Raw genomic sequence first — 288,358 nt, 5'->3', positions numbered from 1 at the left:
CAGTTCAAGGCTGGTTGGGCTTTCTTTTAGGGGCTGTTTAAGTCATGACTGAGTCAGGGCCATTGAATAATACACAGGGGGGAGGGGGGATATTGGACAACCATCTGAGACTTTGATACATCTGTTTACATTGAACACTATTAACTGAGTATGTAAATTATCAATCAAAGAAAGTTACAGGAGGGTATTGCTGCTACAAAAATCTTTTAATGGCAATATAAATACAGAAAATAAGTGTGAAGAAAAAGTAACCAGCAGAATGTTGCATCCCACAACAGAGCTAAAAGTCAGGAAGACAATTCAAAAATGGGAAAAAGTACGCTGGTCTCCATACTGTCTGAAGCCGCGCGTTAACAGCAAACTCAATTAACGTAACTGAGTCAGTGCAGATTTTTTAAGTAATGTACGTACAAGTTGTGCACCTACTAAGAAAGGTAATGTGGAAAATACAGGCCTGCATGCCATTCACAAAACAGCATCATGAAAGATGGACTAAGTTTACTGATACAATAGGAGCACTGTTTGACTTCTGATGTAGCAGAAGTAAAGTATCTGCCATAATATAATTCATAAAAGTGGTTCATGAAGCTGTTACACTTCTGTAAACCTGTCAGAGGCTTTTGACACTGATCTATGATGCTAGCAAACAAACTAGAACAGGGAACCTACACTATGGCTTCACTGTGTTCAACAAATGTCCACAAATGAGTATACTGTTACATCATATGTGTAATGCTGAAATAGTCTTTGTTGTAAACTTAACGATTAATGGGCTCATATTTAAAAAAATAGTTGACAGCTAATATTTACTTAATTTTTCCAAAGATGATAGTTCCCTATATCTGTAAATGCAGATTTCTTTTTACAATACATTACTACTAGCCATGCAGCTTTACTGTGAACACGACTACGTTTCAATCTTTGAGATGATTTGCAGAATGAGAGCTCATGAGGTACATTTTTAATTTACTTCTTAACTGGTTGATTACCAATTTCTTGGTTTGAGAGTTTTCTGAGCAACTTTACATTGGAGTAAATAACTCCACACTGAGCAGTAGACAACTTTGTATGTTTTGTTGCAACTGTGCAAATGACATCTCAGTGACAATTGAATAACTGTACCAATAAGGATAAATGTTCTGATAAGTGAGTATAACAAACCTTTGTGAGAAGTGCATTTATCTACAGTACACACTGTTCTTACTGCTCACTTCAGCTGACTAAATACTTTTATCTACTTTAGGTGCATAGCCCTAAAAGATAATTCCACAAGACAATAGGAAATGAAAGTAAGTGAACATGTTAGTTTTGAAATCAACACCATGCAAGATATTTCTAAGAGCAGACATGTAGAATTATCTTCCTGATTGGTTTATCTATATGTTGACTTATTTAATGTGGCCCAAGGAATTTTTACACACGGTGTTTCATTTAGCATATGACAATTTGTCTGCTTCTAATGCTAGTAGATCCAAGAAGAATTCTATGATTCAGATTGGTGTGACTTTACCATGGAAAATACTAGCAGGATAGTGTTCCTGCTTTAGTACTATTGGATCTCTATTACTACCACAATATATATTGACACCTAATAAAGTCCTCATACTGATAGAAGCCAGGTGAAGTAGTATTTTAAATATTGTATGGCAAGATGAGAAAAAACACTGCTTCTGCAGCATTCCTAAGCAGCACTAACCCTTCCCAGCTCCTTCCATCTAATGATTGATGGTGCCTTCGGGAACCAAGGTCTACATTCAGGTTTGGCGGAACAGAGCTTCACAAGCTGGAAACTGATCACATTATGAATCTTCTTAATTGTCAACCATATGTATGCTCTAGCAATGAATGATTCCGGTTTGATAGTATTCTGTGCATTAGTGTGGATGTTGACTTAACCATCTGGATCATGAAAGTGATAGAAGCTTCAGCTTAGGTGTGTGTTGCTTGCTGACGAGATGAATGGCTATTGCAGGGAGAAACCTTTAACATGTAATCTCTCGGGCATGTGATGCAGTTTAGTTATACTGTGGTGCTTCATGTGTGAGAGTCCTTACCTGAGAATGTATATGTTGCTACTCAAAGGAACACAGTGGAAACTAAGGAAACTCTCAGTGGTGAGGGTGAAGCACTAGTAAACACTAATGCACTACCAATAAAGAGATAATTGACTTCCACATAAGCCATGCTAAGAATTACTGCTAATCCTAACAATACATGAGACGTCTTAAAATTTTGTTTTGTTTATGAATAGAAAAGAAATATATCTCGAATAAGTGTCCCTGTTTTACACTAAGAAATATGTAAAAGGCTTGCTCTCTGAGAATCTAGAATGGAAAACTGTTAGTAGAAAGAGATTACCTGTCCCTCAAATAGACTGTTAGATGATTGTGTGTGCCCACAGAAATTTGTACAGGTGGGGGCATGACTCTAAAATTAACATTGCTGATACAACTAAGTTGGCAAATCTGAAGATGTATGATGCTCCAAGAAGTAAATTTGATAAACACACTAAACTTACTATACCTTTAATGATTGATCATTATTCACTGTTTGTTTTTTAATGTAAAATAATTTGATACTGATACCTAAATGTGAGCATATTCCCTTAATATACACAAAGGACATTCTTGTCATTGAGATTATGATAGATGCCATCTTTCGTGAGTTAATTCTCTTATTATTGAATACAATACAATATCCTCAGAATATTAAGCTATTATTAGAACATATGAAATATATTTCTATTCCTGTGTTAATAATGTTAAGTTAAAAATCAGAAAGAGAGTCAGAACAGTAGAAAAAAAGGGCGTGGTTCATTGCTAACAGCCTTCAGATGATACTTCTGTAGCACATCTATCCTAACAACATAGTTGATTCGGATATTGTCAAAAAAGCCAGCAGTAAAATTTGTTCTCATGAACTTAATAACTTCTATGCCTTGGCAACACTGTTCCACATTTTAAAATGTAGTTGATATATCTGGATATCAGTTTTAGTGAGAAATTCGTGTAGCTTCCACATTGAAAGTTCTAAATGTATTAACTCTTAGGGACCTGGCCATGTTAAGTTCTCACACCTGGGCCATTGGTAAGTCTTGTAAGACATCATTTTTTATGGCATGTGTTTGATGCTGCTCAAACTACAGCTGTTTCATTTGCTGGTGTGCATTATAAGTTATATGTTGGTATAGGTGACATACTTTGAGGGAAAGTCCCTTGCCCTGCCTCTATGCAAAGGATGCTGAGCATGTTTCCATCAAGAGGAATGTTTTCATGATATAATATTTGTTTGAAATGATGTCAACACAAGCACAACTGTAGAGTACAATTATTTGACCAGTTTTTTTAGCACATTGTTGGTCACAGAAGCAGCCCTTTTGTGATCTAAGTGAATGAGCTCATGGCAATTTTTCTATGGGAAATTTAGATGCTCTGTAACAAAATTTGAGTAAATTTTCACCTGCACACTGTTTCAAATCAGCATATCAAGTTAATAATTGTTTACACTCAAAGGTCTAAGTTAGCAGATGCTGTTAGATGTTCACTCATTTTTCCTAATAGTGCAAGTGTATTCACCTCCTAGCCTAAATCATTTTTTATGAGACAAGGTTGTATGTGATCCTGAGGACAAAGACTGTTGTTGTTGTTGTTGTCTTCAGTCCTGAGACTGGTTTGATGCAGCTCTCCATGCTACTCTATCCTGTGCAAGCTTCTTCATCTCCCAGTACCTACTGCAACCTGCATCGTTCTGAATCTGCTTAGTGTATTCATCTCTCGGTCTCCCTCTACGATTTTTACCCTCCACGCTGCCCTCCAACGCTAAATTTGTGATCCCTTGATGCCTCAAAACATGTCCTACCAACCGATCCCTTCTTCTAGTCAGGTTGTGCCACAAACTTCTCTTCTTCCCAATCCTATTCAATACCTCCTCATTAGTTACGGGATCTATCCACCTTATCTTCAGTATTCTTCTGTAGCACCACATTTCGAAAGCTTCTATTCTCTTCTTGTCTAAACTAGTTATTGTCCATGTTTCACTTCCATACATGGCTACACTCCAAACAAATACTTTCAGAAACGACTTCCTGATACATAAATCTATATTCGATGTTAACAAATTTCTCTTCTTCAGAAATGCTTTCCTTGCCATTGCCAGTCTACATTTTATATCCTCTCTACTTCGACCATCATCAGTTATTTTACTTCCTAAATAGCAAAACTCCTTTACTACTTGAAGTGTCTCATTTCCTAATCTAATTCCCTCAGCATCACCCGATTTAATTTGACTACATTCCATTATCCTCGTTTTGCTTTTGTTGATGTTCATCTTATATCCTCCTTTCAAGACACTCTCCATTCCGTTCAACTGCTCTTCCAAGTCCTTTGCCGACTCTGACAGAATTACAATGTCATCGGCGAACCTCAAAGTTTTTACTTCGTCTCCATGAATTTTAATACCTACTCCAAATGTTTCTTTTGTTTCCTTTACTGCTTGCTCAATATACAGATTGAATAACATCGGGGAGAGGCTACAACCCTGTCTCACTCCTTTCCCAACCACTGCTTCCCTTTCATGCCCCTCGACTTTTATGACTGCCGTCTGGTTTCTGTACAAATTGTAAATAGCCTTTCGCTCCCTGTATTTTACCCCTGCCACCTTTAGAATTTGAAAAAGAGTATTCCAGTCAACATTGTCAAAAGCTTTCTCTAAGTCTACAAATGCTAGAAACGTAGGTTTGCCTTTTCTTAATCTTTCTTCTAAGATAAGTCGTAAGGTCAGTATTGCCTCACGTGTTCCAACATTTCGACGGAATCCAAACTGATCCTCCCCGAGGTCCGCATCTACCAGTTTTTCCATTCGTCTGTAAAGAATTCGCGTTAGTATTTTGCAGCTGTGACTTATTAAACTGATAGTTCGGTAATTTTCACATCTGTCAGCACCTGCTTTCTTTGGGATTGGAATTATTATATTCTTCTTGAGGTCTGAGGGTATTTCGCCTGTCTCGTACATCTTGCTCACCAGCTGGTAGAGTTTTGTCATGACTGGCTCTCCCAAGGCCGTCAGTAGTTCTAATGGAATGTTGTCTACTCCGGGGGCCTTGTTTCGACTCAGGTCTTTCAGTGCTCTGTCAAACTCTTCACGCAGTATCGTATCTCCCATTTCGTCTTCATCTACATCCTCTTCCATTTCCATAATATTGTCCTCAAGTACATCACCCTTGTATAAACCTTCTATATACTCCTTCCACCTTTCTGCCTTCCCTTCTTTGCTTAGAACTGGGTTGCCATCTGAGCTCTTGATATTCATACACTTGGTTCTCTTCTCTCCAAAGGTCTCTTTAATTTTCCTGTAGGCAGTATCTATCTTACCCCTAGTGAGATAAGCTTCTACATCCTTACATTTGTCCTCTAGCCATCCCTGTTTAGCCATTTTGCACTTCCTGTCGATCTCATTTTTGAGACGTCTGTATTCCTTTTTGCCTGCTTCATTTACTTCATATTTTCTCCTTTCATCAATTAAATTCAATATTTCTTCTGTTACCCAAGGATTTCTAGCAGCCCTCGTCTTTTTACCTACTTTATCCTCTGCTGCCTTCACTACTTCATCCCTCAGAGCTACCAATTCTTCTTCTACGGTATTTCTTTCCCCTATTCCTGTCAATTGTCCCCTTATGCTCTCCCTGAAACTCTGTACAACCTCTGGTTCTTTCAGTTTATCCAGGTCCCATCTCCTTAATTTCCCACATTTTTGCAGTTTCTTCAGTTTTAATCTACAGGTCATAACCAATAGATTGTGGTCCGAGTCCACATGTGCTCCTGGAAATGTCTTACAACTTAAAACCTGGTTCCTAAATCTCTGTTTTACCATTATATAATCTATTTGATACCTTTTAGTATCTCCAGGGTTCTTCCACGTATACAATCTTCTTTCATGATTCTTAAACCAAGTGTTAGCTATAATTAAGTTGTGCTCTGTGCAAAATTCTACTAGGCGGCTTCCTCTTTCATTTCTTAGCCCCAATCCATATTCACCTACTATGTTTCCTTCTCTCCCTTTTCCAACTGCCGAATTCCAGTCACCCATTACTATTAAATTTTCGTCTCCCTTCACTATCTGAACAATTTCTTTTATTTCATCGTACATTTCTTCAATTTCTTCATCATCTGCAGAGCTAGTTGGCATATAAACTTGTACTACTGTAGTAGGTGTGGGCTTCGTATCTATCTTGGCCACAATAATGCGTTCACTATGCTGTTTGTAGTAGCTTACCCGCATTCCTATTTTCCTATTCATTATTAAACCTACTCCTGCATTACCCCTATTTGATTTTGTGTTTATAACCCTGTATTCACCTAACCAGAAGTCTTGTTCCTCCTGCCACCGAACTTCACTAATTCCCACTATATCTAACTTTAACCTATCCATTTCCCTTTTTAAATTTTCTAACCTACCTGCCCGATTAAGGGATCTGACATTCCACGCTCCGATCCATAGAACGCCAGTTTTCTTTCTCCTGATAACGACATCCTCTTGAGTAGTCCCCGCCCGGAGATCCGAATGGGGGGCTATTTTACCTCCGGAATATTTTACCCAAGAGGATGCCATCATCATTTAATCATACAGTAAAGCTGCATGTCCTCGGGAAAAATTACGGCTGTAGTTTCCCCTTGCTTTCAGCCGTGACAAAGAATGATGAAAGTAATATATATGTCATCTTAGCCGAGTGCCTTTTAGGTTTTTTTTACACAAAATTACTCTTCAGAGAAGATGACCCAGGATGTTCAGGACAGGCTTCTTAATTTACAATAACAATGGAAGTAAGTTTCATTTTACAGGATATCTGAACACAAAGTGTGAAGAGTGGGAAAACTGATTCAAGAGCCAAATACATGAATGAATTATTACTGCAGTAATACATACAACCCCCAGTATGCAGTTAATTTATCAGAAGAGTTGTGTGTCTGTGGAAACTGGAAATTTGTACTAAGGTCGTAAGGGACTGTGTGTCAGTGGGAAACACTGTGTGGAGGTACGAAACAGCAAATTTAGGATCATAACATTGACAGTCTTGAAGTTCTATGTTAGGTGACAATGTTTGCTGTTTGTTACAAATTCTAAAATCCTGCACATCATTTGAACTTTTTCCTAAACTGTTAAGGAGTAGATTTCAGGGTGTTATAGGAAGGTTGGTTTAGCTATTTTATGTTTGCACTGAGCCATCTGACATGTATAATTTTTTTATGCATTAGGTTCTTTTAAAATCAATTTGCAACGATTCTTTCTACTTTAAATATATTTTACAGAAATATTTACCACACACATACCAATCTGTGTATGCAAGGATGCCAAAGACCAAGTTGTATGGTTACCAGGAACAAAATGCCAACAATTTAATAAACTTGCTTTCACCTCAAACTTATGTGCAACTGAAACCTTGAGAAGTTTTAAGGGAAGTACACTTATTTGCACATGAAAATCTAACATAAAACTCCATTATGCGCCATGTGCCTTAACAAACTCCCTACAAATTACCCTCCATGCTGATGGGAGATACTAATCTGGCTTTGGCAGAACTTGCGAAGAAGGCTGATACAGTGGCTAGCTACGTGGAAGAGAATTTTCATGATGAAGTTCCTTCGTTTTACAAGTGCGGCCCTGGGATGCACATATCGAGTGTCGATGCTACCGGTCCTGAAACATGCATGCCAACCACAGTCAATGTTACTGATACCAGTTTGTGCAACTTCTTGCGCAGGCCTACATCTGCTAGCAAATCTCATGTGTATAGAGGACTGAACTTTGTTATGCAAATACTGCACAAAATAAGATTACTTGGTTTTGGCTCCACACAAAGTTCGGATGCAAAGTTAGTAAATGTGCAGTGCCATGCAATTTTTCTAATGAAAACTTTAATAAGAACAGAAACATTCATTGTTTGCAGTGCTCTAATGCTACAGTAGTAGCATTCAGACATTCCAGTTGGACAGAAATACAAGATGCAATTTGGGTCCCATGGCATCTGTATTGTGAGCTGATGTCGGCTACTTATCATACTTTCAACACACACATCAATTCATATGTGCACCTGAGATCTCTTTAGACTTATGTCCTAATTTTTTACCTACTTGAAGGTTTGTCAGCAACTCTGTCTTAGGAGCTGACTTTCTGAAATTTTTCAAAGTGATTCCAGAGCTAGTGAATGGCTGTTGTTCAGTACTAAGATTAACAACTGTTTATCTGCCACAGTGACTGCACCAGTTTGCAATGAGTGCATGAGTCCCATCATAGCCCACACGAATAGTTGTATGGCTCATATTTCGGATTCACAAGACTTAAACTTCAGAAATGTGCACCACATCTGTGTGTGGCATGCAAGAAGCTACCTGATTATTTTGCTACAGTATCCATGACAGGTGAACTATGTGCCATTTCTAGTGATGCTATTTGCACATAGTTGTTGAATGACTCCTGTGCACTGACAGACCCACTCAAAGCGAAACAATTACATTGCCACACTATGCATCATCACTCAAAACCTTGCCCATGCAGCCTGTTTTGTATCACATACATTGCCTGCCTCCAGAGAAATTTTATATCAGTACAGAGGGAGAAGAATAATATGTTATCTGTAGGCATCATGTTTGTCTTAGACAGCAAATGGGCCTCTCAATCCAAGGAATGAAAAAGAAAGGTGGTACATGGAAATTGTGTATTGGCTAAATAGCACTGAATGCTTGCACAGCAGCAGAACCCATCCAGTATCTAACATTTGCTGAACTTTAACTATGCTATCAGTGGAGTATTTGTTTCCAGTGTCCTCAATTGTGCAAAAGCATTCTCACAGATTCTGATGGCCAAGGAGGACGTGAAAAGAGGCTATTATAACACCATTCAGTCTGTTTTTATCACAGTTTTGTGCCATATGGTTTACACAACATCGCTTGGATCTGGCAGAGGTTTATGGATAGTGTGTTATGTGATCACCAATTTATTTTTTGCTATCTTGATGATATATTGGTCTTTCCTAAATCCTTGCAAGAACATTTACAACTTTTGCACCAACTCTTCCAAAAGCTTAAAGGTGTTGGAACCCTAATTAATGCAGAGAAGTGTGTGTTTGTGGAAACAGATGTCTTTCCCGGGGTTCAAGTTCTCTGGTGGACTGGCACCACTGCATGATAAGATTTTAGCTGTTCAAAGTACACCACATACTACTACATACAAAGGGCTTAGGCATTGTATGGGCACAGTAAATTTTTACCGCCATCATTTACCGTACACAGCAGTTAAGCAGCATCTCGATCTGCTTATCTCTAGTAAAAACATGGCAACAGAAAACTCTTGTGCTCTGCGGAATCGTCCAAAGCATTTGAAGACAAGAAGATAGCACTGGAAAATGCAACATTGCTCACACATCCAAAACCTGGACCCCTTATCAGACTTTTCATCAACACCAGCCAGGTAGCAGTGCATAGTAAAAACTATACAGACCTTGGCAGTCACTAGCATTATTTCCTAGGTATCTTACAGAGGCACAAACTAAATGGAGCACTATAGATAGGGAGGTGCTTGCTTTGTACTAGACTTTCAATTCAGTTTCTAACATTTATGCTTTAAATGCTTTTGTCCTGATTACCTGCATTAGTATGAGGGTTGCAGCTTGTTTGGAGTGAAGGTAATTAAACACTTGTGATGTTTGGATAGACACAAGTTTCAGGGGGGAGGGAAGAGAATTTGTCCAGAATACAATTGCAAGTTTCCTACTGTAAAATACTAAAAGAGGTAACTGCAGGAACACCTACACTTGTGTCTAAACTGAAAGCAAGCATAACTCATCAGACCATTTATTTGTCAACATTTGAAGTGGTTGATGTGTAAAACCATTTTATTGAGGACCCAAGTAACATTTTAGTAATGCAAATAATCTATTTTAACTATGGATTTGTTATTTTTAATATGAATCTGAGTATAATTTAAGGATATTCTTGTAATTGTGCTCACAAAGCACACACTGCTGTTATGTAACAACAAACGACAAGTAGCAATGTAGATCTGATGCAAATATATTTTGAGTCTAAGTCACTCCGTATCTCTTGTTACTTGCGTACTCTTAGGGATCAAAGGATCACAAAATAAGAGAAGGGGGCAGTATCAAAGCAATGATTATAGAAACTGGATACAGTGGATTCTTTCTCTGTTATCCTTTGTTAAAACCACCACAAAATAACTGAAGTAAACAGTTTTTTTTATCAAGGATACCAACAGTGCAGGGATTAGCCAAAAAGAAAAGTACAGATGTAATTAAATCTTTTGGCCAATTTTTATTTCAATAATGAAAGACTGCTGTACCTTGCAGCAAGCGTACTGTAACTACTTATTATGACAGGGTGTTTGCGCAGTAGTTTGGAAGCACTCAGCAAATTCATTTCGAATATCTTTCATTTTATTGTTAACATTCATTGGGGGAGGACAGTTAAGTTCATTTTTTAAATAAGCTGGTTTTTCAGAAAACTGTCCAATCACTGCATCTGCCCTTGACACGCTCATTCAGCAAAAAGTTCTCAGCTTCCACTAAGGCTTTTGTCACTATGTCTTTGTGCTATTTAGCTGGCTTAGTATGATGGAAGTAGCATGCTTTGAATCAAGGCATTGAAGCACATGTGGTGGATGGTGGATCAGTTTCAGGAAGGGAGAGAGGATCAGCTTAGAAAGACAATGATACCTTTACAGTAGAAAATGGTTGCAACAGATGAGAGATGTGCCTGCAAAAATGACTACACAACCGAATGCTAAAACAGAAGCAAGCATAATTGCTCCTATGTATATGTCCATTTATTTATGACAATCTTTAACACTCTTTGAATTGCAAAAACTTAATGGCGAGTAACGTATGTTATTTATAATACATCCTGATGAACATCTATAGTTATTGTAGTTTCCATTTTTGAATGTGAATCAAACTAGTGTTTCAGTATACTCCTGTCAAACATTACAGTATGCCCACATATGCTGTTGTTTAACTGAGCAAAATACCACTCTACATTTGAGGAACGTAATTTTTTTTTTTTTTTTTTTCTGTGGGCAGGTTGTGTAATCTTCAGTTAGCAGCTGGTTAAGCACTATTCCCAGAATAATGCAAGAAATGTGTTATATAAACACAAAATAATCCCTAACAACAGAATAAACTCCGGATGACTTAACTGTTAATTTTTGACCAGTTAACAAGCTTAAGCGGGAAAAGTTTTCCAGGTGGCAGGAATAGTAACAGATGCAGTTGCAGACAGCAGTGACGAGATTGTTCGAACTGTTCATGAGACGAAATTGATTCTGAATTTATACCCAGATTTTGATTATCAAAGGAAGCTGTACTTTCTTTTCAATCTTATATGTGAGAAACTAGAGCATATGAGAGGCAGGTGAGACTATTTCTCTGTTTTCTAAAATAATAATGTTTATTTGTAGTAGCATGCACTTTATTTCAGTACTTTGTGAATTCCGTCATTTTATTTATGTAAATCAGGCACATTAAAATGATGGTTTATGCAAAAATAGTTTTATTTATCTGGCACATGTTACAGTTCCTGCAGTAGTGGAAAGGACTGTTCTATTTTATTTAGCAGTACCTTAATAGACTTAACCAAATTGAAGAATCACATCAGTTATGGTTATTATTTGTAGTAACAGCTTTTTCTAAACATTGATTTTTCATGTAGCAATGTTGTTGTGGTGGTTGTTGTTGTGGTCTTCAGTCCTGAGACAGGTGTCCTACCAACCGATCCCTTCTTCTAGTCAAGTTGTGCCACAAACTTCTCTTCTTCCCAATCCTATTCAATACTTCATTAGTTATGTGATCTACCCATTTAATATTCAGCATTCTTCTGTAGCACCACATTTCAAAAGCTTCTATTCTCTTCTTGTCCAAACTATTTATTGCCCATGTTTCACTTCCATACATTGCTACACTCCATACAAATACTTTCAGAAATGACTTCCTGACACTTAAATCTATACTCAATGTTAACAAATTTCTCTTCTTCAGAAACGCTTTTCTTGCCATTGTCGGTCTACATTTTATATCCTCTCTACTTCGACCACCATCAGTTATTTTGCTCCCCAAATAGCAAAATTCCTTTACTACTTTAAGTGTCTCATTTCCTAATCTAATTCCCTCAGCATCACCCAACTTAATTCGACTACATTCCATTATCCTCATTTTGCTTTTGTTGATGTTCATCTTATACCCTCCTTTCAAGACACTATCAATTCCATTCAAGTGCTCTTCCAAGACCTTTGCTGTCTCTGACATAATTACAATGTCATCGGCGAAACTCAGTTTTTATTTTTTCTCCATGGAATTTAATACCTAATTTTACTTTTGTTTCCTTCACTGCTTCCTCGAGATACAGATTGAATATCATCGGGGAGAGGCTACAACCCTGTCTCACTCCCTTCCCAACCACTGCTTCCCTTTCATGCCACTCAACTCTTATAACTGCCATCTGGTTTCTGTATAAATTGTAAATAGCCTTTCGCTCCCTGTATTTTACCCCTGCCAACTTCAGAATTTGAAAGAGTGTATTCTAGTTAACATTGTCAAAAGCTTTCTCTAAGTATAAAAATGCTAGAAATGTACGTTTGCCTTTCCTTAATCTAGCTTCTAAGATAAGACATAGGGTCAGTATTGCCTCATGTGTTCCAACATTTCTACAGAATCCAAACAGATATTCCTCGAGGTCGGCTTCGACTAGTTTTTCCATTCGTCTGTAAAGAATTCGCGTTAGTATTTTGCAGCCGTGACTTATTAAACTGATAGTTCGGTAATTTTCACATTTGTCAACACCTGCTTTCTTTGGGATTGGAATTATTATATTCTTCTTGAAGTCTGAAGGTATTTCGCTTGTTTCATACATCTTGCTCACCAAATGGTAGAGTTTCGTCAGGACTGCCTCTCCCAAGGCTGTCAGTAGTTCTAATGGAATGTCGTTTACTCTCGGGGCCTTGTTTCGACTCGGGTCTTTCAGTGCTCTGTCAAACTCTTCACGCAGTATCGTATCTCCCATTTCGTCTTCATCTACATCCTCTTCCATTTCCATAATATTGTCCTCAAGTACATCACCCTTGTATAAACCTTCTATTTACTCCTTCCACCTTTCTGCCTTCCCTTCTTTGCTTAGAACTGGGTTTCCATCGAGCTCTTGATATTCATACAAGTGGTTCTCTTTTCTCCAAAGGTCTCTTTAATTTTTCCTGTAGGCAGTATCTATCTTACCCCTAGTGAGACAAGCCTCTACACCCTTACATTTATCGTCTAGCCATGCCTGCTTAGCCATTTTGCACTTCTTGTCGATCTCATTTTTGAGACGTTTGTATTCCTTTTTGCCTGCTTCATTTACTGCATTTTTATATTATCTCCTTTCATCAATTAAATTCAATATTTCTTCTATCACCCAAGGATTTCTACTAGCCCTCGTCTTTATAGCTACTTGATCCTCTGCTGCCTTCACTACTACATCCCTCAAAGCTACCCATTCTTCTTCTACTGTATTTCTTTCCCCCACTCCTGTCAACTGTTCCCTTATGCTCTCCCTGAAACTCTGTACAACCTCTGGTTCTTTCAGTTTATCCAGGTCCCATCTCCTTAATTTCCCACCTTTTTGCAGTTTCTTCAGTTTTAATCTACAGGTCATAACCAATAGATTGTGGTCAGAGTCCACATCTGCCCCTGGAAATGTCTTACAATTTAAAACCTGGTTCCTAAATCTCTGTTGTACCATTATATAATCTATCTGAAACCTGTCAGTATCTCCAGGCTTCTTCCATGTATACAACCTTCTTTTATGATTCTTGAACCAAGTGTTACCTATGATTACGTTGTGCTCTGCGCTAAATTCTACCAGGCGGTTTCCTCTTTCATTTCTTCCCTCCCAATCCATATTCACCTACTACGTTTCCTTCTCTCCCTTTTCCTACTGCCGAATTCCAACCACCCATGACCATTAAATTTTTGTCTCCCTTCACAATCTGAATAATTTCTTTTATTTCATCATACATTTCTTCAATTTCTTCGTCATCTGCAGAGCTAGTTGGCATATAAACTTGTACTACTGTAGTAGGTGTGGGCTTCGTATCTATCTTGGCCACAATAATGCGTTCACTATGCTGTTTGTAGTAGCTTACCCGCATTCTGTTTTCCTATTCATTATTAAACCTACTCCTAAATTACCCCTATTTGATTTTGTGTTTATAACCCTGTATTCACCTGACCAGAAGTCTTGCTCCTCCTTCCACCGAACTTCACTAATTCCCACTATATCTAACTTTAACCTATCCATTTCCCTTTTTAAATTTTCTAACCTACCTGCCCGATTAAGGGCTCCTGGTAACGACATCCTCTTCAGTAGTCCTCGCCCGGAGATCCGAATGGGGGACTATTTTATCTCCGGAATATTTTACCCAAGAGGACGCCATCATCATTTAACCAGACAGTAAAGCTGCATGCCCTCAGGAAAATCTGCATCCGTAGTTTCCCCTTGCTTTCAGCCATTCGCAGTACCAGCACAGCAAGGCCAGATCAGTTAATCATCCAGACTGTTGCCCTTGCAACTACTGAAAAGGCTGCTGCCCCTCTTCAGGAACCACACGTTTGTTTGGCCTCTCAACAGATACACCCCCCCCCCCCTCCCGATAAAACAGTAGTGTTCCAGTTCCAGTTTCATTCTGCCGCATTATTTCAGAAGCAGAAAATATTGTTCCACTCTGTTTTCTCTTAGGAATGGCCCTTTTTGTAAACAACACAGCAGCATCAGAACAACTTTTGCCTTTTATTGAAAATATTAGGATTACAGGCCCATTAATGCTTCAGAGCAAAAATATTGTCTCCCAAATACTGTTATTCATTGAAGCCTGTGAACTATCTGTGCTTACTCAAGCCAAGTTTAACACAGCAACAGTAACAGGAAAGTTAGTGTTTTGAAGAAATGATCATACCTCCTCAGGTACAGAACATAGTTGTGTTTCACAATTGTCAGTATTACCCACATAAGCCCATCCATATTTATGATAATACACTCCTGGAAATTGAAATAAGAACACCGTGAATTCATTGTCCCAGGAAGGGGAAACTTTATTGACACATTCCTGGGGTCAGATACATCACATGATCACACTGACAGAAACACAGGCACATAGACACAGGCAACAGAGCATGCACAATGTCGGCACTAGTACAGTGTATATCCACCTTTCGCAGCAATGCAGGCTGCTATTCTCCCATGGAGACGATCGTAGAGATGCTGGATGTAGTCCTGTGGAACGGCTTGCCATGCCATTTCCACCTGGCGCCTCAGTTGGACCAGCATTCGTGCTGGACGTGCAGACCGCGTGAGACGACGCTTCATCCAGTCCCAAACATGCTCAATGGGGGACAGATCCGGAGATCTTGCTGGCCAGGGTAGTTGACTTACACCTTCTAGAGCACGTTGGGTGGCACGGGATACATGCGGACGTGCATTGTCCTGTTGGAACAGCAAGTTCCCTTGCCGGTCTAGGAATGGTAGAACGATGGGTTCGATGACAGTTTGGATGTACCGTGCACTATTCAGTGTCTCCTCGACGATCACCAGAGGTGTACGGCCAGTGTAGGAAATTGCTCCCCACACCATGGTGCCGGGTGTTGGCCCTGTGTGCCTCGGTCGTATGCAGTCCTGATTGTGGCGCTCACCTGCACGGCGCCAAACACGCATACGACCATCATTGGCACCAAGGCAGAAGCGACTCTCATCGCTGAAGACGACACGTCTCCATTCGTCCCCCCATTCACGCCAGTCGCGACACCACTGGAGGCGGGCTGCACGATGTTGGGGCGTGAGCGGAAGACGGCCTAACGGTGTGCGGGACCGTAGTCCAGCTTCATGGAGACGGTTGCGAATGGTCCTCGCCGATACCCCAGGAGCAACAGTGTCCCTAATTTGCTGGGAAGTGGCGGTGCGGTCCCCTACGGCACTGCGTAGGATCCTACGGTCTTGGCGTGCCTCCGTGCGTCGCGCTGCGGTCCGGTCCCAGGTCGACGGGCACGTGCACATTCCGCCGACCACTGGCGACAACATCGATGTACTGTGGAGACCTCATGCCCCACGTGTTGAGCAATTCGGCGGTACGTCCACCCGGCCTCCCGCATGCCCACTATACGCCCTCGCTCAAAGTCCGGCAACTGCACATACGGTTCACGTCCACGCTGTCGCGGCAAGCTACCAGTGTTAAAGACTGCGATGGAGCTCCGTATTCCACCGCAAACTGGCTGACACTGACGGCGGCGGTGCACAAATGCTGCGCAGCTAGCGCCATTCGACGGCCAACACCGCGGTTCCTGGTGTGTCCGCTGTGCCGTGCGTGTGATCATTGCTTGTACAGCCCTCTCGCAGTGTCCGGAGCAAGTATGGTGGGTCTGACACACCGGTGTCAATGTGTTCTTTTTTCCATTTCCAGGAGTGTATGTATGTACATTATAGGAGCAGACCTGGAATCTAGTAAATGAATCCACATAGCTTAGCACGGGGAAGGAGTGACTGTAATGTTATGTTTTTATCTTTCTTTGCATATAAAGTTATTTTCAGTGTCCTCCTCTATTTCAGATAGTAGCTAGCTGAATATGACTTAAACCAGAATATCTTATGTTTCACTTCTGTGAAGTACCACTTTCCTGAAATTGACAGCTTATTATGAATGAGTAATGTAACAAAAAGATTGATAGTACACTATTAATGTCCACTCACACAGCCACATCTATAGCAGAGAATATTGTTCACACTTATCTCCCATTGGGACAGCTTTCCATTTTTTAGTGAAAGCTTCAGAGCAAAAAAATTATACACCACATAGAATTATTCATATAAACATATAAATTATTTGTGCTTACTCAAGCCGGGTTAATCACTGTAAAATTAACAGGAAAGTCAGTCTTCTTAAGAAAGCTACATGATATACCTGTTGTGTTTCTTGGTTATTAACATTATCCACATAACCACACCCATATTTATCACACAGTAATTGTTATCCATGTGTCACCCAAAAAAAAAAAAAAAAAAAAAAAAAAAAAAAAAAAAAAAAAAACAGGTACTTGTCATTCAGCTTACAGGAAATCTTTAGTTATTAACTCTACATAATCGAAACAGTGCAAAGAGTGGCTATCAAGTTGTTTTTAAATTTCTCTTGAGCTGTCAAACAAATTGTATGTCATTCTTTCTCTTTCTTTCAGAAATAACTCTGTCCCACTAATGAGGCAGCTACTACTAACACCTAACACTCAAGTATTTTGCCTCTGGTGATTTTTTTTCTGTCCATCGAACACTTCATTGGCATTGGCCAGGGGTCAGCCAGCAGGATTATTGAAAGGATGTATACGACACTAGACAACATATACAAGAGACAGTTTTGTTAATTATTTCAGTTCTCTGGCGTAGTTAGGCACACATATTTGGAATAGTGTACTTTTAGTCTGAAATCATTTGTTTAATTTGTATTTTCTGATACTAACTTTGAACTTTATGCTTTTTTTAACGAACACATACATCAGTTGTAGCTGCTCTGTTGATCTGTGAAAGACAGTTTATGAGTGGAAATTGTTGTACATTTTTTTTCCCCATACTCTATTCAGAAATCTAGAGCAATCTCTCACTGGTCAAACAACAAATGTGTGATCCTTTAACTAATTTTAAAATAGATCGCTATACTGTTGTACATGCAAGTATCCTACAAACTTAGTTAAATGTTTGTCACTTATATTTCCATTAAATGACACTGCAGCCTCAAAATATCCTCAGACGAACAATTTTGCGATCTGAAACACCTATCACTCATGTTAGACACAGGGTTTCTGCAGACAACGAAAGTAAATATGAAATCACGTACGTGAAAAAAAACCATTGTGCTCTTAAGTTGTCGCCAACTCAACTGGATGGGAATGCTACTCCGGGAATAACTAATCAGGGAATAAAATGGTGTCATACAATCCGCACTCAAGTTAACCCGTGGTTAGCCTATTTCTCGGTTAGCTATCCCTGGTTAACCCTAGACTGTACAATTACCCCTCTATGAGTCAGTCCATCTCAGGTGACCTGCTTAAAATCTGAATTAACGGAATAGAATAAACTTATAGAAGTGATTGGGGTACCACTGATTCATTTTCCATTTTGTCATTTGTTACAAACTATCACAAAAATATATCAACAACAGAAAAAAGTTACCAAGATACCAAAAGGTCAAGGATCACAAGAATAACAAAACACAATTAACTATTTTGACCAATATTTATTTGGATAGGGAAATGTCGGGGCACAAACAACATATGGTAAGTCCACATTTGTAGTAACACAAAACTTAACTACTGTGACCCATTTTTATTTGGGTAATGAAATTATACAGAACAAATAGTCTACATTGACAGTGGCTGCAATTGTTTTACCACGGTATTTTTCTAGTAGTTAACAAGTGCTCAGCAAATTCATTTCTGCTTCAAGGCCAGTCTTCCTTGGGATATTTCTTAACAGTATTAATTATGTCCAGTCATTATGCATCTGACACCATGAACGCTGTATAGCATGAGGGCTGCCCAGAAACTAATGCACCACATTTTTCTTCCTTCAACAATTTATCGAACATAATGAGAATTACAAACATGAACGAATGGTGTTTTATCAACACACCCTATTTCTCCATGTAATCTCCATCCTGTTCTATGGCTTCCAGCGTGAAAAGAGCGCTTATGCCGTGTTAGTACCAATCCTTGTCCCGCCTATGCCGTGTTGGTACCAATCCTTGTCCTGGTAGCACAGCCGGGTGCTTCACTATGTGAATCGCATCCTAATCGTCCTAAAAATGTCTTTCATGAATGACATCCTTTAATGGAAGTCCGAGGGGCCTAGGTTAGGGTTGCAGGGTGGATGGGATAAACTGTCCAACCCCATTTTGCGATCTGTTCAGCAGTCCTAAGACTTGTATGGGACCAAGTGTTATCGTGTTGCAGCAAAAAATCTCCTGGAATGCTATAGCACTGAAGTCGCCGGAAGCGCATCTTGGGTTTTGTTAATGTGTTGACATAAGCTTCTGAATTAATTGTACTGCCTCTTGGCAACACACCAATAAGAATCACACCTCTACAGTCCCAGAAAACGGCGATCATAACCTTACCAGCAGAAGCAGTTGCTTTGAATTTTTTCTTCTGTGGGGTGTCTGAATGGTGCCATTCCATCGAGAGTCATTTTGTTTTGGGCTAAAAATGGAGAACCCACGTTTCACCACCTGTCGCAATACAGGACAAGAAGGCTCCTTCAAAACTTTGAAACAAATCAAGACAAACGTTTTTTCTGTGCAATTTGTGATCTACTGTTAGACCTCATTTTTTAAACACTTTTGAATATCTAAAAGTGCGGACAATTGCACCCACACTTCCTTCTGATTAACAGATGCAGCACCAACTGCTGAGTTGTAATGCGGCTATCCTCGTGAATGACATCAGCAACTCGTTGCAACATATCAGGTGTTACAGCCGTGGATGGCCTGCTTGACCGCTGCAAATAGTGGATCTCTGCCAAACCGCCTTCCGATGACCTCACCCTCCGCGACCAGTGACTAACTGTACTTCTATTGACAGCAGATGTTCCACTGATTTTGCATAAGCATTTGTTAATATTCCCCACAGTTTCTTTCTCTGCAGTGAGAAATTCAATAACTGCATGTTGCTTGTACTGTACATCACCTGCAAATGCCATTTTGAAACTGCTCTGCAGCTATGCTGTCTGTCTGAAGTGACAAATGCGGTGCACTCACTTAGGAGATTACAAATAGTACATATGTAATGTTTCTCTCATGTAGCATTGTTGTAACATTACTTTCTGGGCAACCCTCACCCTTTATCTAGCTGAAGCAGCATTGGTTTCCAAAGCACTTTAAATACATTGACCAATAGCCCAAATGTATTTGTGCTGTATTTATAACTGTAAAATTCACATCCATGTTAGCAGGGGCCTGTACAGCTACAGCGTCTATCCGTGGCACCAATGTAGTGGAGAAAATTTCAAAGATTTTCCAAACATTATTGCAACTCTCGTCCATTCTGTACATGTTTTTGGCATCTGAAACACATAACATTATGGGTGATTTACTGATATTGTCATGTTTTAGACCATTGGAGAATGACAAACCACAGGATAACAGTATGGCAGTGTTAAGCATACAAGCTACTGCTATATTACGAAGTGCATTCAAGTTCTAAGGCCTCCAATTTTTTTCTCCTGACTGGAAAGAGATAGAAACATGCGCATTGTTTTAAAATGAGGTCGCGTTCATTGTCAATACGTCCCAGAGAGGGAAGCACCGTACGGCAGATGGAATTTTACCATCATTGGCGAGAATGAGAACTGTTTTAAATACTCAAAATGGCGACGTTTTCCTTACTTGAACAGCGTGCAATCATTCGTTTTCTGAATTTGTGTGGTGTGAAACCAATTGAAATTCAGCGACAGTTGAAGGAGACATGTGGTGATGGAGTTATGGATGTGTCGAAAGTGCGTTCGTGGGTGCAACAGTTTAATGAAGGCAGAACATCGTGTGACAACAAACCGAAACAACCTCGGGCTCGCACAAGCCGGTCTGACGACGTGATCGAGTAAGTGGAGAGAATTGTTTTGGGGGATCGCCGAATAACTGTTGAACAGATTGCCTCCAGAGTTGGCACTTCTGTGGGTTCTGTGCACACAATCCTGCATGATGACCTGAAAATGCGAAAAGTGTCATCCAGGTGGGTGCCACGAATGCTGACGGACGACCACATGGCTGCCCGTGTGTCATATTGCCAAGCAATGTTGACGCGCAACAACAGCATGAATGGGACTTTCTTTTCGTCAATTGTGACAATGGATGAGACAGGGATGCCATTTTTCAATCCAGAAACAAAGCCCCAGTCAGCTCAATGGAAGCACACAGATTCCCCACCACCAAAAAAAAATTTCGGGTAACCGCCAGTGCTGAAAAAATGATGGTGTCCATGTGCTGGGACAGCGAGGGCGTAATCCTTACCCATTGCGTTCCAAAGGGCATTATGGTAACAGGTGCATCCTACGAAAATGTTTTGAAGAACAAATTCCTTCCTGCACTGCAACACAAACGTCCGAGAAGGGCTCCGTGTGTGCTGTTTCACCAAGACAATGCAGCCGCACATCGAGCTAACGTTATGCAACAGTTTCTTCGTGATAACAACTTTTAAGTGATTCCTCATGATCCCTACTCACCTGACCTGGCTCCTAGTGACTCTTGGCTTTTTCCAACAATGAAAGACACTCTCCATAGCCGCACATTCACCAGCCGTGCTGCTATTGCCTCAGCAATTTTCCAGTGGTCAAAACAGATTCCTAAAGAAGCCTTCGCCACTGCCATGTAATCATGGCGTCAGCGTTGTGAAAAATGTGTACCTCTGCAGGGCGATTACGTCGAGAAGTAACGCCAGTTTCATCGATTTTGGGTGAGTAGTTAATTAGGGGAAAAAAAAAATCGGAGGCCTTAGAACTTGAATGCACCTTGTAATTTCAATGAGTAAATGCAACTATTTTATGCTATTTTTGTAGCAGCAATGTTGTTGCCTTCAAACAGTAGTGCTGTTGTAAATAATTATCCAAAAACATTACTGGAGCAGATGACCTGAAAATTAAATGGTACGGTAATTTTTTTCTCGTCACAAGCAAAAACAAACACTAATTCTAGAAAAATGTGTGCATTATCTTCAGTGTAATGGTAACAAAATTGCAGTTAATGATCTCCAAAGACTATATATTTCAGATGAATTTACCCTTCCTTATTTTATGAAATAATTGTCTGGGTGTCGAACTTGCCACAGTAATACAAATAGGGTTTTCTTGTCACACAAGCGGGCCTTTAGGATCATAGCAAAAGTAAAAGAAAGGAACCTCTTGCAAAAGCTTATTCACAAGATATTGTTTCAGTTTGCATCATGTATATGTTGGAAACCATTAGGCTAGTGAAAGAAGATACCAATATCACAAATATGAACATAGAAATTAACAATAATGGTCCAAGGCACAAAAGGACTTCCACTTGGTTCACAGTACATTAATAGCAAAAAACCTCTAATTTGTTAGCAAATAAAATTAGGAGTGGTTCATGGTGTGGGTTTCTGTAGTCATGTCCTAGTTCATGAAACACAGGCAACATATGAGTGGCCAAGTAAGTGGTCCCAACAGTTGGGATACCGGTTACTTTGGAATAAGGCTGGGCATCTCAGACATATTCTGAGTCGTGGTCACCTTTGTGCTCATACGGCAAAGACTACAAAATCCACCGGTTAGTCCCTCAACCGTTAGGGGTAAAACCCAATGGGACTCGGGGCAAGTAAGGCTAGCAACCTGCTTCCCTGGTACTTTAAATATGATGCTGGCAACAATCAGAGCAAAATGCCTCGGACCTTTGGAGGTGACGGAGTCCCACCTCTAACTGACAAACCACGGACTGCTAAGATACGACTTGGCAAACAAATGGTAATGAGATGGGGAGCTATTAATATCAATGGGGGCTATTCAGGAAAGAAGGTAGAGCTGGCAGAGGCTGCAAGTAAGATGGGGCTGGACGTTTTAGCTGTTAGTGACATTTGGGTAAGGGGTGAGAAAGAACAGGAAGTGGGAGAATACAATGTCTACCTGTCAGGAGTCAAAGCAGGAATAGCACAATGGGGTGTAGGGCTTTACATCAGGAAAGAAATGGAACCCAGCGTAGTTGCAATAAGGTATGTAAACGAACGACTGATGTGGATGGATTTGACAGTGTCTAGCAAGAAAATTAGGATTGTGTCAGTATATTCGCATTGTGAAGGGACAGATCAAGATAAGATGGATAGTTTTTATGAGGCACTCAGTGATGTAGTTGTTAAGAGTAAAGGACAAGGGCAGTGTTCTGCTTATGGGTGATTTTAACGCCAGGATTGGAAATCGAACAGAAGGGTATGAAAAGGTTATGGGTAAATTTGGAGAGGATATGGAGGCCAACAGGAACTGGAAACAACTCTTGGATTTCTGGGCCACTATGGGCTTAGTAATCACAAACTCCTTTTTTTACACATAAGAACATTCACCGGTATACTTGGGAAGGCAGGGGAACCAGATCTGTCATTGACTGTATAATAACAGATCAGGAATTCAGGAAGGCTGTGAGGGACACACGTGTATTCAGGGGATTCTTTGATGACACTGATCATTATTTAATCTGCAATGAAATTGGGATTGTGAGGCCGAAAGTGCAGGAAGGTCAGGTCCATGTGTAGGAGGATAAGAGTGGAGAAACTTTAGGATAAGGAAATCAGGCACAAGTACATAACAGTGATCTCAGAAAGGTACCAGTTAGTTGAATGTAGTCAATTACAGTGATTGGAAAAAGGAATTTACAAGGTACAGGGGCAAAGTACTAGAAGTGGCTAAAGAATGCCTTGGAACAGTAGTGTGTAAAAGTAGGATGAAGCAAACAGCTTGGTGGAATGACACAGTCAAGGCAGCCTGTAAAAGGAAAAAGAAGGCATATCAAAAATGGCTACATACTAGAACTCAGGTAGACAGAGAAAGTTATGTTGAAGAAAGAAACAAAGCCAAACAGATAATTGCAGCATCCAAGGAGAAATCTTGGGAAGACTTTGAAACAGGTTGGAGACTATGGGTCAAGCTGCTGGAAAACCATTCTGGAGTGTAATTAGCAGTCTTCAAAAGGGAGGTAAGAAGGAAATGACAAGTATTTTGGACAGGTCAGGAAAACTGCTGGTGAATCCTGTGGATGCCTTGGGCAGATGGAGGGAATATATATTGAAGAGTTGCTCAATGTAGGTGAAAATACGATCAGTAATGTTTCAGATTTCGAGGTAGAATGGGATAGGAATGATGATGGAAATAGCATCACATTTGAGGAAGTGGAGACAATGGTCAATAGATTGCAGTGCAATAAAGCAGCTGGGGTGGATGAAATTAAGTCGGAACTCATCAAATACAGTGGAATGTAGGTCTTAAATGGCTACACAGGATAACTGAAATGGCCTGGGAGTCGGGACAGATTCCATCAGACTAGACAAAAGCAGTAATCACACCAATCTTCAAACATGGAAACAGGAAAGATTGTAACAACTACAGTGATATCTCTTTAATCAGTGTTGTGGGTAAAATCTTCTCAGGTATTGTTGAAAGGAAAGTGCGAGTATTAGTTGAGTACCAATTGGATGAAAATCAGTGTGGGTTTAGGCCTCTTAGAGGTTGTCGGGACCAGATCTTTAGCTTTCGGCAAATAATGGAGAAGTGTTATGAGTGGAACAGGGATTGTATCTATGCTTTACAGACCTAGAAAAGGCATATCACCGGGTTCTTAGGAGGAAGTTATTGTCTGTTATATGAGATTATGGAATAGGAGGCAAACTTTTGCAAGCAATTAAAGGTCTTTACATGGATAGTCAGGCAGCAGTTAGAGTTGATGGTAAATTGAGTTCATGGTTCAGAGTAGTTTCAGGGGTAAGACAAGGCTGCAACCTGTCGCCACTGTTTTTCATATTATTTATGGATCATATGTTGAAAAAAATAGACTGGCTGGGTGAGATTAAGATGTGTGGACACAAAATAAGCAGTCTTGCATATGCAGATGACTTAGTTGTGATGGCAGATACAATTGAAAGTTTGCAAAGTAATATTTCAGAGCTAGATCAGAAATGTAAGGACTATGGTATGAAGATTAGCGTCTCCAAAACGAAAGTAATGTCAGTGGGAAAGAGATATAAACGGATTGAGTGCCAAGAGGAACAAAGTTAGAACAGGTGGACAGTTTCAAGTACTTAGTAGGCATTTTCTCACAGGATGGCAACATAGTGAAATAACTGGAAGCGAGGTGAAGCAAAGCTAATGCAGCGAGTGCTCAGCTACGATCTACTCTCTTCTGCAAGAAGGAAGTCAGTACCAAGACTAAGTTATCTGTGCACCGTTCAATCTTTCGACCAACTTTGTATGGGAGCGAAAGCTGGGATGATTCAGGTTACCTTATCAATAAGGTTGAGGTTACGGATATGAAAGTAGCTAGGATGATTGCAGGTACTAGTAGATGGGAACAAAGGCAGGAGGGTGTCCACAATGAAGAAATCAAAGAAAAACTGGGAATGAACTCTCTAGATGTAGCAGTCAGGGCGAACAGCCTTAGATGGTGGGGTCATGTTACACACATGGGAGAATCAAGGTTACCCAAGAGACTCGTGGGTTCAGCAGTAGAGGGTAGGAGGAGTTGGGGCAGACCAAGGAGAAGGTACCTGGATTTCGTTAAGAATGATTTTGAAGTAATAGGTTTAACATCAGAAGAGGCACCAATGTTAGCACTGAATAGGGGATCATTGAGGAATTTTATAAGGGGGGCTATGCTCCAGACTGAACGCTGAAAGGCATAATCAGCCTTAAATGATGATGATGATGATAAAATTAGCATGCTAACATGAGATGAGTATAAAGACTGTCTTGAGCAATGGCTTATCCAAAAATGACTGTGTAATCATCATTTAACATGAATAATAATTTAAGAAACAATCTTGTACTACAAACGATTATAGTAATTGCAGCATACTGTAAAATATTTGTAACTGTAAAAAATTTATACATTGTCAACAAAGTCACGGCTGTAAAATTAGGTGTTATCAGCATTTAGTAAACGGAAAAATGAAAATGGATCCTTGGTTAACTCTACATCTCACCAGGAAATCTCAACACCACCTTCAAACTACTCTGCCATCATGATTTCTAGAGGTTCGCCATTTATTACCGAAAATTCAATGTTGTTGTTGTTATTAGCATCACTTAAATAAACTTGTTTTGAGAAACACACTCTCCAACACAAAATGTTTACCTTTCCATCTCCTTGCAGCACTTTAATGTCACTGCAAACCTCTGGAAGTATACTCGAAACAATCTGTGACGAAACTCTAATTAGGTACTGAAGGCTTTTAAAACTGTCTCCTGCTGCCAGAAACGTGAGGGCACTAGCAAGTCGATAATTTGGTGCAATCACCTTTCTCCACTTGGTATTCCGTTTCGCTACCAACACTTCCACTTTCGATAGCAAATATGCAAAAATCTTCATTTGACATTCTGCAGGAATTATGACACCCTCCAAAAAGTGTCTTCATCAAATCTAAAATTAGGTGTGTGCTTCTGTAACTATAACAAAAATCATTATTTCAAAAGAAAATCCAGGGTGGAATTTAACAATATTATAAAGTGGACAGCTGCTACTCATCATAGAGCAGAGATGCTGAGTCGCAGATTGGCACAACAAAAAGTTGTCAGTACTAATGGTTTTTAAGCTCAGTACAGTGCGTGGAACACAAACGAAACATCGTTGTAAGGCACAAAAACAGTAAAACTCGTGATTTGCTGTATCTTCTAGTCGCTAGCCTAGTTATACAAAATGTTGCAGCACAATGCTCCATTATATACCAACAAAACTTATATGCATGTGCCAAACTATTATTTCACACTTCATTAACATCCTTGCGTACGATCCAGTACAATTTCGATGCTGTAAAATGCAATTCTTGCAACATTACTCAGATTTACGTCATACTCAGATTACGTTTTAATGTGACCCCACACCTATAACTAAATGCTCGACAAGCACGCATGACGCAAATGTACTGGCCCAAACATGCTTACGCCTGTGTACAAAAAATTTGCGCAAGGATTAAGACTGTACAAGCAGCTTGATGCTTGATAGTATTTCGATTATGCATGCTTTGTACAAGCGTTCAAACGTCTATATGTTTGAGCGTGTTTACCAAGAACAGGAAGCCTTGTGATATCATCTGTCAGTGATCTAGCTTGATTTAATTTACATTTGTTTATCTTAAATTATGTTCTGCACAAAAGTTGTACTGTTCTGAATGCCGAGTCAAAGAACACATATTGCATGGACAAGGAGAAAAGAAAATAAACAGTGCTGTGTGATAAGTTTCCATAGCGTGTCTACCAAAAGTAGTTAATATGGGAATAATGTTTTCGTTTATTAACCTCTCTCTACTACACACACAACAGTTCATCTTTATTTCGTAACACAACCAAAAACGTTGTCAAAGACGGCGCATAGTCGTCTTAGCTCGACATTTTTTGATAAACACACTAATGCTTGTATAAGCATACATCAACTGTGTACATGCGCCATGAATTTATAAATGCTTGCTCAAGCATGCTTGCCAAGCATGCAATTAAGTGTGTGGCCGCCCTCATACGCGAATTCCGGAACATTTCGTATCACTGTCTAACAAAACAGTCGCGACACCCACTCCTGTGAAAATTGTTACCTTCTGACAGTTGGTGCCACACTAGCGCTTCGAGCAGCGAGAAAGCAGCCGTAAAATTAAAGTTCATTTTCATTTATTTTTCTAGTTACTTAGCGAAATGGTTATTACTTTTTGCGTTCGAAGTGTTACTAAATTATCAAGAGACATGAATGATCGTGAAATACATGTAAGAACAGCCGATTCTCTCTGAGACAGTGACATTAGCTACAAATTAATGATGCATAAATACTTTTGAATATATGTATAGTCGCAGCTTACTCCTCTGAAATCAAGGGAATATAAACACGTATTTCATGTATGAGAAGAATATATTTCTTTTGTTGTCTGTTCTTACTATGAGAGCGTCTTTCCTTGACACATAGCAATTTTGTATGGAGCATAATGTATCACACAGACTTACACTTCACTCGACTTTGGAATACAAAAATATTTTTGTAAATGTGATTACTTTTTCTTTAAAAGGGAATGTGTTGAAGATACTTCCCACTTGTGGTTCAGATGCAGCAACAGTTGTGGAATTGGTTTCTTCTGTGTTGGGGAACAGTTTTATTGCTTTTCTTCTGTTAGTATCAAGTCTGTATGGTTTCTTCCTTCAGCTGCTATTGTGGTAGCTTATCTGCTACATTACATAATGTAATGTAGGTATTGTATTCCGTATATGTTTGCTATGTTCACCACTCACTGATTTCACTGGAAGTACAGAGAAGAAAACTTCACATTTCTGACGACTTTCTGCAAAGAATCAGATTTTATGCCAACGGCCTTGCTATAATGGTAATACTGCTTCCCGTCAGAACACCAAAGTTAAGTACAGTCGAGCTGGGCTAGCACTGGGATGAGTGATCATCCGGTCTGCCTAGCGCTGTCGGCAAGCCGGGTGCACTCAGGCCTTGCGAGGCAAAATGAGGAGCTACTTGATTGAGAAGTAGCGGCTCTGGACTCAGAAACTGGCATAGGGCCGGGAGAGTAGTGTGCTGACCACATGCCCCTCCATATCTGCATCCAGTGATTCCTATGGGCTGCAGATAACATGGCGACCGTTTGGTAGCGTTGGGCCTTCATGACCTGTTCGGGAGAGGTGATTTCGGATTTTCCACTGTTTACTAGCAATTTTTTGTTCTTAAAGAACACAACATTCTCCAGTAAATATCTGTAGGTTACAAGAAAATAGCAAATAAACTTTTCTGTAATGTAGCAGTTCACACCTCTCAGAATCGTTCAGAAAACTGAAAATAGCCATATATATATATATATATATATATATATATATATATATATATATATATATATATATATATATATATATACACACACAGTGTGTCCCAGCTATCTTGTCCACCCAGAATATCTCTGGAACAATAACAGCTATTGGAAAACGACTTTCACTGGTGTCAATGTAGGGCTGGGGCCCATGGATGTACATATTTGGAAACATTCTAAAATGAAAGCATATGTGTTTTTTAACACAAACTTATGTTTTTTTTTTTTTAAATGGACTTCCTATATTTTTTCTTCAGTAATCCATAGTATGACAAAGCACATACACAATCGCGTTGATTGCATCGCAATATTTCCATTGTCAATCACATCGCGATTACAGGCAGCATGGGGTTCACGCCTGAGCCTCAGAACGTGCGCTAGCAGCGCATGTCGGGTGTTTCAAGCGTTAACTACGCGTCTCAATATCTCGGGATGTAATGGGAATATTGCGATGCAATCAACGCCATTTTGTATGTGCTTTGCCATGCTATGGATTGCTGAAGAAAAAATATTATAGGTCCATTTAAAAACACATAAGTTTGTGTTATAAAACACATATGCTTTCATTTTAGAATGTTTCCAAATATGTACATCCATGGGCCCCAGCCTTACATTGATACTGGTGAAAGTCGTTTTCCAATAGCTGTTATTGTTCCAGAGATATTCTGGGTGAACAAGATAGCTGGGACACCCTGTATATATATGATTTTTACAACAGGAGTATCTGAAATGCAATAAATTTCAGCAACAATAATAAAACACATTCCATTAACATTCTTGTGTACAACACCTTACAATGACAACACTGTACAATAGAGTTCCACAAACTTTCCTGTTGCAAAAAGTCTCCAATTTCTTCAGGGTTTTACAAAATTATTCAGATTTACATCATATGCAGTTTACGTCTTGAACACGGATTCTGAGACTCTTCATATCATGTGAATGCTCCTGCAATTATACAGGGTGCTACAAAAAGGTACTGCCAAACTGCCAGGAAACATTCCTCACACACAAAGAAAGAAAATATGTTATGTGGACATGTGTCCGGAAACACTTACTTTCTATTGAAACGTACCCTTAGAACAAATTACACAAGACTGTGCTTAAACTGACACATAATATTTTTAGCGCAACACAATCTGACTTCCAAAAATCCCTACTAAAGAATGGCCCTGACTAACATTAACCTATACGTTTCACAAATCACTTAACTCACAAAAATCTTCGTTACTCAAGCTACTGCAATACAGCGAGCACCACTACTGCCACCTAAATAAAAGATTCAAACTACTGAAGGCACTAACTACTGACAGGCATAGTTAGCAAATGAAAGATTTTAATAGAGAACAAACAGTGTATTTACCTTAATAGTCAAAATATATATGGTAGTTCATGACATCCAGTCTTACAAATTACAAAACTCCGCCATTTCTCTCCTCACATCCACCACTGCTGGCGGCTCGCCTCCAACTGCGCAACGCTATGCGCTGTAAGCATCCAGCTGCCCAACACTACAATGGCAGACAACAATGCAACAATGCAAACCAGCCACAGACTGCACACGGCACAGCCAGTGATTTTGATACAGAGCGCTACGTGGCGGCGGCGTTACAAATAAAAAAACCTAAACAGCCTACTTACATAGCCCCAATGCTCCCCACAAAAAAATTTGCAAATTGTTTTGGGCAGTGGCCATACAGATTTGAAAAAAATTTTCATAATTACAGTAACAAAGAATGAAATGCACACACTTATCGATACAATGTTGGTCAAAAGCTAAAATTTTCTCACAGTCATTCATCAAAGTAAACTGGCAGAGTTTTTCTCAAAGTCTGAGTAGTAAAAGAAAATGCACACGGAAGTAGTGGATTTCCATGCAGTCTTGAAGAAGTGGTGTTGTCCTTCCAACGGAAAGACAGTGCTGACTCTTGACAAGCAGACAGGTAATGGGCCACAACAAAGCAAACCCACAGCAGAGTCAGTCGAAGTTTTTGGTAGGCAGGTCGTCACAGAGTAGACCCATTGTAGTCCTGGAAGAGATTACGGTATTGGTGGGCTACCAAAGGTGCAGACCCACTGCAGTCCTTGTAGAAATAATGGTATTGGTGGGTCATCAAAGGTGTAGACCCATTGTAGTCCTTGTAGAGATGGCCAGCAGCCATCTGTTTGACTGTGCAGAAGCACAATCTCCATTGAAGAGTCTTGCGGATAATATAGCAAGTCCATAACCACCACTTGTGCACTCACAAAAATTGTTTTTGAAATGTCCTTAGAGCCAGCAATGCTGTTATCCAGTCCCTTACTGAATTATTAACACACGTGCAAACACTATCAGTCCCTATTTCTCACATATTGTCCATATACTATGACCAACAGAAATGTGTGCAGTGAAATGTAACTTACAAGTTACTTAATTTGATGAACAGGTGTCCATTGCAATTTTATAACATGAGAATACAATAACAAAGGTACAAAATATATCCTTAAAGAACATAATAGTACAGATAACATTTGCAGTAATACAGGCTTTACAAAAGAATCGAAATAACATATACATCAGTGTTACAGGAATTATGACAGGAGCACATACATAAAAAAATCAGAATAACTTTTGAAACATCAACTTCACACATGAGCATTAAAACAGAACAGAATAAATAATTTCTAAACATATTTACAAAGAAAACGACATATTATTAATGCAAAATATATTTGAGGATAACAGTATTCCTCATCATAGTGAATGTAGCTGAATATTAGAAGAGAAAAAATTCTATGAAACAGTACACAGAGACAGGGAGAAAACAAATACACAAGGGTACATAAACACATAGTGGGATAACACAAGAGGAAAGGACAGGGTTTGTTTTCAGGGTAACATTTGGTACTGGAGTCCAACCCAAAACTTCATTCCATAGATCGCTCCTCTTATTTCAACATTTGCTCCAGCCAAAAAAAAAAAATCCTATCCAAGCATGCTTTCTGTATTCTGTTCACATCCTCTTTCAAAAATATTTTTTATCCACTGTACACTACTTTTCTTGGCCAAACCATTTTCTTATAGCTTCTCAATGCTTTTCTTTCAATTCATCATAGTTAGTTTCTTATATAGTCTACCCCCTCTTAAGCTAACTTAAACCTACTGAGCTCAGATGCTAAACTAAGGGGCGACCCAATGCAGCAGCACAAAACATATTAACACAAACAGCAATGACCCAAAAAAATGTAGATTTGCAAAGCAAGCAGCAGTAAATGTAATAACTTATATCTAAACATGACAAACCCACAAGCAGAAAAAATAGTATACTAAAGACAACAATGCAGATAAGGAAAAGTTATAATCACATCTTAATGTCTATGTAACTAAAGTGGTGCACCACAAAAACTAATGCTACAACAAATTACCAAGTACTTGAAAAGAAAATTATATATACAGTTACTGTTATTAGTCGCTTCTTATTGCTCTTTCCATTCCAAGAGCTCCTTTTTCGAAGAATGTGGATCATGAAATAATTATTTAATAGATCTGTTGACAGAAAGTGTTCACATTAGCAAATAAATTTAATTTTATTTTATAAAACCAATGCTGCAACACAGCTGGAAACCAGATATCAAATGAAATAAGCAACTATGAAAGGCAAAGCATAAAAATATCATTCAATAGTCATGTTACATTTCATAAGTTAGTACAAATTCTCTCAACTCTCGTAGAAAGACGCTTGTCATTATCAGGTGTGCAGAAGTAAATAAGTATCTTTTCCAAGTAATGAGCGTGTCGTTTTTTTGCGACGCTTTCTACAAAGGAATGTCAATAGCGAGGATAATTGCCTCCCCTTTTTTTGTGCCTCTGAAAGGCACACACTAATGGCTTGTTTCCTGGTGGCTGTCGCCCAGCTGGGCGCCCACGACGCATTACGTGCAGGTGGTCACTTAAGTTTCTTACCGAAATATTTACGACACCAGTTTCTGCTACAGTGCCATTCTCATATAAAAAATTTCACAGGTCAAGAACTTGCGTTACAAATCTGTAGAAACAAAATCTTATTGATATAACAGTGTACAAAAAAGTTCCGTCAGCATTGTCATACATTCACGCATTTACATACATTTCATAACTCTTAAAGTACGATTCTTGGTTTCCAACCACCTTTTTCACAAACCAGAGTCCCTAACCACTACTCATTATTCCTTGCCTTATTCGTCGACACGTCTTCAATATTTCATCATAACAGATACATAGTCAAATAACTCATATAGCATCAACTTATTGATCATAAACATACTGCAACAGCACAATACACATAGTCATCTTAATAATAACATCATAACACCTCAGTAAACTCTCAAAATCGTCGTAGCTTCCTCCAATAATTTCAAAACCTAAAAAAAATTCTCTGCTCATGTCAAAAGTGTCATCTGCCTCAAACGTACTTTAAAAATCATGATCCCATACCAAATACATCATTCAAAGCTCTCATAGTATCACAATGGTTCCGAAAAAATATGAACATTTCACAAAGTACAGACAAAATTGAAATTTCATAAGTGTGAAATTATCCAACTGTGTAATTGCGTAAACATGTGTCACTGACGTAATAAAAAAATGTTTGTCTCTCAGTTAAATGATCAGATAGCTGTGTAATTTATGTGTTAGAGAAATATGGTACCGATGTGTAAAGTTGTATAAGCAAATACCATATTAGCTAGGGCCCCTTGTGCTTGCCAGACACATGGTACACAAAGTAGGCGTGTACCCCCTGAGGATTAATGTAATTATATCCTCAGATGTTACAGGTTACAGCAATGGAATGAAATGTATCACGGAAAACCTTTGTATCATTGTACTTCAAAAATCTTTAAAAATAAACGTTTTCAGTACAAAATTAATCACTCAACTACATGTACTGTAGCGCTAAACTGTGCGTCGTGTTGTAAGATAATCTCTGTGGAAGTGTCTTAGTTATCGTCCTCCGAAAGCTAAGTTCTGCAGAAGTCAATGTACTCACCTCATGATAAACAAAAGTGAAATGCTTTGCGTATAGATATCATAGTTACTACGCTTATTGCTGTGATGAAGTAAATACTATACTGTAACGTATTGTTGTGCTACAGAAAAGGCTGTCTCATTGTAGCTATACCACAAAGTTACTACTAAAACATGTTTTACTTTCCAGAATAATACAGAAAAACTGTGCAGATATAAAACAGATACAGTGCAAAAGCAACATTGTAAATTGTCACTCATTAGTAGCGTCGTGATAAAATCGTATAGCTGTCACATAAACTAACCACTGAGTCATCTGGTATCTCACAGAAGGTACTTTAATTCCAGAATTTATTTTCAAATAAACCAAAATGTTGCATTAAAATCTCATTAGCAGTACTGGTAAATGTTCTAAGTATGTCAGCCTTATAGTCGTTACGTAATCGTGCAACTAACAAGCAAGAATGTACACGCACAATAACACTGTGTCGTCTGTTCGCTGCAACAATGCATTCGTAATTTCTGTTTAGATAAGTTCTCTTGGTTCTTGAGTGGATATTTAACTTCAAATATTGTTGCATGTTAACAGATTATAAGTCTGACAAAGCATACTAGTAATGTGAAGTGAAAAGTTTTATGGCAAAGACAAAGTTAAAAAGCAGATTATCTTTCAATAAACGGTTTTACATGTGAAATGTGGTGTAAACCTTTTACCCTTTATAGTACTCAGAGTTTGAACTTGAATGCAATTATCATGCGGTATACGTCGGTAAAGAATACTGGAATTTTTCTCAAGGTTAGCGCCTATGTTATTTTTCTCTGAGCCAGCCGGCGCACGCGGCTGCCTGTGGTGCGGGTCATTGTCTGTCTCTTTGTTGGCGCGCGCCGTTATTGGGATTAGGAGACCTAACTTCTACAAATTCACCTTGCCGAGAGGGCCCAGCTTTGTTTGAATCCCGGCAGTTCTGATGAAATTCCGGTCTGTCGTTATGATTATATCGTCTGTCGTCATGTCGGTAGTTCCTGTAGTTTCTTTCTTGTCGGTTAAGTGGTGGAGAATTTCTCCCTGAATTATCACTGCGCGGTGGACCCTTTCGTCTGAAGTTATTCTATCTCCCTTGATAATAATTGTTTTTTTTTCCCATATTGTCTGTTTCTATGGTTGTCTGTGTAATATTCATAACTACCGAAATGCGATCTTTCTCTGTAACTATTGCTCTGCCAACGGTTGTCATACGGGTGGTGTCTGTTTTGGTCACGATTTGCGTTATAAGAATAGACTTGTCGCGTCCAGTTATTGTTTCTGTCGTCACGGAATTGTGACGGATATGAACTGTAGTGATTGTTTTCCTGTTTTCGCATCCATCGACTGCCTGTGTCAATTTCTAATTCTTGTAAGAGTCCCTGAAAAGCTTCAATGTCGTCTTTGCAACGCCCTGCCAAAATAATATTCCTTAAATGTTCAGGCAATTTCATTATGCAAATGCGGATGAGTTCTGCAGGGCTATATGGGTTTGAAAGATATCGATTCTTATGCAACATGTCTTCAAAATATTTGACGAGACTGGAAAATTCAGATTGTTCAAAGTGTTTCATCATCATGATGCTATGTTTTACTCGGTCTTGTGTAGCTTGAGACCAATATGCTGAGAGGAAGGCATGATAAAATTCTCCTTCACTGTGACAATCGTGAATGACCGATCGCATTCTTACCGCTGGCTCATAAATTCTAATCTGTGCTCTAATGACCAGTTGGGAGGAAAACAATGAGAGAATTGATGGAGCCACGCTTGTGGATGAATGTCGTTGCCAGAATTCTTAAATGTTTTGAATTTACGTGCAGTAATGAACAGTTTATAGTCAAAATAATCGTGTCGGCGAGTAGCATATCGGTCATTGTTACGTCGTGTCGGCGGTTCCATCTCAAAATTCGGTGCACCTTGCCAATTTCTTTCATGATTTTCGAAATGCCCTGTGTTATTATTTTGTGGCTTTTCCGTGTTTCTAAGTTCCTCTTCCCGTGTTGGAGCGCAAGTGTCCTCTGAAATATGTAATTTTTGTATTACCTGCGTCAACTGATCTTGTACTTTCCGGATTTCTCTTTTGTATTGCGTATTAATTTGATTCTGATTTTGTTTGTATTTCTTAATTTGTTCATACTCTTCTGTGTCAGTGATGGCTACAGGTCTTGTGTCATTCAAATCATCATCTACCTTTGCAGATAAATTAGTGAACTGATCCGAAAGTTCGGCTACTTTCTCTGATAGTGAACACATTTCCTCAGTGTGTTTTTCTGAACCAAGTTTCAGAGTGTCCATTTGTGTTGAAATCGAAACTACTGTGTCCTTTAAGTTTTCTTGAATTCTTGCAAGTTGCATAACCGAATCGGTGGATGCAACTGAGTCCATTTTAGCTTGCAAGGTGTCGTGATTTTCACGAACAATAGTTTGCAATTCTTTTATGGCTGCTTCGTGATTCTGTAATGCGTTTTCATGCCGCGAAAAAATAGGTTGGAAATGCTCACAAATTTGTGTTTTTACGTCATTACAGATTTTTTGACATTTCGATTCAATGTTATGTAACTCAGTAGTTAAATCTTCATGTGTTTGTTCAAGTGTGGTGTCTAACTTCCGAAGATTTTGTTCCATTGTGTCTAACTTTTGAAGATTATGTTCCATTGTGTCCAACTGTTGCTGTGTTTGTCTCTGGTGTCGTCCCATTGTGTCTAATTTTCGAAGATTTTGCTGTGTTTGTCTCTGATTTTGTTCCATTGTGTCGAACTGTTGCTGTGTTTGTCTCTGGTGTTGTTCCATTGTGTCTAACTTTCGAAGATTTTGCTGTGTTTGTCTCTGATTTTGTTCCATTGTGTCTAACTGTTGCTGTTTTTGTCTCTGATTTTGTTTCATTTGTTGCATTAATTGCAATAATAATGTATTAGTGTCTGGAATCTGTTCCTCTATGCTTTTCGGCAGTGCATTTGCACCGGCAACATTCACATTTTGACAAGCAAAAAATGTGTCTTGACTTATTTGAGAAAACGGTGAGGACGCAAAACCTGAATGTACAGTATTTGCAAGATTGTGTCCTATCATTTCGGATTCCTGACGCGAGCTGTTGCCGACCGATCGATCGATAATGCTTCCCTGTTCACTAACTGTTTCACTGTCTACACCATTGTTGGCAGCCCGCTCCATTTCCCTATGTACAATTACCAAATTACTACTTTGAACATTAGTTAATTCATTACTCGGTGGCGCTAACACACTGCTTTCGTCTTCACTGTCATTTCTCAATTTACTTTGGAGCCTAGTATTACGTTTTTCACACGCCATTATAGTCACAATATTTCACACGACAACACAGAAAAGCACAATTTGAAGAGCAAAAATAAGAGAACACATTAACTTAGCACTGAAAATAATATCTAGTTAATTGCAAGCGCAGCTTCGAAATACTTGGTGCAACTCCACATGCATGCCATAACTGTTGTACTGTACAACAATGAAAGACTATAACTACCAAGGAGATTCTCTCTACAATTACGGGCTAGCAATAAACAAAATCTACACTAATTACACAAACTACAAGAAAAAATCAGAAGATTCCAGTGAGGTATCCTCAGCTAAGGGTCGACGTATGAAACGTCCCTTTAGAACAATTTATACAAGACTGTGCTTAAACTGACACACAATATTTTTAGCGCAACGCAATCTGACTTCCAAAAAATCCCTACTAAAGAATGGCCCTGACTAACATTAACCTATACGTTTCACAAATCACTTACCTCACAAAAATCTTCGTTACTCAAGCTACTGCAATACAGCGAGCACCACAACTGCCACCTAAATAAAAGATTCAAACTACTGAAGGCACTAACTACTGACAGGCATAGTTAGCAAATGAAAGATTTTAATAGAGAACAAACAGTGTATTTACCTTAATAGTCAAAATATATATGGTAGTTCATGACATCCAGTCTTACAAATTACAAAACTCCGCCATTTCTCTCCTCACATCCACCACTGCTGGCGGCTCGCCTCCAACTGCGCAACGCTATGCGCTGTAAGCATCCAGCTGCCCAACACTACAATGGCAGACAACAATGCAAACCAGCCACAGACTGCACACGGCACAGCCAGTGATTTTGATACAGAGCGCTACGTGGCGGCGGCGTTACAAATAAAAAACCTAAACAGCCTACTTACACCATGTTAGAGCTCATTTTATTACTTCTCTTCAAATCACATGGAATGGAAACACACAGCAACAGAATGTACCAGCGTGACTTCAAACACTTTGTGACAAGAAATGTTCAAAATGTCCTCCATTAGTGGGGATACATGCTTGCACCCTAAGTCGCATGGAATCCCTGATGCACTGATGCAGCCCTGGAGAATGGCGTATTGTATCACAGCCGTCCACAATATGAGCATGAAGAGTCTCTACATTTGGTATCGAGGTTGTGTAGACAAGAGCTTTCAAATGCCCCCATAAATGAAAGTCAAGAAGGCTGAGGTCAGGAGAGCGTGGAGGCCATGGAATTGGTCCGCCTCTACCAATCCATTGGTCACCAAATCTTTTGCTGAGAAGCGTATGAACACTTTGACTGAAATGTGCAGGAGCTCCATTGTGCATGAACCACATGTTGTGTCATACTTATAAAGGCACATGTTCTAGCAGCACAGGTAGAGTATTCCGTATGAAATCATGATAACGTGCTCCATTTAGCGTAGGTGGAAGAGCATGGGGCACGATCAAGACATCACCAACAATGCCTGCCCAAACATTCACAGAAAATCTGTGTTGATGACGTGATTGCACAATTGCGTGCGGATTCTTGTCTGCCCACACATGTTGATTGTGAAAATTTACAGTTTGATCACGTTGGAATGAAGCCTCATCTGTAAAGAGAACATTTGCACTGAAATGAGGATTGACATGTTGTTGGATGAACCATTTGCAGAAGTGTACCCATGGAGGCCAATCAGCTGCTGATAGCGCCTGCACACCCTGTACATGGTACAGAAACAACTGGTTCTCCCGTAACACTCTCCATACAGTGACATGGTCAGCGTTACCTTGTACAGCAGCAGCTTCTCTGACGCTGACATTAGGGTTATCGAAACTGCACGAAGAATTGCCTCGTCCATTGCAGGTGTCCTCGTCGTTCTAGGCCTTCCCCAGTCGCGAGTCATAGGCTGGAATGTTCTGTGCTCCCTAAGATGCTCATGAATTGCTTCGAACGTCTTCCTGTCGGGACACCTTCGTTCTGGAAATCTGTCTCGACACAAAAGTACCGCGCCACGGCTATTGCCCCGTGCTAATCCATACATGAAATGGGCATCTGGCAACTCTGCATTTGTAAACATTGCACTGACTGCAAAACCACGTTCGTAATGAACACTAACCTGTTGATGTTACGTACTGATGTGCTTGATGCTAGTACTGAGTCGCACGTCAACACAAGCACCAAAGTCAACATTACCTTCCTTCAATTGGGCCAACTGGCGGTGAATCGAGGAAGTACAGTACATACTGACGAAACTAAAATGAGCGCTATCATGGAAATTAAGCGTTTCCGGACACATGTCCACATAACATCTTTTCTTTATTTGTGTGTGAGGGATGTTTCCTGAAAGTTTGGCGGTACCTTTTTGTAACACCCTGTATACAAACAGTTTACCAACGCACTAACTGCCCCAAAAAGGAAAAACGAGATCAGAAGAAGTCGTGGGTTAAACAAACATTGATAAACAAACAAATACACCACTGGGTATCATTACACATGCTCTTGGTTCAACTCGAACCATAGGGCTCTGCTTAACAGTAATATGCCCACGATGCTGATTGTGGATGGATGACTGTTACGTAGGTGTTGTCAAAGTGGTTTATGACTTACGTCAGACGTAGTGTATTGATCCAATGTTGATTTATCTCTCTTCTCATGTTGATGATGTCGAAGCTGGTTAAAGAGATTTTCTTCAACCACAGAACCTGTCTTCCAATGTTAGTGTAGCTGCAGCTGTGTGGGATTCACCAAACAGCTGCAGTATGCAGGTGCATTGGCTGTGTGTGCATGTGTGGCACATTCATGAGTTTTAGGCACCTTGCATTTACACAACAACTATTAAGTGGTTGTAACATGTATTGTTAAAACTATAAAAATCACCTCAAATTTGATTATGCAGCTACATGCTTACTCTCTTCCCAGTCATCAGCATTAGAGTGGCAAGCAGAAATTGCATTGTGGGCAGTCAGTCGCCATGGCTCACTGGGATTGTTCAGTTCGATACAGAGTCGTCACTCTGACTGAAGGAGGCAAGCTTTCGATTAGAGACACTGGCAGGAGACAGGCTGTGGCGTGTCACCCCATTACCCCCCAAGAGATGATGGAAGAATTATGTTCCAAGAGGCACTACCAGCAGAAATCCTGACTCAGGCATGAAAATGCTGAGCACACAGTAGGAGAACATAGAGCTTGTGTGTAATAACCAACAGCTTCCTTTCCTACACACAAAGTAGTTGTGGCAAGACACCAACTTCCCTGGTTCCAGTGGCACAATTGGCTGAAGGCTGAGGAAACGTGTACTGCATGCACGGAGATCCACTATAACACAGGTACTCAATGAGGAAACTGTATTATTCCATCTGGCATTTGAGGGGCTCCATCTGAATGCGACGTGGGAAAACAGAATTTTCTCAGATGAGATGGCGTTTTCCTTGAGGAACAACAACCCAAGAGTAGTTTATCGGTATCCAGGTACAAGACATCGTGAAAAATATGTAGGGACAATGAGAATAATTGGGCAGCTATCGCTTTCCTGTCAGGATTGGAGTTCTGCAAGAGGACCAGCAATGCTTCATAGAACTGAGGGAACTTTGGCAGCAGGCAGCATGCCCATACATCAAAGAACATGATGCTGCCTTAGTTGCAAATGTTATATAATGAAGGTGAATTCACGCTAGAGGAAGACCATTCACCTGTGTATAAGTCCGCATTTTTTCAGCTGGTGCTGTCAACATTTACACCAATATCACGGGGCTGCTGATATGGACCCAGTGGTAAATATGGGTGGAAGTAGCATGAACACTGCCAGAGAACTGGAAATGAAACCAACCAAGTACAGCTTGTGACGTTTGGGACTGCATCCCTGAAGCCTAGTAGGAAGTTGCCTCTTCTAGCAACTATGGGCAACACCTCAATAGATTCCATACCAAGAAAGCATTTTATTTTCTTTAATTGTTCTCCTGGTCAATTTCTTGTCTGCAAGACTGGTTGGCATCTAACACATCTTCAGTTCTCTTTATCTAACAGATTCTCAATTCTCTTTTCTATCCTGGTGTATATTATTCTTGTCAGAACTTGGATCCATGAGGTGTTATACTGACTGGGCAGTAGTTCTTGCACTTTTTAGATCTTGCAGTCTTCAGAATTGTGTGGAGAATATTTTTCTGAAAGTTGGATGGTTTATCTCCAGATTCAAACGTTTTACACACCAATGTGAATAGTCGTTTTGTTGACTTTTCGTTTCTTCTAATTCATCTCTCTCGTCCTCTCTACTGCCACACAATGGGTCCTCCCAATAATATGTGCAACACTTCTTCTCATATTTATTCACCTTTAACTTCCTCTCCCACCTCTATTTCGCTCTCATTCACTCTGGTTTCACTTGCCTTTTACTCCATTCTCCCAATAATAGTAAACAGATCAACCAGGTTTCGTTAAAAATAATACCTTTCCTTCTAATATATTCCTCTAACTCACCCATTTCTTACTTTCCTCCCCTATCTTATCTCCCAAAACCTATGAAACAGTTTCCTTTTAAATTCCCTGTTGCATTGCCCAACCTTCAACTGAAAACATCCTCGCCTGATCCCTTTTCTCTCTTCCCGGTGATAAAAGGTACAATGAGATACTTTTCTATATGGTCCACTTTTGTTGGCTTCTTTGGGGATTGGACAAACTAGGTGTCGATTGCAGAAGAATTGAAAGAAGGCTTGGGCCCCTGTGCCTAGGTGTAAAGGTTTATCAGCAGTTTCCGACTTCTGATGGTGTGTTTTGATTGAGTGCAGAGGTGCAAGGCATTACAGCAGTAGCTCCTAGAACTGGTGGCTAGTCGGAAATTTTGTAGTACAAAGCAGAGACGTGGAAAGCATAGAAATGGAAGAAGCTCGTATTGTTAATTGAAGGCAGCACATAGTGAAAATCACTAGCGCTTGAGAGCTTCTTAAAAGGAGAATTAACTATATTGTTTCCTTGAGAAATGGTATTCTTGATTTCCCCTTACTACTAGGATATATCTTTCCGTTGAACATTGGCCCAGAGATTTTTTTTTCTAAGAGTTTCGGTGACTTTGCGGTATTCTAGTTCAGAGGTAAGTGGAGAGCGATAGAGCAAGTAATTAGCGATGGGCGTTGATTTTCGTTGTGAGGATCGTTAAATTTAGAAAATAACATTAGTTTAACATATAATGAAAGATTTCCACCCACATGAAGATGTTTATTTATTTACTGGCGATTGGTTTCGATCACTGTTCTGGTCATTATCAGACTGCTTACTCCATGGAAATCTGCTGGAGTTGGCGAGGAGGTCTCTGATGATGACCAGAACAGTGGTCAAAACCAGTCATCAGTAAATAAATAAATATCTTTATGCAGCTTTAATTGTTTTACTACATAATTTTTTTCACATAACTGCAGATAGTCATATGGGAAAAAGATATAATGTTTCAAAAAATTTAAACATATTATTTTGTTTGTCCAGTTTTTATGTTTTGTTGAATTTGCTGATACCATTGCTGGATGCTAGATGGGGAAAACGCAAAGAATATTTCTGTTTCACATTTTCGATTTTCCAATGAGTTTTTCGTGTTCTTCCATGATGATGTCACTGTGAATATCTCTAGTTTTCATTTCTAACGGTCGTTCTGGTTTTGCACTAGTTGCCCACCAAATCTTTTCAGTTAAAAGAGACCTGGAGAACATTAATATCTGCAAACAGTAAATGTGCTGAAGAGATACTTTAAGGTGTTACAGGAACTATACATCAGTGTACAGGCTTTATGACTGTTGTGATATAGGTTGATTGCTTCAGCAGTTCAAATCAAACAACAAGCGCGATCTTATTTCACTAATTGCCACATAATGCAGTAGGTGTTCAAGCAATTACTCCTCTATGAGTATCACATAAATATTGCGAAGGCATAGAGAAATCGTTAATATGAAACAATCAGACAAGAAATTAAGAAAGAACTGCACTGGCTGCAAGGCACTGCTTTGTAATTATGCTCTACACCCTGCTAATCGCTGTTCATGTTTCTCTCCTTGTAAGTGTAGTGAAAATTGCACAGTTTATTCATCTGAGGATTTTGACTTTCATGAACAAGCATACACAGTGTTTGTTTTGTAATTATTATTGGGTTGAAGCTACTTTCTTGACAAAGTTGTTCTGATTATTATGTACTCAGTGATAGTGTTACTTTAGAATGACGTATTATTGACTGTACTGTCTACGTACTGGGTTCGTTTTACACTCTCTGCTTCTATTTCTTTACGCCTCTGCAGCGAGTTTTCGTTAATGGCGCAATGTTTATTTGTACAGCTCACTTGAATGATTTGAAACATTATAGTACTTCCAGCTTGCGGAATTTCCCTGTGGATGTCCACGTGTTGCAGTCAGTGCTCTGTTGTTGTCTTCTCACTTGCATTCCTCTGTTTTGGTTTCTCTGGAAACACCATTTTTAAGTTTATATCGATCAAACAACGTTTCAACACATATAATGCTTACAGCACAACCAAAAAAGTGAATCACGCCTGACAAATGTGCTTTTCAGTTTACAGAATGCTTAACAAAGCGAGCGAGAAAATCTTAAGAAAACCTCTGCATTGTAAGGCTTCTCGTAACTTTAATTCAGTTTCTTTCAGATCTGAAGGATAAAAAGGTAGGAAATTCCTGAATTACAAAGTTAATTCCGGCATTTTTCTGCTTGGGCCACAAAATTTAAAAGTTTTTTTTGTGAAGATATGCTCTCACACAGTATTGAGTGGCACTGAACGATTTGTTAAATATGTCGGCAACTTAATTTCGCCCTTAGCAGACTGAGACCTTGTCATGGAAGCTCGCCCCACCTAGAACACCCAGCGTGTGATTCGATCGTAAATTATATTCCTGGGATTTACTTAATGTTGTGTTATGTAAATATCGTCCTCTGCTTCAGATAAAACCTCTGATGGAGAAATGTAGCTGACTTACTCAGTGGTTAATAAGCGAAATCGTTTCATTTGTACCCAACAAAACGACACAATGCTCGGCATGTCTTAATCCAGTGAAAACGCTTGGAGGTTGTTGTAAAGGTAGAGCAATAAATTCGAGATGGGACATAATATCTCCGAGGTAGCGATGACGTGGGAATTTTTCCATATGACTACTTTACTAGTGTACCATGAATATCACGAATCCAGTAAAACATCAAAGTTCGGACATCACTGCAGCTGGAAAAAGATCCTGCAAGAATGGGACCAATGACGACTGAAGAGAATCATCGAATGTGACAGAAGTGCAATCCTTCCACAGATTGCACAGATTGCAATGCTGGGCCATCAACAAGTGTCATCGTGCAAACCATTCAAGGAAACATCATCAATATGTGCTTTTGGAGGTGAAGGCCCACTCTTATACCCTTGATGACTGCATGACATAAAGCTTTATGCCTTGCTTGGGCTTGTCATCATCGACACTGGTCTGTTGATGATTGGAAACCTGCTGCCTGTTTGGACGTGTCTTGTTTCAAATTGTATTGAGTGGATAGATGTGTACAGGTATGGAGACATCGTCATAAATCCATGGATCCTGCATGTCAGCAGGGGACTGGTGAATACTCTGTAATGGTCTGGGACCTGTGCAATTGGAGTGATGTGGGACTCCTGATATGTCTAGATACGACTCCGACAGGTAACACATACATAAGCATCCTGTCTGATCATCTGCATCCATTCATGTCAATTGTGCATCCTGACGGACTTGGGCAATTCCAGTAGGACAATGTGACAACCCACACGTCTAGACTTGCTACAGAGTGGCTCCAGGAACACTCTTCTGAGTTTAAACGCCACCAAACTCCCTAGACAAGAAAATTATTCAGAATATCTGGGATGCCTTGCAATGTGCTGTTCAAAAGAGCTCTCCACCACCTCACTCTTACGGATTTATGGACAGCCCAGCAGGATTCATAGTGTTAATTTCCTCCAGCACTACTTCAGCATTAGTAGACTCCATGCCACATTGTGTTGTGGCACTTCTGCATGCTCGTGGGGCCCCTACATGGTATTAGGCAGGTGTATCAGTTTCTTTGGCTCCTCAGTGTATGCACTACTACCGGCTCTGTAGCGACCTAATTACATTATGTTAAGTTCCAATTTCATACCCCTGAACTGGAAACCTACATCGAAACTGGTCTTCACATAACTCCAAACTATAATACTGAAATTAAAACTCCCAGAAAAGAAAAATCTCTATACCGCCGTACAGAGCAAGAAAGCAAGAGCAGTCACAAGAAAATCTCACAAAACACTATAGTTTATTCTTCTTTTAAGAAGCCACTGTATGGCTAGTGATTTTCAGAACGATGTGCTGCCTTTGATGAACAGCACCAGCTTCTTCCACATCACTACTTTCCACGTCCCTCCTTTGAACTACAAAACTGCTGACTAGCCACTGCTTCTGCAAGCTACTGCAATAACGTCCTGCACCTCTTCACTTAATCAAAACAAGCCATCAGAAGTTGGGAACTGCTAATGAACATTTATGCTTGGGCACAGGGACATAAGGCTTCTTTCAGTCCTTCTATACTCAACAAATAGCTTGTCCAAAGCCCATAGATCTAAAATGGTGGGTAGAAAGCAACAAAAGTGGACCATATAGAAAAGTATGACATAGCATCTTATACTGTCAGGGGGACAGAAAAAAGTAAGGATGTTTTCAGTTCGAACAATGGGTAATTAACACAGAATTTAAAAGGAAACTGGTTCATAGGTTTTGGGAGAAATGATGTAGGAAAGGGACGAGGTAGAGGGAGATATTTAAAGAAAAGGTATTATTTCAACAAAAACTGGTTGATCTGTTTATTATTTTTGGGAAAATGCAGTAAAAGGGAAGTGAGACCTGAGTAATAGAGAGAAAAAGAGAGGTGGGAAGGAAAATTAAAGATGAATAAACATGAGAAGAAATGTTATACATATTTTGTGAGGATCCAGTGTGCGGCAATAGAGGGGAAGAGAGAAATCAGTCTGAAATAACGAATAATAGCCTTCTTATGGGACCGAGCGATGTGGCGCAGTGGTTAGAACACTGGACTCGCATTCGGGAGGATGACGGTTCAATCCCGTCTCCGGCCATCCTGATTTAGGTTTTCCGTGATTTCCCTAAATCGCTTCAGGCAAATGCCGGGATGGTTCCTTTGAAAGGGCACGGCCGATTTCCTTCCCCATTCTTCCCTCACCCGAGCTTGTGCTCCACCTCTAATGACCTAGTTGTCGACGGGACGTTAAACACTAATTTCCTCCTCCTCCTTCTTATGGTTGTGGACATAGAGCAAACAAAGATAATCTAATATTCAAAACATGTAATTAAATGACTGTTTTCAATTAAAGGTAATCTAATGGAAAACTAGCTCATGTTATCTTATCTTGTGTTTGATATTTTTGCATCACCAAGTGATCTCCTCTGGTTCTCACAGACAGAAAATTGAGCAGAAGAACAAGTGAAGAAAATAAAATGCTTTCAGTGCTCTAATATTTTGTCCAGCATCCGCCATTGTTTCTGACTTTAGACATGCGTCTTGGCATGGAATCTGTGTCAGGAACTGTTGTGTACATAGTTCCGTGTAGTCAGCGCGTACACAACTTTCCCATTAGAGCCCACCCTGCTAAGCACAACAGTGCAGGCCCACTGCTCGTCATCTCCGCACTACGAGAGGGCGCTGCCTTAGAGATGGACCAAATTCTGCTTCCGCCAATCCGCGTATTAATATGTAATGCAGCCAATGAGATTGCTGTTAACGTAGAACCTTTTCTCCTCACGGATCGCACTCGCACAGTGATACCTGAACGCGTGAGGTATTATAACAAGTGTACAGACCTCCAATTAGTCAGTCTGCATTTATCTGCACCAGTCTGTACCAGTCTGCATTAGTCTGTACCAGTCTATACTCAAGTTTGAGTCTGCACCTAATAAGATTATCATATTCCTGTACATAGTCATGAAGAAAAATGTATTGACACTTTGTCAAGTATCAGAGATATGTGAGAATAAGATTAACGTACCAAAACCAAAGGAACTTCAGATTGTCAATTGTAAATAGCATGCAGAATCAAGTTACGTAAGGTTTATGCTCGTTACTATTTTAATAAATGTGTGTGAAAATTAACCAAGTTCTGTTTAAAGTTAGTCACTGTCAATCTGCTACTCTAAGTGTGCAAGTGGCTTTTCTATCGTCTGACTTAACGGCAGAAGATAAACACGCCACGATAAGACCACGAGACATATTGCTGACACTCGCCTACTTCGTTAGAGCGACAAGTCAAATAATCTGATGGTGTGTGTACCGAAGGTCTTACAGTACGCACACCACTGAAACACAGTCCCAAAGGTCGCCAGCTGTAACTGGTTGGTTTTGTGGCCAGTTCTCTGAGACTGTTCATACTACCTCTGTCCATATATTTGCCATTGAATTCATATGAGCAGTCCCTTTAGTGTCCATGATGGACAGCGCTGCTAAAGGAATGCAGACTTAACTATCAGGTGTACTGGAAACAGCTACAGAAGACATAGATGTAATGTGTGTCAGGCTGTTGTCGGTTTGTCCTGAGTACTGTGCTTTTGTTGGATCCAGATATCTAGTCTAGGGATAGACTTTCGACATTTGGAGGTTCCATCCATAACACTGTTTGATTCCCAACATGGAGGCAACTTCCATTCCCATAGTAATCCTTGAGGTGAATTTATATAGCTTTAACAGCATGTGATACAGCCACTAGATAGTTATCATGTGAAAGAAGGATACCTAAAAACTCATCAATGTGTCCACTATGTGACATCCAGGGATGGTAAGTCGATGCAGTTCCATACTGCAACTGTTTGTTGCATAATATTCAGCTGCATGTAGGTTTAGATTGTTGAACAGACTGTACAGTCCGAGAAACTCTCTTTAAACGCCTTCACCATCATCAGCATGACAAGAGAGATAAATCAACATTGGATCAATATGCTATGTCTGACATAAAACTCTAAACCACTTTCACAACACGTCAGATACAGTCATCCATCGACAAGCAGCACCATGAGCCTGTTACAGTTAAGTAGAACCTCAACAGTTCGAGTTGAACCAAGAGCCTGAGTAATGACATCCAGTGGTGTACTGGTTTTTTTAAATCTATGTTTTTTATGTAGTGACTTCTTCTTCTTCTGATTGTTCCTTTTTGGGGTAATTAGTCTGTTGTTAATTTGTTTGTATATAATTGCAGGAGCATCCACACGATATGAAGCGTCTGAGAATTTGTGTTCATGATGTAATCTTTGTATGATGTTAAAACTGAATAATGTTGTAAGCCCCATGAAGAAATTGGAGACTTCTTTGCCATAGAAAAGTTTGTGGCACTATATTTTAGAGTGCCGACACAAGCATCTTAGTAGAATATTAAATAACAGTTCAGCCCATGTGAAACATGAGATTTTGTGGCTTACTATCGAGTATTGTGAAACAAAATTTTGGTAGCGAATCATGACTTCTACTGTTTTTATTACCTACCACAGTCTTCGGTTTGTGTTCAAAGAATTACACTGAGCTTCAAAACCACCAATCACACTTATGTCAGATGCTAACATCTCATTCAAACTGCTGTGATAGTTATTACCGTTGGCATACTATTTTTCCAGTAGTTCTTGGTAGATTACAGTTAATATTTTCTGCCAGTTAGGTGATCCAGTGATGTTGTGTTACTAATTTGACAATTTTGCCCATTTATGAGAGCTGTAATGTCTTTATGTAGGCGCACATCCTCACTCGATTGCTCTTGGCAGAAGTTTCCGTCGTTAAATAATTGGGAAACTGTAACCACAGCTTTAAATATTTATGTATAATAGGTATCAAGTGTAGCTGTACTAATTTATAACATGTCTTACATTGAATTCGTATTGGTTTCATGTTCTGGTTTATGTTTTCAGAATAGTTTTCCAGTTGTTGTTTGTGTGGTCTGCCATAATGCACCACATCTATCTTGACTTTAGCTACTTGTAGAAAACTGTTTGAATTATAAATAACCTGACATGCAGTAAGGGCAGCTGTTTCATTTCTCTCACACTCAATGTCATAATATGGGTAAACATTGTCCAAAATATCGCCATCTTTATCTTTCCAGTGAATTTACACAAACGATAAAAAATGGAAAATGTTATGTTGAACTCTGCATCTTCAGGTTACTATTGCACTCTTCTATCCATTATACCACGAGGAACAGTGTGACAGCAGTATCTTTGAACACATGACTCCAAATGCTAGTAGGCAGTAATTTTGTGAATGTAATCTTCATTTCAAAACTTCTAAAATCATAATATCAAGTTCCAAAAAACAAATATTAGCCGTTTTAGAGAACACAAAACTTGTTGATAAAATAGGTATTCCATTCTTATCCTGAATTGCAAATAGTGTGCCCTATTAAGCACATTGTTAGACGTTGTATTGCTTCTGTGCCACATATTTATTGACACCCAGGTACTGTCGCTGCGATTTGAACACTTAGTCATGTTCATAAACTGTGTCGTAAAGTAAGCAATCCTTAACACATGTGGCATAGGTGAATACAGAGTGATTGACGAAGATCTTGCATTTATTCAAGCAATGACCTGCTTCAGCTCTCTAACAGTATGCCCTGCCCCAGCTTTTATACTGGTATTGCCAAATGGTCCGATTTTTCTGCTGTTTTGTGTGCAGTGGTTTATCTCTCCTTTAAGTGTACATCCAGACTTAGTCAGTCCCTTATCTGAATTCAAAGGCTACAAATACATTTTATTGGTCACATCAACCACGCAACCTCTTTACATGACATAACAGTCGAACCCATGGCAAGGGCTGTCATCAACACCTGGATCTCCCATTTTGGTTCACCTATATCCACCACAACTGACCAGTGCCGCCAATTTGAAACCCTCTTCATCACCGAGCAGTGCAAACTATCTGGTGTGCAATGAGTTCACACAATGGCTAATCACCCACAGATGAACAAGTTAGTGGAAGGATGGCACGGACAGTCAAGGCCGCTTTAATAAGCCACAACAGCTTGTGGAAAGACGCTGTATGCTGGATTCTCCTAGGCACCGAGGCACCCAGCATACAAAGATGACATTAAGTCATTGCCTACAGTTTGCTGTATGGTGAATGTCCCGCCCTCCCAGCAAACTTCCCCCTACCTTTCTTACCACTAACACCTACAGTACTACCTTTGTTAATACAAACAATACATTAACAACACTCTGATACCCCCACCTCACACTCACTGGCTTCATCCACTCTTCGTTCACAAGAGGCTAAGCAAATACGCCCATGTAAAGCTACACGATGACACAATCCACTCTGCACTCCAGCAACGGTATGTTGACCCCTACAAAGTACTCCAAAGGAGGTGAACAAACATTCTTGATACTATTGAAAGAGGAGCCCACAACTGTATCCATCCACTGGCTCAAATCCGCCTGGATACTGACAGTGGAGGAGGACAATGAGCTGTTCCACCCTTCCTATCTCAACGTCGCCCAGTCCCAGCCCTCCCAATGTGGATCTTCAGGCCAATAAGACGATTTCGACACCAGGGCTGGAGAAACATCAAAATATGACAAACATTACAGACAGCGATCCTTTCCTTTCCCACTATGACAAACCACTCCAACCCTCACCATTTCTGTACGACTATGTGCGCTGGTGAAATACAACCTCTATCTGCTACTCAGTGCTCTGCACTGGAATGCAGGGATTCTGCTGCAGCATCGAGTGTCAAAATCGACTCCACATCACATTTCAACCACAGAAACTATAAACATCTGTAAGCAAAAATCATGATCTCTGTTCACCAGTTCCCAGTTGTCTCTTTATTAGTGTGTACTGTGTACTGCATTTTTTGTAGATACTGGAGATCTGTGAGACATCATATGACTTCTTAAAATCTATAAATTTTTTTGCCAGAGGTTGTTTCCAGTAGTATGTCACTATCAGTTTTAAACTATAGATCTGCTCTGCACAGCTTCTGAATGTTCTGAAACCTCCCTGGCACTTCCTAACTCCTGTTATAATAGTTCCTTGATTCTTCCATGTAAGATCTTGGATAAAAGTTTGTATGTACAGTCTAGGAGAGAGATTTCTCTGTAGATTTGTGGATTGGCCTTATACCCTTTCTCATATAGTCGGTGGATGATGGCCATCATCCAATTTTCAGGGAATTATTCTGTTATCCAAATTTTTGTTAAAGTTTTGTATAAGAGGGGCTTGACTATGTCACTTGAATATTTCCACATTTCAATGAAAACCTAATCTTCTCCACAAATCTTACAATTTTTGTCCTTTCAGAGCTCTTTCTACTTCTTGGAAAGTTGGAGGGTCTAATTTGTTCGGTTTTTATTAGGGGTCTTTAGATCGATTTCTAAGACTTCTTTGGGTTATTTACAATTCAAAAGTTAATTAAATGCTTTCTCCACGATTTGAGTATTTTCTTTGTTACTGTCTTCCATTCCTCCATCTTCATCTTTCAGTGTTAGTGTAGGGGACTCTCACTGTTGTAGCTGTTTCCCAAAGATTTTGTAGTAGTTCCTAGAATTAGTTTCCCAGTGATCATCTTCTATTGAGTTTTATTACGTCTTTCTGGAGTCCTTTCTTAATCTTCTTAATTTTTTCTCTGATTTTTCCGTTTCATTTTTGAAGTTGATAGCATTTTCTTCCGTTTCTTGTGTTTGAAACTTTAATTATGTTTGTTATGTTTCTTCATGGAATTTGCCATATTCTGGTGTGCACCACACATATTTTTCTTGTGGGTTTCAGGAAGCTACATTCTAAGCTTGCTTCTTGAAACTTGGTACCATTTTTTCTAGATAATCTGCTACTTCAATGTTTCATGTTATTTGTTGGTATTCGTCATTTTTTATTAGCTGATGTGGGTCATACCTCCTTATTGTTTTAACATTGTTGATTTCCTTACAAATTTTTTTGCCTACCTAGGCCTCACCTAGCTGCCACTTCCCCTTCATCCAATTTGGTTGTTTCATTGTTTTAAATTTCTTTGGCTTTCTTTTGATGTTTGTTGATTGAGATATGAGGTTATGTTATTTACAGAGTTCTACAAGTCTTTTACCATTCTTGTAAAGTTATTGCACCCCATTTTTCGATTATCGCTTTATATTACCTTTCTTTTCTCAGATGCACATTGAAGTCTCCAATAAAATTTATATATTCATTTTATTTATTCTGTTCACAGTTTGTTCGAGGTCCCAAAATTAATCTACCACTTACATTGTGTTTATTAGAGTTTTACATTTGTAGGAGCAAGGGCATTTATAATTATGTAAGTTTTATTCATTGTTTTAAAAGTCAGAGTTGGAGTTCTTGGTGTACTACTCGAAAATCAGTTATTTAATCTAGTGTTTTGTATTCGCTATAAACCCTGTTCCAAATTGGGGCATTGCTTCATAGCCCTGGTTTCCCATTACAAATTCTATAAGCTTGTGATTTGAACTGATCCTCCACCACATATCTCATTTCTTGAAGCCCCACTATTAACATTTAATTCATCTGCGAAATTATTTAATTTTCCAACCTGAAGTAGTAATACTATGTTTTGTGTTTGCTATGTAATTTACTTGATAATACCGAATTTTCTTTTTTTGTTAATGTGCATTTGTGTGATTGCAAATGGTCTGATTCGTTGCTGTCTTCCAGTTGACTACCCACTGAATCCAATGAAGGCTTTACCTGCCTGTTTTGGCAGGTGGGTGGTATTTTTCCCTAAAAAACCGTTCCATATTTGACTTTCAAAGATAATTGACCTTCGCTGTAGCAGGGTCTAATTTACAGCTAGAGTTGTTAACCACAGAGGGCATGTTTGGTCCGAGAGAACTATTTTCTTTTTATCAGTTCTGCCTGTAAGCCGGTGAGAATCCCCCACCTGCCACATGGGAAGCACCATGTAGGAGTATCACGTCTCCTGCTCCCGAGACAGCATGGTATGTTCGTGGACCTGTATATAATAATAATAATAATAATAATAACAAAAATGCATGCTCTTTGGCGTGCTGGCTCTAGAGCAATCTAAAGGTTCCTGTAGACAATCAAACATTTCGTCAAACCTAATGATGTTTGGCAAATATTTGACGATAGACAGTGCTGTATGACTTGTTTGTCAAGCATAGATCGTGTTTGACGTATTTGCCAGAAATTTTGATTGATGAGAAGTTTGACAAGATGACGGACGTTATTTATGGCGATATCTTGATGCATATGTTTAGTGAGAAATTGTTTTATCACAATTTATATCGTTATACCGGGCAACAATGGAAACTGAGGTCAAGTATAAAAACAAAATAACACAGACAATTACCAAAATGGTAGAGGGAAAACATTTTTCTCAGCCATATATTATGCATGAAAAAGTTGTGAACAAAAACAGTGTTTTATGCATACAGTCACATACAAGGGGAAGTGGAATGAAATAAAACAAATCGATGTTCTGCAGTTCTTCCATGGACAATGTGGGTTATATGTTCCTATCTTATCATATTTTTAATGAACTGTCTTAGAGGAATAAGCGCAAAAGAATAAATTTTCACATACTTGTGTCTTATCTTTCAATGTGAGGGCAAAATAACGCTAAACAAGTTATTAACGTCTTACTGTCCATTCGCAGAGAGTTGATGTAATCATCAAGCTGTGAATGTGGAATTTCTGTTAACAGGTTCTCGCTTATATTAAATCTACTGCACTATGCTGCATCGTTCTTCTAGACTCGGTGAAACTTGGCGTCAGGGTAGTGAGCACACCATCACTTGTCCACATTTTAAGGAGCTTCTGTGTATGCGCACCTTGCATGACGTAATTGCCATATGGACCTAATGTATACAGATTTGATAAGCAATGTGAACGGCTCACGATGTGCACTGCTAGCCCTTACCATTCATCTGCAAGTTTATGTGAATATCTCTAGGTGGTAGCAGACTTTTATCCATGTTCTCTTGTTGTAACTCCTGTTAGGCAGTAGTACAGACCACTGATTTGGAAATTCAGTCGCTATATATTGAAATTAGATTGAATATCAGTATATGTTATAGGGAAACGTATTTTCTGGGATTCTGAATGAGATATAGCACATTAAGTTTTGGATTTTATCACAAAATAATCCATTTGAGGTGTTGGGAACCATAAAGCACATCATCGATTGTGATACTGTAGCATTTGTTCATGCTTTTGACATCAGTTGCTCTTATGGTGGGCCAGTTTTATCTGTACTATAGGCCCACATTGTACATATATCTGAACATTCACGAAGAGCGGTCTCACTGTTATCTCTGATATTCACATAAATATTTGGGTTCAAAGAGCGTGTGTTTCTGGAACATATGGCTCTCAGTACCTCATTTGTATTCTAGTTAAGTGACCCTGTTCGTAGATAGTACTGACTGAATTTAATAATTTCCGCAAACGACAATTTGTGTTTGGAGTTGGTTGTTTTTGTGCGAGAATCGTCTTTCCTGTGTGGTGTCAATGTAAACTCTGTTGAGCCTGTACCAAGCGCTAACGGAAAAGAAAATTACCTGGAAAGTTAGCCACAAAGGAAGTAGGGTCTTCTAGACGAGATTCGTTGTCTGAGAAAGTGACGAACATCAAATAAGCGTGACTACGAGCGAACGTTTAACAAAGAAGTTTATAATAAGCGTATGTTGCTGTGTGGGTGCAATGTAATAAGTCCTGATTTTCAGCCCAGAAGTTAATTTGTTAACTGACACATGAGTTCGGGATCTTGTACACATTTCCGAAGAAAATAAAAACATCATGAAAACTTCCTCTTGTACAAAAATTCGAAACAGAGAGAGGCGAAAGCTTAAACGTTATTTTGTTCTCGCCATGAGCTGTTCTTTTTATTTACAAAACAACAAATTTCCACAAAACGATTCTTCTTTTCAGACATTTGTGCATATTATTTTATCATTATTATTATTGACAGCGGCTGAATTTGTATAAATATGTTGACAAGCATAACTGTTATATAGCAGATGCTATTAATTTCGCACTCTCATATTTCTCTCAGTTTAAAAATTTGTGAACACCCAGGATGTATACCTACTAGCTGCCACAGTTCCGCAGAGTGATTTGATGCAACTCTCCATGCTACTACAAATGCTTTATCTGTATTTGTAGCCATTCTCTCTAGTGTGAAAATACAACATATACGAAAAGCTTCTGTTTCAAAAGTAAGATTAAACTGACAGGCTTTCGTGGTACGTTTACGGGCTTGTTTGACACATCAGTGTCTAGATGGGAGTGATCTCGAAAGACATGTTTGCTCCTTTCGGAGGGCGTTAACAAGTTTTAAAAAATTCCAGTTTCCACTGGAAGAAAGTTGATGTAGGCCTAATCATTAGATTCTGAGGGTAACATTTCCTTCGGCAGATATTCATGGGCAAATCCATCATTTTGAGCCATTCCCTAGCCCAGTCTTGTTTTCTTCTTCTTCTTCTCTTTTTTCTTTAAACATAGTGCCAAAGTCAATGCCAGGGCTGGTTTGTCTGCTGTTCTCACAACTGTCAAAATAGTTAGGAAGACAGAGAGCGTCTGCTTAAAAGTGAGGTTAAACTAACAAATGTTGTTTGAAAGTGTATGGGGTTGCTTGGCAAATTCGTGGTTAGATAAGAGCAATTTGTGTCAAACAATTTTTATCGTTTACGGGGGCGTTTACATAGGATCTGCCAATTACATGTTCGTTGTTATTCGTATTCTACAATAAATTTGTTTTCTAATTACCAAAATAAATAATTCTTATAAAAGAAAACCATGAATATTTTTTATTTATTCGGCTATAATTAGAAAGTAACGCCTTCTGTGCTGTAGAAGTACTTGTGTATCGATTAGAGCATCACTTTTATGGATTTTCAATCCTTGATCTCTTTGACCAATCGTACCATGTAGTGCCGCCAAAATTTAAATGCACAGCATGCTCCCATGAGAATGTAGGAGGTTGTATATTGTACAACAGGTGAAGTTGAAGGTGTGGTTGGATTTGAAAACATTGTGAGTTGTAACATAATATTTGTGTCAGTCACGATATGTTTTAGATTATTTACAGCTATGGTGCATGCACGTCGTTACTGTTGATATATGTGTGTAAAATCTTTTGTTTACCTTTCCAGTTGTCTGCAGGTGGGTTTCTCAGTGACCCGTAATTTTACTGTTTAATTATTTAATGTAAACTACTACTACTGCCACATGTGAAGTATAAAACTAAACGATTTAGTAAACTTTAATAGTTATATTTGCAGCTGTCATTTAGAAGCGGACAATATAAGAGAACTGCGTTTCAGTACGGCATCAAGTTTTGTGAAGGTGGGCGTAAAGAGAATGTAAATCGCATTACTATTGTGTGGAGAATAACAAAATTCTTGCATTTGATAATTCATCAAAAAAAGTCGCCGAGACATAACGCCTCTAACCGCGCGGCATCGTTTCTGTGAATCGAGGCTGAAAGAGTACAAGTAAATTATTTTGAATTATGAACACTATGTTCCCTTTGCTACAGTATAACTTCTCCCCGAAATTATCGAGTGATATTGATGGCCAGCAATTATCGGTGTCGTTCGGACGCGTGGGGCAGCTCTTCCATTTAATAGACTAGTGTCCATTATAACACAGTCTGCATTATTGCTCGTCGTACAAGTCATGCAAACTAAGTTGACACTCGTCGCTGTGGCTGATGTAACGAACTGTAATGGCATTTCCAGTATGCTTTCTGTAGATGTAATGTGAGTTATCAGAACACAATGTTGGTAATGGAGGATGTACAAAAATAGTATTTTAGCAACATAAAGCTCATCCCAGAGATACTTAAGTCAGAGATAAGTAGTGCATCTTTGTACGTAACAGTTACATTTGCTTAGTGCTACTATATCAGCTGTTGGCCCTCAAACTTACTATAATTTGTACGGCTTATTGTTTGCCCACCAGAAAATGGGAGAAAACTTGTGTTCCATAATGGGGAAGGAATTGCTGAGGTTATGTAAAGTAAGTTAATACCATCCATCTTTAGTTCTGTTGAAATGCAGATTTCATTTAGTTTGCTGATGTTATATTTCCGAACGCTTCAGCTTGCTTACTGCGTATTTATTTATTATTTTACTTGTCGAGGTAATGAAGTTATTGCAGTACTGTTAGAACATTACATGTCTTGTAAAAGCACATACTGGTGCTCGTTATGTCTTTGTTTTATTTTGTGGTTAAAAAGAAATGTAGAAGGCATTTGCTAGACAAATTTGATTTTACACCGTCCCTTCCTATATCGATGGACTCAGCAAAACACTGGTAATTTCTAGCAGTAGGCCTAACACTCAGGTGTTCAACTAGGTGTAGCCAGTCTTACAAATAGTCACATTTTCATTTCTTTGGACAGTCGTTTGATGGATCACATTGCAGTTTGTAGTATCCTAATGTAAGATGTCGGGGTATTGGTCTATAAATTGGTATAGAATTAATTCCGATATAATTCTGTCTGGTTGGAACGAAATTCAATTCTGATGACACTAAGTCTGTAACGGACATATGTCTGTAATGTTGCAGCAATAGAGGAAGGGGGAAGCAGGCATGAATTTTCTCCCAAACTGTGTAGAATTGAGACGAAAGGTCGATTTAGGTAAGAAAGATATTGCAGATGTTTGGTAAGCAGTTTATTTTTATTGCAGTGTATATTCTCGGTAGGCCTGTTAAACAAAAACATACTGTTGAGCTTAGAAATTTACTAATTGACTGCATTTATGTGATGAGTGTAGTGAATAGTGATTAAAAACCTGATAAGCTATGTATTTTATGAATGACTTGCCTCTCCACACGAGGCAAAAGATTTTAATTTGATTTGAAGTTTCGGCAGTTGTATTGAACCTTATGTCCATCCAACTAACATCCTGATTTTTCTTCTAACAGGGAATATGCACAGTAACAATTTTATTGAATTACTGAAGTGTGTTCAAATGTATGTGAAATCTTACAGGATTTAACTGCTAAGGTTATCAGTCCCTAAGCTTACACACTACTTAACCTAAATTAGCATAAGGACAAACACACGCACCTATGCCCAAGGGAGGCCTCGAACCTTCGCCAGGTTCAGCCGCACAGTCCATGACTGCAGCGCCTTAGACCACACGGCTAATCCCGCGCGGCTATTGCTGAAGTGTTCCACCCAAGTTTCAGTGGTACAGAGATACTGAAGTACCTTCCAATGAATAGTAAGATGCTGTAAAAATGGCATAGAACAGTAGTTCTGTTCTACTTTGTTGTCTGTAGCCACTTCAGAATGAGTGAACAGAAATTATCAGGCCCACATATCATTCAAGCATATTTCTGCATAAACTTCATACTCAGGGTATACTAGGAGCCAAAGGTCTAATTGGGTTTTGGAGCAAAATGGCCCTTTTGGTCAACCCAGTTGTTAGGCTTGCCCATATAACCCAGAGCATTGTCAGGTTCAACAATTATTTGCCCCCAGGGAATTCGCCACTCTTTGGCAGGTTCATGCTTGTCTACCACGGGCCCCCAGCCTTTCCAGAACTTTTTCCCTTCCATGCTGTATGCCTATCCTCATGCTATTCTTTTTCCCCTCCCTTGGGGAACATGTCTGGGGTATTATTGGGAATGTTCTGCATTTTGTCGCTGACTTGCTAACAGTCTCAATTTTCTTTCTGGTTCCCTTTTCCATTCTTTGTTTCTCTTCACTTCCCGTCCCTCCGCTTTGCCGTTTGAGGAGCCTCTTTTCTTATTGTGCTCTCCTGAAGGCCGGCCCACGTGTCTGACACGTAAAAGGTGACTGGGTAATGCTTAATTCCCAGGCCCGGGTCGACAGGTAGGGTTCACACATACCCCCTGGTACAGGCCAGGCCCAGGGAGGGGTGATTGCCTGAGCTGTAACCTTCCCAAATTGCCATTAGCCCCTCCGTCAGGTGTTTAGGTTGTGTGACCTGAGGTTTGAACAATCACCTAAGGTGGGTGTGCCCCCTTGTTAAGGGGGGCCCCCAGTTGGAGGGAGTGCACCCTCAGAGATGCTGGCAATTGTGGGGGATTTCCTCATGATGCGTCAATCTTCCTCTCTGTCGACGTCGACGAAACTTAAACGTAATGAGGGTTCTTAATCGAAGACCCTTCCTGCTGCACCACGGTTCCTTGTGGTATCATGTACTGAAGATGGTCAGTCCCTCGCCAAGGTCAGTCCGTTTATTATTCAGAAAGGTGTTGATGCCATTGCTGGCCCTGTGAAATCTTGCTCTCATTTACGGAATGGCACTTTGCTTTTGGAGATGGCTTCAGATTCTCAAGCACAACTACTACTTGCTGCCTCACTTCTCCACGGTTATCCGGTCCGTGTTGAGGCACATAGAACTTTGAATTCTTCCCGTGGTGTAATTTGCACCAGGCTGCTTGATGGTCTAACCGAGGCAGAAATACAATCTTACCACTCCGATCAGGGTGTTATTGCCGTCCATCATGTAATGAAAAAGGTCAATTCCTCCTTGGTGCCCACTCGCACTCTTTTCCTCATCTTTGATAGGGTGGTGCTCCCATCCAAGATTAAAGCAGGCTATAAAATCATCACAGTCCGGCCGTACATTCTGAATCTGATGCACTACTACCAGTGTCATCGTTTCAACCACACTTGACTGTCTTGTCAAACGCGCCTCCTTCTCCCTGCTGTATCAACTGCACTGGTGACCATGCCGCCGCCTCCTGGGATTGTCCCGTGTATCTAGATGAGCGGGCTGTTCAAGAGGTTTGGGTAAAGGAAAAAGTGCCTTACCCAATAGCCCGTAAGTTGCTGGCTAGTCACAAACCCTGTGTTTTCCTATCTGGCACCTAGTTCAGTTCTTGTTACCCCTCGTTCCATGAAGGACGCAGCCATGCTGACATGCGACCTCAAATTTGTCTCTGAGATTGTGAATCGCCCAGTGTCAAGATAGCAGTGCTGCGCAACAAACCATCAATCTCTCGTCTAAGGGGACAAAGCTACCCCCTACACAACCGGCAGCCAGGAAAGGACAGGAGTACTCCCGGGAAGACTTTGTCTGTCCCTCCAACCAAACAAAACCCAAGACTTGTCATAAACAGTGAGAATGGGAAATGTTTGATTGGATTACACTGGCAGCAGATGCCTATAAGATCAACACTATGGGCTACCCACTTGTACACTGATGCAGGTGAAGACACGCTTGCCATTTGGTGGCAGATTCTCATGGTTTCTCAGACTTATATGTTCCTTGCTGTTACAGACTTCTAAGTAAAGCAGCTGTCAGCCCGAAGATTGTTTTGAACATCACAGTGCTTCACTAGGTGTGGTCTTTTTGGAGGTGGTATGCCATTATTTTCCTTCAAGCTTTGAATTGACTGAGTTGGCCATTTACAGGGGCCTACAGTTCAATGTGGATTCTGAACTGCGATCAAACTAGGCATTTTTGCATCAAAAATCATTGCCAGAGGTGAAAGAAGTGATAGTAACAAAGAAAAATCCTAGGATTGGCTGGGGATTGAACCAGAGACCTTTGGATTTGCATCTGCCCCTGTACTGCTGAGCCACAGAGTAACACCTCCAGACTTCTAGCAGATCAAATTACCTCTGAGTAGTGAGACATTTGCAGTACAATTAAATCATAAGTAATAATAACTGGTATGGGGCAAATAGCAACCCCAGCCCAAAGTAGGAGCTGGCTGCTGTCCTAGTTACTGAAGAGGAGCAGAATTATTTTAGATTTGCCTAAGTATAGGAGATATTGGACTCTGGGATATTCTCCTATTCCTACAAAAGCGGAGGGGTGAGGATGTGTCAGTCTACTAAGTATCAAGGCATAAGAAAATTCAGGTAAACAAATTAAGAATTGAGGTAGTTATGGAAGTGTGCACTAAAAATGCTGTGCTAGTCCCCTATACATCTACCTTTCTGTTGAGGTACTCAATAATATATCACTGAGGATGAAAGTAATATGCAGTAAGCTGCAACTGGCAAAACCATCTGCTTTTCTTGGGCCTACTTCATTCTGACAAGTCAAATGAGATGAAATAGGCCTTGAGTTTCTTTGGGACACTGCTCTGGTGAGAAGCTCCTCCAATATGTGGTGCTTGTGGCATATTAATTCCAACATGTCACCTTTTAACTGATTATATTTTGTATGTGGACAAAATGGCAGTCTACTTTGTTTGCAGATGTTAACTTCTTTTTTCACAGTTGACTGAACAAATATGGTACAACTTTTAAGTCTTTGTGAACCGTTTAACCTGCCTCCTAAATAGTTAGATGGTAATGAAGGTTGCTGACTTGTCCAATGTCTTGAAAGAGATCAGCCAGGCATGATATCCTGAGTTGTTTTAGCCTTCTGTCATATGTGATTGAAGGTGGTTTTAGGACAAATGCTACACAATCGGATAAAAAGTATCTGGACACTTACAAGTTGGTTTAATATGGGGTGGCTTCACTCTTTGCGTTTATGATGGTTTGAACTCTGCTACGAACATTTCCAATGAGGTGACTGAATGTCTGGAGGAATGGCAGTCCATTCTTCCTCAAAAGCTTAAACCAGAGAAGTCAACATTCCAAGTCGTCCCAAAGGTTTCCTATGGGTTCAGGTGGGAATTCTGGGTAGACCAGTTAATTTCAGGAATTTTGTTATTAATGAACCATTGCTTCACAGATGTTGTTTTATGAGAGGGTGCATTGTCATGCAATTGCAATCACTTGTATTTTCCATTCTCACCACTCAGGGGCTCTGCACTCGTTAGCTGAATATGGGCTTGGTGACCCTGGAGTTCTTGGTAAGCGCCACCAGTCCTCTGTCACCGTAAGCTCTGGTCATTCTTCAGTGACCACCATGCAGTGCGGCAGTGGTATTTGTGTGTTTCGGAGGACGAGGTTCTTGGCTTCACCGCCTGGGCCTCGAGGAAGGTACACACTTCTATAAAAAAAAAAAAAAAAAACTCAACCTCAAAGTGTGCTACGTGCTGATGAGGTGAATGGCTGTTGAGGTAAAACAGTCTTTAGCGGGCAACCTCTGGAGCAGGTGCCACCCGCTAGTTGTATAAGGCTTGCTCAGGCATGCAGGGCTCTACCTTGGTTGATGGTTGTTTCCCTAACATCTCGTGGTATCCCTATGGAACTGTCTCGTGAAACTACTACTATTGCAAGGATGGGTGTACCGTCAGTCAGCACCTACACCCACTTCTCAAAGAGAGCTCGGTTGGTCAGTTGTCCTGTAAAGAAGTCTCAGAATCATAGTAACAATGTGTTAGTGTGCCATAACTTTCATTGTAATCAAGCTAACCTTTGAGAAGATATCCCATTTCTGTATTCACAAGGCACTGGAAGGTATTGAATTGTCTCTGAAAAGTGTCAAATGGCTTCATAATGGAACACTTGCAGTTGAAACTGCTAATTCCAAGCAAATATCTAAGCTTCTGGGATGTAAGGCGTTAGGTGACTACCCAGTTGAGGCTGAGTTGCATAACATCCTTAACTTTAGTAAGGACGTGGTTACTCTGATATAATGGAGGTGGACTCCGCAGAGTTACGTGAAGAATGGGAAAATATGGGTGTCACAGAAGTGCAGAATTAACTTATATGAGTAGAGTCAATGGCAAATTGGAAAAATAGGCAACATTTATTCTAACGTTTAGTACTCCAGAATTATTTAAACATACCTTTGCTGGCTATATCCATCTTAAGGTTCGCCCATTTGTTCCTAACCCATATGATGCTACAAATGTCAAATATTTGGCCATACTACTTTGGGATGTAATGGGAAGTCTATGTGTGGCAATTGTGGAAGCTGAGCTAACGAGTCGGGCAATTCTAGTACACTTCCTCCGAAATGTGTAAACTGCCCTGAGAATCACCCAGTGTGAAGCAGAAAGTTTGGGGTTTACAGTGAGGAAACGAAACTTCAGCAGTTGAAAGTTAAGATATTCATACCTTATGGTGAATCTAAAAAAGCTATGCAACCACTGGTTTTTGCAACTTCTTTTGCATCAGCCCGTAAGACACCAGTCGGCAAGTGTGATGCCTCCACACAAACTCGGAACACAGATTCAAGTAAGAGCACATGCACTTGTCCATGTACCTGTGGGAGAAAGGCTCCACTTGCAACTGATGTCGTTCAGAAGCCGTCAGCAATAGGCTTACCATCTAAGCCATATGCCACTGCCCAACATCAGAAACCAACTAAGCCATCCCCGCAACCTGGGCAACCACCTCCTCCTGTCAGTAAAGGAAAACATTCCTCAAAAAGTAGTTCTAAGTTCAAGAAAGCCGTAGTTGAACCTTTGGATTGGCGAGCTCTCCCCCCCCCCCCCTTCCCCCCCCCCCCCCCCCCTCACCACCACCATGCGGTGATTTAAGTGCTGGAAGTTTGGGCACATGTCTTCCCACTGCACTTCCAGCACCGCATGTCGAGACTGAGGACGTCCACTGCAATACTCCATGTGTACCTCCTGCCACTTGCATCAACTGTGAAGAGCACCACTCCCCCTGCTCGCCAGACTACCGTGTACTCCAAAAGGAACGGAAAATCATGGAGTACAAGAACCCTGGACCAGTTGACTTACACAGAGGCCAAAATGTAAATTTGAAAGATTACACCCCATTCGGTTGACGGTAACATATGCTGCAGCTACGTCGTCATTGCCGTCCAAAGTGCCACTGGCTCCTCACACTGTGCCGCAAACAGTGGGCCCTCCAAGCCACCATAATACTTCTACCCCCTTGCTGGTAGGTGGCAAATCTTCCTCTGTTGCTCCCAAAGCACCTACTTCGGAAGTAAGGCACGCCCCCCCCCCCCCCCCCCCCAAATGCAGGGGACATCGGACCCATCCCCCTGCCAGAGCAGCAACAGTTTCCTTCAACTCCTCTTGTGCGGAAGGGGTCTCTTGGGGTCCTCTCCCCCAAGGTCTCCACTAATGCCATGGCGGACACTCGCCAGTGGCTCAAGGAGCCAAAAGCTGCTGGACGAAGAGCTTCATGGTCTTCCTACTTCAGAGTAGTCCTCCCAGCAAGCTCCTAAAGAAAAGCAAGAGGGCAAGCAAACAAAGAAGTCTGCTAAGAAAAAGGACCATCTGGTGGCGCCAACACCACCACTCCCTACCAATTCTGCATCTGATTTGGCAGTGGAGATCTTAGCATTCCCTGCAGACCTGGATCTCACTGATGCCTCATCCACCACAGAAATGGTTACAAATACTTAATCGGTGGCAGCAGGTGACACTGAGGTATTTCATACCTCCCACCTGTGTCGCTCTGTCCCTCCCTCCCCCCGCTGTGCGCCGCTCTGTCAGGAGATAATGGTGAAGCAGAAGGTACCCTTTCCTGTTGCCCGGAAACTATTGGCGAACCTTAAAGCGAATGTCCCTTTATCTGGAAGCTACAGCACCGTGTTAGCCTCTCCCCGTCCCACGAAAAACATGGCTACGCAAACTTTTGACTAATAGTTCAGTTCTGTGGTGGCAAAGTCGCCTCACCTTCAAACTGATACTGCGTCTCCCGCTTCCTGGGCTGTAGATTCTGCTACCCGTTCTTCGCCCTCACTGCTGAAGACAGCTGTAACATAGCCAGAGAACTGTCAATTCAAAAAGGATTATTCCGGGGAAGATATCTTGCGTACCTCGAGTTTGCAGCCGACGGGCTCTTCTGCCAATTGCCAAAAGTCAATACAATCATCCAAAGGCAAACAGTCTTCCCCCTCTTCAACTCGTCAGTCCTTTTCAGCTGACTGACAGTGGGGAAGCGGTGTTGATCCTGCTGAGTTGATGGGTGAAGATCCTCCACCTGTGAATTCCAGTGGCCGTTCTCCCTCGATGGCTCATCCTAAGCAGCCACCCAGGTCAGTGTTTCTTCTTCATTCGCTGGTGTTTCTAAATTTCATGGCTCTTTTACAATGGAATATCCGTGGCCCTCTATCTAACAGGGCGGACCTCCAGCTGCTCCTGCGAGCGCAATGTCTGCTTGTAGTCTGTCTCCAAGAAATCAAGCTATGTCCTGAACACCATTTTGCTCTCTCCCATTTTACTTCGCTACGGATGGACCTTCGCGTTATGGTGGGATTCCTGCATGTAGTGAGGTCATGCTGCTTCTAGGAGATGATGTTTGTCATGGTCCTATCCCCTTGCAAACCCACCTGCAAGCAGTTGCTGCCCATGTTTTGCTTCTCGAATTTACCTTCTTCCTGTGCACCATTTATATTCCTCCGTCTTCTGCTGTCACTAGGGCGGACCTGATGCAACCTGTTGCTCCTCGGTGACACCAGTTCCCATCATCCTCTTTGGAGCCCACCTGTCGCCTGCCCAAGAGGTTCTCTTTTGGCAGATCGTCTTAATCATCTTAATCTTGTGTGCTTTAACAACGGCGAAGCCATGTTTCTCTCTGATTCCAAGCACACTTACTCCCACTTAGACATCTCGATCTGCTCTGCCCAGCTTGCTCGACGTCTTGAGTGGTGTGCTCTTTCCGATACTCAATAGAGTGACCACTTGCCTTGCGTGACTCGTCTGTACACTCATACCCTGCCACAGCGGTCCACTCATTGGAAATTGTCTCTAGATGGTTGGAGGCTATATTTCCTTGACAGTCTTTGATGAATGGCCGTTTCCCAGCTGTGATGATCAGGTCGAGCACCTCGTGGACATTATTCTCTCGGCTGCTGAATCCTCTATCCCTTGTACTACTACATCTCCCCGTCGGGTCCATTGGTGGACTGTGGAGTGCAGCAATGCGATTTGTGCCCGACTACGTGCTCTTTGTGTCTTTCACTGTCATCCTATGTTAACGAACTGCATCTGCTACAGGAAACTAGGTGCGCAGTGCCGTTGCACTATTAAGGAAAGCAAGAAAGCATGCTGTGTTTCCTTCACCCCTCATTCAACAGATTTACTCTGTTCTCTCGTGTTTGGGGTGGCCTGTGCCAGCTTTTGGGCACTATTGCCCACTCCCAGATTCCTGGTACTTCACGGAGGTTTCAAGCTCCACCCACTACCGTCCTGCATTCCTTTCTCAGAAACAGGCAGAGGCAGCTTTTGCAAACTCCTTTCTCTCTTTGAATCAAGAATGCTACAATAATCCTTTTTCTATGAGGGAGTTCGAGCGTGCTCTCTCCTCATCCGAGTCTTCTGCTCCTGGGCCCGATACAATCCACGTACTCATGTTGCAGAATCTTCCTCCCGTGGGCCAACGCTTTCTCCTCCATACCTACAACCGTATTTGGACTGACGATGAATTTCCCACGCTTTGGAGTGAAGATACTATTGTTCCCCTACCTAAGCCTGGTAAAGATAAATCTCTTCCTTCCAGCTATCGTCCAATTTCCCTTACCAGCAACGTTTGTAAGGTGATTGAACGCGTGATCAATGGTCGATTCGTGTAGTGATTGGAGTCGCACAATCTTCTCACTAATGCTCTGTGTGGGTTCCGAAAGTGCCACTCAGTGGTTGATCATCTCAACACCACGTCGACGTTAATCATGAATAATTTCCTGCAGAAGCAACAAACAGTGGCCACATTCTTTGATTTGGAGTAAGCCTTTGATACCTGTTGGCGGACAGGCATTCTACATACTATGCACACATGGAGCCTTCGCGATAGTCTTCCCACTTTGATCCGGGAATTTTTAACAGACTGAGTTTTCCGGGTATGTTTGGGTTCCTCCTTATCCCACACCTTTTCACAGGAGAATGGGGTGCCTCAGAGCTCCAAACTGAGTGTCGTCCTCTTTGCCATAGCCATCAGCCCAATTATGGACCGCCTTCCAGCTGGCATTTCCTACTCTTTCCGTTGACACTTTTGCTATTTATTGCAGCTCTCAGTGGACGTGTCTCCTGCAATGCTGTCTTCAGCCTTGTCAGGACCGTCTATTCGTGCAATGTCACAAATGGTTTCCGCTTTTCTCCTCCCAAATCCGTTTTCGTCAACTTTTGGTGGTACAAGGCGTTTCGCCCGCCGTCCTTGTAACAGCCAAAATGCTCTCACATTCGTGGATGCAATGAAGTTCTTAGGGATTACGTTCGATAGGAAACTCGGTCACCCCATGTGTCCTACCTGGCTGCATGCTGCATCCGGTCTCTCAATGTCCTTCGCATATTGAGTGGTACCTCTTGGGGAGCTGACCGGGCTGTCATCCTCCGCCTCTATCGATCTCTTGTCCATTATAGATGCATTGTCCACTCGTATCTTACGCTGTCTAAATACAATACACCGTTTGGGGATCTGTCTCGCCACTGGTGCCTTCCGTACTAGCCCAGTTGAGAGTCTCTACGGAGAAGCTGGTGAACAACCCCCCCCCCCCCCCTCCTCACCCCAGGGGGGCCCAGCTCTTTTACAGATACACACATGGTGAGCACGGGGCCCCGAGCTATTACAGCCTTCCTTCTTTCCAGGGCTGCATTTCCTTCCCCTTCCCCTCCTTTCCTCTCCTTGCTCCTTCACCCTCGCCCTTTCCTCTCCCTCTCTTGGTGTCCTTGCTTATGTTGGCCCCCACTATGCTCCTGGTTATGTTGGTTTTGCAATTTAGCTTTGTTGCGTAATCACCTCCCTTTGGCACTCCCTGGTCCCCCTCTGGGGTTTGACCTCCATTACTAAATTTCTCTTATGTAGTGTGAGCCATTTGGGGAAGAGCACCTTACCTAGTGTCTCCGACGTGTGCCCTCCTAGTTCATTCCATTTTTCCTTTCACGTCGTTGTCTGATGCTAGAGTGCATAGCCAGCACGGTAGCCAGTCCATGTGGTGGGGTCACTATGTACCCTTTGGGTTGAGCCCCCTGAATACATAGGGATCACACTTCTGATACCTGAGCTGTGACCTCCTCATGCAAGCCTTGGAGTGGTTGCTCGTCATCCTGGAGCATCGTAAGTCCCGGCAATGGCCGCCGTGCCAAACGGCCCTTGCTGTGGCTGTGTGGCGCCCGTGAGGAGAGCCCCTGATCGGAGTGGGTGGTATCAGGGCGGATGCTATGCAAATGAAACGCGTACGGGTCCAGAACCCTGGCCATTCTTCTGCGGCCATCTCTCTGCGTGGAACTGATTCTTCTATTGCTGCTTCTCCTGCCCCTTCGGCCTTCCCTTCCATGGCTACCCCCTGGGAAGAGGGTCAGGCCCGTTGGCTAAGGGAAAAGCCTTTCTCCCACTATCTGGTTTACAGCAGGACTGATGGGGATACTTTCACCAATACCAAACCTTTATGCCCCCAGGGGGCTCGCGGTCCTTCGTGAGTACGTGCGTGGCGAGCACGGGGCCCCGAGCTATTGCAGCCTTCCTTCTTTTTCCGGGCTGCATTTCCTTTCCCTTCCCCTCCTTTCCTGTCCGTCATCCTTCCCTCTGACCTCTCCTCTCCCTGTCTTGGTGTCCCTACTTATGGTGTCCCTACTTATGGTGTCCCTACTTATGGTGTCCCTACTTATGGTGTCCCTCCTTATGTTGGCCCTGCTATTCTCCTGGTTCTGTTGACCTTGCAATTCGGCCTTGTTCTGTAATTCCTTCATCCTTTTGGTATTCTCTGGTCCCCTCTGGGGTTTGACCTCCATCACTAAATTTTCTTCCGTAGTGTGAGCCATTTGGGGAAGAGCACCTTACCTAGTGTCTCCGGCGTGTGCCATCATCATTGATTCCATCGTTTCCTTTACGTCGTTGTTTGACGCTAGGGTCCATAGCCAGCACGGTAGCCAGCCCGTGTGGTGGGGTCGCTATGTACCCTTTTGGTTGAGCCCCCTGAAAACACAGGGATCACACGTCTGATACCTGAGCTGTGACCTCCTCATGTAAGCCTAGGAGTGGTTGCTTGTCGTCCTGGAGCATCGGAACTCCCAGCAATGGCCGCCGTGCCAGACGGCCCTTGCTGTGGCTGGGTGGCGCCCATGAGGAGAGCCCCTGATTGGAGTGGGTGGTATCAGGGCGGACACTATGCTCATGAAACGCATAAGAGTCCACAACTCTGGCCGTTCTCCGGCCGTCTCTTTGACTGGAAAAGATTCTTCACGTGCTGCTTCCTCTGCCCCTTCCGCCTTCCCTTCCGTGGCTACCCCCTGGGAGGAGGGCCAGGCTCGTCGGCTGGGGGCGAAACCTTTCCCTCGCTATCTGGTTTGCGCCAGAACTGATGGGGATACTTTTACTCATACGAAACCTATGTTTTTTGTTGAACACATCGAAGACAAGTTTGGCGAGGTGGACTCTATCAGCAAGATGCGGTCTGGGTCGCTGTTGATTAAAACTGCTTCAGCTACCCAGTCTGCAGCTCTCCGTGCCTGTACCCATCTTGGTACGATTCCTGTGTCAATTACCCCACACCAGTCCTTGAACATGGTGCAAGGTGTAATTTTCCATAGAGACCTCCTCCTTCAATCTGATGAGGAACTTCGGGACAATCTAAGCCGGCGGGGGGTTCACTTTGTTCGGCGGGTTCAGAGGGGTCCGAAGGACAACCGCGTTGACACTGGTGCCTTTATCTTGGCCTTTGAAGGGGACACCCTCCCTGAGAAGGTCAAGATTATGGTCTATCGGTGTGACGTGAAGCCATACATCCCACCACCTATGCGATGTTTCAAGTGTTTGCGTTTTGGCCACATGTCTTCGCGCTGTTCGCAGGCCCCCCTCTGTGGTGACTGTGGACATCCGTTCCATGAGGGAAGTTCCTGTGTTCCCCCTCCTGTGTGCGTAAATTGTCGTGGGAATCATTCTTCACGGTCACTGGATTGCCCAGTGTATCAGAAAGAGAAAAAGATACAGGAGTATAAGACTCTTGATCGTCTCACCTATACCGAGGCCCGTAAAAAGTATACACGCCTTCATCCAGTGACCCTGACAACTAGTTATGCTTCAGTAGTATCTTCACCCCCTCCTCCACATTCCTTACCCCAGTCCCGAACCCCTTTCCTCCCCCCTCCCCCTGCGGTTCCCACACCATCCCCTCCGGGCACCGCTTCCTCTCCCCGGCTGGAGAAGTGTCCTGCTTCTTCGGCGTCTGCCGGTCATGGGCGCCCCTCGCGGGATCCCCCTTCCCGGCACCTTCCAGGCCAAAGGTCTGCTGCCACGCGGCCACCACGAGAACCACGGTCTGCGGGCCCCCAGATCGCCCGCTCTCTTTCTGTTCCCGATCTTGCTGTGGCTGGCTCCATTTTGTTGCACAGCCCTCCACGATCCCAAACAGAAAGAAAGAAGAAGCACAAGTCCCGGGACAAGGAGTCTCTGGTGTCGCCAGAGGTCTCGTCCCCATCTTCACAACCTGACTCTGACCTGTTATTCATGGATGTCGCCCCCTCCTTGTCGGTGACGGGTGGTGACTCACCGGCATGACTGACATTAGCCTGTTCACCCCCCAATTGACTCATCGTTCTTTGGTTATCCAATGGAACTGTAATGGCTATTACCGTCACCTACCGGAGTTGTAATCCCTTCTTTCGTTTTACTCTGCGGCTTGTGTGGTTCTCCAAGAAACTCATTTTACTGGTGGTCACTCACCAACCCTCCGTGGCTTCCGTGCTTTCTGTCGAAATCGGGTCGGCCCCCTACGGGCGTCTGGCGGAGTTTGCACGTTGGTCCGAACGGACATTGCCAGCACGTGGATTCCTCTTCAAACTACATTGGAAGCAGTTGCTGTTAGGATCCACCTGGACTCTGGGGTCACAATTTGCAATCTGTATCTCCCTCCTGACAGAACTCCTACACCTGCCTCCTTAAGTGCCCTCCTTCAGCAACTTCCTCCTCCCTTCCTTATACTTGGCGATTTTAATGCACATCATCCCTTGTGGGGCAGTGCATTTCCATCTAGTCGGGGTCATCTCATTGACCAGTTTATTACCAACCACGACTTGTGCCTTCTTAACGATGGCTCCCCTACCCATTTCAGTGCCGGTCATGGTAGCTTTTCTGCCATTGATCTTTCTCTCTCTTCTCCCTCCCTCCTCCCTTCCCTAAAATGGTCACCGCACGACGACCTTTGCGATAGTGACCACTTCCCGTTGATTCTCTCGCTCCCTTCCCGCTCCCCCATGGACAGATCACCTCGTTGGTCCTTCCAACGTGCCAATTGGCCTCTGTATACTGCACAGGTCGTTTTTTCTCCCTCATTGTCGGATGGTATTGATGATGTCATACGTGACATGTCTGACGCGATTGTTCACGCTGCTAGCCTTGCTATCCCGCGCTCATCTGGACCATTTCGCCGCCGGCAGGTCCCTTGGTGGAGTTCGGACATTGCCGTTGCCATCCGTGATCGCCGTCGAGCTTTGCAACACCTTAAGAGGCATCCATCCGTTGCCAATCTTATTACCTTTAAACGCCTTCGCGCAAAAGCCCGTTACTTAATCAAACGGAGCAAACGGATGTGTTGGGAACGCTTTGTTTCTTCCCTCGGTTCTGCTGTCCCTCTGTCGCGGGTATGGGCTACACTTCGCTCTCTCCAAGGTTGCCATCGGCAGTCTACCCTCCCGGGTCTTCACCTCCCGGATGGCCTTTGCACGGACCCGTTGATTCTCGCGGAACACCTTGCGACCCATTTTGCAACAGCGTCGGCATCAGCCTCCTATCCGGCTGCTTTCCTTCCCCAGAAACAGCGGGCCGAAGCTTCCGCCTTATGTTTTACCCCCAGCCAGTCAGAATCATACAACGACGCTTTTACTGAATGGGAACTTCTTTCCGCACTCTCCTCTTCTCATGATACGGCCCCTGGCCCAGACTCCATTCATAACCAACTGCTTCAACATCTCAGTGCTCCACAACAGCGACATCTTCTCCGGGTATTAAACCGTATTTGGCTCCAGGGTGACTTCCCTTCTCAATGGAGGGATAGCATTGTGGTTCCCGTCATTAAGCCTGGTAAGAACCCCCTGTTCGTCGACAGCTATCGGCCAATTAGTCTGACGAACGTTGTTTGTAAGTTACTTGAACGGATGGTAGCCTGTCGGCTCACTTGGGTCCTCGAATCTCGGCGTCTGTTGTCCCCTTACCAGTGTGGCTTCCGAGAGGGACGGTCTCCGATCGATCATTTACTTCGCTTGGAATCCGCAGTTCGGCAGCCATTTTCCCAGCGCCGCCATTTGGTTGCTGTATTTTTCGACCTTCGCAAGGCCTATGATACGGCTTGGCGCCATCATATCTTACTTACACTTCATGAGTGGGGTCTTCGGGGCCCACTCCCAATTTTTATCCGCCAGTTCTTGTTTCATCGTTCGTTTAGGGTTAGGGTTGGTACAGTTTTAAGTTCTCCGCGAACCCAGGAGAATGGCATCACTCAGGGTTCCGTATTGAGTGTACTTCTGTTCCTCATTGCTATAGATGGACTTGTGGCCTCCGTCGGTCCTTTGGTCACTCCTGCTCTGTATGTGGATGATTTCTGCATTTGGGTTAGTTCCTCTTCGATGGCCGCTGCAGAGCGGCAGCTCCAGGGTGCTATACGGCGTGCCTCTGCATGGACCATCTCACACGGATTTCAGTTTTCTCCTTTAAAATCGCGAGTGGTCCACTTTTGTCGCCGTGTGACAGTCCACCCCGATCCAGAGCTCTATCTCAATGCACAACGATTACCTGTGGTCCCACAGTTTCGTTTCCTTGGCCTTTTTTTCGACAACAAGCTCACTTGGCTGCCTCATATCAGACGCCTGAAGATAGGATGTTTCCGTAAACTAAACGTCCTTCGCTTCCTTGCCCACACCTCTTGGGGTGCTGACCGTTCCACTCTCCTCCACCTTTATCGGGCCTTAGTGTTGTCTCGCTTGGACTATGGTTGTCAAGTTTATGGTTCAGCTGCCCCTTCTACATTGCGCCTCTTGGATCCGGTCCACCGTTGTGGTATCCGTTTGGCCATCGGTGCCTTCCCGACTAGCCCTGTTGATAGTCTCCTGGTTGAGGCTGGGATCCCCCCCCTTTCCGTTCGGCGCTCCCAGCTTCTGGTTTCGTATGCAATCGCTGTCCGTTCCTCTCCCACTCATCCTTCCTATTCTATCCTGTTCCCTGCCCAATGAAGTCGCCCACCTGACTCCCGTCCTCGGGCGGGTTTACCCGTTGGGCTCCGCCTAGCGTCTCTTCGCCGTGATTTTCAGCTTCCTTCCTTTTCCTGTGTCCCACGTTCCCTCCCCAACACACCTCCTTGGTTAGTTCCTCGGCCCCGAGTTCGGATGGATCTCTGCCGAGGTCCGAAAGATTCCGTTCCCCCGATGGTGTTCCGTTGTTTTTTCCGCCGCATTTTATCTGAGTTTCGGGATGCTGTTGTTTTTTACACTGATGGCTCTAAATCTGCTGATCGTGTGGGCTATGCCTTCACCTCCTCTGTAGGCATGGAAAATCATCTCCTGCCAAATGCATGTGGGGTGTTCACTGCGGAATTGATGGCGGTCTCCCGGGCCCTGGCCTTTATTAAACAGTCCAAGCTCAATCGCGTTTTGTTATGTACAGACTCAATGAGTGGCCTTCAGGCACTTGACCAGTGTTTCTCCCGTCATCCCTTGGTCTCCTCCATCCATGACCATCTCGCTGATCTCCACCATGCTGCTTGTTCTGTTAGCTTCCTTTGGGTCCCTGGCCATGTGGGCATCCAAGGAAATGAGCTTGCTGATCGTTTGGCAGGGGGAGCAGTCACTTATCCCCCATTCCCTGTCACCCCTCCTGTGGCGGATTTACGGCTTCATCTCAAATCCCACTTTGCGCAATCATGGGCCACATCCTGGGAGGCTACCTCCTTGTCTAATAAACTTCGTGCGATTAAGGTGACACCTGTCCCATGGCGTTCTTCCTTACGCCTCTCGCGAAAGGATTCAACCACCCTCTGTCGTCTTCGCATCGGCCATACCAGGCTGACCCATGGTTTTCTTTTGCGTGGTGAGCCACCCCCACTTTGTGGTTGTGGAGCTTTCCAGTCAGTGGCCCACATTTTGGTGGAATGCCCCCTTCTTTTAGCTCTGCGTACTAAGTACAGACTTCCCTGCACTTTACCCTTAATATTAGCAGACGATTCCCGGATGGTTGAACTGGTTCTCAGTTTCCTCCGTGAAAGTGGTTTTTATTCTCAGTTTTAAGGATTTTCATCTCCCTCTGGAGTAGGGGCAGGGCGGTGAGGGTTGGGATGTCTCCCACTGTAGGCTGTGCTTGGAGATTCCTGACTCCCCTCCCTGGCCATGTTCCTTCTTTTTTCCCTTTTACTGTTTTTATCGCCTTTTAGGTTTGTTTAATCCCTTCTACAATCCGCCCTTTTACACTCTGGCGGTTGAACGCTTTTAAATAGCATGTGGTCTTGCTTGTACTGCATCACAGGTGGGATATTTCCTCTCTTGAGGTTGCCCATTTACTGACTTCCCTCCTTGTGTTTTTATCATTGACGACACAACTGCACTTTTTTAGCCTTTTACCTTTTACCTTTTATCGTTTTTGACTCTTCTGAGCTGTCCCTCTGTCGGAACTGACCGCCTTTGTAACAAGGGACTGATGACCTTGCTGTTTGGTCCCTTCAACCCCAATCAACCAACCAACCAACCAACCAAACCTTTATTATTTGTGGAACAAATTGAAGACAAGTTTGGCGAAGTGGACTCCCTGAGCAAGATGCGGTCAGGTTCGTTGCTGATCAAAGCTGCTTCAGCTGCCCAGTCTGCGGCCCTTCGTGCCTGTACCCATTTTAGCACAATTGCTCTGTCCATTACCCCCCACCAGTCTCTAAATATGGTTCAAGGTGTGATTTTTCATAGGGACCTCATCCTTCAAACTGAAGAGGAACTTCGGGACAATCTCGGATGGCGGGTTGTTCACTTTGTTTGTCATGTTCAAAAGGGTCCTAAGGACAATCACTTTGATACTGGTGCCTTTATCCTGGCCTTTGAAGGGGATACCCTCCCTGAGAAAGTAAAGATTATGATTTATCAATGTGATGTGAAGCCATACATCCCACCTCCTATGAGGTTTTTTTCAGTGCTTGTGTTTTGGACACACGTCTTCCCGCTGTTCACAAGCCCCTCTCTGTGGTGACTGTGGATGTCCACTCCATGAGGGGAGTCCCAGTGTTCCCCCTCCTGTGTATGTTAATTGTCACGGCAATCGTTCACCACATTCACCAGATTGCCCAGTATATAAGAAGGAAAAGAAGATACAGGAGTAAAAAGTCCCTCGATCGTTTAACCTACACAGAGGCTCGTAAGAAGTATACACATCTTCACCCTGTGTCCATGACATCTAGCTATGCTTTAGTTACATCTTCACCCCTTCCTCCCCCTTCCTTACCCCAATCCCGGACCCCTCTCCTCCCCCCCCTCTCTTGCGGCTCCCACACATTGTCCTCTGGTCGCTGCTCCCCCTCCCCAGCCGGAGAAGTGTCCCACTCCTTCAGTCTCTGCTGGTCAAGGGCACCCCTCCCGGGATGCACCTTCCAGGCCAAAGGTCTGCTGCCACGCGACAACTGCGGTCTGTCGGCCCCCAGGTCGCCCGATCTCTTTCTGTTCCCAATCTTGCTGCTGCTGGCTCCCTTATACCACACAGCCCTCCTCGATCTCAACCTGAAAAGAAGAAGAAACATAAATCCCGGGACAAAGAGGTCCCATCCCCGGCTTCACCACCAGATTCTGACCTGTCGTTTATGGATGCCGCCCACTCCTTGTCGGTGAGGGGTGGTGACCTGGCGGTATGACTGGCTGTTGCTGTTAGGGTCCACCTGGACTCTTGAGGTCACAGTTTGCAATCTTTATCTCCCTCCTGACAGGACTCTTACATCTGCTGCCTTAACTGCCCTTCTTCAGCAACTTCCTCCTTCTTGGAGATTTTAATGCTCATCATCCCTTGTGGGGAAGTGCATTTCCATCTAGATGAGGTCTTCTCTTACATCAGTTTATTACAGACCACGACTTGTGCCTTCTTAATGATGGCTCCCCTACTCATTTCAGTGCTGGTCATGGGACCTTTTCTGCCATTGATCTTCCTCTTTCTTCTCCCTCTCTCCTCTCTTCATTACACTGGTCGCCACACGACGACCTTTGTGATAGTGACCATTTCCCGTTGATTCTCTCTCTCCCTTCCCACTCCCCAATGGACATGTTACCTTGTTGGTCTTTCCAATGCGCCGGTTGGCCTCTATACACAGCACAGGTCGTGTTTTCTCCCTCTTTGTCGGGTTGTATTGATGACGTCCTATGTGACGTGTCTGACACGATTGTTCGCGCTGCTAGCCTCGCTGTCCCGCACTCATCTGGAGCATTTCGTCGCCGGCAAGTCCTGTGGTGGAGCACAGCCATTGCCATCTGTGATCGCCGTTGAGCTTTGCAACACCTTAAGAGACACCCATCCATTGCCAGCCTTATTACCTTTAAACGCCTTCGTGCTAAAGCCCGTTATTTAATCAAACAGAGCAAATGGATATGTTGGGAACGATTTGTTTCTTCCCTTGGTTCTACTGTCCCTATGTCACAGGTATGGGCTACACTTCGCTCTCTCCAAGGTTGCCATTGGCAGTCCACCCTCCCAGGCCTTCACCTCCCAGATGGCCTTTGTACGGACCTGTTAGTTCTTGCGGAGCATCTTGCGACCCATTTTGCAATGGCATCAGCATCAGCCTCATATCCGGCTGCTTTCCTTCGCTGGAAACAGTGGGCCGATGCTTCCACCTTATGTTTTACCCCTTGTCTGTCAGAATATTACAACAAACCTTTTACTGAATGGGATTTTCTTTCTGCACTTTCTTCTTCTCATGATACAGCCTCTGGCCCAGACTCCATTCATAAACACCTGCTTCAACATCTCAGTGCTCCACAACGGCAACATCTTCTCCGGGTGTTTATCCGTATCTGACTCCAGGGTGACTTCCCGTCTCAGTGGAGGGATAGCATCGTGGTTCCTGTCCTTAAGCCTGGTAAGAACCCCCTATTTGTTGACAGCTATCGGCCAATTAGTCTGACAAATGTTGTTTGCAAGTTACTTGAACGGATGGTTACCCGTTGGCTCAATTGGGTCCTCGAATCTCGGGATCTATTGTCCCCTTACCAGTGTGGCTTCTGAGAGGGACGGTCTCCGATCAATCATTTACTTTGCTTGGAATCCACAGTTCGGCAGGCTTTTTCCCAGTGTCGCCATTTGGTTGCAGTATTTTTTGACCTACGCAAGGCCTATGACATGGCCTGGCGCCATCACATCTTACTTGCCCTTCATCAGTGGGGTCTTCGGGGCCCACTCCCGATTTTTATCCTCCAGTTCCTGTTCCATCGGTCATTCAGGGTTCGGGTTGGTACTGTTTTTAGTTCTCCATTGACCCAGGGGACAGGCATCCCACAGGGTTCTGTCTTGAGTGTACTACTTATCCTAATTGCTGTCGGTCCTTTGGTCGCCCCTGCCCTGTATGTGGATGATTACTGCGTTTGGGTTAGTTCCTCTTCGATGGCCTCTGCAGAACGGCAGCTCCAGGGAGCTATACGGCGTGCCTCTGCATGGACCCTCTCACATGGGTTTCAATTCTCTCCTTTAAAATCGCGAGTGGTCCACTTCTGTCGCTGTACTACGATCCACCCTGATCCAGAGCTCTATCTCAATGCACAACGATTGCCTGTGGTCCCACAGTTTCATTTCTTAGGTCTTCTTTTTAACAAGAAGCTCACTTGGCTGCCCCTTATCAGACTTCTGAAGGTAGGATGTTTCCGTAAACTCAATGTCCTTCGCTTCCTTGCTCACTCCTCTTGGGGTGCTGACCACTCTCTCCTTCTCCGTCTTTATTCTGCTCTTTTTGTCTCGCTTGGACTATGGTTGTTAAGTTTGTGGTTCAGCTGCTCCTTCCACACTGCACGTGCTGGATCCAGTCCACCATCTTGGTATCTGTTTGGGCACTGGTGCCTTCCGTACTAGCCCTGATGATAGTCTCCTGGTTGAAGCTGGGATCCCCCCCCCCCCCATCCCCTTTTTGTTTGGCGGTCCCAGCTTCTGGTGTCTTATGCATTCACTGTCCGTTCCTCTCCCACTCATCCTTCCTATTCTCTCCTGTTCCAAGACCATGGACGTCACCCACCTGATTCCCGCACTCTGGCGGGTTTACCGGTTGGGCTCCACCTTGCATCTCTTTGCCGTGATTTTCAGCTTCCTTCTTTGTGCTGTCTTCCTCGCTCACTCGCTGTGTGATATGATCTGACTCCCTCAGTGCCCTTCAGACTCTGGATGATCCAGATCCAGTCAACACCATTGTTCGACGGATTGAGGACTACCTCCATTTGTTCCCAGATGGGGGAACCCAAGTGATGTTCATGTGGGTTTCTGGCATGTTGGTGTGGCTGGTAATGACACTGCTGATGCTGCAGCCAAGGCCGCAGTCCATCTTGGTCGACCCGCCTCTTACTCCTATTCCCTCGCAAGATATTCATACTTTTCTATATCGGCGTATCACGTCACATTGGCATCACCATTGGTGCTCCCTCCATGGGAACAAACTCAGGGAAGTCAAATCTCTCCCAACAGCCTGATTTACTTCCTCCCGGCCGTCTCGCTGTGAGGAAGTAATGTTAGCTCGGTTGTGAATAGGGCACTGCCGATTTAGTCATTGCCACTTGTTGAGTGGCTACCCTGCAATCAGCTGTCCTTTCTGTAGCCACCCATTAACAGTCAGACATTTACTGATCCTTTGCAAATATTTTAGCCACTTATGTCTCAGGGCCGGGCTGTCATCCGCTTTGCCGGACATTTTAGTGGATGACGTGCAAGCTGTGGCTTGCGTTTTAAGTTTTTTTTAAAAAACAGTAATATGACAAAAGAGATTTGATTTCTACTTGGTGACTCCAGTGTCTCGTCGCCGTCTTTTAGATACTCTTCTGTAACATCTTGACGTTTTAGATTTGTTTTTCTTCCTTTCTGCATTCGACCTCGAATCGGTTTTTTACCCTCACAGTCCCAGCATTCTATGGTTCTATACTGGGTGCTTATGACCTTAGTTGTTTTGTGCTCTAAACCCCCCCCCCCCCCCCCCCCCCCCAAAAAAAAGAGAGAGAGAGAGAGAGAGAGAGAGAGAGAGAGAGAGAGAGAGAGAACTGTCTACTATATATATCTTCCTCCAGATGGTGCAGTACCCCTAAATGTATTGGCTGCACTGATTGATCTCCCTAAACCTTTTCTACTTTTGGGAGATTTTAACACTCATAACCTCTTGTGGGGTGGCATCGTGCTTACTGGCTGAGGCAGAGAAGTCGAAAATTTACTTGACCTCTGCCTCTAAAATACAGGTGCCCCCACACATTTCAGTATGTTACATGGCACGTATTCGGCCATTGATCTCTGGGTTTGCAGTCCTGGACTTTTCCCATCTATCCACTGGAGAGCCCATGATCCACGATGACTTGTGTGGTAGTGACCACTTTCCCATCTTCTTGTCACTCCACCAGCACTATTCCCTTGGACATCTACCAAGATGGACTTTAAACAAGGCAGACTGGGACGCTTTCACATTTGCTGTCACTGTTGAATCTCCCCCACATTGTACCATTCATGTAGTAGTTGAGCAGGTCACTAGAATGATCATTTCTGCAGCGGAAAACGTGATCCCTTGTTCTTTAGGGTGTCCCCAGTGAAAGTCAGTACCTACGTGGTCGCCAGAAATCACAGAGGCCATTAAAGAGCATCAGCGAGCTCTACAGGGACATAAGCGGCACATTTTCCTAGAGCATCTAACAGCTTTGAAATGATTCCGTGCCCGTGTTCGCCAGCTTATAAAAAGACGGAAACAGGAGTGTTGGGAGAGGTAAGTCTCGACCATTGGGTGCCATAAGTCACCTTCCCATGTCTAGACGAAGATCAGACGTGTTTGTGCTTACCAGACCCTGACAGGTGTTGCTGGCATTAACATCAATGGTGTGTTAACTACTGATGCAAATGCAATTGCCGAGCACTTTGCTGAGCACTATGCTTGAGCCTCCACGTTAGAGAATTATCCCCCAGCATTTCGCACAGTGGATGGAAAGGAAAGCCCTTTTGCTCACTCAGCATCACAGTGAACCCTATAATGATCCATTTACAGAGTGGGAGCTCCTCAGCGTCCTTGCACAGTGCCCCGACAGCTCCTGAGCCAGATCGGATGCACATTCAGATGATCAAGCATCGCTCATCTGACTACAAGCAACATATTGTCATCTTCAACCAGATCTGGTGTGATGGCGTCTTTCCAATGGAATGGCGGGAGAGCACCACATTCAAGTGCTCAAACCTGGTAAAAATGCGCTTGATGCAGATATCTATCGGCCCATCAGCCTCACCAACGTTCTTCATGAGTTGTTAGAACGTATGGTAAGTCGGCGGTTGTGTTGGGTGCTGCAGTCACGTGACCTACTGGCTCCATGCCAGGGCAGTTTCCACCAGAGTCGTTCTACCATTGATATTCTAGTTTCCCTCGAGCCTGATGTCTGAACAGCCTTTTCCAGACGCCAACACCTGGTTGCCATCTTTTTTGTTGTACGAAAAGCTTAAGACGCAACCCGGAAACATCACATCCTTGCCACATTATATGAGTGGGGTCCCTGGGGCCCACTCCCGATTTTTATCCAGAATTTCCTGTCGCTCCATACTTTCCGTGTCCAAGTTGGTGATTCCCATAGTTCCCCTCATATCCAGGAGAATGGGGTCCTGCAGGACTCTGTATTGAGTGTCTCTCTGTTTTTAGTGGTCATTAACTGTCTAGCAGCAGCTGTCGGTCTCACCTTCTCTGTATGCAGATGACTTCAGCATTTCGTACTGCTCCTCCAGTACTGATGTTGCTGAGTGGCGCCTACACGGAGCCATCCACAAGGTGCAGACATGTGCTCTAGCCCACGAAGTCATGTGCCATGCATTTCTGTCAGCATCGTACCGTTCATCCGGAATCAGAACTTTACCTTAATGACGATCCACTCTTGGTAGTGGAGACATGTCATTCTTAGAACTGGTTTTCGACACCCGATTGATGTGGCTTCCTCATCTTCATCAGCTGAAGCAGAAGTGCTAGCAGCACCTCAGTGCCCTCCGCTGCCTGAGCAATGCCAACTGGGGTGCAGATCGCTCTACACTGCTGCAGCTCTACAGAGCAGTTGTTTAATCCTGCCTTGACTATGGAAGTCTGGTTTATGGTTCGGCGGTGCTCTCGGCGTTGCATTTACTCGTCCCCGTACACCACTGTGGCGTTAGACTGGCAACAGGAGCTTTTACGTAGAGTCCGGTGACCAGCATCCTCGTGGAGGCCAGAGTCCCTCCATTGAAGGATAGCCATGCACAATTGCTAGCCAGTTACGTTGCACACATTTGTAGTTCGCCTGAGCATCCAAATTACCATCTCATTTTCCCATCCACGGCAGTTGATCTCCCGCATCGGGGGCCCAGGTCTGGGCTTATGATTGTGGTTTGTGTCGGATCTTTTCTGTCTGTAATGGAATCCTTGTCTTTACCACCTATATTCGAGGTCCATTCACTTACACCTCCATGGTGTACACGTAGGCTGAAGCTTCGCCTGGACCTTTCCGCTGTCACTTCCTCCTTATTCTTGACATGTACTGGGACCCTGAAGTGGTTTACCCTGATGGCTCTATGGCTGATGGTCATCTTGGTTTTGTGTATGTTCATGGAGGACATATTGAACAGCCCTCCTTGCCAGATGGCTGCAGTGTTTTCACTGAACAGCTGGTGGGCATTTCTCGTGCTCTTGAGCACATCTGCTTAAGCCCTGGCAAGTCAGTTCCTCCTCTGTACTGACCCCTTGAGCAGCCTACAAGCTATCGACCAGTGTGACCCCCGCAATCCTTTGTTAGCGACCATCCCGGAGTCCGTCTATGCCCTGGAATGGTCCAGTCGTTCTGTGGTGTTTGTCGGAATCCCAGGAAATGAACCTGCCATCAGGCTGGCCAAACGGGCTACGTGAATACCTCTTCTGGAGATTGGCATCCCTGTAACTGGCCTGTGGTCATTATTACACCACAAGGTGTTTTTCAGGTTTGGGAGATGGAATGGCATAATCTCAGTACGCACAGCAAACTGTGTGTCCTTAAGGAGACTACGAATGTGTGGAAGACCTCCATGTGGGCCTTGCGCATGGACTCTGGTTCTCTGTCGGCTCCGCATATACGTGGCTAACACATGGCTACCTCTTTCATTGCGAGGTCCCACCTCAGTGTCACTGTGGCTCACATATGACTGTTGTCCACATCTTGTTGGACTGCCCAATTTTAGCCGCTCTGTGGTGGACTTTTATCTTTCCCATCACTCTACCTTCGGTGTTGGGCAGCAGTGCCTCAACAGCAGATTTATTTTATGTTTTATTCTGAGGGAGTTTTTTATTGTATCATTTAAGGATGGGCATTTAGCCTTCTCTCTGAGGTCGCCACCCTCCCTCCATTTTAACTCTGTCACACTGTCTTTACTTTTGTTTGTCTTGGTGGTCGTCTTTTCCCCACATGTGTTCATCTCACACTGTCTTTTTGGGGTGGACATTTAAATGTGTTGCAGAGTGGCTGGCTCATCCTTTTTTGTTATTGTGATCAGCCAGCCCAGACCATCTGCTCTATGGTTTAAATACGTTCTTCTACTTTTCCTTGTGGTGCATGTTTTCCCCATTTATTGTTCATCCCATTTGTTTTCTTTTTAGGTGTGGTGTTGGGTGTTTTTGTACCTTGAGCCTTGCTTGTCACGAAAAAGGGGCTGATGACCCTGCAGTTTGGTCCCTTTATACCCCAAATCAACCAACCAACAACAACTTCCTTCATACTTCACTGCTGGCACAACAGATGATGACAGGTAATGTTTTCCCGGCAGTTGCCACAGGATTGCCACAGGATATAGTATGATTTATCACTCCAAAACACTCATTTCCTGTCATCCACTGTCCACTCTTTACACTACCCCAAGTCTCACTTTGCATTGACTTCAGATATCTGTGGCTTATGAGGAGCCACTCAACCATTGTACCACATTTTTTGTAAATCCATGCGCACAGTTATTGTGCTAGCTGGACTGCTGGTAGCATTTTGGAACTCGTGAGTGATTCCTTTTGCTAAATTTATTAGATTATTTATACCCACCCTCCAAGGTGCTCTACAGTCCCTGTCCATCAGTGCACGAAGTCTGCCTGGTCTTGGTTTGGCTGTGATTGTTCCTTTTCTTTTCCACTTTACAATCTCATAACCAACAGTCAATTTGAGCAGCCTTAGAAGGGCTTAAATGTTCCTAACACTTTTGTTAATCAGGTGATACCCAATGACTAGGCCACAAAAAAAGCCACTGAGAGCTCTCCTGACGGGCTGATTCTGCTTTTACTGCTTCTCTACTGGCAACACAATACACCCAAACTCCTTTTATACTCTCAGGTGTGCCTCTAGTCACCTCTAGTGGTCAGTACTACATATTGTGTGTGTGTGTGTGTGTGTGTGTGTGTGTGTGTGTGTGTGTGTGTGTGTGTGTACTTTCAATAAGGTTGTGTGTTTTTCAAGGTTTCAGAGGATTTTGTAGAGGCAAATGAGAATGGAGTAGGAGATAGTGAGTGCAATTTTAACCATTTAAGTTTTATGTTTATTTAAGTTTTAACATTTTTACCACATTTGACTTGGTTATTTTCACATTGTTAATAATTCATCCATTGAGTATTCAGAACTCATATGTAGTATCAGGTATTTCTTACCTCATGAAATTTATTGTAAATAACCCACTGTAGTTCAAAAGGAACTTTGATGTATGTAATTTCAGTACCAGAAGAAATGACATTCATTACTTCACATTAAGGTTGTCTCCAGCACAGAAATGTTTAACAGTGCTGCAACCATAACTTTTGATCACTTTACCTCTGAAGTAAAACAGGACAGCTGGCAAAGTAAAACTTGAAAACAAACAGAAAAAGTTTCTCCTTGATTACTCCCATTATTCTCTCCATTTATTTCTATTATTGTAATTTGTAAAAAATGGGAGACAGGAATGACTAAATCACGTACGTATATTTCTTTAAAAAAAGAAAAAAAATGGTCAGCATGTAAGCATATTTAAAAATTAATTTGTTATTTAAATGTATGCAAATAAGCTTTGGAACTGAAACCAATTGTGTAAAATACTAACACAGAAAATAAACTTAAAAATTAATTGTGAAGCAGACGAAATTTTTCCATGATGTATTTTAAGAAGAGTGGGGCTCTTTCAAGAGGTCTCTCCATTCTGCGAGAACTGGAAAGAACATTTGAGTCAGTCAGCCGACTTCACTATTTTCGAAATGAATTATTACTGCTCTTTATGTTACAAGAAGCTGCCATCACAAAAAATTTTTATGATAGCAGCTTGATCTTGCATATAAAGCTAGCTCTAGCTAAAAACTCAAACTTACAGAAGTGGAATTATTGCATGTTGCAACATAACTGAGTCAGTTAAAAGATGATTGGTGTGATTTAGATATCATAGATGTAAATAACTTCAGTAAATGCTACACTGTTTGTTTTAACATTTAACTTGCCCATTTTGCCTATGCACATTGAGATAGTGTCCATTGGCCCCAAAATTCAGTCTTGCATATAAAATACCACGAGGGGCTTTAAATAACAAAGTTGTGGATACTGTTTTCACTTGTAGAGGTGAAGCTAAACATAAAATATGTGTATAAGCTTTTCATGTAGTAATAGACTCTTCACCATACAGATGCGTTAAACTGCTCGGATAGTCGCCCAGTGTGAAGCATATCTTGTTTCATTTACATTGAGGGAAGGGACAATATAGGATAAAAGTAATGTTTAGCTGCTTCTGTTGCAATCTGTCACTAATGACACAATAAAAATTTAAGAGCAGGGGTAGGTACAAACACTGTTGGCTGCAGCTTCACTTTTGAAGAGATAATGGCATAACAAATGTTCCATTTGTTATGCTGGAAACTTTATTTTATTATTGTGAAATGCCTGTGATCCCACAGAGGATATGGTATATGTCACTGACAGAAGAGGGGGACATAAAATTCTCATGGATTAATTGCTCGTACAATTCAGTGATTTATAAATGCTTTCAAAATTTTTCTACCAGGAAAATCCAAAATTTCTTCATTTAAGACCTCCATCATAATACGTTTCACCTTTTTAACTTAACACCATTTTGCAGGCGTTGGCTCTTTGCTCGTGTTTGATTAGAAAATGTGACGTGCATGAGTTGTTGCTTACTGCGATCCACTTCATAAAGGGTCTCTTACTCTTACACAAATGAAGAAGTTGCTCTGGATGATCCTCCATTTTATGGATTTTAATGCAAACCACATATTATGGTTCTCTAGTGATACAAATTCCCACTATTTGTGTGTTCTAAGAAAACTCCCTCTAAGGTGGTGGACGATAAAAATGGAACGAGGTTGATCAGTATTGACTTCTTCCTGACCAATGTTGGTATTAGCTGGCAGACATGTCTAGATCCACAAAAGCAGAAGTGATTTGACCACCCAGATATTATGTTTAACTGCTTTTGAAATAATTTTGTTTATTGACATGCACTGTAACTTAAATAGGTAGTAACTGGAATGCATCAGAAATAAGTCAACAAATTTATGTTTTCTATCAATTCAGCTTGTGAAGAGTCTTTCTAGAATGTTTGTGTATAGTGTCAACTTATTGAGTCTGTTTATCAGATGAAGGTCCTTGAAAATTTATATTTTTCCTGTATGCTCGCCGTAGCAGACATTTCTGAGTAACAAATGGATGCTTATTGCTCCATACTATTCTTCAATTATGTACATAATTTGCTGGGGCCAGATGCTGGTTTGTTTTCTACTGCAAACAGGATAGAACAAGTGTTCTCAACCTCATTGGTAATGGATATTTGAGGAGGAGTGCACAGACTCAGCTGTGGCTTGGAATTGTTGATGTCCGTTTCAAAGGACCCAGTCCTGTATCCACCATAAGTGATGTAGGGAAATCATATAGAACCTAAATACAGATAGACAGTTCATAATTTGTGTTGATTCACAAGAATGTGATGGTTTCACCTGTAAAATACTGTGTTTGCATTTGTTGATGTCCCTATTTAGGTTTTCCATTGCTTCCCTATACACTTAACAAATTTGTTTTATGTTGATAAGAACTGCATTGATTGATTTGATTGATTTGATTGATTGATTTTAACAGGAGAGCTAAAACAGCTTAGGTCCAACCCGCCACTGCCTGCACCGAAACTAGGTTTATTGTGCAGTATCGCTCCCTGTATATCTAGCAAAGCCGACCAGTGCCCTTAAATAGTGCAAGGAGTCCCTCTACCAGTTTTTTGTTAGACACAATTTCTTCAGGTCTCGTTGTCCCGAAGATTCTGTATCTTTTACTCTCCAATGCCATGCATGCGAAGATTAGGTGTGATGCAGCTTCTTCACCCTCGTCACAGATCCAACATTTAGGGTCCTCTTCCATTACACCCATTGTGTGTAGGTGTTTTTTGCAGTTCCCATGGCCTGTCCTCAGTCCAGTCATTAGTTTGATCTCTTTCCTGTTCAATCCTAGGATTACAGAGCTTCTTTTAAAACATGGCTTGGGCATCATTACCTTACCATGTTTTTGTTTATGGGCCTTGGTCCAATATCCTACGTGCTGTTTCCTAAGCCAGTTCTGTAGTTCTAATTTGATGATAGCCTTGGCGATTGTCAAGACAGGTTCCGGTCCAATAAATGGAGTTGTTGCCCCCATCTTAGCCAATCTATCGGCTTGTTCATTGCCACAGATCCCTGAGTGGCCAGGGACCCACACTAGGTACACCCTATTGCTTCCCCCTACCTCCACCAGAGCCCTGTGGCAATCTACAACAATCTTACATCTTGTTGCAGGAGCTGCCAATGATTTCAGGGCTGCCTGGCTGTCTGAATAGATGTAGATGCTATGGTCATTGTAGCACCTACTCATATTCTCCTCCACACATGCCCTGATTGCAGTAATTTCGACTTGGAATACAGAGGCCAGTTTCCCTAGAGAGATGCTGCTCTCCAGTCTTGGCTGAACCCCGTACAACCGTGCCCCAACGCCTTGATCTGTTTTCGACCCATCAGTGAACCAAATGATGTCCCATGTACAGTGTCGAACTGCTCCCTACTTCCAATTATTATGTTGTAAGGCTTGTCGAAGCAGTTTGGAGTTATTGTATAGTCGGCAGGCATTTCCCCAGCCATACCTATATTTATCTCACTCACTATGTTAATGTGTGATTCTGGATATTCGAGTGAGACCCGGTTTTGGCCAGTTTTAAGTCTGAATGCCTCCGCTGCTGTCTCCATCTTAACCCAAAGGTGAAGTGGAGGCATACCCAGCATGGCTTCCATTCCAGCAGTTGGTGTGCTGCTAATTCTGCCCATTATGGCTAAGCAGGCCAATCTCTGCACCTTAGCAAGCTCTTTAGCAGCAACCCGCTGTTCTACCTTCTTCCACCACACTACGGCCCCATAGGAAATCCTAGGTCTAACCACTGTGGTGTATATCCAGTGCATACCCCTGGGGCTTAGGCCCTAGTTTTTGCCACAAGCCCTCCTAGTACTCACTAAAGTGCTTTTCGCCTTGGAGCAGATACTCCTAATATGAGGGGCCCAAGTTAGCTTCTCATCCAAGGTTACCCCTAGATATTTCATTGTCCCCTTCACAGGTAGAGTTTCATCGAAGAGCTTTAGATTCTAACTTGCATGCTGAATATGTCTGTTCGTAAATGGCACCACAGCAGTCTTCTTGGCATTAACTCTCAGCACCTGTTTAATGCATCATTTTTGCACAATGTCCAACCCTCCTTGTGCCATATTGCTGACTGTGTCAGTGAATTTGCCAAGTATTACTGTGACAAGGTCATTGCATATCCTTGGCAGAAGCATTGTCTGAAATTTAGTTCCTCACCACTAGATTCCACAATAGAGGAGACAAAACTCCCCCTTGTGGGCTGCCTCTAGTGGTCTTAATTACCATCTTTTCATTCATCATAGCCTCTACCGTCCTTCCACTAAGCATGGCTATGGTCCACCTACATATAGTGGTCCCCAGGTCATGCACCTCTGCTGCCCTTACCATGGAATCAAAGGTCGTGTTACTAAAGGCCTCCTCGATATCCAGGAAGATGCAGAGGGCTATTTCTTGGAAGTGGAGTGCTTTCACCACCTTCTCAACAAGTTGGTGCAGAGCTGTCTCACATGATTTACCTGGTTGGTATGCGTGTTGGTTCAGGTGTAGAGGGACCCCACTTAGCCTCCTCTCCCCAATGTATACATTAACCAGTTTTGCCAATGTTTTGAGAATGGAGGAGGACAGACTGATTGGTCTCATGTCCTTGGCCTTGGTATGATCAATTCTCCCTGACATTGGAATGAAGACAATCTTCACCGCCCTCCAAACATTGGGAATGATTCCTACTGCTAAGCTAACCCTAAGTAGTCTGCATAGTATTCTTATAAGCTTTCCTCCTGCCTGTTCAGGAGAGCTGGAAAAATGCCATCTGGGCCAGGTGACTTGAATGGCTGGAATGTTCCCACTGCCCACTGGATTTTGTTGAAGTTCACACACTCCTTGGATGATTCCCAGTCGTCTCTTCGAGTGACTGAGAACTGTTGTCTCTCTGGGGTCACATACTGGTCTGTGTTATCCAGCAGAGCATATTGAGGAAAGTGAGTTTTGAGGAGCAATTCCAGTGTCTCGTGTGCTGTCTTTGTATATTCCCCATCCTCTTTCGTCAATGTACCTCCTGGATTAGTTGGTACTATAGTGAGAATCTTGTGAAGTCTGGCTTGTGCAGCTGTGCCTTCCACTTCCTCACAGAATGCCTTCCAGGATGCCTCCTTTGCTTGTCTTATTGCAAGATTGTAACTGACAAGGGTCTCACGATATTTAGCCCATTGTCCTTTACGTCTCGCAATATTAAACAGTCTCCATACCTGTTTTCATTGCGTTTCCAATTTGTTATTCCACCAAGGAATACTCCTATTTGTGCACTTCCTGGTGATTGTGCAGTTGTCCTGATATGAGGTCATTATGGCAGAGGTAACAGCCACTGCTTCTTCCTCAAATTCTACTGGCTTCCTTATCGTGGTTTTAATTTCCGAAAAGCCCTAGTCAAGGTCCCTCCCATATGTCTCCCAGTCTGTTTTCCTGGGATTTCTATAAGTCAAGGTCGGTCTGATTCCCATTTCAACCTTGAATTTAATGTACATGTGGTCCGATGAGGATGGCTCCAACACCACATGCCATTGTTTCACATAGCTACCCATCGTCATGGAACCAAATGTTATGTCAATTACTTCTTTCCTTCTGCTGTTCCTGAATGTAGGTTCATTGCCCCTATTCAGGACCTCTAAGTTGTTAGCTAAGAGGAATTCAAGAAGGTACTCACCTCTACTGTTGGTGTCCTTGCTGCCTCGCACCAGGTTGTGGGCATTGGTGTCGCACCTCACCAGAAGTTGGTCACCTTGCCAATGGCAAGTCTCTGCCAGTCTCCTCACCTCAAAGGGAGGGGGAGAACTGTATTCGTAAGGAAGGTATGCTGAGGCCAAATCAATTTCCTTCATGATACCTTCCTCACATTGCTTCATTGTGATGGTCACTAAGTGCCTGGAGTAGAAATCCATCATTGGCATGAAAGAAATGCTGTTTCTAACATAGATGCATGTTCTGGAGTTTCTTAGATTCCTAGCATAGATGAGCTTACCTCCAGTGCCTCTGAGGCCCACTACATCTCCTTTGTATAAATAGGGTTCTTGTATCAGAGCCACGTCCACTTCCTGTCTCCCCAGGAAGCGGCTCAGGGCAGCAGAGGCCCCTTTACGGTGCTGCACCTCCAGGCTCCGTCTTACTACCATCTTTGAGGTCTTCGAGAACCCTTACAGTGACCTGCGAAAACCCTAAAAACAGTTTCAGGTCCTGCTCCCACATCGCCTTCAGGGACTTCTCACCATCCTCCACCACCAGGGTTCGTCCTTCCGGAGCAACGTTCTGGTTAATCACTCTTAAGTCTTCTGTCGGGACTTTTGGGTTCTGGGCCCCTATTTTCCCAAACAGAGTCTTGGGAGAGACTTCCTTAAGGATCTTGGGTGCCCATAATGATATCTTTGCAGTCTCAAGAAGCTCCACTGCCGTCTTGACCAGCAGCTTCGCATCTTCCCATGGGGATATCATGGGCACTTTGTCCTTAAGCCATTCTACTGTGTGCACCCCCTCACAGACAAAAATGAGGACACCACGATATAGATTGACCCTCCTGAAGTTGGGACGCGGGCCAGCGGGACGCCAATCTTTTCAAAGAGGGCCATCTGTACTAGTTCCTCCTGCATCGAGGTAATGGCCACCAGTGGATAACCTTCCTGGATAACTGCCATCCTGAAAAAGGAGACTGCAGTACTATAGGTCTGTTTCCTTATTTCTTGTCTTAGTTTTTTCTGGATTCGCTTATCCAGGGAGGAGGGAGTCTCTGATTCCTCCCTTATCTGGTTACTACCTGTCTTTGACGTTGTGGGGGTCTGCGTGTCCCCTTCAACCTGAGACAGTTTTTTCCTGGGGGTCTTGGGCTCTAGTCCCTTTACTTCCCTCCACTTCTGTTTGGGAAGCTATTCTTTTCCTTCCTTTTCCCTCTGTTCCCTGAGTAGCTTCCTTCTTTGGGCCCCAGACAAGCCTTTGATCTTAATCTGATCTAGCTCCTCGGTTACAGTTCCCACTTCTGGCTCGTGTCTAGACCCTGATTCAGTAGTGGAAGTGCCTTCCATCGGTTCAGTCCCAAATGTTTGGGTATCTGAGATCTCCATTTGCCCCTCAGTTTCTTTTTCTGTAGTCATGTCCACGTTGCCCCCCCCCCCCCCCCCCCCCCCCCCCGCGCAAGATTTGGGGATCTAGAAGGTCCACACCACGAAGACCCCGCGTGGTGTAAGGCTAATTACTGAGGGAGGTTGCCCAGTGTCCCTGAGGCTCCGTTTGTGACACATCTTCCCATGTGCCATGCACCCTTCAGCACGGATCGCAATACACCTTGGGTTGGATCAAGGAATAGGGTAGGACTAGGAGTGGGTAGGGAAGATTGGACATTGTGGGACACTCTTAGTCTGATCCATCGGCTGAGGCCTTTCTGGCAGTAGGTTCTCTACCTTTGGCATAGCCCTCAGCTTCCCGCGTATACGCAAGCCTCTCCCCCTGCACGGACAGTGCTTCGTCAAGGTTGTATCCCCCAGAGAGGTGCATGGTACATAGTTTGTAACAGATTGTGAACATAAGTCAGTGGATTTTTATTTGCTCTCCTTATGTGTTACTGTTATGAAAAGTTTCTAAAGTTGTAATATTTTTGCAACACTCCATTGGCACCCTGGGGCATAGTGGCTCACAGTTTGGGAACTGGATAATGTCAGATTTTTTAGATGAAAATGTTGACTGACTTTTCTGTTCTCATTCGCTAGTGTTGTACGGTGTCATTTTCTGGGGTAACTCATTGTTGAAAAAGAAAATGTTTGTTGCACGGAAGCATGTAAGGAGGACAATATGCTGTTTCAGTTTCAGAATCTGTTGGAAAGCTCATTAAAGAACTGCGCATTCTGACAGCAGTATCAAAGTACATTTACTCACAAGGAAGTTTCCTGTCAATAGTCAGTCACATTTCAGAAACAACAGTAACATTCATAATAAGAGAAATGGCTCTTACCAACATTCACTCTGCATTAGTGTGGCACAGAAAGAAATAAGGTATTCAACTGTAAAAAAGTGTTAAAATCAGTTATTAGCAATGTAAGAAATTTAATGTATATAAATAAAAATGTATATTTTTTTACTCAAAGTCTCAGAAAGTTCTTCACAAATTGCCTTGAAATTGTGATACAACGTTGTATTCAAAGATGTTTGTCTTTTTTTTATATACCTATTAGAGTGCCATGTTTGAAAAATACATATGTAAGGGTGTGTAGGGAAGGTTGTGCTGTGAAATAATTGTTAAGAAACAAGTACAGTAAGTTGTGCCCTTTCGGAATTATTTAGCATTGGCAAACCAGTCATTGGGTGTGCAAATTCAAGCACTTGCCCATGATAAAATGTGGTAATGCTCAGACATATGTGGGTCCAAGAAGCACCACTTTTGAAATGCTCATTGCCAGTTAAAATATGCCTTGCAGAAGCGAAAAATTTGAGCTAGATGAGCAAAAGCTAAATTTGTTCGGTTTGAGGAGACAGAATGAATTTGGCGATACAACCTCTGTCCTTCCATGTGTGGTGACCTGATTAACTAACTCCAATGTTAAGTAATTCGTAAGTGGCACATAATGTTGCATTTTTTTTCTTTAACAATTCTTTCTGAATGAAGGCGAATTTTTGTTACCAAAGGCCTGAAGAAGTTCATGACTGTCTACACTAATAAACTTTCAGACACACATATATTCTTTCAAACGGCAATGCATCTATGGACTATTGGCTTAAGATTAGTATACTTCCGCACAATCTGTATCATCTGAAACATTGTAATACTGCTCATTCACAGATTAAAACTATGTGAAATACTGTCGTTGAAGCCACTGTCCTCACAGATCCAGCAGCTGGACAGGTGTCTCTCATGCCCTATATACCAGTGATCCCAACCGAATTACCCATTATTTTAAGCAACTTCAGTTTCCAATCGAGGTTTCATCTGCGATAACAATAAAAAACACTCAAGTTCATAGAGAGGGGAAAGAGGACAGAAAAAGGGGTGGGGGAGGAAATGGATATAGTGGGAAGAGGTGATGAATTGAGTGGGGGGGGGGGGGGGGGGGGGAGGGAGGAGGTGGACAGAGTGAAGGGAGGGAAGGAGCTAGGGTTTACATTCAATACCCACACGTTTCTAGCAACTGCAAAGCACCATCCAGTTTGTCATTCCATTATCTGCTGCTATGGTGCTAGTGTACAGGCTAACATTGTGAAACTAAATGCATTAGATAGTTGTGCTTTTTTCTTTTCCATCCAGACAGCCACAGCAGTGTGTGGCTGGATGCAGCAAGTAGATAATAAAATTAACTTCAATGATAGATATTGAATTGTATGAAAAAAGTGGCTCAAGACAATCGTGTACTGTAGTTGAGATGGTGCTACAACATCCTGGTCAGCTCACAGTGCTACTGTTTGCTTTCATCTGTGAAATGATAACAGCTGCAGGCAAAAATGGTAGCAGTCTATGGAGCTGTGACAATACTGAAGTGTCATCATAGAGATGTTTTAAAAAAGAAATTGCAGTACACGATTGGTTGAGGTAGACCAACAAAGCTGCCGCAACCAGTCCACTGCAGTTGTGAGGGATCATTATATGCTCAGTCAACTATAAATGATCAGGATGTTACCATATTTTTTTACTGGGAAGCAAACTAGTTAATATCTAGCAAAATGCCTTCTCCTGCTCACCTCTTGAAGGCATGATTTGATGAATTACTGCCGGCCGCGGTGGTCTAGCGGTTCTAGGCGCTCAGTCCGGAACCGCGCGACTGCTACGGTCGCAGGTTCGAATACTGCCTCGGGCATGGATGTGTGTGATGTCCTTAGGTTAGTTAGGTTTAAGTAGTTCTAAGTTCTAGGGGACTGATGACCACAGATGTTAAGTCCCATAGTGCTCAGAGCCATTTTTGATGAATTACTGGCATCTATGACAACACTACTGCCAGCCTCACATGATAAATTGTATCATTTTTATTAAGCTGTAGTTGGCTGTTATGTTGCCAGTGTGGTCTGAACATTTTACTGCTGTCACATGGAGTGATTGAGTACATTAGAAATGGTTTTAATTTCCTTTTCAGGCACCTGTTGATTGATTAAGGTACTCATTTCATGAAAGCTATGTGGCATGTTGCACTGTATTTATGTGATTGAATTTATTAAAAACTATTGTGAATGCCTTTAATTTTCACATTTTTAATTATATGCATGGTTTTACTGACGCACTTAGGCAATAAGAACATCTTTTACGATATTAATAAGGCGATTTTTCCACCAGGTGCATATATTCTCCGAAACATATTTTTGCTGGCAGAATGTGTGATATTTTTACCAAAAATGATATGCAGAAGCTGCTCCAAAACAAGCATGTCATGCTGATTGGCAGTTCAAGTGAGTGTTAGTGTTTAATATGAATGATTTCACAATACTGTAATAAACATTCTGTTCCAACCCTGTGATTCTTTCTCTCATTCATTTACTCCTTTTGTGGTTAATTGTTGAAATAGCAGTAGAAATTGGTGCTTTGTTCGTGTTGTGATCTAACTGTGTAATAATTTATTTGTGAAGTGCTGGTCATTGTTGGAGAAATTTGGTATTCCACTCAGTTCTCTCTTTTTTTTCTGAAGTTTCCAGAATTGGAATTCATCTGTGGGACATCCCATGGTGACTCAAGTTACATTTTGAAATCAGTATTTCATTATTTTGACTTTTTATCAGTCTATAAACCTATATCTTCTTTTGTAAATGATCATATGTTATGTTATTCAGGCAAAGATATGAAATTAATATTAAAGCAGGGAAGAGCACTAGAATTAAAGAACAAGAATGTAATTGATATTGTGGCTTTTTACAAATTTGGGACATCCTACTGTTAATGTATGTTTCAGGTCAAAAGTATCCTCAAACTGTAAGGAGTCTGGATCTGATTTTATCACAGAAAATGCATATTAGATTGACACTCAAATGACACAGTTACAGACTTCTAACAATATTTATACCTTGTAAAATATTGTAATATATTGATAAAAGTGTATGACTCAATGTTATGTGACTCATGTTACTTGGTACTTACTGTTGGAAGAACTTTTTCCTGTGGGCAGAGAAACCAAAATATGACATTATTTACCAAATAAGATAAACTGAAGATTAACTTTCCACTTCTTAAAAACCATGAAAAATTACAAGAGCACGACATTTGGGGAAAAAACCTGTAAATTCAATCAAGTCAGAGAACTAAAAATATCCTCCTTCATTGATATCAGGTGAATTAATTTTCGTTATAATGTTGGAGGGCAGCATGGAGGGTAAAAATCATAGAGGGAGACCAAGAGGTGAATACACTAAGCAGATTCAGAAGGATGTAGGTTGCAGTAGGTACTGGGAGATGGAGCTTGCACAGGATAGATTAGCATGGAGAGCTTCATCAAACCAGTCTCAGGACTGAAGACCACAACAACAAACAACATAATGTTGTCCTGTGTGTAAAGAATCTCATCATATTCAGCAGGTCATTTCCAATAGTGACCTGTACCCTCCAATGCACTGATTAGGTAAGAATTTCCAAAAATTGCACACTCTTCTCCAGCACAGAATTTACCACCATATTCTACTTCGCACCAGTCTTCAGTTTTCACACGTTATAATTTCTTCAGTAAGGTGATCTGGAGCAGGGAAATTCTTTGGAGACTGCAGATAAGTTTGTAGTACTCCTTTCTTGTAGTGAAAGTAGTGAATGCTTTTCTTGTTTGATACTGATAATGCTGAAGAAAATATTTGAGAGTCAGATTAAGTTTCACATTGATTCTTTGAATTTCATCAGTAGACACATGAAAAACCTGCTTAGTTGTACTTGCAGCTGCCTGAGCAAAAGTTGGTGCATTACCGTCTAAGAATTTTTTCTTTTTTTATTGCATTCCACACTTCCTCTTTCACAACTGCACCAATCCCATCTACGGCTCCTTTACTGTAGGATCCAGTAAAAAAGTTCAACTTCAATCATTCCACATTGTAGAATGATTGAAGTTGAGTTCCAGCAGCAGGAATATATTTGTTTTTAAATTGTAAGGCAGGTCCATCTGACCACATTGAAACTACCCTCACATTTTCAGGTACAGTTGACAGTACGTTGCTAATGAACACAATCATAGTATCCTTTGAATGGGTTAACCCGTCTGTAACAACAACAATTGGCTGATGAGAAGCTGAATGCGACAATGACACAGTGAAAATTCTAACTTGTGCTTCTGCTCAATATGCACTTTACATTTTGTCCTGGTAAACAACCTCAGACTTCAAGAAGAAGAAGAAGAAGAAGAAGAAGAAGAAGAAGAAGAATTCCAATCCCAAAGAAAGCAGGTGTTGACAGGCATGAAAATTTCTGAACTATCAGTTTAATAAGTCACGGCTGCAAAATACTAACCCAAATTCTTTACAGACGAATGGAGATACTGGTAAAAGCTGACCTCGGGGAAGATCAGATTGGATTCCGTAGAAATGTTGGAAGACGTGAGGCAATACTGACCCCATGAATTATCTTAGAAAATAGATTAAGGAAATGCAAACCTATGTTTGTAGCATTTGTAGACTTAGAGAAAGCTTTTGACAATGTTGACTGGAATACCCTCCTTCAAATTCTGAAGGTGGCAGGGGTAAAATACATGGAGTGAAAGGCTATTTAAAATTTGTACTGAAACCAGATGGCAGTTATAAGAATCGAGGGGCATGAAAGGGAAGTAGAGGTTGGGAAGGGAGTGAGGCAGGGTTGTAGCCTCTCCCCGATATTATTCAGTCTGTATATTGAGCATGAAGTAAAGGGAAGAAAAAAAAAATTGGAGTAGGAATTAAAATCCGTGGATAAGAAATAACAACTTTGAGGTTTGCCGATGACATTGTTATACTGTCAGAGACAGCAAAGGACTTGGAAGAGCAGTTGAACTGAATGAACAGTGTCCTGAAAGGAGGATATAAGATGAACATCAGCAAAAGCAAAACGAGGATAATGGAATGTAGTCAAATTAAATCGTGTGATGCTGAGGGAATTAGATTAGGAAATGAGAAACTTAAAGTAGTAAATGAGTTTTGCTATCTGGGGAGCAAAATAACTGATGATGGTCGAAGTATAGAGGATATAAAATGTAGACTATGAATGGCAAGAAAAGTGTTTCTGAAAAAGTGAAATTTGTTAACACTGAGTGTAGATGTAAGTGTCAGAAAGTCGTGTCTGAAAGTATTTGTATGGAGTGTAGCCATGTATGGAAGTGAAACGTGGACGATAGTTAGTATGGACAAGAAGAGAATAGAAGCTTTCGAAATGTGAGGCTACAGAAGAATGCGGACGATTAGATGGGTAGATCACATAACTAATGAGGAGGTATAAATTGAATTTGGGAGAAGAGAAATTTCTGGCACAACTTGACTAGGAGAAGGGATTGGTTGGTAGGGAGTGTTCTGAGGCATCAAGGTATCACCAATTTAGTGCTGGAGGGAAGTGTGGAGGATAAAAGTCGTAGAGGGAGATCAAGAGATGAATACACTTCAGCAGATTCAGATGAATGTAGGTTGCAGTAGGTGCCGGGAGATGAAGAAGCTTGCACAGGATAGAGTAGCATGGAGAGTTGCATTGAACAAGTCTCTGGACTGAAAAAAAAACAACTTGATAAACACAAGCATAATTTTCATCAAAATCAATATACAGCAACGCAAATGTCTTAGAATCTTGGCTCAGAACCATTTCCTGTTGCTGATAATAAGATGCGGACTGAGCTTTCTTATGGAAATTACGTATTTCACTGTGTTTTCTGTAGAGCCTTCTTCATCTACATCATTCTCTGCAAGCCATCTAATGGTGTGTGGCAGAGATTACTTTCGGTATCACTATCTTATCCCTCCAACCCTGACCCACTTGTCAATAGTGCGTGGGTAGAATGCATTGTTGGTAAGTCTCTATTGGCGCAAATTTTTTGAATTTTCTCCTGTTGGTGAATTCGCGAGATGTATGGGAGTGGGGGGAGGGGGAATTAATGTTTTGTCTGACTCCTTCTGACAAGTACTGTCCCAAAATTTCAATAGCAGATCTCTCCGTGATGCACAACTCCTCTCTTGTAGCATCTGCCAGTAGAATTCGTTCAGCATCTCCAAATGCTCTCTCGCCAGCTAAATGATCTTGTGACAAAATGCGCTGCTCTTCTTTGGAACTTCTCTATCACCTCTATCAGTCCTACCTGATAGGTATCCCAAATAGATGAACAGTATTCAAGAATTGAGTGAACAAGCACCTAATAACCTTCTTCTTTTGTGGATGAGTTACATTTCCTTAAGATTCTTCCGATGAATCTGATTCGTGTGTCTGCTTTTCCCACTATCTGTTTCATGTGGTCATTCCACTTACTATCGCCCTGGATAGTTACACCTTGATATTTCATGGCAGATGCTGTCTCCAGCTGTTGGTCATCAATAGTGCAGCTGTGCAGTAGTGGATTTCTTTTCCTACGTAAGCGCAATATGTTAAATTTACTTACGTGCAGGGTCAGCTGCCAGAGCCTTCACCAGTCATCAATTCTGTGCAGGTCGTTCTGCAAATTTTTACTATCTTCTGGCGTTGCTACTTTGGGATAGACAATTGCGTCAGCTGCGGATAACCTTAAAGAGCATCTGACTCTTTCTACTAGATTGTTTATATGTATTGTAAACAGCAATGGTCCTATTGAACTTCCCTGTGGTACTCCGGATATTACCTTTACATCTGTCGATTTTGTTCCATTAAGAACGTCATGTTGAGTTCTGTCTGCAAGAAAGTCTTGAACCAATCGCAAGTCTGCTCCGATACTATGTAAGCTTACATTTTTTTCATTAATGCTGAATGGTCTCATACGCTTTACTGAAATCAAGGAACACGGCATCAACCTGAGCACCATTGTCCACTATGCTGTGGATCTCGTGCAGAAACAGAGGGGGCTGAGTTTCGCAGGATCGCTGTTTGGGAAATCCATGTTGATTTTTATATTGGAGATGTTTATTTTCCAAAAATGCCAAATTCTTGAGCACAAAACATGTTCCATAATTCTGCATCAGATTGACGTCAACAATATACGTCTATAATTGTGTGGATCTGTCTTACGGCCTTTCTTAAAAACGGGAATGACCTGCGCTTTTTTCCAGTTGTTGGTACTTTTCGTTGCTCAGGCAATCTACGATAAATTACTGCTAGAGGGTTAGCAAGTTCTTTTGCATAATCTTTACAGAATCTTATACGTATCTCATCTGGTCATGACACCTTTCCACTACTAAGCGACTGTAGGTGCTTTTCAAGTCTGCGATCGACTATCTCAATATCTGCCATTTTGATGTTTCTACATCTACATCTACATCCGTACTCCGCAAGCCACCTGACGGTGTGTGGCGGAGGGTACCCTGAGTACCTCTATCGGTTCTCCCTTCTATTCCAGTCTCGTATTGTACGTGGAAAGAAGGATTGTCGGTATGCTTCTGCGTGGGCTCTAATCTATCTGATTTTATCCTCATGGTCTCTTCGCGAGATATACGTAGGAGGGAGCAATATACTGCTTGACTCTTCGGTGAAGGTATGTTCTCGAAACTTTAACAAAAGCCCGTACCGAGCTACTGAGCATCTCTCCTGCAGAGTCTTCCACTGGAGTTTATCTATCATCTCCGTAACGCTTTCGCAATTACTAAATGATCTTGTAACGAAGCGCGCTGCTCTCCGTTGGATCTTCTCTATCTCTTCTATCAACCCTACCTGGTGCGGATCCCACACTGCTGAGCAGTATACAAGCATTGGGCGAACAAGCGTACTGTAACCTACTTCCTTTGTTGTCGGATTGCATTTCCTTAGGATTCTTCCAATGAATCTCAGTCTGGCATCTGCTTTACCGACGATCAACTTTATATGATCATTCCATTTTAAATCACTCCTAATGCGTACTCCCAGATAATTTATGGAATTAACTGCTTCCAGTTGCTGACCTGCTATTTTGTAGCTAAATGATAAGGGACCTATCTTTCTATGTATTCGCATCACATTACACTTCGCTACATTGAGATTCAATTGCCATTCCGCGCACCATGCGTCAATTCGCTGCAGATCCTCCTGCATTTCAGTACAATTTTCCATTGTTGCAACCTCTCGATACACCACAGCATCATCTGCATAAAGCCTCAGTGAACTTCCGATGTCATCCACCAGGTCATTTATGTATATTGTGAATAGCAACGGTCCTATGACACTCCCCTGCGGCACACCTGAAATCACTCTTACTTCGGAAGACTTCTCTCCATTGAGAATGACGTGCTGCGTTCTGTTGTCTAGGAACTCCTTAATCCAATCACACAATTGATCTGATAGTCCGTATGCTCTTACTTTGTTCATTAAACGACTGTGGGGAACTGTGTCAAACGCCTTGCGGAAGTCAAGAAACACGGCATCTACCTGTGAACCCGTGTCTAAGGCCCTCTGAGTCTCGTGGACGAATAGCGCGAGCTGGGTTTCACACGATCGTCTTTTTCGAAACCCATGCTGATTCCTACAGAGTAGATTTCTAGTCTCCAGAAAAGACATTATACTCGAACATAATACGTGTTCCAAAATTCTACAACTGATCGACGTTAGAGATATAGGTCTATAGTTCTGCACATCTGTTCGACGTCCCTTCTTGAGAACGGGGATGACCTGTGCCCTTTTCCAATCCTTTGGAACGCTTCGCTCTTCTAGAGACCTACGGTACACCACTGCAAGAAGGGGGGCAAGTTCCTTCGCGTACTCTGTGTAAAATCGAACTGGTATCCCATCAGGACCAGCGGCCTTTGCTCTTTTGAGCGATTTTAATTGTTTCTCTATCCCTCTGTCGTCTACTTCGATATCTACCATTTTGTCAACTGTGCGACAATCTAGAGAAGGAAGCACAGTGCAGTCTTCCTCTGTGAAACAGCTTTGGAAGAAGACATTTAGTAATTCGGCCTTTAGTCTGTCATCCTCTGTTTCAGTACCATTTTGGTCACAGAGTGTCTGGACATTTTGTTTTGATCCACCTACCGCTTTGACATAGGACCAAAATTTCTTAGGATTTTCTGCTAAGTCAGTACATAGAACTTTACTTACAACAATTGAAAGGAGGGACAGTGTTTTAATCTTCCACAGTGCTACAACTTTGGAAGATCGAATTCAGTATTTCGGCCTTCTCTCTGTTCAGCCTTCTCTCTGTTAACTTCTGTTTCGGTGTTGTCACTGGGAGAATGAATAGATGATTTTGACCTACTTATTGATTTTACCAAGGACAAAAATCTCGTAAGGTTTTTACTCAGGTCGGTTGACAATGTCTTACTTTCAAAATCATTGAATGCTTCTCTCACTGCTCTCCTCTTGCTCATTTTCGATTTGTTCAGCTTTTGTTTATCAGCTAGGTTTTCACTTCATTTAATCTCAGGTGAAGTGTTCCTTGTTTACGTAGGGCTTTTCTAACATGGCTATTAAACCATCGTGGATTTTTCCCATCCTTTAAAACCTTACTCAAAACATAATTGTGTAGGGCACATTGAATGAAGTCTTTGAATTTTTTCCATTTGTTCTCCACATCTTTGTGCTCATCATGCTGACTGCCGATATATTCTAACATTTGTATCCTGTCACCCTTGCTGAGCAAATATACCTTCCTGGACCCATCATCATAGATGCTGTCATGGCCTCAGTATCACTGATACGTTCCTCTACGTTGACTGATTAGATAACTTCAGATCTGTTTGTTGCCAGGAGGTCTTAGACATTTCCCTCGCGAGTTGGTTCTCTATCTATCTACACAAGGTAATTTTGAGACAAGACATCCGGAACAATGCCACACAAATCCCTGTCTCTGGCACCAGTTTTGATGGCATAACAATCCCAATCTATACTTCGCAGGTTGAAGCCACGTTCTATTACAACTACACAATCAGGAAAATTAGTGAAGGTATTCTGCAAGTTCTGTCTGAAGCACTCTACAGCTACAGATCCTGACTCATGTGGTCTATAAAAGCATCCGATTACCATTTTTAATCGTTCTTTGATTCTCAGTTTCACCCAGATTAATTCACATTCGGAATCCGTGATAACCTCACCAGATTTTATCATATTTTTTACTGCTATAAACACGCTTCCACCATTGGTGACTAATCTATCCTTATGATACACATTCCAATCTGAGCTTAGGATTTTGTTATCACTGTCATCTGGTTTCAACCAGCTTTCTGCTCCAGCAGTTCATCTTTTCTACCTCTGATTTGCGAGGATGAAGATTCTCTAAGGTCACTGCGGCTGATTTAACGGCCAAATTGTCTTTGATCCCAAGGGAAGGGTTCTCTAACCTGAAAAAAGCCCCATGTGCACACTACATGTACTCCACTCCTTAGTAGCCACTTCCTGTTTGTGGTGGATGCTTGACGTATTAAGGGGAACCCTACAGTTCTGCACCCTATAGTGGAGGTTTAGAAATATGCATCCGATACCATTGCAGAGTCGTCTGAGCCTCTGGTTTAGACCTTCCACTCTACCACTCTACTTCAAACCAGAGGACTGCGATAAACCCTGGGTACGATGCTGCAAATAGACAGCTTAGGCTGCACCCCGCATGCATTGCTAGTTGCCTTCACTAAATCAGCCAGCCGCTGAAAGGAGCCGAGGATGACCTCAGAGCCCAACTGGCATGTGTCATTTGTGCCGACATGTGCCACTACATGTAGCTGGTTGCACCCAGTGCACTCAATAGCTGCTGGCAGGACCTCCTCCACATCGCGGATGAGACCTGCCGGCAAACATACCAAATGCACACTGGAATTCTTTCCTGCCTTGCCTGCTATTTCCCTGAGGGACTCCATCACTCACCTAACACTGGAGCTCCTAATGACAAGCATAACGACCCTCTGTGCTTGTCCGGACTGGGCAGGAAAATAGACTGCTTGCCCAACAGGAGAGGCATGCTGTGCTGGCCCAGAGTTATCAACACCACTGGGTAGCATCTTGTACCTGTTGCTAAGATGTAGGGAGCCAGTCACACAGCCTGTGCCCTCTTTTGCCTTCCGTGCAGTGACTTGGGAACCCATCGCTGTCTGCCACCCATTCTGGGATGAGGACGGACCAGACAGATGTTACATATCAGAAGCCGCAGCGATGTCCGTCTCGACAGGGGATTCCAGTGGCACCAAAGGTGTCGCAGGTCTTGTCTCTGGTGCCCTGATGTTATTGCAACTTTGAGCATTAGGTAGAAGCTTGTCTATGATAGCCAACACAGCTTCCAGTTGTTTATGGACTCTCCTTGTGTCCGCTCACAAGCACAGTCCCTAGCCATATCGTACTGTGTATAAAATAGATATAAGGTCTCAAATGGCGCTACTGAGTTTGAAATGTATACAAAATATACCAGAGGAGAATAAATATTGAAAATTGATGCATAGGTTTTTCATTGAACACTGAGACCGCAAGCTATTAAACAGAACAAATTTCTCTTTTGAGGTTGATGTATTTACAAATACCTGTTATTAGAAACCCTGTTTACCCAAACGTTACTGCACGAGATAAATATTCAAACTAGAATGCACTGATCTAAACTGTGTGCTGTCTACTAGCACAAAAGTAAAACTTAGTGGTGTGACGGAGCTTCTGGTGATGGGAGAATTAACACAAGGAAGCCGCCCTACACAAGGATACTCATGAGACATACATGATAACAAAACTACAATTAATATTCTAACCACTAGTCTACACGGTAAAATACATGTGTAGTTCACTTCTTTGCAGAAGCAAGTGGGGAAAAAAAGAAACAAAGACTAAATTCATCTACTATTTATCAGACAACTGTTGCTGCTGCAGCTGCTGCTGGGGCTGCTGCATGTTCTCTCAGCTCGGCCGATGCTGCTACACTTCTTAAATGTTAATAACTGTAAAGCCATTTTCTTCCATCTTTCAAATACACCATAATAAATTCACAATTTCCAGCTTGTCAGTTTTGTGGGCTTTGTTGAAAACTTCACCATTTTGATATGCATTATGTTCATTCTGAACAAAGCTCAGTTGGTGGCTGGCGTATGATGGTTAATATATATGTGTTGCTGTAAGCTTCTTATGAAGGATGTTGATAGCATTCATGAAATTTTTATGATATTTACACAAATATATCAAACAATGGAAAATCCAGGATATAATTTAACAATATTATGAGAAGGAAAGCTGCTACTCACCATATAGCTGAGATAATGAGTCGCGATAGGCACAACAAAATAGATTCACACAACTACAGCTTTTGGCCATTAAGGCCTTTGTCAACAGTACACACACACACACACACACACACACACACACACACACACACACACACACACACACACACATGAAACTCGCACACGTCTGTGGTCTCAGGCAACTGAAACCACACTGTGAGCAGTGACACTGGTGCGTGATGGGAGTGGCAACTGAGTGGGGGTAAGGAGGAGGCTGGGACAGGGAGGGGGAGGGATAGTATGGGGGGGGGGGTAGCAGACAGTGAAGTGCTGCAGTTTAGAGGGAGGGCAGGAGAGAAGGTGGGGGAGGGGGGGGGAGAAGTAGCGGAAAGGAGATAGATAAAAAGAAATTAAAAGACTGGGTGTGGCGGTGAAATGACAGCTGTGGAGTGCTCTAATGGGAACAGGGAGGGGGCTGGATGTGTGAAGACAGTGACTAACGAAGGTTGAAGTCAGGAGGGTTACGGGAATGTAGGATGTATTGCAGGGAAAGTTCCCACCTATGCAATTCAGAAAAGCTGGTGTTGGTGGGAAAGATCCATATGGCACAGGCTGTGAAGCAGTCATTGATCCTTTCTCATAATATTGTTACATTCCAGAAAATTTAGGTTTTTTTCTGTTGATGAGTACCATTTAGTGCTATATTCTCTGTAAAGGAGAGCTTCCACTTTTAAATTGGACAAGTTTTATTTTTAAAAAATAATTTTTTAGCGTTCAAGGGTAAAGTATGTCTACACTGAACTTGTTTCTTATTAATTTCTTTGTTACAGTGTTTATATCTATTGTCTTTGTTGCAGTTATTTCTCATCACTCTCTTTGTTGCAGTTATTTCTCATCACTCTCTTTGTTGCAGTTATTTCTCATCACTCTCTTTGTTGCAGTTATTTCTCATCACTCTTTGTTGCAGTTATTTCTCATCACTCTCTTTGTTGCAGATACTTCTTTCACTTTGTTGTGGCTTCTTGTCAGTTTCTTTGGTGTGGTTGTTCATTTCACGTTTCTGTATTGTAGTTGTTTAGTGCTAATTTGTTTACTGAAGAGGCTTCTAAGAAATCTGAGACCATCCAGTGAGTTCTGTGTTTTCATGAGGAATTTGCCAGTTGTCACAGTTGCAGTGTGTTTTGTGAAAAGCATTGTTGGAAATGTCTTCTGACTGGGGTCACAGGAGAGTGAAGTGTGCTGACTATTTGCATATCCATAAAAGAGTGATACATATAAGATAACAACAACAACGAATACTTTGTTCAGGTCAGTAACAAATGTTCTCATTTGAAGACTCTGTTTCAAAGTGAAGATGTTTCCTGTGACAACTTTTTGTGTTCTAAATGTTTTGACAGAATAACAACAATGAAAGTATCTGAAGAAGGTGAAGCCTCCCATAAAGCAGATAATGCAGATTTTGCATTAATAGAGAAAGAATTAAATACACTGAATCAGTCAACTACAGAGGTAGGTGTTTGTCCTGTTAAGAAACCGTGGTCAGTGAAGTAGAGTCATAAGCTCTATGCATCAAGAAGGCACAGAGGAATTACTAAAGCTATGGATGAATACACTACAACAGAACTGACCACATTCTTCAAAGTAGAAAGGCCATCATTCAGAAGAAAGTGAACCAAAGCACTCTTACCAGGAATTTTTCACAAATATCAATTCAGCTGTTGAATATTGTGCATTCTACAATGAAAAGGTGCAAGGTTTAACTACTGTTTCAGAGACATTTTCAAAGAAAATAATTTTGAACCACGTTCCATCAGTTCAAAGTACATGGTATATAACTCAAGAAATGTGAAGTCTGTAAAAGGAGTCTTTGGAAGACCATATCCCTATTATGGTCATCCTGTAGAAGCAGCTCAAGGTCAAATAGTGCAGTTATTTTATCTGGAAGATAAATGGGATTGTTCTTGCCAGAGTGCCAACAAAAAAGACACTATAACGGTAACAGTTGAAGGTCAAAAAGTTGTGAAAGTGAAGAGATATGTGACTTGCAATATTAAAGAAACTTTCGCAATTTATAAGAGCAACTATACAACTTCGCATATTGGAAGACCAAAATTTTATCCACTACGACCTAAGTGGGTAGTTAGACACTCACCTAGAGATGTCTGTTTATGTGTGTACTGCGCAAATTCTGAACTTTGGGTGGTAACTTTGAAGAACTTACTGGAGCACATGACATATGATACCTCGGTTGGACATATGAAGTCTTTTGTAGTCTGTGAGGTAAAGCTAGAGACTTGTTTGTTTCAAGAATGTGGTGACTGCCCTGGAAAGGGAGGACTGTCTTTATAGACACTTGGCCTAGAAGATGTAGCAGATAACTCTGCATAAATTACATTTGCGACATGGGAGAAAAAGAAACTAATTAAGAAAACTGTTGCCTTTGACAGTTTCATTGATGAACTTGGTAAATGGTCAGTGAAAGCAGTAACACACCAGCATCTGTAGAAATTGCAACACCACCACATTACAGAAGTGAAAGAATGTGTACAAGCTGAAGAACTACATTTAGTGCTTCACTGTGATGCTGCTGACAACTGATCTGTAATTCTCCCATGTCATTTTTAAATAATTTTTATTTTCTATTGTAAATGGAAAATTGTTAGTCAAATTATTTTTCTGAGAGAGTTGGCACAAAGGCAAAAATGTGGACATTTATTTGGGAGGATTGTTTTTCAAATCCTGTTCTGTCATTCACATTTAAGTTTGCTGTGATTCCCTTAATCACTTAAAACAAATGTCTGGACGGTTCCTTCGAAAGAGCATGCCCTGATGTCCTTAGACAATCTGATCCTGAGCTCCCTTTCTAATGACCTCATCAGTGATATGATAAGACTTAATCTTCCTTTCTTCCTTCAAAGTATTTAAGCTCAATAGCTACAGTTAAATATCATTGAATATTTCTCATTTAAAACTATTGTATCAAGGTATCAAATTTAGATTTATCTTAGTTGTTTTTCCAGGAAAAGTATCTTCATCAACACTTCATAAAGGATTTTACTAGCAAAAGGCCAAGTTTGCAAATTCCTTAAGGGGGTGACAACTATGACAGATACGTGTATGACAAGCATGGCACCATGTTATTTGCAGCTTCTGCATCCTTTTGTGCTGAAATCTTTCATCGCACTGTCATTCCTTCTCTTGCTCTCTTCCTCATGGTGGCAGCATTTGATGTTAACCTGGCTGTTCCATAGGTTCTGCCTTTCTTTCTTGGGCTATTCTTCCATTAACCATCTTTCAGTTGAAGTGATTTGTGATCACGTTGTGAGTTTGACTATTTTCCAAATGTTTCTGCAGTGTGGATGAAATGGAGAACAACACTGTAAATAATGCCTACTGCATGCTGTGTTAAAGATTATCTGTGTGCAGTACCTACGTAGATCCATATTTGTGCTTCAAAGCCAATGTGGTGGGGGTCATTAGATACTCTTGAGATCCCCTGACAACACAGCGATCACACTGTTGATATCTGAGCGCTCTATAGGCCCACTAAGGAATAGATGTCCATCTTCCTGAGGCTTAAGAACTCCCGACAGTGACCATTCCTGAGCTTGGTGGCACCTGCCTCACCCTGGAAGGTGCTCCCTTTGTTTTCTCGTTGCTCATCCCCTTGGTTGGTGCCCATGCCATGAATTGGGACTGATCTGTATCGAGGTCCTGTCGTTGTTGTCCCCGAGACTTTTCAGTGTCTGTTACATATAGTCCTTCCTGAATTTCAGAGTGTGACTGTCATTTTCACTGAGGGTTCTAAAATGATGGCTAAGACAGGGTACACTTTTACCTTGCTGCCAGTCAGGAACATCATTTGTTGCCAAGAACATGTTGTGGTTTTTACAGCGGAGCTGACAGATAACAGAGCCCTCCACTTTATTAAAGGGGCCTTCCTCGATCACATTTTAAATATAGTGTTAGATTACGTAACAAGTCACCCTCCACCCCCATTGTAGTTGTGGAGCATTACAGGCAGTGGCTCATGTCCCGGTGGAATCCCCTCTCCTTGTGGCCTTCCATGGTTAGTAGCATGGTCTTCCAAATTCTTTGCATCAAGTTTTGGCAGACGATTAATGAATGATTGAACTGGTTCTCCGTTTTCTCCATGTAAGTGGTTTTATGTTCAGACATAAGCTTTTATTCTGTTCTAATTGCTTGTAGAAGTAGTGTGTTTTCTTTTCTGGTGCAGCATATTTCCTATTTTGGAGGTAGCCCTCTGTTGAATAGTGGGTGCTCTTTAACACCTTTACTACAATGAAGCAGGAGTGGGACGATTGTGGGTTGGGCAACTTCTGTCGCACGCAGAATCCTGAGGAGTCCACCTACTGCCCTATATATTTCAGTCCTCCCACTTTTTTATTGACAGTCCAACTGATTGTCTTTACTCTTCCAGCCTACTCATTTTTATTGTTCTGAATCTGACAAACTGGAAGACATTGTTTGGTGTGTAACTATTATCGCCCTTCATCGGGCTAGTGGGGGGTTGGATGTGGAGTGTGGCTTTCGTTGTCATTGGATTAATCCTGGGAGCTGCTCTGACATATGTACTGGTCTGATCTGGAAACTTCTCCATAAATTCTCTCTTAGCTCTGATATCAGTGTTGCCTTCAATGTTTACGTCTTACCACTCCTATGTACTTTCATCATCAGAACAAGTACCTCACAGATTTAACTAAATCTGGATGAAGTACCTGTGGATTGAGCGACTGATGGCCTTGTTGTTTAGTCACTTAATCACCAGTCAACCAAGTACGTAAACCATCACAGTGTCTTCAGAAATCAATATGTGATAAATACCTGCAGTTCTTTTATGTGGAATGTTTTACTACACTCTGCATGAAGGATGATGAAAATAACTTTTGGGGGTGCAGTAATGGTTCTTATCACCATACAGTATTGGAAAAAGAGCAACTAATCTTGGAATATTTTAGATAATCTGGCAGTGGCACAAGAAAAATTAGCACATTTACAAGCTAGATCACAATGAAATCACTAGCCAACAAATTCAATGATTACTTCCACACATTGACATCAAACACTGTATGCACCACCAACAGACTTTAGTTTCAAAATTACAACCCTAACAAAGACATAGAATTCACCAGGACACTACAGTATCAGTTCTGCTGGCTGTAGTGGTGTTTCTAGCAGAATATTAAAATTTTCTGCTTACTTTATGGCACTTTTCTTTGACTATCTTTGTACTCGAGCAATGATTCAAGGTGAATTTCCGGACATACATAAAAATGCTGTAGTAGCATCCTTGTATAAGGGAGACATGCAAACCATAGCTAATTAGACACAGTTCAATTACTATGTTCAAAAGTTGTAGCAAAGTATGCTATGACTGTATTAACTGCATTTCACTGAGACCCATAAAGGAATCTCCAAAGAGAAAGCCATTTAAGACTTCATAAGTGAAGTCTAAACTAGACTCACCTAGAAAAAAAATTCCTCTTGGAATATTCTGTGAAATATCCAAAGCCTATGACTGTGTGGGCTAGAAAATTCTATGTGGCAAACTAAACTGTTATGGATTAATGGAATCCATCTTGCCTTGGTGGAGTTTCAAATTTACAACAGACAGTGGAGTTCACATTGAGAAATGGTGTGACCAGTACAAAACTATCCACCACAAAATGTGGAACCTGCATAAATTACCTTCCAGTGGCTTCAAATGGCAGTTCAGAAACAGTAAATTTTATCAACAACGTAAGCATACTAATAAAGAGATAAAGCTCACTGCACCAGTTGACAGCTGAACGGAACAGCAGTTGGTTCACTGCTAACTGATTAACAGGGGCAACCGGGAGAACCTGGAAAACCCCGGGAATTTTTTTCATTCGGGAGAAAACTGGAAAAACCCAGGAATTTTTTAGAATTCTGGGAATTTTTCATTGTTTCAGTTTTCAGTTAAATTTTTGTAACTTTGACTGATAAGAACCAATACTCTAACAAAAAACATTACTGTATCTTACTACTGCGGAATAATACTGCAGCAATAAAAACCGAATGAAAAAAAAAACCTTAAGTTGCAAAGGAAATGCACCATATACAACAACAACACACAGTGCTCATGTAAGAGTCTGCCAACAGCAAAATGTGCCAAAGGCTTTAGGAAGACTATGCAGTGTGTCACAACAACAAATTGCCTCCGATGAGTGTGACGTCACAACTTTTTACATTAGATTCATTTGAGTGGTTGCGAGTGAGCTTATGTGCAGTTGAGTTACGTATGAGTAGTACCTTCTCCCACTTATGGCTACAGAAGTGTGGCAGTTAGCTGTATAAGCAATAGCAGCATGCAGCCAGATGCTATCCGGAAAAATTTTACTGGTGCGCCTAAGCTGCCAGATTCACGTATACGCAACAGGCCCGGAACTATGGAGCGGGAGCAAACCTGGGTACTGCCCCGGGCAGCAGTTTCGGGGAGAAGGGCGCCAAATTCATATTATTGAGAAAAAAGACCTTATTTCACAAAGCACCTAGCGTCCAGCGCACATTTGTCTATCGACTACTTATATGATTTCGAACGCATCCCTGCTGGTTTTTGAACATTTTAGAACAAATTCTAAGTTGATTTTGAATGCGTGCATAAGTTATGTGATGTCTCTGCCAGTGGAATCCCCGTCACATCTAGAAATAAACTTTCCTGCAGACAAAAGGGGACAGGTCTATACGAGCTGAGCGGAATAAAGTCGAATGGGTGAATGCCAATCTCTGTTTATGTGGTTGACTAGGTTTGCAAATGATCAGTGTTGTTATAACTACTAGCGAATTCCATTGATTCAGACTACCAGAGTGGAAAAAAATGACTAACAGGAGTAACAGGCAACAAAGATTGCGTATTGTCTCCTCCGCGTATCCGAGAAAATGAAATTTTGACAGAAAATTTTTGACCAGACCGCTACACCACAAAGGGCCAGTTGTACAGTCCCCATCTAACAGCTGCTAAAGTTCTATTCTGGGAGTAGCGTGGAAAACGCGTTGCACGAACACATAGTAACGCCTAACCGGAGAATAAATGTGGGATACCTAAACCAGTGATAGTGGCAGGGTTATTGAAGTTAACCAAAGAATAAGTTTTGACACTGGCAGGAATAGTTACAGAATTAGTGACAAGATTGTCTGTTAGAATGAGGAAGAAGAAGAAACGGGGACTCTCACAAATTACAGAAGAATTTGAAGATCCCAAATTTATATAAAAATTTTGTACTACTCCTTTTTGATCTCATGCTTCAGAAGCTTGAGAGTATGAATGAAATGTGAATCTATTTCCTAACATCAAACTTTTTCTTGTTGTAGGCCTAATAGGCATTTTGATATTGGTACTTTGTGAATTATATTCTTCCGTGTTATAAAAATGACCATTTGTGCTAAAACAGTCTTGTTTATTTGGTGTGTGTAAAATTGCTGCAATATGAGACAGGCCTATTTCGTTTTATCCAGCAGTGACAAAATACACGTCATCAGGCCGAGAAACCACACCAGCCTTGGGTACAATTTGTATTAATAGCTTTTCTAGTATTAGACAACGACATTTTGTTTCTTCATGTAGCAAAACGTTGATGAACTTTGATGAGGTAATAGATTCTTTCCCAGAAAGGAATGCATGTCGTATAAAGCTGTGGCAATATTAGAGAGAAAAAAGCTAGGGCTTAAGGATTGAAGAAATGTATACTGTCTTGCTTGTCTCTTGTCTTTACTCGTTTTATGTATCCTATATTTAATTTTATATCACATAAAACAGCAATTTATTAGCAAATAGGCCGTAACGACTGCAAATTTTCTGAAGTGTTCTTTTCTGCCAGTTACAAAAAACCCCATCCAGTATTAATTGCAAAATTTTTTAAAAGAAGGGCATGATGGTAGACTGGCCGACTGGGAGCAGGAGAGGCACTATAGGACATTTTAATTTCCACTGGCGTGAATATAGTTTGATGGCACCCATTACTAAATATTAAGTGTCTGAATTCCAGAGAGCGAAATCAGAGACATGTGATGGAAGAATGTTGTGTGAAGAGGCGTGACAGTGCACTTTGGCACACTTAAGACCGAATAACATGTGTTACGTTTCCTCAAACATATGTTTTATGTATCAGACACCTTCAGAAAGACGTGTGCTACAACATGAAGATATTTTTAAAAAGTCATTTTTTAATTTTTGGCGTCCTACCACAAACGATCGAGGGAGGGGGAGCGCCACTATCTAATATTGCCCCAGTTCGAAAATATCGTAGATCCGGACCTGATGCGCAGAGCAGTCTGAGTTACAGTGGGGAGGTGGTAGTCTCCACGTGACCTGTGTGTCCGTTAAGTGATTTTGCTTTTTCCTCTTCGTTTATTACACTCGCGTCAAATGAAAACAAAACGGATTTCTGTGACCGTGAGCTACCAAGTGAATTAAAATACATTCACATAATTACGGAAGGCCAAAATATGTAATTAGTTTCAAATTTTATTTTATTTCCACGTTTTTGACAGTTAAGTGTTAATCACCTTGCAGAACAGTGAAGTTATTTTTGTCGGTTTGTTAAAGAAATCTGACTTTTGTTATTCTTTTCTGCTGAGGCAGTTAATTTATTTGAAATGAAGTGTTTAGTTCCACACTATTGGCTAGTTTAAACTGTTTGCTGCATTTCAAGTTCACATTTACATCTTCTAGCACGTATGGCATTATGCCTTAATAAAGAGCCAAACATGAGATAATACAGTACTGGTACTCCAAGAAAATTTACATATGAATCTGGACACTGGGATGTGCACCTTAAACTGAATGATGAATTTTAGTATAGTTCACAAAATTCCCATGCTCTTAGAGTATCCTCTAATGTCTTGTTTCTTTTATGACATAATGTAAGATCTTTTAATGTTTTACACATATGAACGTACAGGTTTCCTGTGTCGTCATAGCTGCACAAGCGTGGTGACGCCTGTTGTCTGGTGCTGTCTGGCAACTGCTGAAACAAATCTATTTCTAACATGTTGCGGGAAAATATTTCAAATGGTTGTTTGGAAAGCGTTACTTTCAAAGTAAATTTCCTTTTACCCTCGATGAACTCTGTGCCCGAATGTCTGATGAATTTCTTAAAACACAGAGCGTTTGACTCTCATTCAAAAATCACATCTTTGTGGACGACCATTTAGAATATTTTCGAGCCCAGAACAACAGACATTTATGTCAATGTTAAAAATTTTACTGACACATTTGGGTGATGTATCTTAAAGTGGAACACGTCCAAAAAAAGATCAACATTAAGTGTGAAAGCTTAGCTTTCTTGCAGCTTATTAATCTGAGAGACCAATATAATACGTAAAAGCGTTTCTTTTCTTGTAGCAACACTATGTATATTAATTTAAACCATTACCTTTTCCTGTTTGTGTGTTCGCGCTAGTTAACAGTGATGACTACGTCATGTGTCCCTTGCTCTGAATACCCACTGTCACTGGCTGGCAAGATCGCTTGATATGAGCTACGACTGGCTTATAGAAGCGCATCACAATCTCGATTTCAATCCTTCAGAAAGTAACATGTGGTGTTTGGGGAAAATCGAATTTATACTTTCGTAATACGAAAATACGCAGTGTATATGTTGCTGCATTCAGACATCTTCCCAAAAAGTGTTTTTTTCCCCTGGGTTTAGTTTTCTAAAGTGCCGGGAAATTCTAGGCCGGTGTATAAAACCACAACCTTTGGAAGGATTGATAAGTTTTACAGTTCTGAGGAAAAGTATACTGTTACTCAACATGGAAAAAGTGTATTTTCATCTGGCAGAAAGTGTATTTTTAACTGGGAAATCCGGGAAAAATCCGGGAATTTTTTTTCCTCGTCCATGTATACACCCTGATTAATGATTTTATCTCCCAAAGGATCATATGATGCTGTTTCAAACAATCTTTCAAGCTACTTGCAAATCTAATTACCAGAAACATAAAGTCTGATCAAAGCAGTATCAGTCGTATGTCAGTGATTGCTAAGGTTGCTAATTTGTTCTCCATGCTTGTAATAAGAAATAGACACTAATGGCTGTAGACCAAATAAAACAATGTGGTAAAAGTGGTTAATGTGTCATGGGGGAGTCAGCACATGGATAAACAATGTGAAAAGCTCTGTTTGTCTTTTTTCCTTTTGAAACTGTTTGTCACCTTGTTGTTCAAGGGAAATATCTTATGGTGCAATGCACCTAAAATAAACAAAGTGCTTATTCAGCAGAATGAGGAGTTGGTATAATGAGTAAAGGAGGTAACTACACACCTTGCAGAAACATTATTAAGAAGTACAGTGATAGTTTATAGTTAATGCAGTGTACAGATAAAGTTTATAAGTTCGATTATAGGATTGTTTTGATCGGACTCGGAGCCAAACAAAGACCATCTACTATAGTTCATGTATATTCACCGCAGTCATACAGGTGCCAACAATGATGAGACAGACAGAGAAAAGATGATAAATATTAATTCTTTCAGAACTAATTGCCATAACTGTAATACACCTATCTCACTGAGAGATAAGGCGGTCAAAGCCTTCATAGAAAAATGTTTGCGGTTGCCTGTGGAACCAAGACTGTAATCAGACAATGGAAAATACAAATGGGAACAGGGAGGGGGCTGGATGGGTGAGGACAGTGACTAACGAAGGTTGAGGCCAGGAAGGTTACGGGAAAGCAGGAGGCCAGGAGGGTCACATTCCCGTAACCCTCCTGGCCACAACCTTCGTTAGTAACTGTCTTCACCAATTCAGCCCCCTCCTTTTTCCCATTCCAGCACTACACAGCCGTCATTTCACTGCCACACCCAGTCATTTAATTTCGTTTATTTCTCTCCTTTCCACTACTTACCCCCTCCCCTCTCCACACCTTCTCTCCTGCCGTCCGTCTAAACTGCAACACTGAGCCATGACTGTACTCAGACATGCACCTCTTCAGCCGAGACAAATAGATGGCCACAGACGTATTTCTTCAGGGCTCCAAAAAAAAATATAGAAACTGCATGGGCCCACATTTTGCCAAGTTTGTTTAGACTGTGCAACAGAAGTTTCACTGAGATGCCCTTATTCGTCCTCCATACAGTCTTGATCTCTCGTCATGGGGTTTTCATATTTTTAGATTCCTATCGAAGGACAATCATGACTGTTGATTTGCTTTGGATGAAGACGTGCATGCCTGGATACAGTCATGGTTCCTTAGGTAGCTGCAAACATTTTTCCATCAAGGCATTGACCACTTTGTCTTACAGTGGGGTAAGTATATTAACAGTTACGGTGATTACTTTTGCAATAATAAACAGTTTACTTTTTCTCCACCTGTCTTGTTTTCATTTGACTGTCCCTTATAATAAGTATAGAGTATTGGAACATTGTGGTGGGGGAAGCAATGGAAGATGTAGCTGCAGGGGAATACAGGTTCAGGAGGAATGAGCAAGGAGAAATACTCCCTTAGGCCCCCTAAGAGGGCTCAAGACTATTTTGTGAGTGTGTACGTGGTGAACAAGGGGCCCCAAGGTATTGCAGCACCATTTCCTTTCTTGTGCTGCAACATCCGATGTCTGACTATCCTTCTCATTCTTTCTTCTGGTGGTAGCTGTTGATGTTGACCTGGTTGTTTCATTAGGTTCTGCTTTCTTTCATAAGTGTCTTTACTCCTTTCCCTTACATCACTTTTCAGCTGAAGTGATTTCAGTCCCCAACTGGGTTTGATCTCCATTTTCAAATGTTTTCTGTTGTGTGGACTGACTGAACACCTTCAATACAGCTTTCTGCCTACAGTGTTGATGGACCTCTATGCTCAGTTACTGAATCAACACATATATCTGTTTAAAAGCCGATGCGGTTGCCAACCCGACATGGTGGGGTTATTGCATACCATTTCGGTAGGGTCCTCTGACAACAAAGGAAGCACTGCCTGAGCTGTTGGCTCCCTACACCTGCAAAGGAGTAGATGCCTGTCTTCCTGGGACATTAGGACTATTGGCATCTGCTATCTTGCCAGATGGCATTTGCTGTGGCTGGGTGGTGCCCATGGGGGGGAGTCCTTTGTCAGAGTAGGTGGCATCAGGACAGACATTTAGCACATGGAATGTATCAAATTGAACCAACACAATAGCTGTTCTGATTTAGCCATCTTGATAAACATAACTAGAGATTTCAACTCTAATAGCTACAACCCTGCTGCGTTCTGTGCTCTGGCTACCCCATGGAAAGAGCGACAAGCTAGACGACTGGGAACCAAAAAATGTTTTCAGTATTATGTATGTCTTAGAGCGGATGCTTGTGGTTACAAAACCATGATTTTTTTGTGGAACACATACAGGATAAATTTGGAGGCGTTGTCTAATTGGGCAAATGCACAGTTTTTCACTATTGGTTAAGACTACCTCTACTGCAGAATCTTGAGCTCCTCAGACATACGTACAACTGTGTGACAAGTCAGTGACTGTTGCCCCACATCAGACTTTGAAAATGGTGCAAGGAGCTATCTTTCATAGACACTTTACTCTCACAATGGAAGAGAAGCTTTGAGCTAATCTTGAATGGCAAAAAGTGCATTTTGAGCAATGCCTGCAGAAAGGTTCTGGATAACCATACAGAGAGAGATGTTATCATCTTAGACTTTGAAGGACGTATCCACCCATAAAATTATATGATGTACAGGTTACATGTGAAGCCATATGTTCTGCTGCTATGTTTTAATCAGATGTCGTCATCCTGCATGGCAGACCCAAAATGTGGAAACTGTGGATGATCACTCCATGAAGATCATTTGTTAAACAGCTGCCTGTGTGTCAACTGTACTGAACATCATTTTCCATGTCCGCTGGTTTGCCCAGTATGTAAAAAAAGAAAACAAGATAAAAGAATATAAATCACTTGACCACCTGTCGTATTCTGGGGCAGGGATAAAATGAATGCCTGCATTATGGCAATATGACAGCCAGTTAAGCAGAAGCCACTGCTTTCACCCATGCCCCTCACCCCCTTCCCCTCACCTCAGTTTTACCAAACTAGATTTACTATCGCCGTCCACTCTCATGGTTTCCATGACTCCATCTTCAGGAAGTACTTCCCCCAACTGGTTGGAGAAGCATCTTCCTCATTAGACTTTCACCAATGACTCTACCCAGAAACCGACAGATCAAAGGCTGGAAATGATAAGCCCTTTCAAGGATCTGGGCCACCAGAAGCTGTGAAAGAGGGAAAGGAAGTGAAAAACTGCTCCAGTGACCCCATAGGCTACAGATCCCTCCACCCTGGGATTCTGAATCATTTTTTATTGATGTCGTACCAGTATCAGTGACAGACAGTGATCCTGAGACGTGAACGGTCCTCCTGGACCCTTCACGCATAATTAGGAGACCTTCACTGTGATGATCCAGTGGAACTGTAATGGGTGCTACTGTCACATGCTGGGACTGAAACAACTAGTTTCTTCTTACTCTGCAGTCTGTATCACCCTCCAAGAAACTCACTTCATTGATGACCATTCCCCAGTGCTTGGTGGTTACTGTGTAACCTGTCGGAATTTCACTGGCCCTGGGAGGGCAGCTGAAGGGGTCTCTCAAGTTGGCTCGCACAGATGTTTAAGTGAGTGAGATTCTGTTTATATATGCCAGTGGAAGCAATAGTGATGGGAGTGCAAACTACCCCAGCGAGCACAATTTGTAACATCTATTTACCTCTAGGCAGGGCACTTACTTCCCTTGAGACGACCTCCCTCCCCTCAGCCTCCCTCTCCTTTTCTCCTGCTTTAAGTATGCACCAGCTCTGTGGGGAAGAAACCCTGTGTCTGGCAGTGGCCTCGTGGTGGATCAGTTTCAATCTGTGACTCCTCAATGAAAGTACTTGTACCCACTTCAGTGTTCAGTGCCATTCACAGCATTTTTCGGCTATTAATCTGATGATCTCTCCCCCTATTTTCACGCCCCTTGTGACAGTGACCATGTCTCACTGATCTTGCAATTTCCTTGTCATTGCCCGACAGACCAATTACCACAATGGGCACTCCAAAGAACCAACTGGCAGATCGCAAAAATCTGCTGTCACCTTCACCCCTGCCAAATTGCATTGATGAGGTTGTGGGAGATATCCCCGATGCGGTCACCTATGCCGCTGGAATGCCATTCCTCCTTTTCCACAGGCATGTACTGTTGCCGGCCAGTTCCATAGTTCCATGGTGGACCAAAGACACTGCCACAACAGCTGTGTCATAAGGCCCTGAAACATCTCAAGTGGGATCCTTCACAAACCACTCTCTTCACTTTTAAGTGACTCCACACTAAAGTTCACTGTCTCATTAAGTGCATCAAGGAGGATTGTTGGGAGTGCTACATTTCTTCCTTAGGTAGCCTGCACTTGGACATTGTTGCACAGCCCCTTTTTCTGGGTGGCCTCTTTGATAAAAAGCTGACTAAGCTGCCACCTATTCATCAGCTAAAGACTCGTTGCATGCAGAAGCTTAATATTTTCTCTTAAAGATCAGAAATGATGTCCATAGGCTCGATTTTAACTCTCCAGCAGGTTCTACGATGTCATCTCTGAACTCGTCACCTCTGTCCCCTGGGAGACTTGACTTGCGAGTATCTGCCATTGCTTGTTCATAACCATAAATTCATTGCTTGAATCTTGTGAGGTACAGGTGAACTGTACCAGTGTAGAAAAGAGTGAGTACATGAGTTTCTCTCTCTCTCTCTCTCTATTTTCATCTGTATTAATGTCTGTTGAAAAGGTCTGATGGACATATATAATTTTATTATTCAATCACTTAATAGAACATCTAACGGTTACGTATACAACTGCCCACTCACAGAAAGATCCATACCTAAAGATTGGAAAAATTTTTCAAGTCACACCAATAACCAAAAAGGGAAGTAGGAGTAATCCATTGAATTACGGGTCCCTATCCCTAACGTCTATTTGCAGTAGGGTTTTGGAACATATACTGTATTTGAACATTATGAAGTACCTCGAAGAAAACAATTTATTGACACACAGTCAGCACGGATTCAGAAAATATCATTCCTGTGAAACACAACTATCTCTTTATAGTCATGAAGTAATGAGTGCTATCGACAGGGGATATCAAATTGATTCCATATTTTTAGATTTCCAGAAGGCTTTCAACACCATTCCTCACAAACATCATCTAACCAAACTGCGTGCCTATGGAATATCGCCTGAGTTGTGTGACTGGATTTGTGATTTCCTGTCAGAAAGGTCACAGTTCATAGTAATAGATGGAAGGTCATCGAGTAAAATAGAAATAACATCCAACGTTCCCCAAGGAAGTGTTATAGGCCCTCTATTGTTCCTGATCTATATTAACGACACAGGAGACAATCTCAGTAGCCGCCTTAGATCGTTTTCAGATGATGCTGTCATTTACCATCTTGTTAAGTCATCAGATGACCAAAACGAATTGCAAGATGATTTAAATAAGATATCTGTATGGTGCAAAAAGTGACACCCACTTCATGTGGGTTTACCGGTCAGACTGCACCATGCAACCTTCTTCCAGGACCTGTGCCTAGCCATCTTAGAATGTACTCCTCTTCCTGTAACCCTCCCCCACCCCTCCCTCCTTTCCTTGGCTGCTATTAGGCCAAGATTTAGAACTGATCTATTCCACTGTCTCATCCCTGAATAAAGAAAAGCGTGAAGTTATTCATATGAGTACTAAAAGAAATCCGCTAAATTTATATTACGCGCCAAGTCACGCAAATTTGAAGGCTGTAAATGCAACTAAATACTTAGGGATTACAATTATAAATACCCTAAATTGGAATGATCACATATATAATGTTGTGGGTAGAGCCAACCAAAGACTGCAGTTCATTGACAGAACACTTAGGTGTAACAGATCTACTAAAGAGACTGCTTACACCATGCTTGTCCGCCCTTTTCTGGAGTATTACTGTGTGGTGTGGAATCCGCATCAGATGGGACTGACAGATGACATTGAAAAAGTGTGAAGAAGGGCAGCTCGTTTTGTGTTATTGCGAAATAGGGGAGATAGTGCCACAGACATGATAGATGAATTGGAGTGGCAATTATTAAAACAAAGGCGTTTTTTGTTGTGATGGGATCTTCTCAGGAAATTTCAATCATCAGTTTTCTCCTCCAATTGTGTAAACATTATATTGGCACACACCTACATAGGGAGAAATGAGCATTACAATAAAATAATAGAAGTCAGGGATAGCACAGAAAAATTTTAGTACTTGTATTTCCCGTGATCCGTTAGAGAGTGGAGTGATAGAGATCAAGCTTGAAGGTGGTTCATTGAACCCTCTGACAGGCACTTTATTGTGAATAGCAGAGTAATCATGTAGATGTAGATACATTGTCATACACGTGCTTTAGACAAGTTAGAGAGTCTGTGATAACAGTAAAAGAAAACAGGACATAAGGATGAAGTGTTGTCTCTAAATGGTGATTAATTATTAAAAGTAAATTTACAGCAGTCTTTCAGAAAGTTACAGAAATGAATAAGCTAACAGCTCACTACTAGCCCATAAACACAATTTGCCATGACCAAAAAAACACACAAATTGTGCAATTTTTGGCTGCAAGGACATAATAATGTTGTTGGTCTGTACCCTGTATTCGTTTGATGAACACACAAACTTTGTAATGGTGGGTGTGGAATGAACAAGAATACTACAGTTTTGTTTGCACTGGATGAACATTGTATGTTTTTCATCTGAAGAGACGATTAAAGCATCGAACATTTCCCAGACATCACTCTTCCTAACAGAAAACATTTACAGTTGTGTACACTACATCCCTTAATTCTTGTCTTGCACACTCCACAGAAGTATGTTAGAGGCTATCAGAGCCTGACGATCGGTCATTTTGCCTTGTTAGTGCTACATTGCAACAGAAAGGTCTGCACTCAACTTCTGTAATAAGTAGAGTGTTGCCTGACATGTCATACTCGTGGAATTACAGTGGAAAGGAAGAAGCCACTGTACAAAGATGTTACAGCAGTGCCTTGATTTTGAAGGTGTGCTTCCCTCAACATTAGACTTGTGCTCGCTCCGTTTATGATCTCTACTCTCTACTATCTGCTTCCTTACCCACACCTGTTAGGGTGCATGTTGTGCTACCCCTTTCCATATTTACTAGCCCTTGGTCTCATCTTGAATGGAATGTGGTTGCCAAGTTTATGGCACTGCAGCACCTTCAGCTTTGAAATTCTTTAACTTAGTCCATCATTGTGGTGTCTGAGATCTGGTGCCTTTCGAACTAATCACAAAGACAGTTACCATGCTGAAGTGGAAATCTTCCTTCTTCAGCTCCACTGGTACTGATATTTGCTCGCTCACACATTCAGCATTAGACAATTTTAGCAGCATTCAACTTATCACATTTTGTTTGCATATGATGAGGGGGCATTGATCCTGTGACACCCACCTCATGTGGGTTAACTGATCAGACTGCACCATGTAACCCTCTTCCAGGACCTGTGCGTAGCCATCTAAGAATGTACTCCTGTTCCTGTGTTTTCCTCCAACCCTCACACCCCCCCCCCCCCCCCCTTTACCCCCCCACTGCCCCTCCTTCCCCTTTTCTTGGCTCGTATTAGGCCAAGATTTAGAACTGATCTATTCCACTGTCTCAAAGGTTCAGTCTTCTACAAGACCTCTCGGCGTATGTTCCCCTCATTTCTCCAAGAGTGTCATTTACACTGACAAATCTAAAACTATGGATAGGACAGGATATGTTTTTACTTTACCCACTGGTAAGGAACAACATTCATTGCTGCAAACATTGAGTGTTATTACAGCAGAGATAATAGCCATTAACAGAGCCTTATATTTTCTTTTTACAAGCCTCTCTTGACTGCATTTTATTTTGCAGTGACTGTATGGGCACTAAGCATGCTGTTGATCACTGTTACTCTTGTAACCCTGTGACAACTGCTTTTCATTACCTTCTATCTGATCTTATACTGCCTGCTGGTCGTCTTTCTCTGGGTCCCAGGTCATAAGGAACTGAACTGGCCCACAGTTTACATAGAGAATTGAATACTCACCCCAGAATCACTTTCACGATCCCAGGTGTGGATTTGCAGGTTGTATGCTCACTCAGATGGAACAACATATGGTAAGGCTCCACACTATCAAGGAAGCTGCTGCCGCATGTCACTGCTCCTTCCGTTCTTCCTGGATGGAATCCATTGCCTTATGTTGCCTCTGCCATCACTCATACCACAGTAACAGGTCAGACAGTAGCTCGTATCCTGGTGGAAAGCCCTCTCCTGGCCCTCCATGGTAAGCATAGTCTTAAGAATTCTTCAATGTTGAGGGGTGATTCATGGAGAGGTGAAGTGGTTCTCTGTTTTCTTCTTGAAAGTGGTTTTTATTAAGATAAAGGATTTAAACTGCTTTTGGGATGGGGGAGGGGGGGGGGGGGGGGAGTGCAATTGGGGTTTAGGCATCTCGAGCTGCCTGCTGGGTCTGTGAGGGACCCTCAAGCCTACTTTCTTTGCCAGATGTCCCTTTCATCCCTCTTCTACTCTGTTTTACCAGAATTACTTTTCACCTTCTTCTGCCACACTCGATTTCCTTTTTTGGGGGGAGCATTCTGTTGAATAGTGGATGCTCTTTAACACATTGACTGTAATGGATCGGGGGGGAAGAGGGGGGGGGGGGGGGATACCTTCCATCATATGCAGAGCCAAGGGTACAACCACCTGCTGCCTTACCTACTTTCTCATCTTGTTTTCATTACTGGCAGTCCAATTGATGTCCTTTACATTTTTAGCCTTCCCTCTTTTACTGTTCTATATCTGCCGATTAGAAGACATTCTTTGCTCTGTAACTGTCTTCACTCTTAATCAGGTTGGTGGGGATCAAAAGTGAGTGGGGTATCGTATATAGAGGAATGTTCGATCAGAGTCGTCGGCTTTGACCAATGACATAGGAAATGTACGACAGATGTCATAAGTAATATGGTTACTATAACGTGATGTTATTAGCAATATTTTTTCTTCCCTCAAATGCACTAAGGTACAGATCAGTCTGACACCACAACCAGGTTTTTTAGTATCACATGTATTGGGTTTTCCGACTTACAACCAGGCTGTTACCTCCCAACCAACATGTACCTCAGGCTAAGTTACAGTTCATTGTGTCACCACAACCAACCTTTCTTCTTCTTTTTTCCCCCCAGCTGACAACAAAACTGTGAGTGTATGCACCAAAAGATGTGATACCAGCCATTAACATTACGTCACTGGCCAAAGCAGATGACTCGTATCGAACACTCATCTTGACCTAGGTATGTCTTACTAGATCTACATCTACATCTACATGACTACTCTGCAATTCACATTTAAGTGCTTGGCAGAGGGTTCATCGAACCACAATGATACTGTCTCTCTACCATTCCACTCCCTAACAGCGCGCGGGAAAAACGAACACCTAAAACTTTCTGTTCGAGCTCTGATTTCTTGTATTTTATTTTGATGGTCATTCCTACCTATGTAGGTTGGGCTCAACAAAATATTTTCGCATTCGGAAGAGAAAGTTGGTGACTGAAATTTCGTAAATAGATCTCGCCGCGACAAAAAACGTCTTTGCTGTAATGACTTCCATCCCAATTCGCGTATCATATCTGCCACACTCTCTCCCCTGTTACGTGATAATACAAAACAAGCTGCCATTTTTTGCACCCTTTCGATGTCCTCCGTCAATCCCACCTGGTAAGGATCCCACACCGCGCAGCAATATTCTAACAGAGGACAAACGAGTGTAGTGTAAGCTGTCTCTTTAGTGGACTTGTTGCATCTTCTAAGTGTTCTGCCAATGAAACGCAACCTTTGGCTCGCCTTCCCCACAATATTATCTATGTGGTCTTTCCAACTGAAGTTGTTAGTAATTTTAACACCCATGTACTTAGTACAATTCTCGAGGCTGTCAATTCAACTATTTATCGAGTAATCGAATTCCAACGGATTTCTTTTGGAACTCATGTGGATCACCTCACACTTTTCGTTATTTAGTGTCAACTGCCACCTGCCACACCATACAGCAATCTATTCTAAATTGCTTTGCAGCTGATACTGGTCTTCGGATGACCTTATTAGACGGTAAATTACAGCATCATCTGCGAACAACCTAAGAGAACTGCTCAGATTGTCACCCAGGTCATTTGTATAGATCAGGAACAGCAGAGGTCCCAGTACACTTCCCTGGGGAACACCTGATATCACTTCAGTTTTACTCGATGATTTGCCGTGTATTACTATGAACTGCGACCTTCCCGACAGAAAATCATGAATCCTGTCGCACAACTGAGACGATACCCCATAGGCCCGCAGCTTGATTAGAAGTCGCTTGTGAGGAACGGTGCCAAAAGCTTTCCTGAGGCCTTCTAACCTAAAAAACTGCCCAGTCCACGCCACACAGTGTAGCCACCAGCTGAGTGTAGTGAACTCCTGATCTATTCAGCGGAACCCCAACCCGACTACCCTGTGGCGCAAGTCAAGGAATCTGCAGTCAACACGGTCGCAAAACCGTCTGAGCCTCTGATTCATACCCTCCACCCGGCTCGGCACCAAAGGTGCGCAGTCGGTTCTGTCGACGATGCTGCAGATGGTGAGCTCTGCCTTCATCTCGTAAGCAAGACCGGCAGCCTTCACCAAATCAGATAGCCGCTGGAATCCAGAGAGAATTTCTTCAGATCCAAAGCGACACCCGTCATTAGTGCCGACATGTGCCACCACCTGCAGCTGGCTGCACCCTGTGCTCTTCATGGCATCCGGAAGGACCCTTTCCACATCAGGAATGACTCCTCCCGGAATGCACACGGAGTGCACACTGGATTTCTTCCCCTCCTTAGCCGCCATATCCCTAAGGGGCCCCCATTACGCGCCTAACATTGGAGCTCCCAACTACCAATAAGACCACCCTCTGCGATTGCCCGGACCTTGAAGGCTGAGAATGATCCTCTGAAACAGGGCAGGTAGCTGCATCTGGCTCAGCCAGAGACAGTGCCTGAAACCTGTTTGTCAGACGCACCGGGGAGGCTTTCTGATCAGCCTCCGGGGACGTCTTTCACTGCCTGCCATGCCTTGGAACGACCTCCCAATAAACCACAGGCGAGGGATCAGCCCCACTGCGGGCAGCAACCGGGTCAACCACAGTGGCAGATTGGTCTGGGGACAGATGGGACGAGGTTGACATCCCTATGATATCCAAGTCCGGCTCCCCACAGTGGTGCCCATTGGCAACAGCCTCCAGCTGCGTGACCGAAGTCAGCGCCGCTTGCAGCTGTGAGCGAAGGAATGCCAACTCAGCCCTCATCCGAACACAGCAATCCCAGTCCCTGTCCATTCTAATCGATGTTGAACAACAGTTACTGAAACACGAGTCTGTGCCTAGATAACGCAAGCGAAACACGCAAAGAATGTATTAACTAACCTGTACAAATGCCTAACGACTGCGCTACAATCTGCCTGAATTTACGATTACAGTAATTAAAACTCGAAATTACACCTCCTATACGAAACTCACACGCAATTTAAGAAAGAATCTACGAAGTAAACACTAAAGCGCGATGCTACAACTCTCAAATACTATAATACGCCCGAAATTTATTAATTAAACAATGCAAGTACCCAAAACACTATTGATGAGTCTGGGAGACGCCTTGTCTATGCTGCTAGTTACTGACTTGATCCATGTACTTCTCCATAAATTATTTCTCAGATCCATCAGTATTGCCTTCAGTTCCTCAATTTTACCACTCTTATGTACTTTAATCGTCAGAACACATTCCTGTGGACATCACTGACTCTAGATGAATCCCTGGACTGAGGGACTGATGACCTCACTGTTTAGTCCGTTACCCTCAAATGACCAAGTGACCAGCCGTGAGACTAGCAATGAATTTCAGTTAGCAATAGCAAACACACTTTTCAAAAATCAAAGGATGGTTAGGTGCAAGGAGACTTAGCTTGATACTACCCAGATTCCACTAGATTCTGTAATTGGTAAATAGATTGTAAGCCATATGTAAGAGCAGAAGCCCACTTACCTCATAATTGAATAGTGGTGAAGAGTTGCTAAAGTAAAAGAGAATAATGAGGAAGAATCGACATACAAGGAAGTGGGCGATTGATCTAGTGGGGAATGATGCGCATTCAAACTTCTGAGGCTGTACGTATTGTGATAATGAATACCACAGTAGGTAGTTCAATTGGGAAGGGATGGACAGTTTTAACACCAGTTAAGGAGTGGACTAGTTTGAAATTTAATATAAACAAATCAGGAGTATGTCATAAATCAAATTTACAGGTGGCAACGTCAACAATGTAGGAAAAGACATATGGCTACTTGCTATAGATAAGACGCATTATGTTACGGACTGGTACAATTAAGACACTTTCATAAGGCTTTCAGCCACAGCCTACATCAACAAAAGAGATGCACACATGACAGCATCTCAGGCCAGTATTCAAGTACCACATGAAATGCAAGCAGCAATTTGGTGGGGACAGTGAAGGAGAAGATTGGGTAAAGGTGGGTCAGTGTGTTGGCAAGGAACAGTAAATGAATATGGTGGGAGACGAGAATGGGGAGGAGATGATAGGATGGGGAGGGAAACTGTTGGGTGGAGTGTGTGGGGGACAGTATTATGGTAGTTTGAGGCTGGGCTACTTGCAGGAATGGAGAATGTGTTATAAGGATAACGTCCCTTTGTCCAGTTAAGAAAAGCTGTTTGGGGGGAGGACCTTGGGTTGTGAAGCAGCCATTGAAATCAAGTATGCTATGTTCAGCTGCAAGTTGTGCCACAGAATAGACTACTTTGCTCTTGGCCACAGCTTGGTGGTGACTTTTCGTCCTCCTTGGTAGTCATACCAATATAAAAAGCTGTGCAATTATTGCAGCAGAGCTGGTAAATGACAGGGCTACTTTCACAAATGGTGCAATCCCTGATGTGATAGGATAATCCTGTGACAGGACTGGAATAGGAATTGCTGGGTCAGTGGATTGTGCAGGTCTTGCGCCTGGGTCTTCTGCAGGGATATGATCCTTGTGGCAAGGGGTTCGGATTGGAAGTGACATAGGGCGGACTAGAATTGTGGAGGTTGGGTGAGCAATGGAACACTAATTCAGGAGGGGTGGGAAGTATTGCGGGCAGGACGCCCATCTTTTCAGGACACTATGAAAGGTAATAAAAGCCCTGGGGGAGGATATGGCTCAGTTGTTCCAGTTGGGGCTGGCACTAGGTGAAGAAGGGTACACTCCTTTGTGGATGGTTCTTGGGGGTGAGAGGGGGAAATGGCACAGATCTGTTTGCAGACAAGGTGTGGGGGACAGTGCCTGTCTGTGATGGCTTTAGTGAGACCCTCAGCATATGAGTAAGGGCATTCTTGTCACTACAGCTATGCTGTCCCAGGATGGCCAGGCAGTATGGGAGGAATTTTTTGGTGTGAAAGGGATGACAGCTGTTGAAATGCAGGTTCTGTTGGTGGTGGTTAATGTGCAAGTGCAGATGGAGCCATCAGAGAGGACGTGGTCAACATCTATGAAGGTGGCACGCTGGTTTGAGGAGGACCACGTGAAGCGGATGGGGGGGTAGGTGTTGATGTTGTGAAGGGACGAAGATGGGGTGTCTCGGCCCTGAGTCCAGATCGTGATAATATCATCAATGAACTTGAACCAGACTAGGTATCTGGCGTTTTGGGAGGCTAGGAAGGTCTCCTCTAGATAGCCCATACAAAGGTTGTCATAGGAAGGTGCCATGCTGGTGCCCATGGATGTGCTGCACCTTTGTTTATATAACTCCCCTTTAAAGAAGAAATACACTCCTGGAAATGGAAAAAAGAACACATTGACACCGGTGTGTCAGACCCACCATACTTGCTCCGGACACTGCGAGAGGGCTGTACAAGCAATGATCACATGCATGGCACAGCGGACACACCAGGAACCGCGGTGTTGGCTGTCGAATGGCGCTAGCTGCGCAGCATTTGTGCACCGCCGCCGTCAGTGTCAGCCAGTTTGCCATGGCATACGGAGCTCCATCGCAGTCTTTAACACTGGTAGCATGCCGCGACAGCGTGGACGTGAACCGTATGTGCAGTTGACGGACTTTGAGCGAGGGCGTATAGTGGGCATGCGGGAGGCCGGGTGGACGTACCGCCGAATTGCTCAACACGTGGAGCGTGAGGTCTCCACAGTACATCGATGTTGTCGCCAGTGGTTGGCGGAAGGTGCACGTGCCCGTCGACCTGGGACCGGACCGCAGCGACGCACGGATGCATGCCAAGACCGTAGGATCCTACGCAGTGCCGTAGGGGACCGCACCGCCACTTCCCAGCAAATTAGGGACACTGTTGCTCCTGGGGTATCGGCGAGGACCATTCGCAACCATCTCCATGAAGCTGGGCTACGGTCCCACACACCGTTAGGCCGTCTTCCGCTCACGCCCCAACATCGTGCAGCCCGCCTCCAGTGGTGTCGCGACAGGCGTGAATGGAGGGACGAATGGAGACGTGTCGTCTTCAGCGATGAGAGTCGCTTCTGCCTTGGTGCCAATGATGGTCGTATGCGTGTTTGACGCCGTGCAGGTGAGTGCCACAATCAGGACTGCATACGACCGAGGCACACAGGGCCAACACCCGGCATCATGGTGTGGGGAGCGATCTCCTACACTGGCCGTACACCTCTGGTGATCGTCGAGGGGACACTGAATAGTGCACAGTACATCCAAACCGTCATCGAACCCATCGTTTTACCATTCCTAGACCGGCAAGGGAACTTGCTGTTCCAACAGGACAATGCACGTCCGCATGTATCCCGTGCCACCCAACGTGCTCTAGAAGGTGTAAGTCAACTACCCTGGCCAGCAAGATCTCCGGATCTGTCCCCCATTGAGCATGTTTGGGACTGGATGAAGCGTCGTCTCACGCGGTCTGCACGTCCAGCACGAACGCTGGTCCAGCTGAGGCGCCAGGTGGAAATGGCATGGCAAGTCGTTCCACAGGACTACATCCAGCATCTCTACGATCGTCTCCATGGGAGAATAGCAGCCTGCATTGCTGCGAAAGGTGGATATACACTGTACTAGTGCCGACATTGTGCATGCTCTGTTGCCTGTGCCTGTGGCTCTGTCAGTGTGATCATGTGATGTATCTGACCCCAGGAATGTGTCAATAAAGTTTCCCCTTCCTGGGCCAATGAATTCACGGTGTTCTTATTTCAATTTCCAGGAGTGTAGTTATGGGTGAAGATAAAGTTAGTGAGGTGTATGAGAAATGAGGTAGAGGGTTTGAAATCTGTTGGACTTTGGGAGAGGTAGTGTTCGATAGCAGTAAGATCATTGGCATGAAGGATGTTGGTATACAGGTAGGTGATGTCAACAGTCATGGGTAGGGATCCAGGAGGTAAAGGGGTGGGAATGGTGGTGAGTCAGTGAAGAAAGTGATTGGTGTCTCTGATGTGGGAGCATAGAGTACGAGCAATCGGCTTTTAGGTGTCGGTCAATGTTGGCCGAAGTTCTTTCAGTGGGGGTACAATAACCAGCTGCAATAGGGTGTCAAGGATTGTTGAGTTTGTGGATTTTGGGGAGCATGTGGAAGGTGGCTGCGGAGGGTGTCATAGGGGTGACGAGGGAAATGGATTCGGGGGAGAGGTCCTGGAAGGGCCCAAGGCTTTAATCAGCGACTGGAGGTTGTGTTCGGCTTCTGGGATGGGATAGCTTTGAAGGAGTTAGTAGTCATATAATTGGCGGAGGTTTTCTGTCCCCACACCGTCTGTCTTATTACCTCCTCCTCATTCTTGTCTCTGAACCTGTTTATTTGCTGCCCTCTGCTAACACACTGTCCTGTGTCTCTCTCCTCCTCTCCTTTCCCCTCCCCTCGCCACACTTCTTTGCTCCCACAACCTCCTGACGCTGAGCTTGTTGGCATTCTAGCCCATGCACTCTCCACTAGACAGTATTCATCTCTTTTCCCCACCTGTACACTAATATCCATTCACCTCCCCTGCCCACTCCAAACTGCTGTTTGCATCTCCTGTGATAGCTGCATATCGGCTCGAGATGCTGGAGTTGGCTGTCATGTGTGCAGGAGGTGTGCTTGGTTGTGTGTATGAATGGTGTATGTTTCTCTTTTGGTGATGAAGGCTGTGACTGAAATTTTTATGTAAGTGTCATTTTACTAGTGCCTGTCTGAAACTTAATGTGTCTTCTTTATGGTAAGCAGCAATCTGCCTTTTCCTGCATTGTTGACAACTATATTTTCCTTTCTGACATAATTTCAACAAAAATTTAATAAATAAAAGAAAGGAGAAATGAGTTTCTAGAAAACAATGCTGATGTTTGTAAAAAGTAATAACCAAATTCTACAAAACTTAACACAGAAATTGGTAGTAAGATAGTGTTACGTTACTGCTCATACTTATCACTTAAGACATTACTAACCAGCAGCAATTTTCATAACTGGAACAAAAATAAAATAAATATTTATTTCCAACAGAAAGCTAGTTTGAAGCCATGGACAAAATAAAATATGTTAAATACGTGTGTGTGTGTGTGTGTGTGTGTGTGTGTGTGTGTGTGTGTGTGTGTGTGTGTGTGTAAAAATAGTATATAGTATTAAGACATGATTCTTCAGCTTCTCCCGCCATACTTCACATGACAAAATAGTGGGTCAGTGTGCGGATATCTGAGTCAAATAGGCACAATATTTCAGCAAGCTGTCATGTTGCCATTGTCATGTGAGCTGATGAACAGATGAACTTCATACTGTTGGATTCATGTCTATCTTGGCTAGATTAACATGTTCATTGTGCTGGTCATAGTAGTTTATCCACATTCCTATTTTATTATTCTTACCGACCTGTGCATTATTCCAATTTGATTTTTTATTTATGACCCTGTATGACCAGAAGTTCTCTCCACCCTGCCACTGAACTCCACAAATTCCTTCTGTATCTAACTTCACTCCATCCATTTCCCTTTCTAAATTTTCTAACCTACCTACACTATTAAGGGACCTAACATTCCAAATTCCGAAGCATAGAATGCTAGTTTTGTTTTTCCTCATTATGAAATCCTACTGAGTAGACCCCTCCTAGAGATTCAAAATGGGGGATTTTTTTACTTCAGGAGTGTTTTACTGGAGAGAATACAATCATTTAACCATCCAGTAGAGCTGTATGTCCTTGGGAAAAGTAATGGCTGTAGTTTCCCATTGTTTTCAGCTGTTTGCAGCATGAGCATAGCAGGACCGTGGTGGCTGATTTTAAAAGGTCAGATCGGTCAGTCATTAGACTGAGGCCAGTGCAAGCACTGAAAAGGCTGCTGCCCCATGTCAGGAACTAAGTTTGTTTGTCCTCTCCTCCTCTGTTGTGATTGCACCTGCAATATGGTTATCTGTACCACTGAGGCACACAAGCCATCACATCTTGGCAAGATCAATGATTCATTGGGGAGGGGCTTAAGACTTGAGAGAACAAAATGATGCTGGTAATTTTAAATTACTCTTAAGCCCTTTGTTGCTACAAATGTATTTTATGTATATTATTTTAAGTACTGCTTTGTTATTGGCTAACCTGGCGACCTGCACTAAATGTTTTGTTTTCGGGCTACTGTGTGTTGCTGAGTTACTGGGGCAGCTGAACATACTCTTGTCACTCAGAGTTTTAGGTACCAACAATTGTAATTACATTTTGCACATAAAAATAATGCAGATACTTGATTTCTGTCTTTGAAGCAACTTTATGGTTGAGGTATTGTATTGACAATTTTATGGAATCCCTTTTACTGACTATGTATGTTTTTTGTGGATGCTTTTCATGTATGAAAGTGATGTATAGAGCATGAAACATCCATTCTGTGAAATTGTCAATAAAGTAAGCTTTCTATAGAGAAAACTTAGAATTGTCAGAATTGTCTGAATACTGTCAAAATAGTATACTGCTGATTGACTGTATGTCAGTGTCAATATTTTGGCAAGTGATCACGTTTTCAACTAGCTCCGCAATGAAGACGTTGAAAGAACGTACAATGAGGCAAAAAGGAAGTATTCAGGTAGTTCAGGGCGAGGAAAATTTGTGAAGGGTGGCAGGAATTCGATATTAGGAAAAGAAAGAGAAGGAAAAATAGTAGAGTATATGGACTAGGGGAAAGAAGTGAAAGAAAGAGCCACTTGATGCAAGGGATTATCATAAAGAGAGATTACAAGGGTGATATTCCTGGTGTTCAGTCTGTTACAGAGAATTTAGTAGTGTATTGAGATATATGGAATTCACAGCTGTGCAGAGTTTCACTCTTCACCAACAGTACTAGTTGTATGTTAACACACATGGCAACTCGTTTGAAAAACTGGTGTTGAGATTAAATCCACTATTATTACATTTCCATGGGCGAAATGTATTACTGATGCTGAAACTCGCTGGCAGCTGGTAGAGGTTCCACGGAGAGACTGTAATGTCTTGTCAGTATGATGCAGAATGATGTTAAAAGTTCACATTTGATAGAGAAAAGTGACTGACAAGGGCTGCAGTGGCCAACCAGCATGGTATTAACAGATTTAAATGCAGCTTGTATGGAGGAGCCTGGACCCTGCTCCAAACAGCTTTACCATTTTCCTCAATTGAATTAGCATCTAGGGGACTGACGATTCGCTTCAGACCAGAAGGTGAAACACGTCACAACAATGTGGCTGAAAATGCAAGGACAGGGTTTTTACCGTTAGTATATTCAAACTCATCTCTTGAGATGACAAGTGCCTACACCAACATGGACACTGTCAAAAAATAACTTAATGTATGTACTATCAAACAGTGGAAAGTCCAGGTTGCAATATTGACAATGTTCTGGAAATAACAGATTGCTACTCTCCGTAAAGATGACATGTTGAGTTGCAGGCAGGCACAGCAGATAGACTACTACAAATTTGAGCTTTCGGCCAAAGCCTCCTTCAGAAAGGAAAATGCGTGCGCGCACACACACACACACACACACATACACACACAAACGCAAGCAAGCACACACAACTGCTATCTGGCCAGAATGGAACAGTGTCAAGTTGAATAGAAGCAGCAATCTGGACTGGGGCAGCGGCAGGAGAAGGATAGCAGGGTACAGGTGGGGAAGAGAAGTTGGTGCTGCCTGGCAGAGCATGCTGTGACTAGATTTTGGCAGGACTAGGCTGCCACGTGCAGCGTTAGGAGGCTTTGGGGGATGCTGGGGGGAGAGGGGAGACGAGAAGGGGAAAAGATCAGTGGGTGTATTGGCAAAGTGGCCCACAATGAGGGTGATGGGACTTAAATTGGGAGGAGGTGATAAGACAGAGGGAGGAGGCTGTTGAGTGGGCTGTGTGGGTACTGTAAGTTAGCACAGGTTCAGGCCCATATCATTTTGGGAATGGAGAATGTATTGTAAGAGGAAAACTCCCAGCTGCACAATTCAGAAAAGCTTGTGATGAAGAGGAAGGTCCAGATGGCCAACATTGTGAAGCAGGCATTGAAATCAAGCTTGTTATGTTCAGCTGTGTGTTGTGCCACAGGGAAGTCCACTTTACTCTTGGCCACAGTTTATTGATGGTAACTCATCCTCAGAGAAGTTTGTGGCACAACTTGACTAGAAGAAGGGATTGGTTGGTAGGACATGTTTTGAGGCATCAAGGGATCACAAATTTAGCATTAGAGGGCAGCGTGGAGGGTAAAAATCGTAGAGGGAGACCAAGAGATGACTACACTAAGCAGATTCAGAAGGATGTAGGTTGCAGTAGGTACTGGGAGATGAAGAAGCTTGCACAGGATAGAGTAGCATGGAGAGCTGCATCAAACCAGTCTCAGGACTGAAGACGACGACAACAACAACAACAACAACAACAACAACAACAACAACTCATCCTGCTGGACAGCTGATGGGTAAGTATACCAATAAAAAATAAAAATAAAAAACACTGTGTAATAATTACATTGCTGGTATGTGACATGGCTGCTTCATGGGTGACCTGGCTTGTTGGAGTAGGATGAGCCTGTGACAGGACTGGAATAGGAAGTGTTGGGTTGGTGGACTGAGTAGGTCTTGCACTTAGGTCTTCCATAAGCCTATTTTCCCTTTAGGAAGGGGATTGGGAGTGGCATATGGACAGACTAGGATCTTGTGAAGGCTAGGTGGGCAATGAAACACCACTTCAGGCAGAGTAGGACCTTGGGCAGGACTCGCACCTTATCATTAACTCTCATCCTCCACTCCTGAAATCATCTTGGCCACAACGTATGGTAACCTGCTGACCCTCCATCCCCCCCCCCCCCCCTCCCAACAGTTTCTGTCCCCTCTGTCCTATCGCCTCTTCCCAATTCACTTCCTCTCATCCTCATTGCACACTGCTCTCTACCAATGCACCAACCCTTTTCCCTTCACTGCTCTTTCCTCTTTCTGCTCCGTCCCCCTCCCACCCTGTCCCTGGTAGCCTTGGCCTACACCATATAGTTCATGCATGCTCTGCCGGACAGTGGTGACTTCTCTCCTCCCCCACCTGCTCCCAGCTATCTCTTCCCCGTTCCTACCCCACTCCGGATTGCTGCTTCTGTTCAACGTGGCATTCGATGTGACACTGTTGTATTCTGGCTGGAAAAGATGGAGATAGTGATAATGTGTATGCAAGGTGTGGTTGCTTGTGTGAATGTGTGTGTGCTACCTTTCTGAAGAAGGCTTTGGCTGAAACCTCATATGTGTAATAGTATTTTCATTGTGCGCGTGCAACTTAACTTGTCATTTTTATGGCGAGCAGCACTCACCTTTTTCATAATATTGTATGTACTAAATGCTAAATTGTACGTATTTCACTGCAGGCTTTGTAACCTTAGTTTCTGATCACCCCTCAGTGAATTTTTCACAAGACTATATTTAATTGCATAGTCCACGTTCTGCGACTACACGTGTGCTCAGTTGCAGTCAAGTCTTCGAAGGAAGCACTTGAGCTATGAATTCATGACCCCCAGAAACATATGGCCCCAGTATGCCAATATCAATTATTTTTGAGAGGTGCATATGAGTCCTGAAGATGGCATATGAGTCCTGAAGATGGCATAAATTTCCAAAACTGGTAATGAAAAATAAAATAAAATAACATCTCAATTGCCTGGCCGTTTGGCAAATTTCATTGTCACGTATTTGATCAGCCACTGCTCCATGTCCACAGTGGATCATCAGAGGCTTGTCAGAATGTTAATGGTTCAAATGAAGAAGAACTTCATGGACTCTTCGAGAGACGATGCTTTGATGCGCATCTGGCTGAGGTGCTCCATGCTCACCAATGTATCCTCCATTTCACAGTCTGGGCATGAGGGCTTGGCCGCTGACTGAAATGGATTCTGGACATGGTTAACAGCTGTTGTGGCCCCACCTGTGTATGGTGTGCATCAGTGACAGGCTGATGGCACACAGTCGTGATTAGATGCGTCTTTGTGCCACAATAAGGGCCACGGATCTACCAACACCACCTTCACTTCCTCCCTCAGTGCCTGCCAGGTCTTACAGGGGTCGGGGTGAACCCATCCTCCTTGTAATTGTTGCAACCTCCTGCCAGTCCTCTGGAATATGGCACCCTGACACCTGCTGTCAGCTCTTCTTGAGAGGTTCTGCTGCTGGCTGGGCCAGCACTGTTGGGTCTCTTTGCACCGGTGTTCCTGGCTCCCCCACCTGGCAGCCAGTGCCGTCACCATCAGTGCAGTTCTGCTACATTGACGTTCATGATGTCTAGATTCTTCCTGTGCTCTTGTGACTTGTTCCTTCTTCTGTTGCTTCATGGGGGATGGCCACTGCATGTGTCCACAGCTGTGCCACTTCTGCCCCTACTCACCAGTTCCAACCTAGAATCTCCTTCTGCCGCCACTATTACTGTCAGCACCTTTCGTGCTGGTTGTGGTTGCAATGGGTTTGTCAGTGGTCATCCAAATGCCTGCATTGGAGAAGTGCCCATTCTTGCTATAATCCTGCATGTCGTACTTAGATACATGCTGTGGCTGTGGCCACTGGTTCACTGGATTCAAATACTCTGGCATCGACATCTACACGGGCTGGTCACCATATGCCACCCTCGACTTCTGTGCATGGCACAGCACCCGTCGCGCCATCTACGAGTTCTTCCTTATATAAGGACAGTGCGGCAGGAAGTCGTCTTCAGATGTAGTCTACTGCTTTGCGTTGTTTTTGTGCTCGTGTGTACTTGAATGCGGATTAATAAACTCTTGTCTTTGGTGGCTGTAATATTACGTGTCATACATTGAAAAGAACCACTGCCAATATATGCTATAGTTCAATTCTTTTATCTTGGTGGTTCGCGCATGCCCGTCCAGACACGGGAGATTGCTGCGTTGCCAGTTGTACACACCAAGAGAAGCAGTGCCATAGTATAGTTCACAAAATTTAAATTAGAGGGGAGCTTGTAGTTTATGAAGTAAAGACACCACGGCTGCATTAACCCTTTTGCTGCTCCCCACATTCCACGATGTGCGTGATTTTGTCATCATTGTACTGCTCGCCTGTGCAGACACATAGTTTTTCGACTGCTTTGGCACACTTTATCATTCGATTTCACAAAAACTATTTGGCCCAAAAATTTGTTTTTTACACATTTTCTTGACTGATACCTTCCCCCCATAAATGACTTAATTTTGTTTCGATGTTCAACGCAGTTATTGTGCAACATTAGATGTAGTAAACCTTTGCACGAAATTTTGAATAGTTTGCAGAGGTAAAAGTCCATAGCGTATACTTTCCATATGGTCGATATTAGTTGCCACTAGAAATTTCAAAAAATTACATTCAAACGAATAAAATTCATGAAGGAAAGAGAACCAGTTGCATGAATATCAAGAGCTCAGATGGAAACCTAGTTCTAAGCAAAGAAGGGAAAGCAGAAAGGTGGAAGGAGTATATAGAGGGTCTATACAAGGGCAATGTACTTGAGGCTAATATTATGGAAATGGAAGAGGATGCAGATGAAGATGAAATGGGAGATACGATACTGCGTGAAGAGTTTGACAGACCACTGAAAGACCTTAGTCGAAACAAGGCCCCGGGAGTAGATAACATTCCATTAGAACTATTGACAGCCTTGGGAGAGCCACTCCTGATAAAACTCTACCATCTGGTTAGCAAGATGTATGAAACAGGCAAAATACTCTCAGACTTCAAGAAGACTATAATAATTCCAATCCCAAAGAAAGCAGGTGTTGACAGATGTGAAAATTACCGAACTACCAGTTTAATAAGTCACAGCTGCAAAATACTAACGTGAATTCCTTACAGGCGAATGGAAAAACTAGTAGAAGCCGACCTCGGGGAAGATCAGTTTGGATTCCGTAGAAATGTTGGAACACGTGAGGCAATACTGACCCTATGACTTATCTTAGAAGCTAGACTAAGGAAGGACAAATCGACATTTCTAGCATTTGTAGACTTAGAGAAAGCTTTTGACAATGTTAACTGGAATACTCTCTTTCAAATTCTGAAGGTGGCAGGGGTAAAATATAGGGAGCGAAAGGCTATTTACAATTTGTACAGAAACCAGATGGCAATTATAAGAGTCGAGGGATATGAAAGGGAATCAATGGTTGGGAAGGGAGTGAGACAGGGTTGTAGTCTCTCCCCGATGTTATTCAATCTGTATATTGAGCAAGGAGTGAAGGAAACAAAAGAAAAATTCGGAATGGGTATTAAAATCCATGGAGAAGAAATAAAAACTTTGAGGTTTGCCGATGACAATGTAATTCTGTCAGAGACAGCAAAGGACTTGGAAGAGCAGTTGAATGGAGTGGACAGTGTCTTGTAAGGAGGATATAAAATGAACTTCAAAAAAAGGTAAAACGAGAATAATGGAATATAGTCGAATTAAATCGGGTGATGCTGAGGGAATTAGATTAGGAAATGAGACACAAAGCAGTAAAGGAGTTTTGCTATTTGGGGAGCAAAATAACTGATGATTGTCGAACTAGAAAGGATATAAAATGTAGACTGGCAAAGGCAAGGAAAGCGTTTCTGAAGAAGAGGAATTTGTTAGCATCAAGTGTAGATTTAAGTTTAAAGAAGTTGTTTCTGAAAGTATTTGTATGGATTGTAGCCATGTATGGAAGTGAAATGTGAACGATAAATAGTTTGGACAAGAAGCGAATAGAAGCTTTCGAAATGTGGTGCTACAGAAGAATGCTGAAGATTACACTTAGCAGATTCAGAAGGATGTACATTGCAGTAGGTACTGGGAGATGAAGAAGCTTGCACAGTATAGGGTAGCATGGAGAGCTGCATCAAACCAATCTCAGGACTGGAGACAACAATAACAAAAACAATCCGCATACCACTGAAAAGATGAATGAAATAAGTATTAGTGTCAGTGCTGTTGCGAAACAGCTGAAATAATTAAAACTGAACAAAGCTCCAGGCGCCCGATCGAGTCATTGTCAGATTCTATACTGAATTTGCCACTGAGCTATAATCTATCATAGATCCCTCAAAGAAAAAACCATGCCCAGTTCTTGGAAAAAGCCACAGGTTACACCCATCTACAAGACGCGTAGTAGAAGTGTTCCACAAAACTACTGCCCAGTATTCTTGACATCGATTTGTTGTAGAATCTTAAGATATTCTGAGCTCAAAGATAACGTGTTATCTTGAACAGAATGACCACCTCAATGCAACCAGTATGGTTTTTGAAAACATCGATCATAAGAAACCCAACTAGCACTTTTCTCACATGACATACAGAAAGATTTGGAACAAGGCAACCAGGTAATACAGTATTTCTTGATTTCAGAAAAGCATTTGACTCGGTACCATATCTATGCTTCTTGTCAAAAGTGTGATCATATTGGATATCAAGTGAAATTTGTGACTGCATTGAGGTCTTTCTGGCAGGGAGGGCACAGTATGTCATCTTGGATATAGAGTCATCAACAGATGCAGAAGTAACTTCGGGTGTGCCCCAGGAAAGTGTATTGGGACCCTTACTGTTCATGTTGTATGTTAACGACCTTGCAGACAATATTGATGGTAAAATCAGGCTTTTTACAGATAGTGCCATTATCTATAACGAAATACTATCAGAGAGAAACAGCATAAATGTTCAGTCAAATCTCTATAAGATTTCATCTTGGTGCAGAGATTGGCAACCTGCTCTAAATGTTCAGGAATGTAAAATTTTGCACCACACAAAACGAAAAATCCTTTGTCTGTAATATCAATGTGTCACTGTTGGTTTTGGCCAACTCATACAGATAATTGTGTAATGATTTTTAGGGATATGAAATGGAATGATCACATAGATTTAGTCATGGGTAAAGCAAGTGGTAGACTTTGGTTTATTAGTAGAATACTGGGGAAGTGTGATTAGTCTACAAAAGAGCTTGCTTACAAATCACTCCTGCAACCCATTCTAGAATATTGCTCAAGTGTATGGGACCCGAACCAGATAGGGCTAACAGGGGATATTGAACATATACAGTGAAGGGCAGCAAAAATGGTCACAGGTTTGTTTACTCAATGTGAGAGTGTCAGAGATACTGAAGAAACTGAAGTTGCAGACTCTTGAGGACAGATGAAACTATCCTGAGTAAGTCTATTAACAAAGTTTCAAGAACTTGATTTAAATGATTGCTCTAGGGACATACAACAACCCCTAACCTATTGCTCACACGGGGATAAGATTAGGATAATTACCAAAAAAAACACATACACACACACACACACACACACACACACACACACACACACACACACACACACACACACACACACACACAGAGAGAGAGAGAGAGAGAGAGAGAGAGAGAGAGAGAGAGAGAGAGAGAGAGAGAGAGAGAGGGGGGGGGGGGGCATTCAATCAATCATTCTTCCCATGCTTCATATGTGAATGGAACTGGAAGACACCCTAATAATGGGTGCAATGGACCTACTGTCTATGATGCACCTCCTGGTTGTCTGCAGAGTGTACAGTCCCTGGCCAGATTATTAGACACACTGCACATTTTCAATGTTACTTGTAACATGTTGAGTACTATATTTAATGTGATTAATCAGAAGATTTATGACAGTTATCCAGGGCATCTATTGCATTGTTGAATGGTATCTATTGTTCCTATGTGACTTTGGATTATTGACTTATTGTAGTTATCAATGTGCAGAGTATACTGTACAGGAAAGGACTTGTTCAGTGGCATTCTTGCGTGTAACTGCTGTAATACTTTGTTCGCTTTATCAGTTTCATAATATTAACAATCACAATTGATTGTTTAACAGCCAGTTATTTCCTAATTGTGACCTTTAAAAATGGGTAAAAGAGGGGACATTTCACTACCTGAAAAAGCTCAGGTCAGTGCCCTCATTAACACGAAAATGTACTCCAATCTGGAAATTTAAAGAAGGTTGGGAATGTCAGGAGCGAGTGTGAGGTGCAGAAATTAGGAAATTGATCCAGGTGAAGAATTGAGCCCAAGAAGGAAGAATAAATGTGGAAGAAAATCAATTTTCAGCCCGTCAGAAAGATTTCTCAAAAGATTTTGCCTAGAAAACAAATTTGCAACAATGAAACAGATAAAATCTCAACTGGGAGAGGCTAATGTGAAAGAATCTAAACATACTGTTCACAGAAAGTTGAAAGATATTGATTTTGAAGGCTGTCGACCCACTAGAAAACCGAAGTTAACAGCCACAATGAAAGCAAAGTGTCTGAAGTGGGCTAAATAGTGGTGTGGTAAGGATGTGGACTTCTGGAGATTGATAATTTAACTTTAAAATTATTAATTACAATATTATATAACCTGGAGATGATGATGATGATCATGATCATGATCATCATCATCATATTATGTTCCTTGATTTTTACAGGTGTGCTTCATCAATGAAAGCATGTTCGAAATTTTAAGTAACAAATCTCAGTATGTGCGCCAGCGAACACGAGGAAAATTTCATCCTGACTTCATTATTCAGACCATAAAACACGCAACTAGGGTGGTGGTTTGGTTTGTCATCTGTGGTGAGAGTACAGGACTTCTTTGTGTGGTTAAAGGCATAATGAGGCAAGACCAGTACAAGGAAATCCTGTAAAAACGGTTAATACCACAGCTCAGAGAATGGTTCCTGAATGGGGAACAATTTATTGTTATGCAGGGTGGAGCTCCCTGGCACACAGCCAGGTCAGTTCAATCCTTCCTGAGAGAACAAAATATCCCTCTGTTAGACTGGCCAGGTAGTAGTCCCGACGTGAACCCCATAGAAAATGTATGGGTACTAATGAAGTGGAAGGTGGCAAAAGATGTCATCACAACAAAAACACAGCTCTTGGAGAATATCATCCATGTGTGGTATCATCATCCACAAATGCAGGACACAATACCATTCTTCATCAACAGCATGTTGTGTCATATTAAGGTTCTCATAGCTGCAAAAAGTGGCTCAACAAGATATTAAAACTAATTCACAATATTTTAATTTTTGTTGTAATTATTGAAATAAAATATTTTCAACAAATACTACGTTTTATTTATTTGTTATATCCCCGTAGTTATGACATAGACTACACATAATCTTTTTATCACAATTTATGTATTAAAAACAAATTTCGTTAGGCATAAGTCAAAATTTGCTTAAAGACTATAGTGTGTCTAATAAATTAACCAGGGACTGTAGATGTAGATGTAGATGTAGATGTAAGAGTCCAACCTGCTGTTGCTAAGGAGTGTCTTCCCACCAAAACTGTGTTTTACATTTTAGTTTCGACACAAGTATTCTTTGTTCAAGCTTCAGGAACTTTCAAGATGGCTAGATTTCTCCAACCTTTAGGATCTGTCTTTTGCCCACTTATGAGACTCGTGTCTCCCTTGGGTGTCTGCCATTTGCCTCCCCAAACTGTAATGCATTTTTCTTATAACTTTTGAATCAAGCATTGGATTTAGATGCACATTGCATTAATAAATTACAAAATCCACAAAACATGCTTGTATTCTGTAACAGTGGTTCCCAGTATGGGATAATTACTCTCTGAAGGGTAAAATGTAATTTTCTGTGGGGTAAAAACTAAAAGGTTCAATTGTTTATGTTTGAAAGATCATTACTATTATTACTATCTTTTCTAACACCAGCATTAAAATAGCACAACATGGCGCTTACAGCTTGTTAAATGAATTTATGAACATCTTCCACACGTAGTCCACTGACTAAATGCAAACTATGTACTTTGTACCTTCCTTCTATGACACTAAAATTAATACACACACCACATTTGCTTAAGTATCTCATTAAAGTGCTATCTCAGAGTTGTATATAGCTCCTGCAGTAAATTAGAAATTACTTAATTAATCACATTGCAACAGTAAATGAACTAATTGACAGCACAAGACATCAGTAATTATGTAATTCCTGTTACACTGCTCTAGGACCTGCACTGTGTAGTTATTATTATTATTATTATTATTATTATTATTATTATTATTATTATTATTATTATTATTGTGGTGGTGATGGTGGTCAGACACAATGTAATGGCAGAATGAAGCCTTCCAATTTCTGTCAGTCTAGAAGTAAAAGAGTCCAGCAATCAAGTGATTTACAAATTGTAAGCTCAAGTATAGAACACTATTTTAATTTGTCTGATTTTAAATGGGCATGCAGGTTGTGAGAGGAGCAAGTACTGCTAGTGAGAAGAGTGGTGCAAGGAAAGCAAGTTTTGTAACAAGTGTTTGTTCTCAGTGTGGACAGTTAGCTTTCTTTTCTGAGGAAGAGTTCTTAGTAGCACTCATTATACACTGAGAATTGCTTTACAGCTGACAAAAAAACTCATTACAAATAAGAAATATCAAGTGTCTAATTGACTCAATAGTTCATGGTTTAATAAAAAGTTGCAAAAAAATGTAATTGTCTTCCTTTTTAAGAACAAAAATGCTCAAAGAAAATCCTTTTTCATCATTCTGAAGCTAAGTTAGGCCCTAATTGGGCATGGGGAGGAAAGGGGGGGGGGGTTATTAGCTGATATCTGATTGCACTCCAGGGCAACAATCTTAGAAAGGTTTGGAACCACTGTTTGTCAAGAAATTACACTATTCCCGAACTTATGAGGTTAAGTAATGCTATGTTTTGAAATGACTGTGGACAGGGAAATAGCATGTCACTGCCACCTCTCACCCCACCTCCATTGCTTTAAAACTAAGACAGTTTTTAAAAGTCAATAAATCCCTATCAACTTACTATATAAACTGATACATTTTAAAATGACCACAATCTAATATTCAAAGAAATTACTTGAGCTCCTAATGATATTACACCTTGCATTTTACTTTAAATTATCCTGGACCTTTTTGGTCATATCAAATAACACTTATCCTACTGTTATACAGAAACCAAACCAACAACATGCACATTTAAGTACTAGAGCATTTTAAAAAGGAGCAAATCAAATACAAAAATTAGAAATACAAAGAAATTTTTTGGCCTACATCATCATTTTCCGTTCTTTATAGGTAGTACCACTTTTAAGCCTGTCACACTTGCAACACATTCACAAAACTTGTTACAGTCAGTGTCAGTGAATTAAGGATGGTTGTGGAGAGCTACAGACTCTTTTTGTTTGTGAATCGTCTATTGTGGGTGACACGTGCAGAAAGATGAAGGGGGATTTTTCTGCCTGGCACAGCTGGTCATGGGCACCCCCTCTCTTTTGTTGCTGGCTCTGTACACCACCTCACATCTGCACTGTCTGTTACCCAGTTGTGAACTATTTTTACAAACAACAGAGTTTGGGCAAGGAAGGGTGCCCTAAAGCTACCACTTGTCTATTTGCGTGACAATATTTCTATGCTGCCTATATCCGTTGTCCTTTCTATAGTCTTTATTCCATGAGATGAGCTTACTTGTACTGGCCCTTAACTGTGAAAACTTTGGAAGTCTGTCTGCCATTTTTGCAACATACTTAAAAATGGCAATAAATGTAACCCATTAACTTTGGATTCAGGCTTTTGTCTTAGTGTGTATCACACTTTCAACATTATCACTTTCACCTTAATTTAATCCTTAATTTTATAGAAGATAATGAATCAAATGTGTTCCATGTTTTGAGTCTCTGTGTGATGGCCGATCATCTCGGTAGTACCTTAGGTGGAAGACTTTGATGTGCTTTTAGGGTGACTGCTTTTTCTTGTATTTTCTCTGTATTGAACCAGGCACAGGTTCCTGTTATACTATTTTACATGTTGTGCAGTTTTGGTCTGTGTACTTTAGTCACAGACTGCCTTGAGGCATACAAACATGCCACCTTCATCACCTTAATTTTATGTACATCACAACTTTCTATTCTACACTGGTGCTCATGGTTGTTCACTCCATTACATTTTAATCCATTAAGAAAAACTGATTTTCTCATACACAAGTGCTCAAGACAGTTTCGTTTATTTCACCAAATACGTGACTGTAAAACTAATACACACAAATCATTGAGCTTGCAACTGCTTAGTCTTTCTCTTATACTCAGTTTTCTACAGTTTGCATTTTTGCAGTGGTTCGATAAGGATAGCATTATTCTATTGAAGACTTACTGTGCCACTAACTGCACCGTTCTGCCTTCGCTCACCTTATTACCCTTCACCTTTGCAAGCTGATAACTTCAGCACCAGTCTTCCACCATTACACTACCAAGAATGTTCACACCAAGGACTACTTATTGCCTATATGGTTGTCCTTAAGTCATTCAGTTCTCTGTAGATTACTTCTTATATCATTCATCCAAGTTATATTTTCTGCCCATCTTTGTTAAGATGCCTTCTTAACATCTTACCTGTACTATTACTCACATTTTAAAGTACATCTCACTAACCTTATTTTGAAACCATGTATACCATTGGTAAAAACAAATAGTTGTAAAATTAACAAGGAAATTGAAACAAGGAAAAGAAGAATTGTCCTAAGCTTGAGTGTGTGCAATCTCCCAACTGTGAAGTATCCCAAAATGAAGAAACCACCCTACACTATTTAACTAATCCACAGGAATCTGAAAATACTGCTATTTCTCAGTAGCAATTCCTTTAAAGTCGCTTTTTGTGCAACTGACAGCATATTTGTCTCGTATATTCTTTCAACTGTCTCAGCACTAATTTGTTTTTGTGTCAGCCACAGAATTACTTATTTTCATTAGATCTACTTATCTCTCTGTCCTAAGCCCATGGACATTCATTATTCTTGTCTTTTGCCCTGTTTCAAATTTTTCAATGAAATGATCTTCTGAAGTACCCAAACATCTATGAGGTGGAATCCAAAATTTTCAGAAACTGGAAAGTAGGAGTACTAGATCTTTGCACTGCCAGGTGGCGAGAGCTGCATGTTTGATGAGCCAGTGTGCGGAGTGGCATTCAGCTGGGAGGACGTGGTGTGTGTCCACAGTGATTTCCGTAATACTGTGTTTGGTGTGTGGTAAATGCACGATGGATCCATGAACAGAACAGTGCGTGTGTATCAAATTTCTGCGAATCTCGGGAAAAGTGCTACGGAGACCCTTGCAATGATTCAACAAGTGTTTGGGGGACAGAGCATGACCCATATGCGTGTGCTTGAGTGGCCTGCTTGGTTCAGGTCCGGTCATACAAATGTCGAAGATGATGCTCACACTGGAAGGCCCATTAGCTGCACAGCACCAGATATTGTTGCCAAACTTCAACAATTGGTTCGTGCGGATCGATTCAAGACCTTGCAGATGAAGTGGGTATTGGTTATGGGACATGTCAATGAATGCTGACTGTTGTATTGGGCATGCATCGTGTTGCCGCAAAGTTTTGTGGCAAGGATCTTGACTGCCAGTCAGAAGGCACAGCGTGTCGAAGTGTGCACAGACCTACGTCAGACCGCATGTGATGATCCCACCTTCTTGTCACGGGTTATCACTGGCGAGGAGAGCTGGATTTATGGTTATGACCCAGAGAAAAAGCAACAGTCGTCCCACTGGAAGAGCCGGGGTCTCCAACACCCCAAAAAGCGAGACAGGTGAAGTGCAAAGTGAATAGCATGATCATCGTTTTCTCTGATACCAAGGGAACTATGCACACAGAATTCATTCTACCCAACCAAACAGTGAATTCCGTGCACTACTGTGACATTTTGCTACGGCTCAGTGAAAACGTGCGTCGATGATGACCTGAACTTTGGCGTCAAGGGAACTAGCTGCTGCATCATGGCAACGCGCCCTGTCACAAGTCCTTGCTCACCAGGACCTTTTTGCAAAAAACAAAATGGCAGTTGTATCCCACCCACCGTACTCACCAGATTTAGCATCGTGTGACTTTGCGCTATTCACAAAAGTGAGACTCAAGTTGAAAGACTGTCGGTTCGACACTCTAGACAGGATTCAAGAAGCATCGCTGGCGGTGATAAACACCCTCAAAGAACAGGACTTCCAGAAAATGTTTGACCAGTGGCATAAGTGCTGGGACTGGTGTGTACGTGAGGGTGATGGTGACCATTAGTCCAAAGGTAAGGTTTTCAACAGATGGCAGCACCAGTCCTGAAAATTTTGGATAGCACCTCATAGTCCAGGGGTTTTTTCAACTGCCTGGAGATTCAGTGGAAACGCGTCAAAATAAATTTTATACGAATAATGATTTAGAAAATAAATACAATCATTTAAACACCAGGATGTGGAATAATTGCAAAGGAAGCTATCCTTTGTGCTCTACAGTTTTCTTGTCCTCCAAAAATTATGGTACTTGATACTAACATTTTCTCAGTTGCTTCTTTGTTTGCAACCACTTCAAAATAGTCTTTTTTCAGTGCAGATATTTCTGACTCGCTGTCTGTTAATATTTTGGAATTGACACCCCTCTTCCGTGCAACTAGAAATAGGACTGATGTTAACACTAGTTGATACTGGATAATCTTCTTGCAACAAATTTTCAGTCACACATCTATGATCAAAATCTTTCCTGTGTGGGAGAATTTGCTGTGCACCCTCTGCAGGGGTAAACACTGGAACTTTTTAAGCAGCTCAATTGAAGTGACAAGTCACACAGGTGCTTTGCCTTGCACCACTGCAACACTATCTAGATTAAAGGACAGCTCACATTCAGGTTTCCTGTCGGATATAAATCTGTATATGCTCTCACTTTCCTCTGTGGGCACTTCTGCACGTTTTATTCAATTCAAATTCCTGGCTCATGGGTATATTCTTGACCACGTTGTTTCCAAAGTCCCTTTTTCGAGCTCAAAGACTACATACTTGCCAACTAAATGTTCTTCCATTGACTTCCTGTCCTACCGTATTTTGTTCATGTTCATTGAATAACATGGCAGTCACAGAAATATCATTCTTTTTTTATTTTGCTGAATATGTGGGAGAGTTTGGAGCTTCCATCAAGGGCTCACTGTGCCCTGTGCCCTGTGCATCAGTGACTCGCACCATCACAGTCCTGCCTCTGCACAGTGAGGTTAAACATGGCTCCACTGAGGTTACCGTTGCTGGAAATATTAAAAAGACGGTGTATGTGAGCATGGACCATGCCGTGCACATTCTTTTGCACCAGCCACCACACGCCAACATCTAACATGGCATTGCTGCTTCACACTGCCATTTCATTCGCTTAGTAAAGTTTTCCTTCATCTTTTAAATGTGACATAAATGTTGGGAGCGCAAATTGTTTGTGTCAGTCTCCCATTACAGCTTGATGGGAGTGCAGTAATTGCCATATTCAGACACTTCATAATGGCTTTCTTCGATTATGTGGCATGTTATGTCATTTAGGACTCCCACCTCCGTCGCGCATCATCCGCACTGTCCTACCACCATTTTGTCTTTGTTGTACATTCGTGTTGCTGCTGTCATATATCTACATCTACATCTACACCCATACTCAGCAAGCCACCTGACGGTGTGTGACGGAGGGTACCTTGAATACCTCTATCGGTTCTGCCTTCTATTCCAGTCTCGTATTGTTTGTGGAAAGAAGGATTGTCAGTATGCTTCTGTATGTGCTCTAATCTCTCTGATTTTATCCTCATGGTCTCTTCGCAAGATATACATAGGAGGGAGCAATATATTGCTTGACTCCTCGGTGAAGGTTTGTTCTCGAAACTTTAACAAAAGCCCGTACCGAGCTACTGAGCATCTCTCCTGCAGAGTCTTCCACTGGAGCTTATCTATCATCTCCGTAACGCTTTTGCGATTACTAAATGATCCTGTAACGAAGTACGCTGCTCTCCGTTGGATCTTCTCTATCTCTTCTATCAACCCTATCTGGTACGGATCCCACACCGGTGAGCAATATTCAAGTGGTGGGGAAAAAAAGTGTACTGTAACCTACTTCCTTTGTTTTTGGATTGCATTTCCTTAGGATTCTTCCAATGAATCTCAGTCTGTCATCTGCTTTACCGACGATCAACTTTATATGATCATTCCATTTTAAATCACTCCTAATGCGTACACCCAGATAATTTATGGAATTAACTGCTTCCAGTTGCTGACCTGCTATATTGTAGTTAAATGGTAAGAGATCTTTCTTTCTGTGTATTTGCAGCACATTACACTTGTCTACATTGAGATTCAGCTCCCATTCCCTGCATCATGCAGATCCTCCTGTATTTTAGTACAATTTTCCATTGTTCCAACCTCTCGATATACCACAGCATCATCCTCAAAAAGCCTCAATGAACTTCCGATGTCATCCACAAGGTCATTTATGTATATTATGAGTAGCAACGGTCCTACGACATTCCCCTGTAGCACACCTGAAATCACTCTTACTTTGGAACGCTTCTCTCGATTGAGAATTACACGCTGCATTCTGTTATCTAGGAACTCTTCAATCCAATCACACAATTGGTCTGGTAGTCCATATGCTCTAACTTTCTTCATTAAACGACTTGCAGTCTACAAACACATTATAAGCTTGGAGAATAAACTTGGCACAAATGGAACTGCACAAAGTGCCATACTGAATGGCCCGATTTTTTTCCGTGGATGTCAAGTTAATTTCAGTTGTGATGTTGCCGCAGGGAGTACTGGAAGTGGATGGTTTACTCTCGTTATCGTCCAATGTAAGAATGCCTCTCTACCTCTGTATGCATGCGGGCATTTCACCCATTCTGAAAATCTTACATATTTGTCTTAATTATTCCAGGGTGTGACAATTAAATCTCTACGGAAATAGAAAGGCAACATTCGCTTGCCATGAGTGTAAAAAATCTTGCTGTCCAATCCTACAACAATATATATAATGCGACTCCATCAGCACTCACTAAAACCTTGTAGAATGCCCCAGTGAGACTGATATCTATCATAACTCCAAAAAGCAACTAACTCCTTCCTCTGAATTTCTGCTGACCAATTTATCGTGAAGTTCTTTTAGGTCCATGCAGGTATCTGAAATCTCATTCGCCAAGTGTGCTGCTTTCCCTAACAGATATCCCACCATAAAAGAAATCTGCTCCTGTGCTGACAAAAATACTGACAGTACAATTATAAACTCGTGGTTGAACAATATGGGGTGCACATTTTGAAGTTAAGACAGCTTCTGCAGAAGCAACCAGTGAATTCTGTATTACCAATTGTGATAACTTTTGAATTTCTTGGTCAGTTTTGACCAACCTCTCGTTTATAATGGCATTATGTGCCAACTGTACACTTTGAAATAACGTGTGCGATTTTCACTCAGCGTACAGTTTGCCTCAGTTGTAAGCGTACAGTTTGCCTCAGTTGCATGATCACTAAAACCCATATGCTACTCTTGCACAATATTAGTATTTCTACTAGATTGTTCTGTAGACACATCTTCTTTGTGTTTGGCTTGCTTTGCCTCTATCTGTTCAATGAAGGTGTGGTGAGTGTTCTCATTTGCATCCAACTTTTTCATGAGTCTTAGCTTTGAATCGTGTGCACATGTTCCATAAAGTTCATGTACAGCACTCTGTTCTGAGTCTGCATTAGCAGTATAACTTTCAATTTTGAAGCAACTTGCTCCTGCAGCTGTACTCCGTATTTAGCAAGCTGTTTCTCAATGTCGTGCTTAACTTCTGATTTCAAGATTGACTTTCAGTTGCGAAAGATTTGTGTATGGGAATTGGTACTAATCTCTTTCTTATCTTTGTTTTGTTCTTTGCATATAGGACTTGAAATTGTCTGAATTAAATACAATATCAAAACACTTCGCCAATTGAGTTTGACATCAGAAGACAGTTTCTTTGTGATAGATGGTGTCATCATGTGAATATCATCAGTACCACTAGGTGCTGACAGCTCCATTTTGATTTAAGCTATTGCTACTACACTAAGAGATTCTGCGGTAATTTCATAATAATGAACTCATGAAACGTGTTTCAGCATTGAAAACTTCAGTACTGCAGACTTCCACTTTTTAAATCAAGATCACTTTAGTTTTCCATGCCACTCTGTGATATAGAATATAATGGTTCATTACTCTTGCCCTTTCTATTCTTTTATAAGATTGCTAAGCACTTGCAAAAAATTTTACTGACTTCGCTTTGGAGTAGTCAGCTAACGCATTTCTCTTTGATGCATCACCAGTAGCCAAGGATGGTGTGGATTGTGACATGCGGTGTGTTCTATTTCCCAGTGCTCAGTGCTTTACTCTCATGCAGAAAGGTCCATCTGGTCTCAGCCTGGAACTTCCTGGCAGATTAAAACTGTGTGTCCGACCGAGACTCGAACTCGGGACCTTTACCTTTCGTGGGCAAGTGCTCTACCAACTAAGCTACCCAAGCATGACTCACGCCCCGCCCTCACAGCTTTACTTCTGCCAGTATCTCGTCTCCTACCTTCCAAACTGTGAGGACAGGTGTGAGTTGTGCTTGGGTAGCTCAGTTGGTAGAGCACTTGCCCATGAAAGGCAAAGGTCCCGAGTTCGAGTCTCAGTCCGGCACACAGTTTTAATCTGCCAGGGAGTTTCATATCAGCGCATACTCCACTGCAGAGTGAAAATCTCATTCTGGTCTCAACCTGTTGACCGATTTGACCACCTCCTTTTCAGCTGTACCCTCTGTTTGGCTGCTACCTACTTACCCAGCATGCTTATTGGACCTTGGCAAGGCTTTAATCTTAAAACACAGTCTCCTCTCTGTCTCCTGTACCCCCGTTTCCCGCACCTCCCATTTCTAATCACCAGTTGACTGTGAAATTCCCTGTATTGGTTTTTAAAACCCCTGTTACCTGTTACATGGAGATACTATCCATTTTATTTTTTACCATTCGTCCATTCTGTTACAGTGTATATAGTATTTACCAACAGATCTGTGCACCTGCAACACTTTTTAACCTATATTATCTTAATGTTCAGGCACTGATTTATACAAGACAGAAGGATAGCCAAAAAATGTGTATGGTTTCTATGGAACAGAACACTCTGCAGTCGTAATTAAAGAAAAACAATTACATGTGACTTAGCAGGACAGTGGACTTACCTGCAGGTTTCTCAATCCGTATCCACGTTACTGCAACCTGTTAACTCATCTGCCTTACCGGTTCACACTCATTCTGACATTTTGTTCAAAACATACATAAAAATAAATGGCCTGGGAAGAGTTTGGTTGGCTAGCAAATAAGTGGCCAACACGTCTAATAAAAACAGACTGATTGGCGGGGAGTTGTCCTCCAGTTCATTTGGTGTACATCAGTAACAATTGCAAATTAAAGATAAATTTACATTCCCCAACATAGCTTGCATTGCTTCGAGAATTTCCGCATAAATTTTAGAACCACTTGAGCTTCCTCTGTTTCGAACCCATGATATTTGAAATAGAAGTGTGTGAGAGACGAATCTGACCTACTGTGCATTGCGCGCATGTGTGTGTGTGTGTGTGTGTGTGTGTGTGTGTGTGTGTGTGTGTGTGTGTTAGAGAAGAGCCTGTGCTATTCTTTGCTGGTTTAGTGACTGTGGTGATTGTTAAGGACAAATGAAGAAATGAGATTAGACTTTTAAGTAATTCATGTGTTGGACAAGGCATGTTCATAAATTACGAGTGGTTCTTAAACCAACTCATTTGTAAATGTAAGTAAATGTGTTTCTAGAGCTTGAAAAGCAAATGAAATACAGGAAGACAGAGATATTTAGATGTGGAATGCGAGAATGTTATTAAACATAGTCCAAAACATCGTTAATTAGTGAAAACAAAATTTCGATATTTACTCAACATGTTCTAGCGCCTAAAGTGTTAGAACTTGGCGACTTGTGTGAAAGGACAGAAGAAAACAGGAATTTTGAGACGAAAATGAGATAAGAAGATACTATGTGTTCCCATAGCAACCAAGTATAACAAGATGAGACAACCATTACAAGAAACTGGACTAAGCCTAAAAATCAAATGAAGAAAATTAGTAAGTGCAACAAAAGGAAATGCCAGACTGGACTGAGTTAGTAAATTTAATTAAAGCCCAGAGCCCTAAGTTGTTCAGTTAAATTCTAAGTTAGAAGCCCAGAGCTTACAATTAAATGAAACTTTAAATTCTAGATTAAATGTTCAAAATGAAACTCCAAGGAAAGAAATCGGTTTGGAACATTATATTTGAAATACTCAAAGTGAAGTTCTAAATGACCAGAGTGAAACCTTGCTTAGTCAAGCAACCAATCTAGGTTTATTAAGTGCCAAAGTCAACTCACAGAGTAGAGAATTTAGTAATCTATGTGAAGGCATGGATACTTTAAAGACTGAATTTGACACCTTGAATAGTGAAGTAGAGAATTTGAAATTAGATGTAAAGAAAGAACTAACCAATTCATTGGACATTCATGTAAGTAAACTGTTCACTGACTTTAATCAGAGACAGAATAAACAATTCCAAGATTTAGCAAAAAGGTTAGAACTTGATATTGAGGAAAAATGTAACACGGTAGAAACCGAAATCAAGGAAAAGTTAGGGTCATTTGAAAATGTATGTAATGTTCAATTTTATGCTGTAAAGCAGAGATTACATACTGTAAGAGAAAGCGTTGATAAGCAAGAGAAGTTAATTCCAATTATCCAATTGCAAATTACGGGCATGAATACACAAGAGGATACTGTAGAAAGAAATATTGGAGAGAAACTAGTGAACTCCGACATTGTAAATATAAATAGTTGGGAGGAACAGGTGGAAGAACTTATAGATCAAAAAGTTGCCGCGAGAGTAACCTCTGGGAATGTATCGCCTACTGTTTCTTCTGAACTTTCAGATACCTGAAAGGTTATAGATGACTTGTAGAAAGAATCCAAGCTTATCCAAAACAAAGTAGAAAAAAGTGTATTGTCATCTAATGTTGTGTTACCTAGTGAAGTGGTGATTGTTTTGAAGTGGGGAGACTTATAAACAAAATTTAACGAGATGTACTGGTCTGCACTTGCTCTAGTGAAGTTAATATCAAATCCGGGTGGAGTCATCTGTGCCCCAGAGACGTTAACATTCTGAGTTAATGGGTGGAGTGATGGCCGTCAGATCCCAAGTTGTTTTAGGTGGTTCTTCCAGAATATTTTTCGTGCACCACATTTCCTTCAAATCTTAAACTATTCTGTCATCTGCTTCTGAATTTTTAAACTGTCCTATAATCTGATTACCTAGCAAACAGGATATGATGATAACAACCTAAGGACTGGCTTAAGAGAATCACGGATTATAGGTGATCTCTAGACGAAATAAACTGAATGGAATATTATATTTGTGGAAAACATGATATGTGACGTAGATGGGAGGGTTTGTATCAGTTTTGAAAGGGGTGGGTACTGTGGGTAACAGCATGGTTTACGGGAACACACAAATCATGACTAACACAAAACACGCACCACATCTTTCAAACAACAGTCGCAAACAAGTGTGCCCGATTCTTCAACTTTTGCCATTTCCATAGGGTTGCTAAGATTTCCTTTGGGGACCTCAAGGGTGAAAGTGGGAATGTCTGTTATGTAGGAGACGATCTAACACCAAACCTCCCCCAGCTTCTCACTCAAGTGCCTGCGAGGTAGGGATCCTGGGGAAGGGGGGGTGGGAAGGGTTTCCTGTATTTGGGGCTGTCTTCTTCAAGCATAGTAACCACATCCACCTTTTTTCCTTTCTTACTTCTCGTTTGAGGACCCATCCATTTTTCCCTCTTTCCATTTTCATCTACTTCTATCGCAGAAGTCCTTCCTAGTTTCTGTGGTTTCCAATATCCTACAACTTATCTTCAGATAAGGCCGAAGAATCAGACTACATGTGAACACTTCCGCATACACACAAAGAAATATGAATACACAAACAATGAAGTTACAGATTAAAAGGATGTAAGAACAGCTAGGAGTTGTAGGGGAAAAATATACGTGTTCATCTGGAAAGATACACACATTCTTTTTTAAGTGAGTGTGTGTGGAGAGAGAGAGAGAGAGAGAGAGAGAGAGAGAGAGAGAGAGAGAGAGAGAGAGAGAGAGAATGGTAGAAATCAAAACCTACTTGTGCTCCGAGAGAGATAGGAGCAGGAGAGCTTGTGGAATAATTATAAAACAGTGCTAAGCAAGTTTGGAGTTAATTGTGATCATCATTTAAGAAAAGTCGGGGTAGCAAACACTCTGGTGAGCAGTAGAGTAGTGGGAGTTGATCATATTGTGTAGACATAGTATGTACTAAGACTATAGAAGTTGAGAAGTGGAAGAGGAGTCTAGGGTATTATAGGAGGTACTAAGAAGTGAGAGTGAAGTGTAAAATAGATTTTATTTTTACCAGGAAATATTTAATTGTAGTGTACATAAAGATGTATACTGGGGCAATGAACCATGAGACCTACTCATAAAGAATAAGGGGGATGTATCCGGCATTTGCTAAGGATATAGGGCAGGCGCACCTACATAGAGATAGGACCTGTGGCTTGATGAATAGGGATGATTTATAAAGGGGCATACCTACCAGAATGGAAGGAGGAAATGGACTCATAGGGTTAACCCAGAAGGATGCTGCTGCAATCATGGCCGAAACATTGACTTTTCTATAGCAGCAGTAGTTTTTACATTATGACGCGGTACCAAACCCAGATAGCTTTTATGTCAAAGGACAGTATCATGACAGAAGTCACACATTTAATAGGAATTATTCTGGTAAGTTTGAATTCTATGTACCACTAGCTTTATTATGTTTTATGTGAGTTTACAAGGGTCAAAAAGAACACTTTCATTTCCCCAGAGTTCCTCCAGACTACAAACTACTACAAGTAATGATACTAGTAAGTACTAACGAAGAAATAGTACAAGGAATTAGAATAAAGTACTCAAGTGTCATAAACACCTGGAATTTACGATTGGATAAAGGGTAGAAAAAATAAAAAAAAATTGGTCCTCACGATTTTTAGATATTGAAAGACCTAACTCCAACATTGATTGAAATATTCACATTTTATAATTGAAGTAAAATAAAAAAAAGAGTAGCTAAATAATAAGAAAAAGGGTATTCACAGTTATTAAAAGAACAAGGTATACTGTTGAAAGATGCATTGTTATTCTATGTGAATAAATGTACATAACGATGGTATATAAAATATCGCGTGTTCGGTCTGGTGGAAGGGGGGGGGGGGGGGGTGGAGTAGTATGTAGTGCTTCGAGAATTTCTGCATAAATTCTAGAACCACTTGGCCTTCCTCCGTCTCGAACTAATGATATTTTAAGTAGAAGTGTGAGAGAGACAAATCCGACCTACTGTGCAGTGCATGTTTGTATGTGCAGGTCTAAAAAGAGTCACGAGCAAAATGTGGATACGGCGGCCGACAAGTATCTGCTGTATGATCCATAGAGTTTTAGTGTGTGTGTAGAGAAGAGCCTATGCTATTCTTTGCTGGTTTAGTGTCTGTGATGGTACAAATGAAGAAATGAGATTAGACTTTTAAGTAATTCGTGTCTTGCACTTGCTGGAGGCAAGACAGGTGTATGGTTTCTGTATAATAGAGCCATGATTAGAAAGCCAACTCTGTTGTAAATGTAACTTAATTGTTTCTAATGTGAGATGGCATGGGTGACTTACAAGAAGTCAATTGTTTATGTGAGAAGTGTGTATTTTGTTCTTTGTGGAAGTTAAAATATACGGATAGCTGTTGAAAAATATTCTTGGAATAACTCATTTCACACACACACACACACACACACACACACACACACACACACACACACACACACACACACACACACACACAGAGAGAGAGAGAGAGAGAGAGAGAGAGAGAGAGAGAGAGAGAATATCTTGAAAGGTTCCTGTGACTAGCATCATTCTTCGGAGAAGTAATTTGTAGAGAATCCAGAGGCCGGCTATCCAGAGAAGAAGGTCGGCTGCGCATTCTCAAGTAAGTCTACTCGTGTAAGAGAAGTGGGGAGTTTGCGCATACACTTCACACTGTCTTAGTTGTCAAATGCTTAGCATATTGAGGTTATCTACACACAACTGAGTTTATACCCTTTCAAATGATAAACTGTAGCCCTACTTGCCATCACCATTGTTAAGAAGATGCATAGGATGTTTATAATAAAACTTCTGCTACTCGAGATGACTCCATGAAAAATGAGGGATCGTATGACAATGAAACTCTGTAAAAACTCTGTAAGGATGTGCAGATGAGAAATAATGATAAACAACTGCAAGAAACATATTTTAGTTTCCACATGAGATGGTACCAATTGTTAATTGTGCTCCATGTTTACATTCCAGGGTACAAATGTTGCTCAATGTGACAACCATCTGTATCCATGACAGCATGGAACCGCACTACATTTTACTCTACTGCTGTCCAAAATAATAGTGGACTACAGAATTTTCAGCTCTCGTGACACAACTCGGGCACTGCTTGAAGATTGCACATAGCATCCAGCATTGCCAGCCATGTCAACAGTAACTTCTTCAACAGTTCGTGGTATAATTGGCTTTTGGCCTCTCCCAGGAGCAGTTCCCAAATTGGAAGTTAATTTGAACTTACAAATTATGTTCCTCAACCTGAGTGCAGAAAGAGGACCCCTATATATTTCGTTACTGTGTCGATATATTGAGTCAAGCCCTGCTCATATTGTCCAAACACATGTTGACTGTCTGCAACTACACTGACATAAAAAAAAATCGTAGCACCAAAAAATAATTGATGTAGAATAATGACATTTTGGGAATGCATTTGCCTCGGTAACATGTTTAAGTGATTAACATTACAAGAGCCCAGATTAATGAAAGTGCAAAAAAAGCCATTGGAAATGCTGGTGCATTAACATCGGGAGTTTCTGCCAGAATGTTGAAGATAGATATGCAAATGTGCATGCCTTAGTGTTCGGGTACCAGTTGTCAGTTTGTGGAATGGAGTTTCATGCTCCTTGTACTTGGTCGGTCAGTGTAAGGATGGTTAATGCTGGTTGTGGAGACACTGGAGTTGTCATCTGGTGATGTCCTATGTGTACTTTGATTTGTGGAAATCAATCTGCTGATAGAGCAAACCAAGAAACATGTTGACACTCCATAGAGCACGTTGCTTTACGACAGCAGTATGTGACAAAGTGACATCCTGTTGGAAAACATCCCCTGGAATGCTATTCATGAATTGTCAGCATGACAGTTAAAATCACCATGCTGACATGCCAATCTGCAGCCAAGGTGCATGGGATACCTAAGAAAGTGCTCCCGCTGCCATATGAAATCTCATCCGAGACCTTAACTCCAGATGTCACTCACCTGGCCTCCACCTAACCAACACAAGATCACCACTGGCCTCCACCTTGCTGTCAAATGAGCTCCCTTGACACCACTGCAATCACAAACAACAGTCGTATGGGTTAGTGGAATGCATGCTACAGGGTGTCTGTCTCAGAGCTGTCTTTGAAGTAACCGGTCTGTAATAGTTCATTGTGTCACTGTGGTGGCAACTGCTGCTGCATATGCAATACGGTGCGCCAGAGTCATACACTGAACAAGATGGTCTTCCCTTTCATAGTGCCACATGGCTGTCCCGAGCCCAGTGTTCAGTTGACTGTAAAATCTCATGACCACAGCCAGAAGTCATGTACACTGGCTATATTCCTACCTCGTCTTCCTGCGTTATCACAGAAGGAACATCAAGCTTCTTGTAGCCCTATTACACAACCTCTTTCAAACAGTGACATGTTGATAATTGTGTCTGTCACATTAAAGGCATTCTAGGCTAGCATCAACTCACCACTTCCAATCTTAAAGGTAATTTAAGCTCATGACCATTAGAGCATGTATTTAAAGCAAACTGGATTTTCATCCTCATGGTTGTACTACTAGCAACATTCTTATGTGACTGGCACGGAATTTGAATAGACATCTCATCTCTGAGATGAAGAAACACACCTACCAACTTTCATTTGTCCCACAAGTCCTTCTTGGTGTTACAGTACCCCCCACCCCACACCGTGCCCCATAAGTGTATAATGCACACTCATACTTCTTTCAACTGTACTTTGACGTACAGCATTACTTGTAATAATTTTACAATTGATGTGTTTACTACAAACCATATTTTTACATTTTTTTTTCTTCAGATCTATGTGTGAGTCCAACATGCTGTTGCTACAGGATGGCATTCCTGTAAAACTGCTTCTTAATATTAGTTCTGATGAAAGTATGTCAACTCCAAGCTTCTAGAACATGAGACGTATCACTTTTGGCACTCTCTGGGATCTCTCTTCTGCCCCATGTAGCAGATTCGTGTCTCTTGCGTGTGCACCTTTCCACCTCCTATGACAATGGGCAAACATGGCTTTTGAATGCCACCCTAGTTAGCAGTGCGCTACTCGATAAAAATTCCCATATTCTAGAACAAACATCTAATTTAGATGCAGCTTGCATTAATAAATTAATACATTCTCCAACAAATTATTCTGTTCATCAACTTACGAAGTTGCCTATTGTTATGTTCAGAAATGAGTGTGAATGTGAAAAAAAGTTTCTCTCTGCCATGTCTCACATGTCAATACATATTACCATTTTTCTTCTTCATGAATTGGTGACAGTTTTTTGTGGGTATTACTGAAAGAATGGAATGGAGGAAGTTCAATGTGTTTGTTGTTTTTTATCCATTGGGTTGAGCAACTGGGGTAGTAATACAGAGTTCACACTCATCAGCAGCCGGCCGGGGTGGCCGAGTGGCTCTAGGCGCTACAGTCTGGAACCACGCGACAGCTATGGTCGCAGGTTCGAATCCTGCCTCGGGCATGGATGTGTGTGATGTCCTTAGGTTAGTTAGGTTTAAGTAGTTCTAAGCTCTAGGGAACTGATGACCTTAGAAGTTAAGTCCCATAGTGCTCAGAGCCATTTGAACAGTCATCAGCAGAGCTTAATTTTTCGAGTTTATGAAACATAACACAAAAATAAGAATACTTACACTTTGAAGAGTGACTGGAATATTGGCTAATGATACCATCTGTATAAGTGAGTTTGTGATAGACTTCAGCAACTGCTAATTTATCTGACTTCCTTGCTGAAAAGTCAAGAATTGAGCCCTTGGTTTTCTTTCAGTCTTGGTGGTGAACCTTATACATAGTTGCAAAGCTTTCAAGGTGATAGTAGACCTGCGATTTGATCTTCATTGCCTTAAAATAAGGTAATAATATTGCCCACCTGTGTATGGTATAACACTTGGCGAAATTTTAGGATGAAAACTGGAAAGTTATTCTCAAGTAAATTATATGAGGCATGTTCAAAACAGACTTAACTTTGCTTATAGCTTCTTACAACTCATTGTACTGCATTTTAAGCACTGTTCTCTTCAAATTGGTCCCCTCCATATGCAATACACAATTCCCAACATTTCTCCTACTTTTTGAATGTGCTTTCTAATATGGGATGCAGATCTCTTGCTGCATTTCTTTTTGAATAACATCATTTCAGCATGGTTTTAAGTTAGGGAAATGGGAAAAAGTCTGATGGGGCTACATCTGGAGAATAGGGTGGATGGCGTACAACGCGAGCCTGAAGTTTTGCCAGATACCTGCGGAAGAGAAGCAACCAGTTCATTATCACAATGCAACATCCAAGTGTGGTTTTTCAACAATTCAGGTCTCTTCCTGCACACAGGATTCCTCAAATCCACTAAAATTGCCTGGTAGACTTCCTTGTTTTCTAGCTGATCATGTGATACAAATTAGTGATGGACTTATCATTAAAGGTAAAGTAATTAAAAGAAAGGGAAATTGGACCAATTTGATGAATTCCTCTAACATTCCTAGTTCACTTCCTCAAAATTTTATCAAATTATCATGAATTCGACCTTATTGGTAGGAATTTGTAACAGAAATTCGTGACAATTTTTGTAGTGCAATTCTAATGGCCAATCTCAGTGCTACAACCATTAACTGCTACTTGACTGTGATTGACAATGGTTCCATGTAATCATAAGAAATGTACCCCCTCTATTCTTTCCACATTTTTAAGGTTTTTACTTATTGAGTTATTTGTAACTCTAATGTTCCGCCTAACATTGCTTTTAATATTTTTAATGAAATTTGTAAATTGAACTGCTTCATTTTCCTATGTTCGGAATATAGCAGCTTGGAATGTAATAGCTGCGTCTGTGTTATAATATGATACCTTTATTAACTAAAATGTCTGTTAAGTAATTTTTTTTTTACTAGACATTGTCCTACAACAGTTTGCCTATTGTCGTATGCTCACTGTTATAAGTGCCACCTACTGGCAAAGGTGTTTACTTTGTACCATATCGATCTGCTTGTGTCAGTTTGGGTACTGAGGATGTTACAGAGGGTGGTAGGAGGCGACATAGTATTTTGTACTGTTTTTGACAGATTTATTTCTCACCTTGAATGCTGTGCTGTGGTTTATGCCCTTTAATATCTTGTCTTTTACTGTATGTTCCATACCACAGATCTGGTGATGGACCTACTTCAAAGTGTTAATGAGTTAATGAATGAAAATTATGGAGGTGACAAAGACAAGTGTGACTGGTGACCTCTTATGTTAAGTCGCATAGTGCTCAGAGCCAAAGACAAGTGTATCACCTTTCGATTTATAATTTAAATATGTGCTTAACTAACATGTTATTTTGGGAAAGTAATGTAGTCTTGGAAACAGAAAAATGGTGCTACAAATCTATCCTGTCTGAATTTAGAAATAGCTACATTTTAGGATTAAAATGTAACAGGAAAGTTTTGATTGTTTATAACCTTTTAAAAACCTGTTTTTTGGGGAAAAAACAAGGTGTTCATTGTCAAGTGGTGAATGAAAGATTTCGTTTGAGGCATGTCAGTGCTATAGTAACACAGAATTATTAGTGGGAGTTGAATTTTGAAGATCACATGGTTTTGTGGTTCATAAGATCCAATTATTTTATCAAAGAAAATGTTACTTTGAGAATTGTTAACACTATAAACTATATTGTGTATAATAAATTTTAGTGAAGCACAATGTGTTATAACCTTTAATCACCAATAATTGCGTGGATATTCAAACACTCTCTCTTAGAAACAATAGCTGGTTACATGATAACAACTCAATCTCTCGTATTCGACTGCCATGCCGTGACATGCGGGCGGTGCCGTTCGTATCTAGGTGGTGCTCCCGTACTCAGCCGAGTTGCGGAGCGCCTCTATCGCATTTTGCGCGTACTGTCGTGGCGGCACTGTTAAATGTCGTGGCACTATCACAACACTTTTCCCCAACTGAAAAAAAAAACCACTTACTTCCTTGGAGACATGGACAGTGCGAAGACATCCATGGCCTCTCGTGAGGCCCCGAGAAGATCCCGCGGAGAGACATGAGAGTATGGTCGAAAATGTCTAGGATGGGAGCTTGTGCTTGGAACGTGCCTCCTGGACGAGATGATGGGTGAAAACTCCAGAGCAGCATCCATAAGTGTCATGGACCTGGGGGTGTGCTCCAGCGAGATGGGTCCCGGAGAAGGCAGCGTCGCGACTGGGGCCGGTTCCGGCGTACACGGTAGCCGTAGCGGTAGCGACGTCGGCTGCATCAACATGTACGGTAGATCGGCAGCGGCGACAGGACTGGCTTGTCGCGCTGGTGGAGGCGAAGGAAGGGGCGGTGGCACCGGCGTGGTCACCACTCGTGTACGCATCTGGTCGTGATGGCGAACAACCATGCCATCGTCCGTACGTATTTCACAAAGAGCCTTGACCACCCCTGGAATCCATTTAGGGCGAGATCCATACCCTCATGCCCACACGTCGGCGCCCACCAATTATTTTCCCGCACTAGGGGGACACAGCACAAGGCCTGACAGGGTGAAGCAGGTGCAGTAGAGTGCGCGGTTGGCGACCATGCAAGAGTTCAGCAGGGCTGCGATCACCCAGAGGTGTGAAGCGATAAGAACTCAGAAATTGCAGCAGAGTGTCATCTGTGGAAAAATCACTAAGGACTTTTTTCATCTGGCTTTTGAAAGTGCGGACAAGGCGCACGACCTCCCCATTCGATTGCGGATGGAAGGGCGGTGCTGTAACATGATGAATCCCTTGTCAAGTACAAAAATCATGGAAGGCCTGCGAAGAGAACTGAGGGCCATTGTCCGTGACGATCATGGATGGAAGACCTTCTAGCGCAAAGATTTTGGACAAAGCTAGCGTCGTCGCCGCAGTGGTGGGCGACGGACATCGAACAACAAACGGAAACTTCGAGAAGGTGTCAATCAGAAGTAGCCAATAAGTACTGCGGAAGGGGCCGGCAAAGTCAGTGTGCACCCATTCCCATGGCTGTGCTGGATCAGGCCACGGAGAGGGCATTGTACAAGGTGCAATCAGTTGTTGAGCACACTGACCACACGCAGCAACCATGTGGGCGATGTCATAATCAATACCGGGCCAATAAACGTGCCTGCGGGCCAGGGACTTAGTTCGAGAAATACCCCAATGACCTTCATGCAACAGTTTGAGAACATCATTGCGAAGAGAGGCTGGCACCACGACCCGTGGAGATGCGCCATCCGTGACCAGAAGAACAACACCATTACGAACAGACAGACGAAGGTGCAAGGCATGGTAGTTGCGAAGGGGATCCAATGCCCGGCCCATGATCCTGTCCGGCCAACCCCATTGAACAAAACCGATCACCCGACACAGGACCGGATCCTGCGCAGTAGCCGACGCGACCTGCGAACCTGTAAGTGGAAAACCCTCGACCGCACGACGTTCTTCCTCATCAATGTGGAAACAGAGTAGTTCATCACGATCGAAAACCGGGTCGGGGCCCATCGGCAATCGCGCCAATGTGTCAGCGTTGGCGTGCTGGGCTGTGGGGCTATAGTGAATCTCATAGTGAAAACGAGACAAGTATAAGGTCCAACATTGCAGGCGGTGAGCTGCCTTTTCCGGAAGCGACGCCAATGGGCTGAACAGAGAGACCAGCGGTTTGTGGTTGGTGATGAGGTGAAACTTAGAACCATACAAAAAAAAAACGTTGAACTTTGTTAGATCATAAATGATAGTGAGCGCCTCCTTTTCGATTTGAGAGTAATGCCGTTGCGCATCGCTGAGGGTCTTGGAAGCATAGGCGATGGGTCGTTCTGACCCATCCTCATACTGATGGGCGAGAACAGCACCTAGGCCATACTGTGACGCATCAGTCGCCAGAACCAAGTACTGACCCGGACGGAACGTGGCAAGACAAGGTGCCGACTGCAAATGAGCCTTCAGGCGGACAAAAGCCTGCCCACACTCATCGGACCAACAGAAAGGGACGGTTTTGCATAACAGCTGATGCAGTGGATGAGCTACCGCCGCTGCGGATGGAATGAATTTGTGATAATAAGGAATCTTGCCTAGAAATGCCTGAAGTTCTTTGACCATAGACGGCCAGGGTAGAGCGGTAATGGCCGCAACGTGCTGACGTAGAGGATGTATACCCTCGCGGAACAAGTGGAAACCAAGATACACAATGGAGGGTTGGAAGAACTGTGGCTTGTCCAGATTGCACCTCAACCCAGCCGAATGCAAAACCCGAAACAGTGAACCCAAATTGCGAAGGTGCTCCTCAGTGAAGGCCCCCATGACAACAATGTCATCCAGATAGTTTATGCAGCTGTTCCAAAAACTGCTGAAAAAAGGCCGGTGCGCTAGCGACACCAAATGGTAACCGCTGGTACTGATACAACCCACAAGGAGTGTTGATGACGAGAAATTCCTTGGAAGTAGCATCCAACGGCAACTGATGGTACGCCTCCGATAAGCCAAGTTTTTTAAAAGAACTGGCCCCCAGCGAGCTTGGTAAATAACTTCTCAGGACGGGGAAGAGGATAAGTGTCAATGAGGCTATGAGCGTTGACAGTGGCTTTAAAATCACCACACAATCGCAGACTCCCGTTTGGTTTAGAAACCACCACGATCAGCGATGCCCATTTGCTGGAGGTAACAGGAAGGAGAATCCCTGAAGCTGTTAACCTGTCTATCTCAGCCTTGACATGTGCACGCAACGCCACCGGAATAGGACGTGCCCGGAAAAACTTAGGGCGAGTCGTAGGTTTAAGAGTAATGTGGGCTTCAGAATCCTTGGCACAACCCAGACCAGCAGAGAATACGGACGAAAATTCAGAACACAATCCATCCCGCTTTTGATACGGAATATCCTCAGATATGAGGTGCACATCATCATCAGTGGAGAACCCGAACAACTGGAAACCATCATAATCGAACAGGTTTTCAGTGCCCACATGATCCACCACATAAAACGTGAGGGACCTAACAACAGACTTGTAGGCAGTGGAAGCATCAAACTGACCAATGATAGGAATTTTCTGTTTATTATAAGTTCTCAGATTTCACGTAACTGGAGACAAAGGAGGGGAGCCCAACTCCAAATATGTGCGAGAATTAATGAGAGTTACTGTAGAGCCAGTGTCCACTTGCATGCGGATGTCTTTATCCAGAACACGAACAGTAAGAAATAACTTATTTGTTTGAGAAAGCACACTGACCACACGCAGCAACCATGTGGGCGATGTCATAATCAATACCGGGCCAATAAACGTGCCTGCGGGCCAGGGACTTAGTTCGAGAAATACCCCAATGACCTTCATGCAACAGTTTGAGAACATCTTTGCGAAGAGAGGCTGGCACCACGACCCGTGGAGATGCGCCATCCGTGGCCAGAAGAACAACACCATTACGAACAGACAGACGAAGGTGCAAGGCATGGTAGTTGCAAAGGGGATCCGATGCCCGGCCCTTGGTCCTGAACACGAACAGTAACAAACAACTTATTTGTCTGAGAAAGCACATTATCCAGAACACGAACAGTAACAAACAACTTATTTGTTTGAGAAAGCACACAGTGAACTTCCATGTCCGATGCCTCGTCCTCGTCGACAGGAACTTTAGGGGACTGACACACGGAAGCAATGTGGCCTTTTTTCGTACATGAATTACACATGGCCCAACGTTTTGGACATGCGGCCCTGTCATGCTGTACGAAACAACGGGGGCAAGAAGGAAGTGCGGAATGAACCTGCTTCTGTTGTTGCTGGTTTCGCTGCGAGTGTTGCGGCCCAACGCGACGTTGTTTACGCGAGCAAACCGCCGCCACATCCTCGTTCTCCTGTGAAACAGGCAAATTGTCCATGTCGAGAGTTGACTGTACAGCGCCTACATCACACCACGTGTCTCTTTTTCCGCCAGCAGCAGGAGACACTTCAAAGCATTGAGCGATGCTTAGAACTTCCGACAACGACGTGTTTGCCAGTTGTAGGGCACGTTGCCGAACTTCCTTATCAGGAGCAAGCCGTAGAATAGCATCCCTAATAATTGAATCAGCATAAGACTCATGATGAGTGTCCGTGACAAACTGACATTTCCTTCTCAGACCGTGTAGTTCCGCCGCTCAAGCCCGGTAAGATTGATGGCGCTGTTTACGACACTGGTAGAACGCCACGTGGGTGTTTTTTCGGTAATAGTCACACATTTCTTGGAAGGACAGAGAAGAAGGTTCCCGCAGAGGGGCTAACTGAGATAGCAGCTTCTAGATCCGTGGGGAAATCCAATATAGAAATAACGACTTACACATAGGAGTGTTGACAATGCCGAAAGCCAAGAAGCGTTGCCGCAAACGCTTCTCATAATCCTCCCAGTCTTCAGCAGCTTCGTCGTAAGGAGGGAATGGAGGCGGAGAAGAGGAAGATAGACGATGAGTAAGCGACGTCGACAACACCTGAATCGCAGCCATCAACTGTGTTTGTTGAGCCTGAATAGCAGCCGTCAGCTGTGTTTGTTGTTCAATGAGCGCTTGCATAAGCTGTTCCATGTCTGCCCCGTCACGAACACGCAAATCCACAACACAGTGAAAATATCCCATCCTCGTCGCCAAAAAGTGTTATAACCTTTAATCACCAATAATTGCATGGATATTCAAACATTCTCTCTTAGAAACAATAGCTGATCACATGATAACAACTCAGTCTCCCGTATTCGAGTACCGTGCCATGATATGCGGCCGGCGCCGTTCGTAGCTAGGTGGCGCTCCCGCACTCAGCCGAGTTGCGGAGCGCTTCTATCGCCATTTGCGCGTACTGTCGTGGCGGCACTGTTAAATGTCGTGGCACTGTCACAACACAATGTGAATAATAATTTAGCAGTTGTAAGAAGTATGGGTCAGATTTTTCCCTCTCTTGCAGTATTGTCGCAAATTTACATGCCGAAGTATGTGTGGAATGAACTGAACAGTATCTTTGTGTAAAAGGAAACTGCTTTGCAATATAGAACTCACATACACTGAATTAAATTCACCTGTCTCATAGCTGATCTAATAGTTCCACCATAGCAGGTTTTGAAAATTGCTGCAAATATTTCTCACAAAAAATAAACCAGTAGTTAACCATGTATATTGAAACTTTTAATATAAAAATGTGAGAAGAATGAAACAATTTCATTGTATTTCAGATACTCGTGCAGTGTATAAAGACTTAGTTTGGTTGTGGAACAGCAATACCTTAATTACTCAACAGGTGTTGAAGAGGAAGGTAGGTATCACACCTTACCTTGTTTGTTTCTTGTTATTTGCTATTTGTAGTACTCAAATGTTGTTACTGTACCACATGTACTACATTTTCTTTAAGCTGGAGCCATCATTCATGGGAGACAGTTTATTAAAAGGAGAATTTCTTATGCGAGGCAGGAATTACGAGGAAGTTCGAGAATTTAAGGTAAGCAGTAACTTACATAATTCTTTCATTAAGGAAGAAAAACAGGTTGTTGTTGACATCAAAAAAATTGTAGTACACAGGTTTGTAGGGCATGAACTCATCACGATTTCTTCCACTATTACATTGTTGTGGTTTCTTGTTTTTTTAAAAGTTTTTTGGAACACAGTTCCAAAAATCATTCTTTTAAATCTTTTAAAGATCGTGGAAATGTGCTAGGATGTTGATTATACTGCACAGTTTACAGTTCTGACAATCTAAATTTGTCTTTTGCATCTGAACTAATCTTTCACATGTTGTGTGGAAGACAACTAATTCTGTTGCCATACTCTCTCTCTAATATTACAAAGGAGATATATGGGGAAAGCTGATGCACAAGAAATGGGATGTCTAATCGTACTTGGGAACAAATACCGTACTTGCAGACAATATCACGATCATTTGTTGTAGAAGGCATATTGGGTCACTTGTAAAATGCATTAATTTGGTTTACACGTTTATTCATTTTTAATTGTGTAATGTGATTATAGGTTATTGTATGTCTGACTGTGTAATCCAATTGTTAAAAATTTGTACCCTCATTTACTCTTTTGTTACAATGCAGTAAAAGAAAAAGGGTAGTACTGTGTTTAACTTCTGGCCATTTGTGTTTCATGCAACATTGTTGTACAGGATACATTTGTTGGGATACAATAACTTAAATTATGCTTTTGTGTTGAAATAAATTTCAGAAAAGAATTGTGAAATATCTGCTTCTAACTGAGTTTGTAGTCCCATGTAGCTAATACAGTTACACGTTTAATTTGGAAAATGTATATAGTATCATTTTGGTTTTGTCATACAGAGCTGTGCATGAACAGTGCAGGTCTTTGGGTGCTGCTTTACTTTCTTCCATTTCTTCCTTTCCTGCCATTATTTATAATTCTTATTTACATGATTTAATACAAGTAATGTAGGAGTAAAGATGGTGCACCAGAGAGGGAGAGATTTGGGAGGGCTGACAGAACAGAGGAAAGGGAGACTATGAGGATCAGATTGTGATTGCAGGATGAGTGAAGTTAGAATCCTGGAGCAGAGTAGAAGTGCTGAGCACGAGGATACCATAGATTTGAGGCCAAGAGGACTACTATAATGCAGAATGTTGGAAGGATAACTCCTATGGTGGTATCACAGAATAGCAACGGTCCCTAGCACAGTGATGGAGTCTTGGTGCTGACAATGACAGCACAGGCCTGTCGCATGCCGGTGACAGATGTGGTAGCCAGACCTCACATGTTATTGGTAGCAGGTCTGTAAAACTTCATTGAAGGGATACTTAAATTGGAGTTCACGAGGAAAGATTTCTTTACAACAGTACATTCTCATTATTGGTGCCACACATCTTAATTGTGGTATTAACCTGACACTTGGTACTCAGTGACAATAGGTGGTGGTGATCTTAATTGCTTAAAATACCCTTTCTTGTATGTGGTAGATATAGCTACTCGAATGAGGACAGGCTAAGAGGAACAGAAATTTTACTTGGTATGGTGATGCCATTTACACACTCTTTAGTGTATCTTTCAGCAATGTCTGTAGAGGCATGGTCGATAGTAAACTGCCCCTCCTTATGGTCTAAAAGTTTATCAGTGGAATGAAGTAGATGGTCGTTAGATCGATTAGATAATTCAGGGCATCTGTCAGGCAGTGGCAGTACGAGGAGCAATTTGGATAAATACAGTAGAAAAGACTGTGTGTGACATTTTCACACACAGGTTAAATGAGGAGTAATTTAACAGAAGGTGTGATCACACTGCAGTTGGAACTGATATGCAGAATCTTCTGCTCATTAGAGTAGCTTGATATGTCTGACACATCAGTACATGATCGTAACGAGAGCTACTATAGTAGGCCATGGTACAGTGTACAATAGGTTGTTACTGACGAGTACAAACAGTGTGTTGTGATCTGCTACAACCCCCACAAATGCAAGAAGTTTTCTTGTTTCCAAAAGGAAAACACCGATTTCGCGATCAGTGACACCACTGTGCAATGATAAGGAGGAGTGCACGCAGTAATTTACAGGTACTCCAAACTAAAGTTCACTTTCCAGAATGAGATTTTCATTCTGCAGTGGAGTGTGAGCTGATTTGAAACTTACTGGCAGATTAAAACTGTGTGCCGGACCGAGACTCGAACTAAAGTTCACTTTGTTGCATCACTGAATGAGTTTGACAGTCTTTGCTAACAATTAAAATTTCCTTCGTGTTCTTAACAACTGACTCAATGATTGTGATCGGAGACAGTCTGTTATGCAATGAAAGGAAATAAGTCAGAATAATGGGGGGTAAAAACTGTAACTGGATACCCGTTTCCAATCAGGTATTTGGCTCAGACTATGAATTGGGAAAATTTATGATATTTGAAGGAATGCAGAAATTCCACAAGTAATTAAGTTGTTCACATAAGTTTACGGAGCTTGTACCAAATAAATGTTCTTGAAGTTCATAAGGAATATGTTATAAGACTCTTATTCCAGAAAGCATGGTATTCAAGAGGGTTAATAAAAGATCGCAAACAGAAAAAGCAGAGTGAAAATTCTCATGCATATAAGCAAACTGAAATAAGAACATTCTGGTTTACACTGAGATAACAGTCACAATCACCTGTCCGAGATCGCAACGCCCTTGGCAAACTGGTATGCGCGCATCACAGTGGGTAGCTTGCTATGCAGTGATGTGGGGGAAGGTGTTCACAACAGTAAATAATTTGTAAGATAACTGAGTGAACTAGTAACTCTTCATTCCGAAGAAGTGTCTGATCTTGCATCTACACCATGGATCTTATTAGTCCACTTCACATGAAGTAAATCAGATAAAAGGAAATTTCTGCCGAGCTTAACAGTATTAACCCCGGAAAGAGAAACATTTGAGAAGAAAATGTGCTGAAATTACAGTGAGAAACTATAATCAAGTTAGAAACATCAACTTTCATTAACTGAAACTGACTAGGTGGCTTGCTTGCACAAGTGCAATTAGTATAAAGATGCAGACCAAGTATTTTTAGTTCCAAGGTGGGTGAAAAAAATGGCATAAACTTGATCAGTTATGGTCCACTCATTAACCAAGAAAGCCACGTTAACCTCAAATTGAAATATTTAAAAAATTTTGCCTTCTTAAACATTATTATGCTAAACATTATTACAGAATTTAATTGTGCTACTTTGGTGAAGGACCAACTTTCCCTTAACACATACTGTCAGCTGGAAATATCATTTTGCAACATGATCCCAAATCCTTTCCTACAGCAAACCTGATATTGAACCATGCCTTGAACAGTTCCGAGCATTATCCCAACTTGAGCCACGACCACTACTTCAAAATCGTCCCTTACAGCCTTTCAAGAATTTCTTACACCCAGCATTGCTTCACAACCCTTCCTCAACAACATGACATTCACCTGTCCTCTGCAGAACTCCAGGCTCTACGTTCCCTAAAAGCTGAAGCATCAATCATTATCCTCTCATCAGGCAAAGAACCTACCACTGCGGTACTTGACAGACAGCAGTTACATACTGCTGCCATTAAGATGCCATTCCTGTGATTCAAACTGACCTTCAGTCCCTCCTAAAAACCTCAGGCCTCTCAAAAGGACTTACACCTCAATCCATAGAACTCCTTATCCCACAAAAACTATGCAGCCACACCTTTTATCTTCTTCCTAAGATCCACAATCCCAATCATCCTGTAGTATTTGGCTTCAAAGCACCCACCGAAGTATATCTGCCTTAGATTTTATCCATACTGGATGAGAGGTCGTGATTGTGAATGTTAAAGTTTAAAAATATTTCGGCTCAGCCACTTGTTTATAGTGTAAAACACTAAGATTGGCGCGTTTTGGAAGTCAAGCTTCCATCACCAGAATAATAAAAAGTAAAAGAACCTGTGGGAAGTAGCCACGATGTTTTAATTTTATTGTAAATTGCCTGGTGCATGTTCCATTTTGTCTGAAGATGGCCTTTTAAACCAAAAACAGGTTAACACAATAGAAGTAATATTGTAGAACAAAAGCAAACTGGTGGCTTTCATTTATTATAACACTGTTCTACCAAGAACCAATGGAAGATCGTGTTAACATGAGATCCATTCTGTCAGAGATTTTGCGCACCACACTTAGAATAGCTTTTCATCACCATCCCAATCTCCGCATTATCCTTGTCGGATAATACACTCGTCTCCTTACTCTATGACTCCTACCACTGTGACTGTCCCTGCCGCAAGACTTGACCTATGCACCCTCCTACTGCCACCTATGCGAACCCTGTAACTGGCAAAACCTATGCTATCAAAGGCGTGCTCCCTGTGGAATGACATTCCATATACCAGCTGTTGTGTGAACACTGTTTTAGCCATTTACATCGATATGACTACCACCCACTTGTCACGATGAATAGGAGTAGGCAGAGGGTGCATATTGACAACACACATCATCTTGTTGCAGAGCGCGCTCAATAACATGACAATCGTGAACTTGGTGCTTGTTTCCACACAAGTGCCATCTGGATTCTTTACTGAGACACCATCTTCTCACTACTTCCCAGGTGGGAACTAGTGCTACATCTACATCTACATGATTACTCTGCAATTCACATTTAAATGCTTGGCAGAGGGTTCATAGAACCACAATCATACTATCTCTCTACCATTCCACTCCCGAACAGCGCACGGGAAAAACGATCACCTAAACCAACCTTTCTGTTCGAGCTCTGATTTCTCTTATTTTATTTTGATGATCATTCTTACCTATGTAGTTGGGCTCAACAAAACATTTTCGCATTCGGAGGAGAAAGTTGGTGACTGAAATTTCGTAAATAGATCTCGCCGTGACGAAAAACGTCTTTGCTTTAATGACTTCCATCCCAGCTTGCGTATCATAACTGCCACACTCTCTCCCCTGTTAAGTGATAATACAAAACAAGCTGCCCTTTTTTGCACCCTTTCGATGTCCTCCGTCAATCCCACCTGGTAAAGATCCCACACTGCACAGCAATATTCTAACAGAGGACGAATGAGTGTAGTGTAAGTCGTGTCTTTAGTGGACTTGTTGCATCTTCTAAGTGTCCTGCCAATAAAATGCAACCTTTGGCTCGCCTCCCCACAATATTAGCTATGTGGTGTTTCCAACTGAAGTTGTTAGCAATTTTAACACCCAGGTACTTAGCTGAATTGACAGTCTTGAGAATTGTACTATTTATCAAGTAATTGAATTCCAACGGATTTCTTTTGGAACTCATGTGGATCACCTCACACTTTTCGTTATTTAGCGTCAACTGCCACCTGCCACACCATACAGCAATCTTTACTAAATCGCTTTGCAACTGATACTGGTCTTCGGATGACCTTATTAGACGGTAAATTACAGCATCATCTGCGAACAACCTAAGAGAACTGCTCAGATTGTCACCCAGGTCATTTATATAGATCAGGAACAGCAGAGGTCCCAGGACACTTCCCTGGGGAATACCTGATATCACTTCAGTTTTACTCGATGATTTGTCGTGTATTACTACGAACTGCGACCTTTATGGCAGGAAATCACGCACAACTGAGACGATACCCCATAGGCCCGCAGCTTGATTAGAAGTCGCTTGTGAGGAATGGTGTCAAAAGCTTTCCAGAAATCTAGAAATACCAAATCAACTTGAGATGCCCTGTCGATAGTGGCTGTTACTTCGTGCGAATAAAGAGCTTGCTGTGTTGCACAAGAACGATGTTTTCTGAAACCATGCTGATACATTGTTCCCTTCGAGGTGATTCATAATGTTTGTATACAGTATATGCTCCAAAACCTTACTGCAAACCGACGTCAATGATATAGGTCTGTAGTTAGATGGATTACTCCTACTACCCTTCTTAAACACTGGTGCGACTTGCGCAATTTTCCAATCTGTAGGTACAGATTATCGGTGAGCGAGCAGTTGTATATGATTCCTAAGTAGGGAGCTATTGTATCAGCGTACTCTGAAAGGAACCTAATCGGTATACAATCTGGACCTAAAGACTTGCCCGTATCAAGAGATTTGAGTTGCTTCGCAACCCCTAAGGTATCTACTTCTAAGAAACTCATGCTAGCAGCTGTTCGTGTTTCAAATTCTGGAATATTCCATTCGTCTTCCCTGGTGAAGGAATTTCGGAAAACTATGTTCAGTAACTCCGCTTTAGTGGCACAGTTGTTGGTAACAGTACCAACGGCACTGCGCAGCGAAGGTATTGACTGCGGCAAGACGCTTGTGTACTTTACATACGACCAGAATTTCTTCGGATTTTCTACCAAATTTCGAGACAATGTTTCGTTGTGGAACCTATTAAAGGCATCTCGCATTGAAGTCCGTGCCAAATTTCACGAGTGTGTAAATTTGAACCAATCTTTGGGATTTCACGTTCTTCTGCACTTCGCATGCTTTTTCCGTTGCCTCTGCAACTGCATTCGGACCTGTTTTGTGTACCACGGGGGATCAGTTCCATCTCTTACCAATTTGATGTATGAATCTCTCAATTGCTTTTGCTACTATATCTTTGAATTTGAGCCACATCTCCTCTACATTTGCATAGTCAGTTCGGAAGGAATGGGGATTGTCTCTTGGGAAGGCTTCTAGTGACACTTTATCTGCTTTTGTAAATAAAATTATTTTGCGTTTGTTTCTGGTGGATTTGGATGAAACGGTATTGAGCCTTGCTACAACGACCTTGTGATCACTAATCCCTGTATCAGTCATGATGCTCTCTACTAGCTCTGGATTGTTTGTGGCTAAGAGGTCAAGTGTGTTTTCGCAACCATTTACAATTCGCGTGGGTTCGTGGACTAACTGCTCAAAATAACTTTCAGAGAAAGCGTTTAGGACAATCTCGGAAGATGTTTTCTTCCTACCACTGGTTTTGAACAAGTATTTTTGCTAACATATCGAGGGAAGGTTGAAGTCCCCACCAACTATAACTGTATGAGTAAGGTATTTATTTGTTACGAGACTCAAATTTTCTCTGAACTGTTCAGCAACTATATCATCAGAGTCCGGGGTTCGGTAGAAGGAGCCAATTATTAACTATTTCGGCTGTTAAGTATAACCTCCACCCATACCAGTTCGTACGGAGTATCTACTTCGACTTCACTACAAGGTAAACCACTACTGACGGACACAAGCACCCCATCACCAGTTCTGCCTAATCTGTCTTTCCTGAACACCATCTGTGACTTCGTAAAAATTTCTGCGGAACTTATTTCAAGCTTTAACCAGCTTTCTGTACCTATAACGATTTCAGCTTCTGTGCTTTCTATTAGAGCTTGAAGCTCAGGGACTTTCCCAGCGCAACAACAACAATTTACAACTACAATTCATCCTGTATTTGCCTTGCACCCTTTGAGATTGCAGCCCACCCCGTACTTTCCCGAGGCCTTCTAACCTAAAAAAAACCTCCCAGCCCACGCCACATAACCTCCGCTACTCGTGTAACTGCCAGCGGATTGTAGTGAACTCCTGACATATTCAGCGGAACCCAAAACCCCACCACCCTATAGCGCATGTCAAGGAATCTACAGCCAAGACGGTCGCAAAACCGTCTGAGCGTCTGATTCAGACCCTCCACCCGGCTCTGCACCAAAGGCCCTTGGTTCTCACAACCCACCTGCCCTTAATTTACGTTAATTCCTTATGTCTTAGCATTGCTTCAAAGTAACTGCTACTTTCCTCACTCCATTTTAGTTTTCTACCTCTTTCATTTTCTGGCCTGCCTATTTTCGTGTCCCCATCCCACCTCTATTATACACAATACACTTAGCTCTTCACTCTTATTGACTTGGACAAGATGCTTAACTACTAATCCCTGTCTTCCACCTTTAAGCTCTCAAGTTTACAAATCTCATCTGGTGCAGTCCCCAACAATCAGTCTTTCCATCTCATCCTGTCCAGTAAATCTCTCCTGACCTGGGGTTCTGGGGGACTTTTACAAATTCTACCCCTTTTTCCGAAACCTCTCCAGTCCTTCTCAGTCCCCCTTCTTCCTTGCCCTTAAACTCTTGTTCATGAAGGAGGTGCCATTGACTGCGAAAGCTTGCATAAGTTAAACCGTTTTGTGGTTGTGGTCTCCCACTTTTGCTTGGTGAGTAAATTTTTTGATCTATCCAATTACATTATTTTATTACATACTTAGCCAGATTACATAAAGGTGTAACAGATTGACGGACAGCAAAATAACTAGTCTACACCTCATTCCCACACAAGGTTCATAAAGTATCTTAAAAGACGTATTCACTCAAGTTGACGACCTGTGAAGTACTTTTGGGAACAGAATGACTGTTTGTGCACACTACTACATGTAAAGACATACGAATAATGATTGATGGAATAAAAGCTAACAACAAACAAGAATATATCAATATTATTTACCACATTAGCACGACACAGGGCTCTGGATTGTGTCTCATAGAGTGTCAAGGTGTGTAAGAATGATAACATATGTAATATTAACAACAAAAGTAATCAAATGGACTGTTAAAGGCCATTATCTGATTAAAGAGAAAAATTACAGCAATGTGTTCTAAAAGTAACACTCATAAAATTCAATCATACGAATGCATCACCAACTTCTCTATCTGAAATTCTCTCAAATTAAAGCTCATTTCATTTTGGTGGTGTTTCCAATAGAATACTAAAAATTTATTCCTGTATAGTAAGTCTAGTCTTTTCTGAAATACATAATGCATCATTAACTCACGGCATTTTTCCAGAGAGACTAAAATATGCTGTTGTCAAACTCCTATTTAAGAAAAGTGATGGGAGAGATGTCAGTAACTACCAATCTGTTTGACTGCAGACATAATTTTCACAAAATTCTTGAGAAGGCAATGTATTCTAGAATAGTGCTGGGTGCTTATAATTAAAATTTTGCTATTTAACATATTACACGGAAACTAATTACGATACGAGTACCAAACTTGGTAGCATTAATGTAAAGGACTTGGGGAAGAGAAATAATGCAGAATCAGTTCCATTGAAACATTTTTAATTTGCTTTGGTACTTCATATCGTTACATACTGGTACCGTTACTGCAACAAAAGGGGCTCAATATGGCGCCCATCAGTGCCCAGAAGAGTCTGAAAGCACAGTATTGCATTCTGCACAGTAAAATGAAGCATGTCCGTAGGTATTCTGGCTATCTCTTTTGATAAGCGGCACTCCACATCATGTGGATGTTCCTCTGGTAATCCCTGTCCTTCAGGTAGCCTACAACCATAAATCACAGGGAGTGAGATCAGGTGATCATGCCGGCCATGCATTTGGAAATGATCAGTGGATAATTCGATTGTTCCCAAATGTTTGACAGAGAAGCAGGTGAACTTCACGAGCGATGTGCGGTGGGGCTCCATCTTGCATGGAAACTGTTGAGTTCAGTGTGTCTTTCTCCTGTAGGGTGGGTATGACATGCTGGCGAAGCATATTGTAGTAATGCTGGTCAGTCACACTGCACGTCTTTCGTCCTTGAATGTGAACCTGTTAAAAAAAACGTGGGCCAATGATCAACGTAGCCATGAAGCCACACCCTATGGTGACATGTTCACCATACATACAAACTTCATGCACAGTGACAGGAGGTGAAGATCCCCAGTCTCGGCAGTTCTGTGTGTTCACTTAACTCATCACAGAAATATGAGCTTTGTCATTAGGATTGTCCAAGGCCAGCCCTCAAGTACTTCAATCCTTGCGAAAATGTAGAGAGCAAAGTCAACACATTGTTGTGTGTCCTGTGGTGCAAGCTGCTGTATGATTGGGTCTTGTACTGGTACCATTAGGGTAATGGTTCGAAGCACCTTCCGCACAATGGACCGTGAGATGTTCAACTGGCGTGACACAGCACGTGCACTGCCTGATGGTTGGGAATTGCATGCAGTGTTGTCTGCCATAGCAAGACTTAATAAAAAGACTTAATGACAATTGTGGGTTCCTACCTGATTTAATAGAGGAATTACATTTAGAGTGTGCGACAAACATATCCAAACAGATTCCTAAATTTAAAATAGAAGGATACGTTCATCATAGTTATTTCTTAATGGTGTTTTCTGAATCATTGCCTAAATTTAAAATGCTGCTGTAGTTTGTTCATTAAGAGGTATAATCTGACCTTAAAAAGTTTTGACACAATAAGTTAAGTATTAGAATTAGAAGATGTATGTTTGTCTTAAGGCAGCATAACTGACAGTGCATGCATGAAAACCTGGACGAGATTCATCTGATATTTGAAAATAGCAGCACTTAGCTACTTCCAAACCTTTCCTAAACTTTTTCTCACCTACGTTTTTATGTCCATTATGGAAAAAATTAACTCATTTGTAAAGTAATCACACGTTTGAAGCTGTTTCTTACATGGGAGTTCAGTTCTTTAAAGATTTGATTGTTTACTGATAAAGAGCAGAATGGTAAACAAGGAAGTGATAGAAATACAGTATTCAATCCTAATAATGAAGAAAGTAGGTGTATAAATAGGACAACTGATAGACAATTTGGAGTATTCAAGCTTGGAAAACAATACACCTCTGAGGGAGATGTCAGACTCCAGAATTTAACAGTAGAGTAATAGGCCCTTGGGTGGAAAAGGTATTAGCCTTCACACAACTGATTTCTGTGTCTGAGTGGTTGCTGGAAGAAGATATTAGTGAAGATGAAGAAGAAGATAAAGCCAACAGTGTTTGTGACATTTTAGGGACAAAAGTGGATTTTGTTTAGTTCAGGTTGTGAAATATCTTTAGTATCTCGGGGAATTAATGTTATCAATGAGAAATAAACATTTGTAATATTACCTGTAACAAGCGTTCATTTGTGGGTACAACAGACAATAAAGGAAAACAAAGGAAAAACCAGTTACCTATCACAAATGATACCTTTACATTTCACCAAATGTTATTGACGGTACCGAATCTTAACCTAAATGTACTTCTGGGTGTAGATGGCTACTTGACAATAATGTCACTAGACTTGAATAATAATTAGAATAGTATGGAAAGGAGAGAATAATATCTACAGAGTAGCTTTGACAAATAATTATAAAACTTCCAGAATTAGATACATGAAACATGTTCGTTTAATGGTTATGGCTAATATCATTGTAAGGGAGGAACATAACCAAGCAAGTGTTGAACTGAAACTTTCTGGCAGATTGAAACTGTGTGCCAAACCGAGACTCGAACTCGGAACCATAAGAGGATGTCCTGAACTAGAATATAAAACAGTTATCTTTGTTGTAAGTACTAGCCAGATATTAGAGGCTATTTATAAAATGATAAGCTATGAATGATCCAGACTTAATGAGTTTGTTTGAAGCAAGGGTCTAATTGGATTTTGGGACGAAGGAACAACTGAGGCTTCTAATAATATTAGACAAGCACTATTAGAGGCAGAAGTTTTAAGTCTTCCAATGACGCAAGTATGTGTCGGAATATGATATGGGTTGCGAATTGTTTCAAGGAATCTAGGCTCCTAAACCATTATTCTTCTGCTGAGCAAGAGTAGTGTTCATTGTTCGGAATTTATGAAAATTTTAGATTCTAATATGGGGTTCAAAAGTACTAATACAGCCAGGCCACCAAGCCTTAGTATTCATAATGGAAAGTAGACTATCACACATGCAGTTAGTATGATGGGTTCTGTTGTTACAATAATGTATATTAGAAATGAATTACATTAAACGTACACTTAACATACGGCTGGTTACAATTTCTCAATTGCGTTTCGTGAACAAAAAATGATCTGTGATGGCAATGAAAGTGATGCAGTTTCAGAGGTGATACTTCTTGGGCCAATACTAAAAAATCAAAGTATCAAGGATGCAAATGAAACTTCAGATGATTTGAGATGCTCTCCCTTGAAACTTCTTTAGATTTCAAATCACAGCAAGGCCTCTAATGGTAAGCAGAAGCTAGATAAAGTGAACATATTTTGGAAGAACAGAGTAGCAGTTATTAGATCACAGTAGTGACATTTCTGACAGTAGGGAAGATAAAATGGATGATGAAACTGTTAAGAAAGCCAAAGGTTCTGATGTCCTGATATTGTTAAAGAAAGAAAAAGTGGTTACTTTAAGGACATCTGAAAAAAATTCAAGTTTAAAGTTCAGTTCCGCCTTCTTCTTAAAAATTAAAAATAATGCCAGAATTCAGTGTTAGTGAGTATCTAGTTCGACAGGCAATGAAATTGAAAGAAAAATGGATATTTTATCATTTCCTAAACCGAAAAGAAAGGAAATGATTGCTAATGAAGTTGTCAAGTATGTCACTGTGGTTTGTTTTTTTTTTAAAAAAGAAAAGGATGAATGTACTCCAATGTCACCAGAAGCAAAAGACAAAGTTAGCATCACAAGAACGTTGTTGTTGTTGTTGTTGTTGTTGTTGCCTTCAGCCCAGAGACTGGTTTGATGCAGCTCTCCATGCTACTCTATCCCGTGCAAGCTTCTTCATCTCCCAGTACCTACTGCAACCTACATCCTTCTGATTCTGTTTAGCGTATTCATCTCTTAGTCTCCCTCTATGATTTTTACCCTCCACGCTGCCCTCCAATACTAAATTGGTAATCCCTTGATGCCTCAGAATATGCCCTACCAACCGATCCCTTCTTCCAGTCAAGTTGTGCCACAAATTTCTCTTCTCTCCAATTCTATTCAATACCCCCTCATTAGTTTTGTGATCTACCCATCTAATCTTCAGCAGCATCACATTTCAAAAGCTTCTATTCTCAGAAGAACGTCATGTATGCAAAAATCGTGTACCGTCTGTAACCTAAGGCAACAATATTCCTGTTGCGAATGAGAGAACCCAAACATTAACAATGCTTTTTCTAAATTTTGTTCATTAAGATCAAAGACTCATTTGGTGTGTGTGCCACATCTACTAAAGTGTAAAACTGCTTTTGGATGTAGAACATGTTAAAGAAACACACAGAATTTATAAAATTTCTTGTATGTGTCTCTGAAAACTGTGACTGCCTGCTTCGTCACTGTGGTAATTGTCCCAGTGATGACGCAGCTGTTGACGAATATATCAACTTGTTGGTAACATAATTACAGGCACTATAACCATACTCATTTATATTTGTCAGACAAGGCCCTGAAAAATTTGAAAGAAAATCTGATCCCCTGAGAAAAATTATGTTATTGGACTTTGTTGAAAACTACAGTTCTGTAAATCACAATGAAAACCAATATTACCACTGGACAAAAAGCAGCCATGTAATCCATTCTTTTTTTTTTTTTTTTTTTTTTTTTTGATAAAAGAGAAAAAGAATTAGCGCTAGTAAACCACTGCTTAATGAGTGATGATATGGAGCACGATGTTCCCAAAGAAATGGTTATATGCTTGACTGAACACTACCCATGCATCAAGAAACTTCATTATTTCACTGATGGATATACTGCTGAATATAAAAATAGAAAAAAGCTTTAAAAACTTGTCACACACACACACACACACACACACACACACACACACACACAATCACACTCACACTCACACTACTTCTTCTCCACCCACCTAGATCAGCAGTGTAATTCTTTTGGCATGAGAAAGATAACTTATTTTGTACCTTTAAAAAACATTTTATGTACTGTTGGTGTACCTGAGTCAAGCACATTAGGAAGAATGTATTACTCCAGTTAAAAAATATGAAGTTTACAAAATCTAATTTGTCACAGTGGACTAGAAAAGATACATAACTAAAATTTTCGCCTGAGAACTCCCAAGAATCTTGACTACTGAACAAGTATGTTTTAAATTTAAACATTTGTCTACCTAAAATAATTGTTACTTAACTATCCTCTTTTTTTTTTTTTTTTTTTTAAGTAGAGGAGCATGTCCAGAGCGGTTCCACAGGCAAGCTGAAGTAGTGGGAGGTGTCCGCTAAGTGGTGTTGCCCCAGAGATATTGAAGTGAGCAGATTGTTAGTGACACAAGTAAGTTATGGTGACACCCCTCCCCCCCTTCAAACACTTGGAGAGTCAAACATGCAGCATTATTTGGAGCAGCATTATTCGATAAAGTCTGTGCGGAACTACTGAACAAAATTATTGCAGAGGTTTTGATGTGATTCGAGAGGCCTACAAAGAAGCAGCAATGTCACGGTCAATGGTTTTCATGTGGCATGAGACATACAAAGACTTGCAAGGATGTGAAAGACGACAACTATGCTGGGGGACCTTCAACAAGCCAAACTGATGAAGATTTTGGTGAAAGTGCATTTGTTCCTGTGAGACTGACTGTCCCAGGTCAGTTTTGCACTGGAGTGCTCCGCTGTTTGAAGGATGGAGTCCACCAAGTCTGCCCTGGGATCAGATGATGGAGTTCTTCCCATTGAAAACGTGTTCTCTCACATGTCATTCGCCACCGGCGAAGTTTTGTCCAAGGTCAACATGACATCACTGCTGAACCCTCCCTGTGACCATGACCTAGTTCCCAGGGACTTCTCTTTGTTAATGTGAATCAAGAGAGACCGGAAAGGCAAGGTCCCTTGACAACTTGCTACATGAAGAATTCCAGGAAGCCTAGGAACAATTGAAAAAATACTAGTAGCTGTGTGTTGATACCTAAGGGTCATATTTTGAGGACTTTTAGTTTGCTGTACAAAAATGTGTAATATATTTTTTGTTCAGAGACAAGTCTTGAAACTTTGTGAACGCACCCTCTATTAAAACGTATCAGACCACGTAACGTGTTTCAAGTGAACTTCTGAGCAATGATATGCAATTCTTAAATAAGTAAATGAAAGTCTGATGCCTGTCAAATCCCCTTCCTATTTTTGTTTGTAATCAGTCGTCTTTGATGCGACTCAATTTAAAAATAAAGGCATGATCAGGTCTGTCTGGACATATTTTGCATATTTAATAAATAATTATTTAGGCCATAACAATTTAAGTTCATTTTCTATATTCTCAGAAATAGAACAGAGTTATTTAATAACTTTTTCCCATAAATATACATCCTTTCTTTGGTATCTGAAAAAATGTGGCAGTGATCTGTTGCAAATAAACGAAGTTATATTTCTTTTCTAAACTAATGCAATCCAGACAGGAATCTTCCAGTATGTTTATGTATGCTTTTCGAAAACTTTACCATTTTTATCCCCTCAAATACAGTGTGAAATATGTGGAAGAAAAATCACCACAGCAAAATTAACAAGCAAAAAAAGTTTCATTAAAATTTGAGGCAGTGGGTACCAGACCGGGATGTATTTATTAGGAATTATCCTTTTTTAAGGGCAGTTGAAAGTATTTTGATCCCAGATTTATTTGTGTCAATTCATAGAAAATAAATAAATATTTTTATTTGATTAGAAAGCATACAGTCCTGGGAATCATTTAAGGCCACAATTAGCTTCCCAATGGGTCACAGAAATATGATATAAGCATTTTTCAACACCCATATAATATTTTACAGGAATTGAAAAATGACATACAGAATCACATATCTGTTAACTATATGCCTCTTTTAACTTCTGAATGACTTTGACTGGATTGGTAGAAAAGTCATGTAGAAAGAAAAGTCTTGCTACTAGAGGTGTAGGCCAATTGGTAAGAAAAGCTAGGTATAGAATACCAGGTCACAAGCATAGTGAAACATAGTGCCTAGGTTAGCCAGGTGACACAGGACATACGGACCGGGTGAAAAGGTTTTGAAGGCGAGGATAAGTTACTTACAGTAGGAGAAGCAGGAAACAGCCTAGCTAGCAACTGAGAAGATAACATTAAAGGAGACTTTATTGAAATAGAATCAGCAACAGAACACTCTCTTGTAGGGTGCGTCAAAGTTTTGCAGTGACATAACCAGCCTTGGGTTAACGTGGCTGTTAGCTGTGTGTACAAAGAGCTGAGCACATTGCTTTGGACTGAAACAAAGTCTCATATCTGTGCTGTGCCTGTTGCTGTGACGAGAGATAGGGATGCTCTATTCATGACCTCCTTTTGAGTAGAAGAGGGAAGGAAAGATTAGATGAACACCTTACAGAAAGTATAATAGGGGCTAAAAGTACACAAGACAATATCCCTGTGATTACTGGAATCAAAAGGAACATGTTTTTTAGGTTGGAGTAACATTACAGACAAAGTAGTGAAAGAAATTAGTGCAGTACAACACTATAATATGTGTAACATGTATCAAAAAAATAATTTCACCAGAACATTAAAGGGTTGGAAAACTAGATAGATGTGTAGACTGAGTGCCTGGCAGATGTGGAAAATTCTGAAATGATACAGTTCTGTGTTCCTTTGAACACCATGTAACCGCAGGGATGGAGAAGTTAAATATCAGGGATTATAGACTTGCAGAATTTTTATGTAGAGTTAACATGGAAAAAGGAAGAGCTGCAACGCATGTAAAAGTTGGAACTGTCACAAATATTGAAATGAATAGTTTTTGTATTGATCAGAACCTAGACACATGTGCTTGGAGAGTTGGTACTGCAGAATACTCTGATATTTGTAACAGTTACAGATCATCTCTAGGAAACTTTCAGCTATTAATGAGAAATCTAGATGTGTTATTGAGCTGCCTGTCAGAAAGAAGAAACAGTTCATGGAGATTTCGGTGTAAATACACTCCTGGAAATGGAAAAAAGAACACATTGACACCGGTGTGTCAGACCCACCATACTTGCTCCGGACACTGCGAGAGGGCTGTACAAGCAATGATCACATGCATGGCACAGCGGACACACCAGGAACCGCGGTGTTGGCCGTCGAATGGCGCTAGCTGCGCAGCATTTGTGCACTGCCGCCGTCAGTGTCAGCCAGTTTGCCGTGGCATACGGAGCTCCATCGCAGTTTTTAACACTGGTAGCATGCCGCGACAGCGTGGACGTGAACCGTATGTGCAGTTGACGGACTTTGAGCGAGGGCGTATAGTGGGCATGTGGGAGGCCGGGTGGACGTACCGCCGAATTGCTCAACAAGTGGGGCGTGAGGTCTCCACAGTACATCGATGTTGTCGCCAGTGGTCGGCGGAAAGTGCACGTGCCCATCGACCTGGGACCGGACCGCAGCGACGCACGGATGCACGCCAAGACCGTAGGATCCTACGCAGTGCCGTAGGGGACCGCACCGCCACTTCCCAGCAAATTAGGGACACTGTTGCTCCTGGGGTATCGGCGAGGACCATTCGCAACCATCTCCATGAAGCTGGGCTACGGTCCCACACACCGTTAGGCCGTCTTCCGCTCACGCCCCAACATCGTGCAGCCCGCCTCCAGTGGTGTCGCGACAGGCGTGAATGGAGGGGCGAATGGAGACGTGTCGTCTTCAGTGATGAGAGTCGCTTCTGCCTTGTTGCCAATGATGGTCGTATGCGTGTTTGGCGCCGTGCAGGTGAGCGCCACAATCAGGACTGCATACGACTGAGGCACACAGGGCCAACACCCGGCATCATGGTGTGGGGAGCGATCTCCTACACTGGCCGTACACCTCTGGTGATCGTCGAGGGGACACTGAATAGTGCACAGTACATCCAAACCGTCATCAAACCCACGTTCTACCATTCCTAGACCGGCAAGGGAACTTGCTGTTCCAACAGGACAATGCACGTCCGCGTGTATCCCGTGCCACCCAACGTGCTCTAGAAGGTGTAAGTCAACTACCCTGGCCAGCAAGATCTCCGGATCTGTCCCCCATTGAGCATGTTTGGGACTGGATGAAGCGTCGTCTCACGCGGTCTGCACGTCCAGCACGAACGCTGGTCCAACTGAGGCGCCAGGTGGAAATGGCATGGCAAGCCGTTCCACAGGACTACATCCAGCATCTCTACGATCGTCTCCATGGGGGAATAACAGCCTGCATTTCTGCAAAAGGTGGATATACATTGTACTAGTGCCGACATTGTGCATGCTCTGTTGCCTGTGTCTATGTGCCTGTGGTTCTGTCAGTGTGATCATGTGATGTATCTGACCCCAGGAATGTGTCAATGAATTCACGGTGTTCTTATTTCAATTTCCAGGAGTGTATATTGAAAGATGTGGACAGGAAAAATGAACTAAAATTATTATTTGGCTGTTTGAATCTAATTTCAGTAGTCAGTTTTCAAACTCATATGCAGCAAAACAGTAAGAAATCAATTGATAACATTTTTTATAGACAGTGCTGAGGCTGAGACAATTCACGTGTACCCAATTGCTAATGGACTATCTGATCATGATGTGCAAGTAATATAAATAAACAGCTTGGCACCTTACAACCCCAACTAGTTCATACAAAGCAGTTCAGAGGCTTGTTAACAAGAAGAGGATACAATGGCTCAGTGAATTAAAACCTTATGTAGGAGAGAGGAAAATTTATGTAAAGGCCAGAGTAAATAAAGATCGAACATTACTTGTATACTACAAGTATGGACAGTCATTAAAATGTCCAGAAGTTTGCATGTCCTAACACAAGTAACTAATGCAGATAATAAGATTTAAGCTATATGGGACATAGTCAAATGGGAGACAGAGAGTCACTCAGTGTACAAGCTTCTGTAACAGTTAAACTAAATGATAATGTTGTGACTGGTAATTTACAAGTTGCAAGTACTTTTAACAATCACTTTTTATATGTACCTGCAAGCAAAGGATTAAATGGTTCAGTTCAAGAAGCAAGAGAATATACTAAAAACTTTGTCCCCAAAACTTTAAAAAAACTGCAAGTAGCAGCGACATCGCTCACTGAATGTAAAAGAATTATAAAACTTCTAAAAAAGAGAAGCTCATGTGAAGCTGACAAAATTCTGAAAAGTTGTTCAAACTTAATAAGTAATGTCCTAAAATTAAAAACCAAAGAGTTAGTGGTTGCTGGTGATTTTAATATAGATGTCCTGAAAAACACTGTCAGTGAACAGTTACTGAAATCAGTTACATTGTCATTCAGTTTAGTTTCTACTGTAAAAGTCCCAACTAGGATATACAAATGTTGTACGACTACCGTTGATAATATCTTTATAGACAATTCTAGGCAACTAAGCCACATCACAAAACCAGTAGTAAATGGGCTATCTGACCATGACATGCAACACCTAACATTAAATTTTGAAAATTGTCAGGGTAAAACATCTATCAGAAATGAGTACAGAAGGCCAATAAAACAGTCAAAAACTGAGAAATTTAGGAGATTGCTCGAATAAATTAATTGGATGGATGTTTACAGCATCCAAGACACAAATGGAAAATACAAAATATTCATTAATAAAGTTAGCACCTTATTTGAAAATTGTTTTTCCCTGAAGATAACTCAAATTAAGCAGAAGTCTACTAAGAAACTATGGGTCACACAAGGGATAAAGATATCATGTGAGACAAAAAGGAAACACTATCTGATATGTAGGGACACCTTTGATACAAGCATTATAGCTCATTACAAAAATTACTGCAAAATATTGAAGAAGGTTATCCAGAAATCCAAACACCTCCATTATGAGAAGAAGATAAATACATCCAGCAATAAAATAAAAACAATATGGGATATAGTTAAGTCGGAGACAGGTAGGACCAAAAAGAGGAGGAATGAATAGCTCTAGAAATAAATGAAACCCTGGTAACAAACGCATGTTGTGTTGCAAACCATTTAAACAAATATTTTGTTCCTCTCACTGATAGCATGGGGTTGTCTGGTTCAGCAAATAATGCAATGGAATATCAGACCAGAGCACACAAGCAACATCAGTAAAGTGGAATTGACACTTACTTCACCCAAACAAATAGAATACATCATAAAGTCCTTGAAATCAAAGCATTCTAGTGGTTATGATAACATATCAACAAAGTTAATAAAATAGTGTTATTTGTTTAATCAATCACTTATCACAGGAACATTCCTGGACTGGCTTAAATATGCTTTCCACAAGAAAGGGGACAAAGAAATGCCGATCTCACTTTTGGCAGCTTTTTTAAAATCTTTGAAAAGGTTATGTTCAAATGTCTACTTAAGCACCTTAGCAAAAAAAAAAAAAAAAAAAAAAAAAAAAAAAAAAAAAAAAAAAAAAAAAAAAACATACTGTCAAAGCCACAGTTTGGGTTCCTTAAGGGTTCTGATATTGAGAAGGCTATTTACACATACAGTGAAAATGTCCTTAATTCATTAGAGGCAACTGGCATATTCTGTGACCTGTCAATGGCTTTTGATTGTGTGAATCACAGCATTCTTTTAAGTAAATTAAAATATTATGGCATCACTGGTAGTGCTGCAAATTGGTTTCAGTTATATCTTACTAATAGAAAACAAAGGGTGTCATTGTGTAACACTTCAGCAGTAGCAATCGCACATCATCTGAGTGGGGAAAAAAAAAAAATTAAATGTGGTGTTTCCCAAGGTTCCATATTAGGTCCACTACCTTTTCTTGTGTATATTAATGACCTGTCATCTGTTACATTACCATATGCCAAGTTTGTCTTATTTGCAGATGATACAAACATTGCAATAAATAGTAAATCATATATAAATTTAGGAAGGGCAGCTAATCAAATTTTTACTGACATTATTAATAACATATAAATCCATACTCTGCAAGCCACCTGACGGTGTGTGGTGGAGGGTACTCTGAGTACCTCTGTTGGTTCTCCCTTCTATTACAGTCTCATATTGTTCGTGGAAAGAAAGATTGTTGATATGCCTCTGTGTGGGCTCTAATCTCTCTGATTTTATCCTTATGGTCTGTTCGCGAGATATATGTAGGAGAGAGCAATATACTACTTGACTCCTCGGTGAAGGTATGTTCTCGAAACTTCAACAAAAGCCGTACCGAGCTACTGAGCATATCTCTTGCAGAGTCTTCCACTGGAGTTTACCTGTCATTTCTGTAATTCTTTCGTGATTACTAAATGATCCTGTAACAAAGTACGCTGCTCTCCCATGCTGATTCCTACAGAGTAGATTTCTAGTCTCCAGAAAAGTCGTTATACTCGAACATAATACGTGTTCCAAAATTCTACAACTAATCAACATTCGAGATATTGGTCTAAAGTTCTGCGCATCAGTTTGACGTCCCTTCTTGAAAATAAGGATGACCTGTGCCCTTTTCCAGTCCTTTGGAATGCTACATTCTTCTAGAGACCTATGGTACTGCAAGAAGGGGGGCAAGTTCCTACGTGTTCTCTGTGTAAAATTGAACTGGTATCTGATCAGGTCCAGCAGTCTTTCCTCTTTTGAGAGATTTTAGTTGTTTTTCTATCCTTCTATCGTCTATTCCGATATCTACCATTTTATCATCTGTGCGACAATCTAGAGAAGGAACTACACTGTAGTCTTCCTCTGTGAAATAGCTTTGGAAAAAGGCATTTAGTATTTCGGACTTTAGTCTGTCATCCTCTGTTTCAGTACCATTTCGGTCAAAGAGTGTCTGGACATTTTGTTTTGATCCACCTACCACTTTGACATAGGACCAAAATTTCTTAGGATTTTCTGCCAAGTCAGTGCATAGAACTTCACTTTAGAATTCGTTGAACGCCTCTTGCATAGCCCTCCTCACACTACATTTTGCTTTGTGTAATTTTTGTTTGTCTTTGGCTATGTTTATGTTTGCTGTGAAGTTCTCTTTGCTTTCGCAGCAGTTTTCTAATTCGGTTGTTGTACCACAGTGGCTCTTTTCCATTTCTTACGATCTTGGTTGGCACATACTCATCTAATGCATATTGTACAATGGTTTTGAACACTGATCCTCAACATTATCTGTACTTGAGACAAAACTTTTGTGTTGAGCCCTCAAGTACGCTGAAATCTGCTTTTTGTCAATTTTTCTAAACAGAAAAGTCTTCCTACCTTTTTTATTATTTCTGTTTATGGCTGAAATCATTGATGCAGTAACCGCTTAATGATCACTGATTCCCTGTTCTGTGTTAACTGTTTTGAATAGTTTGGGTCTGTTTGTCACCAGAAGGTCTAATATGTTATCACCAAGAGTCGGTTCTCTGTTTAACTGCTCAAGGTAGCTTTCAGATAATGCACTTAAAAAAATTTCAGTGGATTCTTTGTCCCTGCCACCCGTTATAAACGTTTGAGTTTGCCAGTCTACATCCGGCAAATTGAAATCTCCACCCAGAACCATAACATGGTGGGGAAATCTACTCGAATTTTTTTCCAAATTTTCCTTCAGGTGCTCTGCCTCAACAGCTGCTGAGCCAGGGGACCTATAGAGACATCCAATTACCATGTTTGAACCTGCTTTAACCGTGACCTTCACCCAAATTATTTCACATTTCTGATCTCCATCAATTTCCTTCGATACTATTGCGCTTCTTATCGCTATAAACACGCCTCCCCCTTCACTGTGCAGCCTGTCTCTGCAGTATACATTCCAATCTGAGTTTAGAATTTCATTACTGTTTACATCTGGTTTCAGCCAACTTTCTGTCCTTAGTACTATTTGGGCATTGTGACTGTTTATTAATGAGAGCAGTTATGGGAGCTTTGTATACACACTCCTGCAGTTTACTATTATCACATTTATATTGTTATTGCCTGTTGCGTTTTGCCTACTACTACCTTGTCGCGTTTCAGTCGGTGTCTTGTTCGGCCTAGGGAGGGAATTCTCTAACCTGAAAAACCCCCAAGTGGTTCATAGCCAATTCACTGTCATTAAACTTTGAAAAGACCCACTATATGCAGTTCAGAACTTCGAAGAGATTTCCTTCTAGTGTGTGCATAAAATATGCCAACATGGAAATAGGCGAAGCTCAGAGTGTAAAATTCTTTGAATTACAACTTGATAATAAATTCAGTTGGGAGTGACACACTGACGGATTCCTAAAGTGCCTAAACAAGTCTGTGTTTGCAATGTGAATGATGTCAGACATAGGAGATATAAATATAAAAAAAAAAAAAAAAACTTGCATATTTTGCTTATTTTCACTCCATTATGCCATATGGTATCATATTTTGGGGTAATTCCACAAACCGAGAAAAACTTTTTGCAGTACAGAAGCGTATAGTGGGAGTAATGTGTAGTGTAAATCCAAGAACATCATGTCGAGACCTATTCAAAGAATTGGGCATACTAACCATAGCTTCTCAGTATATTTATTTCTTAATGAAGTTTGTTGTAAATAATACATCTCTTTTTCCAACTAACTGCTTAGGACACAGTATCAATACTAGGAATAAGAACAATATCCATAAATATTAAACATCACTTATTCTTGCCCAGAAAGGAGTCCAGTATTCAGCAATGGATATTTTCAGTAAGTTACCAGCAACCATTAAGAGTTTAGTTTCAGCCAAGACACAATTTAAACATAATTTAAAAGAATTTTTGGTGGCCAACTCCTCCTACTCCATCAATGAATTTCTCAACAAGTGCAGTAGATCATTGTAATGAAAATTTATTATACTTTAATTTTTGACAATACTTGGTTTTAATAGCCAAGTAACTAGCTACTGTGTGAATGATGGACGTTAAGAAAGCAGATGTAAGTATTAAACCTGTAAATATTAGAACTTTAATTTTAATTTGTGTACATAATTTTACTGTTTATTGTCTGAGGATCATTAAAATTAATGAAACTCAGGTTTTTGTAATTACGTTTTTGTATTATGTTTATCTGTTTTGTTCCACCCCCAGGAGGATCCCCTCTTTTGTGGGTCTATGGAATGAATAATTAATTAAATTAAATCAAATCAAATCAAATAAGCAATGCATCAGTGGCACAGGGTATTTTTCCAGACAGGTGACAATATGCAGTTATTAAACTACTTCATAAGAAAAGTGACAAGACAGTCTGAAACAATTATCATCCAATTTCCTTAATGACATCTTTTTCCAGTATATCAGCAAATGTAAGTTACTTGGCAATAGTTGCTCACTTAAACAGAAATGATTTCCTTAGCATATCACATTTTGGATTCCAGAAGCGTTGCTCGACAGAGAATGCTGTTTGTACATCCACTTGTCACATAGCACAATTTTGGGCCCCACTACTATTCCATATATATGTGAATGACCTTCCACTTAACATTCAGCAAGCAAAGTTCTTCCTGTTGATGATACTAGTGTTACAATAAATCTCATTAAAGAGTCAGAAAAAGAACAGTTGGTGATATCTTCCAGTGCTCACACCCAGAGGCAGTAGTGGAAGTGTTGCATTTGTGTCAGCCCACCCCAGATGAGTTCCTTAGCTGCTCACTCACTGTGAATGAGTGGTGATTTTATGTTTTATGACCCCAACACAAAGAAGTGAAACAAGCAGTCGAAACATGTGGATTCACCAGTGCTTAAAAGGCCATCCCTTATTGAGCAAAGCAGTGTTTTTTTAAGATTGCCTGATGTGATGTTAAGGGATTATGCCCTGAGGGGGCAGAATGACACAGGAACATGCTACTGAAATCTCGGATGAGGTTATGGGAGGTTGCCAAGATAAACATCACGGGAACCTGTTTAAGGGGCAGTATTTTTCCTCTAAAGTGCCCTGCCACATTCTGCATGCTGCTTCTTTAGCAATCAAATTTTGTGTCACACATCAGTTCTCTTGATCTGCCATTCAATGACTTTTCCTATATCTGTGAATGAAGGAACCAATCATGGCAGGTGTTTCAAGAACGATGATGTGAAATTTGAGGTGAAATGTTTACTGAACAGCAAAAATGCTGACTTCTACAGCCAAAGTCTTCCTCAAGTCATCCATCATTGGGGAACATATATCATATTGTAGTTACATTTGTAGGTCTGCTTGATTTTTTAAAAATGATAATTAAATCTTCATGACTATCCCTCGTGTGTAACAGACCACTCACTGTTGTTACTGAAACCCTTTTTTAGAGATGGCCTTTTTTTAAAGGTGGTTGACGTACCTGAAGGCTCCATCAGGATGACTGACGTGACTACCACTGAAGCTTTGGGAAAATGACATCACACTGTTCAAAAATGGACACAAACACAAAGGTGTCAACTGCCTTTCCATTGGAAGTATGTTACAGCACTTCTGATTTCTCAGTGACTGCTGCGATAACGAACACCACTTCAGTCAAACAAAGGGAACCTATAGCTTTACTGAGGACCCCAGAGGCCTTAGAGTAAAAGAAGCTGTCAAAGGGGTCAAATTAACAGATGGATCATTGTATAAAATGGATTGTGACCCAAATTGATTGAAAGGATTGTCATCTCAGCTTATTTACGACCAAACATATGGCTTCAGGTCACATGGGATTTATGAAGCCCCTTGATATATTCAGAATCCAGAATCATTGGCATGGTCCTTACCAGTCTGTTGGACACCAAGTTAACTGCTGTAAGGAATGATGGTGATGGACAATTGTATCCAGTTATCCCCAGCACATCTATACGATTTCCTTCCGGCATTGCCCCATGCCGCCAAATCAGATTGAAATAAATGTAAAATAGTCTGCACAACATTTCTCACTTGCCATTCTGTAACCAAGGCACCACTGGTCACTGAATCACCAGAGTCCTTGTGGAAGGTATAATTTTGAACATGAAGTACTACGTGCAATAATCTTTAATCATAGAAAAACATTTATCATGACTAAATAAAATAGAAAGAAACTTCCACATGGGAAAAATATATTAAAAACAAAGATTCCAAGACCTATCAAGCGGGAAAGCGCCGGTAGATAGGCACAATAAATAAAACATACAAACACACACACACAGAATTTCGAGCTTTCCCAACCGGCGGCTGCTTCGTCAGGAAAGAGGGAAGGAAAAGGAAAGATGAAAGGATGTGGGTTTTAAGGGAGAGGGTAAGGAGTCATTCCAATCCCGGGAGCGGAAAGACTTACCTTAGGGGGGAAAAAAGGACAGGTGTACACTCGCGCGCGCGCCCACACACACACACACACACACACACACACACACACACACACACACACACACACACACACTTGTGTCTGTGTATGTATGGACGGATGTGTGTGTGTGTGTGTGTGTGTGTGTGTGTGTGTGTGTGTGTGTGGATGGGTGCGTGTGCGTACGTGCGTGCGTGCATGTGTGCGCGCGAGTATATACCTATCCTTTTTTCCCCGTAAGGTAAGTCGTTCCGCTCCCGGGATTGGAATAACTCCTTACCCTCTCCCTTTAAACCCACATCCTTTCATCTTTCCTTTTCCTTCCCTCTTTCCTGACGAAGCAGCCACCGGTTGCGAAAGCTCGAAATCCTGTGTGTGTGTTTGTGTGTTTTATTTATTGTGCCTATCTACTGGCACTTTCCCACTTGGTAAGTCTTGGAATCTTTGTTTTTAATACATTTATCATGATTAGTGTGATAGATTGTTTCATGGTGCGAACAAAAAAAGTATTCGTTGGTGAGAACAGCATGGCTGGAGTGCATATTTAAAGGCAGCAGTATTGAAGTATGTCAGTTTTGGTTATGGAATTTCTTATCATCGGACCATAAAGTAGACATTCACAATCAAAGATAAATCTCTCAAGAATATTACGTAAGGTGAACAGGGTTTTCAGGTACGTTCCTCACCATCTGCCAGTTACACATCTCATTGCATTCATCTATGTTTCTGCCCCAAGTGAGGTATTTATTACACCAATCTTAATGTTGTTGTTGTGTGGTCTTCAGTCCTGAAACTGGTTTGATGCAGCTCTCCATGCTACTCTATCCTGTGCAAGCTTCTTCATCTCCCAGTACCTACTGCAACCTACGTCCTTCTGAATCTGCTTAGTGTAGTCATCTCTTGGTCTCCCTCTACGATTTTTACCCTCCACGCTGCCCTCCAATACTAAATTGGTGATCCCTTGATGCCTCAGAACATGTCCTACCAACCGATCCCTTCTTCTGGTCAAGTTGTGCCACAAACTTCTCTTCTCCCCAATCCGATTCAATACTTCCTCATTAGTTATGTGATCTACCCATCTAATCTTCAGCATTCTTCTGTAGCACCACATTTCGAAAGCTTCTATTCTCTTCTTGTCCAAACTATTTATCGTCCATGATTCACTTCCATACACTCCATACAAATAAATCTGAAATGACTTCCTGACACTTAAATCTATACTCGATGTTAACAAACTTCTCTTCTTCAGAAACGCTTTTCTTGCCATTGCCAGTCTACATTTTATATCCTCTCTACTTCGACCATCATCAGTTATTTTGGTCCCCAAATAGCAAAACTCCTTTACTACTTTAAGTGTCTCACTTCCTAATCTAATTCCCTCACCATCACCCGACTTAATTCGACTACATTCCATTATCCTCGTTTTGCTTTTGTTGATTGTCATCTTATATCCTCCTTTCAAGACACTATCCATTCCGTTCAACTGCTCTTCCAAGTCATTTGCTGTCTCTGACAGAATTACGATGTCATCGGCGAACCTCAAAGTTTTTATTTCTACTCCATGGATTTTAATACCTACTCCGAATTTTTCTTTTGTTTCCTTTACTGCTTGCTCAATATACAGATTGAATAACATCGGGGATAGGCTACAACCCTGTCTTACTCCTTTCCCCACCACTGCTTCCCTTTCATGTCCCTCGACTCTTATAACTGCCATCTGGTTTCTGTACAAATTGTAAATAGCTTTTCGCTCCCTGTATTTTACCCCTGCCACCTTCAGAATTTGAAAGAGAGTATTCCAGTCAACATTGTCAAAAGCTTTCTCTAAGTCTACAAATGCTAGAAACGTAGGTTTGCCTTTTCTTAATCTAGCTTCTAAGATAAGCCGTAGGGTCAGTATTGCCTCACGTGTTCCAACATTTCTACGGAATCCAAACTGATCTTCCCCGAGGTCGGCTTCTACCAGTTTTTCCATTCGTCTGTAAAGAACTCGCGTTTTACAGCTGTGACTTATTAAACTGATAGTTCGGTAATTTTCACATCTGTCAACACCTGCTTTCTTTGGGATTGGAATTATTATATTCTTCCTGAAGTCTGAGGGTATTTTGCCTGTCTCATACATCTTGCTCACCAGATGGTAGAGTTTTGTCAGGACTGGCTCTCCCAAGGCCGTCAGTAGTTCCAATGGAATGTTGTCGACTCCGGGGGCCCGATTAAGGGATCTGACATTCCACGCTCCGACCCGTAGAACCCCAGTTTTCTTTCTCCTGATAACGACATCCTCTTGAGTAGTCCCCGCCCGGAGATCCAAATGGGGGACTATTTTACCTCCGGAATACTTTACCCAAGAGGATGCCATCATCATTTAATCATACAGTAAAGCTGCATGCCCTCGGGAAAAATTACGGCTGTAGTTTCCCCTTGCTTTCAGCCGTTCGCAGTACCAGCACAGCAAGGCTGTTTTGGTTATTGTTACAAGGCCAGATCAGTCAATCATCCAGACTGTTTCCCCTGCAACTACTGAAAAGGCTGCTGCCCCTCTTCAGGAACCACACGTTTGTCTGGCCTCTCAACAGATACCCCTCTGTTGTGGTTGCACCTACGGTACGGCTATCTGTATCGCTGAGGCACGCAAGCCTCCCCACCAGCGGCAAGGTCCATGGTTCATGGGGGGGGACCAATCTTAATACTACTGAGAAAATGTGGAACTCTTCTTTATGTAAAAATCACTGTTATTTTTCCAACATTAACTCCAGATTGTTCTCCCTCAGGTGAATTATCTGCTTTGATGCACCATGATGCATAATTTCTTTTGTTGTTTTAACAGAATAAGCAGTTGAATACAAGCAAAAATGATCAGCTAATTGCAAGACAGCTACTCTTGGCATGAACCATTTGTAAAGATCTTGCATTTGTCCTATCATTTGCTCAGTGATAGAATATGCTGTTGACTAACCATGGTCCAATGATTTTGTAATTGTGTTTTAACTCATTTGCAGCGCTAATACTTTACCAGAAAAAAAGTTTCTGCGTTCTTTCCAACACTGCAATTTTACACATTGTAAACTCCATCTATATCATCGAATATTGGAGAACAAAAAAGAATCATCAATGATGATCCATTGAACATCAGTTCTCAGAATCCCTGTGGTTATCAGGAGCACCCTTTCTTTTTCTTCCAAAATACAAACTGGGTCTTTGATAGAATATTATTATTCTCTGTCCACCACCATAACTTACTTTCAACTGTTTATCCAAGTGTCAACTTGAAGATGATGGTATTGGCCCGTAGGTGAATGGGATAGAAGAATCTTTGTTTCGTTTAAGATCGGGAATCTGAAACACCCAACAACATTCCTCATATAACCTTCACAGTACAGGAAGTACTTATGATGGCAAGTTTTGGATCATCCTGTAATATAATACCCAGTTTTATGATGGTGTGGGGGGAGAGGGGTTGGGGGGGGGGGGGGGGGGGAGAGAGAGAGAGAGAGAGAGAGAGAGAGAGAGAGAGATTAATCAGTTGTTCTGTATAAGGAGTACATAGTTAATGACCTTTTTCATTTCCGTGAAATTGAACATCTTTGTTTTACAAAAGGAAACATGGTCTGTCATAGGCTTTAATGTAAACATTTTTCATTTAAATCGTGTGTCTGCCTAATTTTAGCCACAAGTCATCTTCAAGCACCTTTGTATCGCCTCTTTTGCACACACTTCTTGTTGAACCACCTACAATCATTCAACTTTACAATCTTTATTCAATACTATTTAGAGGCTGCAGATCCTAACAGAAAAAAAATCTTTATTTTAGGTACAAGCTGGCATAATTCTGTGCAAGAATGGCTCTATCCAATCACAGTACTGAAACCAGCTTTCCCTTAATACACCTTCAAAAATTTTTCTTTCTGCATCTGTTCACCTGTACTGTCAAAAACTTATCAATCTTGCAGTGGTGTTCTTTTTTTTAAATATAGAGCTAATCTTCTTCTTGCTATGGCCTGCACAGTATATGTTCCGCTAGACAACTGTCTGTAATTTGTCTTCATTGTTGCTCCTTAGAGCAGAGATACGTATGTTAGCTGTTTGTTTAGCTAAGAAGATAAACTTGTTAATCCGTTATTGAAATTCTCGTATTTCTTCTATTATAATTTTTTTATAACATTCCTGATATCGCTTTTTAACATTCCATCTGGATGTGGGGTCTACTTGTTGGTAGTGACTCTATATAGACATGATCTTAATTAAGTATTGGATAATAATTCAATCCTAAAATGTCCTGGAGCACTTCCCATTGGCATTATCGTGATGCAGAGGGAGAGCTGTGTCAAATTAATGCAGATTTTTCTCTGTCAGGAGCAGTAGCCATTGTTGGGGAGTTGCTATTGATAATAGCAATTAATTATTCATCAACAAGAGTATGGTGTCACCCATTCTGTCATTATGGGCACTCTCCCGACTGTTGTGAGCATCATAGACTCAGCATAACGTGAAAGCACATTGCTGAAACTAACTCTTGGGTCATTTAACAATTGATGAGAATAATTATAGCTTCTGTGATTTCTTAATTTCTTGGACTTACTTGCATTTCCAGCCTCTAATTCTCCACTCTTAATAGTGGAATTAGCAGATTGCTAGCATATGCCACATGTCTCTGCTTGCTTCCAAAAGCCTATTTTTTACCAGAACAGCTCTTCTTACAGACAAGGAGAAGAAGGAGGAAGAGAGGAGGGGATCAACTTACTTCCTCATTCCCATAAGTTCATATTGTTGAGTTTGAGGTATGTTGGTGTTTGCGGGCAAAAGGAAAGACTGAAGTCTGAGCATGTTTTGCATTACATAAATGCCAGCTTCTTTGAAGCTCCAGTGTTCTTTTGTACAATTATTTCATTAATTCTTTCCCTAAACAGAAATATTCTACATTTTTGGTTTGTGGTTTTGTGCATCCACTCACAGTGTAAGAAAGAGATACTGAGATGGCACTGTTCCTTAGTATGTTGACTGCTGTGATATTGACAGCAAAACTGTTTAGGTGTATGCCAGCAATGAAAATACAGCAGTTGTTTCAATACTGGAATGTATGGAATAGATTCACAGTGCCTGCAGTGAATAATAACTTGGGGAGTGATTTGCATATGGCGTACCTCATTCACTTCACTTTTATTTCACAAAGAGTGGATGATATTGTTCCTGTAATTTCTGCTTCAGAAATAATGCTATAGGCACTCTGAATTGCTCACTGATTTAATACCATGTGGATTAGAATGTGTGTCCCAAAATTCTGTTCAGATATTGCTTCGGACTATACTAAATAATTTGCAGTTGCTGGAGTGTTGGTTACAATTTTTAAACTTTCTTTTTGCCAAGGAGACACTGACAAGTGTGGCTTAGAATTGATAGTATATATATGAATAGTTTTCCTTATGCCATTGGATGTCTCTTTCGTGCATCAAATTTCTTGCTTTGAGTGCACCAGTATGGACCTTCATCTTCCAGCCTATGCTGCTGGAAGAACATCCGCAACTGAGCATTACAGCAGAGATTGAAAATAGTGCTTCAGTTGTAAATTTCTTTTTTTCACATAACCGGTTTCTGACTGTTATAAGCCGATCTTCAGTTGTCGTAGCTGTGCTGTTGGTCCCTTAGCACCGTCTGTACCAGGCACGGTGTGCTGCTTATGTGTGCAGAACAGGGAGTTCTGCACTCATTGGCAGCACACCACGCCTGGTACGTATGGCTCTCAGGGGCCATAGCACACCTGAAGTTCGGCTTATAACAGTCCAAAACCTGTCGTGTGAAAGTAAAGAAATTTACAACTGAAGCGGTATTTTCAACTTCTGCTTCCAGCCTATGTCAGTTTTGAGGTAATTTTTCTCATGGAAGGCCGTACTACATTTAATCTGTCACCATCATTGCTTGGTCCATATTCATTTCAATCTCTATCTCGTATTCACTAACATTGTTACTATTGCTACTAGGTTTCGGATGTGGAGCTATTAGTTTTATCAAGCCTAAAACATGCCTTTCTTAATTGTCTATAAAGTCACTGTTACTGACTATGGGGGTACACCTTTCGTTCCACTAGATCGACTTTGCAGCTAACATTTGGCAGCCATTTTGAGGTGGCCAGTTGGTTAATATTTATGATAGAGGAGCAAGTTGCATACATCAAAAGTAAAACTCGGATGTCAATGTTCATTCCTTGATTTGTGCACGCCCCAGATACAGAACTGGCAGAAGTAATGATAGGAATGTGATACGTATGTTTTTCAAAGATAAAAATTCTTGATTACTGTTCCTAAGCATGTTTTAGCACACCTGTGCCTTCTTTAATGGGCCTTTATTTAGATTTCATACCTTAATTACTATTTTGTTTTGTTGTAGAACATTAATTACTCTTATCTTGGTTGTTGTTGTTGTGTTCTTCAGTCCTGAGACTGGTTTGATGCAGCTCTCCATGCTACTCTATCCTGTGCAAGCTTCTTCATCTCCCAGTACCTACTGCAGCCTATATCCTTCTGAATCTGCTTAGTATATTCATCTCTTGGTCTCGCTCTACGACTTTTACCCTTCACGCTGCCCTCCAGTACCAAACTGGTGATCCCTTGATGCCTCAGAATATGTCCTTCCAACCAATCCCTTCTTCTAATCAAGTTTTGCCACAAACTTCTCTTCTCCCCAATTCTATTCAATACCTCCTCATTAGTTATGCCCATCTAATGTTCGGCATTCTTCTGTAGCACCACATTTCGAAAGCTTCTATTCTCTTCTTGTCTAAACTATTTATCGTCCATGTTTCACTTCCATACATGGCCACACTCCATACAAATACTTTCAGAAATGACTTCCTGACACTTAAATTTACACCTGATGTTAACAAATTCCTCTTCTTCAGAAACACTTTCATTGCCATTGCCTGTCTACATTTTCTACCCCCCCTGCGGGTTCAGGGTAAGAATAGGCCCGCGGTATTCCTGCCTGTTGTAAGAGGCGACTAAAAGGAGTCTCAAACGTTTTGGCCTTAATGTGATGGTCCCCTAAGGGGTTTGACCACTACCTACCAAAATTTTCTGTTAGTGCGTACCATTTGGGGAAGGACGCCTTACGTGGTGTATTATATATCCATCTTGCCCGAAGATCTGGCACACCCGATATTGTCATGGAGTTGGACTTACATCGAGCTTCCGGCCGCATCTGCTGCAGTGTGTTCTGGGTAGCGTACATTCCCTCCATAGTGCACTTCCATCTTTTCCCTCGTGATGTACATGGATATTTTGACACCCGAAATCCAGCACGGTAGCCAGTCCGTTGTGGTGGGGTTGTCATGTACCCTCTTGGTGGTAGCCCCCTGACTACACAGGGATCGCACTGTTGATGCCTGAGCTGCTACCTCCCCACGTATGCCGAGGAGTAGATGCCTATCCCTCTGGGGCATCAGGACTCCCGGCAAAGGCCATCCTGCCAGGTGATCTTTGCTGCGGTTGGGTGGTGCCCATGGGGAGAGCCCCTGGTCGAAGTGGGTGGCATCAGGGCAGATGACCCGCAATGAAGCGTGGTACATCATCTCTCGCTGGTGGGCCTCCACCAGCAGTCTCTAAGCGATCGAAGTCTAACGTCAACGGGAAGAAATTTGATCCGAGATCGTTTCCCTCCCTGGCCACTCCATGGGAGGAACATATGGCTAAAGAAGGCAGTGGAGATTATTCACCCCGGTACCTTGTGTGTACGCGAGTTGATGGGGAATCATTTATGTCGACCAAGCCCCAGTTTTTTGTGGAGCATTTAGAGGACAAGTTCGGGGAAGTGGAGGGCTTGTCCAAATTGCGCTCAGGGTCGGTTCTCATCAAAACAGCATCCTCTGCCCAGTCACGGAGGTTGCTCACTTGTGACAAGTTGGGGGATGTCTCTGTCACCATCGCCCCCCATAAAAGGTTAAACATGGTCCAGGGTATTGTATTCCACAGGGATCTTCTACTGCAGTCCGATGATGAACTACGTGCCAATCTAGAATGACGGGGTGTTCACTTCGTCCAGTGCGTCCATCGGTGTCCGAGGGATAATTAGGTAGCCACCGGTGCCTTCATCTTGGCCTTCGAAGGTGATGTTTTACCCGAAAAGGTCAAGGTGATGGTTTACTGCTGTGATGCGCAGCCATATATCCCTCCTCCCATGTGGTGCTTTAAATGCTGGAAGTTTGGGCACATGTCATCCCGCTGTACTTCTGGCATCACATGTCGAGATTGTGGATGTCCTTCGCATCCCAATACTCCATGTGCTCTGCCTCCCATCTGTGTCAACTGCGGAGAACACCATTCCCCCTGCTCGCCGGACTGTAGGATCTACCAGAAAGAACGGAACATAATGGAATATAAAACCTTGGACCGCCTGACCTACTCTGAGGCTAGGCGGAAATATGAGAGGCTCCATCCTGTGCGTCAACATATGCTGCTGCTGCAACGACAGTTCTTCCATCTCCTGTGTCATCCCGTCCGGTTGGTTCTCTGATTGGGCAGATTCCAACAGCCCCCTTGGTTGTGGGGGGGCACTTCACACCCTGTTGTTCCTGCTCCATCTCCTTCAGGAGCAACACCCTCCCAACCATCGGGGACATCAGCTCCCCCTTCCCAGCCGGAGAAGTGGAAAAGCGGACACCCGCAAGTGGCTGAAACAACCACCAGTCCCTGGTCGTCGGGTCTCACGGTCGTCGTCCGTCCCTGAGACTGACCCAGTGAAGCCTGTGAAGCCTGAACCACCAAAGGCGCAGCGCGAGAAACAGAAGAAGAAGAAGAAGAAGAAGAAGAAGAAGAAAGTCCCCAAGGCTAACGACATTGCGGCACCTGTCCCACTGCTTCCTACAAGCTCTGCGTCTGAGGACTAGGTGGAGATTCTGGCGTCCGCTGAGTACCTCGATCTCGCCGGTCCCTCAGACGCCATGGAAAGCACTATCCCAGGTGCTCAGTCGGAGGCAGCAGGTGACTCAGCGGCGTAATCTGCCTTCCCAGTCCCGTCACGTCTTTCTCAGCCATGGACAACACCATCCTCCAGTGGAACTGCAGCGGTTTCTTCTACCATCTAACTGAGCTCCGGCAACTTATCAGCCTTCACCCTTTCCTCTGCATTGCTCTGCAGGAAACTTGGTTTCCGGCTATGTGACCCCCACTCTCAGTGGCTATCGGGGTTATTTTAAGAACCGGGCAGCTTATGAAAGGGTGTCTGGTCGCGTCTGCATATATGTCCTGAATTCTCTTCACAGCGAGTCTATCCCTCTACAAACACCTTTAGAGGCTGTCGCTGTTCGGATGTGGACACCATCTGCAGTCTTTACCTTCCACCGGATGGTGATGTCGCGCAGCATGTCCTGGCTGCTTTGATAGCCCAATTGCCGCCACCTTTCTTGTTACTGGGTGACTTTAACGCCCATAACCCTCTGTGGGGTGGGTCAGTGGCAACAGGTCGAGGCGCCATCGTTGAGCATTTATTGGCGCAACTCGATTTCTCGATATTAAATGATGGTGCCTTCACACACTTCAGTGTGGTGCATGGCACGTACTCCGCCATTGACCTTTCGATCTGTAGCCCTACCTTCTTACTGTCTGTCCAATGGAGAGTGCATGACGAGCTGTGTGGTAGTGACCACTTTCCGATCTTTCTGTCACTGCCACAGTGTCAGTCTTCTGGGCGCCCTAGCAGATGGGCTCTGAATAAGGCTGACTGGGACTTGTTCTACTCCACTGCCACTATTGAGCCTCTCTCTAACGATGACATTGATGCAGTGGTTCAATCGGTCACCACCGGCATCCTTACTGCCGCCAAATCTGCCATTCCCAGTTCTTCTGGGTCCCCTCGGCGGCGGACTGTGCCTTGGTGGTCACCTGAGATCGCTGAAGCGATTTAAAGATCGCTGGCGGGCGCTCCAGCGTCACAAGCGCCATCCCTCCATAGACCACCTTATCGCCTTCAAACGGTTGTGTGCGCGAGCCCGCCTCCTTATCTGCCGAAGCAAGCGGGAGTGCTGGGAGCGGTATGTGTCCACCATTGGCCTCCATGTCACTCCACCTCAGGTCTGGGCCAAGATTCGACGCATCTATGGCTATCGGACCCCTGTCGGCGTCCCTGCGCTCTCACTGAATGGAGCACTTTGTACTGACTCCGACGTCATTGCAACCGCTTGGCTGAGCATTTTGCAATGAGTTCCGCTTCTGCAAATTACCCCCTGGCCTTCCGCTCCATTAAAGAGCGGACAGAACATTGGGGCCTTTCATTTCACACCCACTATCCAGAATCGTACAATGTTCCATTCAGTGCGTGGGAATTTCGCAGTGCCCTAGCCGCTTGCCCTGATACCGCTCCTGGGCCAGATAGCATCCACTGTCAGATGCTCAAACACCTTTCAGTGGACTGCCAGCGACGGCTCCTCGACCTTTACAATCGTATTTGGGTCGAGGGTAAGTTTCCGTCGCAATGGCGAGAAGGTATTGTTGTCCCCATTCTGAAACCAGGGAAGAACCCTTTGGAGGTGGACAGCTATCGTCCCATTAGCCTCACCAACGTTCTTTGCAAGTTGCTTGAACGGATGGTGAGCCGGCACTTGAATTGGGTACTGGAGTCTCGGGGCCTTCTGGCTCCGTCTCAGGGTGGGTTCCGTAAAGGCCACTCCGCCGCCGACAATCTGGTGAGCCTGGAGTCGGCCATCCGTACTGCCTTTGCCCACCGTCAGCATCTGGTCGCTGTCTTTTTCGACATGTGGAAGGCGTATGATATGACATGGCGTCATCACATCCTTTCTGCACTTCATGGATGGGGTCTTCGAGGCCCTCTGCTGATCTTTATCCACAATTTTCTGTCGTATCGTACCTTCCGCGTGCACCTCGCGGCCTCATATAGTTCCTCCCAAGTCCAGGAGAACGGTGTGCCACAGGGTTCTGTTTTAAGAGTGTGCCTGTTTTTAATAGCCATTAATGGGCTCGCTGCGGCCGTGGGAAATTCTGTCTCTACTTCCCTGTATGCTGACGACTTCTGCCTTTACTACAGCTCTATTGGCATTGCAGCTGTTGAACGTCAGCTACAGGGCACAATCCGCAAGGCGCGTGGTTTTCAGTTTTCGGCAGCCAAGACCTGCGTTATGCATTTCTGCCGGCGACGCACTGTTCACCCGGAGCCGCGGCTTTATCTTGACGGCGAGCTTCTTACAGTGGTGGGGTCACATAGGTTTTTGAGGGTGGTTTTTGATGCCTGGTTGACTTGGCTGCCTCATATTCGGGAGCTTAAACAGGCGTGTTGGCGGCATCTAAATGCTCTGCGATGCCTGAGCCACACCAGGTGGGACGCCGACCGATCTACTCTCCTACGGCTTTACCAGGCGTTAATCCAGTCCCGTATGGACTATGGGAGTCTGGCTTATGGCTCAACATCCCCTTCTGCGTTGCGGGTGCTGGACCCAATACTACACAGTGGGATACGACTTGCCACTGGTGCCTTCCGGACCAGCCCTGTGGACAGCATACTAGTGGAGGCGGGTGTCCCTCCACTGCGGTTACGACGCCAACAGTTACTGGCTGCTTATGCTGCACATGTTTTTAGCTTGCCCGGGCATCCAAATTATCGTGTCCTGTTCCCGCAGTCAGTCGTCCATCTGCCAGATCGTTGGCCCCGGTCGGGTTGTCTGATCGCCGTACGTGTCAAAGAGTTTCTCTCCGGGCTTGGGTTTTTCCCTGTTCTACCTCCTTTCTGGGCCCCTCTGCATACACCCCCGTGGTTTGTGCCTCACCCTTGCCTTAGGCTTGACTTGGCACAGGGCCCAAATGATTCAGTCCCTCCGGAGGCCTTCCGCCGCCGCTTTGATTCCATCTTAGCCACGTATCAGGGCTCTGGCATTGTCTACACTGACTGTTCGATGGTTGCTGGTCATGCCGGTTATGCGCTAACTCTAGGGGAACATTGTGAACAACGTTCATTCCCGGCTGGCTGCAGCGTTTACACTGCTGATGAGCTGGTCGCAATCTTTCGAGCCATAGAGTATATCCGCTCCTGCTCAGGTGAGTCCTTCGTTATCTGTAGCGATTCCCTGAGCGATTTACGAGCTCTCGACCAGTGTTTCCCTCATTCTCTTCTGGTGATGGCTATCCAAGTGTCCCTGCATACTCTTGCCCATTGCGGCAGATCTGTGGTCTTTGTTTGGACTCCAGGCATTGTTGGGATACCTGGAAATGAAACTGTTGACCGCCTGGCGAAAGAGGCCACCAGTGCACCATCTCTGGAGATTGGCCTCCCGGCGACTGATTTGCGGGCAATATTAAGCCGCAAAGTTTTCAGTTTATGGGACACTGACTGGCGCAACCTACCCGTGCCAAACAAACTCCGTCGTATCAAGGAGACGACGACTGTGTGGCAGTCATCCATGCGAGCCAACCGCAGGGACTCAGTCGTCCTTTGTCGGCTCTGCATTGGCCACACCCGACTGACACACAGTTATTTACTGTGTTGTGAGGATCCACCTCTTTGTTGTTGTGGGGCGTCCTTGATGGTGGTCCATATTCTGTTGGAGTGCGCCCTTTTAACTGTGCTCAGGCAGACTTTTGCAGTGCCTGATACGTGCTTTTAACTGACGACTCTTCCATAGCGGACTTAGTTTTGCGTTTTATTCGGGCAGGGGGATTTTATCGCTTAATGTAAGTGTGTGTGTGTTTTTGTGTTGATTCTGGCCTATGGCCTACGATTTGTCTGATATTTTTTTTTTCATCTGTTTCTCGGTGGTTGGCTATTCCCTTTTTGTTTGTATAGTCGGCTAACCCCCCCCGCCCCCCCCCCCCCCCATGAACCATGGACCTTGCCGTTGGTGGGGAGCTCTCGACCAGCGATACAGATGGCCGTACCGTAGGTGCAACCACAACGGAGGGGTATCTGTTGAGAGGCCAGACAAACGTGTGGTTCCTGAAGAGGGGCAGCAGCCTTTTCAGTAGTTGCAGGGGCAACAGTCTGGATGATTGACTGATCTGGCCTTGCAACAGTAACCAAAACGGCCTTGCTGTGCTGGTACTGCGAACGGCTGAAAGCAAGGGGAAACTACAGCCGTAATTTTCCCGAGGACATGCAGCTTTACTGTATGATTAAATGATGATGGCATCCTCTTGGGTAAAATATTCCGGAGGTAAAATAGTCCCCCATTCGGATCTCCGGGCGGGGACTACTCAGGAGGATGTCGTTATCAGGAGAAAGAAAACTGGCGTTCTACGGATCGGAGCGTGGAATGTCAGATCCCTTAATCGGGCAGGTAGGTTAGAAAATTTAAAAAGGTTAAAGTTAGATATAGTGAGAATTAGTGAAGTTCGGTGGCAGGAGGAACAAGACTTCTGGTCAGGTGAATACAGGGTTATAAATACAAAATCAAATAGGGGTAATGCAGGAGTAGGTTTAATAATGAATAGGAAAATAGGAATGCGGGTAAGCTACTACAAACAGCATAGTGAACGCATTATTGTGGCCAAGATAGATACGAAGCCCACACCTACCACAGTAGTACAAGTTTATATGCCAACTAGCTCTGCAGATGATGAAGAAATTGAAGAAATGTACGATGAAATAAAAGAAATTATTCATATAGTGAAGGGAGACGAAAATTTAATGGTAATGGGTGACTGGGATTCAAGTGTAGGAAAAGGGAGAGAAGGAAACATAGTAGGTGAATATGGATTGGGGCTAAGAAATGAAAGAGGAAGCCGCCTAGTAGAATTTTGCACAGAGCACAACTTAATCATAGCTAACACTTGGTTTAAGAATCATGAAAGAAGGTTGTATACGTGGAAGAACCATGGAGATACTAAAAGGTATCAGATAGATTATATAATGGTAAGACAGAGATTTAGGAACCAGGTTTTAAGTTGTAAGACATTTCCAGGGGCAGATGTGGACTCTGACCACAATCTATTGGTTATGACCTGTAGATTAAAGCTGAAGAAACTGCAAAAATGTGGGAAATTAACGAGATGGGACCTGGATAAACTGAAAGAACCAGAGGTTGTACAGAGTTTCAGGGAGAGCATAAGGGAACAATTGACAGGAATAGGGGAAAGAAATACAGTAGAAGAAGAATGGGTAGCTCTGAGGGATGTAGTAGTGAAGGCAGCAGAGGATAAAGTAGGTACAAAGACGAGGGCTGCTAGAAATCCTTGGGTAACAGAAGAAATATTGAATTTAATTGATGAAAGGAGAAAATATAAAAATGCAGTAAATGAAGCAGGCAAAAAGGAATACAAACATCTCAAAAATGAGATCGACAGGAAGTGCAAAATGGCTAAACAGGGATGGCTAGAGGACAAATGTAAGGATGTAGAAGCTTATCTCACTAGGGGTAAGATAGATACTGCCTACAGGAAAATTAAAGAGACCTTTGGAGAGAAGAGAACCACGTGTATGAATATCAAGAGCTCAGATGGCAGCCCAGTTCTAAGTAAAGAAGGGAAGGCAGAAAGGTGGAAGGAGTATATAGAAGGTTTATACAAGGGCGATGTACTTGAGGACAATATTATGGAAATGGAAGAGGATGTAGATGAAGACGAAATGGGAGATACGATACTGCGTGAAGAGTTTGACAGAACACTGAAAGACCTGAGTCGAAACGAGGCCCCCGGAGTAGACAACATTCCATTAGAACTACTGACGGCCTTGGGACAACCAGTCCTGACAAAACTCTACCAGCTGGTGAGCAAGATGTATGAGACAGGCGAAATACCCTCAGACTTCAAGAAGAATATAATAATTCCAATCCCAAAGGAAGCAGGTGCTGACAGATGTGAAAATTACCGAACTATCAGTTTAATAAGCCACGACTGCAAAATACTAACGCGAATTCTTTACAGACGAATGGAAAAACTGGTAGATGCAGACCTCGGGGAGGATCAGTTTGGATTCCGTCGAAATGTTGGAACACGTGAGGCAATACTGACCTTACGACTTATCTTAGAAGAAAGATTAAGAAAAGGCAAACCTACGTTTCTAGCATTTGTAGACTTAGAGAAAGCTTTTGACAATGTTGACGGGAATACTCTTTTTCAAATTCTAAAGGTGGCAGGGGTAAAATACAGGGAGCGAAAGGCTATTTATAATTTGTACAGAAACCAGATGGCAGTCATAAGAGTCGAGGGGCATGAAAGGGAAGCAGTGGTTGGGAAAGGAGTGAGGCAGGGTTGTAGCCTCTCCCCGATGTTATTCAATCTGTATATTGAGCAAGCAGTAAAGGAAACAAAAGAAAAATTCAGAGTAGGTATTAAAATTCATGGAGATGAAGTAAAAACTTTGAGGTTCGCCGATGACATTGTAATTCTGTCAGAAACGGCAAAGGACTTGGAAGAGCAGTTGAACGGAATGGACAGTGTCTTGAAAGGAGGATATAAGATGAACATTAACAAAAGCAAAACGAGGATAATGGAATGTAGTCAAATTAAATCGGGTGATGCTGAGGGAATTAGATTAGGAAATGAGACACTTAAAGTAGTAAAGGAGTTTTGCTATTTAGGAAGTAAAATAACTGATGATGGTCGAAGTAGAGAGGATATAAAATGTAGACTGGCAATAGCAAGGAAAGCGTTTCTGAAGAAGAGAAATTTGTTAACATCGAATATAGATTTATGTATCAGGCAGTCGTTTCTGAAAGTATTTGTTTGGAGTGTAGCCATGTATGGAAGTGAAACATGGACGATAACTAGTTTGGACAAGAAGAGAATAGAAGCTTTCGAAATGTGGTGCTACAGAAGAATACTGAAGATAAGGTGGATAGAGCACGTAACTAATGAGGAGGTATTGAATAGGATTGGGGAGAAGAGAAGTCTGGCACAACTTGACTAGAAGAAGGGATCGATTGGTAGGACATGTTTTGAGGCATCAAGGGATCACAAATTTAGCATTGGAGGGCAGTGTGGAGGGTAAAAATCGTAGAGGGAGACCGAGAGATGAGTACACTAAGCAGATTCAGAAGGATGTAGGTTGCAGTAGGTACTGGGAGATGAAGCAGCTTGCACAGGATAGAGTAGCATGGAGAGCTGCATCAAACCAGTCTCAGGACTGAAGACAACAACAACAACAGTCGGCCAACCACCGTCACACTCTGTGTAATTTTAGTTCATCTTGTCTACGTTTCTCTTGTTCTGTGTCGTCTGTCTTCTCGTCTGTTGATCATTTTTCTTCTCTGTGAGTGTTTTTAGTATTTGGAAAAAGGGACCGATGACCGTAACAGTCTGGTCCCTTTAACCCCCACAAACCAACCAACCAACCATTTTATATCCTCTTTACTTCGACCATTATCAGTTATTTTGCTCCCCAAATAGCAAAACTCCTTTACTGCTTTAAGTGTCTCAATTCCTAATCTAATTTCCTCAGCATCACCCGATTTAATTAGACTACATTTCATTATCCTTGTTTTGCTTTTGTTGATGTTCATCTTATACCCTCCTTTCAAGACACTGTCCATTCTGTTCAACTGCTCTTCCAAGTCCTTTGCTGTCTCTGACAGAATTACAATGTCATCGGCAAACCTCAACATTTTTATTTCTTCTCCGTGGATTTTAATACCTACTCCGAACTTATCTTTTGTTTCCTTTACTGCTTGCTCAATATACAGATTGAATATCATCAGGGAGAGGCTACAACCCTGTCTGACTCCCTTCCCAACCACTGCTTCCCTTTCATGTCCCTCGACTCTTATAACTGGTTTCTGTAGAAATTGTAAATAGCCTTTCGCTCCCTGTATTTTACCCCTGCCACCTTCAGAATTTGAAAGAGCGTATTCCAGTCAACATTGTGAAAAGCTTTCTCTAAGCCTACAAATGCTAGAAATGTAGGTTTGCCTTTCCTTAATCTTTCTTCTGAGATAAGTCGTAAGGTTATATATTGCCTCACATGTTCCAACATTTCTACAGAATACAAACTGATCTTCCCCGAGGTCAGCTTCTACCAGTTTTCCCATTCATCTGTAAAGAATTCGTATTAGTATTTTGCAGCTGTGACTTATTAAACTGATAATTCAGTAATTTTCACATCTGTCAGTATCTGCTTTCTTTGGGATTGGAATTACTATATTCTTCTTGAATTCTGTGGGAATTTCACCTGTCTCATACATCTTGCTCACCAGATGGTAGAGTTTTGTTAGGCCTGGCTCTCTCAAGACTGTCAGTAGTTCTATTGGCATGTTGTCTACTCCCGGGGCCTTGTTTCGACTTGGGTCTTTCAGTGCTCTGTCAAACTCTTCACGCAGTATCATATCTCCCATTTCATCTTCCTCTACCTCTTGCATTTTCATAATATTGTCCTCAAGAACATCGCCCTTGTATAGACCCTCTATATACTCCTCCTACCTTTCTACTTTCCCTTCTTTGCTTAGAACTGGGTTTCCATCTGAGCTCTTGATATTCATGCAAGTGGTTCTCTTTTCTCCAAAGGTCTCTTTAATTTTCCTGTAGTCAGTATCTATCTTACCGCTCGTGAGATAAGCCTCTACATACTTATCTTGGTAGCCTGTCATAAAACTGAAGTTACTCTGTTCATGTGCATCTTCCTTATGTGGAAACAAGACTAAAAATGATGTGTAAATATCACAAATTCTAGAACACTGCACTTGTCTTTTTATTAATGACTTTTGTATCTTTTAAACTATGCCTTCATAAAGTGTAATATTTATCTCCATGCTACATGTGAGATTCTCTTTTTCATGTGCAGCCCTGCTGCATGGCCTAGGTTCTATCTTCATTGTGGTGGGACCAACCAATGACAGTACTTATATGCCACAGTGACATGGGAATGCACTTCTGCTTGCGTGCCTGCCTGCTTGTGCTCTGGAGGAGGAAGTGAGAGGGTGTTGTATGACTATCAAAGTTTAGTACATGACCAAATACAGATACACATCCTGAGTTGAGATTTTATTTACATGGAATCAATCTTCTGGTTTTTTCCTAAATGGTTCATACAAATCATTGCTGCACAGCTTTTTCATTGGTGATTCTTGTCATCACCTACTCAGAAGCTCCCCTTAAGCCAGCTGTGTGGCTGTGGAAGCTCCATGCCACATATTATGTGCTGTGATATAAAGGGACCTGTTATCAGATTCTAACCACAGCATGCTGCCCAAGTAGTACCTCAAATGAATGACACAAGACATAGTGTCCAATGTATTAAAATGATGCTTTAATGTATTGTTTAAACAACATGAACCCCAGAATAATATTAACTACAGATATGCTTCCTCATTTATAAACAATGATGAGGGTACAGAAACTGTGTATGTCTAATGCTTATGGGAGTAGTCACAGATTTAATTCTGTATAAATTCTGTACCCTCGTGCTACCTTACCATAATTGTTGAATAAATACGATGCAGATGAGATGGAATAACACCAAGATAAGCAGAAAATTTCCATTTAAATGGCAATTAAAGAAGTGTACGACAGTGATTTTTGAAACATTTGTTTTACAGGAACCAAATGTACATATTGAGTTCCAGTTCATTACAAGATGTTATAACGTTGCCGTTGAACAGCTGATGACTGATATAAAGAAAGGCCTTAAGAAAGCTCCTGATGTGCTGCTATACAATTCTTGCTTGTGGGATTTGACAAGGTAATTTTCACTTGATTGTACAGTGTATAGTTATGGTTCTGCCTTAAGGTTCTCTCCATTTGTCATACTAATTATAAAGATTAATTGGTTTGGAAATAATATGGGTAAATACCTTTAGAACACATTAATAATCATAGAGGCCTGTTAGTGATGCCTGGATTAAATCTTGATATAATTTTTGGAAAACTTTGTTAGCTGCGTAAAGCGCTGAAAGCATTTTGTTGACTTAAGCTACAAATATAGGATTCAGATTTCATGATAGTTTATTGCATTTCAAGCTTAAAACTTGCTTAAAGGAAATAAAGTGATCTATAGTTTGGAAATCATTTTATGTGCTATATAAGTATGCATGTTAGTGGTAATTCTTGTGTTTATAAAGTGTATTTTAGTTGTGTAGTGCTGGGTAGCATGTACATAAGTAGATAAAACAGGAAATATTAGGCTCATTTTCAAAATATTTTGGGTTCTGTAGTACTATGGACATCAAAGGAAAGATAACTCCAATGAATAACATTGATGCCTTATTGTAAACTTCTGATCTTGCAGTTTCTACTTCTTGGTGGTAAAAATTGTCTCTGTGTATACTCAGGCTCGAAGTTTAATAGTAATTTTTGGCCACATTGTACCTGTAAAAATTTTGCATCGAGAAAATTGATGATACAACATAACAACATACAAAATTACTAAATGAAATTCAGTCTGAAGTCTTATACTATTTCTTGCAAAGAATAGAATATAATGCACTGCTACATCTTTTTCCCTGTAGTCTCTCTCGGCCAAATGAATGGCTCATGTGCCATTAGGCATAAGATCAAGGAACTGCATTCAGTGAATCTAACGAAATTAAGAAAACTGATTTCAGTAACTTGATAATATGTCACGATATCATGGCGCATCATATTCTTGGAGACACCAGCAGTATTTGAAGCTCGTGAAATACTGTAAGTTTTATATTTTATTTAGAGTTAATGAAGGCAATTACTGTCACAGTGATACCCATTGCTTTATGTACATATTTGGTTCCGTAAGTATCTACAAAAATTCGCTGCTCTACTTGCCGTGATTTATTCAGGTTAATTCAAGAAACCATGCAGTGTGCAGTGTTCATAGGCATTGCCAACTCATTTTGAGTCACAAAAACTGTGTGATTTAAAGTATTTCAATTCTCATACAGAAGTATTAGTGATTCTACATCATTAAATTAGTGTTTCTGCCCTGTTGCCAACCTGCATGTTTGATGATATATATGGGGAGGGTGAAAATATTAAGCTGTATTTCATCCCTCAATAATTAGATGAAACCCACAAGGTGGTTGACAAATAAGTGTTTTATTGCTGTTAAGAAGAACCTTTTCCGTGTCTTGGCCATGGGGTCATTTAAGATTGTGTTGGGAGAAAATAACAAAAACTTAACACAGTTTCACACTGCTCATTATGAAACTACGTCACAACTTGGTCACCATACACAGACTTGTATATTTTTTTTAAGCTGGCATGATTAAAATAGAAGTGAAATCGGTTGCACTCGCCATCATTTTGGCCAGTGAAAACGTGACATTAAAAATATAGTTTGTGTATATGGTTTGTGATCAAGAAGGCATCAGAAATGTCAATAAAAAGGTAGCTGTTGTCAAAATTAAATCTAATCTGAAATAGGCTGCCCCGGTAGAGTTAAATGATTCACCAAGAAATTGGTGGAAAATAACCAAATCTGCATTATTGAACTTGACAAATGCTTGCTGACCTTAAATTCTAAAGATCTATCGATGTTAGTGTTGGTTCATGGTATATATTGTCAACTTAAAACTTTACTTAAATTGCCTCCATGTTGGACGTATCAGCACACAGTTCAAGAGCCAAGCCAGATTTTCTAATTGTGGTAGCTCACATAAACTGCAAAGTTGATAATTTGTCATAGATTAATCATGATTAGAATATCATGGAAAATAGAATGACCCAGGAACTGAGTGTTAGACAGAAAATTTCATTACAAGAAATTCTTGCATTGTCAGATTCTTGTTGTATAACAAGGCAGTTGAAGTGGTCAACATTACTAACCAACTCAGACTCCCTCAACTAGTAGCCAAGTTCTAACTGTCACACAAGACATATGATATCTACAACAGTTGCCGACAGTGCAGCCACTTCAGTCTTCACTTAATTTCTCTGCAATAAATGGTGGAGGCATACCTTCGGGAACACCACGATCCATTATTAAGAGTCAGCTGCTGGAGTGGTGACCAACACAGTGTAACATACCTCCAGAACAACTAAAGAGCTACCAGAGCTGTTGTCAACACTTATATTGACTGTCGCAGTTTTGATTATCACTGAAATGAAATGATCGTACGGCATTGGTGACTGGAAGACCCCATCCGGGGTGTTCATTCGCCGGAATTAAAAGTCCTTTTTAGCTGCCGCCACTTTGGAGACTTGCAAGTCAATGATGATGAAAGACACACAACACCCAGTCATCTTGAGGCAGAGAAAATCCCTGACCCCGCTGGAAATCGAACCCGGGACCCCACGCTCAGGAAACAAGAACGCTACCACAAGACCATGAGCTGTGGACTCACTAATTGCTCACAACACAGATTTGCCAGTCCTACAACCTGCCACAACTCACTGGCCAAGTTCAGATCATGCTACGAGCAGCGCTGTGGCTCTGAATAACAGTCAAGATGTGACTGACAACAGAGCCTTTATACATGAGGTTGTCCACATCAACTGGATTCAAATGCCATGCCGTTAATTAGAGATGGAACTGTTCATATCTTCAAGCCTGCTTAAAATCCTGTGATGAGACATGATTCATGAGATCAAAAGAGAGAGCCTACTCCATGCAGTACATGCCTCCATTAGTTGAGTGTGGTTATGGCATATTCTACATTCAAGCCTAACACCAGGTTCATTTCTCCAGACATAAATTGATTCGGTGAGATGAGATTTATGTGACTGGTGGTACTACCCTATTTGTCCATAAAACTGCAGCATATCAGCAATTAATGATACTGTGTATATTATGATCACCACTCCAGCTCCTAGCAGCATGTAGAAAGCTAACAAGTGGTAGTGGACATATTTACAACCATCCCTTTCTACCCATGGAGATCAACCATAGTAAATGATGTACTGCAGACAATTTTCTCGTATGCTACAGTTGAGTTTGCCTACTAAAATGACACAGCTATTCATTCATTGATGATAGAGGGAAGTCTTGTATTGCTAAATCCCCAACAGTACCTTCATGGTGAACAAATTCGACTATTTTCATCTTCTTCTGATCCCCATCTTTCATTATGTGCGTGTGAAGTTTTGAAAGACCCCCATGGGGTCAGGTCATTAAGCCATTCTTATCATTTTATCAAACTTGCCTCCTCTTCTACACATCTTTGCGCTAAGAAAATGTAATTGTGACAAAAGTTGCTGGGAAGATTGTTGGATAATAAATTTTTCTTCCCACCTCCTTAAATGTATGGCATTTGACTAGCGCGTGGACTAATTGAAGAAAGCAGTTTCCACAACACTTCCACAGAACACTTCAATTATTTGTTGGTGTATTCCAGCCTGCACAACCCACTACAGCTTTTGTTCTCTACAGTTCCCTCTAGTGCTACGGAGATTATTCACTGATGTCTTAATACATCTTATAATCCTATTCCTCTTCCTGGTTAGTGTTTCTCTCATATTCTTTTCCTCACTGATTCTCTGTGGACTTCATTTCTTGCTTTATCAGTCCACTTAATTTTTAGTGCCCTTCTGTAATACCACATTTAAACTCCTTTGATTCTCTTCCGTGATTGTCTTACAGTCCTTGATTCGCTTCCATAAAATGCTGTGCTCCAGACGTACATACTCAGAAATGTGTTCCTCAAATTAAGTCCAATGTTTGATGCTAATAGTCTTCTTGTACTGACAAATACTCTCTCCACCTGTGCTAGTCTGTTGCTTATATTCTCTTTACTTCATCCTTTGTGAGTTATTTTGCTGCCAAGATAGCAGAATTCCTTCAATTTGCTTTCTATACAGTTCTGAAAATGTGCAGGAAATTCGGAAAACGTTCCAGACAAAAATGGCTGCAACATCTCTCCAAGTAGAGAGATGAAATTGTGAAACACTACATTTTGGAAACGTCTGGGAACAAGCGTTTAAATGATGTGCAACATAGCCATATTCAAACAGTCTGCACAGTTAAGGACCTTGATCATTGACCCTTGACACTTGACCTTGAATATCTCAAAGCATTTCATCCACAAACTTGATTCAACAAAATCTTCATGTTAACACTGTTTAATGTAGTTAAAATAAAATTGGTATGGCATTTGAATTGGTAGAGAGAAGATACATGTGTGCAGACTGCAACAAAATGACAAATACTGAAAAACATAGCAACTGTTAAAAAGTGGTGCATTACCAATGCACTGTAAGGCGGCAATGTAAAATAGCCTATAGCTAGCATTAGTAATTAACATGTTAACGTATGACATTCACTGAATCAAAAGCTGATATAACCATCACAGCCTAACATGTTTGTGGAAGGCGTCCAAACAAGTTCAGATTTACACAAACATGACGACAAATATACTATCAGGACATACAATGCTTCAGTGCTAGGTGAAGGGATACAGCACTGTTTGTGCATATTTTGGTGAAAGGACATACATTTTGCCTGTTTCTGTTTTCTACCGTTTGAAGACTGTCATTGTCTTCCGCAGTAAAGACGTCAAGTTTCTTGGTGTACATGAAGAAAATTAAAAAAATGGGAAATTAATTGTAATGTGTTTGTTTTTTTAATATTTTTACTCCAAATTTCGATCACCTTCAAAGTATTCTCCATTGACCATAACACACTTCTTCAAACAATCCTTCCAATTGTTCAAAACAGTTTTTAAATTCTCTTATCGGGATGTTCTGTATATCTTCCAGCAATTTTTGTTGTACCTCCTCTACAGTGGCAAAACACTTTCCTTTTGTGTCTGGGGAACAAAAAGAAATGAGTGCAGTGTGGGCCGGTGCATTGTGATGGCGGAAGAACCAGTTGCTTGTGTGCCACAGATCTGCTCTTTTTGTTCAGATCCTCTCCCTCAGTCTTTTCAAAACCTCCAAGTGGAACTCCTGGTTGACAATTTTACCCAGTGGAACAAACTCCACGTGCACAACATGCCTGCAGTCGAAGAAACAAACGAGCACTGTCTTGATGTGTGACTTGGCAAGCTTTTTTTTGGGACGAGGAGAACCACTTGTCTTCCACTGGCTTGATTGCTGCTATGTTTTAGGGCCATATCCATAGCACCATGATTCCTCACCAGTAGGCACCTTGGGAAAAAAAATTCAGGGTTCTCTTTGAGTTGATTTTTGAAGCTCAAAAACATGCCTCAAGTAGACACTCCCTTTGCTCATCTGTGAGAATTCGAGGACAAATTTGGCTGCAACCCCTCTCAGAAAATCCTCTGAATTGAACTATTCCAGACATATCACAGAGCTGATCAATGGTTCGGCAATGGTCTTCATGAACGAGGGCATTGATTTTGTTTACGTTTTCGTCTCTTCTTGATGGTGAGGGGCGTTAGGAACTGGGTTGGTCTTTAATTGACATTTCTCCGTTTTTAAAATGTGAAAACCACTTACAGACTCTGCTTTTACTTAGGGCAGCATCCCCATAAGCAGTCTTAAGCATTACTATAGTTTCCACGGATGATCCCCCCCCCCCCCCCCCCCCCCCCCCAAAAAAAAAAAAAAAAAAAAAAAAAAAAAAAAAAAAAAGAGTCCAATAGGCGGACCGATGCACTCACTGTGACACAACTACGCACACTGAATCACGGGGCGTGACTATAATGGACACTTGGTCAAACAATGGGTTCCCCCCGCTCTTCCTCCCTACCACAGCCCAATTCCTGTTACTCTTGGGTCCCCCCTTGTGTATTGATTGCAGATGATGTTTCATTCACTGTCTAGTAAATTTATCAGAAAAATAAAATGAATTGCAAAATGATGTAAGTAAGATACCTATATTCTGCAAAAAGCAGCAATAGCAAAACAAACATTAAATTAGCGTTGTACAATAAATCATACTACTTGCCCAGGGATTACAGTCATGAACAGCTTATTGGAAACACCACCTAGAAAATGTGGAAAAGAAGCAGAAAACTGAGAAGATGCAACAAATCTACTAAAGAGATTGCCTACACTATGCTTGTCTGTCCTCTTCTGGAATACTGTCATGTAGTATGGGATCCTTACTAGATATAATTGACAGAGGACATAAAAAAATTATAAGTGCAGCTCCCCTTTTTTTGTGAAATGGGGGAGGGGGGACTGAGAGAAGGAAGAGTATCATGGATATTATATTTGAGTTGGGGTGCCATTCAATAAAACGAAGACTTACTTTGCTGGGGCAAGATCATGTCACAAACTTTCAATAATCAACTTTCCTCTGAATACAAAAATATGGGCAGAAATGACCATTGTAATGAAATAAGAGAAGTCAGAGCTCACACTGAAAGATTTAAGTGTTTATCATTCCCTCATTCTACTTGAAGTGGAACGGGGAAAAAAGGTCTAAAAGTGGTTCTGTGAACCCTCTGGCAGAGTAGTCATGTAGATGAAGATGTAAAAGTAGAACAATTAAGTGACATTACTCTTCTTTTCGCCTGATCTCTCAGCACTACTTATATATTTGCAACCTCAGTAAATGGAGTGACTCCAGGTCTCAAACTACTTGGATTGCTCTAGATTGCGATCGTGTCAGACTCATTAAGTGTACTATTGGGTCTTAGTACCTCAGAAATACTGAGAGAAAACGTTTTCATCCTTTGAATATAATCCAGATGTTGGCTGACGCAGATGTTGGCTGACGTGCAATGGTTTGGAGCAATGATGAACTTCCTCTGGATTCCATCACACCAAAACCTCCAATAACTTGTGTGTGTGGACCTCCTTACATAGGATGCAATGGAACAATAGGTACTTACTTATCACCAATTTCAATGAAGAGTGGGGAGATATACATATTGATAGACACATGCAACCTGCTCCCTTGTCCTAGTCTTCACCTCCCTACATCTCTCCCCTGAGATCGTGGTGTACTTACATAGCCAATTGCCGTATGTATATCTGCTCTTGCTCTACGTTTCTTCACAGCATGATATGCAGCACTAGTTTGACACATGCACACACAAAGGCAGGTTGACACTGCTGACAGTGAGAATGGCTGCATCACAACAGAATGCCTGCAACCAGTTTGTCAAGAAAATCCATCATGTAGTAGCATAGTGCGTCAATATTTTAGATAAAATCAGCAACACAGTTTGAGAAGGAAAACAAGGAAAATGAATTCAAGTGATACACAGGTTCCATTACAAGTAATGCGACATTTGAATGTGGAGAACATCAAGATACAGAAGTAATCTTGCTCTGCTCACAGATGTAGGCTACTGAGTGACCTAGCTTCAGCTGACTGCTGAATTTTGGGTGCCAAAATCCAAATGATGCATGGAAATCTTCTATGTATTGTGTAAACACTTGTAGATATGTTGCAAATTTGTAAATAACAGTAATGTACTATCCACAACATGTAATTGCCACCACCAGTTTCATGTAAGCAGTGGTTTGAATAACATGAAAAGGTCTGTAGATGCTTGTCAGGGCTAAAATGAGGCAAGTAAAACGGACAAGAGAGAAGAAAAAACTATAGCTCTGCCGTTGATGTGAATTTAAACTAAAGGTATGCAATGTTGAAAATATGACACATAACTATCATTCCCCAAGTGTGAACGAGCTAACGATTTATCACCATAGTAGGCAATCCACGTGTAATAAGACTGTCAAAATTTATGTTCTACAAACATAAGAGTTGAAGGATATATCAGAAATATGCATTTCTGAGCACTGGTTTAACAATAAACTAATTTGTCTTCCTACTACTGCAGAAATAATAGCAAGCAGAATGGGGGTAGCAATTTACATAAAGGAAAATACAGATTTTACTACCCCACCTAAATTAACTCAAATGAATATTCTTAAAGCACTGAGACATTATATATATATATATATATATATATATATATATATATATATATATATATATATATATATATATATATTAAAAACAAAGATTCCAAGACTTACCAAGCGGGAAAGCGCCGGCAGACAGGCACATGAACAAAACACACAAACACACACACAGAATTACGAGCTTTCGCAACTGGCAGTTGCTTCGTCAGGAAAGAGGGAAGGAGAGGGAAAAATGAAAGGATGTGGGTTTTAAGGGAGAGGGTAAGGAGTCATTCCAATCCCGGGAGCGGAAAGACTTCCCTTGGGGGAAAAAAAGGACAGATGTACACTCGCGCACACACACACACACATATCCATCCGCACATACACAGACACAAGCAGACATATTTAAAAAATATTTTTTAAATATGTCTGCTTGTGTCTGTGTATGTGCGGATGGATATGTGTGTGTGTGTGCGCGAGTGTACATCTGTCCTTTTTTTTTCCCCCAAGGGAAGTCTTTCCGCTCCCGGGATTGGAATGACTCCTTACCCTCTCCCTTAAAACCCACATCCTTTCGTCTTTCCCTCTCCTTCCTGAAGAAGCAACCATCGGTTGCGAAAGCTAGCAATTCTGTGTGTGTGTTTGTGTGTTTTGTTCATGTGCCTGTCTGCCGGCGCTTTTGTTTTGGTTATTGCTGCAGTTTACCCATGATTATCTGGAAATGTTGACCTTTAAATTGGAACCATTGTTAAACAAAGTAAATGAACTGGATTGTAGTTTGATCATTTGTGGAGACTTCAATATTGATTATCTTAAAAAAGTCGAATCTTGCTACTTCCTACAATTTAAAATCTAAAGTAAATGCTGTTCCACAAGTAACACACTTGTGAAAAATATTTAGGTCAGTTTCTAGTAAAGAAGAATTTACAGATCACATCATTAAAAATTTTCAGTGCACAGTTTAGTGACCATCTAGTGTTGAAAACTGAGCTTGAAGTAAAAAGCAGTATTGAGAACAAAATATCAGCAATCACCACATGTAGATGCTGTAGTCAGTATAATACATCCTACCATAACAGCTTAACAAACAATGAAAATGGAGACATGTTTATAAAGTTAATGAATTACATTAAAATTTTAACACCTTCATTGAAATATTAACCTATTACTTTCAGACTGCATTTCCATAGAGAACTGTGTGTTGAGTTCTTTCACTCAATTTTGCACTCCTAATGAAACAGAAAAGAATCAAAGCATTTGATATATTGAAAATTAGGTGGACAGATAAAGCAAGGAATGAGGTGGTTCTCCACAGAATTGACAAAGAAAAGATGATGTTGGAAGTACTAACACGAAGAAGGGACAGGATGATAGGACATGTGTTAAGACATAAAGAAATAACTTCCATGGTGATAGAGGGAGCTGTACACGGTGAAAACTGTAGAGCATGATAGAGACTAAAATACAAACGACAGATAATTGAGGACACTGGTTTCAAGTGTGAAATGAAGAGGTTGGCACAGGAGAGGAATGTACAGTGGGCTACATCAAACCAATCAGAACGTTGCTGACTCAGAAAAAAGTGGCATCTTGCAAATTGGACAGGTACTCCTGACAAGTCTAACCCACTCCCTGTTGGCAAATGCTATAACTGCATTGGGTACACCTACCTGGTGCATCTGATCCATTTGTCCAGGGCCTCAGGTAGCTCTCAGACTCTATAGTGAACACACACATTTCTCAGCCAGCCAAGGGCCGTAGCTCTCATGTGCCTTGTGTGTCTTACAAAGTTTCATGAAGAGAAATGTACTTTTATATGAAAATAACAAGGGCCAATTCTAGAACAAACCGTTGGATCACAGGGAATGAGGGTCTTATGCCAGGAGATACTACAACTTGCATAACTACAACTCTAATAATTATTCTTCACGTGAAATACACATATATTATAAAAATATTCTGAGACATTACAAAAAGTAATAATATCTGCAAAACTAATGTAAATGATAAATATATGTATAATTCAGCAAATAAAGTGAAGGCTGTGTGGAGAGTTGTTAAAAAAAGAAATTAGTGACATAATGTAAAAATTGAGCACTATTACACAAAAATAAAAAAAAGTAACAAACCACATAGAAGTAACCAATACATTTAACAACTTTTCACAGGTTTTTGTGGGTATTACGACAAAATCAGTCATAAATAAGAAAACCCAATTAAATCACAATGGTAAATCCAGGATGGCATGTGACAATATTAGAGAAGGAAAGTTGCTACTCCCCATATAGCGGAGATACTGAGTCGCGACAGGCCATCTCTCTACTTATCCCTACCACTCTCCACACTCCCACATTCTACATACTTCATAACGTCTATAAACCCAACCACCCAGACATCCCATTGTGGCCAGTTACTGTGCCCTCATTGAGAGAACCTCTGCTCTCGTAGACCAACACCATCAACCTATTAACCCAAAAAAATTCCTCCTATATAAAAGATACCAACCATTTCCTCCAGTGACTCTCCACAGTTCCTGTCTCTTTACTACATGATGCCCTGATCGTCACTATTGATGCCACCTCCCTGTACATTAACATTCATAATGCCCATGGCCTTACTGCTATGGAACACTACCTTTCCAGACGACCTATGGAATCCAAACCAACAACCTCCTTCCTAGTCTCCATGACCAACTATATCCTCACCCACAATTACTTCTCCTTTGAAGGCATTACCTACAAACAAATCCGCAGTACGGCTATGGGCACCCGCATGGCATCATGCTAAGCCAACCTATTAATCGGCCATCTCTAGGAATCCTTCCTAAAAACCCAGAATCCTAAACCACTCATCTGGTTCAGACTCATTGATGACATCTTTGCTGTCTGGATTGAAGGTGGGGACATCCCTATTCACATTCCACCAGAACCTCAACAACTACTCCCCCATTTGCTTCACCTGGTACTACTCAACCCAACAATCCACCTTCCTAGATGTCTACCTCCACCTCAGAGATGCTACATCAGTTCCTCCATCCATATCAAACCTACTAACCACCAGCAACACCTCCACTTCGACAGCTGCCACCCATTCTATACCAAGAAGTCCCTTCCGTACAGCCTAGCCATCCATGGTGGTCGCATCTGCAGTGACGAGCAGTTCCTCCCAAAATATACCGAGGGTCTCACTGAAGCCTTCAATGACGTAATTATCATCACAACCTTGTACAAAAACAAATCTCCTGTGCATTATCTTTCCAGTCTCCTACCACCTCCCAAAGTCCCACAGTCTGGCCACAGAGGAGCATTTCCCTCCTAACTCAGTACCATCCGGGACTGGAGCAACTGAATTACATTCTCCACCAGGGTTTCGATTACCCCTCGTCGTGCACTGAAATGAGAAATGTCCTACCCACTATCCTTCCCACTCCTCCTACAGTGGTATTCCTCCATCCACCGAACCTACACAATATACTCGTCCATCCTTACACAACCCCTGCTCCCAATCCCTTACCTCATGGCTCATACTCCTTTAATAGACCTAGATGCAAGGCCTGTCCCATACATCTTCCTACCACCATCTACTCCAGTCCAGTCGCTAACATCACCTATCCCATCAAATGCAGGTCTACCTGTGAAACCAGTCATGTGATTTACAAGCTAAGCTGCAACCACTGTGCTGCATTCTATGTAGGCATGACAACCAATAAGCTGTCTGTCGGCATGAAAGGCCACTTACAAACTGTGGTCAAAAAAACAAGTTGACCACCCTGTTGCTGAATACACTGCCAAACATGATATCCCTCATCTCAGTGACTGCGTCACAGCCTGTGCAATATGGATCTTTCCCATCACCATCACCACCACCACCAGCTTTTCTGAATTGCGCAGGTGGGAACTTTACCTTCAGTACATCCTGGCCTCAACCTTCATTATTCACTGTCCTCACTCATCCAGCCCCCGCCCAGCACTACACAGCTGTCATAGCCCACCCGCATCGAGTCTTTTAATTTCTTTTTGTATCTCTGCTTTCTGATAGATACTTACCCCCACACATACCTTCTCTCCTGCCCTCCGTCTAAACTGCAGCACTTCACTGTTCGTCACTCCCACCATTCCCGCCATACTATCCCTCCCCTTCCCCTCCCTAGCTTCCTCCTTACTCCTTCCCAGTCGTCACTCCCATCATGCACTGGTGCTGCTGCTCACAGTGTGTTTTCAGTTGTCTCATAGTACAGATGTGTGAGCAAGTTGTGTGTGTGTGTGTGTGTGTGTGTGTGTGTGTGTGTGTGTGTGTGTGACTATTGCTGACAAAGGTCTTAAGGGCCAAAATCTATAATTGTGCGAATGTTTTTGTCGTGTCTATTGTGACTCGGCTTCTCCGCTATGTGGTGAGCAGCAACTTTCCTTTTCTAATATTGTTGATACCCAGTTAAAGGAATATAAAATAAACACATGTAACATTTGAATGCGTATCAGCGTTGGCACACGAGATCACATGGGGAAAGTAATAAAATGGTTAAAGAACTCCAACTCTACAGGTATTGTGGGGTCTAACAACAATCTTAAAGAAGAGTGCTCTAAACCTTGTTGAAATAAAGAGATACTTACATGACTGTTCATTTCGAGCAGGTACAGTTCTTGATGTATTGTAAACATGAAAAGAAGCTTTAATATTTAAAGGTGTGGGAGAGAGAATGTTAATAACTGTGAGCCCATCTCAATTTCCTCTTACATTTCAAGAAAATTTGAAAGAGTTATGCATGAGAAACGTCTGAAATTCGAAAATAAAAGGCAAAATTGTACCTGATAACAAAAATTCAGAAATAAGAGCTCAACAGTGGCTGCTATTTGTGTCCACATTACTACTATGCCAGATTGGGGGGGGGGGGGGGGGGGGGGGAATGGATGAAGCAGCGAGAGTATTTATTGACGTATTGATTTTGACATGATGGATCATAAGATTCTGCTGTCAAAACTTGAAAGATATGATGCTTGTATTTGAGTTCTGTTGAACACTTATATATTTTCTTTCCTGAGGAACTGTAAGCAGGCACTGAGCATCAAGCATGCTGTCAACCTTGAAACTGTTTCTACAGACTTGACAGAGTATAAACTGATTAAATATGGTGTTGCTCAAGGAGCAGTGAAGGGACCACTTCTATTTCTTTCATACATAAACCACCTACGGTAAGCTTAAATGTGAGAAGGAGGTATACATCCCATTTCTTTCTATTAATAATGAACCATTTGATAACAGTACAGGAACAAGTTTATTAGGATTATGGCTACAAAACAATCTAAAATGGAATAAGCACGTAGAATATCTTGATGCAAAATTGAGCAAGACCGCTACCTTCTTTGCTCACTAAACTGCTGCGGTAACGCGAAAACAGTAAAAAGTCCATGTAATGCCTATTTTCATTCTCATGTTAAGTATGGTGTCACATTTTGGGGGAGAAACCATAGCAGCCGTCCTCATCTTCAAAATGCTAAAAAGGGCCATTGGAATAATGTTTGGGTGCAGGCCTAAAGACTTGTGTAACACACTGTTTAAGATGTCTTGTTTTCCTCCCTTACTGTGTATATACATTACATCAATCCTTACAGTCTTTAAAATAAATGTAATAGGTAAGGACAGTAGATATCTGTGATAACTTTATCACACGAAACAAAAACTTAAATGTGCCAAAACACTACTTTCCATATGGAAGATAAATTGTCCTAAAGGAAAATACTGTCAAAACTTTGGAAAATCTTTAAAACTATATTTACAGCACCACTGCTATTACTCCTTAGAAGAATATTTAAATGTACAAAGTTAATTTTTTGTAATTTACAATCTGTATGCATAGAAATCATTTTCACCTGTATACATATAAATTGTCTGAGGTCATATACATAAACTGCTTGTGTAGACAGCATGGCCGATAAAATACAATGTAATACTATACAGTATTTTGTTAGAACTGAAGTTTGATTCCTACATCACCACTTCTGACAGATGGGGACCAAATGGAGTGCAAGCTTACAAAGACAATTTGGTGAAGCTTATGAAACTGTTCAAGCAGTGTTTGCCTTCAAAAACAGTTGTAATCTGGATTGCTACAGAAGCAGTGTCGCAAGACTGTAGGGGTGGCCTGTTTGTTAAACAGGTGAGTTTGAAACAATGATGGATATTTGATGTCAGTGGCCTTTTTGTGAAATGTTTTAATTGTGTAATCCACACCTAGCCACTCTTTAATCAGTAATTCTCCCATTTCCTGCTTGTCATAACTTCCTCTACACTTCCTCCATTCTGGTTACAAATGTGTTTTCATTTTGACACTTGTCTTGACTCCTAGTTCTCCAAACTTCATTTTGTCCATTAGTTATCTTCTATTTTTCTTTCAACATCATGTAGTCTCTGGAAGATGTTTGTATGGAGTGTAGCCTTATGTGGAAGTAAAACATGGATGGTAAACACTTCAGACAAGAAGGGAATAGAAGCCTTTGAAATGAGGTGTAACAGAACTAATGATGAAATAGTGAACAGAATTGTGGAGAAAAGACATTTGTGGCATAACTTAAGTAAAAGACGGGATTGGTTGACAGGAAATTCTGAAACATAGGAAATCATCAACTTAGTATTGAGCTAAGTGCAGATGGCACAGATTGTAGGAGGAGACCAAGAGATGAAAACAATAAGCGGGTGCAAATGCTTGAAGGTTGTGGTAGTAAGTAGGAGATGAAGAGCTGTGCACTGTGGGTGCAGTAACATGGAGAGCTGCATCAAACTAGTCTTAGACAGAAGAGTGCAACTGCAACAGCAACAAGAACAACAACACATTATCTTGTCACAACCAGAATCCAGTTCAAATCTGAAAGCAGCATTGTCATTCAAGTATAACACTTAGCACGGAAAGCTCATTTATTGTGAACAGTGAACTGCCAGAACAAAACTTACATCTTGTATGGAGTATTTAGCTACTTATTCAAACATCAAATAGTCCAGAATGTACAAATATTACAAATCAAACAAGGAAAAATCCAGGATGGAATGTAACAATACCAGAGAAGGAAAGTTGCCACTCACTGTATAGTGGAGATGCCGAGTCGCAATAAGCACAACAAAAAGATTGACACAATTAAAGCTTTCAGCCATTTGCCTTTGTCAGCAGTACACACACACACACACACACACACACACACACACACACACCTGCACCTGCAGTCTCGGAGAGCTGAAACCACAATGCGAGCAGCAGCACCAGTGCATGATGGGAGTGGCAACTGGGTGGGGGTAAGGAGGAGGCTGGAGTGGGGAGAGGGAGGGATAGTATGGTGGGAGTGGCAGACAGTAAAGTGTTGCAGTTTAGATGGAGGGTAGGAGAGAAGGTCGGGGGGGAAGGGGGGGATGGTAAGTACCGGAAGGAAAAAAAAAATTAAAGACTGGGTGTGTTGGTGAAATGACGGCTGTGTAGTGCTGGAATGGGAAGAGGGAGGGGGCCGGATGCGTGAGGACAGTGACTAACGTAGGTTGAGACCAGTGTGTTGGTGAAATGACGGCTGTGTAGTGCTGGAATGGGAAGAGGGAGGGGGCCGGATGCGTGAGGACAGTGACTAACGTAGGTTGAGACCAGGTGGGTTACGGGAACATAGGATGTATTGCAGGGAAAGTTCCCACTAGTCCATTTAAGAAAAGCTGGTGTTGGTAGGTAGGATCCATATGGCAGAGGCTGTGAAGCAGTCATTGAGTTGAGGGATATCATGTTTGGCAGCGTGTGAGCAACAGGGTGGTCCACTTGCTTTTTGGCCACAGTTTGTCGGTGGCCATTCATGTGGACAGAGAGCTTGTTGGTTGTCATGCCTACATAGAATGCAGCACAGTGGTTGCAGCTTAGCTTGTAACTCACATATCTGGTTTCACAAGTAACCCTGCCTTTGATGGGATAGGTGATGTTAGTGACCAGACTGGAGTAGGCGGTAGTAGGAGGATGTATGGGACAGGTCTTGCATCTAGGTCTGTTACAGTAGTATGAGCTGCCATGAGGTAAGGGATTGGGAGCAGAGGTTGTGTAAGGATGGACAAGTATATTGTGTAGGTTCGGTGGACTTCGGAATACCGCTGTAGGAGGGGTGGGAAGGATAGTGGGTAGGACATTTCTCATTTCAGGGCAGGACAAGAGGTAATTGAAACCCTGGCGGAAAATGTAATTCAGTTGCTCCAGTCCCGGATGGTACTGAGTTACGAGGGGAATGCTCCTCTGTGGCCTGACAGTGGGACTTCGGGAGGTGGTGGGAGACTGTAAAGATAAGGCACGGGAGATTTGTTTTTGTACAGGGTTGGGATGACAATTACAGTCAGTGAAGGCTGCAGTGATACCCTCGATATTTTTTGAGGGGGACTATCTGTGAAACCAGTCATGTGATTTACAAGCTGAGCTGCAATCACTGTGCTGCATTCTATGTAGGCATGACAACCAACAAGCTGTCTGTCTGCATGAGTGGCCACCGACAAACAATGGCCAAAAAACAAGTGGACCACCCTGTTGTTAACGCGTTGCCAAACATGATATCCCTCATCTCAATGACTGCTTCACAGCCTGTGCCATATGGATCCTTCCCACCACCACCAGCAGCTTTTCTCGATTGTGCAGGTGGGAACTTTGCCTGCAGTACATCCTATGTTCCCGTAACCCTCCTGGCCTCAACCTTCGTTAGTCACTGTCCTCGCCTATACAGCCCCCTCCCTGTTCACCTTCCAGCACTACCACAGCCGTCACCACCACAGCCAGTCTTTTAATTTCTTTTTATTTTTTCTTCTTATTTCTCTCCTTTCCACTACTTATCCCCTCCCCCTTCCGCACCTTCTCTCCTGCCCTCCGTCTAAACTGCAACACTTCACTGTCCGCCACTCCCACCATACTATCCCTCCCCCTCACTGCTCCAGCCAGCAACATTATCCTCTAGGCCACACTGCACAAGTATCACAGCTCATGGCAATATTATGATTCCTACCATTTGGTGGGTGTGTTGTACACTTAGAAATGTAAATGATTTTTGAAAACTTCATCTTATAAACAGTTTGTCGGCAGTTTCGTTCCTGTTTGTTTTAATTGATGCCACAAATATGGCATGTGGTTGACACGGGACATTCTGTAAGGAAAACAATCAGATTTAAGTTTTCCATTACAATATAAATCACTTAAGGTGAGTGCTGGGGTAGCCTACCTGTAAAGGGCAAGCTGATTGCATCCCACCACCTTCCTTCAGTTTGTCGATGTGCTCAGACTCCAATGATTTCTCATTAATGGGGAATTGTTCACTAATATTTCTTCCTTTTTGTTTGATATTTGTCTTTTTTTTATATTTTTCTTTTCTGTCTCTTTCTCTGTAATTTTGTGTGTCGTTTTGTCTCTAGTCAAGTTCTGCTGTTTTCCTTTGAGTAATATCAGGGATGATTATTCTCCTCAATCTTTAAGTAACTTGAATTATCCCTACTGTTAAGTTTTTCTAATAAGATGTATGTATATCTGTTTCTGAAAGCTAATGTTTTTGTGGCAGTTTGTTTTTGCATATGTCCACTACCTCATGGTAGGTCAAGGAAATTTAATTTTATTTGATTACACACTCCTGAGGCAACTTGCCTAATCACTAAGTTGTGAACATCTGAGAAGGAACTCTTACTTAGGCCAGATTGCTCCCTGAGGAAAATGGAAGCAAATTCAATCCGAAATGTTTTGTTTGTACTGTGATTTAGTGAAGTTTCTCCAGTGATGTTTCAATTAATTGGTATTCTTCTGTAACATTGCTGTTTCTTAAAAAAATTGAAGGATATTTTCAGTAAGTAATGTAATTCAATGCAATTTAAATCACTTGTTACATAATTATGTTCTTTATTCCTATTAGGTTGAGTTCATGAAGCATTATCTTCGATTTGAAGTTATGGAAGCCAACATGTTGGCACGACAGATTGTTGTCTCGTATGGTTTCGACTTTCTCGATGTTCATTATTATTTAAGGATGCAGATTCACAGGTTAGAGTAATTAAGATTAGATTGTAAGTGGAAACATGCAAAAAAGTAAGTACTTCAGTGCTGTCCAAGCACCTACCTGTAAGTGTGTGTCTGTAATAAGAATCCAGATAGATATTCAAAAATTTTCTTCATCAAGTTGTCAAGGAGTAATACAAATGCTGCACTGCTTGCTACGGCCCAGTAGGCATGTTAAATAATATCTTCCTTTAAGACTTTTCATTGTGTTACCCAGAGAAAGAAAGTGGTATGCAAGGTGTGGCTGTAAAATAAATGGACTGATGCTGCTGTAGAGTAAGACACTTGCAACAAAGATGAATTACCAATGTCCGTGAAGTGTGATGCCGTCTCAGTTAAATGTGGCATCTCGGGTGTCTGGACAAATCAGTGTGGTCATGGCCTTCGTTTGTGTAAGAGCTGTTATTTCATTTTACTGGAAAAGTGCTAATTAGAAGAATAAAGCAATGGATGTCATGAAGCTTCACATGAAACTTGGGAAAGCTGCTACTGAAACCTAAGTATATGACGAGGACTGTTCATTATGCACACAAGTTTTTGAGTGATTCAGGTGTTTCTAGGGTAGTCGAAAAGACATTGAAGATGCATCACACCAGGGATACTCTTAAACACAAAAAGCAGACGAAAATATCAAATAAGTAGGTAATGTTCTTCTAATAATTTCCGGGTATGCAGCCGGATCCCGTCGACATTCTGCCACGATATTTCGGCCCAGAGACGTCCGGCCATCATCAGGTGAGTACAGTACTCACCTGATGATGGCCGGACGTCTCTGGGCCGAAATATCGTGGCAGAATGTCGACGGGATCCGGCTGCATACCCGGAAATTATTAAAAGAACAAATACGCCGGGAAAATTTCAGAAGTCACATCAAGTAGGTAATGTGATTTGATCTGACCATCAGTTCAGTGTCTGATAGATTGCTGAAAGGAATTGCAAAGAATGTATAAGGCAAATTTTACACAAGCAATTTAACATGAGAAAATTGTATGTGAAACTGTTGCCAAAAATTCCCAAGACTAAATGAAAAGAAAGCTCATGTAAGTTTTTGTACTGACACTAAAAATATAATTGAAAATGATCCCGATATGTGTGTGTGTGTGTGTGTGTGTGTGTGTGTGTGTGTGTGTGTACACCTGTCCTTTTTCCCCCCTAAGGGAAGTCTTTCCGCTCCCGGGATTGGAATGACTCCTTACCCTCTCCCTTAAAACCCACAACCTTTCGTCTTTCCCTCTCTTTCCTGAAGAAGCAACCATCGGTTGCGAAAGCTAGTAATTCTGTGTGTGTGTTTGTGTGTTTTGTTCATTGTGCCTGTCTGCCGGCACTTTCCCGCTTGGTAAGTCTTGGAATCTTTGTTTTTAATATATTTTTCCCATGTGGAAGTTTCTCTCTCTCTCTCTCTCTCTCTCTCTCTCTCTCTCTCTCTCTATATATATATATATATATATATATATATATATATATATATATATATATATAAGCGGGAAAGAAAATTAATGATGATGTAAATAAAATAGAAAGAAACTTCCACATGGGAAAAATATATTAAAAACAAAGATTCCAAGAAGAAGCAACCATCGGTTGCGAAAGCTAGTAATTCTGTGTGTGTGTTTTGTTCATGTGCCTGTCTGCCGGCGCTTTCCCGCTTGGTAAGTCTTGGAATCTTTGTTTTAGCATTTGTAGAATTTTGCTTTTTCACATATAATACGTGTATTGGAAAGGCCCAACTTCGTCGAGAGTGACAGAAGCTCGAATGAGGAAATCTAGATTTAAAGCAATGCTGATCTCCGCCCCCCCCCCGCCCCCCCTCCTCCAATATTCATGAAATTGCATATCTTCACTGAGTTTCTGTTCGTGCTCAATTTGTGGAAAAATATGTCAAGAGTTTTGCATCAAGGCAATATACCAGATCATACCACATTGTCTGTTAATCTTCCTACTGTGAGTTTTTATTATCTGACTGTGAACTCATGGGTTCATGTAGACCTGAATTAATATTCAGTAGTTTAATCAACTAACAGAAAAAATACATTGTAGTTGTTCAGTGTAACAGTAACTTTTTTATTTTCTAAATATTATGTTCAAGAAACAAAAAGGAGGTTAGTTTACACTCCTATTGATCCCATGGGTACTCAGTGCAGAAGCTGCAAATAAATTTTAATATTTTTCAAATATTAAACTGAAAAAAATGTCATTGAATATAATTGACTTGGAGAGTCATATGTTTTGGAAGAAAAAAAACAGCTTTGAAAACAATGGAGATAAGACTTTGCCACAGTGAGTACAGGCCCATATTGACTCCAGTGGTACTACAAGGCTTAAGATATTTCTAGAGAATTACAGCATTCCAGTTTTAGATCACTCTCCTGATGTGACTTTCATCCATTCCCCAAGGTCAAATCTGGATTAAAAGGAATAAGATTTCAGTCTGTTGAAGCAGTGAAAGGAAAAGCGGCACACATCATAAAGGAACTCATAGAGGAAGACTTTCATTACTGTTTCCATCAGTAGAAAATTCACTTGGAGCATTCTAGGAATACAGGAGAGTATAGTGAGTGTGAAAATAACTAAATATTGTACTTACATTATTGAAATAAAATGTTTTACAACAATCATCCTGTTTTAGCCACACCTTGTAGCAACATTTTTTGATGCAGGAAGAGAGAAGTGGAAATTGGGAGGTTTGTTAGGTAACTCACAAGGCTCCTTCTTTGCGGACTATTAGATGTTATATGTGATTACAGGCTTTTCAATGGTGTTAAAAACCTTTTTGGGCGGTCAACTGAGTGGTGGTGTTATTTTTGCAATGTTAATAAGTTTTGTACCCATCACCTTCAGGCGGCAAGATGGTACCACCACTTGGCTGATCACTCCAGATTATTTTACTGTTAGAAGTTTTAAACAATTTTAAGTAATTTGTTCAAACACTATCAAAATTGAATTTTATTTTATACTTACTTACCGCCACTGTGCATACAGATGATGGTCAGCTTTCAGTTGATAAACTTCATACTTGTAACAAAATACATCAATAAATTATAAAGGCTTTGAGGCATCTAATAAATTAAAAAGTGTATGTTCATTACTATGCAGATGATGATGTGATGGAACTGTAATCAACTGACTATGTGATACTGACTTGAATGCAACTCAAAACATGACTGTATATACATTACTTGATGATTGCTTGACTACAAAGATTTCACTGTTCTCTGCTGTAACTTGGCACTGACTGCCAGTATGATTTTTACACAGCGATTGCTTGACATTGGCTAAGGTAGTGGCTGTAGGTGCATATAACTCAGTGATAACTGTTGTATTGTTCACATCACCTATTTAGAAAGGAACAAAAGACTGCTTTTGATAAACAGTAAGAATTATCACATATTAATATCAACACAGAAGACAGAAAAGGTAGCTAAAACATACGCATGTTTGGCAGTAAAGTTACTTGTTCAACTGCTGTTCGTATATATCCTTAAGTTAACCCTGTCAGGTTCTATTGTTTATAGCGGACTTTTGAGCATGCCCAGGATTTATGAAAGCCCACCAAAACATTCTAAAAACTTGTAATTTTAATAACAGTATAGATTATGTGTCATGTTCTTCTATACTCTTTTGGAAAGACTATAATACTGGATTTTTGGAAAGGTTGCATTTTAAAATCCCAATATTTTAGACATCTTATGATAATTGTAATTTTGAGTAAAGATATTTCCATAATTATACAGGCTTCAGAAAAGGCAAAATGTTTGTTGGAAAGAAGAAAATCAGAGCTTTCAAATATGCTATGGTCTCATCTGAGATGTGGAGGTGGCCTTGCCTGTGGCTATCGAGCATGCAGGGTGCAGTCATCTGCATGTTGTGTCTGTTGGCACCAACGATGCCTGTCACACAGGTTCTGAGGTGATCCTCAGTTTATACAGGCTGCCTGTGAAGGTGGTGAAGACTGCTTGCCTCACACACAGGGTGCAAGTAGAGCTTGCAGTTTGGAGCATCATTCCCAGAGTTGATTGAGGTCCTTTGGTTTGGAGCTGATTGGAGGGTCTCAACCAAAGGCCTTGGCGACTCTTTGATGGTCTTGGCTGTAGATATCTAGACATGCGTTATCATATGGGAATTTGTATGACTCCCCTTGATAGTTCAGTGGTGTACTACACAAAGGAAGCATCCTATTTGGCTAGCAGAGTACTTGTGGAGTGCACATGATGTTTTTTTTAGGATAGACAGTGTGTGATGTACTCTGATGGAAAACTTGCCAGCCAATATGCAACAAGGGAAGTCAAACAGCATTCAGAATAAGGACTCTTCGACTGTCAACATTTTATCAGTAAACTGTCGAAGTATTTCTAATGAAGTTCCCGAATCCACTACCCTCCAGGAAAGTTCTTGCACCTCAGATTATTGATGGGTTTGAGAATTCGCTGAAACCTGAATTGCAAAGCTCTGAGATATTTGGTGAGTCTTGGAACGTGTATAGGGAAGACAGATTAGAGACCATAGAAGGGGTAGTGTTCTTTGCAGTTCACGCAAGCATTGTCTCTATTGAGGTTGAATCCCCCCTCCCCCCCCCCCCCCCCCCCCCCCCCCCCCCGTTCCTCTCCTCCCTTGTCCATACTCCTTTCTCCCTGCTCCCTCCCTTTCCTCTTGGTGGACTTCTTTGTATCGACTTGGCTATCCTCCCGGCTTTGTTTTTGGTATGTGCTATTGTTTAGTGTGCTGATTCCATCTCCTTTTTGGTGTGTTTGGTCCCGTTGGGGTTTGACTTCCATTTAAAACGTTTTCCATTCAGTGTGAGCCATTTGGGGATGAACTCCCAACTTAGTTTCCATGGATTAGACTCCTCCCCCACCCCTCCCTCACCCTTGAGTAAAATGCGGTCCATTTCTTTGCTAATAAAGACATCTTCTGCTGCCCAATCTGAAGCCCTGTGTGCAAGTGACCATCTCAGTGACACCCCAGTCTCCGTCACACCCCACCAATCTTTGAACTCGGTACAGGACATTATTTTCCTACGGGATCCTCTTCTCCAAACTGACAAGGAGCGCCGTACAAATCTCGAGTGATACGGAGTTCAATTTATCTGCAGTGTACAATGAGGCCCCAGAGACAATCGCACCAATACAGATGCCTTTATCCTGGCCTTCGAGGGGGTTACCCTCCCAGAGAAGGTCAAGGTGATGGTGTATTGATGTGATGTAAAACCTTACATTCCACCGCTGATGAGATGCTTTAAATGCTTACAGTTTGGGCACATGTCTTCCTGTTGCACCCATGATCCCCTCTGTAGTGACTGTGGGTGGCCCCTCCATGGGGGGAGTGCCTGTGCTCTCCCACCAGTGTGCATAAATTTTAATGCACAGCATCCTCCACGCTTGCCAGCATGTGTAAGAATGATAGATTCAAGAGTGAAAGACCTTAGATCGACTTACATACACTGAGGCTTGTCGAAAGTATGAGCGGCTCCCCATCCCGTGCCTATAACTTCTACTTTTGCTCTAGTTATGTCCATTCCCCCTCCTACCCCCTCCTGTTCCCAGCCCTGCCCCATTCGCCCCACACCTTCCTCCTCAATCTCCCTCTCCCATTCCCCTCCCCATCAGTACCCATGCGCACCCTTTTGGGTGCTGCTCCCCCTCTCCCTCTGGAGAAGTGCTCCCCTTCTTCGGCAACCGCCAGTGCTGGAGCTCCCTCCCGGGACTCCTCTTCCCAACACAACCCTGAAAGGTGATCTGCAGCTCCACATCAGCTGCATGATATGTAGCCAGTGGGCACCAATATTACCAAGTGTAATACTGTGCCTGACCCTGCTGCAGTCTGTCCTTCTCTTCCTTCACGAAAGAAGAGGCAGAAACACGAGAACAGGGGCAAGGTCCCTCCAGTACCCCCTGAGGTGCCACCTTCCCCTCCTCCAGCCAATGAACCAACAGAGTCCGACCACACCTATATGGACATTACCCCATCCTTATCGATGACGGATGGCGACTCGGCGCCATGACTGGCTGTGGCCTGTTTGCTTCCCATTTGGCCTCCAGTGGAATTATAATGGATACTTGTGTCACCTCCTGGAGTTACAGCCCCTTCTTTCCTCCTACTCTGCTGCTTGCATTGCTCTCCAGGAGACCCATTTTGTCAATTCTTACTCACCCAACCCTAGTGGGTTCCAAGCTTTCTGTTGGAACCGAATTGGCCCCTTGCAGGCTTCTAGTGGTGTTTGCACCTTGGTCTGCAAGGACGTTGTTAGTAATTAGGTTCTCCTCCATACCACTCTGGAAGCAATTGCTGTCAGGGTCCATCTGGCCACTCCAATCACAATCTGTAATATATACCTCCCGCCTGAGAGGCTGCCCACATCCCTTGCCCTAACGACCCTTCAACAACTCCCTTCTCCCTTCCTGCTTCTAGGGGACTTAAATGCCTACAACCCTCTTTGGGGTAGTCACACAACTACTGCCCTGGGCAGGGCAGGGCTTGACCTCTGTCTACTAAACACCAGCACTCCCACACACTTCAGTGTGGTGAACACACTTTTTCTACCTTTGACCTCTCCATCTGCAGTACTGGCCTTCTTCCCTCCATTCAGTGGGGTTTCCATGATGACTTATGTGACAGTGATCATTACCCGATTGTTTTGACCTTCCTTCAGTGTGTCTCACTCATTCACCCTCCCAGGTGGGCATTCTCTAAAGCAGATTGGGTTGCCTTCTCCTCTGCTACCATCCCCCCTGTACTACCACACAGCAGTATTGATGGGTTTACACAGATTTTGACTGTCGCCTTGCTTTCTGCAGCTGTTTCAGCCATCCCTTCTTCCTCGGCTTCCCCCCATCGGAAGATGTTCCCTTGGTGGACTCCAGAAATAGCTGCGGCCATAAAAGTCTGCCGCCGTTCTCTTCAGCACTTCAGATGGCGCCCTTCTATTGCTCCGCTTCTGGTCTTTAAATGATTCCACACCCGGGCTCCTTACCTAATTGAGTTTCAGAAACGGATTTGCTGGGAACAATATGTGGACCGTACACCCTGTCTTCACAAGTCTGGGCGAAACTCAGGTGAATTTTTGGCCATGGTAATCCCACTTGCTTTGCAGAAATTTATGTGCATGGTGGTGTCCTTACCCATCCAGACTCTGTCACAGAGCATTTTGCTCAATACTTTGCCCAAACCTCATTGACTCAGTATCCACCCATGTTCCTCCTCCTGGAAGAGCACTTGGAACGACTGCCTTTGTCTTTTGTTTCTCGTTGCTTGGAGCCTTATAATGCCCCTTTTAGCAAGTGGAAATTTGCCAGCCCCTCACCCTTTGTCCCGACACTGGCTCCTGGACCGCATCGGATGCATAACCACACGTTCCAGCACTTATCGGTGGCTGGCCACTGTCGTATACTGACCATTGGCAAGAAAATGGGGCTCCACAGGGTTCCATGCTGGGCGTCCCTCTCTTTCTCGTAGCCATTAATGGACTGGTGGCAGCTGCTGGGCTAACTGTGTCCCCCTCTCTGTACGCTGACGATTTTTGTATCTAAGTCGCTTCCTCAGTCATGGGTGCTGCAGAATGCTGTCTACAGGGGAGCAATCTGCTGGGCGCAATCTTGGACTCTCTCCCAGCGTTTTCAGTTTTTGGTGGCCACGTCATGTGTAATGCGTTTCTGGCATTGCTGTACAGTCCATCCCCATTCGGACCTGTTCCTCGATGGCCAGTCCCACAAGGTGGTGGACACCCATCATTTCTTGGGCCTGGTCTTCGATGCCCGGTTGACATGGCTTCCTCATCTTCGCCAGCAGAAGAGGACGTGCTGGTTGCATCTCAGTGTTCTTAGGTGTCTATGCAATACCGCCTGGGGTGCAGACTGCTCTATTCTACTGTGATTGTTCAAAGTGCTGGTCCAGTCTTATTTAGACTACAGTAGTCTTTTGTATGGTTCTGCGTCACCTTTGACACTGCGGATACTAAACTCCATCCACCATTGTCGGGTACGACTTGCGACTGGTTCCTTCCGGACTAGCCCTGTGATTAGCCTTCTTGCAGAGGCAGGGATTCCACTGTTACGAGTTTTGTGCCAACAACAGCTGATATCTTATGCACTCCGCATTCGCTGCTCCCCAAAGCACCCTAATTATGGTCTCCTTTATCCAGACACGGAGATCAACCTCCCACAGGGACAGCCACGATGTGGCCTTACTATGGCTGCCCGCAATCAGTCACACTTTTCTGAGCTCCAGCAGTTCCCTTTACTGCCTCTTTTTTGTGCTCTGGCACGTACCCCTGTATGGTGTGTCTCTCGGCCACAGCTCTGTATTGATCTCTCCATCAGTTCAAAGGATTCTTTCTCTCCGGAGGCCCTTCACCACCAATTCTACTGTCTCCTCGGTTCAGACCAGGGCTCAGAAGTGATTTACACTGATGACTCCATGGTTGCTAGTCACATTGGTTATGCTTGTACCTATGGAAGACACATGGAACCTTGTTCCTTGCTAGATGGCTGTAGTGTTTTCATAGCAGAACTGGTAGCGATCTCGTGCTCACTGGACCATTTCCACTTCTGTTCAGAACTGTCCTTCACTGTCTGTAGTGACTCCTTGAGCAGTTTGCAAGGTATCGGCCAGTGCTTCCCTCGCCACCCATTGGTCATAGCTATCCAGGACTCCCTTTCCCTCGTCGATAAACATGGATGCTCAGTGGTTTTCATTTGGACCCCAGGCCTTGTTGGGATTCCTGGCACTGAACTTGCCAATCAATCGGCTAAATTGGCTACTAACAGGCCATCTCTTGCTATTGACATTCCGGAAATAAACCTTCTCTCAGCATTACGTCATCAGGTTTTGGGACTTTGGAATGCAGAATGGCACACTCTTTCTTCGCCGAACAAGGTCAGGGCGATAAAGGATCCTTCAGTTACGTGGCGGTCCTCCTTACGGGCCTCCCATGAGACCTCTGTTGTTATTTGCTGGCTCCACATTGGCCATACTTGGCTGACTCACGGTTATCTCCTCTGTCGTGAGGACCCCCCTCTCTGTCATTGTGGATGGATGTTGATTGTGGTTCACCTCTTGGGACTGGACTGTCCAACCTTAACTGCTCTGCAACAGACTCTTAGCACTAGTTGACAGTGCTTCAGCATGTGATCTTGTTTTATGGTTTCTTTGTGATGGGGGTTTTTATTGCCTTACTTAAGAGTGGGACCTTCAACCTTATCACTGGGTGGAAGGGATGACAGGCTGTCTTGCTTCCTCCTTTGCCCCGATTGGATTGGCTTCGACTGGGTTTGGTAGCTCGCCCTCACCCTTTGCCTTCCCACTCCTTTCCTTATGGGGTCTGTTTTATCTTTAGTGTCTGTCTTTTCTACCTGTGCTTCTTCCTTCATGCTCCTGTCATTCTTCGTTTTCTTTCTCTCCTCTTTTCTTCTGCCTTCTACCTTCCTTCTCTGTCAGTCGTTTGTAACTTCATGGCCATTTTAGTTCCATCTTATAGTGTGAGGTTATATCGGTTTTAGTTATTCCAAGGTCAGAGGGGCTGATGAGCACATAGTTTGGTCCCTTCTCCAATCCAACCAACCAACCTCTATTGAGGTCGAAGATGAGTGTGACGGGGATGTCATCTGGTCGCATATAACAGGTGTAGATGAAACTATGTTAACTGTTGGATGTTTTTACCAGCCACCTAATTCTGCTGTAACAGTTCTAGAGTCATTCAAAGAAAGTTTGTTATCAATAGCTTGCAAATACCCAGATCTTGCTATACTGGTTGGAGGTGACTTTAACCTGCCAGGTATAGACTGGGATGTGTATGGATTCATTGAGGGGGGGGGGAAGGTATGGACAGACAGGCAGTCAGTCATGCGAAATACTTTTCAACACGTTTTCTGAAAATTGTGTTGAGCAGCTAGCTCATCAGCCTACACGCTTTGGAAATATCTTACACCTTTAGCTACAAATAGGCTGGACCTTATTGACAATGTCAGTATAGAAAAGGGGATTAGTGATCATGAAGTAATTATAGCAACTATGATTACGAAATTTAATACACCAATCAAGAAAGTTAAGAGAGTGTTTCTGCTAGATAGAGCATTTCTTAGTTCTAGTGAGAGGGACATAGAGGAATTATGGGCAAAGTTAAAGCAGATTTTAAATGTTGGTCTGGAGAGTTACAGGTCTATTAAATGGATAAAGGATGGGAAAAACCCACTATGGTTTAATAATGGAATTCACTTGTGAAAAGATTTAAGCGTGGAGCATGCAACTATTACCACCATCACACATTATCAAAAGATCTGGCAGAGAATCAGAGAACCTGGCTTCCATTCATTCTCTTGTTGACCAGTCTGGTGTAACAGTTGAAGATAGTGAAACGAAAGCTGAAGTTCTAAATTTCATGTTCAAGAAATCGTTCACACAGGAGAATCATACAAACATACCGTCATTTGACCATTGGACAGACTCCCGTATGGGTGACAATAGTAATAATCATTCCTGGTAAAGAAAAAAAAAAAAACTGAAAGATTTGAAAGCAAATAAATCCCAGATCGATTTTACAAAGATTGCTCTGACATTGGCCCCTACCTAGCTTGCATTTATCATGAATCTCTTGCCTAAAGTAAAGTCCCAAGCAACTTAAAAAAAAGTGCAGATGACTCCAGTATATAAGAAAGGTAAAATAATAGACCTGCAAAATTACGGGCCAACAGCCGTAACTTCTGTTTGTTGTAGAATCCTTGAACATATTCACAGTTCAAATATAATAAATGTTATTGAGACAGAGAAGCTTATGTGCACCAATCAGTATGGTTTTAGTAAGCATTGCTCATGTGAAACTCAGCCTATCCTTTTCTCACATGATACACTGTCAACAATGGATGAAGGACAACAGGCAGATTCTATATTTCCAGATTTCCGGAAAGCATTTGACCCAGTGCCCCATTGTAGGCTGTTAATGAAAGTACAAGAATACGGAATAAGTTCACAGATATGTGAGTGGTTTTAAGACTTCTTAAATAATAGTACCCAGTATGTTGTCCTTGACAGCGAGTGTTCATCAGAGACAAGGATATAGTCAGGAGTGACCCAGGAAAGTGCAATAGGACTGCTGTTGTCTATATACATAAAGGATTTAGCTGACAGGGTGGGCAGCAATCAACGGTAGCTTGCTGATAATGCTGTGGTGTATGGCAAGGTGTTGAAGTTGAATGACTGTAGGAAGATGTAAGGTGACTTAGACAAAATTTCCTGTTGGTATGATGAATGGCAGCTAGCCCTAATTGTGGAAAATGTGGATGAGTAGGAAGTTCAAACCTGTAATATTCGAAAACAGTGTTACTAGTGTGCTGCGTGACACAGTCAAGTTGCTTAAATATCTGTTGACATTGCAGAGCGATATGAGGTGGTACAAGCATGTGAGAACTGTTGTTGGGAAGGTGAATGGGTAAAGAAGACCGCATATAGGACACTGGTGTGACCTACTCGTGAGTGCTGCTAGAGTGTTTGGGATCCGTACCAGGTCAGATCGAAGGAAGACATTAAAGCAATTCAGAGACAGGCTGCTAGATTTTTTACCGGTAGGTCTGAACAATGTTTAAGTGTTACGGAGATGCTTTGAGAACTTCAATGGGAATCTCTGGAGGGAAGGCAATGTTCTTTTCGAGAAACACTGTTCACAAAATTTAGAAAACCCTCATTTGAAGCTGATTGCCAAACTATTCTACTGCTGCCAACATACATTGGACCTAAGGACCACAAAGATAAGATACAAGAAATTACTCCTCATATGGAGGCAAATAGTTGTTTTTCCCTTGCTGTATTTGCGAGTGGAACAGGAAAAGAAATAACAAGAAGTGGTACAGGGCATGCTCCACCACGCACGATATGGTGGGTTGCGGAGTATTGATGTAGGTGTAGATATCGTCTCATTAGCCACCTCAATACTACATTTTTATATCCTTACGTCATTTAATACTGCTGACACACTTAAAACAGTAAAAGGAGCACACTATCTAGCTTGCAGCACCAACAGTTCCTTCATTGGACATGGGAGTGAGGGATACAATGGGAAAGGGCAAGTCACTCAGTTCCCAGGACGCGACAAGTTCACTTGTAGTGAAAATAAGTGTAGGCAATGGTGAAGGGGTAGAATGCGGAGACATTTCAAATTATTTCACAATGGGCGATGTGTGTTGCTGTAATACAAATTATCAAATCATCATTCATCTTAATAGTGTAGTTTGTAACTTTCAACAAAGAACTTTCAGACTGAGTGTCTAAAACGGTAGAACCACAAGACTTTTTATGTACCTGAAACCATGGCAGTGGTCAATTTGACCACGGTGGCTAATTACAAAATGATTTTTGTTTGCGAAAAGAAAATTCAAACTGAAGTCATACATTTTCATTCGTAGAGCAATGAAAATAATCAGTTTTTGACAATATAGTGTAAGTGGATAGATAAACTACTCACCAAATGGCGGCAGGAGAACGTGCAAGCTTTCAGGGGAGACTTACCAGACGGGATGAGAAGGAGCCAGTGAGTAGATTTTTTATCTATCCAATTGCATTATGAGGATGTGGGTTTTAAGGGAGAGGGTAAGGAGTCATTCCAATCCCGGGAGCAGAAAGACTTACCTTAGGGGGAAAAAAGGACAGGTGTACACTCGCGCACACACACACACATCCATCCGCACATACACAGACACAAGTCTGCTTGTGTCTGTGTATGTGCGGATGGATATATGTGTGTGTGCGAGTGTACACCTGTCCTTTTTTCCCCCTAAGGTAAGTCTTTCTGCTCCCGGGATTGGAATACTCCTTACCCTCTCCCTTAAAACCTACATCCTTACGTCTTTCCCTCTCCTTCCCTCTTTCCTGAAGAAGCAACCGTCGGTTGCGAAAGCTAGAAATTCTGCGTGTGTGTTTGTGTGTTTTATTTATTGTGCCTGTCTACCGGCGCTTTCCCGCTTGGTAAGTCTTGGAATCTTTCTTTTTAATATATTTTTCCCATGTGGAAGTTTCTTTCTATTTTATTTACATCAATTACATTATATATTTATTTGTAGGTAAGATGGAATAAATTCAATGAAAAGTAAAGTCCTATTTTCTTACAGTCATGAGTCCTGAATGCAACAGTGAAATGCTCACAGATTACTTTCCTAGATTTTCCACATCTGAATTTATTGCCGGTATTGTACGTGAGGTCTTTATTTATTTATTTATTTAACTTTGTAGCCCCACCTACACTTTTAAACCACTGGTTCCTCTTTATTATTTAACCTGCTGCTGATTAAAGCAAATACTTTTTGGGTACTACTTTTGATGTCCTTATGCCATAGTTATTGGCTGAGATGCTACAGGATCTTCTTATGGCTAATATTTTCCCTATTATTGCTCCATAAGATGTGCATGCATTTATTGTGGTGAAATCCAAGAAACTGTACGATACTTCCACTGACCATCTCCACAAATCTGCTTCTACTACTTGTTTGTGTCATCTGACCCTATATATCCAATCCATATTTCCGGAATTATAGAATACTACCATTTCAGTGTAGCAACAGGCACAGAGCCAAGAGGACGTGCCTATACCTGTAGCAGTTTGTCAAATATACAGTAATGTAGTTTACTTACACATACTTAAGTGAAGACGTGTATTTTCTATCAGACCATTTCTCCATGTAGTGTAGTGTTTACTACCTTAGGCCTTGTCCTATGTGAGCGATAGAAGCGAGCGACCGAGAGCGACTCCTGGATACGTGACACTCCAGTGACAAGCATGAACATTGGGCAAAACCTTGGGTGTCGTGCATGCAAGTGACCATGTCACGCTACAAGATGGCTGCTTAGAGCCAACCAGCTGTTTCCTATAAGGCTACAGAATTAGGTTTACTTAAGAAAATGAAACGAAAAAGAATGCTGTGCATGAAATTTATGAAGGGAGTAATCTCCAGGGAGAATTTCATAAGTATCGTCAACTATGAAGATCACCAGACAAGTTCTTCGAATACACGTTGTTAATGGACTTGTTTTTGTGGAACCCAAACCAGTGCTTTGTGAGCAAGTTATTTTTTGTCAAGTAATGCTGTTACAACCTGCAACATTTTCAATGTGGCAGATAATAGTTAATGTCATTCATGTCTCCTTTTTTATACAATGACAGAACTTCGCGTATATAAACAAAATAAACACTGGCATCAGGGAACAGTGCGACGAACTTGGCGTTGTATTTGTTGACCCAAATAAATTTCTCGAGGACAAATGTCTTGGTAGGGATGGCTTGCACCTAAACAGACTAGGTGCAATTACTTTCAGCAAAATGCTCCTGGACTTATGTAAAATTATAAAAAATAAGGGAAACTAATACAGTCTGCAGAGGGTGACTATCCAAGAATACCATATGCAAACAAAAAACACAAGTGTAATCGTAATAAAGAAGCAGTTGAACCAACACAGAATGACATTAAAAAGAAAAAAAAGGGGGAATGCAAATAGTGTTAGCAAAAATTACTTAACAGTTGTTCACCAAAATATATGTTCCCTAGCGAACAAGACCCAACAGCTAGAAGTGGAGCTGGAGTCTACAGAGTGCTCATTTGTTTGTCTCACTGAGCATTGGTGCAATGAGGCTGAAATTAATCAGTTAGTTTTGCAGTCTTATAATTTAGCGTGTGCATACTGTAGGACTTCTATGAAGTGTGGAGGGTGTTGTATTTATGTAAAACAAAATTATCAGTATAAGACCAGAAGCGACTTATGTGTAATCAGTGAAGAGCAACATTTTGAACTGGCAGCAGTTGAAATCAGAGACAAATACAGGTGTAGGAATTTGATTATCTTATGTATATACAGATCTCCTAGCGGAGACTTCAACATCTTTCTCTCTAAACTTAATCATGTTCTTGACAAGATATCCACTCCAAAGAACCACATTCTCATATGTAGAGACATAAATGTAGATAAACTGAATCCTGATGCTACATGGGACTCATTACTAAGTCTTGCTCAAAGTTTCAATCTAGTTCCAATGGTTAACAGTGCAACAAGAATAACAAAATATTCAAAGACAGCTGTTGATCAGGTATTAACAGATTTAGGCAAAGAAAACTGTGAGGTGGTGGTAGCAGAACTAGGATTATCTGATCACTCAGGTCAAATCATTACTATAAAAGTGGCTCCAGAAGAAACAAAGAAAAGGCATATTTACAGACGAATTTTTTCTAACCAAAATAGATATGAGTTTGCCAAACAGGTAGCAGGACTAACATGGGACTCAGTATACTCAGAGGTAGATGCAAATGAAAAATTCAAAAATTTCATGACATTGTTTAAATTAAATTTTGAAGAAACATTTCCCAAAGTGTTATGTCCATTATCAACAGCAGGAAAAAACAAGTGGGTCACAAAAGGCATCAAAAAATCGTCTGAAACACTAAAGTACCTGAGCTCCATTAAACACAGCCAAACTAATCCTGCTTTCTCACTCTTTTATAAAAGATACAGGAAAACATATAGGAAAATATTGCTTGCAGCAAAGAGAGCTCATAACTCCAAACTGGTGCTCTCTACTGAAAACAAAAATAAGGCAGTATGGAAAATTGTAAAGCAGGAAACTGGTACCAGGAAAGTGAATCTGTCAAACCTGAAAATCAAAGAGAAAGGGACTGTAATAAAAGACCCAATATATTTGGCAAACTATATAAATGATTATTTTAGTAGCATAGGAAAAAAATTAAAGGAAAATTTTTTAACAGCCCCTCAGGTCAAAAAGCCAAATAATGGTGTATCACACTCGATGGTGTTATTCCCTACAACACAGGAAGAAGTCTACAAAGCAGTCAGCAAACTGAAAAACAAAAACTCAGCTGGTCTGGATGAAGTCCCCATTTTTATAATTAAGGACTGTATCAAGAGCCTACTTCCACCTTTAGTTGATATTATAAATCAATCTTTCAAGCAGGGCTACTTTCCAGACTATTTAAAATATGCTAAATTACTACCTCTCTTCAAAAAAGGTGATGCAGGAAAAATTGAAAATTATAGGCCAATTTCTCTACTCTCATGCTTGGCAAAAATATTGTAAACTATTATGAAAGATAGGCTAATGAATTATTTAAATAAATACAACTTACTGTCTGTTGACCAGTTTGGATTTCGATCAGGGAAAAGCACAGAATCAGCAACAGCACACCTCACAAATCACATTCTAGAAGCGTTAGATAAAGGGAACTACACAACAGGTATATTTCTTGATCTAACTAAAGCGTTTGATACAGTAGACCACAACATATTGTTAAATAAGTTAGATGAACTGGGAATAAGGGGACTTGTGAAAAAGTGGTTCCAGTCATATCTAAAAAATAGAAGACAGATAACTGAAATCTCACATATTTCAAGTCGCTCAAACTATATTGTAAAGTGTACTTCAGACCCGAATTATGTAAATATAGGTATCCCACATGGTAGTGTCCTTGGCCCAATACTATTCCTCATTTACATAAATGACTTCCCGCAGAGCATCAAGCATGGACAAACAATATTGTTTGCAGATGACTCAAATGTACTAATCAATGACAGATCACCAGATGCACTGAAAGAAAAAGCCGAACAAACTCTAAACAGTGTACGTGAGTGGGCATCCAATAATAAACTAACACTAAATTTAAAAAAAAAAACAAATGCTGTAAACTTCTATGTCTGCAAAAAACCACACTATAACAACTTTAAGTTAAACGATGAAACTATAGAATGTGTAGACTACACAAAATTTATTGGTATGCATGTTGATAATCAGTTAAAGTGGGAGGAACATATTAAAATACTTAGTAACAGAATTGCTACAGCATGCTATGCTCTCAGAATTCTGACTGCAGTGTGTGATACTACATGTGTCAGATCTGTATATTTTTCTTATATCCACTCTGTTGAATAATATTTTGGGGAGTCAACAGTAAAAATATTCAAATAGTTTTCAAATTACAGAAAAGAGGAATTCGTATAATAACCAAGAATGGCAGTAGGGCTCACTGCCTTGAACATGTCCAAAAGCTGGAAATCCTAACTGTCCCCTGTGAATACATTTTTCAAAGTATTATGTATGTAAAGAAAAATATTGACTGCTATGTTAAAAATTCTTTAGTAAACAGCTATGGAACCAGGAACCAATACAATCTGCATCTAGAGAGAAAAAATAAAGTTAAAACGCAGCAGAGCTTGTTGTACAATGCTGTTAAATTGTATAATAAATTACCCCAAAATATAAAAGATATTGACACAATTGGACAGTTCAAAACAAAACTAAAAAAATTTTTACTAAATAAAAGTTATTATGCAGTAACGGACTATCTGAATTAAAACATGTAGTGAAATTAAAGTAGCCTGCTTTGTAATACATGAGGAAATAATTAAAATATGAAATCCAAAATTTTATAAGAAAATTACATAAGGATATAAAACTAATGTAACATACTTTAAAAATTTGTGTAAATATTAATTTTATGTGCATAATTTGTAGGTATATTGTATTGTATATGATTTTGCTGACGAAATCCACACAATGTAAATTGTTACATGGATTAATAAAGAAATCAAATCAAATCAAACTTTAATTTTTTAATACATCTGGGAAACATTCTGTGATTAAGAAACTATTTATTACCTCACAAGAGGCTTTTTAACTTCTACAACAATTTTTTTTATTTAAAAAATTACATACCATCAACATTAGATGAATGTGAGTTGTTTTTCTTTCCTCCAATACAGTTCAGTACACTTTCTGCAGTTACTGGTGTTGTGGAAAGTGATATGTTTGAACTATTAAGCACAATGGAAACAGCTAGTGATGGTAAAGTTACTTGAATGAGAGCTTAGCTATAATGTTTGAAAAATGTAAGTTAAAAGTACCACTTATCCCATTTACTTTTAATATTTTTGTTCCATTTAGTCTTATATATTTAGGTCATTCTGTACTATCTGTAGTTCCAAGGATACCTATGAGAATAATCCACATTATCTTATTTATGCTGCTTAATTTTGTTGTTGTTATTTATGTCTGTTTCTTTACCTTGTGTGTGACTTGACTAAGGATCTTTTTGTATATTGTTAAATACATATGAAAAGTGGATCATTACTTTCTTTGCATTCTACTTGGTTTCCTTTTCATGGCACAGAAGGTAAGGAATGCCTGAAATGAACTTTTCATTTTCTTCTAGGTGTAAGGTATCATTCAGTATTGTTGTTTGAGATGTCAGGAAGCCCATTTAATATTCCACAGAGTTCTAAGGAACATTGGTTGACCTTCCTCTGTGCCCATACTTATTTTATTCTTTTGCTATAAGCTGTTTCCTTGCTTCAGACCTTGCTGCTTTAGTTTTCTTTGTTTTGCCCTCCTTATCAATTATTCTTTGAACTTTACATTGAAAAATGTCTCTGTTCTTTATATATTTTTGCGTGAACCCTTACCAATTTTAGATATTTGTCTTATATTTGCAATCCATTTCGTGTATTTTTGCATTGCTTCTGGTTTCATAAACAAATTGTTTGTTTTGGAAGTCTGTCTGGTTTCATTCACTGTATTTATGGATGTACTGTTTGGTTTCTTCATTGTTTCTTTGCCGGAACCACTAACTTATTTATTTTGTTCTGAGGATGTTTCTTATTTTCAGTATTTTTAGGATTCCATACCTCAGTTGGTCAAAACTGAACCCTTATAGGATTATTTTGTTCCCTGGATGACTGTTAAGACACCTTTCTCTCAGGAAAGGGTAGAGATATATTAAGTTCAAATGTACATCAAATACTGAGGTCTGTGGTCTTTCAGCAGTGCAAAAAATGTGATCTCCAAAGTCAGTGCTGTCAAAAGATGTGACCATCTATCTCACATAGTTTGATACTTGCTAAATCGCCCATCAAAACCTGTAGATGAACTATGTATACATACATGGTGGTTTAGTGTTTAAGCATGTGCCTGGAAACCAGGAGGTCGTGAGGCCAAATCTCGGTTAGACTACAAATTTTTCAGTCTTTGTTGTAACCTGACCTTAACCTCTCAACAATGTGAGGAATCCATAGAAATGACACATGGTCTGGTTTCCATGTATAAGTGTAGGGCTCCTTCCCCTGGCAAGATAATATGGGTAGGTTAGAGACCCACAAGTCGCCAAAATGGCATCCAATAGAAAGACTTGCAACACGCCATTGAGCTAAATGAAATTATTATTATTATTATTATTATTATCATCATCATCATCATCTGTATACATAATTAAGTTCGTATGGAACCCTCAGAGCATGTGTCCTACTCACACTTGTCCATTTACTTTGAAAGTAATTTGATATCTGCTCTCCTGTTCCAAATTAGTGTTTGTGACACATACATGTACTTTGATTTAGCAACAGATTTAAAGTTTCAGTTCCATATATTTGGAGACACAGTACATGTAGATACAGGGTGTATACGGCCTGGGACATCTGAGAGATCCGGGAAAAATTCGGGAATTTTTTAGAATTCCGGGATTTTTCATTGTTTTAGATTTTAGTTAAAGTTTTGTAGGTTTCACGTGTAAGATTCGATATGCTGAAAAAATGGTTCAAATGGCTCTGGGCACTATAAGACTTAACATCTGTGGTCATCAGTTCCCTAGAACTTAAAACTACTTAAACCTAACTAACCTAAGGACATCACAAACATCCATGCCTGAGGCAGGATTCGAAGCTGCGACTGTAGCGGTCACGCGGTTCCAGACTGAAGCGCCTAGAACTGCACGGCCACACCGGCCTGATAAGCTGACAAAGAACTTTAGTCCACTACTGCTGAATAATACTGCAGCAATGAAACATAAATCATAGAATAACACCAAAATAAAAGTTTAGTTGCATTGAAAATGGGTAATTTACACAATGCACAGACCAGAGTGCTGACACCGAAGAGTGTCAAAGGCTTTAGGTCGAAGATTATGCAGTACGTCCGTAACAAGTAACGTGCATTCGATGTGCTTGACGTCACAATTGTTTACATTTCTAACAGATTACCAGAAAATATTACAAATAGTGGCTTGAGATGCGTTACTTTCAAAATAAATTTCCATGCAAGATGATTTATGTTACGTGTGAGACTGTGCAGTGAATTTCTTAAATCACAGGGCGTTATAACTCTCATTCAAAACATAACCCTTTGAGGATCAGCCATTTGAAAAATGTCGGGCCCAGAAGATGAGTAATTTATGCCACTATTTAAAATTTTACCAGCACATTTGTATTTGATATGACTTAACGTGTAACACATGCTAAAAAAGACTTGAGCTTCAAGTTAGTTTTCATATTTAATGATGTTCTTTCATAGATAAAAAATTATGCAATCGATGGCAAAAAGTGTAATTGACCTTCAAAAAAATGTGCGTAATGTGTTACTGAGTGATGTCACAAATCTCTTCATGCCAGAACATTTCGACTTTTCTTGCCAACTGATAATCATTTTGGCACGATTTTAATTGCCAGATTAGAGCCTGTTAGTAGGCCTACGGACTTACTATCATATTAGGACTAATAACAGTGGATACCAATAGACAATGCTATTCTTGTTCGTACATACACTTCTACTTATGAGTTAACCGGTGTAGAAACGCACTTTGCTGAGTAGAACGAGCTCGGCCTATCTTTGTAACATACGTGCCGCGGCCTGTCTCTCTCGTAGGCCTCGTGCTCTGAATAACTGCCGTCATTCGCTAGCGAGATCACGTGACTTGAGCTATGACTGGCTGGCAACAGTGCATCGCTCAACGCAATCTCTATTTTAGAATTTCGGAAGCTACCATGCTGTAATTTATGGAATTTGTGTATACAGGGTGTTACAAAAAGGCACGGCCAAACTTTCAGGAAACATTCCTCACGCACAAAGAAAGAAAATATGTTATGTGGACATGTGTCCGGAAACTCTTACTTTCCATGTTAGAGCTCATTTTATTATTTCTCTTCAAATTACGTTAATCATGGAATGGAAACACACAGCAACAGAACATACCAGCGTGACTTCAAACACTTTGTTACAGGAAATGTTCAAAATGTCCTCCGTTAGCGAGGATACGTGCATCCACCCTCCATCACATGGAATCCCTGATGCGCTGATGCAGCCCTGGAGAATGGCGTATTGTATCACAGCCGTCCACAATACAAGCACGAAGAGTCTCTACATTTGCTACCGGGGTTGCGTGGACAAGAGCTTTCAAATGCCCCCATAAATGAAAGTCAAGAGGGTTGAGGTCAGGAGAGTGTGGAGGCCATGGAATTGGTCCGCCTCTACCAATGCATCTGTCACCAAATCAGTTGTTGGGAAGCATACGAACCCTTCGACTGAAATGTGCAGGAGCTCCATTGTGCATGAACGACATGTTGTGTCGTACTTGTAAAGGCACATGTTCTAGCATGGGGCCCAATCAAGACATCACCAACAATGCCTGCCCAAACGTTGATAACGTGATTGCACAATTGCGTGCGGATTCTCATCAGCCCACACATGTTGATTGTGAAAATTTACAATTTGATCACATTGTAATGAAGACTCATCCGTAAAGAGAACATTTGCACTGAAATGAGGATTGACACATTATTGGATGAACTATTCGCAGAAGTGTACCCATAGAGGCCAATCAGCTGCTGATAGTGCCTGCACACGCTGTACACGGTACGGAAACAACTGGTTCTCCCATAGCACTCTCCATACAGTGACGTGGTCAACGTTACCTTGTGCAGCAGCAACTTCTCTGACGCTGACATTAGGGTTATCGTCAACTGCACGAAGAATTGCCTCGTCCATTGCAGGTGTCCTCGTCGTTTGAGGTCTTCCCCAGTCGCAAGTCGTAGGTTGGAATGTTCCGTGCTCCCCAAGACGCCGATCAATTGCTTCAAACGTCTTCCTTTCATGACACCTTCATTCTGGAAAACTGTCTCGGTACAAACGTACCGCCCCGTGCTAATCCATTCATCAAATGGGCATCTGCCAACTCCGCATTTGTAAGCATTGCACTGACTGCAAAACCACGTTCGTGATGAACACTAACCTGTAGATGCCATGTACTGATGTGCTTGATGCTAGTACTGTAGAGCAATGAGTCGCATGTCAACACAAGCACCGAAGTCAACATTACCTTCCATCAATTGGGCCAACTGGCGGTGATTCGAGGAAGTACAGTACATACTGACGAAACTAAAATGAGCTCTAACATGGAAATTAAGCATTTCCGGGCACATGTCCACATAACATCTTTTCTTTATTTGTGTGTGAGGAATGTTTCCTGAAAGTTTGGCCGTACCTTTTTGTAACACCCTGTATACTTTCGCAATACGAAAATAAACTCTGTGCGTATTGTCTCGCATCAAACAACTTTCCAAATGCATTGTTTTTCCTGGATTTCGTTTCCTAAAGTGCTGGGATGTCTTCTGCCGGTATAAGATCTTAACGATTCAAAGGACTGATAGGTTTTACAGCTCCGAGGGAAAGTGTACTGTTACTTAACACGGATGTATTTTCACCCGCTTTATACATAATTTCATCCTGGAGAAATTGTGTTTTTAACCGTGAAATCTGGGAAAAAACCTTTTTTTTATAAATCTGGCTTCATTAGCTCTCGTTTTCAAATAAATCTGCTTGAATTATTCCACCAAGGTGTTAACATTATTAGACACTCTTTACTTTCCATATTTTATTTCTATGTCTTTTGGTACTTTAATTCAGTTAATATGTTCTGTCTTTTCAAGTGAAATTTACAAATTATTTCTACCACAGTTTGTTTCAAGGGTGTTGCAATGTTTGTGATAGAGACTGTAAAAGGAAGGTCGCTTGTCTCTAATTCCCCTCTACCTCTGCCAAATGTGACTGAATGGTCAATTTAAGGCTAGATTATTGCTTGCACCACTCAGTTATTGCTTTCTCAAACATGCAGTTTAATAGTAATGGAAAGTGTGTAGTGACACATCCAATTCCTTGAATGAGAGGTATCATGTTCTGCAGTACATGTCAGAGAAAAGATATTTTTGACTGAGAGTAGGGGAGAGTGGGACAAGACGGGGTACTTAAGCACTTAACAATTTTTTGTAGGCTTACAAAATGCTCAATAAAAATACCGGATATTCCACCTTAAACTTCAGTATTTCTAGAGTTTATAGAAAAAATTAGGACAAACAGATTTTAGTATTTATTATAAAAAAATGTTTTCAGTGTTTACCAAGTATAGTGAGGGCAAGATGGGGACAAGATGGGTTACCTCAATACTGTATAAGGCAAAGGTTATTAAATTATTCAGTACACACAGGTTTACAAATTTATAAAAGATTTATTTTAATATCTAATGAAAATGGATTAAGTAAACATTATATTATGTTAAAGTTCAGTAACTATTAACTTTAAAATATTAACTAATTACTAAAGATAACTCCAATAACTAAATACAAATCATCTTTTTACATTGTATTACGAGGAAATTATATAAATAGGCTACTAACTTAAAAAAAGTAATTGTAACATTAACCTAAAACACTGTATGACAAAAAAAGGTTATATTAGTTACTCAAAATATTAACTTCAATAGGCCTAACTGAAATAATTCTTGTTAAGGGAGGATAAAGATGTTCAACCATTTTTACTTTAATCGCTTTTAGGTTTAGTTAATTGTTATTCAGTTATCATCGTCTTTCTGTGAGTAAAATTCATAGACATGATGTACCTTGGCATCCTCGTCCTCTTCTCCTGTACATGAACAATGAGCCCACTTTTTACAAGAGATGCATGACACCCATCCTTCTGTTGACTGCGAGTAGAAATAGCCACAATATAGCCATGCAGTGTCATCTTCTTCTGATGTGCTTTCTTCTTCATTTTTCCCCTTTTTTATCTTCTTTGCCAAGTTAGTCATTAGGTTTTTTTTCCCCCCACATTTTCCTTTACAAACAGAGGACTCTTTTTTAATATTCTTCTCATGTGCACACTTTCCTTCTTGTTAATTCTTTTTGCCAGGCTTAACTTTACTTGCACTCTCCAGAAGTTCTCTTTTGTAAGGGGAGCTAGTAACAACAACAGTTTTTCCTTTTTTGTAGCCTGTTTTTCGGATGTTTTTCTTTCCGATAAGGGGGATTGGGATAATTTGTTCAGGTGAAACAGTAAATGACCTTAATTAATTGGTGGTGTTCTTAGAAGTCTGCTTGTTTGTAGTGTGGTATTTGGGGTTATTATCATTCCAAAATGAGCACCCCGGGCTTAGGCCTACAGCAAGTGCAACTTGCTCTTTAGGACTGGCTCGGTTGACAGGACCATCGCTTATCTCTGGCATAACCTGCTTATGTGAGCCAGCTGAAGCCTCTCCTTGGTCATTATTGACAGTGATGTTAGCAACCTCACTTGAAGCTAAAAGAGTGTCTTTAGTGAGAGAAGCTTCAAACACTGAAACTGGAAAGATGTTTGGTTCGAAAGGGCAAACTCCTGGTGTTTTTTTTTTAAACGTTTATCACAGTTAACATGGTTTGCAGCTCTGAGAAAAGTTTTGCCCAAAATCTGCAATCTGAAACATGGTAACACCTTTACCAGGATTTGATCTTAGCCAGTTGGTTAGCTCTTGATCATAGTACGTGCTGAGAGGCTTCATGAATGAAACATAGAGAGGCTGAAGCCTGTGAGTGCAGTGGAGTGAAAAACAGAGGATGACCACACCATTATCCCTTGCTCTATCAATTATAGTCAGGCTCTGCATATGGGTTGAATGTCCATCCAACAGTAACAGCACGGGTTAAAAGTGATTGCTCTAGCTGCAGAGGTTTGCTCAGGTTTCGTAAATGATAAACCTGGGTTTCTTAGCAAAAACTAAGCCAATCCTTGCCGGTGATTGTTTGGTCTGGTTAAAATTATGCTGCATGTTATTTCTCACAGCTAACTGGTATGCCAGCCGCTTTACATCATTACCAGTCAAACCAAACAGCTTTTCATATTCTTTATATAAACAACTATTTCTTGTAAATAAAATAGAAAGAAACTTCCACATGGGAAAAATATCTTAAAAACAAAGATTCCAAGACTTACCAAGCGGGAAAGCGCCGGTAGATAGGCACAATGAATAAAAAAACACACAAACACACACACAGAATTTATTTTTCTATTTCTTGTTCTTCATCAGGTCTAAATACACTTTTGTATGGTCCCAGTTGATCCTTTACAACAAAAGATTAACTTTTTTCAACTTCATTAGATTCTGATTTGAATTTTTTACCTTACGTTCAAGCGTTGTTTGAGGCACCTGAAATGCCATTGCTGTTCGATAATAACTACTTCAGTGATAGCATTTTTCATAGTTTATTTACTCCATGAACCCCTCTCTGTTTTCCGTTTATATGTCCGAACCATTTTCTGGAAATGAAAAATATAATTAGATATCTTGCATTATGTGTTGTGTCATGTGGGGCACCCCATCTTGACCTAACACTGTGTACCCTGTCTTGCCCCCAGGGATTGTTAGGTTAATATTATAGCACAAAGGATATATTCAATTAGTCATTGCATGCAGTAATTTATTGCTAAAAAAGCGCTGTGTTCAGTGATAATACTTAAGAGTGCGAGAAACAGTTACTTCTCTTACCTTTTCACGTCTGAAAATGATGAAAAAGTACATCAGCACAGACGAAAACACATTTTGGTGTATACAATACAAATGGTTTGTTGAAAATGGCTGCCAGCACTGTCAGGCACTCTCATAGCAACAGCCTACTAGTTCAACTATTCGATGCTAGGTTGTGACATATGCCATGGCAGCACTTGCAAAAACCTCGTCTTGCCTTCCACCCCATCTTGCCCCACTCCCCCCTAGTCGATAAGTGGTGATCGCACCACTGTTTGGTGGTGTTTTAATTCATGTTGTTGTTGTGGTCTTCAGTCCTGAGACTGGTTTGATGCAACTCTCTATGCTATTCTATCCTGTGCAAGCTTCTTCATCTCCCAGTACTTACTGCAATCTACATCCTTCTGAATCTGCTTAGTGTAGTCATCTCTTGGTCTCCCTCTACGATTTTTACCCTCCACGCTGCCCTCCAATACTAAATTGGTGATCCCTTGATGCCTCAGAACATGTCCTACAAACCGATCCCTTCTTCTGGTCAAGTTGTGCCACAAACTTCTCTTCTCCCCAATCCGATTCAATACTTCCTCATTAGTTATGTGATCTACCCATCTAATCTTCAGCATTCTTCTGTAGCACCACATTTCGAAAGCTTCTATTCTCTTCTTGTCCAAACTATTTATCGTCCATGATTCACTTCCATACATGGCTACACTCCATACAAATACTTTCAGAAACGGCTTCCTGACTCTTAAATCTCTACTCGATGTTAACAAATTTCTCTTCTTCAGAAACGCTTTCCTTGCCATTGCCAGTCTTCATTTTATATTCTGTCTATTTCGACCATCATTAGTTATTTTGCTCCCCAAATAGCAAAGCTCCTTTACTACATTAAGTGTCTAATTTTCTAATCTAATTCCCTCAGTATCACCTGACTTAATTCTATTACATTCCATTATCCCCCTTTTGCTTTGGTTGATGTTCATCTTATCCTCCTTTCAAGACACTGTCCATTCCGTTCAACTGCTCTTCCAAGTCCTTTGCTGTCTCTAACAGATTTACAATGTCATCGGCGAACCTCAAGGTTTTTATTTCTTCTCCATGGATTTTAATACCTACTCTGAATTTTTCTTTTGTTTCCTTTACTGCTTGCTCAATATGCAGATTGAATAACATCAGGGACAGGCTGCAACCCTGTCTGACTCTCTTCCCAACCGCTGCTTCCCTTTCATGCCCCTCGACTCATATAATTGCCATCTGGTTTCTGTACAAATTGTAAATAGACTTTCGCTCCCTGTATTTTACCCCTACCACCTCCAAAGCTTTCTCTAAATCTACAAATGCTAGAAACGTAGGTTTGCCTTTCCTTAATTTACAGTCCTGGAAATTGAAATAAGAACACCGTGAATTCATTGTTCCAGGAAGAGGAAACTTTATTGACACTTTCCTGGGGTCAGATACATCATATGATCACAGTGACAGAACCACAGGCACATAGACACAGGCAACAGAGCATGCACAATGTCGGCACTAGTACAGTGTATATCCACCTTTCGCAGCAATGCAGGCTGCTATTCTCCAATGGAGACGATCGTAGAGATGCTGGATGTAGTCCTGTGGAACGGCTTGCCATGCCATTTCCACCTGGCGCCTCAGTTGGACCAGCGTTCGTGCTGGACGTGCAGACCGCGTGAGACGACGCTTCATCCAGTCCCAAACATGCTCAATGGGGGACAGATCCGGAGATCTTGCTGGCCAGGGTAGTTGACTTACACATTCTAGAGCATGTTGGGTGGCACGGGATACATGCGGACGTGCATTGTCCTGTTGGAACAGCAAGTTCCCTTGCCGGACTAGGAATGGTAGAACGATGGGTTCGATGACGTTTTGGATGTACTGTGCACTATTCAGTGTCCCCTCGACGATCACCAGAGGTGTACGGCCAGTGTAGGAGATCGCTCCCCACACCATGATGCTGGGTGTTGGCCCTGTGTGCCTCGGTCGTATGCAGTCCTGATTGTGGCGCTCACCTGCACGGCGCCAAACACGCATACGACCATCATTGGCACCAAGGCAGAAGCGACTCTCATCGCTGAAGATGACACGTCTTCATTCGTCCCTCCATTCACGCCTGTCGCGACACCACTGGGCGTGAGCGGAAGACGGCCTAACGGTGTTCGGGACCGTAGCCCACCTTCATGGAGACGGTTGCGAATGGTCCTCGCCGATACCCCAGGAGCAACAGTGTCCCTAATTTGCTGGGAAGTGACGGTGCGGTCCCCTACGGCACTGCGTAGGATCCTACGGTCTTGGCATACATCCGTGCGTCGCTGCGGTCCGGTCCCAGGTCGACGGGCACGTGCACCTTCCGCCGACCACTGGCGACAACATCGATGTACTGTGGAGACCTCATGCCCCACATGTTGAGCAATTCGTCGGTACGTCCACCCGGCCTCCCGCATGCCCACTATACGCCCTCGCTCAAAGTCCGTCAGCTGCACATACGGTTCACGTCCACGCTGTCGCGGCATGCTACCAGTGTTAAAGACTGCGATGGAGCTCCGTATGCCACGGCAAACTGGCTGACACTGTCGGCGGCGGTGCACAAATGCTGCGCAGCTAGCGCCATTCGACGGCCAACACCGCGGTTCCTGGTGTGTCCGCTGTGCCGTGCGTGTGATCATTGCTTGTACAGTCCTCTCGCAGTGTCCGGAGCAAGTATGGTGGGTCTGACACACTGGTGTCAATGTGTTCTTTTTTCCATTTTCAGGAGTGTATTTTCTAAGATAAGTCGTAGGGTCAGTATTGCCTCACGTGTTCCAATATTTCTATGGAATCCAAAGTGATCTTCCCTGAGGTCGGCTTCTACCAGTTTTTCCGTTCGTCTGTAAAGAATTCAAGTTAGTATTTTGTAGCTGTGACTTAATAAACTGATAGTTCGGTAATTTTCACACCTGTATCACCTGGTTTCTTTGGAATTGGAATTATTATATTCTTCTTGAAGCCTGAGGGTATTTTGCATGTTTCATACATCTTGCTCACCAGATGGTAGAGTTTTGTCAGGACTGGCTCTCCCAAGGCCGTCAGTTGTTCTAAAGGAATGTTGTCTACTCCTGGGGCCTTGTTTCGACTCGGGTCTTTCAGTGCTCTGTCAAACTTTTCACGCAGTATCGTATCTCCCATTTCATCTTCATCTACATCCTCTTCCATTTCCATAATATTGTCCTCAAGTACATCGCCCTTGTATAGACCCTCTATATACTATTTCCACCTTTCTGCTTTCCTTTCTTTGCTTAGAACTGGGTTTCCATCTGAGCTTTTGATATTCATACAAGTGGCTCTCTTTTCTCTAAAGGTCTCTTTAATTTTCCTGTAGGCAGTATCTGTCTTACCCCTAGTGAGATAAGCCTCTACATCCCTACATTTGTCCTCTAGCCATCGCTGCTTAGCCATTTTGCACTTCCTGTCCATCTCATTTTTGAGACATTTGTATTCCTTTTTGCCTGCTTCATTTACTGCATTTGTATATTTTTTCCTTTTACCAATTAAATTCAATATTTCTTCTTTTACTTACTTGATCCTCTGCTGCCTGCACTACTTCATCCCTCAAAGCTACCCATTCTTCTCCTACTGTATTTCTTTCCCCCATTCCTGTCAATTGTTCCCTTATGGTCTCCCTGAAACTCTGTATAACCTCTGGTTCTTTCAGTTTATCCATGTCCCATCTCCTTAAATTCCCACCTTTTTGCAGTTTTTTCAATTTTAAACTACAGTTCATAACAAATAGATTGTGGTCAGAGTCCACATCTGCCTCTGGAAATGTCTTAGAATTTAAAACCTGGTTCCTAAATCTCTGTCTTACTATTATATAATCTATCTGATACCTTCTAGTATCTCCAGGATTCTTCCATGCATACAACCTTCTTTTATGATTATTGAACCAAGTGTTAGCTATGATTAAGTTATGCTCTGTGCAAAATTCTACAAGATAGCTTCCTCTTTCATTTCTCTCCCCCAATCCATATTCACCCACTATGTTTCCTTCTCTCCCTTTTCCTACTACCGAATTCCAGTCACCCATGACAATTAAATTTTCGTCTCCCTTCACTATCTGAATAATTTCTTTTATCTCATCATACATTTCATCAATTTCTTCATCTGCAGAGCTAGTTAGCATATAAACTTGTACTACTGTAGTAGGCATTGGCTTTGTGTCTATCTTGGGCACAACAAAGTAGCTTACCTGCACTCCTATTTTTTTATTCATTAGTAAACCTACTCCTGCATTACTCCTACTTGATTTTGTATTTATAACCCTGTATTCACCTGACCAAATATCTTGTTGCTCCTGCCTCGAACTTCCCTAATTCCCACTATATCTAACATTAACCTATTCATTTCCCTTTTTAAGTTTTATAACCTACCTGTCGAATTAAGGGATCCGACATTCCACACTCTGATCCGTAGAATGGCAGTTTTCTTTCTCCTGGCAACGACGTCCTCTTCAGTATCCCCCCCTCCCCCACCGCCTAGAGATCCGAATGGGGGACTATTTTACTTCCGGAATATTTTACCCAAGAGGATGCCATCATCATTTAACAGTAAAGCTGCATGCCCTCGGGAAAAATTGCGGCTATAGTTTCCCCTTGCTTTCAGCTGTTCTCAGTACCAGTGCAGCAAGGCCGTTTTGGTTAGTGTTACAAGGCCACATCAGTCAATCATCCAGACTGTTGCCCCTGCAACTACTGAAAAGGCTGCTGCCCCTCTTCAGGAACCATACGTTTGTCTGGCCTCTCAACAGATACCCCTCCGTTGTGGTTGCACCTACGGTACGGCCATCTTTATCTCTGAGGCATGCAAGCCTCACCACCAACTGCAAGGTCCATGGTTCATGGGGGCAGGTTCTTTTTTTAAATATATGCTGATATTAGAGCTAACAATCTGGTGACATTACCGAAGTGGGTAGCAGTCAGATTGCTGTACCTGCTGAGGTGGTGGTGGAGTTCCATGGAGTAGGCAGTGTGGAGGAAAGAGCTCCATGAAATCTAAAAATGTAAAGTTTCAAAATTAATAAATGTATTGTAATTGTCAGTTATCAAGTCCAAAATCAGATCTGTTAGTACATAGTACAGTGAGGCAGTATATGAGTTGGTAGCTTTATCATGTATTTAGATGTAATTTTGAAGATAATGTGAGAAGGTGAACTGAAGCCCACTTCCTCTTATGTGGTGGAGTGAATGAGAATAAGAAGCTAATTTTCCGCAGCTTTATATGCAGTGTGTAAGGAGGTGAAGTCTGAGCCAAGTTGGAGGAAGAAGGCACACAGATTCAGGGCACAGACTAGCTGGACACTGATTAATAATGCTTAACATCAACCAAATATTCAGTAAACAACATTTATTGTATGAAAGGAGTATTCAGGTGACAACTTGTTTAAGTGTACCCCAACCCAGTCTGAAATACTTAAAGTGTTAATCTGCTTGTCTTAGACTAGGTTTGTTCCGACATATCTCCAACGAATATTTTGTGTATTTTATGATGACAATGGTTTTGTGGAATAAACCTTGTTCATTCAAAATTTGAAATTCTATTTATGATCAGCTGCATCAAAACTTTTGAAAAATCAACAAATGTACACAGTAGATTTCTTTTGCCGTAGGTCACTTAATGCTTTAAGATTTTTTTTAAGGCTCAGAAATTTCTCTAACAAGACATGTTTGATCTAAATCCTGCTTGCTATTCACAATGTTTTGTTGGGCCAAAATTTTTGTGTTCTGTCAAGATGATGATATCATAAAAATATTTACGTGGTTTTAAAAAGTCATGATCCTCTATAGTCATTTAGATCAGTTCAGGCTCTCTTTCTGTGTGGATTAATGTCATTTTCCCATTATGGTGTGTGTTCTGTTTTACAATTAGAATTTTAAAAAATGCACTGTTTTTCTTAACCGAGGTTGGTGAGGATGGATTTACAGCAGAAATGCTTAAATTAGTCAGGCATGGCCCTTTGTTGATAAGTCTTTTGGTTTGTTTGGCAATTTCAACTTTTTATGGTAACAAGGAACTGAGTTCATTTTATTATGTTTCTGAGACACACAGATGTGTGTGGTGTTTGGACAGTTGACTTGTGTGTGTGTGTGTGTGTGTGTGTGTGTGTGTGTGTGTGTGTGTGTGTGTATGTGTGTGTATTATTCTTTTATTGTTTAAAGGACTTGGAGACTTTCTTTCAGTTTTTTCTGGCAAGTAACATCAGTTATACAATTTTGCTAGAAGTTTGATCTTGAGGTTTGTGAAAATTTCAGTTTTTTAAAATCTTCCTCAAAGCCTCATGTGTTTTTCATATTCCCCTAGCATGTCTTATTAATTTGATTGGATTTCCAAAAACAGTTTTTGGTTAATTACTATATTTCTGTTACTCCATTGGTTAAATACCTATTGTGATTTAACTACTTCTTTGCTTCCCTCGTTTGTCCCAGGGTACTTCCTCCGTTTCTGCAGTTCATGCTGTTTCTGTTAATTTTCTTCATAGTTTTTGCCAATTTTCTACCTTTTTCCTGTATTGTTCTTTTGTGAATTACGTCTGGATTTTTCAAGAGTCAAATATATAGACAAGTTGTTTCTATGGAGTCAGCATCTGAACTTAATTGTTGCGCATAGAGCCTATATTTTTACCCTCTTCACCTGGAAAAAAATAATATTTCTGTAGTTCAGATAGGATATTGCTACTTGATTGATAGGAAACTAACCAATGACTAAATTAGGTGCTTGCCTAATCTTTAGTTGTGTTGAAGTCTTTTTGAAATGACATGGGTTTTATGTTCAACATTCTGCAGTATTCAACAAGTCTTTGTCCATTTTAGTTTGTCCATTCGTGTGCTGGATATTTAACAACTGTTTCCCTGTTTCTTTTCTTGATCTTACTAAAGGTATGATTATTTGATATTCTTGATGCTGTTTCCCCTAGTGTTCTTCAGTTTCTTTGTCATCTGCTGTTTTTGTTGACATGTATATCAAAATTTATTAGAGTTTTGTGTTGTTTGCCTACTTCGCGGTGATTTGTCATAAGGCTGTTGTTTAACGATTTTAAACTTAGTACTGAATTCAGTATTTTTTTTGTTAATGGCGACTGGTAGGTGTGATACCTTTGAGTATTGGTTTATCTGTTTTACTTTTGAAAGTTCTGTAGGTACCAAAATACTTGATATCCACATCTGTACATCTGAGTAGTTGCTACTCACCATATAACGGAGATGCTGACTCACCGATAGGCACAACAAAAAGACTATCACAATAAGCTTTCGCCCAGCAAAGCCTTAGTCAAAAACAGGTGACACACACACACACACACACACACACACACACACACACACACACACACGCAACTCTGACTCCATACTGCATTCTCTGGCAGCTGAAGCCACACTGAGCTCGCAGCACCAGCAGTGCATGATAGGAGTGGCAAATGGGTGGGGTAAGGAGGAGGCTGGGCCAGGGAGGGGGAGGGATAGTAAGGTTAGGGGTGGGTGACAGTGAAGTGCTGCTGGGGAGCATGCAGGGACAAGGTGGAGAGAGGATAGTGTAGGGTAGCCAGGGGCAGTCGTTAGGTTAGACAGAGAGTGGTTGATCGTTGAGGGGGGGGGGGGGGGGGGGGTGTAGCGGAAAAGGAGAGAAGTTAAAAGACTGGGTGCATTGGTGGAATGAGGACTGTGTAGTTCTGGAATAGGGAAAGGGCTGGATGGGTGAGGACAATGACTAATAAAGCCTGAGGCCAGGAGGGTTATGGGACTGTAGGATATACTGCAGGGAGAGTTCCCAACAGTGTAATCCAGTAAAGCTGGTCTTGGTGGGAAGGATCCATATGACACAGGCTGTGAAGCAAACATTGAAATGAAGGATGTCATATTGGGTAGCGTAATCAGCAACAGAGTGCTCCACTTTTTTCATGGTCACAGTTTGTCAGTGGCCGTTCATGAGAACAGACAGCTTGTTGGTTGCCCATATAGAATGCAGCACAGTGGTTGCAGCGTAGCTTGTAGATCACGTCATTGGTTTCACAGGTAGCCCTGCCTTTGATGGGATAGGTGATGTTTATGACAACACTGGAGTAAGTGGTGCTGGGAGGATGTATGGGACAGGTCTTCATCTAAGTCTATTACAGGGGTATGAGCCACGAGGTAATGGGTTGTGTAGGGATGGACAAGTATATTGTGTAGGTTCAGTGGATGGCAGAATACCATTATGGGAAGGATAGTGGGCAGGTCATTTCTCATTTCAGAGCACGGCAAGAGGTAGTCGGAACCCTGGTGGAGTATGTAATTCAATTACTCCAGTCCTTGGTGGTACTGAGTTATGAGGGGAATGCTCCTCTGTGGCCAGACAATGAGATTTTTGGAGGTGGTGGGATGCTGGAAAGATAAGGCCGGTACATTTGTTTTTGTGCAAGATTGGGAGGATAATTATGGTCTGCGAAGGCTTGAATGAGGCCTTCGGTATATTTCGAGAGTGACTGTTCCTCACTGCAGATTCAACAACCAAAGGTAGCTAGGCTGTGTGGAAGGGATTTCTTGGTATGGATCGGGTGGCAGCTGTTGCAGTAGAGGTATTGCTGGTGGTTAGTAGATTTAATATGAACATAGTACTGATTTACCATCTCTGAGGTGGAGGTCAACATCTAGGAATGTGGCTCGCTGGGTTGAATAGGACTAGGTGAAGTAAATAGGGGAGAAGCTGTTGAGGTTTTGGAGGAATGTTGGTAGGCTGTCCTCACCCTTCATTCAGACTGCAAAGATGACATCAGTGAATCTGAACCAGATGAGGGGTTGAGGATTCTGGGTGTTTAGGAAGGATTCCTCTAGATGGCTCATAAATAGGTTGGCATAGGATTACGCCAATGTGTTGCTGAGCACACTGCCGAACACGACACCTTCATTTCAGTGACAGCTTCACAGCCTGTGCCGTATGAATCCTTCCCACCAACGCCATCTTTCTGAACTGTGCATGTGGGATCAGAACCCAGTTTCCTAGAACTAGAGGATTTATGATGGAGAGACACTGACCAACTTACTGCTTGCTTCAGGTTAGATGCAACTTGTATATAGGTAAGCCATAAAGTGGTTCTTCCACCTTCCTTGCAACTGAGAAGGTGTTGTTGTTGTTGTTATCATCAATGTTTTTGTACAGATGTAGTTACTTTGCAATTACTTTAAAATAATGCATGTTTTATTTGACAAATCATAATGTTTGAATGTTCCAGGCGAGCACCAGATGGTGTACATTGGACTCCAATACCAGTGCGGCATGTAACAAATTTGATTTTGACTCACATAGGTAAGTAATTTGCATGGTTAGTCTCTCTCTCTCTCTCTCTCTCTCTCTCTCTCTCTCTCTCTCTCTCTCTCTCTCTCTAACACACACACACACACGTGCATTATGTGGATGTAGGTCACACATCAGATGAGTGTTATCAACTTCCTTCACACAACTTAAGATCGCTATCAAACCTCAAATGATATTAATTCATGACTATATTATTTTTTATTTGGCCTACTAATTGTTATTGATTTCAGCCCATACATCAGTACTAGAATGAGATGTAGTCTGTACTATTTGTTCTTGGAAATGTTCTTTGAAATATTCGTGATATGATTCGGAAAAATTATGTATTCAATTTCATTTTGAACAGATGATTTATAGCTGTTAAGTACCTTAAAAAAAAGTTTTGCGCAATAGCGTATGTCATGTCTTCAATGAAATACTACCATTTTGTCATACAGGTAATTCGCAGGCATTAAGAAAGATATTAATTATAGTTTTTCCATGATAACTGATAACATATCAGTAACTCCAAATCCAAAAGCAGGGTCATCAGTGAAATACAAAAATTACCACTGAAAGGAAATTTTATTTTGAACTCCAGCATACAACCAGAATAGAACTGGAATCCTGGATTGAGACAGATACTGGTGGTTGAGTTTGAACTGGCAACCTGCACCGCACCACAGCAGCAAGCAATGCTAACTATTGTGCCACCCTGCAGGACCGCAGCAAGTGGCATTCTCCTGGACAAACAGCAACCACTGCTTCGTAGGAGCTGATTACAGCATCCTGGATCTAGATGTTGTCAGTGGTTGTCTGTATGGCAGTGCTGGCTGATCTTGCTGTCTGGTCATGTTGTTATATCCTCTTACCTATGGTAAGTGTTGATGAAGGTAGCCCAGCTTTTCAAAGCTTTGCGATAGTTAAGTAGGTCTTCAGTTTCCTAGAACCTCCCATTGTCGATCTGCACTACTGGTCTGTAGTAAGGCTTCATACAGAGGACATGAATGATGTCCTGTTGCTTTTTTTCAGTTGATGAAGGGTCTTAATTTTCGACTTCATGTGTGATGTCCAACAAGCTGCAAAGGATATGATATGCCCAAAGGAGCACTTCTAATAATCCCAGTTTCTGCAGAGGTATAAAAATCAATACTGACTCTCCAGGGCTGTATGTCACTGGTATTACAGTACTCTTTTTTTCTCTTGATGGCCCAGGTTCTGTATGTGAGCCAGCCGCCTTGCTTCTTCGGTCCTGGTGTCACATAGTCATCCTGAGTATTGCCCAGTTGAAACAGAAACGGTGTATCCATGATCATTTTATTCTCGCGACAATGGAGCAGAAAGAACAGTGCGAAACAGGTAGTGTCTTGTTTTGGAGTGTTGTCTGCATATGCCACGATGGCCAGTATTGCATTCTTGTCGTGGTGCTCAAAATAAACATATGACAAGAGCATGTCTGCCAAAGTTGTATTAGCGCATTCTGAGGTACCATCCATCTGCACTGGTAAACAGTTGTTTTCCTGTGGTGATATCACAGTGTGAAATTACTTCAGATCAAGGATCCTTGCAATTTACAGAGCTTTGGCAGTCGCCACAGCTTTGGCAACTGCGTAGTGGGCGACATAGTGCAGACTATTCCTATTCCTTCAACTTCGGGTACCTCAAAAGAGGTTGGTACCAGTTTGGTGAAATGGCATTGCTGCAGGTGGGATTGGTATCAGATGCCTCAGAGGTAATTGTGGCATGTACTTCAAATGTAGACTTTCCTTACAGTGGCCCATATTGTGTCTAATGGATTGGTAGAAATCGGGCCTGTGATACCTGCATCTGATACGGCCTAGAGTCATCAAGAATCCTAGATGACCAGATGTTGGAGCATTGTGGAAAGGCTTCTGGGCAGTGGGCTGTAGGTAAGCTGTGAAGATGAGCAACCATTTTTTGCTCTATTAAATCATAGTTCATGCTAAATGTTGTTCCATTTATTGATTGAAATCCTCCTTTGATCAGTTCCTCCTCCTTTACTGTTCCTGTGATTTTTAGCAGTGCTGAATCTTCCTCTTTTCAACAGCCATGTCATTTAATGCAACAAAGATGGAGATTTCATCCACACTTCTGTGTTCCACCAAAGGATTCCTTGAAAGGCAGTCAATGTCCTAGTGTTTTCATCCACTTTTGTATACCACTGTAACATTGTACTCGTGACGCTTTAGTGCCGGTCTCTCCCGTAAACCCAATGGCTCCTTTAGACTAGTATGCAAATGTAGAGAATCGCTGTCAATCACGCTGGTGAATGGTTTGCCAAATAAACATGGCCAGAACATTTTTGTATTCCAAATAACTACAAAGCCCCCTTTCTTAGTTGTAGAGCATTACATCTCTGGAAACTTAGGTTGTCACCTTTTCAGCACTTTCCTAAATTTGCACTTGAAATGCATATATCCAATGACAACAAATGATTAAATGAAGTTCTGTCTTGGGATTTTTGTCGTACAATGCTACGACCAAAGGAGGACAAGGAAATCTGTGTTACACCTCATTCCAGGAAAGTTTGACATCTCCCTGCAGTAGTTCCTGCAAAGAACATGCCTTTCGACAGTAGTCCTTTATGAATCACCAGTGGTATGAGCGCAATCCGAGAAGAATTCTCACTTTGTGACTGTGCTGAGAATCAGGTCTGTTGCTGCTCTTTTTTTTTCTGCATCACATCGGACTCCACCGCCGCTACCTAAAAATGTGAAGATTTTTATTTTTTGTGCTATTTAGAGGCAAGTTTCCAGATTCAAGTGGAAGCCTTCAATCTCAGCATATGCAGTTTTTCAGTTTATTGGATGTTCTTCAAATATTTTTTTAAAAAAATGACAATGTCATCCAGATAACAAAGACACACCATCAATTTAAGATGTCGAAGAAGGTGGTCTGTCATATGTTTGAAGATGACTGGAATATTACAAAATTGAAATGATATAAACAAACTTACAGAATCCTTCAGGAGTTACGAAGGCAGGCTCTTCCTAGTCAGCCCGTGTCAAACTTGATTGCCAGTAGCTTGTCTTCATGTCCATAGCTAACAAATACTTTGCTGCTTTCAAACAGTCAAGGGTGTTGTCGGTGGGTAGACATCATTCTTTGTAATGTTGTTCAGTTATCTGTAGTCTACACACAAATGCAATGTGCCGTTCTTCTTCACAAGGCTCACAAGAGAGGACCAAGGAATCTCTGAAGATTCAGTGTCATCAACTTGAACCATATTTTCCATTTCCTCTCAGATTATCCATTTTTCAGCTAGAGTCTTTGAGAGCACTGGCTGACTGGTAAATGATCCCCAGTGTTGGTATGGTATTTTTACCATGGACCACTTGGGTTGCCTTTTCTCCTCTCAGGTTTTGAAAGCATCTGAAAAGACTGCCACTCACCGATGTTGTTTTCTGTTCAGGTCAGATCCTGTTGGCAGTTTGATAACAGTTTTCACCCCTTCATTGTCTGTAGTCATCATCACTGAAACTAAGCTGTCCTTCCTAGATGAAGCTGCTCATGGCGATTAGTGATCAAAGTTCTCCTTTACCACCTACAGTGCTTATAATCATTGGTCACATGTGGATTTCTTTTCTGAGGCTGAGTAGCTGATTGCAGTCAACAAAAGCTTCACAGTTTAACTGAGCATCTTGATTGAGGCTTGAACTTGACTATTTAACGTTGGCGACATAAGATCATCTTCAGCAGCAAATAGGTACCCCATGCCATCTTTGTTCCATATGCTTGTTGGAATAACTTTGTGAATCCGAAGCCCTGGAACTTCTAATGCCTGCAAGAAGTCTCATACTTGAATAACACAGTGGCTAAATTCTGTGAAAACAACAGATTGAAAGAGCTGTGTTTTATGATTGATAGTTATTCATGCAATACATGTTCTTTTGGGCTGGACTCGCTTAGTTTTCCTGAAGTCAGAGGTTAGCCGAGCAGCAGGTACCTTGGTACAACTACAGGTAACAGCTGATGTGTTCAGGGAGTGGTGCATACAGCAATGGACTTCATCCTACAGGTCAACTATTATAATCTGCAGTTAACTGGCATGGAGAGAACTATTGTAATGGTTGATGTTTTGTGGTGTAGTTGTCTTTGAAACTGCACATTCTTTCTTAGCAGCAGCATACATGGTGTCCACAAGGGAAACACACTGCCATGCTGTCCTTTCATTCAAATGTCTGTTCTTCTATGGGGTGTTGCACTTGGCGTAGGAGTTGGCTTACCTGTGTTGCTCTGGAGCTGGGTTATCATTAAATGGTTGCAGCATAAGTCAGTTAAATTCTTCTGGGTTTGAGGCCTCATTGTCAACTATAAAATTCCTAACTAAATTCTTAACAATAGGGTATACTGCAATCTGTGCCATTGTGGCATGTCTTTTGGGGGCAGAACCACCAACAGCCGAGGACAGGGGCAAGGAACAACACACCCAATTGAACTAGGCACACAAATCAATTTCCCAAAACAACACTAGAAATACAGGGTGTTACAAAAAGGTACGGCCAAACTTTCATGAAACATTCCTCACACACAAAGAAAAGATGTTATGTGGATATGTGTCCAGAAACGCTTAATTTCCATGTTAGAGCTAATTTTAGTTTTGTCAGTATGTACTGTACTTCCTCGATTCACCGCCATGATTTCATACAGGATACTCTACATGTGCTGCTAGAACATGTGGTTCATGCACGATGGAGCTCCTGCACATTTCAGTCGATGTGTTCGTACGCTTCTCAACAACAGATTCGGTGACTGATGGACTGGTAGAGGCGGACCAATTCCATGGCCTCCACACTCTCCTGACCTCAACCCTCTTGACTTTCATTTATGGGGGCATTTGAAAGCTCTTGTTTACGTGACCCCGGTACCAAATGTAGATACTCTTCGTGCTTGTATTGTGGACAGCTGTGAAACAATGAGCCATTCTCCAAGGGCTGCATCAGCGAATCAGGGATTGCATGCGACGGAGGGTGGATGCATGTATCCTCGCTACCGGAGGACATTTTGAGCATTTCCTGTAACAAAGTGTTTGAAGTCACTCTGGTACGTTCTGTTGCTGTGTGTTTCCATTCCATGATTAATGTGATTTGAAGAGAAGTAATAAAATGAGCTCTAACATGGAAAGTAAGCAGTTCTGGACACATGTCCACATAACATATTTTCTTTCTTTGTGTGTGAGGAATGTTACCTGAAAGTTTGGCCGTACATTTTTGTAACACCCTGTATTTCTAGTGTTGTTTTGGGAAAATGATTTGTGTGCCTAGTTCAGTTGAGTGTGTTGTTCCTTGCCCCTGTCCTTGGCTGTTAGTGTGTTCTGCCCCAAAAAGACATGCCACAACTTCACAGATTGCAGTATACCCTATTGTTAAGAATTTAGTTAGTGTTTTTTTTTATATTATCTACAGAGTACATTGTGGTGCATATGACCTGGTAAAGAGTGCACCAACATTGAGACAGACCAGTATTGGTTTTGTATCTTTTATGAGATGATACACCTGATCCTCATTTGAAGTTTTCACCAGGACAATTGGTTTGGAGATGGAATGGCTGGCTTATGTCAGGAACACCACCAATATGTGATTCTATACCCATCAGTAGATGAGATTATAATAAGCATAGTCTTCATCTCAACAGGAAGTGAAAGGTCACCTGGTTGGGCTAATACAGTGGTAGGAAACCTAAGATAGGGGATGTGCAGAGTCCTGAGTGCTCAAGTATTAGTGGTTACAGATACCAGAGCAGCACCTTTTTCAGGGTGGAGTGCACAGAAGGAACCACTTTTCAAGAGACCTTAGATTTGAAACAAACCTTCAGTTTGAGAAAATAACTAAACTGCTTAATTATCATCCTGCATCAGTACAGACAGATGTTAATATAAAATTATTGGCAATCGTGAAACATTTCATTTCCGCCCATATATATATGTCAATGTGAAATGCCAGTTATCCTCATCGCATCAGGATATTTGAGGACTGACGAGTAAAATTAGTGAACTACTTATATGCATTAACACATAAATCATCAAAACACCAAACTGATGTAATTTGCAACACTTAACATACAGTGGCAGTTGGTGTAGTTGTATTTAATGTTAGAGGATTCTGGCTGGTAGAGGAAAAAACGGAGAAAGGAAAAGTTGTCACATTCCTTGTGGGATTATCATCAATTTAAGAGCATAGATATCTATAAATTTTGCTTGGAGCAGAATATGGAAGAGTATGCGATAGAAATAGAATTTCATAATAAATCCTTTGCAATAGAAAATGTGCGCTGAATACTTACAGACAAATAGAGATACAAAGTGAGTTATTAACACATCAAATTTGCATATTTAAGAGTAAAAAAAAAAGTATAATTGTGGTTACCTGTGATTTAAGATGTAGATTTTATTAAAAACTTCTCTTGTAAGAATTTTTTAAAGTTGGTTACATCATCTGTCAATTTATTTCCCTACTAGGGATGCTAATTTCTCAAAAACAGCTATCGATAGTATCTGTATAGGAAACTCTAATGAACAAAATTATGTACAAAATGGCCTCTCATTACAAGGAATGAAGTTCCTGTATGTTACGTGTTAATGCCATTCAAGATAAAAATAATCTTGCTATGAGATTCCTGGGTTGGGATTGGGGGGGGGGGGGGTGTAGTCAGTAGCCAAAGACATGAGCTAAACTGATACATACAGTGCTCATGATGTTAATAAAAATAAAACACCTATATATCGAGTTCTTACTTTATCTGAAACCCCCCTCCCCCCAAAAAGGGGGGGGGGGGGTAGAAACCCAGATTATACAATAAAGCCATGGATTACTCCAGGAATAAAGCTATTTTGCAAGACCAAAATGAAACTGTATCTGTCAGTTAGAAACAGTTGTCAAGTTCATGATGTAGCGCATTACAAGACATACTGCAAAATATTAAAGACAATAATATGGAGACCAAAGAAAATGCATTAGGAGAAAAAAAAAAGTCACATCCGGTAACAAAATAGATAGTACAGGACGTAATGAATCAGAGATGAGGAGAACCATATGTCATTAAGAATAAGTTCTACATTGGTAACCATGTGCAAAATGTTGCAAGACTACAACATTTCAAACACTGTTACTGAAAAGATGGAGTTGTCAGGTCATGTAGATGCCGCCAATACCTCAGACGAGCCATTACAAATACTTAAGTAATGAATTGACCCACATTACATTAGGAGAAGTAATGTCCAGCATAAAACATTTAAAATAAAAGTTTCTAGTGGTTATAATAAAATACAAATAAAATTACAGAGTGTTCTTCAGAGTTTAGTAACATATTAAGTCACTTGTGTAAGCAGCCAATCATTTTTTCATTGGAACATTTCCTGACTGGCTGAATTAGCTGAAGTTAAACCTAAGTATATGAAAGCAGATGCAAAAATACTGTCAAACCCCCATAACCTTCACTTTTGCCAGACTTGAAAAGGTTAGAGAAGGAAATACACAAATGGCTCCTCAACCGTCTTACTACAAATATTAGATGAGTTTTGTGTCTAAGGTTGTGCTTACAGTTTTTGTTTTGAATATTCCTATTCTGTTTGGTGTGGGTTTATTTATCAATTCTATTTCATTTTATCTTATTTCATTTTTAGTTCACTGTTGCTGTTTGAATTTATATATTGTCATTTTATCCTTTGGAGATAATGGTGATGTGAACACTAGAAAATGGAGTGCCAAGTGAAGAAATCGGAACATTAATGACATATTCTTCTGTTTGAGTTCAATAGAGGGGTGACAGCAGTGGATGCAGCTGGAAACCTTTGTGTCGTGTATGGGTATATTGCTGTTGGACAGGTCAAGACAAGAAAATTGTTTTCTTGTTTTAAGGAGGATAATTTTGAAATTACTGATTCTCCATGTTAGGAAGATCTTTGTGGTTTGATTGAGATTGTTTAAGCACATTAATCCACAATGATACACATCAGTGTACTCCAGAACTGGTAGATGTGCTGGGCTGTGGTCATTCCACCATCATGTGACATTTGCTTGCACTCAGGTGTACTGCTATGCATTTTCTAAGCCAGAATCACAAAAATCAGCAGGTGGCTTCATGTGGATTTCTGCTTCCTTGTCATCAATGGCTTGCGAACAACACCAACCATCCCTGTCCTATACTGTTATGAGAGATGGTGTCTTCATACTAACATGTTGTTGTTGTTGTTGTTGTTGTTGTTGTTGTTGTTGTTCAGTCCTGAGACTGGTTTGATGCAGCTTTCCATGCTGCTCTATCCTGTGCAAGCTTCTTCATCCCCCAGTACCTACTGCACCCTACATCCTTCTGAATATGCTTGGTGTATTCAGCTCTTGGTCTCCCTCTACGATTTTTACCCTCAACGCTGCCCTCCAATGCTAAAGTGGTGATCCCTAGATGCCTCAGAACATGTCCCACCAATCGATCCCTTCTTCTAGTCAAGTTCTGCCACAAAATTCCTCTTCTCCCCAATTCTATTCAATACCTCCTCATTAGTTATGTGATCTACCTATCTAATTTTCAGCATTCTTCTGTAGCAACGCATTTCGAAAGCTTCTATTCTCTTCTCGTCTAAACTATTTATTGTCCATGTATCACTTCCATACATGGCTACACTCCATACAAATACTTTCAGAAATGACTTCCTGACACTTAAATCTGTACACGATGTTAACAAATTTCTCTTCTTCAGAAGCGCTTTCCTTGCCATTGCCAGTCTACATTTTATATCCTCTCTACTTCGACCATCATCAGTTATTTTGCTCCCCAAATAGCAAAACTCCTTTACTGCTTTAAGTGTCTCACTTCCTAATCTAATTCCCACAGCATCACCCGATTTAATTCGACTACATTCCATTATCCTCGATTTGCTTTTGTTGATGTTCATCTTATATCATCCTTTCAAGACGCTATCCATTCCGTTCAACTGCTCTTCCAAGTCCTTTGCTGTCTCTAACAGAATTACAATGACATCGACGAACCTCAAGGTTTTTAATTCTTCTCCATGGATTTTAATACCTACTCCAAATTTTTCTTTTGTTTCCTTCACTGCTTGCTCAATATGCAGATTGAATAAAATCGGGGAGAGGCTACAACCCTGTCTCACTCCCTTCCCAACCACTGCTTCCCTTTCATGCCCCTCAACTCTTATAATTGCCATTTGGTTTCTGTACAAATTGTAAAAAGCCTTTCGTTCCCTGTATTTTACCCCTGCAACCTTCAGAATCTGAAAGAGAGTATTCCAGTCAACATTGTATAAAGCTTTCTCTAATTCTACAAATGCTAGAAACGTAGGTTTGCCTTTCCTTAAGCTAGCTTCTAAGACAAGTCGTAGGGTCAGTATTGCCTCACATGTTCCAACATTTCTACGGAATCCAAACTGGTCTTCCCCGAGGTCGGCTTCTACTAGTTTTTCCATTCGTCTGTCAAGAATTCGCGTTAGTATTTTGCAGCCGTGACTTATTAAACTGATAGTTCGGTAATTTTAATACCTGTCAACACCTGCTTTTTTTGAGATTGGAATTATTATATTCTTCTTGAAGTCTGAGGGTATTTCGCCTGTTTTATCAGGACTGGCTCTCCCAAGGCTGTCAGTAGTCCTAATGGAATGTTATCTACTCCCGGGGCCTTGTTTCGACTTAGGTCTTTCAGTGCTCTGTCAAACTCTTCATGCAGTATCGTATCTCCCATTTCATCTTCATTTACATCCTCTTCCATTTCCATAATATTGTCCTCAAGTACATCGCCCTTGTATAGACCCTCTGTATACTATTTCCACCTTTCTGCTTTCCTTTCTTTGCTTAGAACTGGGTTTCCATCTGAGCTTTTGATATTCATACAAGTGGCTCTGTTTTCTCTAAAGGTCTCTTTAATTTTCCTGTAGGCAGTATCTATCTTACCCCTAGTGAGACGTGCCTCTACATCCTTACATTTATCCTCTAGCCATCCCTGCTTAGCCATTATGCACTTCCTGTCCATCTCATTCTTGATACGTTTGTATTCGTTTTTGCCTGCTTCATTTACTGCATTATTATATTTTCTCTATTCATCAATTAAATTCAATATTTCTTCTGTTACCCAAGGATTTCTACTAGCCCTTGTCTTTATACCTACTTGATCCTCTGCTGCCTTCAATACTTCATCCCTCAAATCTACCCATTCTTCTTCTACTGTATTTCTTTCCCCCATTCCTGTCAGTTTTCCCTTATGCTCTCCCTGAAACTCTGGTTTAGTCAGTTTATCCAGGTCTCATCTCCTTAAATTCCCACCTTTTTGCAGTTTCTTCAGTTTTAATCTACAGTTCACAACCAATAGATTGTGGTCAGATTCCACATCTGCCCCTGGAAATGTTTTACAATTTAAAACCGGGTTCCTAAATTTCTGTCTTACCATTATGTAGTCTATCTGATATCTTTTAGTATCTTCAGGTTTCTTCCATATATACAGTCTTCTTTTATGATTATTGAACCAAGTGGTAGCGATAATTAAGTTATGCTGTGTGCAAAATTCTACCAGGCGGCTTCCTCTTTCATTTCTTACCCCCAATTCATGTTCACCTACTACGTTTCCTTCTCTCCCTTTTCCTACTACCGAATTCCAGTCAGCCACGAATATTAAATTTTCGTCTCCCTTCACTATCTGAATAATTTCTTTTATTTCATCATACATTTCTTCAATTTTTTCGTCATTTGCAGAGCTAGTTGGCATATAAACTTGTACTACTGTAGTAGACGTGGGCTTTGAGTCTATCTTGGCCACAATAATGCGTTCACTATGCTGTTTGCAGTAACTTACCCGCATTCTTATTTTTTTATTCATTATTAAACCTACTCTTGCATTACCTCTATTTGTATTTATAACCCCTGTATTTGCCTGACCAAAAGTCTTGTTCCTCCTGCCACTGAACTTCACTAATTCCCACTATATCTAAGTTGAACCTATCCATTTCCATTTTAAAATTTTCTAACCTACCCTCCTGATTAAGGGATCTGACATTCCACGCTCCGATCCGTAGAATGCCAGTTTTCTTTCTCCTGATAACGACATCCTCTTGAGTAGTCCCCGTCCGGAGATCCAAATGGGGAACTATTTTACCTCCAGAATATTTTACCCGAGAGGACGCCATCATCATTAACCATACAGTAGAGCTGGATGCCCTCGGGAAAAATTATGGCTGTAGTTTCCCCTTGCTTTCAGCCGTTCGCAGTACCAGCACAGCAAGGCCGTTTTGGTTATTGTTACAAGGCCAGATCAGTCAATCATCCAGACTGTTGCCCTTGCAACTACTGAAAAGGCTGCTGCCCCTCTTCAGGAACCACATGTTTGTTTGGCCTCTCAACAGATACCCCTCCGTTGTGGTTGCACCTACGGTACGGCTATCTGTATCGCTGAGGCACGCATGCCTCCTCACCAACGGCATGGTTCATGGGGGGCATACTAACATAAGGAAAAGAAAGGAATGGTTCAGCACAAATTACAGAGTACCTGATGGCTCAACACAAAAGTTTTGTCTCAAGTGCAGATAGTGTTGAGGATCAGTGGACAAAGTTCAAAACCATGGTACAATATGCGTTAGATGAGTATGTGCCAAGCAAGATCGTAAGAGATGGGAAAGAGCCACCGTGGTACAACAACCGAGTTAGAAAACTGCTGCGGAAGCAAAGGGAACTTCACAGCAAACATAAACATAGCCAAAGCCTTGCAGACAAACAAAAATTACGCGAAGCGAAATGCAGTGTGAGGAGGGCTATGCGAGAGGCTTTCAATGAATTCGAAAGTAAAGTTCTATGTAGTGACTTGGCAGAAAATCCTAAGAAATTTTGGTCCTATGTCAAAGCGGTAGGTGGATCAAAACAAAATGTCCATACACTCTGTGACCAAAATGGTACTGAAACAGAGGATGACAGACTAAAGGCCAAATTACTAAATGTCTTCTTCCAAAGCTGTTTCACAGAGGAAGACTGCACTGATCTTCCTTCTCTAGATTGTCGCTCAGTTGACAAAATGGTAGATATCGAAGTAGACGACAGAGGGATAGAGAAACAATTAAAATCGCTCAAAAGAGGAAAGGCCGCTGGTCCTGATGGAATACCAGTTCGATTTTACACAGAGTACGTGAAGGAACTTGCCCCCCTTCTTGCAGCGGTGTACCGTAGGTCTCTAGGAGAGCGAAGCGTTCCAAATGATTGGAAAAGGGCACAGTTCATCCCCGTTTTCAAGAAGGGACGTCGGACAGATGTGCAGAACTATAGACCTATATCTCTAACGTCGATCAGTTGTAGAATTTTGAAACACGTATTATGTTCGAGTATAATGTCTTTTCTGGAGGCTAGAAATCTACTCTGTAGGAATCAGCATGGGTTCGAAAAAGACGGTCGTGTGAAACCCAGCTCGCGCTATTCGTCCACGAGACTCAGAGGGCCTTAGACACGGGTTCACAGGTAGATGCCGTGTTTCTTGACTTCCGCAAGGCGTTCGACACAGTTCCCCCCAGTCGTTTAATGAACAAAGTAAGAGCATACAGACTATCAGATCAATTGTGTGATTGGATTGAGGAGTTCTTAGATAACAGAACGCAGCATGTCATTCTCAATGGAGAGAAGTCTTCCGAAGTAAGAGTGATTTCAGGTGTGCCGCAGGGGAGTGTCATAGGACCGTTGCTATTCACAATATACATAAATGACCTGGTGGATGACATTGGAAGTTCACTGAGGCTTTTTGCAGATGATGCTGTGGTGTATCGAGACGTTGCAACAATGGAAAATTGTACTGAAATGCAGGAGGATCTGCAGCGAATTGACGCATGGTGCACGGAATGGCAATTGAATCTCAATGTAGAGAAGTGTAATGTGATGCGAATACATAGAAAGATAGGTCCCTTATCATTTAGCTACAAAATAGCAGGTCAGCAACTGGAAGCAGTTAATTCCATAAATTATCTGGGAGTACTCATTAGGAGTGATTTAAAATGGAATGATCATATAAAGTTGATCGTCGGTAAAGCAGATGCCAGACTGAGATTCATTGGAAGAATCCTAAGGAAATGCAATCCAACAACAAAGGAAGTAGGTTACAGTACGCTTGTTCGCCCAATGCTTGAATACTGCTCAGCAGTGTGGGATCCGCACCAGGTAGGGTTGATAGAAGAGAGAGAGAAGATCCAACGGAGAGCAGCGCGCTTCGTTACAGGATCATTTAGTAATTGCGAAAGCGTTACGGAGATGATAGATAAACTCCAGTGGAAGACTCTGCAGGAAGACGCTCAGTAGCTCAGTACGGGCTTTTGTTAAAATTTCGAGAACATACCTTCACCGAAGAGTCAAGCAGTATATTGCTCCCTCCTACGTATATCTCGCGAAGAGACCATGAGGATAAAATCAGAGAGATTAGAGCCCACACAGAAGCATACCGACAATCCTTCTTTCCACGTACAATACGAGACTGGAATAGAAGGGAGAACCGATAGAGGTACTCAGGGTACCCTCCGCCACACACCGTCAGGTGGCTTGCGGAGTATGGATGTAGATGTAGATGTAGAATAAAGCAGCAACTCCCCCTTCAGAAACCTGCATGTATCCACAAAAGATAATAATATGCATGTTGTGGAACAGTGATGGTGTGGTATGTACTACAAAGTGCTTCCCTGAGATGTAACCATTATTGCTGACATTTGTTGTCAACAACAGAGATGTCTTGCAGATGCTGTCCAAGAACAATGACCAAGAAGACTGTGTGAAGTGATGCTACTCCTCGATAACACCCACTTGCATTCTGCTTGACTGACAAAATACTCTATACAGGAGTTGGGAAGTCATTCTGCACCTACCTTATTCGTCTGATCGTGTGCTCTCAGATTTTTCACCTTCTCCACTTTCTACCATAAAACTTCCAAGCAACTTCTTTCCAGATGAAAATGTACTCAGAACATGTCTCGCTGAGTTCTTTGGCTCAAAACCATGTAATATAACTGCGAAATCAAAAAATTGTCCCAGCATTGGCAGACTCTTGTAAATACTGAGAGAGAATATATTGTTATTGACTTACGCGCGCGTGTGTGTGTGTGTGTGTGTGTGTGTGTGTGTGTGTGTGTGTGTGTGTGTGTGTGTGTGTGTGTGTGTGTGGGCGCCCGCGCGTGCGCGCACGGCATTTGTTAAACTACAGAAAAATGCTACAAACTTTTGCACCAATCCAGCGATATATTTTCAAAGTCGTAGTTAGCATATCTAACGGATTCAGATTTGAGAAGGCTAGGTATACATACATTTTACTGTGTAAATCAGAATTTGAAAATAATACAGTATAACAGGAAATGTCACAAAATGGTTCAAATCCTTTCTCTGTGACAGGAAACAAAGGGTATCATTAGGAAAGGGTCCTGTATAAAGCTATCAGTCTTTGTTAAACTGCAAACTAAACATCTGTGGTGTCCCACTAGGACCCATCTTTGAACCCTTAATTTTCTTTTGTATGTTAATGACCTTTTATCAGTAAAATTGCTTGATAATAAATCCAGTTTATTGGAACATACCAGACACATGGTGAAATGCCAAAACAAATCTCAATTTGTAATATGGATGCTGACAGATGTAAACTAATGAACCAAAACATCACTCTTCATAATAGTATGTTGACCTACTTTTGGAATGCAATACAGCAGTGATTCAATGTGGCATGGATTTGAGAAGTCTTTGGTTGGTTTCTGTAGGTATGTAGCACCAGATGTCAATCCATTAACCATGAAATTACTGTAAACTATGGGCCACTGGTTTGTGGGTGCAGAGCTGCTGTTGGTGACACAAATGTGTTTAACCAAATTGAGATCAGGTAATTTGGTGACCAAGACATCATAATGTACCATGTGTAACAAGAAATGTGTTTCATTTGACCAGATGACATATTTTGATGATCCCTAAAATTACAATCGATGATGTCATTTGGATCAACAGGAGACCTCGAGGGGTTGTCTGGTCTGGCAGCCCACGCCCAGCAGTGTGCACTTAATGGTGTGCTCCATTAACAGAGTGAGCAAGCAAGCCCCGTCCTTCAAGGTCTGCTATGAAACATGGGCATCCAACACCTGGATACATACTTGAGGTTTCACTGTCCTTGAGGTGCTTTCCACAGGTGTTTATGACAACTTGACGTAAACTGTAGGCCAACGTTTCCAAGATGGTCATTCTCAGGCAATGAGCCATAACATTTTGGCTCTTGCCCAACTATCCACACCAACCAAGATGAGATACACTGATTAAAATAACTCGGTGACTGACAGATTAAAGCGGCAGAGGGCAGTGTTGCGAGCATGCCGCGAACGATGCTAGAGTAGGCTGACTTGTAACTGGTGCCTACCATTTGACTTGCTAAATTGTCAATCTAAAAATTATTTCAATTGGAGAATTCTCATCTCGGGTCATGCGTCAGTGCTTGTAGATGACAATGGCCATGCATTTGCAATTTGGGCATGTTTGGATGTGTGTGTTTCTTTTACATCTGATGACAGTCTGATAGCTATCCAACTATCTAATTCATAGCTATCCAACTAACATGCATGTCTGCTGCATATACTGTCTGAGTGTGATGAGTAGCAGTCTGTACAGATTCATAGTGCTCCTCCTTCCCTGATTTTCCATTGCATGATTTGTACATTGTCAGTCACCTACATCAGAGTATTTCTTCGTTTACGGACAATTTTGTTGCTAATATAACTCTCAATTGGAGTCTGCTCTGCTTCTATACTTACCTTACTGCATCCATGCAAACACGGCATTCCAACTTGCAGTGGGCAGTGGTCATAATATTTTGGCTCATTGCTGCATGTTACACAAGGATGATAAACGTAGCATACTTTGCATTTATTCCATAATGATATGTGGGTTCATTTTTGGGAACTCATAAATCAGAGTCCAAAAGCACATTATAAAAAATAATATGTGACGTGGACTCAAGTACGTTCTGCAAAGGCCTGTTCAGAGATACTGACTCCTTCTTCCCAAGATATTTATTTCTTAATGAAATTTGTCATAAAAAACATATTTCTGTTCAAACCAACAGCTCTGTACTCTATAAAGAATAATTTTCGCAGAATTTTAAGGTCTTGGTCTATTATTCAAGAACAGGTATTTTTAGTACTTTACTACTTATAATGTTTAGTTTCAGAGGAGCCTTAACTATATACTGACAACCAACTCCCTCCACATCCAAGGTAGTTGGTAGTAGTGGCTGTGTCTATATTATTAATAATTTCAAATATTGTAAGTGTTTCATAAAATCTGACTTTGGTACTTCTTCACTTACATAATGTGAACAGTGTAAACAAGTCTTCTAAACTTTTTGTCTCTTTTATGATGCATCGGTACAATAGCCAAAGAATTATCATATGCACCTTAGTGTACTGTACGTTTATGTTTTTGGGACCACATGAGGGCAAGACTACTCCTAGAGTGGGCATTTAGGAATGTACAAAATTATTGAATAAGAACAATAGGGTGCTTTCCAGAAGCTGGCATGTGTGCCATGTTTATTCAGAAAGTCTATCATTATGGGCTATGAAGTATGGAGCCAGAGTGGTCACCACCAGACTAAGGGGCATGTTTTCCAAGAGAGGGGTGGGAAGGCATGCCTGTGTCAGTCAGTGGCTGTCTGCAAGACAGGCAGAGGTTTGTCCCAGCTCACACTTGCAAGTCTACTCTGCAGCTCCCACATGACCATTTGTCATCCTCAGACTGATTACTTGTGGGTACTGGAAGTTTATTTCCATCAGCAACGCCGCACCAGGACATCACCCTTTCAGCGCTACTATGCGACCAGCCCAAGCCTGGTCATGACTCTTCAGTAAAACAGTTACTCCACTGTTTGAACAAATTTTCTCTCTTTTAGTTTGTTTGCCAAACATGCAGACATTTTGTGACAAGTTTGTTATTACCTTTTAAATGAAAATATGATTGAAATTGTTTGACATATTCCACATATGTGTGGATATCATCATTTAGGACCTGTGGCAGTCTGTCTTTCAATTTTGTCATTATGTGTTAGGTATTCCTGTTTATATTCTCATTAAGTTGATGATGTATGTGCTGAAGGTTGAGCTAGCAGAATAAACCTTTGCAGAAGTGTTGCAAAATATGGTTGTGGCTGGCTGCTGTGTTGACACAATATTCTGCCTTAATTATTTGGCAGTCAGGATTATGAAAATGACCTGGTGGTTACTGCTGGGGTATGCTAGTGTCCCAAAGTTGATACAGTCAATAAATTGGATAATATTGCCTGAGAAAAGTTTACAGAACAAGGTAAAGCTTAACTAAAAGATAATTGCCATACAGCAGTATGAAAACATGTAATTAAAAAAAAAATCAGAAACATGATTAAATTTAAAACAAGTATGTAACAAAACCAGTATTTTACCCCAGTGTTCTAGCTTATACTTTCCATACAGATGGATGTGTGGCCAGAATCGTTCTGCAAATTGAAGTGTGTTTCATCAGTGAAACAGATTTGTCTTTACAGTGCTGCTTGTGAAACCTACTGTCGCAGATACACAGGTCTGTGGACAACTGTTTTGCAGGTATCATTGTATGTGGTCATGAAGCTGAACCCAGGTATTGGCGCTGTTGTGGAGTAATTGCTCGAGATTGGCTTTATTCAGTGCTCTGACATTTCCTGTATGTTGGCGACATCACCAAAGCCTTTAAAGAACTCTTTGTCTCACATTCACCACTGTCGAATCTGTACTGTTCCAGATAGTTTTCAAGGCAAGATATTATGCTATCTTCATGAGAGTTTTTAATGACATCTTAGTGCCATCACATTGTAAACTTCACTAAGAGACTGCATTCTGCTGACAGAGAAAATGCAAATGGAACTGGGACATGAGAAATCTAATTAATGTGTTGTTATCTGTCTTTCAGTCATGTTCTATTCTAGGTCCATGGACTGTACTTGTGTAAGCAGCAAAATTTCTGTTCCTCAGGAAAAGGTAGTGGTAGTTTAAAGTTTCTCTCCTTTTAGCTTTCAGTTGCCCTTTTTTTGGTTAGACTCAACCTTTTGGATACAAGTTTTGACAATCTGAGGCATACTCTTAAGAGTCTTTTAGTTTTGGTACTGCTACACAGTACAACATAAAAAAACTATGAGAGGTGGCCAGAAACTAAGTGTACTGTGACTATAATGGGCTGTGGGTTTTTAGTTTTTGAGGGTTGGTAACACTGAGTGGTAGGCTGGGATCCCCTGATCAGAGCGAGCATTGCAGGAGCACGGTAGTCTGTAATTTCATGTTGTAGTGTCCAGTTGCATGAAAGATGTAGGTAAGAAATCCCGCAAAGTGCGAGCCATGTGCCGTGATAAACTTCCTAATTGTGGAGAGAATAACACCTAATGAAATTTATTTTGTGAATCAAAACATTGAAGGTTTTATGAACAGAATGGGTGTATTGAAGTGGTGTAGGGAGTTTAGAGGAGGCAGAACAAAAGTTCATGACAAACAGAGGAGTCTAAGACCTTTCATTTTGACTGATGGGTGGCTGCAAAAAAATTGAGGAAACTGTCCGTGAAAGCTGTTGATTGAAAATGGATGAAATTTTGAAATGTTTCCACAGCTCTTCATAACACTCTTATATGAGATACTAACAGAAACATTAGGGTACCAGAAACTGTGTGCAAGATGGGTCCCTAAACAGTTGACAGAGCAGCACACAAGAAATCAGCCGGGTTGTGACTGTGAGTTTTTTGAGTGACTTGAATTGGAAGTTGAGGGATTTCTGAGCTGTATTGTGACTGGAGATGAAACATAGGTGGCTCATTACATGCCTGAGACAAAAAGACAATCATTAGGTGGTGTCATGCCAATACCCCATCTGCCAAAAAATTAAAACCGCAATTTTGGGCAAAAAATCGTGGCCCCAGTTTTGTGGGACTGAAAAGAGAGAATTTTGGTTGAATTTGTGCCTCCAGCTGAGACCATCAATGCACAACAATATTGTGAGGCCTTATAAAATAAACCAAAACGAGCATTTGAGACAAAAAGAGGGGAATGCCAACAAAAGGGGTGTGCTTGTTGTCGACAATTTATGTCCTCATACAGCCTTAGACACCAGGACGTGTGGTTGCAATGATGTTTATGTGTAACACAGCTCCATGTACAGGTGGTGCTGTCTTGAATACAAAAAGTTATAGAAATGATAGGACTGGGATGGACTGTACTGGGTGGGTAAGTCATAGCCCCACTATCAAAAAGCTACAACCTATTTGGCAAAGAAGTGGAAACACCAGTGGCATAATGATGGACCACATTTGTCAGTTGGGAGAAGAGAATTGCTAAGCAGTGTCTAATTTTGTGTGATTGGCTTACTACATGTTTCTGTGAAAATTGTAGTGGTCTTTGTGGGAACTGGTGTTCTAAGCAGGATAATGAGGTTCTTGTAATGTTTCGTCTCCTTAAAGCCATAATTACATGTAGCATGTAGTTGCGTGCAAAATGATTTTCCTCAGTTCCATCCTTTATAAATACAGAGGAGAGTACAGCTATACTAACATTAGTAAACCTAAAACATATGAACTGCTGTCCTATTCAAATGTAACTGATCCTATTCAAATGCAACTGATATTTTGATTCAATTTTATGAAGAAGTGTAGTAGTATTACTGCAATGGGTAGGAAGATTAATTCCTTTAAAGTATTTAGTTGCAAAATTTCCACTGTCACTGAGGCATTAGTTTAACACAATCACAGTTAATTCTTTCTTCATTCATGACAAAAATGAGGTAGCACTAAATAGCAAATGTTGATGCAGCAAAGTACAACAATGTCTTAATTGGAAAAATGATTCACTACTAAATAAATGATGTGCTCCTGCTATACAATGCCTCTTTAGCTTTGCATTTATCAATACTGATAATATTGCAGTAGATACAGATTTTCTTTTGAATGCCTCCTCAAATTTTACAAGACGAAAAGCTCTGCATATAATGTCAATAATATTATTAAAAGGATAGATTATTACTCACTATATATAGGAGATGTTGAGTTACAGACAGATACAACAAAAACACTGCTCTATGTTTGAGCTTTCAGCCAAAAGACCTCCTTCTGAGGTGAAAACACACACACACACACACACACACACACACACACACACACACACACACACACACACAGTAGTCTCTAAGGCTGACTGATTAGCAATCTCTCCTTTTCATAATATTATCAATTCCATCCTCTGAGATGCCATTATTAAAGTGAAGGTATGATTCCAGTTAACTGTCTCAATGATTTAATACGTGCTTTATTCTAGTGTCCACAGGCTCCGACTGAGCTGGTGGTATAGTGCTGCAGTACCTATCAGAGTTGAGTTGTCTTAATAGACAAAAACAATACCTTTCATGTATTATGATGGATAACATTCAAAATTGTACTACTCTTTTTTTTTAAATGCAATAGTGTTTTACTTTTGGGTATGCTACATGTAACGAACTGCACAGTCCTACTTGTACTTTTGCTTTAATGTACTGGTTGTGGATTATAAATTTTCTCTTGACCTTTTCAAGTATGAAATGTTTTTTATAGCATTGTCTTGGGAATGTGAGCTGCCAGGACATTTTCGGGGAACAATGCTGGAAAATGCGAAGAACCTTCTAATTAAAAAGGTGCAGGAAGAAATCCATCTACCAAAAGTACCTCAAACATTAAAGGAAAAGAAAAAACCTATTAAACTCAAACAACTACTTTCATCACCAGTTGTTACTGGATCACCATTCAGAATAGCCATGAAGAAAAAGCTACAGAATTTTATAAGTAAGTTGTATTTTCTTCCATAAATACATTTTTCAGTTGCAAAATCAACTGACTTAGATTTGCTGATTTTGGCAAATTCATTAAATTTTCATTTGTTAATGTCAGTGATACGTTTTAAACTTGGGCAGTGAGGGACATGATGTATAACTTACTAAAGAGCTTTGTTAAAATGTATGAAGCCTGTTGTGTTTTAACACTAAATTGAAAGATATTTACTTTTATTTCAGATACAACAAAAGAAGATAAGGAAAATATCTGTATTGCAGTAAATCCTTCTTTGTCAGATACACCAAAAAGAAATGTAAATTTCTCTTCAGCTGATCCACAAAAACCATACAATGATGTTATTAGAAGGATGAATACGGGAAATCCTCGGCCTTTGTTAGGCTTTACACAAAACAAACCGTGCTTTTACAGAGACAGAAATTTTCATCAAAATTGGAAAGAACCAGACTTCAGCAATTCTCCATTGCAGAATAGGAATTACCCTATTACAGCAGAAAGCTCTCATTTTGTATACAGAGAGGTAACAGAGAGAAGACCTGTACAATCTGGACCCTTCTTCCCTCCAAGTGTGCATTATGGTCCAGTAAGGCAAAGAGAAATGAGCCGTCATAACAGAAGGCACAGGCCATATTATTAGTGTGAATTATTACACAGCAGTTCATTACTACAACACAATGCTCCATATTCTCTGAACATAATAAACACTGCTTCAGAAATTTTAGTGCTGAGTGTTGTTTTTAGTGTTATTAAGACAGTGATACGTATGGCTGTGATTGAAACAGGTGTGTCATCATTGGCAAATTTTTGTTGTGAAGTAATAAAACTGTTAAACAGCTCTGCATTTAAACATGAATGAAATTGGGGTACAGGGCTGTATTGTGTGGAGTCTAAAACAATTGTTATTTCTAAGATTCCTGGAAGTATACGTGGAAACACTGCCATATATAACCAAATATTGCTCCTCCTATTTACACAATGCAGAGAATTAAGGAGGGTGAGAAATAAGTGGAATCATGAGGAGCCAGTCTGCAGAGATATCAACAGCGAGAAATGCAACAAAAGTTAAAGCCTAAGCTTAAATTTGCTCTTTGATGCCCTCTTACAATGTACTTCCTATATGTTTATTGTCCTCTGTATGATTCTCTATGTCCTTACTTCTGACATTTCTCATTTAACTGAGTAAGGAATCTTTAGGTTCAGAACTGTATTGTGGGGCTATTTTAAGATGTAATTATTAGGAACCTGTACTTAAAAAGACTGAAGCTGTACTGTTTGCTACATTTTTTCAGGTATTTGCCTTCTTTTTGAAGTTTTTAAAGATTATAATGTTATTTTTGTTGTGAATGTTTTTGTAATTTCTGTTGCTGTTTCTACTTATCATATTCCACTGTTATAAGCAGTCATTTTCTGTTTCAATTTACAATGTTTTGTCATATGCAGTAATGAATACCAGTATGAGTGTTAGAGAACATCTGTGACACCGTCTCCATCTATGTTCATTTTAATTTAATGGGAGATGGTATGAATATTTCAAAATGAAATATTGCAAAATTGATCTTGCAGATATGTAAATGACATTCTGGTAATAAAAAGAGCTATTTTATTTTATTGCTTGTACTTTTCTTGGAAGTAATGCATTATACTCGTTCTCTTATGTATGCTGATACATCTTCCACAGCTTCCTTCTGCCATTTCTTTAGTAGTTTTTCAAATTTTCTTGGAATTACGTATGAAATTGTAATTATAGTATCAAATTCACACTAGAATTGAATGCCCTTGAACTACTAGGGTAATAAATAAATGAGACACATGGACCTTAATACACATTCAAGCTATTTAATAAACTGAAAAGTAACAACTGAAATACATGTTGTACTGGCTTTGCAAACTGTTCTTAAACAAAATTACCTTACCTGCTCTAGGGTTAATGCAACGCAAGCTCATTGTTACATAATGATGGACAAAGTAGTACACCAGCAGAGCTATGCAAATAAATCAGAATATAAACTGAACATAGGGGTATTAAAACAAAGTAAATGGTCCACTAACAATTTAATTAGACAACTTACATATGGAACTATCATGACAAGTTATCTTTCGAAAAGACCTCTATTAAAAATAAAATGAGAGGGAAAAGGGTGCGAAGAGAGAGGATGGAAAGACGAAAGCATGCACTTCACATAATATTTGAATGGAGATGTGGACACTAGAAAATAGGTCAAGTGGAGAAATTGGAACATTCCCAACTTTCTTCTGTCAAAGTTCAGTAGAGGGGGACAGCAGTGAAGATAGCCAGAAAGATTTGTGCTGTGTATTTGGATAATGCCATTGAAGAGAGCACAGCAAGAAAATAGTTTTCTCATTGTAAGGAGGATCATTTTGAAATCAATAACTCCACATTCAGGAAGACCTTCAGGGATTGATGAAGATTATGTGTATGCATGGTGTCTGTTCTTTTGAACATGTCCAAAAGAACAGACACCATGCATAATCTGCAGCTGTGAAACATTACATGTAAGCTGAAGGGGAAATCACTGCTGTCAGCTGCAGTGGAACATTAAGTTGAATCAGCAGCGACAAGCGAAAATGTGTACCAGACTGGAAATTGAACCCTAGGTCCCATGTGTACTAGGCACATGTGGTAACCACTGCGCCATCCGGGACACAGCGTTAACACAACTGCACTGACTATCTAGGCACACCTCAGACCTGATCCACAGTCCCACCAAGTGCCAACTGCCCACAGTCACTGTCCTTCATGCTCCCTTTTGCTACTCAGAGCCGGCCACTGTGGCCGAGCGGTTCTAGGCACTACAGCCTGGAGCTGCGTGACCTCTAAGGTCGCAGGTTCAAATCCTGCCTCGGGCATGGGTGTGTGTGATGTCCATAGGTTAGTTAGGGGACTGATCACCTCAGAAGTCCCATAGTGCTCAGAGCCATTTGAACTATGTTTTTGCTACTCAGAGATTCCCACAGGAGGTTGGATGTATTTGTGCATTCACACTGGAGAAGGTGCATCCATTTCCAAGCTAGGCTTATCAATTATATGATAACTGGCAGTTGGTGGGATTGTGGATTGCCCGTGAGGTGTGTTGAGATAGTATGTGCAGTTGCAATAGCATTGTGTCTCGGATGGCTCATTGGTTATCACATCTACCTAGTAAGCAGGAGATCCTGGGTTCGACGTCTTGTTCGCTACAAGTTTTTACTCGTCACTGCTGATTCAACTTAATGTCCCACTGCAGTTGATAGCAGCGATTCCCCTTCAATTTACATTGATGAAGATCATTTAAATGCATTAATCCAAAATGATCCACATCAGTGTACATGAGAACTGGCAAACGCAATAAACTATGATTGTTTTCCACCGTTGTAAGACATTTGCATGCAATGGGGAAGGTTCAAAAGTCAAGTGTTAATGCATGCTCAGAACGAAAATTGCAAAAATCAGCAGGTGGCCATATGTGCATCTCTGGTTGCT

General features: G+C 41.5%; 1 protein-coding gene and 1 long non-coding RNA gene across 9 annotated transcripts; one reads left to right on the top strand and one right to left on the bottom strand.

Annotated features, from left to right (window-relative positions):
* Nucleotides 1-18,286: 18,286 nt before the first annotated feature.
* On the bottom strand, nt 18,287-27,570 carry LOC126266628 (uncharacterized). Its single transcript, XR_007548902.1, has 2 exons — nt 25,915-27,570; nt 18,287-20,129 (listed from the first exon to the last, which is right to left on the bottom strand). It is a non-coding gene; the product is annotated as an uncharacterized LOC126266628 (long non-coding RNA).
* Nucleotides 27,571-55,781: 28,211 nt separating this feature from the next.
* On the top strand, nt 55,782-286,485 carry LOC126267471 (PC-esterase domain-containing protein 1A-like). 8 transcript variants are annotated; one of them, XM_049972746.1, is made up of 10 exons: nt 55,782-55,924; nt 93,753-93,865; nt 166,539-166,618; nt 166,715-166,801; nt 211,017-211,159; nt 225,157-225,307; nt 229,044-229,171; nt 264,005-264,078; nt 284,644-284,871; nt 285,099-286,485. In XM_049972746.1, exons 2-10 carry the CDS (start codon nt 93,790-93,792, stop codon nt 285,512-285,514), a joined length of 1,383 nt encoding a protein of 460 aa, XP_049828703.1. In that variant the 5' UTR covers nt 55,782-55,924; nt 93,753-93,789; the 3' UTR covers nt 285,515-286,485. The 8 variants fall into 8 exon arrangements, with proteins under 8 accessions (XP_049828703.1, XP_049828704.1, XP_049828705.1 ...); XM_049972747.1 differs by having other exon boundaries at nt 55,795-55,901; XM_049972748.1 differs by having other exon boundaries at nt 55,798-56,053.
* The last annotated feature ends 1,873 nt before the right edge of the window (nt 286,486-288,358 follow it).

Source organism: Schistocerca gregaria, chromosome 4 (assembly GCF_023897955.1).
Source record: "Schistocerca gregaria isolate iqSchGreg1 chromosome 4, iqSchGreg1.2, whole genome shotgun sequence".
Taxonomy (NCBI): domain Eukaryota; kingdom Metazoa; phylum Arthropoda; class Insecta; order Orthoptera; family Acrididae; genus Schistocerca; species Schistocerca gregaria.
The sequence above is the reverse complement of the archived record's forward strand: the minus strand, read 5'-3'. Positions and strand labels throughout refer to the sequence as shown.

Coding starts and splice junctions, on each gene's coding strand:
- LOC126267471 (XM_049972739.1), top strand. CDS start 93,790: ATGTGTGATATTTTTACCAAAAATGATATGCAGAAGCTGCTCCAAAAC. Junction 225,308..229,043: donor GTGGCCTGTTTGTTAAACAG/GTGAGTTTGAAA, acceptor TATTCCTATTAG/GTTGAGTTCATGAAGCATTA. Junction 284,872..285,098: donor AAAGCTACAGAATTTTATAA/GTAAGTTGTATT, acceptor CTTTTATTTCAG/ATACAACAAAAGAAGATAAG.